General features: G+C 36.1%; 2 protein-coding genes across 2 annotated transcripts in view; both read left to right on the forward strand.

Annotated features, from left to right (window-relative positions):
• The first annotated feature begins 57,406 nt into the window (after nt 1–57,406).
• On the forward strand, nt 57,407–158,825 carry LOC107650305 (uncharacterized). The gene is made up of 3 exons (XM_056809835.1): nt 57,407–57,503; nt 154,008–154,166; nt 155,011–158,825. The coding sequence occupies exon 3, from the start codon at nt 155,596–155,598 to the stop codon at nt 157,021–157,023; it is 1,428 nt and encodes a 475-aa protein (XP_056665813.1). The 5' UTR covers nt 57,407–57,503; nt 154,008–154,166; nt 155,011–155,595; the 3' UTR covers nt 157,024–158,825.
• Nucleotides 158,826–263,362: 104,537 nt separating this feature from the next.
• Nucleotides 263,363–288,358, forward strand: part of LOC107650348 (WD repeat-containing protein 82-like) — a 229,783-nt gene continuing 204,787 nt past the window's right edge. Inside the window, exons 1-2 of the mRNA XM_056809482.1 lie at nt 263,363–263,488; nt 263,911–263,999. The gene's annotated coding sequence lies outside the window, so the exon portion shown is untranslated. The remainder of the gene's footprint in view (nt 263,489–263,910; nt 264,000–288,358) is intronic.

The following is a 288,358-nucleotide window of genomic DNA, read 5'->3' on the forward strand; positions in this document are numbered from 1 at the left end:
AATTGGGTTTAAAAAAATCAGTTTCCCAACCATAAGCTATAGAGACTTTGCTAAACAGTTTGTTTGTAAATAAGGTTTCAGTGGACTGTAAGCTTCTTATTGGTGAAAATTGATTATAGGGTAAATGAGGAAAAGGAATGTAATTGTAGGCTATTAAGAGATCTGTGACATAGAAGAATAACAAGGAGATGGTCCCATAGTGCTCTGAAGTGGTCAGAATATAGCTGGATGGTTGTGCTTGGTTCTAGACGCCATATTTTAGGACCAACGTTGATTAACTGGAGTATGTACAGAGCAAGACAGTTGTAATGGTGTAGAGTTTTGAAGGGATGACATGGGAAGACTAGTCAAAAGACTGAGTCATAATTTAGCCTTAGGGAGTGGGCCTGCTATCCTAGGCATCTGTAATACTACCTTGTTTTTCTTGGCCTTTTAGGACAAAACTTGTAGGACTAGGAGAAAGCTGGGTTAAGGGCAAATTGAGGTTTTGTGTAAGGAAAAAAATGTCCTGAAATTGAGGACTAGAGCAAAGTAGAATGTGTTGCATGGAGAGGTAGTGAGCTCCCTCCTTTCAGCAGAGGTTGGGTGAGGTCTGACTGGCTGTGTTGGAGTGGGGACTTCTAATTCAGGTATAGGTTCGAATAGCTGGCCTACAAGAGCCCTTTCTGCTCTGAAAGTCTAGAATTTCATCTTGCTAAACATACTGCCTTTCTCTACTGATACATTCAGGTCAACAGAGCACACACTCTCCTAAGCAATAAGAAAATACCAGCAGTAGGGCAACAAGGGAGATGTTCCTCTGGGGAGCCTCAAGGACCGCGATCTGTGGTGCATTCATTTCAGGTCTCCTGTAGTCATCACTTGTTCCCACTCTGTTAAGCATCTGGTAACAGAAGCATTTAACAAGAAAGCTAATGAACGGGAACCACCAAGTCTGGATAGTCTGCTATGTAATTTATGAAGAAAAAATGGGTGAGAGCAATAAACACAGAGGGCCTTTTGGAGCCTCAATCTTCACATGCATGGCATGACAGGACAACACATTTGAAAGGAAGAAAGCCCGCAGTGGAATAATATTCTGTGTGTTTGAAAAACATGTGTCTGGGAATGTTCCTGTTCTTGGCTAGTCCACCATGGAGACTTAGTGCCAGAACTTCCTCAACATGACCCAAACCTTATGCATTATAGTCTATGAAACCTGTGGGAACCATACTAAGGCTACAGTGGAATCTAAGAGAAATCTTGAGCCTTTTTTTAGAGCTGGGATTATGCTGAAATCCTAGGTCAGCCATGCATAAAGGAAGGCAGCTGCTTTTCGGAGGCAAGAAGTGGTGAACAATGAATACTTTCTCTCTCTATATTCCTATGAAATCTGGGTGAGACCCTGCCCTGTCCCTAGCACAAATAATGGAAGTCCTAAACCTGACTTTTCTCATTATTCCCTTCTGTTTCTTTGGAACCCAAAACTTCAGAGAGAGAGATGTTAGGAGAAGTTCCTCCCACCACCACCTTTTCCTACAATTCCCAAGAGCATTGCCTTTCTTTAAGAATTTACTGAACTTGGCCAAAAGGTCTGCCATGTTCCTATATAAAGTGGTTTATATAAGTGAGTAAATGCAGTCACCATCAAAGATAGCCTGCCTCTTTTCTAGAGAAGTGGACTTCACCACAAGATTGTAGTGTTTGTGTTAAAACTTAACTGCCAAAGTGTGGATTTGACAAGTTTGTCAGCCAAGGAGTCTTCAGTAAGGTTCCTACATGAAAGAAGAAAAGGATTTGAGTTTCACAAAAGAAAATCTGTCACCTAATCTGGACCTCTTTTTACCAGTCCTGGTGGCAGTTTATAAAAAGAGTTGAACATTTTGCAAGCAGCATTTCCTAATGAATCTCATTATAGACATCTGCCAAAAAATTGAGCCAATCCATCCAAGTTTTTTTTTTTAAATAACAAATAATCAATTTGATTTTTTTCACCAAATGGAGATAAATGGGCTGGTTACTATGTCCTAATCTGATGACTAGGGATAGGACTATGATTTCATTAGAGAAGACATGGAAACTCCTTCTATGACTACAGGCTAGAGCCTTCTCTACAATTCCACACATATTTGACTGTTTCTGTTGAAATGAAAGCTGTCACATGACATGTGTGACCTAAGAAAGATCCTTTATCTTCCATAAGACTATTTGCTTATGTGTAAAATGAGTGGGGTTGAACTAAATCAAAAGTTCTTAACCTAGAGTTCATAAGTTTTTTAGAAAAATATTTCAATATAATTGGTTCCTTTTATAATCCTGCATACTTTATTTTATGCATTTAAAATAATTACTTTAAAATGAGGGAATGCCTTTCGATTGGGGAATGGCTGAACAAATTGTGGTATATGTTGGTGATGGAATACTATTGTGCTGAAAGGAATAATGAACTGGAGGAATTCCACGGGAACCTGAACGCCCTCCAGGAATTGATGCAGAGTGAGATAGAGGAGCAGAACCAGGAGAACATTATACACAGAGACTGATACACTGTGGTGCAATGGAATGGGATGGACTTCTCTACTAGCAATAATGCAATGATCCAGGGCAATTCTGAGGGACTCATGAGAAAGAACACTATCCACATTCAGAGGAAGAACTTTGGGAGTAGAAACACAGAAGAAAAACAACTGCTTGATCACATGGTACAATGGGGATAGCATTGGGGATGTAGACTCTAAATGATCACCCTAGTGCAAATATTAATAATATGGAAATAGGTCTTGATCATTGACACATGTAAAACCCAGTGGAATTGCTCATTTGCTAAGGGAGAAGATTGGGGGGAGGAGAGGGAAAGAACATGAACCAGGTAACCATGGGAAAATATTCTAAATTAAGTAATTAAATAAAATTTTTAAAAATTACTTTGAGGAGTACATAGGCTTCACCGAAATATTAAAGGGCACAAAACATGATTTAATAAAAAGGTAGTCTAAATGGTTTAGAAGGCCCCTCACAACTTAATCAGTGTCTGCTTCTGTGGTATGCCTAATCTTTCTGGTAGGGCTCCAAGATATACTTCCCAAACTATTCTCCTGTTGGCACTTCTTTTTCTTCTATTACTAAGGCTTCATGATGCCAGTTCTGTGGTAGGAAAGGTAGACAAAATTTTTGTTTCTAGAACTCTGAAAAAGTAAAACATGCAGAAAGGAGAGAGACAGAGAGAGAAACAGAGCGACAAAGACAGAGAATGTGTGTGACATCTTGGTTATGGGGGATGGACAATTAATTGTAGGCTTTTTCCTCACATAAGAAGAAAACACTTAATTTGTCTCCCTTTTAATTATCTCATTGCCCTATGAGAAAAGTACTGTCATTATGAATGTGATGTTTTGACATGTTTCATAACCCACTGGAATGATTTGTTGTCTGGCTGTGTCTAATAAGATAGAGTTGGCTGTCAAATGTGGACTCCCAACACACATGTGGACAAATATCAGCTGTTCAGAACTATTGATTACTCTACTATTCAACTCTTCATCGAGCTTACAAAATTGACTCATCATTCCCTGTCTCACTCCTCACTTCTCTGCTCAGCATTTGTCAATAAACTATTTGGACTGAATTGTGAAAATAAACTCAACATAGAAGAACTAGAGGTGGCAATTTTGACTTTAATTTACAGGATACTTGATAGCCATTCAGTCATGAAAATAACCACCGACTCACAATCAAAGGATTAAGGGAAATCTGAACAAACAAAAGGAAGCTGAGTAGTAGTCTTAGAAGAAATAATAATGACTCACATTTCTATAATGCTTTAAGGCTTCCAAAGTACTTTCCTTCATAACAGTCTTGCAAGGGGGGAAAGGCAAGTATTAAGGTTCCCATTTTACAGAAGAGAAGACCAAGTATCTGAAAAATCAAATATCTTTCATAAGTTAGAATGTATCTAAGGTTTAATTCAGACCTAGATATCTGGCTCTTAAATTCAAATTGTAAAACATGAGAATCCTAAAATTGGAAGAGGCCTCAGTTGCTTTCTAGTCCAACATACACTTGAACATCACCTAAAGTTGTTATATACATTTAGACCATTTACATCTTTCATTAAAATCTAAACTATTTCAAAAAATAATTCTGCTTCATGAATGTTACATAGTAGAAATATGCAGTTGGTATGATATATTGCCTCTTGCCCAGTACACTTTGTATTTTAGCTCTACTTTGTTCTCTTTTGTCTAGGAAATGGAGTGTGGAAGGGGAACCAGGAGACGAATGGCAGAAGCAAGTGAGATTATGGTAAGTTATCCGAGGGGTCATGTCTAATATGAAGAGAACCCAATGACTGTCGAAATTATTTACTAGTTGCTGTTCAATTATTCAATTCAATTCAACAATTTATTAAGCACATACTATTTCTTAGGCTTTGTCCTAGCTATTGAGGATACAAAGGCAGAAATAAAGCAGTTCTTGCTTTTAAGCCACTCACCTTCTGCAGATGGACAAGGTATATTACAAATAAATAAATGCGAAGTAATTTCCGAGTGGAGGTAGCAAAAAATTGTATGTGTCACTTAAGCTGAGTGTTGAATGGAGCTAGGGATTTCAGTAAGTGGAGGTTAGGGGGAGAGAGTGTACAAGGTGCAGGAGGTGTGCAAAGGCAGAGAGGCAGGAGATGGTCGGTCCTGTTAGAGGAGCAGGGCACACTTCCTGTTCAAGCCGAAAGGCTTGTCAAAGGCTAGATGAATTCCTGTAGTGGCAAACAACTAGCCGAGCTTTCTCTTGGTGTGACTTGTAGAAGGTGAACACATGGGATGAAGGGTTAAAAGGGAGAAGAGATAGCAAGGAAGGCATTGAATTCTGGTCAGACATTTACTCTGAGCGCATGCAATAGTCAATGTACTATCAAGAATGCTCCTCAATTTCCACTGGACTGTTCAGAAGCGTCTGGAAGCACCATAATTTCACAATTTCAGAAATGGCAATAGAGTGTCTAAATTCATTGTCAGTTGTTGATTGATTGACTGGAATTGCTAGCAGAGAGAGTCTGGCTTGGTTCCAAACCCCCCAAAGGAGGCCTCTTTGTTTCTCCCTAAACACACCTTGCATTTTTCTTTCACCAGCAATATAAAATGGCATGTGTCCACTCCCCCCTTTCTTCTCATCCTTGCTCCCTTCGCTTACTAGGGATTATCGTGTTGTGACCGTGTACTGCCTGATGGGATGGATAAGTAAATCCACATGTGAGGCTTTTTCTTGTCTGTCATAATAGCCATGATTCTCTCTGGTGTTCCCTGAATCCTCTTGTCAGTATGATTGTGACCAAGGAGGCATTTTCCCCCCTCAGTCAATGAGTAATTCAAGAACATCTTTTTGGCGTGTTAATTTGTGTGCAGGTAATTACATAAGCCTGTCTTATCAGATCTCATTTTGAAGGACTAGTACAGAGATTATTGGCTTTTTTAAGGCTGGGCCTGAGAGTAATTACTGTAGCACCCTATTTGCCTGAGGATATTTTTCCCTAAAAGTTTTTCAACCAATTGCCCACTCCCATTTACTCAGACATGTCTATTGTAAGGAGAACAAAACTTAGCAGTTGAAACTAATTGAACTAAGTAAGGGGAGAAGGGCACGCACGGTGAAAGTTTTCTGTGAATTTGGGGAGCACACTTTTCAGTTACCTAATGGCTAAGCTGGAGAGAAACAAGTTCCTAAGCCTTGTTATCCCAGACTTAAGTCTGGTCCCTTTTGTCTGTCTGGACATCGCTGCTAGGGCATGTCAGGCCAGTGGCCAGTCAGGGAAAGTCAAGGAGGTATAGTTCAGATGCAGACAAGGGCCCACAGCCCCAGGAACTAAATGGAGACCAACAACTAAGTTTGCTCACTTCTCTGAGTAGCTATCAGTTTTTAATGACTTGCTAGCTCTTGGACTTTGGGCATCATTCAACACAAACATTTTCAACAGCTGATGGGCCATATGGCTTTGCCTTCATGCACCATGAATAGTTTCCACGTGATTCATCACAAGCCATAGCAGGAGACCATATTTACTCAGTGATTTCAAAATGAGGAACGAGTACCCTTTTGACAATCACTGAGTCTCAACTTGGCATCTTCATAAAATAACGGCATCCATCTGACCCACCATCTTATATTGATTTTTATTATCTTTAATATCCATGCTGTGCAGTTATATTTAAGAATGTTTCAATTTTTAATGAATATCTATAAATGGTACTTAAGCCTTTATTCGGCAGAGGCCTATCATGGTTCTGCCTAATAAAGGCTGAAGTGCTATTTACAAATATTAATTAAAAGCTGAAATGAACTCTGCTTCTCAAGGAAAGGCCAAAGAGAGAAAAGCCAAACAATGAGACAAACCACCTGACTACCTGCATTGTTTGTAAATTTAAGGGCAAATCTATGTATACAAGTCAGTTAAAAGTCATTTGACAATAATGTCAATCAAAATCAATTTTTCATGGGAAGAATAGTCTTTCACAATCATTCATCACCTTCACAAAATGCCGCATTAACCTTACAGGTACCTCTGCAATCCAGTTCCAAATTGTTTGGTACTGAGAAAACTGTACTGTGTATAGATTCAAAGGAGCCAGATCCCAAATCCACTTCTTCTACTTAATAGCTTAATAACTTGGAAAAATTACTTTATCATTCTCAAACTCAATACCCTTATCTGTATAATAGAGAAGTTGAATTATAGGAGGTCCTTTGTGTATCTTCTTGTTCCAAATCTCTAATTCTATGGTCTTGTCAATCTTCTCCTAGTACTCTCCTTCATCTGCTCTGCATTCTCGCCACACGAAACTTAATATTATATCTCCTGTTTCTGGGTGTCTGCATAAACCATTCCTTCTACACCTTACCTTATCTGGGTAACATTTCCAATTTTCCTGCTGATCCCTTCTGACTTGGGAGCCAGTGTGGTATACATCATAGACAAGGCATTCAGTAAACACTCACTGCATGCCAGGCATTGTGCTAAGTGAGACCGCTACAAGTACAGGAAAGCAAGGCCATTCTTGTCCCCAAGGAGCTTATATTCTAATGGAGGAAAATGAAACATAAAGATCACATGGAAAGAAGAGGAAGGAAGATAATATCTTTAAAAAAAAAAGAACAAAACCAGGAGCAGCTGGGTAGCTCAGTGGATTGAGAGCCTGGCCTAGAGATGGGAGGTCCTGAGTTCAAATATGGCCTCAGACACGTCCTAGCTGTGTGACCCTGGGCAAGTCACTTGACCCCCGTTGCCTAGCCCTTACCACTCTTCTGCCTTGGAGCCAATACACAGTATTAACTCCAAGATGGAAAGTTAGGGTTTTAAAAAAAAGAACAAAACCCCCTTACTTTCTGTCAGTATCAATACTGTGTTTTGATTCCAACACAAAAGAACAGTAAGGGCTAGGCAATGATGATTAGGTGACTTGTCTGGGGTCACACAGCTAGGAACTATTTGATACAAGATTTGAACCCAGGACCTCCTATTATAGGCTTGGTTCTCAATCCACTGATCTACCTAGCTGCCTTCATGATCATATTTTCTCAATATAGCTTAAAATTACAAGGGCTTTTTGAATGCCATATTATTCTCTCAGTTCATATTGAACTCAGAGTCAACCACAGCTCCTCAGGCTTTTTAATAATAATGTCTTTCCATGCTTCCCTTATCTGAGAATTTTTTAACCTAAGTGTGTATTTTTATACTTTTTTCTATTGAATTTCATTTTGTCCAATTTGGACAAATTTCTAAGCTATTATGATGTTGTTGGGTCCTGACTGAATCATCAAATGACTGAACTCTTCCTCCTAGTTTTGTGTTAAAAGCAAATTTCATAAATATGCCATCTATACCTTTTTCCTAATCACTAGTGAAAAAATGAGATAGCAGAGAGCCAAGGAGAGATTCTTGTGGCACTCCAATAACCACCACCTGAGAAACTGACATCAAACCATTAATTACTAAACTTTGGAACTTTTCAATTTATCTTTTAGTAGATTTATTATTTAGAGGCGTATTGGTGAACCTATGTAATGTGTGCTGGAGTGGACTGTGCCCTTCCCCGTCTCCATGCATACCTGATGACATCACCCAGTCCTCTGCCCAGCAGTGCAGTGGGAGCACTTCCTTCCTCCCCTGTCTGGGATAAAGTGGGGGGCTCACATGAGGTGTGAGAGTTACAGTTTGGACATGTGATCTCTAAAAGGTTCACCATCACTGATTTAGGGTATCATCACTTAGACTTCTTTTCTTCTACTATATTAATTACTCTTTGTATTATGCTTTAGTCTGTAAAAGATATATTTAATACTTCTGACTTTTGGTTGGTGATTTATGATATAGCACATGGTCAATTATTGCAAAAGCACTATGTGATACCAAGAAGTATATATATTTTTAAAAATATTTTTGTTCAGTTTTTACTATGTTTTTCAAATAGAATTTTAAATGGTATTTTAGCTGTTTTTATCTTTCACTTTTTTTTGTTTTTAAACATTATTTTATTTGGTCATTTTCATATATTATTCATTGGAAACAGAGATCATTTTCTTTTCCTCCCGACCCCTTCCTGCCACCCCTCCCCTAGCCAACGGGCGATTCCACATGTGTCTTCAATCCAAACTCATTTCCATGTTGTTGGTATTTGCATTACGGTGTTCATTTAGTCTTTCCTCAATCATATCCCCTCACCCCCTGTAGTCAAGCAGTTGCCTTTCCTTGGTGTTTTTACTCCCACATTATGTCCTCTGCTTGTGGATAGTGTTTTTTCTCTTAGATCCCTGCAGATTGTTCAGGGACATTGCATTACCATTAATGGAGAAGTCCATTACGTTCAATTGTACCACAATGTATCCGTCTCTGTGTATAATGTTCTCCTGGTTCTGCTCCTTTCGCTCTGCATCACTTCCTGGAGGTTGTTCCAGTCTCCATGGAATTCCTCCACTTTATTATTCCTTTTAGCACAATAGTATTCCATCACCAACATATACCACACTTTGTTCAGCCATTCCCCGATTGACGGGCATCCCCTCGTTTTCCATTTTTTTTTGCCACCACGAAGAGCACAGCTATGAATATTCTTGTACAAGTCTTTTTCCTCATTATCTCTTTGGGGTACAAGCCCAGCAGTGCTATGGATGGATCAAAGGGCAGACAGTCTTTTATCACCCTTTGGGCATAGTTCCAAATTGCCCTCCAGAATGGTTGGATTAATCCACAACTCCACCAGCAATGAATTAATGTCCCTACTTTGCCACATCCCCTCCAGCATTCATTACTTTCCATAACTGTCATGTTAGCCAATCTGCTAGGTGTGAGGTGATACCTCAGAGTTGTTTTGATTTGCATCTCTCTGATTATAAGAGATGTAGAGCACTTTTTCATGTGCTTACTAACAGTTTTGATTTCTTTGGCTGAGAACTGCCTGTTCATGTCCCTTGCCCATTTATCAGTTGGAGAATGGCTTGATTTTTTGTACAATTGATTTAGTTCTTTGTAAATTTGAGTAATTAAACCTTTGTCATAGGTTTTTGTTATGAAGATTGTTTCCCAATTTGTTATTTCCATTATGATTTTGGTTACATTGGTTTTGTTTGTACAAAAACTTTTTAATTTGATGTAGTCAAAATTATTGATTTTACATTTTGTGGCTTAATCCCTGCTTTTTTGACAAAGGTATAGATGACACTTGAAGCATATGGTATTTTACTTTAGTCCATAACTTGTACTCTATATGTATTTATTTTTAAATATGTTTCTTGTATGAAGCATATCATTGGGTTTTGCAACAGTAATAGAAAAAATATCTTTTCTGTTTTTTACCCAATACTTCAAAATCTTTAACCCTACTTTCTAAATTCCTTTGGCAGATTTTTTGACAAGTCTGGGGATGTCCCATCTCATGTCCTAATTAATATGCCTTTGGAATGTTATCAACTTTTATTGCATTAGCAACTTGGCAAACCACTAAATTAGTACCCCTCCTTTATCTTAAAATTGACCCTTATTAGGTTTTATCTTACCTGACAACAACTGGTTATGCATCATCACTCCTCTGTACATGCAACTGCTTCATCTTTAGAGGGACATGCTCCCTCCTTAGAGGCAATTGTAGTTTCTTTTGATTCGCTTGAAGGGAAGCATATTGTCACCTCTACCATTTTAATCTCTGGGGTAATAGGCTCAAATTTTACCTCAGTTCCTGTGTAGCATCAGTTCAACTAAGTTCATGTTCATATACTGCCATCTTGACTCCCCGTGATTCACTGCTTGCTCTTCAGGGCATTGATACTACACTGACTTTAGAACTTAGACTCTAGAATGGTCAGATTATGATGGTCTTTTGGATTCACTAGCTTATGAGGTTCCATTCACCTAGAACAAAAAAGAACAAACAAAAAAAGTTCATGGACTGAGATCTGCTTTTTGAGTCCACATGGACTTAGAAGGGAGAAGGTTTCAAAGTCATTTCTTTCACCAGATGATGTGAGGAGAGTCATTAAGCGAGAAAGAAAGTGCAGAAGGTAACAGGCCTTTTGGAATGCTTCTGCAACCAAAGACCCTCCTCTTCATCACATGGTTGACTTACCACAATCACCGTAGCATTCCATTACAATCAGATATTACAACTTGTTCAGCCATCCCCCAATTGAGGGGAAATCCCTTCAGCTTGCAGATTTTTGCTACCACAAAAAGAGCGACTATAAATATTTTTGCACAAGTAGGTCTTTTACTGCTATTTTTAATATCTTTGAGATACAGACTTAGTAGTAGCAGGTATATGATGTAATGGAGTCTGAACATGCACCAGGCCCTCATTATATAAGCATTTATGATATTTGGTTTGGGGGGGGACCAAGAGAAAAAAGAAATTTATCCATAGCTAGAATTGGTAAAGGTAGACATAATAATCTCCATTCAGCCTACAATAACACCAATGAAAACTAACCTTCAGGAAGATTCTGCATGAAGCTTTTCTTAACTCTCTACCCCTCACCCCAGCTGGCAATGCCTTTTCCCGGTATACAGCAATATATTGCCTCCCTGGATAAGATGCAGACTTGACTCCTTGAGGGCAAATATTGCTTCACTTATGTATTGGTGTAACCACTACCTAGCACAATGTCCAGCATGTAGTAGGCACTTAAAAAGGCTTGTTATTCGGTTGATTGAAGCAAGGCAACAAAAACAACTTGAGGGAGGCAAAGTCCGTGCCAGACATTTTACAAATTCGTAATGGCTATGCTTTGAATTATTTTGGAAAACTTTGTACCGAGATATTAACCCCATTTAAAAGTTTTGTGGTTAAATGTTAAACAGGTTAGACTGGGTCATTATTTCCTTTTGTTTGTTCTATAGAAAGGAGAGTGCCCTGAGGCCCCATTCCTAAAATTATCCAATGTGCATGTTGAATGACTTGATTAGAGAACCATCACATATAATAAAGATGTAGTCTTTATTTTCAAACACTAGCTTGAAAATTTATGCCAGAAGTAATCATTTAAAACCACAAAACTGTGTGAATAGCATGCTTGTTGTTTTATTAAATACAACACATGTTCAGTAGTAAGTGTAAGTACAAGAATTCCCTTTAGTCTAGGAAAAATATCATTAGCATAACAGAGAAAGATGGCTTATATTTAGAAGTACTTTATACTCTAGAAAGCGCTATATATATACATGATCTCATTTACCATAAATGCATTCATCCTGGCTTGAAATCTTACTTATTAATTCAACATATAGCATCATGGTTCAGTAGAGAGGGTACTGGAACTGGAATTCAGAGGCCTTGGCTTACATCCTACCTTAGATATTTAGTAAATTTTGGACCACAGGCAAATCACTCAACCTCACCAAGTATCGGTTTCTTAGTCTGTAAAGTAGAGGTAATACTTGGCCCTCTTATCTCCTAGAATTGTGAGGAAAATGCTTTGAAAATCTTTTAGTTCTCTTTCATATATATGTATTATTGTATTATACATAATATTATATATTTCATAGACTACATTATATTTATAGAGCAAGAGATAGGTAGCTATATTTACCTATACATACATACAGATAGATAGATGGATAGATAGATGGATGGATGGAGAGATAGAGATAGAGATAGAGATAGAGATAGAGATAGAGAAAGAGATAGAGATAGAGATAGAGATAGAGATAGAGATAGAGATAGAGATAGAGATAGAGATAGAGATAGAGATAGAGATAGAGATAGCTCCTGAGGTATACTGCACCAGATACTGGGGGAGAAATTGAAGTGACATGAAGATTAAAAAAGACATAGGCCCTTGCTCTACTCTGAAGAGTATCACCAAACTCTGCCCCCTCCTACCTATTCCTTCACTGACATCCCACCCTAGATCAAGTCCTTTTCTTATTTCTAGAATGCTAAAATAACCTCCTAGTTGTTTTCTCCAATTTTCTTCCTCTTCCACACCATGGCTAAATTCATCTTCCTGAAACATGACATTTATCAGGTCACTCCCCTGCTCAAAAACGTTTCATGGCTTTTTCCACTGCCTAATTCCAAACTCTTAAACCTGACAGTCTACCATCTGTGTCTAGTCTTCATTGCAACCTTTATCTTCTTGGCATAAAATCCCCTAAAGGTGATGAATTTTGCATAATCTCTCTCTCTCTCTCTCTCTCTCTCTCTCTCTCTCTCTCTCTCTCTCTCTCTCTCTCTCTCTCTCTCTAATTTAGTCCATCATTCAAAGCTCAGTTGAAGTTCCTTAAATTTCCCTGAGCACTTCAGCAGTGATCAGTGTATTCACTCTTGGTAATATGGCACATAGCAACAGATCATATCCATGCTTAAGTGGAAACTGAAGAAATATGAGCATGTTAAAATCTTCAACTGACCTTCACATATCACATTAATTGAACTTTTGCTCTCACTAAATGTGACCTGATATAATTTACACTGAACTGAATTTCATATTCTTTGGACTCGCATTAGTTGCGACCTAGATGTATGACAAGTAAGGTCTAAGCAGGGTAGAGCTCAAAGGAACTTTCACCCCCCTTTTTTTAGATATTTTGTGGATGATTTTGTCTCCTATTCAAATTGTATCATGTGAATTGTGGTCTAGCCTTGCCTCCCCAGTTTCCGTGCTAATGTAGTTGATTTTGTTTGTTTGTTTGGACTCTGTTTCTGTGATTACACCAGCTTGGATGGAAACAATGAACATTAGCAACTAAGTTGTAACTTAGAATCTTAGACTCTAAGCTGTCAGGGACTAGTAAGAGGTTACTTGGCTTGCTGAGTATTGCCCAGCTACTGTTATTCAAACTGAATATGATCCCAGACCTTCTTAGGTAAGAGAGAATACGGAGTCAAGGATGTTACCTCGACTGCAAGCCTTGGAGACTGCTGGGGGTTTGAGCTTCCCCTAACATCAGTAGATATTTAATAAGATTCAGCTCATTGTTTGAAGGTCTTTCAGACTCAGCATCTGTCATCCAACACTTCACCTATACATTCCAACCTTTTCTTATTTGCAAACTTGATCAGAATGCCATATACGTGTTCATCTGTGTCAATGCTGTGCATAAGAGGGCTAAGGTAGATCCCTGGATCTCTCCACTAGGAACACCCTGTCATGTAACATTGATCCATTAGCCCCTACTCTTTGGAGGAGGTATACCTCCCTCCAAATGTCTGGAGAGACTGTCAAATGCCTTCCTAAAATCTGGGTATGCTATATCCACAGCATCCTCTCACTGTCACTTTTATTGAAATGACAACAACCTGTCATACCATTAGTGTGGAAACTACCTTCCTTGATGCAGAACACAGGAACTAAATCAAAAACGGTAAATGACTTGCGTATGGCCAGACAGCTCAGAATCTATACATTCCTGGCAGCATAGCAGAGCAGATTGTGTGCTGGACTTGGTAACAGGAAGATTTGGGTTTGATACCTTGTTTGGTTTTTATGAGAGTCAAGTGAGAGAAAACAGATAAAGCATTTTGTAAACTTTAAATGTTATTTATTTCTTTGTGTTTCTAGACTCTGGGTCCAGTATCCTCTATACATAATGACCAATCTGGTACCTTGCTTTTAAAAAAATCCTTACCTTCTTTCTTAGAATCAATACTGTGTATTAGTTTCATGGCAGAAGAGTTTTAAGGGCTAAGCAATGGGAGGTAAGTGACTTATCTAAGGTCACACAGCTAGGATATGCCTGGTTCCAGATTTGAATTCAGGACTTCCCATCTCTAGCTAGCTCTCTGTCATTCAGTATCACCCATTTTTGATGAGGGATTCATCAGTCCCATTTGCAAGTGCCCATAGAATCCTTTTATGCAGTTCATTTATCTATCAGGAGCTGAATTTATTGAGGTCATCTTGGTGTTGCCATACCAGATCCACCCTTTTCTGGGGCTTTCACTTCCTTTTGAAACTTTTAGGGTTCTCTCCTTCTCTGTTTGAAGAATCTTGGTAGAGAAAAACAGAAGAAGCATAATTAGATGTGATTAATTTTGCCCTTCCTTTATCTCCCCAACCAGCCTCATGAGCAGTAACTCTGCATCTTCCTTGGACTTCATCTTGCTCCCAACAAAGCTTTAACTTCTTTGGTTGCTATCATTGTTGTTGTCCTTCACATCCACTGTCAGTATAATTTCATTCTAAACCTTAGTGCTCAATTTAACAAAATTTGGTTTAAGAAGCATTTATTATGGGCATACAGTTTACTGTTTTTTATGGTAAAGCCATTTTAGGGCATTCCTATTCAATTATTTGTTCTTGCAGGCTCTTTTTCTTAAATAATTTTTTAAAAATCCATGTTGTTCCATGAGTGAATTTCCTGTGCCTCCTATACTGGTTTCTTCAGATTTGTGTTAGCACAAATGATTCAGAATTTCATCTCTGCTAAAGGGTCAGTTCTCTGCTTGAATTCTACTATACTTTGCTCAAGGAGAAGATAGAGGAGGGATACTAAAGAACTCAGAGTTTTATTCCCCATGGTGTCAGAGGGCAAAGGGAAGCAATGGCTCTTAATGACTTTATGTGAATGGTCCAAGTCCACAGAGACAAAACAAAGCCAAATTACCTTCTCATTCTCTGAACTGGAAACAGGTTACACATGCATTCTAAATAATTCATGATAGAATATTTTAAAAATAAAAGCTAAAAGTGAAAAAGACCTAGGAGAGAGAATGATTGAAAGCTGTTGTCTCAGACTAATTTTAACACGAGGAATTATATCATTTTATCTTTTTTACTTTCAATTGTGGAGAGGTGGGATTCTCCAATTTCTGATCATTGCTAATTCTAAGTGGGGACTGAATAAAGGCATTTTGGATTCCTAGGTTTGAATGTGGGGAAACATATTTTCATAAAGAAATTTTTGTCATATTTTTATAGAACAATAATAATTCCATTTTCCTATTCTTTACGCCCATCTGCCTTTGAGAGCAATTTGTTATATACATATTTATTTTAACATTGGCAGTTGTGACCTGAGAAAAGTTTTAAGCCCTGAAATACAGTATTTAAGTATTAGTATTAAATTAACAATTGGCTCATTGAATGTTGATCAACAATTGAATAAGTGACTTAAGGTAACATTTGTTCATCTTTTATCTCTCTTCTTTTTTACTTATAAGGAAGTTGAATTTCTCAGTTTAGCTTGGCCAATAATTTTCTTATATGTTATGACAATTTATTGTTTTACTATGAGACTGAGAATATTTAAAACTAGTCTTTCAATTAGAAGTTGTTTGTGGGAGTTGAGGGAGAGGAAAGAATGGAGGAAGACTCCCGGTTTATGTACCTTTGTGAATGAAAGGATGGTACTACTGTTAACAGAAAGAAGGAAATTGAGAGGATTTGTTTTTTCATAAGGATTCAATGTATTGTGTTTTGTATATATTGAATCTGAGAGGCCTATGGGACATCCAAGCAGAAATTTAGAGCCACATGGTCTAGTGGAGAGAGTATTAGACTGAGCCAGAAAGGTTGAAATTCTATCTCTTCCTTACTCATTGATTCAGAATCAGTTATTTAACCTCTTTAATCCTCAGTTTTCCTATCTGTAAAAAGGAGATGAAAATAGTTAACTACTTCATAAATAAAATATATTTTAATTTTATTTTTACCAATTACATGTAATAAATTTCTACAAAAATTTTCCTATGTTGTATGATTGAACTTATCTCCCTCCCTCCTTCCAGTCCCTTTACTCTCCCAGTGGTGGCAGGCAATTTGATCTGGGTCATACATATATTATTATGCAAAACATATTTCCATATTGTTCATTTTTGTAAGTAGATAATCTTACAAAATTCAAATCTCAATACATAAACCCAAATAAACAACTGAAAATCATATTCTTTTATCTGCATTTTGACTCCTATAGTTTTTTTTCCCCTCTGGAGGTGGATAGCATTTTTGTCATAAGTCCCTCAGAATTGTCCTGGATCATTGTATTGCCAGTAATATCTAAGTCTATCACAGTTGATAATTCCACAATATTGCTGTTACTGTGAGCAATATTTTCCTGGTTCTGCTTATTTCACTCTGCATTGGTCCATGAAGGTTTTTTTTAACTTTTTATGAAATCATCCTGTTCTTAGTCCTTACAGCAGAATAGTTTTTTTTTATCACCTCCATATACCATAATTTGTCCAGTCATTCCCCATTTGATGGATATCTCTTTATTTTCTAATTCTTTGCCACCACAAAAAGAGTAGCTATGGATATTTTTGTATGAGTACTTCTTTCCCCCTTTTTACCTCTCTGAGATACTAACCTAGCAGTGGTATTATTGAATCAAAGAGTACATATTCTTTTATAGCCCTTTATTCTTAATTCCAGATTAATCTCCAGAATGGTTGGATCAGTTCACAACTCCACCATCAATGCATTAGTGTCCCCATTTTGTCACATCTCCTTCAACATTTTTCAGTTTCCTTTATTGTCATATTGACCAATCTGATAGGTGTAAGGTTGTACCTCGGTGTAGTTTTAATTTGCATTTCTCTAATCAAGAGAGATTTAAAACATTTTTGGTTATGATTGTTGATAGCTTTGATTTCTTCATCTGAAAAGTGCTTATTCATATCCTTTTACCATTTGGCAATTGATGAATGGTTTGTATTCTTATAAATTTGATTTTCTTCTTTATATATTTGAGACATGAGACCTTTATCAGAGAAATTTGTTATAAAAACTTTTCCCATCTTGTTGTGTCCCTTCTAATCTTGATTGCATTGGTTTTGTTTGTACAAACCCTTTTTATTTTAATATAATCAAAATTATTCATTTTATATCTTATAATTTTTTCTTTTTCTTGTTTGATCATAAATTCTTTTCTTCTCCATACATCTGATGGTATATTATTCTGTGTTCCTCTAATTTACTTATAATACCATCCTTTATGTCTAAATCATATACCCATTTTGATTTTATCTTGGTGTAGAGTGTGAGATATTGATGTATACCTAATTTTTGCTATTTTGTTTTCCAATTTTCCCAGCAAATCTTATCTTTGGGTTTATCAAACATTAGATTGCTGAGGTCATTTACCCCTAATCTATTCCATTCATCTACCATTGTAGGTATTAGCCAGTACCAGATTGTTTTGATGATTACTACTTTATTAGTACTGTTTAAGATCAGTAGTTCCCTTGATATTCTTGATCCTTTGTTCTTCCAGATGAATTTTGTTTTTATTTTTTCTAGTTCTATAATATAGATTTTTGGTAGTTTGATTGGTGTGGCACTGAGTAAATAAATTAATTTAGGAAGGATTGTAATTTTTTATTATATATTAACTTGGCCTACCCATGAGCAATTAATGTTTTTTCAGTTGTTTAGATTTAACTTTATTTGTATGAAAAGTGTTTCGTAACTACATTCATATAATTCCTATATTTATCTGGGCAAATAGATTCCCAAGTATGTGTGTGTATGTGAATTATATGTATTATATATATGTATACATATACATATATATTTCTAGGCAATTAAAAAAAAACCTTACTTCTCTTAGTTAACAACTCTAAAGCAGAAGAAGGATTATGGCCAGGTAAATAGGTTAAAATGACTTGTCCAAGATCACCCACGTCCTCCTGACACCAGGTTTGGCACTCTGTCTATTGTCCCACCTAACCATCCCAAGGTGTTTGGTTTTGACAGGTAGAAGAGAGGGTGAAAGCTTGAGGAAATAATAGGGGCAATTGAGGATTTTGTTTTGTTTGTTTTAGTTTATTTTAGTTTTTGTCTAGAATCCAGGAATATTTTGAATTGTGGGGAAAGAGACAGAGAATAAGGAGAGACTGAATGTAAAAAAGAGAGGGAATCATTGGGAGGAAGAAGTTCCCAGTCAAAAGGAAGGGGCTAAGTTCTAGAGTACAAGTAATAGAGATGGCTTTGGCAAAGAAAAGATCCATGTCTTCCTGAGAGACTAGAACAAAGGACAAGAGATGAGAGATGATAAAGTGGAGTTCTGAGATTGTGAGTTTGGGAGAAGGAGCTTATAGAGTATGGCCTCTCCTTTCTAAGTAAAGTGGGAGATGAGGTCCTCTATTGAAATGAGTTTGGTGAGGAAGTGGAGTAGAAAGTCACTTGGGAAGAAGCAGATTAATTGAGGATGAATTAATAGGATTTCCACTTTGCAGTGAGGTTCTAATTCAGACTTGAAAACATCAGTTTTTGTGATATTAGTGGATATGACAGTTTAATTTAATTTAGTAGTATTCAGTAATACCTGAGTAGAGACAAAGGAGGTAGAGGGTAGAGGGTAGAATAGAACCAAGGCTAGATTTTGGATGGATGGGTAATAGGGCCACAGGGTAAAGGAGTTAATGACATGTGATTGAAATGATCAAGACAGCATAAAGAATGAAGATGTGAGGTGTTTGTTAGGAAAGGTGTGGGGGAACCTTCTGGGCAGGCAGCAATCTTGACAGGAAACTTCTTAAGAGAGATTTCAAATATTAAATTCAGTTCCCTAGGACCAGCATGATGATGAGCCTCTGTATTTGCTTGACTGGTATAAAGATCATACATATGCAGTCTATTTTTTAACCCTTACTTTCAGTCTTAGAATCAGTACTGTATATCAGTTCCAAGGCAGAAGAGTGGTTACGGCTAGGCAATGGGGGTGAAGTGACTTGCCCAGGGTCACCCAGCTAGGATGTGTCTGAGGCCAGATTTGAACATAGGACCTCCCATCTCAAGCCCCGGCCCTCAATCCACTGAGCCATATAACTGCCCTCATCCATACAGTCTATTGCTGGTCCCATCCTCAGGCCCTTTCTAACTTGCTATGAAATGTCCAAGCTAGTACCACCCTGCAGAGTCTGTAAGAACCTAGAGTACCCAGACACTATAAAGATCTTGGATCTAGCTGTGTGTAGGTTCTACACAACGTGCACAGACTTTTCAGGGATGAAATGCATGCGTAGCTGCCCTTCCTATGCACTCTTGTTCATTGCTTCCTAGATATCTTTTAACATTATGTAGGTGACAATCAGGTATACTCACAGCCTCTCTGTTGGTTATCCTTCTTTCTCAGTCAGTAATAATAACAGCTTATATTTATATAACGCTTTAAGATTTGCAAGACACTTTGCATATATTATCTCATTTGATCCATTAACAACCAGGTGAGGTAGGAGATTATCATCCATAGTTTTACAGATAAGGAAACTGAGGTTGAAATATGTTAAGAAGCTTATTGAGGTTAACATAGATAGTATCTGAGGCCAGACTCAAGGTCTTCCTGACCAACATCACATGAGTGATAACTCTTTTATTTTTTCAGGGTATACATCTGCCTGATGGCATTCTTTTTTTTCTCCTTATATGCAAATTATAGAATGTCTGACCTGGAATTAGGAGGACCTGGATTCAAATTTGGACTCAGGGACTAGCTAGCTGGGTGACCCTGTGCAAATTACTTTACCCCATTTGGCTATCCCTTCCCCTTCCCCACTAAATTGGACATGTATTAGCAAGCAGTTGTTAAGTAAGAAAATGATACAATACATGGACAAATTGTAGCCTAACATCTAGAAATGTTGAGAGTTAGAGTATAGAAAGGAAATGGAACTTGGAGACTTAGGTACAAATCTTGCCATTGTTATTTAATATGCGCTTGACCTTGGGCTAGTCAGTGCTCTTTTGTGAGACTCAGTTTCCTCATCTGTAAAATGTAAGAGTTGGAGGAGGTGACTTACTTAATTTCCCTTATTATTTCCCTCCAACTCCTATTTTATTTAGACCCCAATAGAGAAATGGATTCTTTTTGTACTCTTAAGAGGATGGTGGCTGTTAATCAAGGAGGCAGGCAGGTGGCTCAGTAGATAGACTACTGGGTGTGGAGTCAGGCAGACCTAAGTTTAAATGTGGCTTCAAAGACTTACTAGCTGTGTGATCCTTCGCAAGTCATTTTACCTCTGCTTGTCTTAGTCTATTGGAGAAGAAAATGCCAAACCACTCCAGTATCTTTGCCTAGGAAACTCCTTAGACAATATTGGTGTGCTATGTTCCACCGAGTCATGAAGAGTCAGAAACAACGGAACAAGTTCTTACTCAAAGACAGAACAAGAAGAATATGGATTTAACAGAAATTTAAAAGATTTAGACCAAAGTCTCTCTCAACTAGGTTACCGAAAAATAAAAGATTCTCATCCATCTGGAAGAGTAGAAATGGCATACTAACTAAGACAGGATTGTGAACAGGATAGTTTCTTGAGGTCTCTTCTAGTGCTATGCTTCCTGATAACTGAACAAAGTTGGACAAGTTTAGAAAAATATGTTGTCATCATTTCTATTAATACACACACACGCACTTTTTAATTGAATTTGATTATTTCCCAAATAGCGTCTTGAAAAAACAAAATTGAAAGCACATTAAAAAAATGAATTAGTTAATTAAGGAAGTTAATGATGTGAGAAAAGTTGTTGAAAATTAAAGGTAAGGGGAAAACCTTACTTGTATACAGAAACTTTCTACCACAAAATTTCTTATTGGAGGCAGCAGGGCATAGTAGATAGTCATGAAGGAACCAGGTTCAAGTTCTGCCTGTAGAACCCAGTAATTTAGTGACCCTGAGCAAGTCATTTAACATTTCAAAACCCTCATTGTGTAAAATGGGAAGTTATAATAGCAATAGTAATCCTTGTCTCATAGGATTATTGAGAGGTTCAAATGAGACAAATTTGTAAGTCTTCTTGTAAATTTTAAAGTACTACATAATTATTGGCCACTATTTTTATTGCTCAGTTACTGAGTTGAGATGTAAGGAATTACCCTTGTGTATTGATAAGGGGTCCTGGCTTCCAATTTCAAGTTCTTTTTATTGTTTTTTTCCGTTGTTCCCCTTGTGGCTTTGTCTTGCTTTTGTGCCTAAGCATGTCATCCACATTCCCTATTTATAATAATAATAACAATAATAATAATAAGCATTTGTGGCACATGCTCTGGGACTACTCCCCAAACTTTCACTCTTAGTGGTAGCCTATGTCTCTAAAGGATGGTTACTACGTTCCCTGTGGATTCTAGGCTTAAATTCAGGGGACTGGAGTGTCTCTCTGGAGTCCATGAACCCTTATAGTTGTACTTCTCATGATTATCAGCTGATATAAATTAGTCAACAAGAGTTATTTAATTTTAGAATGTAATTTATTAAAGTGTTAAGTAAGAAGAGTTAGTCCAAAACATTTGCTGAAAGGCTGTGACACCACAAGTGGCAAAGGGGTAACTCAGCTCTTGGTTACAAGAACTTCTCTTCCCTCTTTCATAGGGTTCTTCTGAAGTTCTTCTGAACACATGGCAGTTCTTCTCCTGGGTCTCTCTTGGAGTATTTTCATTTTGTCTACTTTATATTTAACTCCCAATATAGACACAGCATCAGCATTTCCAGGGATGCTTCTAGGACAGGGGGCTGACAGGAAGGCCCAAATCCTCCAACTTTTTGAAGTTTATAAGGTCCTCTTCTAACTGAGAGGTGGGCAGATGAGTAGGTGATTAAGACCAAGATGAAGGCCAAGATTATTCTCCTCCCTGCCCCCTCCCTACACCAACTGAATCTTTCTCAAAGTTCTGACTAGAACCACTCTTTCCTGGCTCTTCCTTCACTTGAATCCTGAATTTCTAACCAGCTTGATGGTTTTATTCAAGCCCACAAGGCATAAACTGTTTCTCCACTCTAAATAGACTTTCAGTTGCCTTTAGTTGAATTGCCTTTGATTGATTCAATCATTAGAAGATGTCCAGGCTTTGTTCATACCTAATTTACACATCTTATTGATCAATACAAGTGAGTTGTGATGTCCTATCAGGTATAAAAGGGAAGGTGATAGACTAATGCAATTGACTCCAGCTCTTACAAATTTAAACAACTTACAAAATATCTTCACTTTTATAAAGTGATTTATAAATTACATTATTTCACTTGAAACTCAAAATATCCCCAGAAGAAGGTACTACAGATGTTATTTTCCCCCTTTTTTAGATGAGCCCACCAAGGCTCAGAAAGATTCCATAACCAACTTGCCTAGGGATGAACAATAAGTCAGTATAAGTAAAGGATTTCAACCCATCTTCTTGACTCCAAAGGTAGTATACTATTCACTGAACCACGCTGATGCTATGTCTCATGATCAAAGCATCCCAGGCTGTTCCTTACATCATGCTGCCTCTCTTACATTTTGCCTGATTTGAGGGAAAAGACCTTGGTAAAGTCGTATAAGAGAATTTTGTGATTTGACTGAAGCTGTTCCTTGGATTAACATTATTGCCTTTTTCATTGTACTCTGGGAGATTTTTAGTGAACCAATGCAGAAAATCCAGTAATCTCTAAACAAAGTAAGGGGTAAGATGTAATTATGTCAAAGCCACTTTCATTAACTATTTCTCTGCCTCCAAGGATTTCTCCTTGTTTTTTTTCAAGTTCTGTAGGAGAAGGATAGTTATTACCAAGGAGAAGATGGAAAGAATTTGAGGTACAACGCTAAGAAGGCCCAAGAAAAGAGGAGACTTGATCTTCTAAACACAATCTGGAATGAACTGTTGTGATTTGCTATCCTTTTGCCCTTTAGACTGAGAGAGGAAAGGAATTTAAATGAGGGAAAAGAGGAACAGCTGTGTTTTTGTTTTTTATTTTCTGAATAAGATAAATAAAAATCCAGTAACTGCCTTGTACTATTTAGTTGGGGTCCTGCAAGCATGACTTGCTGTTGTGACCTGATCATTTCTAAATAATTGAGTCTGTTAAAATCAGGGCTTGTCCTAAAGCTCAGTGCGTATAACAATGAGACTTCCCTCCAACAATAAGATCATTTTAAACCAAGTCAGAAATTAAGTAAGGAAAATCATAGAATAATAACAAAAATTCTCCTGGGTGATATATCAAAATATTAAATAATGCCAAATATGCTAATTGTGTTAAATTCAGAAGCAGAGAACTTTTATTACTTCTTTTAACAAATAAACAAAAGAAGCCTTTGTTAATTCACATACTCTTCATCCTAAGCATTATACTGATCATTGTCCATAAATCTGGCCTTGCGAAATTGCAATTATAGTCACAGCCATAGCAAAGAATGTCACACATGGAGCATTAGAACCCAACTTCCTGAGCAAGCAGGACAGGAAGATGAATTAGGAGTCACATAGATAAAGAACTAGCACTTTTCCAGAATGAAAGTACAATAATAAAAGCTAGTTGATTGAAAGTCTAATGGCAAGTTTAAAGTTAAATATTCTGGCCTTAGGCATAGTTCTCATAACACTAACAGTAACAATCCACAAATGCTCATTTACAAGTTTACAAGCTTAGCCCATAGTTTATGGTCAGAAGAGTATCCCTTTTCAACTAAATAGAGCCAAACATTGTTGGAACAGAACAGGAATTTCCTCTTATGTACTGTGATGATCATCTTTAATTCAGTACTTTGGGAAACTGTATTCTTCCCCTTAGCTTCTGATTGGTAGGACTGAGGGAGATGAAGAACTTGAAGGCAGGAACCAGTGTTTTGCTTGAGTCTTATGTCACTTAGCCACCAAACCAAAAGTAGACTTTATGATTTATGGGTATTTTAGTGTGCTAAATATGTTTCAGATTTACAGAGGAAGTAAATGCGACCCATGTGTTAAGAATGCATACTCTGAATCCTCACCAACGTCTTTACATCTTGGAATTCTAAATAATCTGTATCCTTTGGCTCATATTTTTCTCCAGCAGTGATTCAGACACAGAGAACACCTAAATTTAGTTCATTTCTATTGCTTTCCTAGAGGTCTTCAGTTCACTTGCAAGGAACTGATCCTTACCAAGGCATGGAACATAGTATACAGGTTTATTATATACAACAAAGAGAACAAAAAGAATTTATACTCAAGCCCACAGAGAATTCAGAAAACTTTCCATCCTGGTGGAATGCCTTGACACTAACTGGTAGTTTATGCTTGACACTTTAGGAAGCCGAGTCTCTTCTTCATGGTTACACAACCACTGTAAGTTAAGAGAAAGAAATTAAATTCATGTTTTCCTGACTTGAATTGTTCTCCGATATAAACTGCCTCTAAAAGAAATACTTGTGGTCAAAGAAATAACTGATGGAAAAGCAATAGCTGTACCAATTCAAGGGCTACCCAGTCTTAGCCTAAGAAAAATTACATCAAATTAGAGAATGCATTTCAGCAAGTTTCAGTCTGAAATGTTATTACTCATGAGGAAGAAACCTTATTACTTCTATGAACAGGCCTGCTGTGCTATATTTGCATATTTCTCAACAATGATAAGAAAGAAATCCCTATGATATATATTTTTGACAGGTTGACAGTTTGACTGTTGAAACTTGACATTCAACATTTAAAAGGTAAGTAATTGAAACTGCTTTTACTTTGCCAAACAGGGCTCATAAGTCAGTGTTATGGATTTTCATAGATGTTTGAGAGATGACATTTTCATAAACTTCACTATAGAAATGGTTGGAAGAAAAATTCCCTCCCAACTTTCTTAAGGTAAGTGTGTTAACAATGCTTCCCTGAAGACGACATTCCAAGTATCCATAGCACTTTTCTCTCTATACCATCTATATATGTTGTTTCTAGTTTAATAGCAGATCATCCTTCCACTACCCTTTGATATGAAAGTCTTTAGCAATATTGACCCATGTACTTCAAATCCTCTGGACAAAATATATAGCAAGCTTTTCATCCTAATATATCATGGGATCCTAGACTGTTAGAGCAGGAAGGGACCTTAGACTTTATCTGGTCCAACCTCCTCATTTTACTGAGGCCCAGAGAAGTTAAGAAACTTGCCAAATTCCACATAGCTAGGGAATAGAATAGCTATTTTGACATGCATGTGAACATGAAATGCTTCAATAGTCTTTACCACTTCAATTTGTTGAATCTGTCTCCAAAAGATGACATGGAGATGTTCTTTTTTTCAGTTCTTTTTTTTTTTTTGAAAAGCATTTTAGAATCCCTAAAGGAACTCAGAGAAAAAATCAAGAGAAAGCCCAATGGACTTGATCTCCCCCTTCTGAGGACACTAGCTATTTGATTCACAATCAGTTAACATATGAATCAGTCTGGTCCTTGAAGTGTTGTTAAATCTCCTTATATGGTGGTTGGCTTTTAGAGACCCAGAAATCTAGAGCAGAAAGGGACCTCAGGGTCCATTTTGGCTAACCTACTCCCCCCCTTTTCTCCAATCACCAATAATATGAGCAATAATAGAATTTTGACAAACCAAGAGGCAAACAAACTCTTGCTTGGAATTATTTTGCCGGTGTCAGATATTTTAAAAATGGCTCAGGCCTTCATAGTCAAGGCATCTTTTTTGACATTTCAGCCAATGTGGAGGCAGCATGATTCTGCAGGAAAGGCATTGGATTAAGAGTCAGAGAACTTACATTTAAACTTTGGCTCTGACACTCACCATTTTGCAGCTTTGGGGAAATTCCTTTTCTAGAGGCATTCAGTATATGTCCTATGATAAAAATTTCTGCTTAAGGCATTGTGCGGAAGAGTAAAGTAACAGTGGACACAGTCTCTTCCTTCAAATAACATATATTCTACTGAAAGGACCTAACATGTGCACAGTTAAGTAAATGTAAGCCAGTTTAAGGGAGGAGAGAAGACTAGCAAACAGGTAGAATCAAAGAAGGCTTGCCAAAGGAAGTGGCACCTGAGTTGAGCTTTGAAGATACCAATTAAAAGAGGCAGCAGTATGACAGATGACCTGTGAGAAGGCACCAAGGCAGAAGTAGGACTGTCAAGTATGAGGAATCATTGGTAGGCCACACTAGCTGAAGCAGAGTATGAGAAAGAAAGAAAGATTAAACAAACGAGCCTAGAAACATAGTCTGAAAGCAAGTTCCTTTCCTTTTTCAATCATTTACTTTGGAAAAGACTAGATCTGAGGTCCTATGAGATCCCTTGGCTAGATCAGTTAAACACTCTCATATGGAAAACCTTTGGTGGTAGGACTGTGGTTTTCTTCTGATAATTACTACTGAATCTACTCTTTTTGTTTCCATTACTGCCAATACCATTTATAACCACTCAGAACAATCAAATGCATTACTCAAGTAATGCTTCTGCCTATTTGCGTTAATTTACTATAAAATTAGTGTTAGAGGCGATTCCTGAGAAAAGGATATTCATTATCTTTGCAGATTTTTACTAAGAAGCCCACTTACTTATAGAAAACAATGTTTTATTGATGGGCAGTTATTTTGTCTGAGACAGAATTAAATTTAAGAATTTAATAGTATTTCATAAGTGTCCATTGTGGCCAGATACTGTGTTAGGTGCTGAGGATGCAGCAACAACAAAAAAAAATAGTCCCTGCTCTCAAGAAGCTTACATTTTTGGGCTAGAAAACACTAGTGTCTTCAAATCACCAAGGAGATTGAAACTCTGGAGAGAAGTGCAACTAGCTGGGCAAACTCCACCCCTTCCCAACTCTTCCCTCCCTCCTCCCCACTGTGAAGACTGGATTTGCCTCCCCCCCTTCCCTTCACCACTTGCTATCTTTACCCTCTAGAGAATTTCCCCAGGAACTTCACCTGAACAAATATCCCTTCTCATCTTGAGGTATTACTGGAAGAGAATCCATGGACCAGAGTGGGAGGAAGGAGAAGAGAAGCTATGCAGACCTATGCAGACCTTTCTCTCTATGCAGAGAAAAGAAGACTTTAATTCTATAGCGTAGAGCCAGAAGACTTTGGTTTGAATTCTAGATTGTAACCTGGGATAAGTCACTGCCTTGTTCTGGGTGCCAACACTGGAGCTAGGTGGTCCATGAGCCCCTTCCTGTCTCTAACTCCTTATTTCCTTCAACACTCTCCTGGGAATGGGGAACAATCAAAGCATAAAATAAAATAGATTCTTCCAGAAAGAAATCACATTTGATTGGGGACAAGCAGAGTACACACAGATACGTATTATTGTAAAAATTATTATATACAGCATTATTTAGGACAGTATCTGTTGTTTCGAAGAGTGATAAGGGGTAGGCAATGGGGGTTAAGTGACTTGCCTAGGGTCACACAGCTGGGAAGTGTCTGAGGCCAGATTTGAACACAGGACCTCCCATCTCTGAACCTGACTCTCAATCCACTGAGCTACCCAGCTTCCCCCTAAGAGCAGAACCTGAGTCTCTACATTGTCTTCATAGACCTGACAAAGGCGTTCGACACAGTGAACAGGGACGCATTGTGGGTGATCTTCAGCAAGCTCGGTTGCCCAGCAAAATTTGTCATACTGATCCAGCTCTTTCATGTCGACATGACAGGGGAAGTCCTATCTGGTGGAGAGACTTCCAATCGCTTCAACATCTCCAATGGTGTGAAACAAGGCTGTGTCCTCACTCAGGTACTATTCAATCTATACTTCAACCAAGTATTATGACATGCTGTGATGGATCTAGACCTGGGCGTCTACATCAAATACCGACTGGATGGCTCACTATTCAACCTTCGCCACCTGACTGCAAAAATAAAGACAACAGAGAGACTCCTCCTGGAAGCTCTCTTTGCAGATGACTGTGCTCTCATGGCCCACCAAGAAAATCATCTCCAAACCATTGTGGACAGGTTCTCCACTGCAACAAAACTGTTTGGCTTGACAATCAGCCTCATCAAAACAGAGATACTGTTCCAACCTGCACCAGGGAGGCCAACGAACCAGCCGTGCATTACAATCTGCGGCACGCAGCTTTCTCACGTCAACACTTTCAGGTACCTGGGCAGCACCATCGCCAACGACGGGTCCCTAGACCACGGATCAATGCCAGGATCCAAAAGGCCAGCCAGGCACTTGGGCGGCTGTGCTGCAAAGTCCTCCAACACAGAGGTGTAAGCACTGCGACAAAGCTCAAAGTGTACAGCGCAGTGGTCCTCAGCTCGCTCCTGTACGGTTGCGAGACATGGACACTGTACCGGAAGCACATGAAACAGCTGGAGCAATTCCACCAACGCTCCCTCCGGTCAGTCATGAGGATCCAATGGCAGGACCGAATCACCAACCAGGAAGTCCTCGACAGAGCCAACTCCACCAGCATCGAAGTCATGGTCCTCCAAACCCAGCTACGATGGTCTGGACACGTCATCTGCATGGACCCACAGCGAATACCAAGACAGGTATTCTATGGGGAACTGTCAGCTGGACTCAGGAAACAAGGCCGACCAAAGAAAAGATTCAAGGATCAGCTAAAGTCCAACTTGAAGTGGGCTGGCATTACACCAAAGCAACTAGAACTCGCTACCTCTGACAGAAGCAGCTGGTGAACCCACATTCACCATGCCACCACCACCTTTGAAGATGAGCGACGTCGACTTCTTGCTGCTGCGCGTGAACGCCGACACCAGGCCACAACCGCACCTCCCATAACGACTGGCGTCCCATGCCCCATGTGCCACAAACTCTGCGCCTCAGCCTTTGGACTCCAAAGCCATATGAGGGTACATCAATAGATGATAATGCACAAAGACAATAGTCATTCTTGATCACTGAGAGACTACTATATATATCTATATCTATATATCTATATCTATATCTATCTATCTATCTATCTATCTATCTATATATATATATATATATATGTATATATGTTGTTTCTTTGGAATTCACCATTCCCAGGGAGGAAACTATTTCACAATACAGTTTAGCATATTCTCTGCAATTTATTTTATTAGTGAGTTGCTTAGAGTGCTACATGACTTGCTAGAGAGTATTGGAGTCGGGATTTGAACTTGGATCTGAGTTGTGAGGCCATCTTCCATGTACTTTTCAAATATCAAATCTACCCAGAACATAGGAAGGAGATAACTTATTGGATAAGCATGACTCTTGTACAAGCAGTAGTACTTGAACAGAACCCTGAAAGGAGCTAGGAGTATAACATCCTAGGCCAGTGATGGTGAACCTTTTTCCCACCCCCCCCAGACCTAATGCCATGTGCTACTTCCCCCTTACCCCACACAGGGGAGAGAGAAAGCACACCCATTGCACTGCTGTGCAAGGAGTGGGAAAGTGATGAAAGTTGTCAGGCATCATGGAAAAAGAAAGGGGAGCAGCTCTGCCAGAGTCCCTCTGACTTTCTAGAAATTAACCCTGGGGGAGGGGGGGGAGAAGAATTGCCATGTGCCCATAGAGAGTGCTCTCTGTGCCATCTTTGGCACACATGCCATAGATTTGGCATCATTGGCCTAGGCCTTACTTACACTGGCTTCACTATAAGATGAAAGAAGATGTGTTGTTTGGAAAAATAAGCTGGAGAGGGGATCCAGAGGGCTGGAATTTGATCCTAGTTCTGCCATAACCTAACTTTGTGATGGGGAACAATTTCCTCCTTTGACCTTGCTTTCCGTAACTGCAGAAGCAAGTGATTGAATTAGATAGGATCTGAGGTCCTAGGCTACTCTACCTTTCTAGGAATCTTCCTGAAATCTGTAAACAGCCCTCGCCCTTTGGGTTGAGAGCCCTAAAGCAGCTTGAAGACTGAAGAAGGAAAAAATGCTACATGGCTGTGCTCATTTCTCAGGAAGGAAAGACTTTGGTTGTTGTTCCATTAAACTTCTTTGCCTATTTTTTTATACTTCGAATCTAAAGTGGCTTTGACTCTAAGTATATGGAGTATTCCTAGAGACAGTGAAAGTGAGCGTGAAGGCAAAAGTGAGCAAGAGACTGTCTGGGTTGGAGTCTGTATTTCAACCTATTTGTTCCAGGGACAAAAAAGAGTATTTCCAAGCCAAGTTAAAAACCTACCATCCTGGGTATTCCTAAGAATCTGAGAGGATGGCAACCTAGGAAGTCCAGCTGTGCTGCTTTGGGAAGAGTGCTGGCCTTGGAGTTAAAAGGCTGAAGTTCAAGTTCTGGCTCTGATATCTCTTAGCTAGGGCACTCTTGGAAAGTACTTCCCCCTCTTGGCATCCCAGTGGCACAATACATAGAGTGCTGGGCCTGGAGTCTCAAAGACTAGAGATCAAATCTAGTTTTAGACATTTGCTAGCTGTGTGATTGTGGACAAGCCACTTTAACCTCTGTCTGTCTCAGGTAAATTTGTAAAACAGGAATAACAACACCATCTACCTTGCAGGTTTGTTTTGAGGATCAAACAAGGTAATATTTGTAAAGCACTTAGCACAGTGCCTAGCATATAGTAGGTGCTATATAAATTTTGTTCTAATTATTACCTCTTTTTAAGCCTCAGTTTCCCTGTCTATTAAATGAATGGGATGGGCTTTGCATACCTTCCCTCATAGAATAGAGCAATATGAGTTTTTGTTGCTGGTTTGAGAGGTGCCAAAAAATCTACCAACTAAAGTTTTCCCCACTGACCCACTGTACTGCCTGAAATTCCACTAATATGTTTTCTTTCCTTTGGATTAAGTTGCTGACAATCTTTGTTTGCTTCAGTTGATCTACTTTTTCATTGATGAGGAAGTCCTTTCTCTTATACAGATATTGAGTCCTCATTCTGTGTGAGTCTTGTCTGTACCTTCTGATAAATCCTCTATAAATAATCTGCCTCATATATTAGAGGCCTTCCTCTGATTTGGGGAACATTTTGTGCATACAAGTGAGATGCTGTGGCTTTTTGGCTTTTATCTTTCTTGTTACCTGATCACTTAATCATTTTTTCCAAATATATGTGCCCTGGATGAAATATTTTATCACCTTTTGAATTGAAGTCATCTTTAGTAATATACTGCAATCTACTTCTGCTTTTTACTGCCTTTTGGCTCATTTGCAACTTGTAGTTTTCTGAGATTATTGTATTCTATTAATTTCAGCCATATAATATAGCTGGTAGAGAATTGGCTTGATGACAAACTGTCGTCTGTTGACCCAGGACTAGATGAACCAAATTCTGAGTTCTTCACCAATTTTGTTGCATGGTGATCTCTCACCTCAGCCACAGAAACTCTCAAAGACCATCTGAGTCACAAGAGTCACAAGAGGGGAGGACCCACAATGGGAACAACTCAAGAAACCCTGGAATTCAGATCCTTGAAGAAGTCTCTAAGAAATAGTGCTTGCTTTTGTTCAGATCCTATATTTTGAAGTCAATAACCTGGTTAAGTAGTGAGTTTGGAGTCCCTCCCTACAATTGAAGAGAATGTCTTTTCATCTTTATCATCTCTTCTAATTGAGTGATTTTGACCTTTGCTCTAGCCAGCTGATGATCTGACTACACAGAGGTAACCATATTCATTCTGTTATGATATAATCAGTTTCAGTTTTTGCAATGTTCTTTGGTGTTCCCTTCATATTGCACCCTCTGTCTCTTACTGAAGGAAGAATTCATGTTGAACAAATGTGCATCCTTTGGCCTTTAAACCTATTTTCCAACATTGTTTTTGCTGTTCTCACTGGTGCTAACCTTTGAATTGAAATAACCAAATATTAAGGCAGTTTATAAGATTGTGAAATTTTTCAAAATTTCTCTGTTTCATCTTGTTTAGTCAATGTAGGTATATAGCTACATCTCTCTTCATTGTGTTCTCTTTGCTTAGGGTCAGAGGAGCTTTTCCATCTCTTCTCAAAACAGACATGGACAACTTAGGGTCACCTTTATACCAGGATCAGTTATCAGTGTGAAACTTTTGTAGAGGAATTCTCAGTTACTAATCACAGTGTTAACTATTGCCTCCTCATAAGGGGTATTTGGCTTTGAAATGAAGAAACAGAATCTTAGTGGGAATTTATCAAATTTTCTTTTGGAAATTTTCTTTACTGTGAGAATGAAAATATTGATGTATTATACAGACAGGAAGAAATGTTTTTAGAGTATGGGCTACTTTCTGGGGAAGGGGGTATAAGGTTCAGAGTGTTGCACTTGAACGAAATGAAGAAATTCTGGAGACTTTAGGGGCAGGATGAGGGCAGGTACTAGGCATCCAAGGAGGAGAAAATGAGGAGGAAATGCTCTGGCTCCAAACATAGAGGAAGTAGAGTATGGGAAGTTCTATCTTACTCCTTCTTTGTTCTGGGGGAAATTGCCCAGTCACTACTGTTGTCTACACAGAGATGGTTCTGAGATATAGTCAGGAGAAAGGAGGAAAAATCAGGAAGGATCCATCACTTATATATGTTGCCAGAAATCTAGAATTCTTTTCTAGTTGTTACTCTGTGATCCTTATACATCCAACAACAAAATGTCTTAGGAATTCTCTGATGTATTTGGACATGAATTTCTGAAAGTAGGAACTGATTCTCTCATACAAAATATTTTATTCTTTATTTTGGTAATGAAGCCATCCATCATTCTCTTTATTGCCCTCTTCTCCTTTCTATCCTATCTCCACATCTTACATTTAATCTTATTGTACATAAAAATAGGGAAAAGCAACAAAATTTTGACCCAAAGAATTGGGCATCTAAGAAAAACATTTTCCCATACCTGGCAAACCTCTGAGGATCAGCTCAAGAATGGCATGTAGGCGCCTTTGACCTATTATACAACACCCAGGTCACTGAGGGTGTCCCGATGAAGACCTGCCCAGGTCATCTACTTCAGCAGCAACTCTTGTCGGACTACTTTTCTAACAAACCTAAATAACACAGTCTAAAGACACTGAGGTACTCAACTTGATGAAAATGTGGTCACGTGTCTCTTAGACAATGCAGTTCATCACGAAGGTAATTTCAGCTTCAACCCCTCCTTTCAAACCTAAATCCCTCAACCTGAGAAATAATGATCCCACTTAAACCCACACGTAAATTAGAGTATAAAACTTCATGCATGGTTGTGTACTGAGCAAGTCCATTCTATTAACTTAACTCCTCCTTTTCTATTCAGTAGAAAATTGTTTAAGGCTGCCTTTCCCCAACTAATTTGATTCTGGAAAATGTATTGATAGTCTGTACGATGCTGGTCTATAGGGCCATAGATTGAAGGAGAAATTGGTTTTGAAGCTAAGTCAAAGGACTCAAGTGTACTTTTATACAGGAAAAACATCACATATGAACAACATATGGATAATATTTTAGTTAATATTTTAAAAGATATTCAGCAAATTCTGGGAAGACTTGAATGAACTGATATGTAGCAAGGTAAGCAGAACCAGGAGAAATATAATAATCTAGATAAAACAAAATTAGAAAGCAGTTGAATCTAACTGAATTATGTTATCCACTCAGACCCAGGGAACAGCCAATGAATTATACTTTTCTCTTGGTAGAAAAGCTAGGAACTGTGGTGTCAGAAGTGGTTATTTTTTAGATTGACTTTGTTTAATGAGGTTGAATGTGGGCCAGGGATGATCTTGGGAAATGACAGTGGTATTAAAAAATCAAACTTCAAAATGGAAATCATTTCAAATTAATATTTTATATGGAAAATATTCCCAGCATTGAAAATTTTTCACGGAGCCCCCATTTAAATTGGAAAATTCTGGAATGAAGGGTTGAGCAAAGAGTTGCCTAAATAGGCAGAGAAGATAAAATAACTTTATTTCATTTGAGACTGATACCCAGTACCCTTGTTTGGATGTTTACAGAGTTCTAAGCAAGGACTATTTTATTGTTTCTATTTGAATATCTAGCATTTAGCACAGTGGCAGATCATAGTAAATGCTTAATAAATCTTTGTTAATTGCTTGATTGATTTGGCAAAGTTTGCAGGGAAGATATCAAATTATAGCCTCTAACTCTAACCTTATTAAGCAAAAATTTCATTGTAGTTTGAGGCCTACTGTGGGTGACTTGTTCTAGGGAATATTTTCTTCGAATGAACCATTTCAATCAAGCATCCTCTTTGCTTGACCACTGAGTTCACCTTTCACTCTTATTCCCCATTTCTTCACTGCCAACCCACAGACATTGACAGTAGCATTATAAATATTATTGCAGTCATTCAGGAGTAGAGCTGAGATGAATTACCTAAACTAACGTGATGTCAGAAAGGCAATCATTTACCTTCTCACTAAGGGTGCTTGAGATCTCCACATTGTGCCCTCTCAGTTTTGGCAGGAAATCTCAAGGACAGTGCTGAGGTTACTCTGAAAGATATCTCCTTTAATTATGCGGGCAGATACAAAGATCAATTCAGAAAACTCTCAGGACAAATAACACACTAATGCAAAGAGAAAAACATCACTGATAATCCATTGAATCTGATTTTTTCTCTCTATGCCAAATAGAAAGAGGTTCTAATAAGTTCATTATCAGTCCTGTGTTTATATTGCCACTTGCTTCTATCAACAGCAATCAAAGGACATATGACATTGACTTTCTATGCTTGAATATGAATGTAATTGACTGGTTTCTGTTTTTTTTCCTTTCCTGAGTTTTTAGTAACTATTACCAGGCCAACTTGGATAAGCTTTTTCTACCTTTTGTTCAAAGCCAGTAATTCCCTTGTTCTTATATTTTATCTTCAATCAGAATACTTTATTGCTTAAAGCTAATAGGGTCAGGCTTTTGTAAGTATTGGTGTCAAATATCCTTTGCTTTTGTGTTCTTTTTCTGTTGCTAAATTACCTTCTAACTGCCTAATGGAACAATTCTTGTATACTTACTTTTTTTTTGGTGGGAAAATTCATGATGAAAGGGGAAATGCATTGAGAGAATTCTTCTTACAATATTGCTAAGTACCAGAATTAGTTACCTCCTCTCTTTAATCTTTTTGAACATAATGGTGGTTTGAGGCTCAACAATCATGGCAAATTTTTTGTTAGAGTCAAGTCTCTTTGGGTCAAATTGAAACTTGAATCCTTTACAAAACAGTTACTATGATAAGTTTTTTCACTAAAACCTATGCTTTATTAGCAAATGGATTTTGCTTTCTATATAGCTCAATCATTTAGATGTATGAGAATTTATCAAATGGCTTACTGATTATATGCATGAAAAATTCACATACATTTATGCACAGAATATGTCTTTGATGTTATATTTAGATGGTTCTATAATGTTATTAAATTAAGTTCTTCCTTAAACAATGCAGATTGAATTCCATCCAAAATATCTTGTGCTATGTGACTTTTTCCATGTTTTTTCATACATTACTCAAAGCATGTTTTAGCCAGTGTGCTAGAGACCTTCCTCTAGATCTCTTCACATTATATAATGGCATTGGAATACAGGAGTGAACTAGTATCTTTCACTTAGTCGTTCCACCTTTTTGTATATCTCTCCAATCATATTCTTTAAATCACTTCTGTGTACTTCTTCTTTGGTCATATGTTACAAAGAATTTGCCCCCATCAGGAATCTATACATTGACTTTTGGTTGACTTACTACTTTAATTCTTTGGTAACTGTGGTATTCCATGACTTAAGGCACATTTATGCATACATATATCTATATACATATTTATGTCTTGGCATTTCATCCTATACAGTTTGTCACTGTTCCCTCTAAGTATAATTCTTTTAGCTACCTAGGTGATAACAGCAGTTTTTAAGAGTTACCAATGACCTCTTTTCTTATAGGGATGCATAACATTTTAACTTATTGAGTCTCTTGAAAAAAAACATTTTGTTGTTGTTGTTGTTTTTCCCCTCTTTTTTAATTACCTTTTGATGATTCTCTTGAGTTCTGTGTTTGGGCATCAAATTTTCTGTTCAGGTCTGCCTCTGTGCTTCTCTCTCAGGCTGCCTCCCAGGCCGCTGTTGGAACCTTGAGCCTGGCACAGCTTTGTCCACAAGGTAGAGCCTCCAGGCTAGCACCCTTGCCTGCCCAGAGATTCCTGCCACTGCTGGAGACTCAGTACTGTGGGTAGGGGAGGGGTCCTGGAACCTTTCTTTTTCCTTCCCCTTAAACCCCACTGTTCTAGAATTCAGACTTTTTTGTGGCGTGCCTTTTAAGTTGAGTCCATCAGGAGGGTTCCTTGGCTCTGTTCTGTTGTTAGATTTGGTTTTCAGTCTCCTATGAGTATTTGTTTTTTAATCAGTGAGGAAGGGTTTTCAGAGGTCTGTACTTTTGCTTTCTCTACGCTGCCATCTTGACTCTGCCTCCCACCAGTAATTTTAAGAAAGATATTTTATTTTACCAATTACATGTAATAATGATTTTTTACATAAGTTTTCTAAATTTATATGATAGAAATTGTCTCCCCCTTTCCTCTTTCCTTCCCCTTTTTTAATATTCTATTTGGGATACATGCCTAGTAGTGGTATTACATGATCAAAGGGTTAGTACAATTTTATTACCCATTGATAGTTCCAAATTGCCCTCCAGAATGATTGGATCAGTTCACAACTCCACCAACTTTATATTAATGTCCTAGTTTTGCCATTTCACTTCCAACATTTATCTCTTTCCTTTACTGTCATATTGGCCATTCTGATAGGTGTGGGGTGGTACCTCAGAGATGTTTCAATTTTCATTTCTCTAATCAAGTAATTTAGGACATTTTTTCATATGATTATTGATTACTTTGATGTCTTCATCTGAAAACTGTTCATATCTTTGAACATTTGTCATTTTGGGAATGGTTTGTATTAATATCAATTTGACTTAGTTTTTTATATGCCTGAGAAATGAGATTTTTACCAGATAAAGTTGTTATAAATTTCCCCCCAGTTTCTAGTTTCCTTTCCAATCTTGCTTTCATTGGTTTTGCTTGTATAAGAACATTTAAATTTAATATAGTGTGTAAGATATTGGTGTATACCTAGTTTCTTCCATACTGTTTTCTAGTTTTCCTAGCAGTTTTTGTCAAATAGTGAGTTTTTATCCCAAAAGCTAGGATCTTTGGGTTTATGAAATTCTGTATTGCCATGGTCATTTATACCTAATCTATTCCATTGATCCACCATTCTGTTTCTTAGCCAGTACCTGATTGTTTTGATGGTTACTACTTTATAGTATAGCTTGATTGATATCTGGTATTGTTAGGTTACTTTCCACTTTTTTTTCATTGATTCTCTTGATAGTCTTGATCTTTTTTTCCTTCCAGATGAATTTTCTTATTATTTTCCATAGTTCTATAAAATATTTTTTGGTATTTTTATTTATATGGTACTGATTAAGTAATCAATTTAGGTAGAATTGTCATTTTTATTTCATTAACTTAGCTTACTCATGAACAATTGATATTTTTCTAGTTGTTTAGATCTGGCTTTATTGATGTGAAAAGTGTTTTGTAATTATGTTCATATAATTCCTATGTTTGGCTTGGCAACCAGATTCCTAAGTATTTTATATTGTCTAGATTCATTTTAATGGAATACCTTTTCTTGCTCTTCCTGCTGTTATTTTTTTTTGTTATATATAGAAATGCTGATGATTTATGTGGGTTTATTTTATATCCTAAAACTTTGCTAAATTTATTAATTATTTCAACTAGTTTTTTAGTTGATTCTCTAAGTATATGATCATATCAGCTGCAAAGATAAGTAGTTTAGTTTCCTTATTTCCCACATTAACTTCTTTAATTTCTTTTTTCTTCTTTTATTGTGAAAGCTAGCATCTTATTGATCTTTTTGGCAAGGCTTCTAACTTATTCCCACTGCAAATGACACATGCTGATGATTTTAGATCGATACTACTTATCATTTTAAGGAAAGGAATATTTATTACTATGCTTTTGAGTGTTTTTAATAGAAATGGGTGTTGCATTTTGTTGAAAGCATTTTCTGCATTTACTGAGATTTTTCTTATTGATATGGTCAATTACTCTGACACTTTTACTAATATGAGAGCAGATTTGAATTCCTAGTATAAATCCTACCTGGTCATAGTGAAAGATCCTTGTGATATGCTGCTGTAGTCCCCTTCCTAATATTTTATTTAAAATATTCACATCCACATTTATTAATGAAATTGGTATGTAATTTTCTCTCTCTGTTTTTATTCTTCCCACCTTAAATATTAGCACCATGTTTGGGTCATAAAAGTAATTTGGTGGAACTCCTTCTTTGCCTATTTTGCCAAATTGTTTATATAGTATTGTGATTAATTATTCTTTAAATATTTGATAGAATTCACTTGTTAATCCATCTGGCCCTGGGAACTTTTTCTTGGGGAATGCTTTGATGACTTGTTCCATTTCTTTTTTCTGAGATGGGATAATTTGAGTATTCTATTCCTTCTTATGTTAATATAGGCAATTTATATATTTTCAAATATTCATCCATTTCACTCAGACTATAAGAATTATCGGCATACAATTGGTCCAAATAGCTCCTAATGATTTCTTTAATTTTCTCTTCATTGGTGGTGAATTTGCTATTTTCATTTATGATACTGATAATTTGATTTTCTTCTTTCCTTTTTTAAATCAAATTAACCCATGATCTATTTTATTTGTTTTTTTTTTATAAAACCAACTCTTACTCTTATTTATTAGTTCAGTAGTTCTCTTATTTTCAATTTTATTAATTTCTCCTTTGATTTTTAAGATTTCCAATTTAGTCTTTAATTGGGGATGTCTAATTTGTTCTTTATCTAATTGCATGCCCAGTTCTTTGATCTTTTCCCCCTCTATTTTATTGATGTAGGCATTCAGAGAAAAAAAAATTCCCCTAAGTACTGCTCTGGTTGTATCCTATGAATTTTAACATGTTATCTCCTCATTTTCATTCTCTTTAATAAAGTTATTGATTCTATAATTTGTTCTTTCACACACCCTTTTTAAGAATTAAATTATTTAGTTTCCAATTGATTTTTAATTTTTCTTTCCATGAACACTTGTTCATTATTATTTTTATTGCAGTATGATTTGAAAAGGATACATTTATTATTTCTGCTTTTCTATATTTTGTTGTAATGTTTTTATGCCCTAATACATGTTCAGTTTTTGTGTACTTATCATGCACTGCTGAAAAGAAGGTATATTTCTTTTTATCCCCATTTAATTTTCCCCAAAGATTTATTAAATTAACTTTTCTAAACTTTTATTCACCCCTTTACTTCTTTTTTGTTTGTTTTTTCATTAGATTTATCTAGCTCTGAGAGGGGAAGGCCAAAGTCCTCCCCTATTATAGTTTTACCATATTCTCCTGAAGCTCATTTAACTTCCTTTTTAAAAATTTTAAGGCTATACCATTTGGTGTGTATATGTTAAATATTGATATCATGTTATTGACTAAATACTTTCTATCAGGATATAATCTCCTTGTTTATCTCTTTTAGTTAGGTCTATTTTTTCTTTAGCTTTGTCTGAGATCATGAATGCTACTCCTACTTTTTTTTATTTCATATGATGCACAATAACTTCTGCTACATCTAGTTACTTTTACTCTGCATGTCTACATGCCTCAAATGTGTTTCTTGTAAATAACATATCTCAGGATTCTAGTTTTAAATCCACTCTTCTATTCACTTCTTTTTTGTGGGTGAGTTCATCCCATTTATATTTACTGTTATGATTACCATCTGTACATTCCTTTCGATCTCATTCCCCGCCCCCTTTAATTCTGCTTTTTCTCCCTCCTGTCACTCTATTGCTCCTTATAAGTGTTTTGCTTTTAATCACACACCCCCAATTTCCCTTAACTCATTTTATTCCCCTTCCCACACCTCCCATCTTATTCCCCTCTTACTTCTATATGTGGAAAGATAGGATTCTACACCTCCACGAGTATAGTTGTTTTTGTCTCTCTGAGCCAGTTCTGATGAGAATAAGGTTTAAGCATTGCCTGTCACCACCCTCATCCTCCCCTCCAATGTAATACGATTTTTTGCACCTGGTTAGGTGATATAATTTATTCCACTTTCACCTCTCTTCCCCTTTCTCTCAGTGTAATCCTCTTCTTTCCCCTCATTTTTTGCACATCATGCTATCCTAAACATCTTACTCTTGTACCCTTTTTCTTTTTTATTTTATAATTTGGAAATTTATATTTAATTAATTTAGAATATTTTTCATGGTTACAAGATTCATGTTGTTTCCCTCCCTTCCCCCCATTCCCCTCCTATAGCCAACACACAATTCCAATGAGTTTTACATGTGTGATTGATCAAGACCTATTTCCATATTATTAATATTTGCACTAGGATGATCATTTAGTCTATATCACCAATCATATCCCCATCGACCTGGGTAATAAAACAGTTGTTTTTCTTCTGTGTTTCTCTTCCCACAGTTCTTCCTCTGAATGTGGATAGTGTTCCTTCTCATAAATCCCTCGCAGTTCTTCAGGATCACTGCATTGCCACTAATGGAGAAGTCCATGACATTCAATTGTACCAAAGTGTATCAGTCCCTGTGAACAATGTTCTCCTGGTTCTGCTCCTCTCACTCTGCATCAATTCCTGGATGTCATTCCAGTTCACATGGAATTCCTCCACTTTATTATTCCTTTGAGCCCAATAGTATTCCAACACCAATAGATACCACAATTTATTCAGCCATTCCCCAATTGGAGGGCATCCCCTCATTTTCCATTTTTGCCACTACAAAGAGCTGCACCCTCTTTTTATGTATATTTCTAACTGTTCTGACAATGACAAAATTTTTGAGTCATGAATCTCATCTTTCCATGTAAGAATATAAACAGTTTGACCTTATTGATTCACTCAAATCTTCTCTTTCATAATTATCTTTTTATGCTTCTCTTGAAGAGTCTTGTATTTGGATATCAGATTTAATGTATAGATCTGGTCTTTTCATCAGGAATGCTTGGACATCTTCTATGTTACTACCAATTTTTTGCTGTGTAGATGATTCTTTGTTTTAAATCAAGTTCCTTTTCCTTCTAGAATATTATATTCCAAGCCTCCTAATCCTTTAATGTAAAATATAATAAATGCTGTGCTATCCTGGTTGTGGTTCCAATATATTTATATTGTTTCTTTCTGGCTGCTTGAATTATTTTCTCCCTGTCCTTAGAGCTCTTAAATTTGCCTGTAATATTCCTGGGAGTCCTTATTTGGAGATTTATTTAAGGAAATGATCAGTGGATTCTGTCAATTTATACTTTACCCTTTCGTTCAAGAATATCAGGGCAATTTTCTTTGATATTTTCTTGTAATATGATGCCTAGACTTTCTTTTTACTTTAACATGACTCTCAGCTAGGCAAGTATTCCTTAGATTGTTTCTCCTGGATTTATTTTCCAGGACATTTGATTCTTCAATAAAATGTTTCATGTTTTCTTTTTTTTCATTCTTTTGATTCTGTTTTATGGTTTCATGATGTCTCATGATATCATTAGCTTCTATTTGCCCAATTCTAATTTTTAGGATATTTTCTTCTGTGAGCTTTTGAGCCTCCCTCTCCATGTGGCTAATTCTACATTTTTTTAAGGAATTCTTATCTTTATGGGATTTTTCCTTACTGTTACCATCAGCTCTAGTTCTGGGTTTTTGTAAGTTTCAGTTCTTCCAAGGTAGTATGGTGGTCTATGGGATGTGAGCACTGAAATCCACCTCTCATTACAGATTCAGTCTCCTCTAGGTATTACTGATGTCTCAAAGGGCTCAGAGCACTGTAACCTACCTTGTTCTGATGCTCAGGACTTGAACTCAAGTCTGTGCAGTGGCTCTAAGACTTACTCTGGACTTACACAGGCCAGGTGCACTACAGACTGTCTTTCCTAGGGCTTGGGGCCTCATTGGTACCTTGGACAGAGCTCTGAGCCTCCTCATAGTCTAGCACCACACAGGGGAAGATTGTGTTGTGCTGGGGTTACACTGGTGTTTGTGTCCTAAATGCCAGCTGAGGCAGAGGCATAGAACCTCACTCTTGGCTTATATAAGCCCAGTGCACTCTGAACTACCCTGTGATGGTGCTTGGGCTCTCACCACAGGTTTGGGTAGGGTTTCTTGGCCTCCATTAGGCTTGAACAGGCTAGGTGTATCAGGCTACCTTGCTCTAAGGACTTGAGTCCTCACTATAAATTTGAGCTAGGTCTTGGAACTTTGAGAGTTGAGTGTGGGCTGCTCTGCTCTTGACTTAGGCAGGATCTCAAAATCTTAAAGTTGACTTGTTCCCAGTTTCAGAACCTGGATAAGTAGGTAGGCATTAGGAGGCTTGTACTCTTTAGTGTGCAGTTTTGCATGATTTTGCTTCTTATTTCTCTCTCATCTTACCCTAGTGAAATAGAACTTTTCTTATTATCTTCCAAGTTGTGTTCTACAGGAGAGTTGTTTTTTTGTATCCCCTTGTTGGTTGTCACATTCATTTTGTGGCATTATTTTAAGGTCAATTTGAGAGGAATCTCAGACCAATTATAGCTTTATATTCTGCTACTCCACCATTTTGACTCTTCCTCCAAAATCCCAGTAGCTTAAAACCTCTAATAACTGCAATAATCCACCATGATTCTAGATGACTAAAGATTACGATGTTTTCCTGCTCTGAACAGAATATGTAGTAACATATAGAACAGTAAAATGCAGAATTATGCTGATTTTTGAACATGGTTAATGTGGAACTTAGTTTTACTTTGCATATTTATTATAGAGCTTTTCTTTTTCTTTTTTATTTTAAGAAAGGAAGATTGTAGGTGGGAGAAATAAAGGCAGGCTCCTGTTAACTTAAAATCAATTTACTGAACAAAAGTAAAAAAATGGTTCCAAGTCAGCTTCAGAAGAGGTTCCTAGTGTATGCCAGGGGCATGTGTTTGGCTCTGTACTATTTAACAATCATTCTTTTTGCTCAAGTAAGGTTAAGAGAAGATAAACTTCTTGGTCCATCTCACTTTGACATTCCCTGATTCTCATCATTATAATGTGATGGGCTTTATATTCTGAAGTTCAGTGATTAGATACTAACTTATTTACTATTAATATTATTATATAACAAAACCTCCTAAATGAATTAATGCATTGAGTTTTTAGAAAATAATAGGCACGATCTTATACAGGAATATAACTGGAATAATGATTGAGTTAGTGGACACAAGGAAGGAATTGAGAGATTTAGAAGTATTTTAAAAATAAAATAAACACAGAATTCCCAGGATATCAAAATAAATTGAATCCAAAAGCTTAAGTGTTGTCAAAATACTTGTAAAGTTTTTTTTTCATTTCTAATTTTATTTTTCCTGTACTGCTTCCTCCACACTTGGTGTATAGCTATTAAATAAAAGTTATTTGTCTTAATATAGTACAGTGGAAAGAACTCTGGATTTAAAGATAGAGATCCTAGATTCAAATCTTTATTTTGCAATTTCCAACTTTATGACCTTAAGCAAGTCATTTTGTCTCTTTGGATCTCACTTTCCTCATCTGTAAAATTAGTGAACTATACTGGTATATCTATGAGACTGAGCAGCTTTAAATCAATGCCCCTATTCTATGATCCTATCAAAGAAATTCTTTCAGAGTAGGACTCCACAGCATCCTACCCCACTGAATTGTCATCACTTGGAAGTAAACAGGGTATTTTTTAGACCACAGCAGCTGAGGGCAAGCTCTGGCAGGTAATAGTATATCAGAAGGGCTTTGAGTATAGTCACAACAACAGCTTGTGATTGACTTATGAGAAGAAGCTCCACCAAGAAAGGAGCAGCTCTTCACCAGTAAGCTGGCCACTTTAAATAGAATTATTTGGTCCTAGTAGCCCATGTAGAAAGAAAAATTCCAAATAATCTTCAGTCCTGTTCAGTCCTTTCTATTTATGCACTGACTGACTGAGGCATGATTCCAAAAATGTTTTAAGGGGGATTAAGATTCACAAATTTCTCATAATTTATAAATGTGTTTTTCAATGGTGGTACTCCAGTAAACAAGAAATTGACATATAAATGGAGAAACTAAATTATACCACTTTAGATATTATTGTTATGAACAGAAGGATTCTATAGCAAAATGGAAGATTGCTTCATAAGCAAATAAAGGAATTGGCAGAATGGATTTTATCATGCATATAAAAGCAATTAAAATGTCATTTCATGATCACTTTATATTGTAGAACTAATGATAGGCATTTAAAAATACTGTGAAAATATTTGAAATTTGTTTGCCATTATCTGTTTCAGAGTAAGCGGTGAAGGAGAATTTATATGATAAGAATTTGACAAGGCTATCTGAATTAAATTAAGACATGGTTTATTAGTGGGTGAATTCAGTGCAAAGATATGAATGGTGAAAATAATAAAATATGTGTTGGAGTTAGAACGTGAGAGTCAAAGGCTTTATAGATTTCTCAGAATTCTCTTATAAATTGTGGCTAATTTCTTCAAGAAGTTAATCTGAAGGAACTGACAGTGAGTACTAAATAGCATTTGCAAAAAATAAATTTGATATTTAAAAATCTTAAAGAAATGACTAGCCTTGAGAGTCATTTCTTGATAAAACATATGTAGTCATACCACAAATTTTTAGAAAAAAGTAAAAATCAAGCAAATTCAAAGAAATAATAAAAGCATGGTGACTTGGTATACAACTGAAGGAACTCCAGCCTGGCCTATTAAAATAAGATGTTAATGAAAAAAATGTGAACTGGATAAAAGATTGAACATTAGTATAAACAATCACTGTTTAATACAGAAGATTATTCAATATAAATCAGTTTTCAGAGTAAAGAGACTAAAAGAGCCTAGAATAAACTTCAGCCATCAAATGCTTGATTTTCTTGTCAAACATAAAGATAAAATTTCCAAGGTAAATAACAATTTAGAATATAAACTTGTTTGCAAGATTTTATGGGGTATCATTTAATAAAAGAGGAAGAAATAGAGCGGAAAATAACTTTCCAGAAAACTTTTGAAGAGACCTGACTTAAAGGGATGTCCAGACTTCTCGGGGTAAAGCCAAGATGATGGAATAATTCAGAGCTGCTCAATGCTACCATGAGAATCTTCTCTGACCAAGATCAAACTATTACCACAAAACAAATACAGGAGTGAAAAAACAGCAAGGAGAGAGTGGAACAACTTTCAAGAAAAGAAAAACCCAAAAGGCAGGCAAAGATCATCTGGGGCATAGGGGTAAGAAGAGAGCAGAGCCAACAAGAAGCTGTAGCAAGGAGGGAAGATCAAGCCATATACCCCCACCCCACATTTGCTGAACAAGCTTTGGGAACCTATGCCCAAGCCAACATCCAGATACTGAGATCCTGCCTGGGCAAATAGTGATACAAGCCAATCCATACCCCTTCCCTTGAAATTTCTAATCTATGGAAAAGTAAGGAGTCACAGCCCAGGGAATTCAAGTCTGGCTGGAGAAAAGGATTTAGTTCACACTTTGGGGTGATTGATAGTACTGAGTACTAAATCATGATCATTTTGCCTAAAGCTCAGGGGTGAGCTCCAAGATAGGACAATCAAGGATGAGCCTGATTGGATAAAGTACACAGCCTCTGACCTGATCAATATCAGAATGATATCAAATAGTTATACCTAAGCCGGAGGTTAATCTTTAAGCTGTCACGATATCATGGGTCAATTGAATCATCAGGGGGAGAGGACTCTCAGAGCTCTCAGCTCTCAAACCATCACATCATTCCCCCCAAACTACCTATAATTTGATAGGAAAATGAGCAAAAACAATGAAAAAGTTCCTAACTCTAAAGAAATTTATGGTGACAAAGAACAAGGTACAGACAGAAGGGGACAGTGAAACCAAAGGAAACACACTCAAAATCCAAAAGAAAAATATGGATTGAACACAGATTCTAGAAGAACTCAATAAAGGGCTTCAAAAACAATTAAGAGAGGCAGAAGAAAAGTGGGAAAGAGAAATTAAGGGGATACAAGAAGAAATGGGCCAAATGATAAAAGATAACCAAAAACTGACAGAGGAAAATCAGACCTCAAAAATCAGAATTGACCATTTAGAAACATGATTTCATGAAAAGTAAAAAAAAAAGCAGAATCAAAGAAATAAACAAAACAGAGGAAAACATGAAATATCTTATTGACAAAACAACTGACCTAGAAAAAAGATCTAAGAGAAACAATTAGAGAATTATTGTACTAACTGAAAGCCATGATCAAGAAAAAAAAACCTTGGATATCATATTACAAGAAATTATCAAAGATAACTACCTAGAGATCCTTGAACAAGAAAATAAAATTGAAATTGAAAGAATTCATGGATCACCTCCAGAAAGAAATCCTCAAATGACAACCTCCAGGAATATAATACCTCAATTCAACAGCCACCAAGCCAAGAAAAAAAATAGATCAAGCAGCCAGAAAGAAACCATTCAAATACCATGGAGCTACAATCAGAATTACACAGGACCTAGCAGCTTCTCCATTAAAGGATCAAAAAGAATGGAATATGGTAGTCAGGAAGGCAAAGGATCTAGGTTTACAACCCAGAGTCACCTATCCAATAAAACATTATATTCTTTCAGGGGGGAAATGGTCATTCAATAAAATAGATTTCCAAGCATTCCTAAGGAATAAGTCAGACCTAAACAAACAATTTGAAGTCCAAACATGAGACACAAGGAAGCCAAAAAGGTAAATAAGAAAGAGAAAACTTAAGGGACTCATTAAGGTCAAAATGTTTATATGTCTACATGGAAAGAGGATTTCTGTAATTCTCAAAAATTGCTCTCAGTAGTAGAGAAAAAAGAAGAAATTTACTCAGAAAGAAGGTGGAGAAGTAAGCTGATTAAGATGATATGATATTATATATATATATAATGTGATGATATAGAATATGTATATGTGATATGTATGCATATGAATTATATATTTAAAAATCAATCGAGGACTGAAAGACAGGGCTGCACTGAGAGAAAAGGGAAGGTAACAATAGAATGGAGTAAATTATATAACATAAAGAGGCATGAAAAATCATTTTAGGAAGGGGAGGATAAGGGTGCTGACAGGTAATACTTAAACTTTACTTTCATTGTAACTGGCTCAGAAAGGGTAAAACAAGTATACTCAGTGGTTTATAGAATTCTATCTTACCTCACAGAGAAATAGAAGGGAGAAAAGACAAGGGAAGAGGGAGGTAATTGGAGGGAGGGGGAAGTGAGTGAGTAACAAAAAGCAAAATACTGATGAAGAGGAACAGAGATAAATGGAATAAAGCAGGATTTAAAAGGGATAATATGATGGAGGGCAATGCAGAGTTAGTAATCATAATGGTAAATGTGAATGTGATGAACTCACCCATAAAATGGAAGCAAATAACAGAGTGGATTAGAAACCAGTCTCTTACTATATGTTGTTTACAAGAAACACATTTGAGGCAGGGTGACACACAGAGATTCAAGGTAAAAGGCTAGAGCAGAATTTATTATGTATCATCTAAAGTAAAAAAAGCAGAAGTACCAATCATGATACCAGACAAAACTAAACTAGAAACTGATCTGATCAAAAGAGATACAGAAGGAAGTTACATTTTGTTAAAGGGTACTATAAAGAATGAAGTTATATCATTACTAAACATGTATGCATCAAATGGCATAGCAGCTAGATTTCTAAAGGAAAAAATTAAAGGAGCTCAAGGAGGAGATAGATAGTAAGACAATACTAGTGGGGGATCTCAACCTTCTAGATACTGCTCGATAAATCAAATAAAAAAATAAATAAGAAAGTAGTAAGGCAAGTGAATGAAATATTTTTTAAAAATAGACTTAATAGATATTTGGAGAAAAATGAACAGGGACAAAAAGGAATATACCGTCTTCTCAGCAGTACATGGCACATATACAAAGATGGACCATGTACTAAGATATAGAAACATTGCAAACAAATGCAAAATAGCAGAAATAATAAAAACAACTTTTTTCATATCATAATAAGATAAAAATTATATTTAACAGGGGTCCATGGAAAGGCGAATTTAAAATTAATTGGGAACTAAATAATCTAATTCTTCAAAACTGGTGGGTCAAAAAATAATTCATAGAAACAATTGAGGACTTCATTAAAGAGAATGACAATGAGACAACATACCAAAACCTATGTGATATAACCAAAGCACTACTCAGGGTAAAATTTCTATCTCTGAGTGCCAATAGCAACAAAATTGAGAGGGAAGAGATCAGTGAATTTGGCTTGCAACTTAAAAAAATTAGAAAAAATAACAAATAAAATATCCTCAGATAAAAACTAAATTGGAAATCCTAAAAATTAAAGGAAAAATTAATAAAATTGAAATAGAAAGAACTATTGAACTACTAAATAAGACTAGAACTGATAATTTGAAAAAAAACAAATAAAATAGATAAAGTACTGGTTAATCTAATAAAAAAGAGAGAGTCAAATTAATGGTATCAAAGATGAAAAAGGTCATCTTACCTCTAATGAAGGGCAAGTTAAGGTAATTTTTAAGAACTACTTTGCCCAATTATATAACAATAAATATGACAATCTGGGTGAAAGGGGTGAATATTTACAAACATGTAAATTGCCTAGATTAGCAAAAGAGGAAATAGAATACTTAAAAAATAATATCTCAGAAAAAAAATTGAACAAGCCATCAAGGAACTTCTTTAGAAAGCATCCCCAGGGCCAGATGGAGTCACAAGTGAGTTCTAGCAAACATTAAAAGAACAACTAATCTCTTTTCTATACAAATTATTTGACAAAATAAGCCAAGAAGATGTCTTGCCAAATTCTTTTTATGACACAAACATGATATTGATTCCAAAACCAGGCAACCAAAAGCAGAGAAAGAAAACTACAGACCAGTCTCCTTAATGAATATAGATGCAAAAATCTTTAAAAAAATACTAGCAAAATGACTATAGCAAGTTATCATGAGCATTATCCACTATGACCAGGAGGGATTTATACCAGGAATACAAAGATGGTTTAATATTGGGGAAACCAACCATATAATTGGTCATGTCAATATTCAAACCAACAGAAATCACATCATTATCTCAGTAGATACGGAAAAAGCCTTTGACAAAATACAACACCCATTCCTATTGAAAACACTAGGAAGAATATAAATAGAAGGGTTATTCCTTAAAATAATAAACAGTATATATTTAAAACTATCAGCAATACCTTCTGCAATGGGGACAAGTTAGAAGCTTTCCCAATAAGATCAGTAGTGAGACAAGGATTCCCATTTTCACCTCTATTATTTAATATTGTACTAGAAACACTAGCAGTAGCAATTAGAGAAGAAAAAGAAATTGAAGGGATTAAAGTAAGCAATGAGGAAATTAAAATATCATTTCTTGCAGATGATATAGTTAAAGAATCCTAGAAAATCAACTAATAAACTAGTTGAAATAATAAACAACTTTAGCAGAGTTGCAGGATACAAGATAAATCCACATAAATCATCAGCATTTCTATATGTTTCCAACAAAATTCAGCAGCAGGAATTATAAAGAGAAAGTCCATTTAAAATCACTCTAGACAAAATAAAATATTTGGGATTTATCTACCAAGATAATCAGGAATTATATGAACAAAACTACAAAACACTTTTCACACAATTAAAACTAGATTAACATTCAAATTAAAACTGGAAAAAATATTAATTGCTCATGGGTAGGACAAGTTAACGTGATAAAAATGAAAATCCTACCCAATTTAATTTATTTACTCAGTGCCATACCTCTCAAACTACCAAAAAACTTTTTTATATAATAAGAAAAATTATAATAAAGTTCATCTGGAAGAAGAAAAGATCAAGAGTATCCAGGGAAATAATTAAAAAATTGTGATGGATGGGAGCCTAGCAGTACTAGATCTAAAACTATATAATAAAGCAGTGGTTTTCAAAATAATATAGTACTGGCTAAGAGACAGAAGGGTGGATGAATGAAATAGATTTAGGGTAAATGACTTCAGCAAACTAGTGTTCAATAAACCCAAAGATCCCAGCTTTTGGGACAAGAAATCACTATTTGATAAAAACTGCTGGGAAAATAAGGAAAACAGTATGGGAAAATTTAGGTTTAGGTCAACATCTTATAACCTATACCAAGATGCATTCAAAATGGGTAAATGACTTAAATATAAAAATTTAAATCATAAATAATTTAGGTGAACATAAAATAGTATACCTTTCAGTTCTGAGGGACAGGAAGGAATTTAAGACCAAGCAAGAGATAGAGAACATTAGAAAATGTGAAACAAATGACTTTGATTATATCAAATTAAAAAGGTTTTGTATAAACAAAAGCAATACAATGAGAATTAGAAAGAAAGCAACAAACTTGGAGAACATTTTTGTAACTAAACTCTCCTACAAATGTTTAATTTTCCAAATGAGGAATTAAGTAAAATTTGCAAAAAATCAAGCCATTCCCCCAAATTACAAATTGTCTGGGAACATGAATAAGAAGTTTTCACAGGATGAAATTAAAACTATCAATAAGCATATGAAAAAGTGTTCTAACTCCTGATTAGAGAAATGCAAATTAAAACATCTAGCTGACTGGCCAATATGGCAGCAAAGGAAAGTGATGGGGATATGGCAAAATTGGGACACTGATATGTTGCTCATGGAGTTGTGAATTGATCCAACCATTCTGGAAATCCATTTGCAACTATGCTCAAAGGACTTTAAAAGACTACCTGCCCTTTGATCCAGTTATACTACTGCTGGGTTTGTTCTACCGTGAACAAAAAAAAAACTGGAAAATGAGGGGTATCCATCAATAGGGGAATGGTTGAACAAATTGTGGTATATGAATGTGATGGAATACTATTGTGCTGAAAGGAATAATGAACTGGAGGAATTCCATGTGAATTGGAAAGACCTTTAGGATTTGATGCAGAGAGAAAGCAGCAGAACCAGGAGAGCATTGTACACAGTGACTGATAAAACTGTGGCACAATTGATGGTAATGGAATTTTCTACCCGCAGCAATGCAATGATCCAGGATTATCCAGAGGAACTTGTGAGGAATAATAATATCCACATCGAGGGGAAAAACTGTGGGAGTAGAAATGCAGAAGAAAAACATATGATCGATTGTGTAGATCGATAGGGATATGATAAGGGTTTAATTGTTAAAAAATTATTCTACTGCAAATATTAATAACATGGAAATAAATTTTGAACAATGTATGATATGTATAACCCAGTAGAATTACTTGTCAGCTCCGGGAAGGAGTAAGGAAGGCGGGGGATCATGAATGATGTAACCATGGAAAAATATTGTAAACAAATAAAAATGAGTGGGTGAAACTACATTCTACTAAAAGGTAGCATAGACAATGAAGTAATATCAAAAAATTTTACAAATTTCCCTGGAAAAGCCTCATTTCTCAAAATATACTAAGTATAGAACTAATCAAATTTCAAAAAATAAGGACCATTTCCCTGTTGATAAGTGGTTAAAGCATATAAGCAGGTAGTTTTCAAAAGAAGAAATCAAAGCTATTTATAGTTATATGAAAATGCTCTAAATCATCATTTATTAAAGAAATGCACATAAAAGTCTGAAATACCACCTTATGTCTATCAGAAATGACAAACACTGGAAGGAATGGGTGAAAAGTATGTATACTAATGAATTGTTGGTGGAGTAGTAAACTGACCCAATCGTTCTAGAATTATGTATGCCCAAAGGGCTATAAATTATTCATACCCTTTTATCCAACAATACCACTAATAGAGCTATATCCCAAAGAGAGCAAAGAAAAAGGTAAAATACCCATATATACAAAAATATTCATAACACCTCTTTTTGTGGTAGCATAGAATTAGAAATTGAGTAGATGCTCCTCAGCTGAGGAATGGGTAAACAAGTTGTGGCATATGGTTGTGATAGAGAAATATCATGCTATGAGAAGTCACAGAGACTGTGGTTTCAGAAAAACATGGGAGGAACTAAGTGAACTGATTTTAAATGAAATGAGTAGAACCCCAGGAGATCATTGTGCACAGTAATAGCAATATTGTAATGATTACCAGCTGTGGAAGACTTGGCTACTCTGATTGATACAGTGATCCAACACAATGACATAAGACTTTTGATGAAAAAAAATGCTTTCCACTCCCAAAGAGGGAACTAATGAATTCTGAATGAAAACTGAAGAATTTTATCACTTCATTTTTCTTGTTTTTTAAAAATATGGCTAATATGGAAATGTGTTTTATATGTGTCAGACTGACTGATGGGGGTCCAACCCAAGACAAATGAGACACAGTGTTGAGTAATACAGCAAGGCTTTATTATGGGAAAGGAGGGGGGGAGGAAGGGAGTGCAAGGGAGGAGCCTAAAACCAGTAGATGGCTAGGATTCTCCACCTGGGTGTAGAAGGGAATAATCTTTTATAGGGTGGTAACCTGGATAGGGTAACTTGGGATTTGTCCCATTGGCTTTTTCAGGGTGGGTATGTAGCTGGTTTGCCATGATTGTATAGTTCCTAACATGGTATAGACCATCAAATTAAGACCTCTTAATTTGTAGCAATGAGAATACATAATGCATATCAGGTATTTATATTCCAAATCATAACTGTAGCAACATTACAGTTTTGAAGTAGGCACCAAAATAATTTTTTGGTTTGGGGTCACTGCAACATGAGGAACTGTATTGTGGGGTCACTGCATTAGAGAGGTTGAGAACCACTGCTATAGACAGTATAGGTCCAGAACATTAATCCATCATGAATTTGTCAGGCCACAGCATGGGAAGTAACAATGCCCTATGGAGTGGAAAAATTTCTTTGTTCTGAAATTCCAGTAGGTGCAAAGGAAAGAGGGGCTAACAGGAAAGGGGGGCTGTATTTCCAACAAGAAAGGGGGAAGAGGAAAAGGAATTTTGGTCCCAAGATCTATCATTCCTGTATTTTTATTTATTTAAAACAAAAAAAAAATGGGAGTGTGAGATGGTGGGGGGAGGAAGAGAAAGGGACCATTAGTCCAAGGAGGCAAAATGGGCAATGGTCCTGCTCATCAAAATGTTTCCTACTAATGAAGAGGGGAGGTGTCATTTTGTCTCTCATGCTCTCATCTGCATCCCTTGGTCTGGATTGGCATTGATCTTTTCAGGAGAGATCTCAATAGGAGAATATACTTGTTCTGATGTTACATAGGTATCAGTCCTAAGATGCCTGTCTTAAAAGATTTCCTGCTGTCACTTATCTAAGCAACAGTGGAAAACTTACCATGTGTGTGAGGCCCTCATATTACCATTAAGAATTGTATAGAAATGTGTGAAATGTCATAGAGTAATGTAAAATTAGAAAAGGAGGTGCAGATGATATAATGAGAATGAGGGCTAATGGCCTATTTCTATTAGTATCTTTGTAACATCAGTGTTCTCTGTTATATCTTGAGGAAGGATCCCAGAATGTTGGCTGAGTTTTCTGTGAAAGAGGTACAAAAGGATATGGACCAGAGAGACCTGTGATGAGAATGAGAAGTTGCATTGTGATTTCTCTCATTATAGGAATTAGCCACATTGGTGAGATCACAGATTCATTGAAATGTGTTGCATTTAAAGTAATATATAGAAATTATAGAACCTGTCTTTTAATTCCACAAAAAGTGAAAGTACCCTAAATTAATTTGTCAATAAATAATTTTTCTCTTTCTACTGAAAAACTGTGCCTCCCTTTTATCATTTCCCAATCCCTCTGATATAGGCTTGTAGGATTGAAGAGGCCTGTTTTACCACATGACTCCAGGGAAAAGAGTAAGTCAGCCCATGGCCACAGTGTCGATCAAGAATGATGTGGAGCTTCAACCCCAGCACTATTGGACAAGGCTAGTCATACTGGATAATTACCTCACAAGGCTATTGTGAATATTAATGAAAAGAGACTGCAAAGCATTTCAGGTACCTTGGAGATATGCAGGATAGAAATACAAGGAATTATTAAAATGTAGCTTAATTTATTTTTCCAAGTGTAGTTAAATTTTAATTATTTATGATAATACTTCTGGGGCACCATAGGCAAGATTCAGATCCTTATAAATGTCGTGATTGAAATTGAGATAATTTTTACTGAAGGAAAAATGAAAAAGTGGAATTTCTAAGCAGTAGAGTAGATGACATTTATTTTCAGGCTTCTAGACTTTCTTCTGTATACCCCTTGTCTTCTATTTACTCCACTGGTCCTGCCTTCCAGAAAGAACCTTCAGGTGCCTCTTGACTACTCAGGATCATGGCACATGCTGTGAGGCCCAATAGTGTAGTTTCCTGGCCTTCTTGCTATTCTTCATATATGACATGTTATCAATTGTCTTCATGGCATTGCTTAGAAATACTCTAATCCTCTGCCTCTTAAAAATCCTAGCTTCTTTTCTATGTGAGGCTTCTTCTGAAATCCCCATCTATTAGTGCCCCTCTTCCTAAAGTGATCATTTTACCTACATGTGTGTATATAGTATATATAATATATGTTTGTATGCACACACGCTAGGAGATTCAAATATGGCCTCAGACACTTCTAAGTTTTGTGACTTTGGGCAAGTCACTTAACTCCAATTCCCTAGTCCTTGCCACTCTTCTCTCTTCTCATTGATATTAAGACAGAAGGTAAGGGCTAAAAAAGAGAGCATTAAGGAAAAGAGGATGATCAATAATGTCAAAGACTGTAGACAGGAAAAGGATGAGGACTGAGGAAAGGCCACTGGATTTAACAAATAAGACATCACTGAAGCCAGAGTTGAGAGAATTAAGAAAAGTGTTTTTGTTTTTTTTTTTATGCGTCCTCTTCCATAACATGAACATGTTAGAAGACAAACTCGGGCAGCAGGGAAATGGTCAGTATGTAGAGATAGATTGAAGATTAGTGAGAAAGTAAAGGAAAGAGAGGGAGTGAGATGGATGTGATTATTTGTGTGTATAGAGGGGTTTTGCATCAGCAAGGAGAGGCGCCATATGAGATACTGGTGAAAGAGGAGACAAGTAGACGAGTCTTGCTGGGCTTTTTCCTTTCCAGAGCTTAACTTCCAGATAGTCAGGCATCACTTCCTCTTGATTTTCAAAGATCTTGGTTCATAATTTGACTGACTGAGTATATTTTCTGCTGGATACAATTTCTTCTACTAGATGAAAAGAGGAGGGAGGAGAAAGAAATAATATCTAATCCAAAGAGTCAGACTTTTTCCCTTTCATGGATTGTAAAAATTCCTAGCTATCTCTCTTCAACACTGCAAGAGCTCACAACTTTCTCCTACCTTAAATATTCCCTAGAGAATGTATCTTGCTTTTTAAAGGGCCTTCACTTGGTCAGTCCTTCAGCGAGCCCCAAATTAGTAGGCCTCTAATTCCATCAAGCTTTACTGAGAACTTTTTAAGGGTAACTAAACACTAAAACAGATCTTTGTCTCCATTATCTGTTCCTCACTTTCTGGGGACTGGGGGAAAATCAGTTGATCATTAGTGACCTACTTAACTCTCTCATGCTACTCTAAGTAAACTGGTATGCATTTTATGACACCATATAGTTTTATTGTTAATGTGATATGATATTAATCTCTTTTCCTAAAACTGAACCATCTTTACTTTTCTAATTAATTCATTTGATTCCATTTAATCATAAACAAATTTTAATCTGTTGTATGCTACTTGCAGTTTTCATTTAATTTTAGCAATTATATTTCTGCTTAGGTATTTATCAATATATTTATTGTTCTTTCTCTGGCATGTTCTGTGGTTTGAGGATAAAAACATTATTTATCTCATAGCATTGGCTAGAGAGCTGTCTTTCTCTGTTTTTGAAAATAGATGTTATAACATTGTAATTCCTTTGAATATTCTATAGAATTCATTCATGAATTAATCAAGACCTTATTTCTTTTTTAACATGGTAATTTGTGAATGGTCTATTAAATCTTTTTCATGATATTGGATTATTTTGATTTTCCATTTCTTGCTTTGTAAGTTGGAGTGTTTTATATTAATCTGTGACTTGTGCATGCTTAGATTTGTTGTCATATGATCAGCCATAATATTCTTTAAGAATTACTTTACTTTTTGAATATTAATAATTTGTTTTTTATCCCTTTTATTTTAGGTTAATTTAGCTAGTGATTTGTTGGTTTTTTTAAAGATTTGTTAAGATTCATTGGTCTTTTTAAAAGGCCAACTCTTTGATTAGTCATTTTTTAAATTTGATATTCAGGGCTGATAATTCTCCTTTGATCTTATTTAGCCAGCTTATCACTGCTTATTTTGGACTTCTTGATATTCTGAACTTCAGTTCCAACTCATTAAACTTCTTTTTTACTCTTTCTAATTGTGTTAGCTATATTATTTCAGGATAATGATTTACCTCTAAGAATATTTTTAGTTGTATTCCATAAACTTTGGCATTTAGTTTTTGTTATTATCATCATTAGCCTTTATAGAATTCTTTTTGTTTCTACAAAATGATCAACAATATTGGAAATGAGATAACTCATATACCTTCTCATTTTATACTTCAGGATTTTATGATTCTAGGATTACCAGCTTCTTTATTGTCCTGTGTTTTCTATACACAATTTAATTCTCCCTAACTTCTTCCTTAGTCTCCATTTATTTGCAAAGCTACATCTTTTTTTGGCAGGGGTAATAAAATAAACTCTAAGTGCCAGTTGAAGCATACTTTTTCACTTTCTTTATGTTTCTTGCTTTTTCTTGTTTTTCTGGCAACATGGCCTATAAGGCAAAAATATGTTTTGTGTGACTTTAAATGAATAAGTAATATCATATTTCTTGCCTTTTCAATAGTTGGTGAGAGGCTGAGGCAAGTTGAGAATTTTAAACTCAAAAATTTTAAGTGAATGCTAAAAATAAATGAACAAACAAATGAACGAATTAACAAATAGCTAAATAAATAAATAAATGAATTTGGAGGGGAACTAATAGGAACCTTAGAATCTGGTTCAAACATCTCAGTTTTCAGATGAGAAGCTAAGGCTGAGGGCACTGATGGCAAACTTATGGTATGAGTGCCAAAGATGGTATGCAGAGCACTCTCTGTGGGTATGAGGCCGCTCTTCAGTCCCAAGTTTGTTACTAAAGAGGCAGAGGGAGTCAGTATGAGCTTCTCCCCTCCCCCTCTCCACCATGCCTGATGACATTTTTCACATCCCCCGCCTCTACCCAGCAACCAGTGTGAGCTCACAAAGGGGTAAGGTGGGCAGGTCACAGGCAACAGAGCTGGAGGGAAGCGGAATGCTCAGGCCACTCCCTTCTCTTTCTCTCCACTCACCAAAGGAAGTTCTTCACTTCACCCACCCTTCTGCCCAGAAGCCCAATGAGAGCGCTTTCTCTCTCCCCGTTTTGGGGTAAGGAGTGTAGGGGGGTGGGACATGGTCTCTGGGGGGGGGGGGGAAGGCATGGCATTGGGATGTGGAGTGGGTGTGGGACCTGGTACTCTGTCTCTAAAAGGTTCACTATCACTAGCCTAGTGAATCCTATAGTAGCAGAGGTGGTATTATATTACTGGTTTTGGGACTCCAGATATAGCATATTTTCTATTGTACCACACTGCTTATCTGACATTTAGTCGCTCCCTCTTCCCCAGTACCTGAGTACCCTGTATATCTGAGCACAGGGCCTAGAATGATAAAGACCTAAGTTCAAATACTGGATGTGTGACCCTTAATAAGACGTTTAACTTCTACCTCAATTCCTCATTTGTTAAGAGATAATAGCTCCTTCCTCCCAAAGTTGCTATGTGGATAAAATAAGACAATGTTTGTTATGTAATATGAAAACCTTAAAGGGCTGTGTGTACAATTATCATTATTATTATTATTATCATTATTATTATAAATGGTATTAGTAATATTACTGCCATTATTATAATTTTTATACAACATATTTAACTAATGGTTATTCAGGTCCTACTTTACCAGTTCCAATGATAGGAACAGTACTTTGCATGAGGACCTTTAAATTTTTAGGCAGTTGTAACAGTTAGAAAAAAATTATATTGGATCAAAATTAGCTTATTATAGTATTACTATAGCATAAACACTGCATAACTTCTATCCATTTATCCTAGTTCTGCCTTCTGAAGTCACCCAGATCTCTAGTTTTTCTTTCCCCTGGAATACTTTGATAGCCTAGTAGAGCTGTGTTTTCATCAATGTGGATATTCTTTCCTTGAGTACAAATAACAAACTATCCATACCTTACCCTGTGAAAATTCTGTCTATGCTCCTTCTGTAAATTCTTTGCAGAATATGTATCCAGTACACTGTATTTATTCCTCTAGATATTTTAATATCCCATGAATAGCAGCCCCAAATTCTTACTGTACATTTCTTTTGACTCTTTTTACATTTGTATGTGTCTTCAGCAATTTCTTTTGTTATTTTTTGAATGCCACTGTTTGAAGGGTATTTAACACTTCTAACTTCAATTAATGTAAACTACTAAGGTGTTCCATTTCCCTGATACCCATATCAGTTGAGAAAAAAATTTTAATTGAGCTACAGAATCAAAGGACTAAACTTGGTATAAATAAGTCTTAAACATTTCTGTTGAATCAGTCAATCCATCAAAGCTTTCAACTAAATGGGGAAACTACTGGTACCCATTTGTAAATAGTAAACATTTCCAACCACTCGATGACTTGAGAAGAGGCTATAAAAATGTGTTTGCGTTAGTTAAGGATGATCAGTTACCCCCTGTGTGGCTTGAATAAAAAAGCAAATCATTTCAAAATCTGATGTTCCGTAATAACTGGCCAGTCTGGTGGTGGTACAGTTCCCAGAAAGAACTTGAGAGGGCATTGGAGGAAAGTGGTGAGTAGTGAGCATCTATTGCCTCTTTTTTCACATGTAAAGTTCTTTATTGACAGTAAGGCTGAACATACAAAATATTATGGATTTGAAAGAGGAAGGGAAATTTAGATACAACAGTTAGGGAAAGGGATATTGTATTCAGAAGAAATCAGCATCTTTGGGGCATCTAGGCCATGATATTCCACAATTGCTGTTAGGTTGCCCTGAACCATTTGGTTTCAATGTTTCTCAGGATAACCACTCTGGCCTCTGAATGAGTCCTAGTTCCCACAACCAGTACCATATGGATCATGGGGCCCACCATGTTGGGGTCCTCCCATAGGGACTGTGGGACAGACCACAGCAGCTCTGTAGCTAAAAATAGCTGGCCTGGACTGACCATAAGGCAAATTTTGTAAGGTCAGAAGATTTGGATTTGCAATCACTGCTAATTAGAGTGTTTCTATAACAGTAATGCCTGATGACATCCCTTACACTCTCTATGCACTTATAGGAGACTATATCCCAGGATTGTGTGTGTGTGTGTGTGTGTGTGTGTGTGTGAGTGAGTGAGTGAGTGAGTGTGTGGTGGGGGTACTGTACTTTGATACCTACTCTGTCTTCTCTGTAAACATATCATATATTATAATAATGTATTAACCTAATAGCTAGTTGATGTTTTATTGGTTAACTGGGGAGATATTGTTCAGTTATTTTTCAATTGTGTCTGACTGTGACCTAATTTGAGATTTTCTTGGCAAAGATATTGGAGGGGTTTGCCATTGTTTTCTGTAGCTCATTTTACAAATGAGAAACAGACAAACAGGGTAAAGTGACTTGCTCAGGTCCAAGCAGCTAGTAAGTGTCTGAGAGCAGATTTGAACATGAGAAGATGAGTCTTCTTTTCTCCAACTTTAGGATCCTATCCAGTGTGCCACATCACTGCCCTGTAAGTTACCAACTGCTAAATGATGTTGAGAACATCATTGGGGATTTGTGAATAGCAGTATTAAGAACCACAAATCCTCAGGTTTTAACCCTAACACTTTCATGAGAGAGGTAGATAGATTCCCTCTGGAAAACTATTTCGCCTTTGGGAATTGGCACTCCCAAAGGCAGTGCTATAAAGTCATTGTTGATAATGTCAAATAGCCTAATTTCTCCATGTTCTTTGGCTTACCTCATCTTAGTGCTCATCCTTCAGAGAGTAGTATTCCTTAGTTTGTAGCCAACTAGAATTGCCAGAAGAATATAACCAGGAGAATAACCACATGTTATGATGTCAGGGAAAAAGATGTGAACCTCATCTCTATCCTTTCTTTAACTTAATCCTTCTAATTTGGTGTTAATTTTTTCCTTCCTCTTAATAGTTCCTATATTAGTAACCACTGATTTCTTATCCGTAGTAAACACCTTCAGTTTCAATTCTTTTCATCGGTGTTTGGTGATCATGTCATTAACAGTAGAGAGTTATGAGGCCTCTGAATAACCTATAAACTTTGACCTATCCTTAGTTAGAAATCTTATTTTCCAAAATATTTTAGTTGTTTTCCCCTTTGCCAACCTTCTATTTAGGTTGCTGTGTTGCTACATATATGCTGACTTTGTTTGAAGTGTCTTATCAAGTCATGTGGGGGGCCTTTTTTCCTGCTCATTCATCCCATACTGGAGATGTTATTCCATCTGCTAGTGGTGACCTCTCTACCTCAGACAACAAAGGTAGTGTATTGCCAAGGCATCACTGAAACTTTTTCACTTTGGTACAGTCTAACAGAGTTCAGGCTTTTGAGACTCAGGGTCTCCTCTATCCCCCACTGAAGCACCTGAACTAGACCTCTTTATAGGTCTTTACTTACTAATCCTTTAACCATGTGATGACCTCCATCCAAATGTTCTTTTCTGTAGGCTTAACAGTCTATGCTTCTTCGTTACATCCTTATGTGCTAAATTTTCTTGTCTACCCATCATCCCTTTTTTGGATGTGTCCAGACTGTTAATACTCCTTGACATCAAAACTGCTTGCTTAAGGGAAGACAGCTAGATAGAATAGTGGGCAGAGTACTAGACATATAGTCATAAATACCCGAGTTCAAATCCTGCCTCAGGCTGGATTGGTGACCTTGAACAATCAATTAGCCCCTCTTGGCTTAATTTTTTTCATTTGCAAAAAAACCCCAACATAAATAGCTCTTACCTTAGAGTATTATTATGAGGATCAAATAAAAAATCTCCAAAGCAGTTTGTAAACCTTAATGTATTATATGAATGCCAGACATTATATATTATTGTTATTGAAATAAATTGGATAGCAAATAGTGAATTCTCTTGAAGGTATTTAAAGAGGAAAGGACCAACAAATATGAATCAAATATTAATTGATTCAATTTGAGCCTCAACTAATGGTTAAAAACTAGTTAATATGTTTTACTTTTATAACTACTCATCACTTTTTATTTTGGCCCTTTATTACACTCAATTTAGTATTTAATTCTCTTATCGTATTTTTCTGTTTCTTGTCTTCTGCCTAGAAAAAGATATGATTCTTGAGGATAAGTAATATGGAACATGTTTATTTTTCCATAATCCATAAAGAAGACTATCAGACTTATTAAATTAAATGGACTTGAGATTCTATGTCCATTTCACCTTACCTCATTCATGGATTAAAACTTTTGAGTTAAAGATTTAAAATCTGATTCTCCCCTGTATATGAATCCCATTGCCACTGTCTAAACAAAAGTTTCAACATTAGAAATGTATTTTTCCAAGCAGAAGTAAGACATTTTTTCCTTTGAGAACATTAGCTTGTCTACTGAATAAAAAGAACTTATTTCTGCCTCAAATTAGGACGCAGGAGTCTCAAAGATCTCCTAGTGCTGTACTGAGTGTTCTAACACGGCTGACATCTGGACAACAAGCTCTTTGCTGGTATTGCCAGCACCCCTGGGGCAGAGAGTGTGTCTTCTCTGCTATATACAGCAATAACTGTCCTTCCTGCTGAATGTTGTGCCAGGCACCTTGTGCATGCTCAATAAATGTTTGGTGATTTGAAGAGCATCAAGTTGGAAGGAAATGAAGGAAGCAGTCTATTCTCATGGGTCTGCTGAAATTGGTTACCTAGGTATTTGAAGGAGTTTGTTTACATAAAAGTTGGATGCTTCCTGAACTCTGCCAACTACTCTGTCAAGTTCTTTTACCAATACTTCATTGTGCCTTCAAAGTTACATTTCTCATATAGTAGGAGGCACTTTTTAAGACTTGTAGACCTGCTGTTTGGTTTGCTCAGAGAATATGACTTCTCTTGATGCCGAGTATTTGCTTCCTTTCCCCCTTTGGTTTCTTTTACCAGAGTCACAGACCCTCACAGAAGGATTCTCTTTGGTCGTCTGTTATAATCCATGGTCATTTAAGGAGCCCTACTACAACATAACTGAGTAGTGGTCATCTAATCTCTGCTTAAAGACATCCAGGGAGGAGGATTTCACTACTTCTCAAGGCCCCCCATTTTACGTTGGAATATTTCTAATTTTGAGGGCATTTGTTCATTAAATGAAGCCCAAATTTGCCTTTTCCTAACTTCCGTGCATTGGTCTTAGTTTTGCCCTGTGGGACCAAACAGAATAAGTCCAATCCCTCTTTTACATGACAGCCCTCCAAATTCATTCTTTGCTGTTCATTTGTGTTCAACTCTTCGTGGCCCTGTTATATAGATTGGACCATAGCAAGCCACTACTATCCATGGGATTTTTTGGCAAAGATACCAAAGTGGTTTATTTCCTTCTCCAGTGAATTAAGGCATACAGAGGTAACATGAATTGCCCAAGGTTACAGAACTAGTAAGTGTCCGAGGCTGGACTTATCTCCAAATCCTTGGAGAAAGCAATCGTCACTACTGCCTCCTGCCTCATCTTCTTTCCTCAGATCAAAGGCATCCAGTTCCTTTGGAATGATTTCCCATCCATTCATCAGCCTGATCACTTTCTTCTTGAAATCCTCCACTGTGTTAATAGCCATATGAGACACAAAGTAGGTCCTAAACTGAAGTTTATCCCCATACATAAATCATCAGTATTTCTATATGTTACCATCAAAACCCACCAGGAAGAGATAGAAAGAGAAATTCCATTTAAAATAATGGCAGATAGTATAAAACACTTGCAAGTCTGCCTGCCAAGGTACTCACAAGACCTATATTAATACAACTACAAAACACTTTTTACGCATATAAAGAAATCTAAATAATTGGAGAAATATTAATTGCTCATGAGTATGTCAAGTGAACATAATGAAAATAGTAATATTTTCTAAATTAACTTATTCAGTTCCATAACAATCAGACTACTAAAACTCATTTTCTAGAGCTATGAATTAAGAACAAAATTCATCTGAAAAACAAAAAGTCAAGATTATCAAGGAAATTTAAAAAGTGAAGAGAGGTAGGCTGCCTATACCGGATTGCAAACTATACTTTCAAGTGGTAATTATCAAAGTGGTCTGGTACTGGATAAAAAGTAGTGATTGATCAGTTGGAAAAGATTATGTACATCATATACAAACAGTAACCTGGTGTTTGATAAACCCAAATATTCAAGGGCTATTGGAAAAAAAACTTACTATTTGACGAATACTACTAGGAAAACTTGAAGACATTCTGACAAAAAGGAGCCTTAAACCAACATCTCACACAGTATATAAAAAATTAGTTCAAAATGGGTATATGATTTAGACATAAAGGGTGATATAAACAAAGTAGGAGAGGAGGTAAAAAAAAAAATACCTGTCAAATTTATAAATAATAGAAAAGTTTATGACCATATAGGAGATAGAAAAGATCACAAGAAATAAAATGGATAAGTTGTTAAGAGAGCCAGGCCAGGCTTCAAATCTGACCTCAGACATGTCCTAGCTGTGTGACCCTGGGCAAATCACTTAGTTCCAATTGTCCACCCTACTACTCTTCTGCCTTGGAACTGATACTTAGTATCAGTTCTAAAACAGAAGGTAAAAGATTAAAAATAAAGATTTTGCACAAATATACATAAAGCCAAAATTACAAGTAAAGCTGGAAAACACTGAGGATGAGAGATATTTACATGAAATTTCTCACATAAAATTATCATTTCAACAAGGAAAAGAAGCAAATTTATAAAAATAAGAGATATTCCCCAATTTATAAATAGCCCAAGGATATGAACAGGCAGTTTTCAGGAGAAGAAATGAAAGCTTTCAGTATTCATATGAAAAAAATATCCTAAATCACTATCAACTAAAGAAATACAAATTAAAATAATTCTAAATTGCCATATCACACCCATCAAATTGATTAACCTGAGAAAAACAGAAAATGACATGCTAGAGGCTATGTGGGAAAATGAAGACACTAATGCACTTTTAGTGGAGTACAGTTTTCCACTATTGTCAAAGGATAATAAAACGTTGTATACCCTTTGACCCGCCAATATTGTTATTTGGTCTGTATCCCAAAGAGATCAAAGAAAAGAGAAAAGAACTCAAGATAAAAAAAATAAAGGATAAAAGTAAATAAATAATTTTAATTGACAAAATACAGAAGAAGAAACCTTATAAGATAATGGGCAAGAGTGTAAAGGGAAGGATTAAAAAAGTGAAGGAGAAAAGGAGAAACTTCATTTCAATAGTGGAAAAAGGTGTCACTGAAGAAATAAGAGATATATTCTATAAAGCGAGATGGAAAAATTATGATGGATCTGTAAGGATTTTTTACTTAGAGATACCATGTATTCTGCTTCAGGAGAAGGTGAATCAGATCATGGAAGCAATAGACACCCAGAAAGGTGGGAAGGCGTGAATTTAGAATAGAGATTTCAAGAGAGAAGGATGGAAGACAGGAAGGAAAGAAGAGAGAAAGGAAGTAAGGAATCTATAATTCAAGCAGTTCTAAAATAGAACAGACTCCTTTGAGAGATGTTGAGATACCCCTTGTTAGAGTGTTTGAAGCAGAGGCAAAATGGCCACATGTCCTGTATGTCATAGTAATGTTTCCTTTCTTATATGCCTGGGTTTAGATGGCCCCTGAGGTCCCTTCTACTTCTTAAGTTCTGTGATGCCATGATGCTTGTTTCCTCATCTGTAAAATGGGATAAAAAAAACCACTTGTCACTATTTGCCAGCTAGCATTGTTGGAGTTAAATGAGTGAAAGCAATTTGTGAATTGTAAAGGAATAAGCAAATCTAAGTCTGTTATTAGGGAAAGACACATACACAGCGTTACATTCTTGGAATGAATATAGCAGGAAATGAAAAGTAATTTTATTTATAAGTGTATAGGTTTAGATTTGCTGGGCTATGTAGACTACTTTCAACTTGGATGAATTCTGTGTTGGAGGAGGAAAAAAATACAGATGTTGGTTCTAGGTAGCTAGGAAAGAAGAGTATAAAATTGTGTGAAAGAGTTTATATCCTTATATAGCCATATACAATTTATATTGCTTTTAATTGATTCCCACATGCATAATTTTGCAAACCTAATATTATTCATTAACGTAGTACTTTTGCTATAACAGAAACATTATTCTGTATCTACTTAGCAACCTTCAAGAACTTCAAATCACTTTGAAAAAGCTGGTGATATTGCTGTTCAAAAACATGATACATATAACCTAAATATTGACTATAAGTTGTACTGAGTGTGCTTAGGCACATGTTAAGGTTTCAGCAGCTATCTTCATGTTTTGGGTCTACCCAGGATCCAGAGCTCACTGGAGTAGGACGGTTTTCCCATGGTTTGGCCTTCCCATTTTTTAGGACTCCAAGTCAACTACAGCCCTACCATGTAAAAAATCAGTTAGACATTTTTTCCCTGTTCGCTCCTTTCAATGCTTAATTTTCTGTCAAACCACTGCCCTTCATAATAAATAACCCTGGAGCTCTGTTTGACATAGGTAAGGAAGATAATATAGTTAAAATTTTATACTTTAAAAGAGCGTATCTCTGTTCACCCATCCTTATACTCCACCATTATCATTCATTGCAAATTGTGAAGTCAGGGAAGCAGGAAACAATTGGAAATAGGCTTTTTTAGCCCAGAAGATAAGGATGAAATATTATTCTATTTTAGGGTTGATTTAAAAGGAATCCTTTGCAAAGTCTCTATTTTTAGTGTTTTGTTGTTAATTAAAAATAGATTAAATTAAACTTTAGAGATTTTAACTTTTTTATTTAATAACATTCTTTATGACTCAGTGTTCAACACATTAGCCTTTGAAAAATAAATTTGTACTGGGTGACTAATAAGAGTTTCAGGTGTTTATCCACATGAGACTGGCATGTGAAAAATACCAACAACTTGTACATTTACTGAATAATATCACCAGCATTTCAAATTAAGAGCCCAATGCCCCCATCTTTTTTTCTGAATATTTTATTTCAATTATTTGTTTTCCTTCATTTTATTCTCAGAAGGAAGGAAATAAATATTTATTGAGTACTTATTCTGTGCCAGGCACCATGCTAATTACTTTACAAATAATATCTCATTTGATCTCTATTGAAATTCTCTGGCTATTCCATCTCTCTTCTCCATGCTTTTGCACATCCTGACCCTCACGTTACTCCTTCCTTACTCCTGTCTACCCCTAGCTCTCTTCAGGGCTCTGTTAAAATGCCACTTCCTATGGCCCCCATAGTTATTTGTTCTCTCACCTTAAAATATTTCCATTTATTATATGTGTGTGTATGATTAGAATGAATTGTTAAATTGCCACGTTGTCCATAAATTTCATGTGTTTGTAGGTATTAGGAAGGCATAGGTTATCAGATAAAGCAGTTGTGAACTTTTCATGTGATTCTAACAATATTTGAAGAAATAAAAATGAATATCATTCACAGGTGCTACTGGGAAGGTGCATGGTAGGTATGAGTAGGTTGTAATGTGTCATAAATAAGTTGCTATGAAGGAGAAATGGAGTAAAGGATATCATTGAAGAAATGAAGGAGTGACAAAGAAGATGGGTGGATCAAGTGGTAAGAGGGAGTGAAAAGTATTTATTAATCACCCACTCTGGGCTCTAAGACTATACATACAAACATTCAATAACCCCTTTCTCAAGTTGAAGGAACTTGTTCATTCTCAGTAATGTCTAAATCTACATGACTCTCCTCTCCTTTTTGAGGTTTTCTTGGCAGAGATACTGGAAAGGTTTGTCATTTCCTTTTCCAGTTTATTTTACAGAGGAAGAACTGAGGCAAATGGTGAAGTGACACAGCTAGTAAGTGTCTGATGCCAAATTTGAAGTCAGGAAGTGGAATCTTCCTGATTCCAAGCCTGGCACTCTATCTACTATACCACATAACTGCCCTTCTAGTTAATAGGAAAGACAACTTCAGGAAGTTGTGGCCATGGAAGGGAATCAAGTTCTGGAGAGCAACAGGGAAATCGATTGTCACAGTATTTCCATTAGGAGCTAGTATTTATTTCATGACTGATCCTGGGGCATGAGGTGGAAATTGACAAGATCACAGGTCTGTCTGTCAGTATACTGTAAAGCACCTTTTTTCTGCTTTTTCAATATTACATCAGCATTTCCTTCCAATAATTCAGGCTATCATTTCATGCATGCAGATGAAACAAACATGTAAGGAGACAATATATGCCTAAAATGGATAGTTTGGCAATAAAAGTAATCATCCCAAACCACCCTTTAAATAATTTTTACAAGATCTGTCTGAAGGAGCACAGCTTATTTCCACAATGTTTAAACTTGAATTGTTACCTAATCTTTTTTGCCAAATTGATTGCCTCTTGTCATTCTATTCAATCTCTTAATCTTTTGATGTGTTGAGAGGTAACAGACATTTACCTTTCCAAAGAAAGAAGAGACAATAGTCTCTTCCTCTCTTATCTTTCTTCTTCCCTCTCCTTGGTGCTCTGCCCTTCTTCCTTTTCCCACTTCTTCCAGATAACATATTGTATCTTGTCCCCTTCCACAAAGTTCTCAACTGCCTAAACCTGATGGTTTTGCTTTAAGTACCTGAAACTTACAGCCTTACAGAAGAGTGGAGGACTGCATCTGGAGCATGCCTGGGATTAATGTGAGTTCATGCACAGCTACCTATGGAGTTAAAAAATCTGATTCCATTTCTTACACTTTATTTTCTTCTTTTAGCACAGGAAACCATTTCCCATAAACCCTCAATTCTTTGACAGTCCAATACATTTCAGCCATGATTCCAGATTGAATTCTTTTATTATTTTCTCAAGTGAATTAGGTGCCTGGTTGATGGCAGTGGAAACTGAAGTGCCCTGTACCTTTCACATATCACAAATTCTACTGTGGAATCTTTCCAACAGGATCCTATAACAAAACTGAAGAAATCTATTCCAGCTGTGCTGTGCCTTTGTCCTTCAATATTCCTTTCTTATCACTATTTCCCTTTTGAAAATGTTGAATATAGTTATAGTTACCAACAATTTAATATATAGCTATATACAAAAATATATAGGCATGGTTATAAAGAGTGGAATGCCTGGAAATTTAATTGATATTATCAAATAATATAGAACTAACCACTTGAAATCTCCTTGACTTTGAATATGATCATAGAGAGGACATACATATTCTATTATTAGTGGTAGAGGAATGAATAGTATCACTATTTTGTGTTCTTATTTTTTACTCTTTTACAGTTTGTTGATTCAAAGCAAAGGGCTCTGTTTTTAGAGATCACTTCAAGTGGTCAATATCTCTGGGTTCACAGATTCCAGTATGTTTTTTCTCATGGCAACTCTACTCATTTTCCATACTACAATTACTCTGAGATTAATTTTATGTTTCTAGTTAAAATGTTGCCATTTATATGCAGTTATAAAATAAAATAGTGCATTGAGGAGCTACCTGTCTTACTCTTTTGAAAGAATTAAATTCTAGAAATTCCATGTTTGAAATTTCACAATAATTTGAGAAAATTAACTAGAATATTATACATAAGGCATCTCCATCAGTTTCTGGAACTCCATTGCAAATATTTCTCAAAGTACTAGAAGAGCAGCTCTAACATTCAAAGTTCATTGGTTGTGTTTAATTGGAGCTGGCTTTTTCAGATTCTGTTAAAGAATAACCAATTACTAATAAAAATAAGCTATGCTCTGATAATAAAAAATAATATGGGCTTAGTTCTTCTTCTTTTATATATTCCCTGACCCTGATCTTCCTAGTATTCTAAATCTGTCTAAGTCATCGGGCCAGTAATATGGAACATGTTCCTTGACACTTGATGAAATAAGAGGAAATATGGTTTAAAAGTAGAAGAGATATAAACAAAGTATTTTAACCTACAAGATAGTATGTATGTACATTATTTATATTTAATTATATATTTATATGTTTGTAGATATGCATGTTTATATATATATTCTTCTACTAAGATCCAATTCTAATGCCTTATCTTGGTTTTCTATCTATTTCATCCTTAAGCTCCACTGGTTTCTCCTTTAGAAATCTGGATGCTATGCCATTTGGTGCATACATGTTGAGTACTGATATTTCCTCATTGTCTCTACTGTCTTTTATCAGGATGTAATTACCTTCCCTATCTCTTTTGACTAGATCTATTTTTACTTTGGCTTTGTCAGATATCATGATTGTGACTCCTGCCTTCTTTTTATCAGTTGATGCTCAATGGATTTGGCTCCATCCTCTTACTTTTACCATATGCGTGTTTACCTTCCTCATCTGTGTTTCTTGTAGACGGCATATGGTAGGGTTTTGGTTTCTAATGCACTCTGCTTTTTGCTTGCATTTTATGTGTGAGTTCATTCCATTCACATTCAGAGTTATGATTATCAGCTGTGTATTTCCCAGCATTTTGATTTCCACTCCTAGTCCTGCCTTTTCTTCTTTCACTATTTCCTTCTACACAAATGTTTTGTTTTTAATCAGTCCCCTTAATTCCCACCCTTATTTTACTTCCCTTTCTACCCCACCTCCCTTCTTATTCCCCTATTATTTTCTTTACAGCCTTTTTAAACTACCCCCTACCCTCTCCTTCCCTTATATTGCTTCCCTCCCCACCAGTCCTTTTGTTACCCTTCTACTTCCCTATAGGGCACAAATCAATTCTCTGCCCCAATGTATTTGATTTTTCTTTCCTTTTTGGGTCACTTTCAGTGCACGTAAGAACTGAGTATTTCCTATCTCCAACCTCTTTACCCTTCTAGTATATTGATATTCTCCCCCTCTCCCGCCATGTGCTTCTTTGTGACATATAAATTTACCCCATTTTGTTTTATTTCCCATTTCTCTTAGTATTAATCTCTTTTTTTAGCTCTGTAGTATATATATCCATATATACTTGTGCATACATGTGTCTATATACATATTTATATCATGGCATTTCATCCTATACAATTTGTCACTGTTCCCTCTAAGTATAATTCTTCTAGCTACCCAGGTGATAATAAAATTTTTTGAGAGTTACCAATGTCCTCTTATAGGGATACATATCATTTTAACATATTTGGTCTCTTAAAAAAAGTTGTGTTTTTTTGTTTTGTTTTTCTCCCTCCCCCACCCTTTATTAACTTTTGATGTTTCTCTTGAGTGTTGTGTTTGGGCATCAAATTTTCTGTTCAGGTCTGATCTTTTCTTTACAAATGCTTGGAATTCTTCTATTTTTAAATGACCATACTTTCCCCTGCAAGAATATAGTCAGTTTTGCTAGGTAGTTGATTCTTGGTTGTAGACCTAGTTCCCTTGATTTCCAGAATATCATATTCCATGCCTTTCGATCCTTCAGTGTACATGCAGCTAGATCCTGTGTTATCCTAACTGTTGTTCTTTGGTATCTGAATGACTAATTCTTAGCAGCTTGTAATATTTTTTTTTCCTTGATCTGATAGTTCTTGAATTTAGCTATAACATTCCTGGGTGTTTTCAGTTGGGGATTAAGCACAGGAGGTGATCTGTGGACTCTTTCAATCTCCATGTTTCCCTCTTGTTCTAGAATATCGGGACAGTTTTCTTGGATAATTTCCTGTAGGATGATGTCCAGGGTTTTTCTTTTGTCATGGTCTTCTGGTAGACCAATGATTCTTAAGTTGTCTCACCTGGAATGATTTTCTAAATCTTCTGTTTTGTGAATGAGGTGCTTCATATTTTCTTCAATTTTTTCATTCTTTTGATTTTGTTTTATAATATCCTGCTGCCTTGTGAAGTTGCTTGCTTCCAATTGTTAATTTCTGGTTTTTAAAGACTGGATTTCATCCCTGACTTTTTGGTCATCCTCCTCCTTCTGGTCTGATTTTCTTTGGAGGTCAGCTTTCATCTCCTTTGTCTCATTTTCAAGCAGATTAATTTTGGCTTTCAAGACACTGTTTTCTTGTTTTATTTCAAGTGCCTCTGTTTTCAGATGACTTATCTTGCTTTTTAAGTTCTTTTTCCAATTGCCTTTAACATTTCTTAATTGGGTTTTGAATTGTATTTTGAGTTCTTCCAAAGCCTGTGTCCAATTTTCTGGAGTTTCTGTGTTTTTGCTTGGTGTTCTTTCATTCTTCTCTGTTGCATTTGCTCTTTGTTCATTGCCTGAATAGAAGCTGTCAATTGTAATTTCTTTTTATCTTTTTCTGTTGTTTGCTCATATTTGCCCCTTATTTTCCCCCTGTAGTTGGCTGCACTCTTGCTCCTCTCATTGTGTGTTGGATCTGTGGTTTGGGGTTTTTCTATCAGCCTTCCCCCTTGGAGCTTAGTCAGCAAATCTTTCAGCACAGTCTGTGGGGGAAGGGTGTTGGAACTTGAACTTCCCTACCCTCTGAAGTTTTGATGAGATTAAGCCCAGCTGAGTTGCAGAGCTGGATGTGCCCTGAGGCCAAAACTTCAGGAAGGGGGGGGCAATATGGAGTGTCTCAGCTGCTGCTACTAGGCTGCCTGCTCTGCACTTCTCCAACGGCTTCCCCACCACCTATGTACGATGCTCTGAGCCTGGTACAGCTTTGCCCACAAAGTACTCCCTCCAGACCTGCACTCTTGCCAGTTCCAGCTACTGCTGGAGGCTCAGCGCTCTAGTTGGGGGTGGGGTCCTGGGACCTTCCTTCTTCCTTCCCCTTAAACCCAAGTGTTCATGAATTCAGGCTTTTGGGGAGTGTTCCTTTTAGGTTGAGTCCATCAGGAGAGTTCTTTGGCTCTGTCCTGTTGTTAGGTCTGATTTTCAGTCTCCTGGGAGCATTTAGTTTGTAATTGGTAAGGAAGGGTTTTCAGAGGTCTGAACTTTCGCTGTCTCTATGCCGCCATCTTGACTAGCATTCCCTGCCTTAGCTTGGGATGAAAATCCTGAGCTTTGAAAAGCTTGGTCAAAGGAGTATAAGTACTAGGAGGCTCTATCAGGTTGGAAAGGCTGTAAGTACTGACTTAAAAGTAGATTGTGTGTCTATTTTTGTTCAACTAGTCTACCTGAGTCTAGAAAGTCTCATCATCAGCATCACTACCAGATAATAATTATTTGATCCATAGAAAGTCAAGAAGCATTACTTATTCCCATAAGTAAGCTAGAAGAGTTCTGCCCATTAGCTAGAGGCATTCTGGATTTCCCCTAATTATTTCAAGGATGTCAGTAGAATACTCCACTTTGTGACTGGACCATTTTTCTTCCTGTTGTATATTTGACTGTTGGTATCTTTAATTCCTGTTGTTCAAGGATCCTCATTGTTTAAATGTTCCAGACTGCTCACACTCATCATGTACCTCTGCACTCTCCTCTGTATCATTCTCATTTTTCATTTTTAGAGACCCTGGTGTTCCTTGGTTTAGAGTCTTTGGGTTAGAATCAGCAGATTATTGGTATTAGTTAGTGGAATGTCGTGATTAAAAAGATGGGCCTTCATTTTTAGGAGAAGCCTAATAAAAGAACTTCACAATTTCCTGAAAAGGATCCATCCTTCTCCCTTCTTTCATTTTAACTGAGTCCAAAGTATTATCCATTGTTTTATCTATCTTAGATTTATGTAATTATGGACAAGATCTGTAGACTGTCATTTCAACTTAATGTCTTCATCTGGGGAATAGTTGTTGTTTTTTAACCAATTGGTCTTCCAAACTTACAAGGTCACATTAACTTAGGTGGTACTATAAAAGTAATATTGAAAAGTAAAAGTGAGGGCCTGCTTTTTACCTCTGTAATCTTTATGGGCTCAGTTTGTCTTTTAAAGGGGAAGGGGCATCTATAGAAATTTTGAAAATGAATTTTTTGCCAAAAAGTGCAGTCTGCATTGGGAAGCCATAGGCTAAACAAATATCACTTCATTGCAGGCCATACTGGATTTTACCATGAATAAACATCAAGCCTCTGCTTGCTTGTTAAGACAGTAGGGTGGCCAACTGGTCAGAATAAGGAGGCTCTATTGGCAAAATTCTCTCTCCAATTCAAGAAGACTCATTTACAAAACCTAATATCCCCAAGTGACAATTAATTAAAGAGGGAATCATATCAATAACTGCAAAACTGAGCAGTTTTATTTTTAATTCAGAAAAACCCATCATTCTACTCATCTTTGAATTTAAAAACAGAAATTTCAAATATAATCAATGTTGTTTTTGCCACCAACTAGGAGAGCATATGGAATCCTAGCCTATAGGACAATCATTCTCTTTTATATGCTCATTGTACTTGATATCAAAACAGTGTATAATTGGGCTCTGTTTTTGTTAAGTGTGTTGAGTTTTAACCTGGGATAAGTCAGCCACAATGATTCTGACTCCTCAAATCACTTCATATTAAGAAAAATCTTCTTTGTTTAAAGATGAAGAAAAAATTAGGTAATTGGCAAAGGATAAAAATTAATGCCTTCTCATAAAACTTTTTTGAAGAGTCTACCCAATAGGCCTCCTCTTTCATGAATATCGTGGGAATATGTCTCTTGCCCATGCTACCTGCCTGGCCTATCTATAACCAGAAATATAAGCAGCTGATGAAATTCATTTTTATAAATGTAATATTTCATTTTTAATAGGGTCAACGTGAGCAGCCAGATTTTCTTATGAAAGTCCCTGTTCATATGTCAGGGCTCCACAGAATGCAATTTGGAAGATTCTGCTCTTAGATGTTTGCTGTCTGGCAGAGGATTGCAAAGAATGGCACATTTCAATCTGTATGAAATTATATCAGAAGCAACTGAGAGACTCACAGACAATAGAAACTGATATGAAACAAACAAACAAAGAATGACATTTCTTGACCTCACTTTTTATTCCCTTCCAAATCCATCTTTATATGAGATTCTTGGGCTCATGCCTGGCACTGGACTGGTCGTCATTCCTTATATTAGAGATCCTTTGTTACAGACCTCTGTAAAGTTTTACTCATCTAAAGGCATTATGTGCCAAAGCAACATTGTTTGAAATACCCCAAAATGCTTATAAAAGTCTTTCTTAGTGTTGTTTTTAATTACAAAATAAGATTTTTCAATTTAGTCCAATGGAGTCCAACAAGAACTTGTTTAGGGCCTATTAGGTGCATGTCACTGTATTATACAATGGGCATATCAACATAAAATGAAAAAACAAATAGCCATTATCCCTTAGATACTTAAGGTTCTGCATTTAAATCCTATTAGTTTCATTTGTAGTGCTGAAATTCCTATGACTTTTGTTGATTGATTCTCTAAAACAAATGACCCTATGTCTCTTTTAGATTCAATACTAAGTATGGGTGCCAAGGTAGAAGAGTGATAAGGACTAGACAATTAGGGATTAATAACATGGCCAGGGTCACACAGCTAAAAAAGTATCTGAAGTCAGATTTAAACCTAGAACTTCCTATCTCCTAGCCTGGTACTCTATCCCCTGAGCCACATAGCTATCCCTGTTGATTGACTCTTAAATTTGGTCTGATCTTGTAAATATAATATTCTCAAGTCATCAAATAAACTATAAAAATTCAGAGAAACCCCACTTTAGAGATTTCCTGTCTTAATAGTGTTAGCTAGAACTCTAGTTACCAGTCCCAGAAACATTAGTTTGGATATACTTTAAGAAGTAACAGTCAAGATCTTTAGATGGCATATCCACAAATCTGATCCCCTACTCTGTTGATCCCAGGCCCCATGTACAAATTCTAACAGCTCTACCTAGAACTAAATATCCATGTATTTACAGTGAATGGTATTTTGGGACTTAATTTTCAACTCTAGTCTTTAAAAAAATTTTAATGTAATTTTTTTACACATTTGACTGAGATCATTAATATATCATATTATATATCAGACCAAGTATAAAAAAGAACTTTAGTGTTGAGGTAAATTATTTTCCAACACGTTTTCTTCTTACCTCTCTCCTCTTTTCCAAATGCCAAATAATACTGGAAACGCACAGAGGTCTGAGAAAAATACCTAACATAAAGTAGACATATTTGAGAATTTTAGAATAGGAATCTCCTCCATATTCCTTATCCTCTGCATGGTATAGTGGACAGAGTGGTGAATTTGGAAAATTCCACCATCAATACTTACTAGTTTTGTAATCCCAGGCAAATCACTTATTTCCTCTCAGCTTCTTCATCTATAAAATGAGATTAATATCAAATACCAACCAGTATTTTTGTGAGACTCAAATGATATCATGTATTCATATGATTTTACACATCAATAGTTATTAAAAGCTTTATTAGGATCAAATATTGTTGACATTCAGGAGAAATGCAGCTCACTTCTTTCTTTGAGTGAAAAGAAACACGCTAGAGAGATCATAGAGAATATCTTTGAAATAGGTCACACATGGCCAAAGTTGTCACATCAGGCAAGTTCTTCAAGTATAACCTGTAGTTCTGCTTAGAAAACATGAGCCAACAATAATCTACTAGAATCATGAATTATGTATTTCTTTTTGTTCTTACTGGTCCCTTCAGGGAAAAATATTCTTACCTAACAAATTAGTTTACATAGGCTATATAGACAGTCCTCATTATATTAGCCTGTCCTGAGTATCCAATTTCTCCATTCTATGCCTGTCACACATTCTTCATTTTTGCCGTAAAGCCAAAATTCCAAGCATTATCTGAAGCCTTGGAGCTTAATAAGATTTGGTCTGGAATTTACATCAACAAGTAGAATAATGGTAGCTAAATGCAGTCACATATAGACAGTGAATAAACAATGATCCTTCATGTTGAGTTTAGTGCAAGCATGCAAATCTAGAAGTTCTATCTAAGCATGTGGGTAAAATGCCAAGTACATGCAAACTACTACAAAAGAGCTTTTGTGAAGCAGAAGTTGAATAAGGCTCAGGAAGTGGAAGATTTCGACCTGGCACATTGATGGTGTACCATTTGGATGATGAGTAGAACATGATTTAAGGGCTCTCCACCCATGTACACCATGTCCCAGTGGTCCAGTAACAGCTGGTTACTGTTTCATTCAGATGTATAGCAAAAAGAAGCTTGAAACTTAGCATGAGCTGTACATAATTCATTAAAACTTACTGTAAGAAGCACAGTTAACCAGAGAGTGTCCAACATTAAAGATTCATTCAATCAGCTCCTGCTCTATGTGGAGACATTCAAAGACTTATATTCTTGAACATTGTTCAGTTATTTCTTTTTTTTGCCATTTAGAGGTAATTAGATCTCGTATACTCCCACCCACCATTCCCCACTTGCCCAGCTAACCTCTCTGCTTAGTCTAGCTAATGTATGTATTTCCAGTTCCAGAAATGATCCCCAGGGAAATACACTTTTCCCTTTTAGTTGTGTTGTTTTTGTAGTTCTCACTGTTGTATAATAAAACCACTCTTTGTTGTAAAAGAAATATAGGGAACCATTTTTTGCTTTATACCAAGCCATCAATCTAAAATATCTTTGCTGTAGAATCAGACAGTTAAGTGATATCTAGTTTGGCCTTCTTGAAGTAATGCCCATAAAAGCCTTTAATTTTTGTTCAAGAAATGAGCCTGTCCCTCTGATTGGAATAAAACAATGTATTTGCCATTCTGCATCAATTACCTTAAAATTAGTGTTAAATTATCCCTCAAATGTTGGTTAAGAAAAAAAGTCCTTGATTTTTCAAAGACATCATTTACCCTTTTGCAAGTCTTAAACAAGTCCCAAAAGGATGCAAAATTATTTATTCTACATTACAGGAGGCTTATTTTTTTCATATAAAAGATGCCAACATCTGGTGTTTCATTTACGATTAGTTCTAAAACAAAGAAACTAATTTACTCTGATGACTGAGACAGTCATGCCATACTGTATCAGCACTCATCCCTTTCCTTGTAGTCTCCCTAAAGCACTCTATAAAGAACTGTTAAGGCAACAAACCTTTAATGGAGAATAGACTGTGTGACATGAGTGAACACTTTTTTTGTGCCAAATGGGAGATCTTTAAAAATGGCTTTGACTTTTGAGGGTGAAAGTACTTGGAGTTAATTTCCAAGAGTTTCATGGGAAGTTTTCCTTAGTGTTTGTACTCTTCATCATTTGAACCTCTTTCTCAAATTTCTAATGCTAGATGGTAAAGAATATTGGCTGTGATTCACTGAAGTCAAGTGAACTGTCTAAAGGTTCCAGAGAATCATTGCAGAGATTATATACTTTATGAGCAATAAGGGATATTCTGACCTATGTGAAAATGTATTAATCTCACATGGACAAACATTGCCCCTCCCCAAGGGTTTCTGTGATAATCTGATTCAATATAGACTCAAGACATGGCAACAAAGTTTGGTTACAGAAGTAATAACTCATTATCTTAATCTTTTTTAAACGTTATTTTTCCAGATTATATGTAGATATATGGTTTTTATTCACTTATTTTATGGTTGAGGGGTATGGTTCAGTGGCTGGTCCACCAACAGGGCAAGAATCTGTTTCTTCTGACTCTGCTCTTAACAGTCTCTTGATTATTAGTTGTTTTTGTTTTTAACTCTTACCTTCTGTCTTAGAATTGATAGTGAGCATCATTTCCAAGATGGAAGAATTATAAGAGGTAGCCATTTGGAATTCAATAATTTCCTCAGGATCACATAGCTAAGAAGTATCTGAATATTTGAAACTAGTAACTCTTGTCTACAGGCCTGGCTCTGTCAACTGAACGAGTTAGCTGCCCCTAACTATTAGGGGATTTTTTTTAGCTTCAATTTCACTTTATTTCCCCCCAATTGCACATAAAACAATTTCCAATAAATTATTTTTAAATTAATTTATTTACTCAATTTAGAACATTATTCCTTGGTTACAAGAATCATCTTATTTCCCTTCATCCCCTTACCCCACCCTTCCCGTAGCCAATACACAATTCCACTGGGTATTACGTGTCCTTGATCAGAACTAATTTCCATGTTGTTGGTGTTTGCATTAGGATGTTCATATAGAGTCTACATCCCCAGCCATATCCCCTCAACCCATGTAATCATGCAGTTGTTTTTCTTCTCTGTTTCTACTCCCATAGTTTTTCCTCTGGATGTGGATAGTGTTCTTTCTCATAGATCCCTTCAGGTTGTTCAGGATCACTGTATTGCCACTAATGGAGAAGTCCATTACATTCGATTGTACCACAGTGTATCAGTCTCTGTGTACAATGTTCTGGTTCTTCTCCTTTCATCCTGCATCAATTCCTGGAGGTCATTCCAGTTCACATGGAATTCCTCCAGTTTATTATTCCTTTGACACAATACTATTCCATCACCAAGAGATACCACAATTTATTCAGCCATTCCCCAATTGAAGGGCATCCCCTCATTTTCCAATTTTTTTGCTACTACAAAGGGCACAGCTGTGAATATTCTTGTACAAGTCTTTTTCCTTATTATCTCTTTGAGATACAAACCCAGCAGTGCTATGAGTGGATCAAAGGTAAGACAGTCTTTTAGTGCCCTTAGGGCATAGTTCCAAATCAATATCCAGAATGGTTGGATTAATTCACAACTCCACCAGCAATGAATTAATGTCCCAACTTTGCCACATCCCCTCCAAATTCATTACTTTCCATTGCTGTCATGTCTGCTAGGTGTGAGGTGATACCTCAAAGTTGTTTTGATTTGCATCTCTCTGATTATAAGAGATTTAGAACATTTTTTCATGTGCTTATTATAGTTTTGATTTCTTTAACTGAAAATTGCCTATTCATGTCCCTTGCCCATTTATCAATTGGAGAATGGCTTGATTTTTTGTACAATTAGCTTAGCTCTTTGTAAATTTGTGTAATTAGACCTTTGTCAGAGGTTTTTGTTATGAAGATTGTTTCCCAATTTGATGCTTCCCTTCTAATTTTTGTTGCATTGGTTTTGTTTGTATAAAACCTTTTTAATTTGATGTAATCAAAATTATTGATTTTACATTTTGAAATTTTTTCCTAGCTCTTTCTTGGTTTTAAGGTCTTTCCTTTCCCAAAGATCTGACATGTATATTATTCTGTGTTCACCTAATTTGCTTATAGTTTCCTTTTAAATATTCAAGTCATTCACTCATTCTGAGTTTATCTTGGTGTAGGGTGTGAGATGTTGATCCAAACCTAATTTCTCCCATACTGTCTTCCAATTTTCCCAGCAGTTTTTTTTTTTTTATCAAATAGTGGATTTTGTTCCCAAAAGCTGTGATCTTTGGGCTTATCATATACCGTCTTGCTGAGATCACTTACCCCAAGTCTATTCCACTGATCATTCTTTCTGTCTCTTAGCCAATACCAAATTGTTTTGATGGCCACTGCTTTATAGTATAGTTTGAGATCTGGGACTGCAAGGCCTCCTTCCTTCACATTTTTTTCATGACTTCCCTGGATATCCTTGACCTTTTGTTCTGCCAAATGAGCTTTCTTATGTTTTTTTTTTCTAATTCAGTAAAAAAAGCTTTTTCATAGTTCAATGGGTATGACACTAAATAATAAATTAATTTGGGTAGAATTGTCAGTTTTATTATGTTAGTTCATCCTACCCATGAGCAGTTGATGTTTTCCCAATTGTTTAGATCTAGTTTTAATTGTGTGGAGTGTTTTCTAGTTGTGTTCATATAGTTCCTATGTTTGTCTCAGCAGATAGAATCCTAAGTATTTTATATTGCCTAGGGTGATTTTAAATGTAATTTCTCTTTCTAATTCTTGCTGCTGAGATGTGTTAGAGATATATAGAAATGCTGATGACTTATGTGGGTTTATTTTGTATCCTGCAACTTTGCTAAAGTTGTTGATTATTTCAACTAGTTTATTAGTTGATTCTCTGTGATTCTTTAAGTAGACCATCATGTCATCTGCAAAGAGTGATAACTTGGTCTCCTCATTCCTTATTTTAATACCTTCAATTTCTTTTTCTTCTCTAATTGCTACTGCTAATGTTTCTAGTACAATGTTAAATAATAGAGGTTGATAATGGGCATCATTGTTTCACTCCTGATCTTATTGGGAAGGCTTCTAGTGTGTCTCCATTGCAGATGATGTTTGCTGATGGTTTTAGATATATACTGTTTATTATTGTTAGGAAAGGCCTTTCTATTCCTATGCTTTCTAGTGTTTTTTAATAGGAATGAGTATTGTATTTTGTCAAAGGCTTTTTATGCATCTATTGAGATAATCATGTGATTTTTGTCAGTTTGCTTGTTAATATGGTCAATTATGTGGATGGTTTTCCTAATATTGAACCACCCTTGCATTCCTGGTATGAATCCTACCTGGTCATAGTGAATACCCCTTGTGATCACTTGCTGAAGTATTTTTGTTAGTATCCTATTTAAGATTTTTGTATTGGTTTTCATTAAGGAGATTGGTCTATAATTTTCTTTCTATGTTTTTGACCTGCCTGGTTTTGGAATCAGTACCATATTTGTGCTCTAAAAGGAATTTTGTAGGACTCCTTCTTTGCTTATTCTGTCAAATAGTTTGTATAATATTGGGATTAATTGTTTTTTGAATGTTTGATAGAATTCATTTTTGAATCCATCTGGACCTGGGGATTTTTTCTTAGGGAGTTCTTTGATGGCTTATTCAATTTCTTTTTGTGATATGGGATTGTTTAGGTATTCTATTTCTTGCTCTGTTAGTTTAGGCAATTTATATTTTTGTAAATATTCATTCATATCACTTAGATTGCCATACTAATTGCCATATAATTGCCCATAATAATTTTTAATGATTGCCTTAATTTCTTATCATTTGAGGTGATTTCATCTTGGATAATGTCAATTTGGTTTTCTTCTTTCCTTTTAAAAATTAGATTGACCAGTACTTCGTCTATTTAATTTTTTTTCAAAGTACCAGCTTCTAATCTTATTTATTAAATCAATAGTTCTTTTCCTTTCAATTTTTTTAAATTTCTCCTTTGATTTTTAGGATCTCTAATTTAGTCTTCATCTGAGGATTGTTAATTTGTTCGCTTTCTATTTTTTTTAATTTGCATGCCCAATTAATTGGCCTCTGCCCTCTCTAGTTTGTTTATATATGAACTCAAGGATATAGTTTCCCCCCTGAATACTGCTTTGGCTGCATCCCATCAATTTTGAAAGGATGTCCCATCATTGTCATTTTCTTCAATGAAGTTATTAATTGTTTCTGTGATTTGTGGTTTTACCGATTTTAAGAATCATGTTGTTTAATTTCCAATTATTTTTTGCTTTGCCTCTCCATGTACCCTTACTAATTATAATTTTCATTGCATTGTGATCTGAGAAGTTTGCATTTATTATTTCTGCTCTTTTGAGCTTGTTTGCAATGGTTTTATGCCCTAATACATGGTCAGTCTTTGTGAATGTACCATAGTCTGCTGAAAAGAAGGTGTATACTTTTTGTCCCTATTCATTTCTCTTCTCATATCTAATAACCCTAATTTTTCTGAGATTTTATTTACTTCTCTTACCTCTTTCTTATTTATTTACTTCTGATAGAGGACGTTGCAGGTATCCCACTAGTATAGTTTTTATATCTATTTCATCCTTGAGCTCCACTAGTTTTCCTTTAGAAATTTGGATACTATGCCACTTGATGCATACATGTCAAGTACTGATATTTTCTCATTGTCTATACTGCCTTTTATCAGGATGTAATTACCTTCACTATCTCTTTTAACTTGATCTATTTTTACTCTGGTTTTGTCAGATATCATGATTGTGACTCCTGCCTTCTTTTTATCAGTTGATGCCCAATAGATTTGGCTCCATCCTCTTACTTTTACACTATGAGTGTCTACCTTCCTCATGTGTATTTCTTGTAGACAACATATGGTAGTGTTTTGATTTCTAATCTACTCTGCTATTCACTTATGTTTTATGGATGAGTTTATTCCATTCAAATTCAGAGTCATGATTACCAACTGTGCATTTTTCAGCATTTTGATTTCCACTCCTAGTCTTGCCTTTTCTTCTTTCACTATTTCCTTCTACACCAATGTTTTTTTTAATCAGTCCCCCTAATCTCCACCCTTATTTTACTTCCCTTTCTACCCCTTCCCTTCTTATTCCCCTCTTATTTTCTTTACAATCTTTTCATACTACCCCCATCCTCTCCTTGCCTTGTACTGCTTCCCTCCCCAGCAGTCCATTTGATACCCTTCTACTTCCTTTCGGGGCACAAATCAATTCTTTGCCTCAATGGATCTGATTGTTCTTCCCTCTTAGTCAATTTCAATGCACGTAAGAGTTGAGTATTTCCTATCTCCAACATCTTTACCCTTCCAGTGGTATTGATGTTCTCCCCCCCTCCTGCTATGAGCTTCTTTGTGACATATAACTTTGAATGCAGCAGTATTGACTTTGTTTCTTTCTGAGTTTGTGTTTTGGTCTTCCCTGTCACCAAAATAACTTTCTAAGTTGAATTTCTTTTTTTGATTGCTCATTTTCCAGTCTTTTTCTTTTCTTATAAATTAAAGAATGGTTAAAGTTAGGCTCTGTAACTGTGGTGAAGGAAGCACTGTTGCAAACATCAAGTTGTTTATGCAGCTGCTTTCAGAGCTGGCTCTGGGGACCTTTAAGTTTTCATTTCTTCTAAGGTGGTTTGATATAAGGAGTGGTTTGTTTTAATACTCTCCAGGCATGTGCTCTGGCCTGTGAATAATCACAAGCACTCCTTTCTGCCTTGTAACTGTGGCCAGAGTCCTCTGCTCCCCTATGGCCTCAAGCACTAGTGTCTTCTAGTGCTTCTCCTCATTCTGAGACCACAATGCATTCCTGAAACCTGGATCTGGTTTATGAACAATGTGACAAGAGTTTTGCAGCTAGAACCAACAAAAGGATACCTGTAATCTCATTCTGAGCAGTCACCTACCTCCTCTCCCTATCATTGACTAAGAGCTCCAGAAGCTTTTTCTCATGATTCAGTAGTACCCAAGGCCTACTGCCATCGTGGGACCTGTCTTAGTGTGCTGCTTTGTGTTCTACTTACATCCTGGTGCAATAGACTATTTGTGCTAGCCTTCTAAGTTGTGTTGGCCTGAAAAATTATTTTATCCCATATTTTTGTGGATTATGCTGCTCCAGAATTCATTTTGAGGCATTATATCACAGTTTTTTAAGAGGTTAATTTGATAGAGATCAGGTGGATCTGTGTAGCTTATCCTCCATCTTGGTTCTACCCCTCTAGATATAATTTTAAATAACATTTTCTTGAATTTTCTTATTAATGTTCTCTCTTCTTCCATTCCTTTCCCCTCCCCCAAGAAAGAAGGCAACAGGATGTAGATTATATATGTGCTGTTATGTAAGAACAATTTCTAAGGTCATCATGTTCTAGAAGAAGGAACATTGCTTCTACTAGAAAAAATCTCATGAAGGAAATGAAGCAAAAAATGGTATGCTTCACTCTACACTCAGACTTCATCAATTCCTTTCATGATAGTGGATAGCTTTTTTCATCATGAGGCTTTTGGAGTTCTCTTGAATTCTTGTCTTGCTCATTATACTTAAATCATTCACAGCTGATGAGCATACATTTGCTGTCACTGTATAACTTTCTCTCAGTTCTTTTCCTTTCACCTCGTATCATTTCATATCATTCTTTCCAGGTTTTTGTTCTAAACTGTACTGTTTGCCATTTCTTATGACACAGAAGTATTCTACCTTAGAATCAGATACCACACCTTGTTCTGCCATTCCCACCTGATTGAATATCCCTTCAGTTTTTAAATTTTTGCCGTCACAAAAAGAGCTGCTATAATCATTTTTGTACAGTAAGTCCTTTTCCTCCATCTTTGATCTCTTTGGCATTCAGACCTAGTAGTGTAATTGCTAGTTTGAAGAGGATCACAGTTGCTGAATCACAGTTTTATGTCCCTTTGGGCCTAGTTCTGAATTGATCTCCAGAATGGTTAGTCAGTTCACAATTACACTAATAGTGTATAAGTGTTCCAATTTTTCCAAATCCCCTCCAACATTTATTGTTTTTATTGTTTTCCTTTTTTGTCTTCTTAGGCTGATAGGTGTAAGGTTGTTTAATTTTAATTTCTCTAATTTATAGTGATATGGAACATTTTTTCATAAGACTAAAGATAATTTTAATTTCTTCATTTGAGAACTGCCTCTTCATAACTTTTCACCATTTAGCATTTGGGGAATGACTTATATTCCTATAAATGTGATTTAGTTCCCTATATATTTGAGAAATGAAGTCTTTGTCAGAGATTCTTACTATAAATGCCCCCCCCCCATTTTGTTGTTTCCCTTATAATCTTGCTTTCGTTGGTTTTATTTTTGTAAAACTATTTTTAATGAAAGTAGTTGAAGTTATCTATTTTATATTTTGTAATTGTATCTGTTTCTTATTTGTTCATAAATTCTACCCTGATTCATAGGTCTAACAGTTAAACTATTTTATGCCCCCCTAATTTATTTATGGTATCATTTTTATTTCTAAATCTTTTATTTCTAAATCATATATTCATTTTGATTTTATCTTGGAATGTGTAGGGAAATGTTAGTCTGCCTAGTTTTTGCCCTATCATTTTTCAGTTTTCACAGTAATTTTTGTCAAATAGAGAGTTCTTTCAAAAGCTTGAGTTTGTCAAACACTAAATTATGGACATTTCCCTCTGTGTGTTGAGTAACTAATCTATTCCATTGATTGACTACTCTTTTTCTTAGCCAGAACAAGATTGTTTTGATGCCTACCACTTTGTAATACAGTTTGATATCCAGGATGGGTAAATCATATTTTTTCATATTATTTGCATTATTTCATATTTTTGTGCATTATTTTGATATTCTTTTCCTTTTGTTTTCCAGTTGAATTATATTGCTATTTTGCTAGCCCTATGAAATAATTTTTGGGTAGTTTGTTGTTATGATGTTGAATAAATGAATTAATTTAGGTAGAATTGTCATTCGTTTCACATTGGCTTGGTCTACCCATGAGTAATTAATGTTTTTCTATTTGTTTAGATCATATTTTGTGTGGGAAATGTTTTATAATTGTGTTCATATAATTCCTGCATTTTTCGTGAAAGACTTCTAGGTATTTTATGTTTTCTACAGTTATTTTAAATGGGATTTCTTTTTTATCTCTTGCTGCTGAATCTTATTGATAATATAAAGAAATGCTAATGATATATGTGGGTTTATTTTGCAACTTTGCTAAACTTGTTAATTGTTTTTTTTAACCCTTGCCTTCCATCTTGGAATCAATAGTATGTACTGGTTCCAAGGAAGAAGAGTGGTAAGGGCTAGGCAATGGGGGTCAAGTGACTTGCCCAAGGGTCACACAGCTATGAAGTGTCTGAGGCCTGATTTGAACCTAGAACCTCCCGTTTCTAGGCCTGGCTCTCAATCCACTGAGCTACCCAGCTGCCCCCTGTTAATTGTTTTAATTAGTTTTTTATTTATTCTTTAGAATTATCTAAGTATATCATCATATGATCTGCAAAGAGTGATAGCTTTATTTCTACATTGCCTATTCTTACTCCTTCAATCTCTTCTCTTATTTATTTAGCCAGCATTTCTAGTAGAATATTGAATAGTCTTCATCATAATGGACATACTTGCTTCACTCCTGATCTTATTGGGAAAGCCTCTAGCTTATTCCCTTTACAGATAATGTCTGCTGATGGCTTTACATAGATGTTATTTGTCATTTTAAGGAATATTAAATTTATTCTGGTTTTTCATAGGATTGGGTGTTGTATTTTGTCAAAAGCTTTATCTGCATCTATTCAGATAATGATATGGATTCTTTTGACTTTGTTATTCATCTGGTCTTCATTAGATTATTTTAAATTACTATCTTACAAAGGTATCACTTTGGTTCCTTTTGGTTCAGTTGTCTGAATCTGTTTCTTTCTAGCTGGGCAGGTCAGTCAGTACACTTAGGAAATTTCAGAGTTCATTAAATAATCCCAAGTCTCTCCCTGAAAAAAAAAAAACAACTTTGTAAAACCTACATTCTGCCAATGTCATTATATGCCTGTTTATCATGAAAACCTAGAATCTCTGAAGAATGGAAAGTAGGAATCATACCAAGGGTAATGGAGTGGCACACGGTAAGAATGAGTAAATTGTAATATATTATAAAGAAGGACTTTCAAGGGAAAAATGAAGCAAAGGATGCCATGCAAAAATGTGTTAGTGACAAAGAAAATGAACTAATAATCTGAAGAAAATAAGGATAAGCAATGGACAGCCATTATAATACATTCACTAATATCTTTTTAAGGTCCAGAAAAATGATGAAGATCCTTGAACATTGGATGGCCCCTATGATAAGGTGATAAAAGATTTGGACAGGTCACACAGAGTAGGCAGATATTGCTTTTTATAGGCAGAGTTGCTATTTGCATTACTAGAGGGAGAATCCACATGATGAGATCATAGATTGATTAGAGTGTTTTAAAATTAATAAATTATTTCCCCTTCTAATGCAAGATATTTATTTCTGTGATTTTAAAAAAATGAGCAAGTACTAATATTCTTTTTCTTCCACCTCATCAGAGTTCCCTGCTATTTAAGGGAAAGAAAAAGAAAAATCCTTTTAAAAATCTGTATAGCTAAGCAAAAAAATCCTAATATTGGTCATATAAAATTTTATGCCTCATTTAATCTAGAATCTAACACCTCTTTGACAGGATCTAGGGAGCCTAATTTACCTAGTCCAGTGGAATTGTGTTGGTCATTGAAGTGATTAGAATTCTGAAGTGTTTCCAAGTTGTTTTTCTTTACCATGTTATTGTTACTTTATGTTCTCTTGGCTCTGTTTACTTAACTTTGCATCAGTTCATGCAAGTCTTCCCAGGTTTCTCTAAAACCATTCCTTTCATCATTTCATTTGGCATAATAGTATTTCATTGTATTACTATACTATATTTTGTTTAACTATTCCCAACTTATCTGTAACCTCTTTATTTCTAATACTTTTCCACCAAAAATCTGCTATAAATATTTTTATATATATTTCTCATTTCCCCCTTTGTTTAATTGTTTCTTTGTTGGTATACTGATATTGCTAGGTTGCAAAGTATTTCTTTTTAGTAACTTGGGGGACAGTGATCCAAACTACTTTCCAGAATGGCTATGCCAATTCAAATTTCAACTAATTGTGCATTGGTGTCTCTTTTTCCATAGTTCCTTTAATGTTTGTCATTTTTCATTTTCTCAACTTTGCCAACTGGATTATGAGGTAGAAACTCAGAGTTGCTTTATTTTTTCTCTCTCTAATTATTAGGGATTAGGAGGATTTTAATGTGACTATTGATAATTTGTATTTCTTTCTTTGTGAACTACCTGTTCATAACCCTTGACCATGTGTTAATTAGAGAATGGCTTCATGAATTAGAATCATTTCCTTATATATCTTTGAAAGAAAACCTCCATCAGAGAGACTTGGCAGCAAAGCTGTTTTTCCAAGTTGAATGTTTTCTCTTCTAATCTTAGCATCATTGGTTTTGTTTTGTACACAAACCCAAGTTTTGTGAAATAATGTGTACGTTTGATTTTCTCTGTTCTTTATTTGGTCATGAACTCTTCCCCTATCCATAGACAGAACATTTATTTATAAGAAAGATTTTTAATCTCCCCTTTTTCATGTGTTTCCCTTAAATGGAAATATTTATTTACTCCTTTTCCATTATCGAACTAAAATTTTATCTTAGCACACAATATTTTGTTGCTCTTCATTACCCACAAAAAGTAACTCAGAGAAATGGCAATAAAACTGCAGCTACGTCCATAGGAAAACCTCCCCAGACTGACCATTAGTAATCAAGAAAGTCAATACTGAATGATAGTCTTAATTTTCCCTTTTTTGGGTACATGTTTTGGTTATAATTTGGTTATTATATATTTATTTATTTAGAAAGTTTTTCCATGGTTACATGATTCATGATTTTTCCCACCCCTCTTCCCTCCCTGATCCATGAGCTGACAGGCAATTCCATTGGGTTATACATGTATCATTTGGGCACATATTTTGAATGACGATCTGGTGTTTGGGCCTACCTGCCAATGAAACTTGAAGTACATTTGACTATTCCTAAGCTGACCAGTGAAGGACAATAATGAAGTTTTTATTTGCTATTTTTCCTGTGCCAAGAAATAATTAATGTGCTCTTTTGTATACTTTGTTGTTGGTTTAAGCTGTTGAAGTAATTTTGTTCACACTTAGGCTTCTTGTGGTATAATCGTTTCTAAAAGATGGCCAAAAATATGAGAAATTAAACATTTCAATGAAAATTGAAAATCCCCACAGGGGTTGTGTTCCATTAGAAATGACTGCCTTTTCTTCATCTTTCCCTCCTACCTCAGGAGGTATTTGGCAGTTTTGCAAGTCCCTCCAATATATATTTTAACAGTAGTTAGACCTATTTGAATTCCCTCTCTTCCTCGTGCTACTTGACCTCTTCAGAATAACCATATACAGACTGAAATTGGTCCAAGATGAAATGTAAATGTGTTCACATTTGATTATACACCATGATGACTCCTGTTGCCCCAGAAGCCTTAGGAAAGGGTTAGCTCAAATATCTGTACAGGATTGAGGTAAAATCGGGAAACACCCTTTATAAACAGTTACATGCCTCACTTCGAAAGGAAAACAGGGAAAAGGGATGAGTGCCTTAGAGATGTTAAAGAAGTTGCCAGGTGCTGTATTTTTAGTTTGAATTGAAGATTCAAAATATCATTTTCACCTTGAAAGACAAGTGGGCTCTTCAAGTGAGAAAATGGTACCCTTGTATTCATACCTTTTCTCATATGTCAATAGAAACTCAGATGAACAGCTCCATGAAGAGGTAGCCAAATCGCCAATCAGACAAAACACTGCATTGTGTATGGGTCTCAATACCATGTACTATGATGATGTGCATTTCTGGCATCCATGCAGAACTAACTTCGCCTCGGCTGGGGAATATATTTTCCTCGCTTTCAAGTTTGCTTACCTCCCATATGTTTTTAAAATTTCCTTCCCTAGTTTGCTTTGGCCTGGGAAAGAGGCTATCACTTGTCTGCTTTCTATGTATATTGGAGAGTACAAGTTGACAGCTGTGTTTGTCTCCCTTTGCAGTGGTAGCTGCTCAGAGGTCCAACATAACACAGGGCCACGTTGTGCTCGGCCTCTTTGCCTATTCCATTAGGCTTCAGCATAATGGTAGTATTTATCCTCATGGAGTAGGAAAAGAGTTGTGTTCTCAGACTCAGTGATATTCCCTGTTCTGATGATTGGAGGACCATAAAATGGCTTTTAATAGGCTCTCAGTGCCACACAACTTTGACATTGTGCCGCCCCCATAATCACCATCATAAAGGTCTTGGTTGCAAAGATAAAAGCAGACAAATCAATGATGAATGTATAATTAATACTTCATGAATACAAAGTAAATACTTAACGGTTCATGTCCTTTACAGATTTTTTTTGTAAATTTCAGCATGGGCTGGCAGGTTGTGAAGTGGCGGGTGAGATTGGAATTTAATTTTCACATTGCTTAGGATGATTGTAGATATGTCTCGGGGGCTTTGGGAAAGTTTGGATGCTTCAGAGACAGATTCTATTCTCATTATTGGAAAATGCCTGGATCCTATAAAAATCAGAAATACAACTCTTTCGAGTTTGGAGAAAACCATCCAAAAGAGCAAAAATGATCAAAATGATTGGTAATTCATTCAACAAACATTTTAAAGTATTTTCTACATGCAAGGCACTGTGCAAGGTTCAGAGGATACAAAAACACAAAAGGGAATATTCTCCACCATCACAAAGCTACCATTCTGATGAAATTATTTTCTCACGCTTTTCTATGCTTTCTTAGACTTTCTTTTCTATGCTTATATTTAATTCGCATGGTAATAACATTCACCAACAGATAAGTGGCCAAAAGATATTATCAAGGAACCAGAAGAAGAAATATAAGCTTTTAGTAACTACATGAAAAATACTCCAAATCACTATTAGAGAAATGCAAATGAAAACAACCCTGAAATTACTTCTAAGATTCCACATAGTTTAATGACTTTTAGGATATAGTTTCAAATTACTTTTCAAAATGGCTGTACAAATTCCTACCTCCATCAATAGGGCATTAAGGTGCCTGTCTTCCCACAGCCCCCCCTCCATTTGCCATTTTCTCCTTTTGTCATCTCTGCCAGTCAAATTGATACTGAGGCAGCCAAAAAGATCAAAGAATAAGAAAAGTACCGATATACACAAAATATTTTACAATAGGTCTGTTTTGTCATAAGAAAAAGCTAGACACTAAGGTGGTACCTATCTTTTGTGGAATGGCTAAACTAATTGTTATGTATTAATAAAATAGAATATTATTGGACTTTGGAGTCACAGCATGAGAGATGATGAAAGGGAGGGTTTTGGAGAAGCTTGGGAAAACTTTGGAAGACTTAAGAGCTGTGATGATTGCATTCTAGAGGACCTTTGATGAAAAGTGTTACTCATCTCAGTTACCGAGCGGTTAGCAATTCAAGATGCAGAATGAAACATACTTTTTTGGACATGGTTAATATCAGAATTTGTTTTGCTTCACTTTTCATAATTTAAAAAAGTTTTCCATTTTTCCAATGGGAGAATGAACTTGAGAGAAAATAAGTATTTGAGAACTTTAAAAATCTATTAAAATATTGTTTAGAGGCCTATTAATGTACTAAATCTGTCTGACAACCAGCCTATTTAAGACTAGAGATATATCATTACAAGTTTGTTCTTTTTTATCCACAACTCTGACAGCTGTTAACTTGGGTAGGACAGCTGAGGCTTTGCCCACATTTTTGAAATATAGAAGGCACTCTGACAATATGTGGAGCCCTTAAACAGCATAGAAACAATTGAGAGATTAGTACCTAGTCAGCAAGAAAAAATAGTTTAATGGACGCTACAAATACACGCCTTTACTTTTCTCACTCTGATCCAGTACCCTAGTTTGGCCCTGCCTCATCAGTAGACAGTAGTCTCCTAGGATCTTCCTTGCTATATCTCTGATCATGAAGATCAACCCATTTTTCTTAAGAATTGGTCCTAAAATTGAATCTGCTGGAATGTTTTGTGCTACTTGCCCAGGTATATTCTGTGCTACTGGCCTCAAGTGCAAAAATAACACATTATGGTTCTGACAGTTCTCAGTGACCATCTGCTGAGTTCTAGAAGGATTAAGATCTGCTTTGGTGAAGGAAAAACTCACTAACAAAAGGATCAATTTCTGAAATATTAGAATCATAGTAGAAACAGGGTTAGCTTTGGAGTCAGAAGACCAGGGGCCAAATTTTGGCACCATCACTCATTATCCCTATCACAAATCCTATCCCTATCCCTATCATAGGCAAAAATCACTTAAACACTCTCACTCTGAATCTTCATTTGTAAAAGAAGAGACTTAAATTAGATGATCTACAGTCTCTTCAAGCTCTAAATTTGTGACTCCAAAGTTAATATAGATGACGTGCTCCTGCTTATTTGACTTTGTTTAACTTTTAGATAGAGATAACATAATAAAGATGGAAAGAATGCAAACTACATATTCTAATTTAAATAAGAGCCTACATGTTCAGTGTGAAAATCAAGTTGTAGTAAAACTTGAGAACAGAATTTTGGCCACATTTTTCAATAGAATTTCTACTCAGTTCTGTAAGCCTTATTTCCTCTCAGCTCTGTATTCTCACAGACCACCTACATTTAAATTGTGGCAGTTATTAAAGGATTTTGTTCCCTGACCAGTTTGCCAACCTTCATGCTTCACAATCTAGAAACCAAGTCTTAGAGGACTTACCCCTTTCATGCCCATAACTCCCACTCTGGGGACTCACTGTGATGACTGAAGGTAACTTGAATTCCTCACTCCATCTAGGAATGACTGTATCCGTACTTCATTTGTTCCTCCCATCCATCTAGCTAGTCTCCATAATGTCATGTGTATAATGTCTGTTTGCCTCAGGCTGCCTCCTCCTTTTCCACTTCTGGAACCATAATCAAATCAGTTGTCATTGTTCTTGAAAAGCATATCTCAGTCCTTATTGCTCCCCTCGCCAACCCTCTAACTTTCTAAACCAAAATGTCTTTCCCCATCTACCACTCCATTATATGAATTATTTCTCCCTATTAAAATGTAAGTTCCTGAAGACAGGGACTTGTTTTTGTATCCTCAGTGCTTAGAACATTGCTTGGCACATGGTAAATAATTAATATAAATGCCTATTCATTCATTCATACACCTATTTTGTCTTGCTCTCATCCATCAAGTTGATAAAACAGGCACTTCTGAAGTTATTTCAGGCCTAGATATTTTCTCCATAGGTCTTGATAGTGAATTAAGGCAAGGAAGAATAATATTGAGATGGGAAAACCATCAGGAAAGAAATGAATAGTAAAACAATAAACAGGATAGCAGCCACATTTCTAAATGAGTTCACTTTTAATCCTCTTTCTTATAGCTCCAATTCTAAAGGCATAGTGGGCTCTTTCTCTCTGTAAACAATGTACTCTTGATTGGATCTCATGTCTGAAGATTATGCTGAAGAGAGGCTTGTGGCCTTGCGACTTTTGCCTGACCATCTAGAGTCTCTCCTTCTAGTTTTAGTTTTGGAATACCTCAGTCCCCATTTGTCATTTCATTCTCACCCTCTTCTTCTGGAGGAGAAATAATCCTTCTTGGACTTTTTGCCAAGCAGAGGAGTGAGAACAGTAAACACAGAAGTAGGATTTTCTGGACTGAGGCAAATTCCATAAATTATGCTAAGACAAAGGGTTTGAAGTAGACCTTTTGTTGAGGATGGGAAAGGATATAGAGACAGCAGTTGCTGCTGAGGCCATTATATGCTTGTGTGTGTGAGTGGGTGGTGCTTCTTATTTTAATTAGTGGTTCTTGCCAACTAAGACTAAAAACTTAGTGTCAGTGTCTTCTAACTTTGATGCTCTGGAGAAAACATCAGTTGCTCTGTCCTCTATGCCATCTCCCTTTCAATAGGAGCATGAAAATTTTATTTTTCTCCTGAAATGTTTTCCCAGCAATCCTGTCTCTTTCTTTTGCAAAAGAAGAGAAAACGATATTTCATATAAGCTGAGCTACAAGCTATAATCCTTTCTATGAAGTTTTACCTAAGAAGGACCAGCTTTTTAAGGCAGATTTTCCACAGTAACATTTTCCTCTAGAAAATGTGTTTATGACCATTATAGGTAGGTTGATGCTTGGTTATGTTGGTTTATGGATGAGGACAGTGATAACCATAAAAATTGCTTATAATAATAACTGATATTCCTATAGCACTTAAAGGTTTACAGAATGTATTAGATTAGTTTTCTTCTTTGGTCCCTCCTATAACCCTGGGAGGTTGCTTCTATTTTCCTCATTTTACATCTGAGGAAACTGAGGTTCAGTAACTTTTAAGTATCTTTCCAAAGGTCATAGCTAGTATCTATGATATGAATGGAGCTCAGATCTATTTGACCCCAAGTCCATTATTCTCTTCACAATGTCATGTTGCCTCTAATGTGAATAAAAATTGAATAGATTCTCATGGGCTAGCTAACAATTTGCTGAAATCTACAAGCAAACAAAAATGTTTGCATGTAAATCTTGCTTTCACATTTTAATGATTAATGCTGAGAAAGTTGTCTAAAGTAAAGAACAGAGATTTCTGTGTATTTTTAAAATATATTTTGAAGATAAATCAAATACATCACGCAATGCTAATTTGACTCATGTTTTGAAATCCTTCAAAAAACAACTACCACAAATTCCAAAGTCACTTGGCTCCAGCAGGCCTTCCTTAAACATCTATGTTTGAGATTAGCTTAAGATGAGAAAAGGATAGAGACTAGGCCTATTATTTAATTACTATAGGTAACTCTTGGGTGGAAGAACTCCCTCTATGATTATGGGTTGGCAGTCTCCAATTTATAGTCTTAGAGAGTAGCCAGGATATGTCAGAAATGGGACTTGAACATAAGCCAAGTCTTCCTGGTTTGGAGGCCAACTTTCTATGCATAGGTTTATGGACATACTCTTTGTGATGGCAAAAAATTAGAAAATAAGGGGATGCCCTCCAATTAGGGAATGGCTGAACAAATTGTGGTATCTGTTGGTGATGGAATACTATTGTGCTCGAAGGAATAATGAACTGGAGGAATTCCATGTGAACTGGAACAACCTCCAGGAATTGATGCAGAGTGAGAGGAGCAGAACCAGGAGAACATTGTTTGTACACAGATGCTTACACTGTGGCACAATGGCATGTAATGGACTTCTCTAGTAGCAGCAATGCAATGACCCAGGACATCTGAAGGACTTATGAGAAAGATGCTCTCCACATCCAGAGAAAGAACTGTGGGAGCAGAAACACAGAAGAAAAACAACTGCTTGATCACATGGGTTGAGGGGGATATGATTGGGGATGTAGACTCTAAATGATCACCCTACTGCAAATAGAAAATATAAGGAAATAGGTCTTGATCAATGATACATGTAAAATCCAGTGGAATTGCATGTTGACTGTGGGAAGGGGATGGGAGTTGGGGAGGGAAAGAACATGAATCATGTAACCATGGGAAAATTTTCTGAATTAATCAAATAAATATTTTTAATTAAATAAAATAACTAGCACACTAACAAAAAAATATTGAAGGCATGTAGAGATCGAAATAAGCTCCTATCCCATTCCACCTCCAGCTCTCAATTTTCTGCTTTAACATACAAACACATATTCAATTTTATTTTTGTCCTATGTTTATGTTGGTTTAGTCAGATATCTTTCTAGTACTTCCTTTGTGTTTTCATAGTAGCCTACTGTTTTCAGATAAATAAATGAATGTCACCTGTGAACTCAAGTTCCCTGATACTACTGCCATGTATTCCTGGTCAAGTCTATATAGCACATTTTGCTATAGAAACAAGATATTTTCTAAGATAATATATTGAAATTGGGTGGGAGGAGTATCACCACTTGGCAGGGAGCTTCAGGCAAGCCTTCTGCCTTTTAGATCCTGTGTGTTAAACTTATCTACTATGTAAGGGGAAAAAAATCTCTAGTTCTACTCTGCTGAATTATCATCATCTCACTGAACCATGACAAGGACCATAAAAAGATGATTTTGTGAAAAAAATAAATTTAAAAAGTGAACTATATGTATTTAAAGAATATTTTTGTAACTTTATTGGTTGTAAATTCTCAAAAAAGATTAAAGAAGTGCAGGAACAATAAGATTAGAGATAATGAAGTCCTGTGCATAAACCAGCCCCTTTACCATTTAGTATTTCAGCCTGCAGGCTAGCAAGAACAGATATTTTGGTGACTCTCATGCTGTGGTAGAGGTTTACCAAGCAACACAGAGGGCAGTTGTTCTAAATAAAAGATTTCATTTCCATGACTTGTTCATTTAGTTCATGTAAATTGAAAACAGAGTCAATCCGTGCTCTAAAAATTATTTACTTGTGCCTGCATGTACATTTCATTTGCCACCCAGCATTACTTCTCTTACCATCATGCCCCAGGTAGCTCATTATCCTTCAAGATTATTTCAATCCTGGAACTCTCACCTTTTCAGTACCCTCATCGCAGGGGCCCCTTTGTCTCATTACAGAGGGTTGAGTTGCAAAGCTTCTTCCTAAACCACCATTTAATTTAAGAAAAGTGCTCAGGACAATCATTTTTTTTCTTTTCATACCAGGTTGCACTCCTTTGACCCTTGCTATCCTGCCCTCACTGGCAATCAGTTTACTCAGTTATCTGCATTGATCCTTCTATGTCCCTGTATAGAAATGACTCATTGAGCTTGTATTTCATTCTGCTTTCCTATAGTCAAGATAAAGATTCTAGATTATCCTTTGTCTGTAATTCCTGGTCTTTAACATACATCAAGAATGCTTTGGGGGAATTTTATAATAGTTTTGTGTATAATAATTGGATTTATATCTCTCATGTGTAACCTAGGTTGAGTGTGCCTAGTTCTAACATAGAACCATCTGTCATATGGGTGTAGGTAGCCTCGTTTCACTGACTGCTTTAAAAGTGTCCAACTTACTTTTCTTTTACCCCAGTTTCCAGAAATAGGCCTGGATGTGTTTGCTTCTGTTTTTTGTTGTTTATCCTCAGTTTCAAGTGCTGGAGGTGATCCTCATGGGACTGCAAGTTCAGGTATCTTGGTTTCTCAGAGTTTCTTCACCCAGCTGGCTATTTCACTAACTTGTCTGCAATCCTAGCTCTAAAGCTGCCATGCAAGAGTGAGGGAATGACTTTCTTATGAGTTTGAAAGACACAGATGGCCAAAGAAAGAAAGGAGGCTACTCCTACCCACATGGTAGGGGATGCAGTAGGGCTATGTTATAACTGAGCATACTCAGAGAGCCCATACTACATTAGAGTTTCTAAGAACATAACAAAAACAGAAGCTCCTTTATGCTTTATGACCATTTTATATTGAAGCTTCATAAATAATGGAGATTTTATTCACTAGATTGTAACTCTAAGGTGGGATACTTGGGGAGTTACTCTAGACTCATACCAGGTAGAGGGGTTGACTATATTCTGCCCCTTCAGTTGACAGAAACAAGTGAACTTAAGTACCTAGTTAGCTAAAATAAGAATTAAAAGATGAAACTACCAAAGACACAATTATCTTCCCAACAATAGCAATCCAGGAAAGCTTGTTCCTTATTTGGTCTTCTCTGTTTCCTCTTCTGAAATTTGCCTTCCTCTGGAAGAGTAGTTTCCCATTATCCAGGGGTCTCTGCCTGTGGGGGACCAATATCCCTTTTTTGTTTTCTTTCTCTTCTCTACAAGATGGGATCTGTCCTCTCATCAAGCTTTATGTGCTGAAATACAGTGCTTCTTTCCTATCAGCATTTCTCCCCAGTGGTTGGCCCCCAAAATACTTTATGGTGCTTGTCCAAGTAGCAAGAATTTGTAGTTATGGTTCTGTAGAGCAGTGATGTTATTTGGCAAAAGAAACTGCTATAAATATGCAAATAGACAATAGTGATCCTGAGTTTCATGTTTTCCCTTGTCTTCTTTTCTGATATTTGACCTTAGAATTCTGAGTAGGCACAAAGGATTTTTAGAATGCTTTACGTCAACTCCACCCAATCTGCCAAAGGAAAGAAACTTTTATACTGAATGAATATATACATATATATATATATATATATATATATATATATATATATTCTTATGGGGTAGAGGGAAGGGATCAGAGATGAGGACTCCATGCTACCATGACAATGAAGTGATTTCACTTTTGTTAAATGAGTTTAATCCTTTGTATTGCCTTGTTAACTTATTTGCAAATCTTATTGCAGCATATACAACCTAAATAGTGAGAATATAGGCTGACATATAGGCATGCAGAAATTCCCAAGTCTACTAAAGTAAATTCCTCTCTCTAATTAGGGAAAGAAATGTACATTCTAATTACTGTATTTTCCTTCAGTAAAAAGCCATCTGTGATGCTGATTCTTTGATCTAAAGCAGATCACTAAGAGAAGACTTAGTCAGTGAATTGCAGCAACACCTAAACCCCAGAAGCAAAGGTCCTATAAAAATGAGATCCTCTTTATCAGATTTCCCACACCTAGAAGAAATAAAGTAACTCAAAACAACAGAAAAAAAGTAATGAGCTTTGAAAGTTTCTTAGTATAGATACCATTGACTTAAATATTCTCATGGCCTCTTTAGAAATTTGGATTTTCCCCCATTTAACCTATCTAATTCTTTCAGTTGCACTTGAAGATTAGCATAAAAGAAAGATGGTTGAGTGAAAAAAGAATTAACATTAAATGTTGAATTTTGTCACAAGATGAGTAAGTTTCATTGCACTCTGGCTTGAGTTAAAACTATTTGGGTAATGACATGTCTTTTAAACTAGGACAATATAGTGTAATGAATGGAATACCGGAGTACCGCAAAGAATTGGCTTCACATACCCTAAGTCATGCTTGTTAATTGTGTGACCCTGGGTAAGTCACTTAACAGTTACGCATCTCAGGCAATCAACTAACTAGAACTAATCTCCTAAGTCATAAAAATGTTGCTGTTTGAGTTCCCAAAGCAGAAGTTTCTTCTCACTAACAAAATCCCAGATCTTTGGCAAAATTCCTTAAACTAATGAAGGTCAATAATTCTCCTCTGAGAAAGTAAAGCATAAGCTCCTTGAGAGATTATTCTTAATGTCTCATTCCTTGTCTCTCTATCTCCAATAAGGAGCCCAATGTCTGTCCTATTGTATATATGTGCATGCCCAGTTTTTTTTAATCACTTGAATGAATGAATGATAATTGGCCATGGTAATATCCAGAGCAGCTTCCCTGGCTTGTTGGGGCCCCTTCCTTGGGCTTTAGTATTAGAAGGTTATAGAGATGACTGCCTGCATTGCTAATCTAAGTAAGGGATGGCTCCATGTGACTTAAGCAGCTTGGAGTTTTCTGCTTCTTTCACAGTCATTTTAGTGAAAATATAATTTGTACACTACTTATAGACAGCAAGTACAAATTTTTTTTTTATATTTTTTCATAAAACCAGGTCCAAATCTTAGTTATTTGTGATTTAGGAATTCACTAATATAGGACATTCCTGAGGGGCTTCAATGTCTTTCTTTTTTTTAATTTTTTTAAATTTAAACATTATTTTATTTGGTCATTTTCAAACATTATTCATTGTAAACAAAGATCATTTTCTTTTCCTCCCCCCTCCGCCACCATAGCCAACACACAATTCCAGTGGGTGTCACATGTGTCCTTGATCCGAACCCATTTCCATGTTATTGGCATCTGCATTAAGGTGTTCATTTAGAGTCTCTCTTCAATCTTATTCCCTCAACCCTTGTAGTCAAGCAGTTGCCTTTCCTTGGTGTTTTTATTCCCACAGTTTGTCCTCTGCTTGTGGATAGTGTTTTTTTTCTCATAGATCCCTGCAGATTGTTCAGAGACATTGTATTGACACTAGTGGAGAAGTCCATTACCTTCGATTGTACCACAGTGTATCAGTCTCTGTGTACAATGTTCTCCTGGTTCTGCTCCTCTCGCTCTGCATCACTTCTTGGAGGCTGTTCCAGTCTCCATGGAATTCCTCCACTTTATTATTCCTTTGAGCACAATAGTATTCCATCACCAACAGATACCACAATTTGTTCAGTCATTCTCCAATTGAAGGGCATCCCCTCATTTTTCAGTTTTTTGCCACCACAAAGAGTGCAGCTATGAATATTCTTGTACATGTCTTTTTCCTTATCTCTTTGGGGTACGAACCCAGCAGTGCTATGGCTGGATCAAAGGGTAGACATTCTTTTATTGCCCTTTGGGCATAGTTCCAAATTGCCCTCCAGAATGGTTGGATCAGTTCACAACTCCACCAGCAATGCGTTAATGTCCCAACTTTGCCACACCCCCTCCAGCATTCATTACTTTCCATAGCTGTCATGTTAGCTAATCTGCTAGGTGTGAGGTGATACCTCAGAGTTGTTTTGATTTGCATCTCTCTGATTATAAGAGATTTAGAGCACTTTTTCATGTGATTATTAATAGTTTTGATTTCTTTAAAAGAAAACTGCCTTGCCCATTTTTCAATTGGAGAATGTCTTGATTTTTTGTACAATTAGTTTAGCTCTTTATAAATTTGAGTAATTAGATCTTTGTCAGAGGTTTTTGTTATGAAGATTGTTTCCCAATTCGTTCCTTCCCTTCTGATTTTAGTTACATTGGTTTTGTTTGTACCAAACCTTTTTAATTTGATCAAAATTTTTTATTTTACATTTTGTGACTCTTTCTAAGTTTTGCTTGGTTTTAAAATCTTCCGTTCCCAAAGGTCTGACATGCATACTAGTCTGTGTTTGCCTAATTTACTTGTAGTTTCCTTCTTTATGTTCAAGTCATTCACCTATTCTGAGTTTATCTTGGAGTAGGGTATGAGTTGTTGATCCAATCCTAATCTCTCCCACACTGTCTTCCAGTTTTCCCAGCAGTTTTTATAAAATAGTGGATTTTTGTCCCAAAAACTAGGGTCTTTTGGTTTGTCATAGACTGTCTTGTTAAGGTCACTTCCCCCAAGTCTATTCCACTGATCCTTCTTTCTGTCTCTTAGGGAGTACCAAATTGTTTTGATGGCCACTGCTTTATAATATAGTTTGAGATCTGGGACTGCAAGACCACCTTCCTTTGCATTTTTTTTTCATTATTTCCCTGGATTTTCATGATCTTTTGTTCTTCCAAATGAACTTTGTTATGGTTTTTTCTAGTATAGTAAAAAATTTTTTTGGAAGTTCAATGGGTATGGCACTAAATAGGTAGATAAGTTTGGGTAGGATGCTCATTTTTATTATATTGGCTTGTCCTCCCCATGAGCAGTTAATGTTTTTCCAATTACTCAAATCTAGTTTTAGTTGTGTGGAAAGTTTTTTGTAGTTGTGTTCATATAATTCCTGTGTTTATCTTGGCAAATAGATTTCTAAGTATTTTATACTGTCTGAGGTGATTTTGAATGGAATTTCTCTTTCTAATTCTTGCTGCTGAGCTGTATTGGAGATATATTTATAAATGCTGATGACTTGTGTGGGTTTATTTTCTATCCTGCAAATTTGCTAAAATTGTTTATTATTTCCACTAGCTTTTTGGTTGATTCTCTAGGATTTGTTAAGTAAACCATCATGTCATCCGCAAAGACTGATAGCTTAGTCTCCTCATTGCCAATTTTAATATGCTCAATTTCTTTTTCTTCTCTAATTGCTACTGCTAGTGTTTCTAGTACATTGTTAAATAGTAGAGGTGATAATGGACATCCTTGTTTCACTCCTAATCTTATTGGGAATGCATCTAGTTTATCCCCCTTGCAGATGATGTTTGCTGATAGTTTTAGATAGATACTGTTTATTACTTTTAGGAAGGATCCTTCTGTTCCTATACTTTCTAGTGTTTTCAATAGGAATGGGTGTTGTATTTTGTCAAAGGCTTTTTCTGCATCTATTGAGATAATCATGTGATTTTTGTTGGTTTGCTTATTGATATGGTCAATTATGTGGATGGTTTTCCTGATATTGAACCATCCTTGCATTCCTGGTATACATCCTACCTGATCAAAGTGAATAACCCTTGTGATGACTTGCTGAAGTCTTTTTGCTAGTATCCTGTTTAAGATTGTTGCATCTATGTTCATTAAGGAGATGGCCTGCCTGGCTTTGGGATCAGTACCATATTTGTGTTGTAGAATGAATTTGATAGAACTCCCTCTTAGCTTATTATGTCAAATAGTTTGTATAGTATTGGGATTAGCTGTTCTTTGAATGTTTGATAGAATTCACTTGTGAATCCATCAGGCCCCAGGGATTTTTTCTTTGGGAGTTCCCTGATGGCCTGTTCAATTTCTTTTTCTGATATGGGATTGTTTAAGAATTCTATTTCTTCTTCTGTTAATCTAGTCAGTTTATATTTTTGTAAATATTCATCCATATCACCAAGATTGGCATATATATAGCCATATAATTGGGCAAAATAGTTTTTAATGATTGCCTTAATTTTCTCTTAATTGGAGGTGAGTTCTCCCTTTCCATCCCTAATACTGTTAATTTGATTTTCTTCTTTCCTCTTTTTTATTAAATTGACCAGTATCTTGTCTATTTTGTTTGTTTTTTCAAAATATCAGCTTCTAGTCTCATTTATTAGTTCAATAGTTCTATCACTTTTGATTTTATTAATTTCTCCCTTGATTTTTAGGATCTCTAATTTGGTTTTCTTCTGGGGATTTTTAATTTGTTTGCTTTCAAGTTTTTTGATTTGCATTTCCAATTCATTGATCTCTGCCCTCCCTAATTTGCTAATATATGAACTCAAGGATATAAATTTTCCCCTGAGTACTGCTTTGGCTGCATCCCATAGTGTTTGAAAGGATGTCTCATCATTGTCATTTTCTTCAATGAAATTATTAATTGTTTCTGTGATTTGTTCTCTGGCTAGTCGATTTTGGAGTATCATATTATTTAATTTCCAATTAGTTATGGATTTAACTCTCCTTGTACCCTTAATGATCATTATTTTTATTGCCTTATGATCTGAAAAGGTTGCATTTATTATTTCTGCTTTTCTGAATTTGTATGCCATGTTTCTGTGACCTATTGTATGGTCAATCTTTGTGAATGTACCATGTGGTGCTGAGAAGAAGGTGTATTCCTTTTTGTCCCTATTTATTTTTCACCATATATCTACTAATTCTAATTTTTCTAAGATTTCATTCACCTCTTTTACCTCTTTCTTATTTATTTTTTGATTCGATTTATCTAAATTTGATAGTGGTAGGTTCAGGTCTCCCACAAGTATGGTTTTACTATCTATTTCCTCCTCAATTTTCCTAGTTTCTCCATTAGAAATTTGGGTGCTATACCATTTGGTGCATACATGTTGATTAGTGATATTTCCTCATTATATATACTCCCTTTTATCAGTATGTATTTATCTTCCCTATCCCTTTTAATCAGATCTATTTTTACTTTGGCTTTGTCAGATATCATGATTGCAACTTCTGTGTTTTTTCTGTCAGTGAGGCCCAATAGGCCTTGCTCCACCCTTTAATTCTGACCTTGTGAGTATCTACTTGCCTCATGTGTGTCTCTTGTAGACAACATATGGTAAGATTCTGGATTCTAATCCACTCTCCTATTCATCTACATTTTATGGGTGAGTTCATCCCATTCACATTTAAAGTTATGATTGTCACTTTTGAATTCCCTAGCATTTTGATATCCTCTCCTAGTTCTGACCTCTCTTCTTGTGCTATGTCCTTTTAGGACAGTGGTTTACTTTTGGTCAGTTCCCCTATTCCCTTCCCTTTATATGCTTCCCTTTCTGGCCCCTCCCTTTTTGTTCCCTTCTTGTTGTTTAGGGTCTGTTAAGTACCCTCCTCCCTCCCATCCCCTTTTTTATTTTTTGAGCTCCCTCCCCCCCTTCCCCCTTTAGTTTCCCCTACTTCCTTACGCTTTAGGATAAGATAGACTTTAAGATCCCAGTGGGTCTAGATGTTCTTCCCTCTCAGAATTTATTTCACTGAGAGTAATATTCGGGGATTACCTATTAGCACTCTCTTCCTCTCCCTCTTATAAGAGTATTCTTCCTCTCCCCTTCCCATATGTTTCTTTGTGTGATAAAATTTATTCTGTTTATTTTATTTCTTAGAGTATATCCTAGTACCATCGATCCCCCCTCACCCTTTCCCCCCTCATCATTTTATAGACTTTAATGCCCCAATATATTCTTATGAATAATTTTCTATTTACTATAATAACAAAAACATTTTTGAGAGTTACACATAACATTTTCCCCATATATATGTATATGTTTATGTATGTGTGTGTATATATATATATATATATATATAATTTGGTCTAATTGTAGCCCTTAAGGAAGAGAGTTTGAATAAAAAAAAATTTAAAGAGAAGCATTTTTCTCCTTTTCCCTTTCTTTCATAATTACCTTTTCTTGTTTCTCTTGATCTTTGTGTTTGGATGTCAAACTTTCCACTTAGTTCTGGTCTTTTCCTTACAAATACTTGGAAATCTTCTATTTTGTTGAATGTCCATACTTTCCTCTGGAATTATATAGTCAGTTTTGATGGATAGGTGATTCTTGGTTGAAGACCCAGTTCTCTTGCCTTTCTGAATATCTTGTTCCAGGCCTTGTGGTTTTTCAGTGTGGAAGCAGCCAGGTCTTGTGTGATCCTGATTGATGCTCCTTTGTATATGAATTGTTTCTTTTTGGCTTCTTAGAGGATTCTCTCCTTAGCTTGAAAGCTCTGGAGTTTGACTATTACATTTCTGGGAGTTGTTTTTAGGGGTTTAGTGTAGAGGGTATTCTATGAACTCTTTCAATGTTGATTTTGCCCCCTTGTTCAAGAATTTCAGGGCAATTTTCTTGGATGATCTCTTGTAGTATGGTGTGAAGGTTTCTGTTTATTTCTGGCTTTTCAAGTAGACCAATGATTCTTAAATTGCCTCTCCTTCCTCTGTTTTCTTGATCTGTCACCTTGTCAGTGAGATAGTTCATGCTTTCTTCTATTGTATCAGTCTTTTGACTTTGCTTTATTAATTCTTGCTGTTTTGCAAGATCATTGGTTTCCAGTTGCTCCATTCTGGTCCTTAAGGCCTGGTTTTCTGCTTTAATCCTTTGGCATTCAGCTGTAATATTTTGGTTCTGTAAAATAATTTGTTGATTTTCTTTTTGAACCATTTCCCACTTCTCTTTCCAGAGGGCTTCTGTCTTTCTGATGATGAGCTCCATTTGAGACTCTTCCAGTGCTTGTGGATAATTTTCGCTTTTTTTCAGTTTTGCCTTTGTTTGAGTTTCGTCCAGTATTTCCTCTGTAAAAATTTTCAAGGGTGACAGCTTTCTTTTTTGATTTCTTAGAGGGATTTGGAGCCTCCTGTGCACAGTTAGCCATTTTTTCTGGATGTTCTCAGTTCCCTCTTTAGTCAGAAATCTGAGTCAGCTGGGCAAGTTATTTGTGTATGGAGTTGAGGAGCAGAGGCAGGTTCTCTATTCTCCGTAGTCCTTTGTGGCTCTTCTCGGTGCCTCCCTCCAGGGGGTGCTCAGTGTCTGCGCTCTTTTGTCCTCCTGGTTTTTTGGTTTAGCTGCTTTCAGGGGTGGGTCCCCTGTGGTACTAGTCAGTTCCCAAGGACCCCAAAAAGCTCCCTGTTCATTCCAGAGGCACTCCTGGTTCACTCCCTGACTGCGACGGGCACGCTGGCTCTGAGCACCTGACCTCTGTGCTTTCTCATGTGTTGGCATTTTCTGCCTAGCTGCCTTCAGTGTGTGGGGGGGGTCCTCTGCTGTCCTAGTCAGCTCCCAAGGGTGCAGATGTGTCTTCTCCTCGTTTCAGAGGCACCCCTTGGTGGTTCGTCTAGGCGTGCACTGGCCCTGGCTCTGGCCCTTCAATGCTGTGCCCCACTTTACAGCTCCTCCAATCCTCTGAAAATGATTCTTAAGGTCTTTTGGGGGTAGTCCTTGTCAGTGTATGTTGGGAAGAGTGAGTAAACCACGTTTAGCTGGCTACCATGTTTACCCGGAAGTCTTCCAGCAAGTACCAAATTTTAACAAACTGACAGTGTAAATTGCCAAGTGAACACAGGTTCTGTCAGTTTTAATGGATTTCAGTAACACTGGCTATGTAGACAGACATCTGAGGTGGGAATGGAGCATGGGCTAGGTATGCCAACTCTTGCCTATATAGGAGGCTCAGTCTGTGCTTACCTATGGTAGATGTAATAAAGAGAAGTGATCATGCCCAGCTTTCTGCAGAGGATAGGGAGAAAATATGGATTGAGAGCTGAGAATCCTTGCTAAGCATTGCATACAGTTACAAATGATAAGGCGATTTCACCTCCTCAGGAATAGGATTCTTCAATGTTTTGTTGCAAAAGGAAATGTGTTAGGATGAAGAAGCTTGGGAGGTAGACCTTGAAATGTTAGCTAAAAAAATTCTGATCCTCTGCTTTGGTTAGACGCAAACTCTCTTCCCTGAGTTTTACTTTCTTCAGGTACTACCACCTCCCCATATTAGAATGTCAGCTCCTTTTCTTAATTCACTATTTATATCCACACTGCTTAGCACATAGGAAGTACATAATAACTACTTTTGAATTCATTCATAAGCTATTCAAGTTACTCTTGGCCCAGCAAAGTGCTTTCCAGGGTCATCAAAGAACTTTCGTTTTTGGTTGTTTTGTGATTCTCTGATATTTGAGAGACTATGAAGAGGTGGTAGAGGACTAGAGGAAGGCAAATATTCTAGTTCTCAAAAATTCAAGAAAATAATCAGCAGGCCATGGACCTTTGAGTTTGACTTCATCTTCTTGCAGCATTCTAGAGTATATTATTAAAATAGTGACTTTGTGAGATTCTGGTGGTTTCTGAATAGGAGAAGGTGAACACAGGATATACCAAACTTAGTTCATTTCCTTTCTAGATGATTTACTTACTGTATGAAGTATGGGAATGCTGTAGACATAGTCTTTTCATATTCTCAAAACTCAAGTTGTCTGATAGCAGTACCTCTGTTCCTTATTGCCAAATCACCCTAGCAATTGGGCCTTGCTCTACCATATCTATATAGCCTTATTGCTTATCACTCTTCTCCATGTACTCCAGGTTATATTCAAGCTAAATGAGTTACTGTTTCCTGAAATTTTAAATCCCAGAGAGAGCCAGATACCAAGAGAAAACATATTACCTCTGTTCTGCCTCCTTTCCAGGAGAGCTGTAGATATGGAACCCTGGGAAAGTCATGTATATCTTTAGGTTGTATGGCTATCAATTGGAAGGAATATAGTAGAGCTGCCTAAAGGTTTTAGGGCCTACTTTTCATAAGATCATAGATTTAGAGCTATGAGGAACCTTAGAAGCCACTCGGTCCAACCCCTTTGTTTGGCAGACAAGAAAATTGAGACAAAGAAATTGTGTGACTTGCTTGGGGCTCTATATCTAGTAAGTGGGATTTGAACCCAGGAGATTTTGATGCCTCATCCAGTACTCTATTCACTAAACTTCATTGCCTCCTTTCAGAAGTGTTTCTTCTGAACATGAATCCTATCTGACTATGGTATTAAAAGCTAGATTCCAATTCATGTCCTAGCCTGTGAGCATTAATAACACTGGTGAATACTCAGCAAGGAGGACCAAAGGAAGCCCTCTGATACCAGGGGGAAATGTGGGGTTCAGTCTTTCATGAACATACTTGATTTTTTGTATTGTGCATGCCTAAAATACTCATTTTCTGAACAAACATTATTTCCAGCTTTGAGTAGGGTCTCCTCACCTAAACATGCTTTTAAATTCATCCCTTGGTTTACTAGAAGCTATTGACATGAAACTCTGGATGTGAAAATTTACAATATGTGCTAAAAACATTTTGCTCTCCATAATACACTATAGTTTGAGTCAAAAGTCTTTAGGTCTAGACAAGACAATTTGCAAAACAAATTGCAACTTCAGATTTCAAACTAAATAAAGTCATGAGGTCAATTTTGGAGGCCAGAGAAAGACAGAAGAGAATAGAATTAATTCAGTGATATTGGCCTAAGATCTTCGAGTCCATGGGATACCAATCGTTGAAATGAAAACTATCAGTTCCATGGCTTAGCAGTTTGCTTTCTTAACAGCAAATATATGCCTCTTTCCTCTTGTGGTGACATGTCAAGAGGATGATAATATTCAGTTAACTTCTTGGAAAAGCATTAGAGTAAAGTGGACAGAAGCTCTGCCTTTGAATCAGGAAAACCTAGGTTCATTTACTATCTCTAAATCGTACTAGCTGTGTGGCCCAGAGTAAGTCACTTACTCTTTAATTGCCCTAGGCAACTCTTAAAGACTTTAAATTATATCAGAGTTACTTAGATGTGTGGACTGAGGAAGTTTCCACACTGGGAGTTTTTGACTTTGATGAAATTGTAGTTCAAACACTTCTCCATATTGAAAACCTCCAAGAGAATCTGGAACAGTCCACATGATATCCTTTTGAATAGTGGATCCAAGCATTATGTTTTTAAGTCTAAAGCAAGATGCTAACTTTTGTTAGAATTTTTTTTGTTGTTGGATAAGGAATTACTATATAGCTATGTTATTAAGGAAATTGTAAAATTGTGGGGTTTTGAAAGGAACATTAAGGACTGCAAAATCTTTAGATACTGTGGGAATGATATCCAGTGTGGCTTTTCCTTTCAAATTTGGATCTGGACTATCAAACCAGTCAGGCAACACCATATAGAAACCTGCGTATTTTTTTCCAAAAGATAATTTTGATGAGGTAAACACGTGCCAGAATGGAAGATTACTATGAGACTTCTCTTCCTTATTTCCCAGGCAAAAATGGGCATTCTTTATAGGCAAGTTTCTATTTTTAAAAACTTCAAGTCTGAGCATAACACTTCAGATCAGCCTGAGCCAAACTGGACTCCTCTTCCCCTATACATAGATCAGGTATTCACCCCAGGTGATTTGTACTATATGCCTCCCTTCTGAAATTCTTTGCCATCTACTGGCCATTAGCTATAATCTCCCTGAAAGTGATTTGCCCCATAGCTCCTTCTGTCATGGCTCACAGAGACAATTTCCTAATCAGTATTTGGCCATCTTCCAACAGGAGAGTTATCACGCTACTTGCATTTTAACTTTTTACTAACTTATCCATGTATTGGTTTATGTTTGGTCTTGTGATTTCATCAGCGTAGAGATCTCATAGGGTTGAAACAGCCACCTGAATGGCAATTCAACTCTAATTTATTTTATTAGAAAATTTCCTAGGGGTTTAGAGTGGTTTGTTCTTGGTTACCCAACTAAATGTTTGGCATTTGATTTAATTTCATTTTATTTTTCCTCAGTTACATGTAAAAAACTTCTAATATTTTAAAAATAATTTTGAGTCTTGAATTCTCTCCCTCCCTTCCAGTCCCTTCCCCAACCAATGAGATGGTAATCGATCTGAAAAAGATTCTAACTGTGCAATCATGTTAAACATTTATCTATATTAATCCTTTTGTGGAAGGAAATTCAAACAAAAACAAATTTTAAAAGGAAGTGAAAAAAGTTTGCTTTGGTCTGAATTCAGACTTCATCAGCTCTTTTTCTGGAAACAGATCGCATATTTGGGATTTGGGATTGTTTTGGATCATTGTATTGCTTAGAATAGCTGTTATTTGCAGTTGTTTTATCATACAATATTACTGTCACTGTGTACAATGTTCTCCTGATTCTGCTTACTTCACTTTATTTCAGTACATAGTTCAGTCTTTCCAGGTTTTTATGAGCTCTTCCTGATTGTAATTTCTTCACAACAGAATTTTAATCATGTACTATCATTTACTCAGTCATTCCCTAAATGATGAGCATCCCCTCACTTTCCAAGTCTTTATTCTCCCCAAAAGAGATGCTTTAAATATTTTTGTACATATGGGTCTTTTCCTCCTTTTATTTATTTTTTATCTCTTTGGGATACAAACCTAGTAATGATGTTTCTAGGTCAAAGAAAATGCACTGTTTTATAGGCCTCGGGCATAGGTCCTAATTGATCTCCAGAATGGCTGAATCAGTTCCCAACTCCCCTAATAGTGTATTAATATCTACATTTTACCATATCCCCTCCAAATTTTGTCATTATCCTTTTCTACCATATTAGCTAATCTGATAGATGTGGTGTGGTACCTCAGGGTTTTAATTTGTATTTCTCTAATAGTGATTTAGGTCATTTTTGCATAACCATAGAAAGCTTTAATTACTTTGTATGAGAACTGCCTGTTCATATTTTTGACCATTTATCAACTGGGAAATGCTTTGTATTCTTGTACATTCAACTCATTTGTATTTGAGAATTGAGACCTTTATTAGTGAGACTTGTAAAATTTTTTGCACCACTATGATTATTGTGTATTACTCTCCTTCCTTTTCCCCTCTGTTTAGCTTCTGACCACCACCTCCCCCAATTTGCTCTCTTTTCTATCAATCCTACCCTGCTTTTCTTATCACTTCCCTCTCCTAGTTTCCTATAGTGTAAGATAGTTTTTAATACCCTGTTGATTGTGTATGTTCTTTCCACATTGAACCAATGCCAATCAGAGTAAGGTTCATATGCTCCCCTCCTGTCTCTCCCATTTCCCCTTCCACAGTAAAAGCCCTTTCATGCCTCTTTTATGTGAGATAATTTACCCAATTCTGTTTCTCCCTCCCATTATCTCCCAAAGCATTCTTCTTTTTCACCCCTTAATTTTATTTTTTTAGTTATCATCTCATCATATTCAAATCATGCCTTTGCCCTCTGTCTATATATACTTCTTCTCACTGCCCTAATTATGATAAAGTTCTTTGGTGTTACAAGAATCATCTTTCCATGTAGGTATGCAAACAGTTTCACCTTCCTGAATATCTTTTGATTCCTCTTTCCTGTTTACTAATGCTTCTCTTGAGTCTTATATTAAAGAATCAAATTTCCCATTCAGCTCTGGTCTTTTCATCAAGAATGTTCACAAGTCCCGTATGTCATTGAATACCCATTCCCTCTCTCCATCCCCCCAAAGGATTATGCTCAATTTTTGTGGCAAAGTGATTCTTGGTTGAAGTTCTACTCCTTTGTTTTCTGGAATATTATAATCCAGACTCTCAAATCTTTTAATGTAGACGCTACTAAATCTTGTTCTATTCTGACTGTGGCTCCATGATTCTTGAATTGTTTCTTTTTTCTGCTCTCAATATTTTCTCCTTGACCTAGGTGTTTTGGAATTTGACTATAATATTCCTTGGAGTTTTGGAATTTGGCTAAAATATTCCTGGGAGCTATGTTTTGGGGATTCCTTTCAGGAGGTGATCAGTAGATTCTTTTCATTTCTCTTTTAACCTCTGGTTCTAGAATATCAGGGCAATTTTCCTTGATCATTTCTTTTTTTTAATTTATAATATTTTATTTGATCATTTCCAAGCATTATTCATTAAAGACAAAGATCATTTTCTTTTCCTCCCCCCCACCCCCCATAGCCGACACGTAAATCCACTGGGCATTACATGTTTTCTTGATTTGAACCCATTGCTATGTTGATAATATTTGCTATTGTGTGACTCTGATTGGCATTCCTTTATATCTAAATTGTCTTTTTCTGGCTTCTTGTAGGATTTTTTCTTTTGTTTGAGAGTTTTGGAATTTGGCAATTACATTCCTGGGAGTTGTCTTTTGGGGGTTTAGTGTAGAAGGTGTTCTGTGAGCTCTGTCAGTGGCTGTATTGCTCCCTTGTTCTAGAATCTCTGGGCAATTTTCTTTGATTATATCTTGTATTATGATGTCGAGTTTGGTGTTTATTTCTGGCTTTTCTGGAAGTCCAATTATTCTTAAATTATCTCTTCTTCCTCCATTTTCAAAGTCTGTCACCTTGTTGGTGAGATATTTTATGTTCTCTTCTAATTTCTTGGTCTTTTGGCTTTGCTTTATTAATTCTTGCTTGTTGTCTTCAAGTTGCCTGATTCTGACCTTTAAAGCCTGGTTTACCTTTTCACTTTGGTCAAACTGGTTTTGTAGATGCGTGAATTTCTTTTGCATTATTTCCCACTTTTCCTCCCAGACGGCTTCCATCTTTTTGATGCTTTCCGATTCAAATTCTTCATGGGTTTGTGGAGAGTTTCCATTTCCTTTAGAAGGTTTTGGAGCATTTGCTTGTGTTTCCTCTTCTATCTCCTCTGTATTTGTGTATTTTTGCTCCATAAAATGTGTCCAAAGTTGCCCCCTTCTTCTTGTTTTTCTTGGAATTTTGGGGCTTTTGTGCTTCTGTGGAGTTTGCCATCTCTATCTGAGTGGGGAGGACTAGTTTTTCTTATCTCTGTCTGGTGTTCAGAGGTTTTAGCCCTAGGCAAATTGTCCGTTCTATGCAGTTGTTGTTCTGTCTTCCCGGGGAAGCCAGGAATTGCTGGTGTTTCCGTGTTACTGCCCTCCTTGGTTCCCTCCTGATGCTTCTCCATTGCCTTACTTCCATGCTCTGAGCCTGGCTTGACCCTTTCCGCGGGGTGTTTTTTTCTGTGCCTTAGCCAGCCAGGAGAGCCAGCACTCTGAGGGGGGAGGGGCCTCGGCTTCCCCAAGGGCTCCTGATAGGATTATCTTTCCCTAGGTTGAACTGAGTATGCCCTGAGGCAGGGCCCTTCTGTGAGACTCAGATGGAAGGATCCAGCCAGGGGGTTACAAGCTCCCCCTGTCTCTCTCTGTTTCCCTGCTGTCTGGGTGTCCCTTCTTCTGAGTCAGGTTGTTTTCAGGAAGTGGCCTTCAGTATAGCCAGCCCTGAGGCTCTGAGGTTCCCTCTGCTGCCTTGGACTCGGTGCTCTGGTTTGGGGGGATGGGTCCTGGGACCTTCCTTCTGCCTACCCCTTAGGTCCGAGTGATTTCGGGTTCTGGCTTTTGGGGGGGGGCGTACCTTTTGATCCAGGTCCAGGAGGAGGATTCCTAGAGGTCTATGCTGTTGATTGTTTTGAATTTTGGTGCCCTAGGAGCATATAGTTTGAGTTCGGTAGGGAAGGGTTTCCAGAGATCTGAACTTTAGCTTTCTCTAAGCCGCCATCTTGACCAGAAGTCCTCCCCTTGATCATTTCTTGAAAGATGATATCTAAATTTTTTTCAAACCATGGCTTTTGGGTATTAGTCCTATTAGATTATCTCTCATGAATTTATTTTCCAAATCAGTTATTTTTTCCAATGAGATATTTCACATTTTCTTCTATTTTTTCATTTTTAACTTTGTTTGATTGTTTCTTAATGTCTCACATAATCATTAGTTTTCACTTGCCCAATTTTAATTTTTAAGAAATAATTTTCTTCAATGGACTTGTGTACCTCTTTTCCCATTTACTAACATTATTTTGTAAAGAGTTCTTTTCCTCATTGAATTATAGTGCCTCTTTGTCTATATGGCCAATTCTGCCTTTTAAGAAGTTCTTCTTATCAGTGGATGTTTGTGCCTCTTTTACCAATTAACCTATTTTGTTTTTTTAAGATATTAATTTCTTAAGCATTTTTGCACTTCCATTACTAAACTGTTACTTTTTAAAAATGATTTTCCTATATCACTCTCATTTTTTTTCCTAATTTTTCTTCTACCACTCTTATTTGATTTTTATAATCCTTTTGGAGCTCTTCCATTCAATCTTTTTGTGCATAGAGAAAGTAATATTTTCTTGGAAGCTTTCAGTGCAGCAGTATTGATTTTATTTTCTTCTGAGTTTGTATTTTGGTCTTCCAAATCATCAAAATAACTTTCTTTGTTGTGTTTCTTTCTTTCTTTCTTCTCATTTTTCAGAGTTTTTCCTTTTATATAACTTAAAAAAAAAGAACTGTTTAAGTTGGGCTCTATAACTGTGGTGAAGGGAGAAGTGTTCCAAGTTTCAGGTTCTTTGTGCAACTGCCTTCACAACTAAAAAAAAAATCCAAAAAAGATCTATAAACTTTCATTTCTTTCTTGGTGGTATGATATAAGGAGAGGTGTATTTTATAGTCTCAAAGCCTGTGCTCCAGGCTGTAAATAAACACAAGTATTCTTTTCTGCCTTGGAACTCTGACCAGAGTCTTCTGCTCCACTGTGGTCATGAGTGTTGGTTACTGCTAGTGCTCTTCTTCAACCTGAGACTGCTCTCTAAGACGGCAACTTGGATTGATGCATGGGCAGAATGATAAGTGTTTTGTACCAGGAGCCAGAAAAGGGATCGTTGTAATCTTTTGAGAAATTGTCTAGCCACCTTTACAGTCTGTGTCTGAGAGTTCAGGAAGACTTTGCTGCTTATTCAACCCCACTAAGGCCTTTTGCAGTGGTGGAGCTACCTTGGCATGTTGCTTTGTGCTCCACTTCCACCTTGGTGAAATAGATCTTTTGTGCCAGCCTTCTAAGTTGTTTTCTGCTAAAAATAATTTTACCTTATCCTTTTCTTGGTTATGCTGCCCCATAATCAGTTCTGAGGCATTATATTATTGTTGTTTAGAAGGTAATTTGGTACAGATCAGGTAGGCCTATGTACCTTTTCTGTCATTTGGCTCTGCCTCCAGAATTATGTTTTGAATTGCTGACCCTCTACCTCATATTACATACTGACCCCAAAAGGAGTCTTTTTATAGCAACTTAGAGGCAATAATGATGGCACTTCAGCCTACTAGGAAACCTATAGTTTCATTGTCTGTATACTCTCAATCAAGTAGTCAATTGGGTAAAGAAAATAAAATCTACAAAAGTGTTTATTTTTCCAATTTTACTTTACAACCCATTGTTCTATGGTCAGGAGTCCAGTTTCCTAAGAATTAAAAGTGAATATCTCCCAGAGGACAGCTGAATAGTAGGTGGGTGCAAGATGCAAAAATTATAGTATTGAGATTATGATGGAGAAATAAAATAAAAATTTTAACAAAAAAATGTGTATATGCAAAAGAAGATGGTCTAGTCACATGGAAAGAACCTGGAAAAATTAGTGGATGGCTTTATGTGTATATATATTTATAAATATGTATGTGTGTATGTATAAGTATATATACTTTTTTCTATGGATATCCTCTCAGTATTAAAAGGACATGAGGAAGGCCTCAGCACATTGAATGATATCATTATGTGAAGTTATGGACAAAAGCTACACAGGATGACAAAGCAGATGACTTACAACTTGTATCACAAGGAAAGGATGCCTATATCATTGAGAGTGAAGGATCAATGGAATATGTTGCTATCATGTAAACATGCATAGCCACCATTTTTTTTGAGAAGATAGCCAGTGGATTTTTGACAAGCATAGATTTTTGTGGTTTTAGATGAGTCACTTCCTAGATATCAATACCTGTCTCTGTTTACCTTAGAATGTGAAAGTTACTGTCAAAGGATTACAAATAGCCCTGAGTGCTTGATGAGAGGAGAGGTATTGTTGGTTTTATAAAAATTAAGTGACATATTGAGAGGGAAAGAATTCACCTCACATTTGGAAGTCTGACCATTTTTATTTAAAAAAATTTTTAAATGTCACCTTTATTTCCGCTTTGCATTTTAGCTTAACAAATTTCTACACTTGATCTGTGAATTTCCTTTGTTCCCCCCCAATTTTTAAAGTGCTGCCAGTATAAGTATAACTTATTTAATTTGGGGCTGTCACCACTAACTTGTAGGATTTCTGTGATGTGTGAAGAAGAGAACTGTCTAAACCATGAGATTTTCCTTGAATTAATGTCTTAGTTTAAGCTGTCATCACTTGGGAAATTTATAACTATAGTACAGCAGTCTGAGAAAGATAGATTCAAACACAAATATAACATTCTGCTGCTATTCTATCTAGTCATAACACGTTTTATAGCACTGAGGAGTGTAGACTCAAGTTTCATGGCATAACCTACTTTATAGAAGATGTTATTTGGAACAATGAACTTAGCTTTTAAACACATTTGGAGGTCAAAGGGCATAATCAGTCTTTTTAATTTGCACTGCTTAATTGATTTTATCATTAGGTGAAATAGATATTTCAAATAGGCCCTTGTGTTTAGAAGTAGAGAATTTAAATGAGATCATTCCTATCCAATTTGTGGTATGAATGATCAGAGACATGCTCCATTTTCTGAAATATTTTGAAACTTCTCTCAGCCCTGGCAAGGTAATTAAATTTTTGTTTGTTTGCTTATTCAGTTTGAAACATGGGACAAAGGCCCAGAACCAAGTAGGAGGGAAGAATTGGATTTCCCTCATGGCATTGACTTTAGGAAGACGAAATTTTAAGGATATGAATGGTACCCAAAAGAGCCTAGGTAGAAAAAATAATTAATTAAATACAAAACTACTAGATGTCATACTGAGGTGATTCCCACTATTCCTGGGACAACCTTTTCTCAGCAGTAGTCTCATGCCAGTGTCCCAGGGGAGGGATTGATGTTATTTATACCCTTAACCTCCTCTGGCTCAGCTGAGGGTGACTTTATGGAACTTGCTTTTCTTTTAAACCAGACTAAATATTAAGATGAATTGGAATCAACCTCTCCACATTTCTATAATCTTTATAGAAACAATAGCTAAAATGGTCAATTCTCAAAAAAGTGTTATACATACTTACACACACACATATATATATCTGTATATATATATTATATATATATAATATATAAAACATATTATATATAATATATATATATATATATATATATATATATATATATATATATATAGAGAGAGAGAGAGAGAGAGAGAGAGAGAGAGAGAGAGAGAGAGAAAAGAGTATAGTCGTGACATGGATAATCCACTAATGCAAAAATAATTTCTACTCAGCACTGAAAATACATTGGGATGTCTTGTTTCTACAAAATTTATGGTTTTCATGAGGTAGTATGAGGATCAAGCCATAGAATTTAGAGTGGAAAGGAACCATCTTGTCCAGCATGGATGATAGAGTAGTAGACTAGGAGAAGACTGGCTTAGTGCTTTTCTGCCATTTAGCCCCTACTTCACAAAGTTGTTAGAAGGATCAAATGTTATAACATGGTGAGCACAATCTAGATGCTAGTTCTTATTCTTTTTAGCAGCATGATCTTGGAAAAGTCATTTCCCCACTCTGAGAAATCAGTTTCTTCATTTGTAAAATTAATGAGTTTAAACTTTATTATCTTTGAATTACATGGTCTAAGTTTATCTCTTCTCTCTGCTACTTACTACTTATGTAACCTTGAGTTAGTCATTTAATGCTGTACGCCTTAGTTTCCTCATCTGTAAAATAAAGGAGTTAGACTAGATGACTTTTAAGATTCTTTCTTTTTCTAAATCTCTGGTTCCATGTTCATACTAGTTCTAATATTCTGTGGTTCTAGATTTATTTAGTTCCTTTTTCTGAAGACTTTGCAAATATAACATTTTAATGATCCTTCAAGAACAACTTAGCAAGGATCAAATATTTTCTCAGTTTAGTGATGAGCAAACTCACCAGCAGGCCATTATACTTTCTTTCTATCAGACTCTCTACTTTATAACCTGTAACCTAAAACTTCTTGTGAATTACACAGATTCTGAATTTTATAGAAGTCTTCTTTAATGCTTATTGGTATTAGTAATGCTGATTTGGTTCAGTGAATATTATGTTTTTTTGTCATCACTGAATAGACAGAGAGTTTTATATTCTTCTTAATGTGTAATGCTTTAAATAGATGATCTGGATAAGTGAGTAGAATTATCCTAATAGGATGTCTTTAGCACTCTTTAATTCAAATATTGCTTGGGAAATCTCTAGGATAAGATCTATAAAACTGATAAGCCTAGGTTATTAGCCTGGATTATCTTATGGATTTGCTGTAGGAAGATGAATGTTATTCTTTTGTGTATAATGTTTATTTGCTCTCCTCATGTCTATGCTTTCAAATAGTTTTGTTTCAGAAAAGTTCATAAACAATAAGATATTGTAAAGACAAATTTATTTGGTGAGAAGGAAGTAACTCTGACATACTCCTCCATGCTGGAGAAACTGAAAATACAAGGCCGACATGGGTAGATGGTTAAGGTTACAGACTGGACAGTTGGCAATTCCAACAGAGGTAAGAAGATTATTGTAGCAGAATGGATGGAGTTCTGAATCTGATTTCAGAAATACCCGAATTTAAATTTCTCTGGAACTTACTTGATGCTTGGCAAGCCACTTAACCATTCTCATTCTTACTTTTCTCATCTGTAAAATGGATATACGATGCCTATAGTTCCTACCTGATATTCATTGCAAAGATTGAATAAGATAATTTTCCAAACTTTAATGTGCTAGTTATATACTAAGTATTTTTTTTATCAGTAAGAATAATATTGAGAGTCAATGTAGCACAGTGAATAGAGAGTTGGTCCAGGGTTCAGGAGATCCTGGACTTAAGATCCACCTCCATACTCTTTCTGTAAACCTCATTAAGTAATGCTCTATGAAACTTTTTAAAGAATGCAGTCTGTAGATATGTTGCTAACTTGCATTGGGAGAGGGAGTTTTTTCATCCAAGATCTCTCTATGCTGAAGAAGTTATAGATACATTCTTTAAAAAAATACAAAAAAATTGCCTTTACTTTCCATTTTAGAAACAGTATTGTTTCCAAGACAGAAGAATGGTAAGGGCTAAGAAATGGAGATTAAGTGGTTTGCCCAGGGTCACACAGCTAGCAAGTATTTGAGGCCACATTTGAACCTAGAACCTCCCATCTCTATGCTTAGGTACAGTCTTTAATTCTATCCTTATTAATAGATATTCTCTATGATTGCATGGTGAATGATAATGGTTGGCAAAGTGATTATCCCAAGTCTTCTAAGATGGCAAAACACCCTAACCAAAGCTTTCCTAGTATTAAGGCATTTTATCTCCCTAATAATGCACTAAAATTTTACAAAATGACAATACCCTACCTTTCTATAGGGTATGTATAATCTCCATTATATTGATGGGGAAGCTGCAGTTCACCAACTTTGTAAAGTAATTTGAAAATAATTTCTTTACTGAAGCTCCCTCTCTTAAGACCAGGCAGCCTACATCTCTATTGTGGGTTCCAGAGTTCTCTGGGCCAGCTTTTTCTCTATGCCTTGACCAGGGGCCCCTCAGGCTGCATTTCCTGCATTGTTAGGGAGTCAGTTACTAATATGCTAGTTCCTTTTAAACACGTAACATTTGTTTGCTTCTTTAAAAGGACATTTACTTCAAAACCTAGCCAGAAACATTTTCAACAAATTCTCCCCTAAAATCCCTTATTCCTTGAGAGAATAGACCCAATTTCTTCAAATTCTTATATACCACTGATCCCATTAAATTCCAAATGTCCACAATGTCCAAAAACAGCATCTCCATCAGAGGTGTCCTCTCTGCAGTTTACTCTAGATAGGGAACCTGGGCTATAGTCTTCCTTAAGATCATCCTTACTCCTCAAGGCATCTATTCTGTGCTGTGTTGGCTTCAATATTTGACCTGGGATCATACTCCTAGATTCCTCTGCCAATCTTTGGAAATGTGCAAAGTCAGAGATTCCACTCCTTTCACAGGGAACTTAAGCAAAGGAGTCCTGAGAGCCCAAAGAAATGCATGAAGCAAGAGATAATAGCAGAAGTTGTAAGGCCTTTTCTTTACTTTTTTTTAAACTAATTTTATTTTTTTCAATTACCTATAGACATAATTTTTGTCCATTATTTTAGACATTTTAAAATTCTCCCCCTCCCTGAGATAATGAATAATCTGATATAGATTATATCTGTACTTTCATGTGATACATATTTCTGTATTACCCTTGTCATGATGGAAGTCACATGTCATACATATAATAGGAATCTCATGAAGGAAATCTTGTGGAAGATGGCACGTTTTGATCTGTGCTCAGATTCCAAAAGTTCCTTCTTTGGCTGTGGATAGCATTTTTATCATCAGTCTCTTGAGATTATCTTGGTGACTTGCTTTGCTGACAATGGATTAGTCTTTCACATTTGATCACTGTACAATATTTCTGTTATTGTATACATTATTCTCCCATTTCTACTTATTTCACTTTACACCAGTTCATAGAAATCTTTTCTAGTTTTTGTGAACTCATCTTGTTCATTGTTCCTTATGACACAATAGTATTCCATTACAACCATGTTCTACAACTTGTTCATCTGTTCCTAAGAATGGACTACCCCTCAGTTTCCAATTCTTTGCCACTACTAAAAGAGCTACTAAAATATTTTAACACAGTTGGGTCTTTTTCCCTTATCTCTGAACTCTTTTGGTTATATGCCAAACAGTGGTATTGCTGGGTCAAAAGGTATGCATAGTTTTGTGGCCCCTTGAGCCTGGTTCCATATTGCTCTCCAGAATTGTTGTATCAGTTCACAGTTCCACCAACAGTGTATTAGTATCCCAATTTTCCCCCATCCCCTCCAGTATTTATCATTTCTTTTTTAGTCATGTCAGTCAATCTGGTAGGTGGAGGTGGTATCTCTGAGCTGTTTTAATTTACATTTCCCTAATCAGTAGTGATTTGGAGCATTTTTTCCTTGTGAATATGGATAGCTTTAACTTTTTCCTCTGAGAACTGCCTGTTCATATCCTTTGACCATATTGACTGAAGAATGCTTCGTATTCTTATAAGTTTGACTCAGTTCTATATATATTTAAGAAATAAGCCTTTTGACAGAGATACTCGCCATAAGATTTCCCGACCCCCAAATTTTTTGTTTCCTTTCTAATCTTGGTGACATTGGTTTTATCTGTACAAAACCTTTTAACGTAATGCATTCAAAATTATTTCCTTTTTATTATGTTCTCTGTGTTTTGTTTGTTCATAAATTCTTTCCTTATTCATAAATGTGAGAAGTAAAATTCTCCATGTTCCCTTAATTTGTGGCATAATTCTTTATTTCTAGATCATGTATCCATTATGACTTTATCCTGGTATATGTTGTAAGGTGTTGATCCATGCCAAGTCTCTGCCATACTGCTTTCCAGTTTTCCCAGAAGTTTTTGTCAAATAGTCATTTCTTTCTCCAAATACTTAGATCTTTAGGTTTATAGAACACTAAGTTGCCATGGGTATTGACTGCCATGACATCAATGGAATATTCTATTCCATTGATCCACCCCTCTCCTTCTTAACCAGTACCAGATTGTTTGGATGATTATTACTCTATAGTATAATTTGAGATCTGGTACAACCTGACATTCTTCTTCCATGATATTTTTATTAGATGAACTGTGTTATTATTTATTCTAGTTCTATGAAATCATTTTAGGTAGTTTAATTGGTATGGCACTGAAAAGATTTTTGGTAGCATTGTCATTTTCACTATGTTGGCTCAGCCAATCCTCGAGGAATTAATGTTTTTCCAGTAGTTCTGGTCTGATTTTATTTGTGTGAAGAGTGTTTTGTAAACTGTGTTCATGTAGTTGCTGGGTTTGTTTTGGTAGGCATACTCCCAAGTATTTTATATTGACTAGAGTTATTGTGAATGGAATTTCCTTGTCTATCTCTGGTTGCATTTTATTGGTGATAAATAGAAATGTTGCTGGTCTGTGTGTTTATTTTGTATCCAGTGACTTTGCTGAAGGTGTTCATTATTTCAGTTAGTTTTTTGGTTGGTTCTCAAGGGTTCTCTAGTTTTACCATCAGATCATGTGCAAAAAGTGACAACTTTGTTTCTTCCTTTCCTATTCTAATTGCTTCAGTTTCTTTTTCTGCTCTCATTGCTATAGTGAGTATTTCCAGTATAATACTAAATAATAGTGGTAATAATGGACATATTTGCCTTACCCCAATCTTATGGCAGGCTTTTTCAAATGCTGCTGTAGCCAATCAAAATGCCTCTTCTTCAACATGTGGTCTTCTGACAAGAACTAGTTAAAGAATGTCTACCCATGCCCCATAGTATGTCTCCAAGGCATTTCTTTTACACATCTTTATGATTCTCCCAGAAGCAGTCTTCCCAAGTTCTCCTTATGGACAGAAATTATCCCAAGATTTCTCAATACATGCAACAGACACACTTTATAACATTTTACTATTAGGACTTCCAGAGAGCTCTACTGGTACCCTCTTAAAGTAGAGAGAAAGTAAGGAAGGTTTCAAATATGTGGGGTGAACACCTAACAGTGAAGTTATTAGAGGGCAGAGGTAATAGTCACATGGAATGGGCAAGTGCTAATGGGTTGCTGTCTGCATCATTGGAAGAAATTTCTGAACTGATGATAACACAGAACTATTTGAGTAACCGTGTTCAGTGTTATTTGACAAAGTAAAATATGAGAGAGAAACTTAAAACATATTATCAAATAGTAGTTCAGTTGTTTCCAGTTGTGTTCAATTCTTCATGACCCCATTTGGGATTTTCTTTGCAAAAATATTAGAGTGGTTTGACCTTTCCTTCTCCAGGTCATTTTAAATATGAAGAAACCAAGGCAAAAAGGTTTAAGTGACTTTCAAGGTCACATAGCTAAGTGAGTATCTTCCAGATTTAAACTCAGAGAGATGTCTTCCTGACTCCAGGTTCCACACTCTCTCCACTGCACCATCTATCAGTCGATATACATTAACAAAGATTAAATATAGTTCTGTTTGAAGACAGAGAGATAATTTTCTTAAAAACTCCAGTGAATGCAGAAAGAAAATCAGAAAATAATCCTTAATAAAATAGCAAGATACAAAGGAAATCCTCCAAAATGATCAACATATCCATATAGCAATAAAAAAGCTGGGAGGAATGGACAAAAATTCATTTAAAATTACTTCAAAATGGAAGATTTGGGTGTCAGTCTTCTAAGAATGGCAATGACAAAACTACTGAAATAAGTAAGACCAAATTAATTGGAGGAGTATTCATTACTCATTGTTAGACCATAACAACATAAAAAAATAATACTACTTAAATTAACTTGCTTGTTTATTGAAATACTACTCAAACTATCAAGGAGTATATCATAACATTTAACAAAATAATACCAAAATTCATTTGGATAAAAAAAATTCTCAGTGGAAATCTTTTCTAAAAAAGTTAGAATGAAAGGGGAATTAATCAAGATATGTAATTAATCAGTAAAAATAAGAAAAATTTCCATGCTTGTTAGCAAAATTAGAAAAGTTAATCTGTGGAACAGTCTAGATAAACACAAGTGAGAGGACAGATTAATTAGGGAAGGACTCCCTTTTTGACACCCGAATGGAAAACTAGAAATCAGTTTTGGTAAAGTAATAGTTTTTGACCAACATCTTACACCATTTCTCATAATAAGTTAACAGAGGTAAGGAGGTACCTTTAATAACTATGGATTTTTTATTTAAAATTTTTTTACTTTATTTGATTACATATACAAACAGTTTTTAACAATTTTTACCTGTCATTTTAAAGTTCACATTCTCTCCTTCCCTCCTTCCTTTTTCCATGATGGTAAATAATTTGATATAGGTTGTACCAGTTCTGCTTTGCAATTCATATTTCCATATTTCTCATTATATGAAAGAAGAACACTTCCAAGAAAAAAAAACTCCTGAAGAAAATAAAGTGAAAGATGGCATAATTTGCTCTGTATTCCAACAGTTGCTTCTTTAGCTGTGGATAGTATTTTTCATCGTGACTCCCTTGGGGTTATGGAAACTTGCATCATGGATCTTAGTTTAGTCCTTTACAACTGATCATCATATAATATTTTCCTTACTCTGTACAGTATTCTCATGTTTCTGCTCACTTCACTTTGCATTAGTTCTTATGTCTTTCCATATTTTTTTCAATTTGTCCTGTCCATCATTTCTTATGAAGTAATAGTATTTCATTACAACCACATACCACAACTTGTTCAGCACTTCCCCAATTGGTAGGCATTGCCTAAGTTTTCTTTTATTTGTCACTATAAAAAAAGCTACTATAATACTTTTGTACAAGTAGGTCAAACTCAAATAAAAACAGATCCCTGACAGCTACATATTGACTTAGAAAAAGACAAATTAACATGATCTGTGTTGCATTCTGTTTTATTTATTTTATTAAACCTTTTCCAGTCATATTTTATTCTGGTTCCTATGGCACTCCAGAGTTTTTCAGTTTTTCAGAATTTTTTGATCCTCTGGTCCAGGGTTTGATATTTCTGATTTAGTAGTTAGACAGATGGACATGAAGTCAGGAAGACCTGAGTTCACATTCTGCTTCAGACATTTAGTAGCTGCACGACCCTGGGTAAGACACTTAACATTTCACCCTTAATTTCCTCATCTATAAAATGGGAATAATAATCTAAACTACCCCACAGGGTTGTTCTAAGAATCAAATGAGATAAAACATGTAAAGAGCTTAGCAAGGTTTGATGTGCCATATAAATTCAATTACTATCAATACTATTCTAATTGTGAACAAAATCAATGAAGTCAGGAAAGGAAGAGAAACTATTGAATAGGAAAAATATTTACATTAAATAACTTTTATAACCATTGGATATATATGGGGGACTTACATTATTTGTACACACACATAGTGTGAAGGTTAAAATTAATGGTTGGGTAATAATTATATGAAATTATGTGGTTACCAGTATTTATTATATCTTGAGTCAAAAACTTATTTACAAATATTTACAAATAGAGAGGAAACAATAATGAAGAGAAATGTGAGGAGGATAGAGAATTTATCTGTCCTATCAGCCCAAATGTTTTGCTCAGGGTCTGCTTAATCCAGGAAGAGGTTAATTAGCTCTAAACCATGAAAGCTGGTAGTCAGTAATCACTTAGACTCCTCCAAGATGGAAGTTAATCTCTCCAGAAGCTAGGAAAGGGGTCAGCCTTTTACTCACCCAACAAAGTAATCCAAGAGTCAGAGTCCAAGTAGAAGCTGAGCCCAGAGCCCATGATCCAAGCCTTAGTCTCTAGTGAAGCTCCCTCAAAGACTATCTAAGCCTATCTCCAGAAGACAATCTCTTCTGAAGGAGTTTAGGGCTTGCTTTTTGTGGTGACTTCTTGTCCCTTCCCCTCTTCACCCGGGCCAATCACAGTTTTCAAATTGTCTAGCACTAGCAGTGTCTGTAAGATAGACTTCTTGCCTTCTGAAGATTAAGTTCTCATCAAAAAGATTCACAGATTCCTTGCTGATTGAATTTCTAAGGGTGTGAATTCTCTAAGTACCTTGCTGGTGTCTCACCTAGTACTCAGTAGGGTATTTAATCTTTTGTTGATTCAATTCAAAAGTAGACAAAGGAGATTTAATCCTGTCTTCAGTATAGTGAGGTCCTAAATAGGGGTACTTAAGTTAGTGTTAACTCAGTATAGACAATGGAGTAAAGAATTCTATTTCACCATAGCCAATAACCATTCCCTAATAGATAAGTGGTAAAAGAAAATGACCATTTATCACCAGTTCTTTAAAAAAAATTCTCTAAATAAGAATTGCCACTTGTAGGCTTATATTCCAAAGCAGCAAAACTCCCATGTATGGCATGAATTAGATTAAAATATAATTGGAAAATATTTAACAAATAAAAATGCAACAAAATATAGATAATGTTAATTTGTGTTTTTCTAAGTCAATATGGATTGTATTATATTTGAGTTTGAGGCTACTGCTCCAGAGAGGTAAAAGAAGGAATAGGACAGCATAAAAATATGGATAGCTTCTCTTTTTTTAGCTGTCAAGAAGTAGAAAGTAAAGTGGTATCCACTAAATGGAAAATGACTGATACATGACTTATGATATATAAAGAATATTCTTGTAATATGCAGTAATAAATGATGAGAGAGATAGGTTTAGATAAATGTAGAAAGGTCTATATGAATACATACAGTGTGAAGTGAGCAAAATTAAGAGAAGCACTGGTTGTAATAATAACAATTCTGTAAAGACAAACAACTTAGAAAGATTTAAGAAAGCTAATTAATGTTGTATCCAACCATAGTTCCAGGGGATTTATGATGAATAAATGCTACTCTTCTCCTGACAGAACCTCCCCAAATATTCATATTGTTCTTATTGGCATATGATTGAGCAAGTCAGCATGCAAAATGTTGCTTTCACATAATCACTCTATAAAATTACTTTAATCAAATCCAAATTTGAACTGATGTTTTTAAAATTAATTCAAAATGAGATAAATGCATTTTTATGATGAGTGATAAAGACCTTTTTGTGCCCTTACTTGTTGATAAATTGCTTCCTACAGGCTTTTTTATGGGGACTTCATTGAATTCTTGGCATATGACACAATTCTCAACAAATTACTAAATTTTAAATTATTCACATTTAGCTATTAAAAACGGAAGACATTTGCCTTTTTTTTTACTTCAACTCTTATCTGTGTGGGCCATACTCAACAATGTGGGTAATAGCATTATCTACAATTCAACTTTCTCCCAGAAAGGATGCTGATGCTATTTATCTCTTTGGAACTCTAATAATGAGAGATATAGTAAGTACATCTTTACAAAAGGAAATTCTAATTTTATAATTTGATATAAAGAGTAAGGCACTATCTATTCTATTATTAAATTATATTTTTCAAGACTGGAACATTTGCATAAGACTCCATGTTTAATGATGACTTAATATTGAGATCCATTGTGAGGAACTAAGTTTGATGTAAGAGCTTGGAAGAAGAAAGACATTCTTTTTCCCTTCTACCTTAAGGAAGAATACACATAATTCCTAAATCATTTCAAGAGAGTGTTTGGAAGGCAGATATGTATTAATGAGCTAGTTTCTCAACATGTCTCTGATTTCTTGCTCAGTTTCCTACAGACTTTAGAGTATTTTCCAGTTGAACTCTCTCTCTCTCTCTGTCTCTCTCTGTCTCTCTCTGTCTCTCTGTCTCTCTGTCTCTCTGTCTCTCTCTCATTTCCAGTGGAAAACTTATTTACTCTGTGTATTTTCTGCTATGATCTAAACTTTTTAACTTCCCCAATTTCTGTTTGCTTTCTTCTTGGATAAATGGATTTACTTAGGACCATCTATTGTGGTCTTTTGTGTATATAGCATTTGTTAGGTAGGAGTCAAGTCTGTGGAGACACGTTAAGGGTATCACTTCCCATTTAAAGGATAGTGGCCAGAAGAACAGGAGGAACTTAAAAAAAAAGAACAAGACAGAGAAAATGCAAAAAGATTCTTATGGACCAGCAGTACTTAGGGAGCAGACAAATTCTAGTGTGGTACTCTTCTCTGTCTCTCTGAGGAGAATAACATGGCTATATGTGTGGCCTTATCCCTTGGAGAAACTTGAGCAAGATTCCAGAGACACATATTAGTGACTCTTCAGGAACTACAGTTACACAACCCATGTGGATATATATATATATATATTAATTACATCAGCAATAAACACATCCTACAAAAACAATTTTCATAGTAGAACAATGTTGTGTTATCGTTTAGGATCCGTCCTTGAGTTTGGGGAAAATCCTGTGCTGGTGTATTGCTTAAATGATTTTGATTAGGAAACCTAGAGAATTAAAATAGTAAGCTTACAGGCCTGGAAGAAACCAAAATGTTTGACATTTTAGAGGGGTTTTTTTGTTATTGTTGTTAGTAAATTAAGACAAATGTTAAAATTTAAATTTTGGATTTTTTTTATCAAAAGAAAACCTAGGTTTCTCAAGCTATAATCCACAGACTACAGTCTTAAAGCAATAAATAGTCAATAGGGAAAATGAAAAAAGTTCATTTGGAGCTTTGTTTAGAAGCAATAGTCTTCATCAAATTGAATGGTTTCCCATTTATTTTGTAACAAGGGACACTCCTATTGAAATATGAGAGCAAAATGAAGGAAACTCGGAGATGAGAGAGAGAGAGAGAGAGAGAGAGAGAGAGAGAGAGAGAGAGAGAGAGAGAGCATTCAGACATCTATATACTGGTAATAGATTTGACAGCAGAGAAAAGATAGAGTTGATTTTATATGTTGTCCCCCTAAAAGAATCTTTGCATTGAGTACTAAACTTCCTAATTGGGAGATGAAATGATGACTATGAGTAGGAAAAAAAGTGTATTCCAACATTTTGCCAGCAATTTTAATTAGAGGGGCAAGAAAAACTATTCAAAGCTTCTCAGTCTATAGTCTTGATGATGAACCTATGCTACATGTGCCAAAGATGGCATGCAGAGACTTCTCTGTGGGCACATGTGCTACTCCTGGCAGAGTTAGGTACTAGAAAGACAGAGAGACCCAAGATAAAAAATGCTATTCACTTTCAGAGAGAGAATTGGTGTAGTCTGAACACAGACTGATGCATATTTTTTTCCTTCTTAAAATGTTCTTTTTTTTACAACATTGCTAGTGTTATAATATTTTGTATGACTTCACATTTGAAATGGGTGTCATTGTTTGCCTTCCCTTTATGCGGAGAAGAGGCTGTAGGGAGAAAATCTGGAACAAAAAACTTTAACAATGAATGTTAAAAAAGAGAAAATTCCCAGATGTGATAATTCAATCATTAATGCAAGTCAGCAACTTTTCTATAACTTATAGTTGTGTATATTACTGAGAGATTAAATGTTTAGAGCCACTCAATATGTGTATCAGGCAGAATTTGAATCTAAATCTTTCTGGTTCCAAGGCCAGATCTCTACCTCATAGGTCATGCTACTTCCTCTTTGAGGTTGATTTATATTTTTCATAGCCAGCCTAGGAATTCAGGTATCAACTCTGAATCTGTAGATTATTGAATCTATTTGTAATTTGGACTAAGACATTAATAAAAATAGCTTACATTTATATAGCATTTACTATGTGCTAGACACTATCCTAAATGATTTATAGTTATTATTTCATTTGGTCTTCACATCAACCCTGAAAGGTAGATGCTATTATTATTAACTTTACAAATGATCAAACTGAGGCAAATAGAGTTCAAATAACTTGCCCAGGGCCACACAGCCAGTAAGTATCTTCAATCAGATTTAACCTCAGGTCTTCCTGACTCCAGACCCTATGCTCTGTCCATTGTACTACCTAACTGCCTTAAAATTTTAGTACTGTTGTTGTTGTCATTATTCTAATAATTATAGCAATAATATTGCTAATATTTATTTAGCCTTTTTATGTTTGCACAGATCTTTTCATAGATTACCTTATTTGATCCTCATAATACCCCTGGAAAGCAGATGCTATTTTCATCGCCATTTTAAGGATAAAGAAACTAAGTCTGAAAGACTTGGTGTCTTGTCCAAAGTCATACAACCCTTTAGTGTCTGAGGCTTCATTTGAACTCAGGTTGCCCTGACATCAAGTCCAGTGATCTGTGGTTGTCTTATTCCATACTGTCACCTATCCTGTGAAAAATCATTTTATTTATAAATTGTCTCATAGGAGATAAGGGTACCATTAAATATAAAATTTGCTTGCATGTCACCCTGCCTATATTCTTAAACCTGGGATGAGACAGACTTGGACTTTTGTGACATTTATTTTTCTAATCAAATCTATTGCAGTTCTTTTAGTGTTGAAGACAAGAATATGTTCTATGGAAATAAATTGCAGTTAGAATTTTCATTCAGCAATTAGCTTTTTCCAATGTTATTTTCTGATGGCAGGAGCTGTATAGTCAGCCAGTGTGACTTGCAGCAGCAATTTTCAAGTATTATGAAGTCAATTATAGAGTTGGTACAAAGTATTTTAGAAGTCAAGGTCTGTAGATCCTCTATGGAAGTTGGAAAATGTTTATTCCATTTTGCTATTTCTTTGTGTTCAATTGCTTTTTCCCCTCATCACTTCTGGCCTTCCAGGTCTAGTTCAGTCATTCTCATAGTCTAGGCCAAAAAGGGCCACTAGTGTTTACTGAGTGCCATTTATCATGAGTTGAAATAATCTATGTGACTAAGAAAGGATTTGAAAAGAGTCAGTTACAAGGACAAATCCTCTACTTTTCATGGTTTGGAGAGAGCAATCCCCCCTCCAGTTACAATGCATCCAACAGAATAAGCTCTGTTATATAAAAATATATACCTTTCAGTTCACAGAGACAGGCAATGTGACACAATGGATCACAGGCTGGCTTTTGATTCAGTAAAGCTTAGGTTCAAATCTTGCTTCTAATACATACTAACTGTGTGCCCGTGGGCAAGTCATCTAACCTCTAAATGTCTTGAGTACCTCCCCAAGACTATAAGTTACATTTAAATTGTCCATAAAGATCAATGGAGATGTTTTTTAGTAGTAGAACTTCCCCCACACTAATGAGATCACAGATCTGAACCAAAAGAAAAAAAATTAACATAGAGATCATAAACATACACCAGATAATACCAACAGAAAAACTAGTCCAAATGAATGTTTTCCAGTCTCAACAATGAAGTTAGGACACAGAAGAATATCAATATAACCATCGCTGCTGATAGTGTTTCCTTGCTTACAGAAATGTAAGACATGTATTATAATTTTTCCATATAGCAAGTGATGTCTGTGTACTATTGATAGTGACTGGGAGAACCATCAATATACTGTTATCTTATTATAGCGATTTAAGATGTTAGCTTAGAACGTCATAGAAATATGGTCTTTGAGTTAGTATTACTTTGGTGAAAACACTAGTAAGGGGCGTGGAGAGGAGTGCTCCCAAATTTTTTAAAGCTCTTTGAGTCAAAAGAAAATCTAGGCATCACTGAGTGTGACCTATAAATAAGTATTCTATCTTTCTAAAGAAAATGTGCTTATTGACATCAGTAGTTTAACCATGTTTATAGTGACCAATTTTCCCTAATAACAAGGTGCTCAAAATCATTTGAGGGATCCAAGGTCTATATAAAGGTTTGAAAATCTACTACATTGTATTGGACACATAGAGGCACTAAGGAAATAATTGCTGATTTTCTACAAAAGGAAGTTAAGTTAGTGGGAATGTTTAATCTGGAGAATAATTTGGGGTGGGTGTACCTTAAAGCATCTGAAGAGATATCATGAGGTAGAGCCAAATTAACAAGTGAACAAGCCCTTTCAGCATCTTTTGTGTGCCAGAGAGGTAAGACTTGTTCTTGACCTCAGGGACAGAAAGCACAGGGAGCAAGAGGAGGAGATAGAAATAGTTGCCAAGAGGCAATTTCAGATTTTCAGAAAAGGAAATCTCCAAAGAATTACAGCTGCCCAAAATTGGATTGGGAGAGAAATGATGCTAAGAAATATAGTGGTGGAATGAAAGGTAACTTAAGGGTAACTTTTCCTTCATTATCTCAAATAAATAAATACATTTTAAGTGAAGCAAAATCAATAATGAGAAGAGGAAAATGAAATTAGTTTTGCATCAAAATGATAAAATTTGTCATTTATATAGTACTTTAAGACTCAAAGTACCTTGCAATTATTCTTTTTTTAGGCTCATGACAATTCTGGGAAGTAGATGCTATTGTTATTCATTTTTATAGATAAAGAAATTGAGGTAGACAGAGGTGTCTAACTTCCCAGGGTCACCTAGCTACTAAGTTTATAAGTCTGTATTTGAACTCAAGTCTTCCTGTCTCCACAATCCAGTATTCTATCCTTTATGCCTCCAAGTTCTTCTAGGTAATCGTTATATTGAGAAAATAACTGAAGATCAACTCAGTAGCCTAGCACCCCTGGTGTTCCTGCCATCAGCTTACCACACCATCTTATAACCTGTCCCAGGGTGGCCCTAAATTCCTCATATATTTTCTTTTTGAGTTAATCATTCACAATATTCTATCCTCACATGACAAATTGTGAAAGGATATGAACAGACAATTCTCCGATGAAGAAATTAAAATTATCTTTAGTCATATGAAAAAAAAAATGTTCCTAATCACTATTAATTAGAGAAATGCAAATTAAAACAACTCTGAGGTACCACCTGCCACTTATCAGTCTGACTAATATGACAAAAAAAGAAAATGATAAATGTTGGAGGGCATGTGGAAAAATTGGGACACTGACACTGTCAGTGAAACTGTGAACAGATGCAACCATTCTGGAGAATACTTTGGAACCATACCCAAAGGGCCATAAAACTGTGCTCATCCTTTGACTCAGTAATACCACTACTGAGTCTGTAGCCCAAAGAGATTCCAGATAGTAGTAAAGGGTCCTACTTGTATAAGTATTTTATAGCTATTCTTTTTGTGGTGACAAAGAACTAGAAACTGAGAGGATGCTCAACGGTTGGATAATGACTGAACAAGTGGTAGTATATGATTGTAATGGAACACTATTGTGCATAAGAAATGATAAACAAGATGATCTCCAACACAACCTTGGAAACACGTATATGAAGTGATTCAAAGTGAAATGAGGAGAACCAGGAGAACATTGTACTTAGTTGGATTCTGAGAGACCTGTGCAGAAAACCACTTCTAGCATAATAGTTGTATGTCATCAATAGCTACAAGTCACTTCACTTCTCTAAAACCTTAGTTCCTCTATTTAAATGGGTATATTAAAATGGGTATAATTATATTTTATAGCACCTAACTGCTAGGGTTTTTGTCTGGCTTAAACATAATCATTTATGTAAAGTGTTCTACAAATGTTAAAGTTTTATAAAAAACGTCACTTATTGCTAGACATCTCTAAAGTATGTCCCAGCTTGCAAGGTACTTTCACTTTGACATCATAGACTACTGTCAAAGCTGGAAGGCACCTTAGAAGTCATCTAGTCCAACTGCCTCATTTTATAGAGGAGGGATTTGAGCATAAAAGCTGCAAAGGGAAGAGTCCCAGGTCACAGATTTACTATTAGAGTTAGTGGCACATGGGAGCTTGGACCCACCTCTGCTGACTCCCATTTAAGCTGCTCCCACACCTTCTATTCAAGATTGCTACTAAAAGTTCAGCTCTTATCCTACTCATTCTTTCGAGAAATAACTAACTGTATAAGCTTGCTAAAAAGTGAGTATTGAATGGAATCGCTAAAATGACTGCATATTTTATTTCACCTGCTCCTTACAGCAACCCCATGAGCTTTGTAAGGCAGGTCCTGTTTTTCTACATGAGCCCTTTCCTTATCCCCCCAACTTCTAGTGCCTCCCCATCAAATTAATTTTTATTTACTTTGCATATATATTTTAATTAATCAATTTTGTGTAGATTTGTGTGCATGTAAGTTTAATATGTTGTCTCTTCTTATCGATTAGTGATGGCAAATCTTTTAGAGGGGCAGGTGATGTCCTCAGCTGTGCGTGGAGAGGGGGAGGGTAGCAGCCTGGTCCTGCCTCCCTCTGGCTTTCTAGAACTCTGGCAAACTCTGTGCTTGGGCGACAATGAGCATGCCCACAGAGAGGGCTCTGAGTGTCCCATGCCATAGGTTTGCCACCATGGTTATAGGCTATAATTCCTTGAGGACAAGGACTGATGCATTTTGGGCTTTTAACATACTCAGGGCTCAGTACATTCCCTGGAACATAGAAGGTACAATATGAATGTTTGTTGATTTTTTGCTGAATGAGTGAATATAGTAGCAATAGTAAAGTAGAGTTATCCAATATTTGTAGGAATTTTCTTTCTCTCTACTTAATGCAGAGCAATTAACTACATTTTTCTCTGCATTAATCATAAGTCAATCCTTCAAAAGGTGAAGGAACCAATAAGAGGGTATTCTATGGTGCATCTAAATTATACCAACTAAAAGGAACTAGTTACTTGGCTGGAAATGATGGAAAGTTTGGGGAAAATGGCCAGTCCCTCAGAGAATTTGTGATAGAGGCTAGGAATGCCTTTGATGACTTTAGGAGAGCAGATTTCAAATAAGAAATGATAAGTTTATAAGAATGAACAATAAGTATTCTATAAGTAGAATCATCTGTGAAGGGAACAATTAGGATGAAGAAAAAATGAATTATTCCAGGAGATCAATATGAATGCACAGAAAAATCATGAAGAAGCTTACATTTTTAAAAGACAGGCATGAAATACAGAAGCGATATATATATATATGTATATATATATATATATATATATATATATATATATATATGGTGAAGAGCCTCAAGTACATACCACATTCACAGAAGGAACCAGGAGTGTTTAACTTAAAGAAGAGAAGGCTCAAAAAGACAGGATAACTGTGTTCAAGTACTTGAAAGACTGTCATACAGAAGGCCAACTGAATTTACTCAGTTTTTTCCAGAAGACATTTGAAGCAATGGAAATTCAAAAGAGGCAAATTTAGGCTTGATATTATGAAAAAAAAAACTTCACAGAAATTAAAGGTGTCCAAAATTGCAATTTGCTGATTTGGGATTTAGTGAGGCCCTCTTTATTAGAATTCTTCATGCAAAGACTACTAGACTGCTTGTTGGACATGTTGAAATAGGGATCCTTTTCCAGGTGTGGACTGGACTAAGTGGTCTCTGAAGCCCCTTCCAGCTCTTAAATGATAGTGATGATGATGATGATGATGATGATAACTAGCATTTATATAGCACTTACTATGTACCACACACCATGGTAAACACTTTACAAATGAGATGTTGTTTATATGAGTCAAAGATAGGTTATAATATGTATTGATAGAAGAGGGTTCTCCCACACTGTCAAAATCATAGATCCTTTGTATATGTGTATGATTAACACATATACTAATTATGAATGATAATAGTTATTTCCTAGATTATCAATTTCTAAAATAATATTTATGGAATAGTGAGTTTTTAGGAAAGGAAATCAGCTATGTAAAATGAAAAGTAATTGTGAAATCTTAAAATAACACTATCAAGGAGGAGGTATAATTTGCAATTATGTTCAGTTTTGGCATAACTATCTGGATATTATCCATTCTTTGGAAAAAGTTTTCTCCATGTTATTGCACCATACATCCAATTGTCAATGAGATGTAGTAATATTTTATGATGGTATTTTTTTAAAACATCATCAAAGAGGAAAATTAACTAAATAGATATTTCTATGTGGGTGCTTTGCATGTGCATATATATGTGACATGGGCAGTCATATATAGACTAAATGTATATATGATTTAAAAAATAATTTTGCCTATGTACCTAAGCTTCTCCAACTGTGTGTCCTGTAAGTATCTCAAAATCAGTGTTCAAAATGGAAGTCATCGTCATCCCCTTTAAATCCAGACTCAGGTCCTATTTTTGTCAAAAGTACCACCATGCTTCTAGTCTCCCAGTTTGCAATCTCAATTATTATCAACTCTTTTCTCTTTTTTCACCCACCTGCTGGCCCATATATCCAATCAGTTTTCAAGTCTTTTTGACTATACCTCTACTACGCCTCTTGCATATGTCAACTTCTTCATTCACATGGGTACCATCATATTTCAGGCCATTGCAACTTCTTTCCTAAACTATTTCAGTCTTCAAATGAGACTCTCAGCTTCTAGACTCTTTCTTCTCCCCAATCCTTTCTCTACAGAAATGCCAAAATAATCATCTTCAAAAAGCATTAGCTTGCCCATGTCACTTCTCTGCTCAAGAAGCTTCATTGGCTCTCTCATGCTTTTAGGATAAGATATAAATCCCTTTATTTAGCTTTTGACATCCCTTCACAGCCTGACTTCAGTCTACCCTTCCAGGCAGGTCTCATATTATTTTCCTTTTTTCTCTACAGAGATGTCAAACTCATAGCCCAGGGGTCCCCAAACTACAACCCGTGGGCCACATGCAGCCCCCTGAGGCCATGTATTTGGCCCCCAACGCACTTCCGGAAGGGGCATCTCTTTCTTTGGTGGTCAGTGAGAGGAGCACTGTATGTGGCAGTGCCATCACTCATGTACAGTACTACTTCCGGTGACATAATCCTTTTTATAATCCGGTGCCATAGACTGAGGCACCACGCAAAGGATTATGTGGCTGCACACTGGAAGACGTCAGCATGGTGAGCAGAGATGTGGGGGAGGGGATTCCGCCCTTCGTAGACTGCTGCCTGGTATAGTGGTGGCGGTGATGGGCCTGTGCAAGGTGTGACAGGCCCATCCCAGCCAGCGCTGCAGCCTCCGCTATCCCAGACAGCGCTATGCAGATTTGTTCATAGTTTTTTATACTCCAGCCCTCCAATGGGAGGACTGTGAACTGGCCCCCTGTGTAAAAAGTTTGGGGATCCCTGTCATAGCCTATAGCTTATGCTTTTATAAGTCCCAATTGTGGCTCAAACCTGATTAAAATGAAATTGGAAAATGATTAATGAAATAAATAAAATGTAACAGCAGAGATAATGTAAAATTTTGGTTTTCTTAGTTAACGTGTAGGCCAAAATTAAGTTTCACACCACTGTGTATATCATAATTGTAAGGTAGTAAGGGGGCATGGTGGATAGAGTACTAGGTCTGTATTAAGGAAGACTCAAGTTCAAATCCAACCTTAAATACTAATGACCTATATGTTGTCCTTTACAAGTCATGTAACCCTTATCTGCCTTAGTTTCCTTAACTGTAAAATGGAGATAATAACAGCACCTACCTCTCAGGTTTGTTATGAGGATCAAATGAGATAATATCTATAAAGCATTTAGCATAGTGCTTGGTACATAGTTGGTACTTAATAAATGCTATTTTTCCTTCCTACTAGCTTTTATCCAAACTTATCTTATAGTATCATAGATATAGAGCTGGAGGGAAAAGTATAGAGATCATCTAATCCAACCCTCTTATTTTGTGGATGACTCAATTGAAGTCTGGAGAATTAATTGACTTCTTCAAGGAGATGCAGATAGAGAAGAGAAATGGGATTTGAAACCTGTGTCCTCTGCTCCAGATTAAGAGCTCTTTTTCCATTTGACCACATTATACTTTTGAAAAATTAGATTAACTCCATAACAATTAAAATATACTCAGAGAACAAAAAGGTTAAAAAGTCTATGTGAATACCTGAAAGAAATTAAATAAGAAACTAACAGCAAGAATTAGAAATGAAATGAGAGCCATGGAAGACAAAAGACAGTTAATCTTTTATTAAGCAAGCTTGGTAAATCTTTTGCAAACCTCACTCTGAAAATTAAACTTAACTGAAATCAGTGACTCTATGAGAGATCAAGAAATATTAAAACAAGGTGAAAAGATTAAAAAAAAGAAAAGAAAGTGTAAGATATCTACTCCTAGAAACAACTGACCTGCAGAAGAGGTTAAGGAGAGGCAATCTAGGAATGAGCAGAGTATCTGAAAAAACATGACTAAACAAAAGGTTGGATATTTTGTTTCCAGAAATCACCAATGGAAAGAGCAAAGATTTGTTAGAACCAGACCACAAAAAAGCCAGACTCTACTGAATTGACTTATAACATTAGAAGATAGTAAACAAACTAATAAAATGGTGAAACTATTAGCTAATCTGTCTTTTTTTTTTAAGAGAGGCAATCAAAATACCAGGATTAAAAACAAAAAAAAAAGGAAAATGCACAACAAATAATGAAAAATAAGTAAAATTTCCTTTACAGAGTATTTTGTAAATTAAGGCCACAAACTGATAGTTGTAGTAAAATAGATGAATATTTATAAAAATCTAAACTATACTGACTAACATAGTAAGAAATAGAAGATCAAAATAACCAAGTTTCAGAAAAGGAAATTGAAAAAGTGATAAGTGAGTGCCTAAAGAAAAGAAGGACAAGATAGATTAATAAGCAAATTACACCAAACATTCAAAGAATAGTCCAGTCTAAAATTACGTAAACCTTGCTAAAATAAGAAAAGATCCTACCGAATCTTTTTGTGATACAAATACAATTTTGATACCTAAATCATGGAGTGTCACAACAGAAAAAGAAAATAATAAATATTCCCAGTGAATATCAGTCTAAAGATATTAATAGGAATTAGCATTTATATAGCATTTTAAAGTTTTGCAATGCTCTTTAAGTTTTTTTTTCCTTTCAGTAATCTTATCAGGTAGGTACTATTCTCCCCCTCCCCACAACACTCACACTTCCATTTCACAGATGAAATGGAGACTAAAAAGTTAAATAACATGCCCAACTCACATAGCTACTCAGTGGTTGAGATAGCATTAAAACTCAGGCCTTCTTGACTCCAAGTTGTTACAAGGGAATCACTTTAAAAGACTGATATATATTAATTTAAGGTCGCCAAGGAATCAGCTATGTAATTCCTAAATGAAAAACTCAAGTCAGCCGTCAGCCTTTTGGAGTTTAATTACAATAGGAGCAAGAAAGGAATTAGAGATATATAGAGAGAGAGAAAGGGGAGAGAAGGGAATAGGGCTTAAATACCCCCTCTGTTTAGGCTGGGCCAAAAGGCCCAAGCCCTTAGATAGCTGGGGCAAAGAAAAGAGAGCAGTCCCTTTCACTCACGTGTCCAAAATGGAGAAACAGTCTCAGAGGCCCCCACTTTCAGCTTCCTTTAGAGCAAGCTTCCTCAGAGCCCAGGAACCACCGACCAAAAACTCAACCCCCTTTCAGTCTCCAGACCCTCCTATCTTTAAGGACACCATCCAAGTTGCCTCCCCTCAGTCCTCACATCTACCAATCACTCTTCATCAATTTCCCTGTCAATGGAGGCTCTCGCTTAACCCAGGACCGCCCAGAGGTTTCTGGCTTTTTGCACATGTCTGTTGAAGGTCATATTTTCCAATGATTAAATCTATACTCCTTTGCTACAGCCCTTTCTAAATCCTGTTAACTTGAGTATGGTAGAGATTGGAATAATTAAATTTTGATCTAGGCTGCAGCCCTTACTCAATCCTATTAGGACTGAATAGGGTGGAGATTTATTCCAAGTATCTCCATTGTATCAATTCTAAATCAATCAAGACTCAAAGAAATTCCTGTTCTATGCTTAAGCATAGGTCAAAGTCCTTTCCATTGTTCAGCAAAGGGTTTCTGTCCTAAAGTAATCTTAAGAAGGGAAGAGAAGGAACCTCCCATGCCAATGGAGTTCCCATTCCAATAGACTATCAGTAAGAAATTTTCCAAGTATGAAATATCCCAATGGTGAAATTTCCAACATTTATAAGTCTAAGGAATTTTGAGGTTTACAATCCCCCCTGATGATCATTGGGAGACTAGTCTCCCCATTGATCATTTAACATAATCATTTTGTAGTTCTAAATTCACTTCTAACTAAAGATATACACAATATTCAATTTTCTAGGAGAAATTAGAATAGTGAGAGAGGAAATAGAAAAGAAAAGAAAGCAAAACCAATGTTTGCTAGGCGCATTGACAGAAAGCCAAATTAGGGGCAGTCCCTTTTGGCATAAATGTTACAATAAATGTTCAATCAAAAGTTCAGTCCAATCAATCACATCCAAAGTTCATTCTTGATCTTCTTGATGAAGTGTAGGTTTTTGGCATCTTTCTGTAACAGTTCATTCTCTGGATATAAAAGTTTCAAGCTTCTTTCTTGAAGATCTTTTCTTGAACAAAATCAAAATCTTTGAATTTTTTATAAAAGTAAAATCTTAAACAAAAGTCTTGGATTTTTATAAAAATAAAATCTCAAACAAAAAAAATTCAAAAATTCTTAGATTTTAAATTAAAATACAATCCCCCCTGAAGTAAGTATTAAAAAAAAAATATCAAGTTAAGCTCAGAATGCAATGTTCAGGTATGGGGTTGTATGTGTCAATTATCAAAAAAATAGAAAAATAATCAAAAACATAAGAAAATTTCAAAATAGACCTTGTATAGGTCCAGTTTAAAGTAATTTCTATCCCACAAGTATGTAGGACAGAATGCAGTAATATTTCACTTAGCCATTTGTAGCCAAGACTACAGGAAGTTGCCATAATATAAGAAGAAAAGAATTAGAATTCTATTTTGATGGGGAAATGTCATTCCCTTGTCTGATTTTTTTTCCTTCAGAGATATAGGGAGCCAGCATGATAGTCAAGCTTTGTACTTGTTTGAGTACTTCAAAAGGAGTGTAGATACAAGGAAGTCCTACGACTTAAACATAAGTTAAGCGTCGCAACCTTGAGTCTCACTTTAATATTTCATGTGTGCTCTATTGGCACTATTCAGGTTTAGTCTGTGCTCCTTGTTTTTATCCCTTTTCCTGGAATCAGACACAAACATTAATCATAGTCCTATAATATTTTATCAATAAATGGCAGGTTCCCATAGTTTAAAGCTTTTAGGCATATATTGATATTATAGCAAGAGTATATATATTAACTTGTATTACTGCAGGGAAAAAATATTAATATTAATTATGTGTACCTTCAGTACAAAAATGAAAAAAAAATCAAATATTCTGATAAAAAATAAAAGAAAAGAAATAAGAAAAAATAAGAAAAAAAATCAGTAATTCAATATATTTTTGAAAGAAAAAAAACCAGCATCCATTTGTCTATGGATTATTATCTCCAATTCTTATGATAAGATAGAGTCACAATTCATATGATAGGATAGAGTCAATCAGTCTCAGCAGAAGATGCTTTCTTCACATGTGAGCAGTGAATCCAAGAGTCTCTTTCTCCAATCTTTATAGATGTTGGAGTAGTTAATAATATTTGGAATGGTCCTTCCCATGAAGGTTGAGTTGCTCCAGTTCGCTTGAAATTCTTGATATAAACTTTATCTCCTGGGTTCAGGTCATGCAGAGAAAAGTCTAATGGTCCAGCTTGTACTGCAGCTCCGGATTCATGAAGTTCACGTAGTTTGTGCTGTAACTCCTGTATATAGGAAGCAATAGTAATATCTCCCCCTAATAGCGATGTATAAGCCGGGGAGAAAGGCTTAGCCTGTATAGGCGGATGTCCAAAAAGCATCTCAAATGGTGAAATATGTAAGTCTCCTCTAGGCCTGCTTCTAAGATAAAATAGGGCCAGAGGGAGAATTTCAGGCCATTTTAAATGGGTCTCAGTGCATAATTTGCCAATCATAGTCTTAAGTTCTTTATTCATCTTTCCTACTATTTGGAGAGGAGAGAAAAAAACTGAAAAAGGTTAATTAATATCAACAAAATCAATACAATCTAAGAAGAATCATCTTTATTATACTGGGAAGTTCCCTGGGCACCCTCCTGAAGGGCACCTCTCTGAGGATCATTAGTACCTCGAGTAATTTTTGGACGAGCGCCATTTCTCATATATTGCTGAGTATTATCATTAAAATTTTCTTCAATTTGAGCATTGTCATTAAATTCCCAATTCCTATTTCTATAATTCTGGTTTCTAAAGTTCTTATTTCTATATTCATTATAGTTATTTCCATAGTCATTATTATAATTTCTAGAATTTTGGTTTCTATAACCATTATCATAATTTCTATAGTTATTATTTCTAAAACCATTATTAAACTGTGTATTCCTTCCAAACATCTTAAGAAAGGTTCTACATTCCATCATTTTGTGGCCCTTCTTCTCACAGAAGTGGCAAGTAATGGATTGATAATTGGATTTCTGGAGAGGGGCAATTGTCGTTGGTTCATTATCATGCCCACTTTCTAATTTAGTTATCCTATCTATTACACATCTCATTTTTTTCTTCATTTCCTCCATGTCATCATTATTCTCTTTCTCCTTTTCTTCGTTTCCCTTAAAAACATATATAGCTGTTTTTCGCAATTCTTCAAGGTCCATATCTGACCATCTTGGGCATTGTGTTTTAAAATAATTTTTAATTACTTTGCATGAATTATTTACAAAGATTCTTCTAACTTGTCTTAAACTATTCTCTTTATTTAAGTCCCAATCTAAGTATCTGTCCCCAAACTCGATAATTCTGTCCATAAATCTGGAGGGTGTTTCGTTTTCCTTTTGCTTAATTTTTTCCAGTTCCATCCACTTATCTGTACTGTCCGCACATTCCTTCATGGCTGTGAGGATGGCCTCTCTACAACGGTATAGTTGTAGATAGTCCTCAGGATTATTATAGTCCCATTCGGGATCCTGAGATGGCCAATGTGCTGCATTACGCCCCCGGGTTTTGTTGACATGAGCAATTATTTTATTTTTTTCACGTTCACTTAAAAAAGCCTGTAGTAAGCTCTCAACGTCCTTGTAAGACGGATTATATTGAAAAAATATGTCTCCCATCTTTTTTGTTACTAGAAAAGGATCTTGTTCATATGTGGGGATATTTCGTGTAAATTCATTTATTTCTTGGGGAGTAAACGGTATCCTATGTCTTAAAGTCACCACATCCCCATTTCGTCCTATTTCAGGTACTTCTCTTAGAGGAAACAGGCCTCTAGTTGAATTTTGCACCTGTGGGTCAGTTTGACAAGGACAGGTTTCTCTAGGAGGACAAGATCTCCCTTGCATTGGAATTTGGTTTTCTGTAGGAGAAGGAACATGAGAAGCTGGGATTGCAGGGGAAGGGTTTTGGGGATTAAATTCAGACAAGATTTGCACTGCACGAGAGAAGCAGTCTGTTAACTGGGCTATAGGGAAGGTGTTTTCCATCTCTATTTCAGGGAAGGAAATTTCCTCATTCAAAGGTTCAGAAACAGGTCTGTTTCTGGTAGAGTGGGTGTTTGCCCATTGATCCTGTAAGAAACATTTTAGGTCTTCTAATTGGGCTTGCATTTTATCCTCAATTTTTCCTATTTTATCTTCCATATCTCCCATTTTATCCTCAATATTTCCTATTTTATTCTCAATATTTCCTATTTTATCCTCAAGTTTTTCTATTTTATTCTCAATATTTCCTATTTTATCCTCAATTTTTTCTATTGTATCCTCAATTTTTTCTATTGTATCCTCAATTTTTTCTATTTTATCCTCAATATTTTCTATTTTATCCTCAATATTTTCTATTTTATCCTCATTTTTTTCTATTTTATCCTCAACATTTTCTATTTTATCCTCAATATTTTCTATTTTATCCTCATTTTGTTTTATTTTATCCTCATTTTGTTTTATTTTATCCTCATTTTGTTTTATTTTATCCTCATTTTGTTTTATTTTATCCTCAATATTTTTTATTTTTTCATCTCTAAATATAGTATTGAGGAGTACAAAAATGACAGTACCTATTAATATAAAAATTTGGAGGTATCCTTCATTCCTCAATGCCCCTACTTCTTCAGCTGCCATATAATTGTCAAAGAATGTAGTACTCATTTTTATATGTATATTTTGTAATTTCACAAAACACGTGGGGAGCAGGGCAAAGCAACAAACTTTCCACAGGGTTTTTTTTTTTTTTTTTAATCCAGGAAGTTGTTCCTTAAGGGAAAGGATATTTAGAAACAGTTCTTCCAGCCAGGACTTTAGAGTCCTGTTGCTGAGATTTAAAAACAGCTGTTTTCTGTCTATCAGAGTCACACAGCTGGGAAGTATCTGAGGTCCGATTTGAACCCAGGACCTTCTGCCTCTAGGGCTGGCTCTCAATCCGCTGAGCTACCCAGCTGTCCCTTAAGATTAAAGGGAAGAAAAAAGAAAAAACTGCTGATTCCAATTTAACTTAAGGAGAAAAGAGAAAAAGTTTTTTATACTCACGTGTTCTAGCAGCTGTGTCTTTAAGCCAAGTTTTTTTTTTTTTAAAAAAAAAGGACTAAGTGGTGAAACAGTATAGTAAAAAGGCAAGGAAAAAGTTTTATTGAGAGGATTCTTTAGACTCCCGTGTGGTCAGCCACAATGTTACAAGGGAATCACTTTAAAAGACTGATATATATTAATTTAAGGTCGCCAAGGAATCAGCTATGTAATTCCTAAATGAAAAACTCAAGTCAGCCGTCAGCCTTTTGGAGTTTAATTACAATAGGAGCAAGAAAGGAATTAGAGATATATAGAGAGAGAGAAAGGGGAGAGAAGGGAATAGGGCTTAAATACCCCCTCTGTTTAGGCTGGGCCAAAAGGCCCAAGCCCTTAGATAGCTGGGGCAAAGAAAAGAGAGCAGTCCCTTTCACTCACGTGTCCAAAATGGAGAAACAGTCTCAGAGGCCCCCACTTTCAGCTTCCTTTAGAGCAAGCTTCCTCAGAGCCCAGGAACCACCGACCAAAAACTCAACCCCCTTTCAGTCTCCAGACCCTCCTATCTTTAAGGACACCATCCAAGTTGCCTCCCCTCAGTCCTCACATCTACCAATCACTCTTCATCAATTTCCCTGTCAATGGAGGCTCTCGCTTAACCCAGGACCGCCCAGAGGTTTCTGGCTTTTTGCACATGTCTGTTGAAGGTCATATTTTCCAATGATTAAATCTATACTCCTTTGCTACAGCCCTTTCTAAATCCTGTTAACTTGAGTATGGTAGAGATTGGAATAATTAAATTTTGATCTAGGCTGCAGCCCTTACTCAATCCTATTAGGACTGAATAGGGTGGAGATTTATTCCAAGTATCTCCATTGTATCAATTCTAAATCAATCAAGACTCAAAGAAATTCCTGTTCTATGCTTAAGCATAGGTCAAAGTCCTTTCCATTGTTCAGCAAAGGGTTTCTGTCCTAAAGTAATCTTAAGAAGGGAAGAGAAGGAACCTCCCATGCCAATGGAGTTCCCATTCCAATAGACTATCAGTAAGAAATTTTCCAAGTATGAAATATCCCAATGGTGAAATTTCCAACATTTATAAGTCTAAGGAATTTTGAGGTTTACAAAGTCCAGTGCTCTGTTTCCTATACACATAGATGCCCATTATTTAATAAAATATTAGCAAAGAGGCTGCAACAAAATATTAAAACAATTATACACTATGGCCAGGTTGAATTTGTTACCTCAGTGCAAGGTTAGTTCAATATTAGGAAACCTATAAACATTACTAACTCTTAATAAGAGAAAAAATAAATTATATGAATGATTCAATAGACATATAAAATACACATTTCTATGAAAAGAAAACATGGACCTTTCCTTAATATGCTAAATGCCATCTATGAACCAATAGCTAACAAATGTAAAAGAAGTTCTTCTATAAGATCAAGGGTAAAGATGTCCATTACAACCCCTATTATTTTTATATAATTTTAGGAAACAAAATGATCATTTTTTGTAAATAATATGATCATCTACTTATGGGATCCTAAAGATTCAATTAAAATTTAACAGCTATAGAAAAGTAGAAGGAAATAAAATGAACCCACAAAAAATCAGCAGATTTTTCCATTACCAACAAAACAAGGGGGGATAGATAGAGAAATTCCATTCCAAATAAATACAGAATGTGTAAGATATTTGGGAGTACAACTACCAAAGACACACAGGAACTTTTTGAATGTAACTACAATACACTTTACAGAAATAAAGGCAGAACGAAATAATAAGAGAAATCTTAATTCTCCATTGTTGGCCCATCCTATCCTCAATGTAAGGTAAATGAGAATTCTACCTAAATTAATTTACTTATTCAGTGTTATGCCAGTCAAACTACCTAAAGATTATTTCGTAAGCCTAGAAAAAATTATAATAAAATTCACCTGGTAGAACAAAAATGTTAAGAACTTCAAGGGAAATAATGAACAAAAGTAGAAAAGAGGGAGCCTAGGAATGCCTGATATCAGTTCCAACTATAAATCAGTAATCATATAAATCATTTGCTAGTGGTTAATAAAGAGGTCAGTCAACAAACTGAACACAATAAACAGACAGTATATAGGTAAACAATATACAAAAACAAACATAGGAGCACAGGGTTCAAGAAAACCAAAAACATCAATTACTGGCTTATGGACACCCTATCTGACAACAATATCTGCTGTATCTGGAAAGCGTTTAGATAGAAATTAGGTCTAAACCAAAGTCTAGTGTAATATATCCTAAAAAGCTCCAATTTAATATGTGGTCGATATAAGAAAGACCATAAATGACAAAAAGGAACAGGGAAGGAGAAAATTTCATACTTTTGGAGAGGGGAAAAGTTCATCACCAGTCAAAAAGCCTGGAGAAGATCCCAGAAAACAAGATGAATAATTTTTACTACTGAAATTTGTAAAGCTTCTGCACAAACAAATTCAAGCAACTTAAAATCACATAGGATGTAATTAAATGGGGGGCATTCTAATAACTACTTTCTCTAATAGAGTTCTGACATCCGAGCCACAGCTGTTGGGAAAAGGGTGCCAATAAACTTGGTCAACACAGCGTTGTCATAAACTTGCAATTGATAAAAAAATGCAATATCTGTGAAATATAATAGAGCAAAGCACAATAACATGAGCTATGCAAAGGAAAGAAATGAATGCTGGAGGGGATGTGGCAAAGTAGGGACATTAATTCATTGCTGGTGGAGTTGTGAACTGATCCAACCATTCTGGAGGGCAATTTGGAACTATGTCCAAAGGGCGATAAAAGACTGTCTGCCCTTTGATCCAGCCATAGCACTGCTGGGTTTGTACCCCAAAGAGATAATAAGGAAAAAGACTTGTACAAGAATCTTCATAGCTGCGCTCTTTGTGGTGGCCAAAAACTGGAAAATGAGGGGATGCCCTTCAATTGGGGAATGGCTGAACAAATTGTGGTATCTGTTGGTGATGGAATACTACTGTGCTAAAAGGAATAACAAAGTGGAGGAATTCCATGGAGACTGGAACAACCTCCAGGAAGTGATGCAGAGCGAGAGGAGCAGAACCAGGAGAACATTGTACTCAGTGACTAATACACTGTGGTACAATCAAACCTAATGGAATTCTCCATTAATGGCAATGCAATGTCCCTGCACAATCTGCAGGGATCAAGGAGAAAAAACACTATTCATAAGCAGAGGACAAACTGTGGGAGTAGAAACACCGAGGAAAAGCCACTGCCTGACTACAATGGTTGAGGGGATATGTCAGAGGAGAGACTCTGAACGAACACTCTAATGCAAATACTAACAACATGGTAATGGATTCGAATCAAGAACACATGTGATACCCAGTGGAATCACGCGTCGTCTACGGGGGGTGGGAGGGAGGAAAAGAAAATGATCTTTGTCTTTAATGAATAATGCATGGAAATGATCAAATAAAATATTATAAAATTTAAAAAAAGTAACATGAGCTATGTGTGTGCTAGGAATGATAATAATAAGACTATAGCAAAGTTTCTGCCTTCGTGGAGATTTAGTGGAACAGGAGAGATAAAATATATGGATGGGGCAGATTGCATGACTACTATGTGGATTTATTTTGCTTGAATATGATTTTTTATTGCAAGGAAGGGTTTCTTTTAAGTTTTTTTTTGGAGGGAGGGCCTAAGGATTGGGGAGGGAGATATATAAGTGATACAGATGTCTAGAAAAGAGAAAAATAGGTCATTGTAGCATTCTTTTAAAGAATGGAAAAAACAGAAGGAGCTTCAGAAGGAAACACAGATGAATGAGTCAGCTTGAAATTCACTTGGTGAACATGGCATATATTATTTTAAAAATAAAAGTTGTGTTTAACAGAGATTCATGTTTTCATGTATAATCTTATTTTTATTTTCCATATATATGGAAATATTTATTTGTTTATTAAGTTGGTTAAATTGAGAATTAAAAAAATACAGTTAAAATTTTTAAAGATTAATTTATGAGCTTATCACCTGAGATTATTTTATAACACCAGTTGTTACAGAGAAATCACAGACTATTTTACATTTACCAGATACAGTTTTGAAAATGTGAAGGAAAAATGAAATTCTTGGTGTTTTTTAGAGGAATTCAGAATTTTAGTGATCTCTTAATGTTGTTTAGGGGCTAAAAACTTGAGCATTATATATATATATTATAGGTCTATTACATATATACATATATTATAAATGAACCATTATTTTCACATTTTTTGTTACCAGCTGGTACTATGTGGAAGATTGGCCATTGGCTTTGGCTTTGGGAATATTAATGGTAATGATAGAGTTTAGAGATTCAGAGCAGAATATGAGAGTCAAGTCCACTGGTTTTTCTCAATATTGTTTTTTTTCTTTTGCTTCCTTTTCCCCCTGGACTTTGAAGCTGTCAGGTATTTCAGTGGAAAGGGGGAGGAAGAAAGAAATAAAGATGGCTCACAAATAACTTCTGTGCAAAGCAGAATTTGCAAATAATTTTCAAAAATGCACCACAACTAGATTGCTGCTATCAATTAGAACAAAACAAACAAAAAGTTCTAGAAGTAGGCGTCCTATTATCACCATCAAAATCAGGAACCTATTCCTCATGCTACCTACCTGTATCTTGGCACTCTTCTATTCTTAACCTAAAAAAGACATTGTACACCTCTGGGATTTTTACCTTCAGGAATGTGAATTATTCATTAGATATTGTAACTAAGAATAGATATGAAAACTTTGTAAGAATTAGTGTATACGAGCCACTAAATATAAATACAGACTTTGCGAGTTATTTCCCATTAAGCATGACTAAATTTAAAAAAATGATAAGTAGGAGCAAATGAGTTCAAGGCTCAATAACAGCCTTCCTGTGAAAGGTTTTCAGTTTACCCTTCAGAAAACTCAGCCTCTAAAATAAGTATAGTGTTAGGATATATATACTCTCCAGAGCATCTTCAAATCAGGGCATACACCATCGTTTTAGAAAACAATGAGCTAGGCTTGTGTGTTTTTAACTAAACAGTTAATATGTTGTCCTTTTCCATTTTAAGCATCTCTAGAGATGAATAAAATCTGTGATTTCATTTTCTATTGAGGCATGCGATTAGTTATTGCTTTCTTTTTTCAGCAGTAGGTACTGAAATTTACAGACAGTGAAACTGCTGCCTTTTTAAAAATCTAGGCCTGTGCTTTAGAAAGTTCTTTTCATACTGGCTAAGGAATAGAATGGTAGATCAAAAGAGTAGATTAGATACCCAATATATAGGGGTAAATGACCTTAGCAACCTAATGTTTGATAAACCCAAAGATCTCAGGTTTTGGAATAAGAACTCACTATTTAACAAAAACTGCTGGGAAAATTGGAAAACAGTGTGGCCGAAGCTAGGTGTAGACCAATATCTCACACCCTATATATATACCAAGATAAGATCAAAATGGATATGTGATTTAAATATAAAGAGTGATACTGTAACTAAATTAGGGGAACATAGAATAGTTTACCTAACAAATCTTCTGAGATGGAAAATATTAATGACCAAACAATAGATAGAGAGTATTATAAGATATGAAATGAATAATTTTGATTATATTAAATTTACAATTTTTTTGTACAAACTGAGATTAGAAGGAAACAACTGACTGGAAAAAATTCTATAACAAATGTCTCTGACAAAGGTTTAATTTCTCAAATTTATAAAAAAACTAATTCAAATTTATAAGCATACAAGCCATTCCCCAATTGACAAAAGGTCAGAGGATATGAAGAAGTAATTTTCAGATGAAGAAATCAAACCATTAATAATCATATGAAAAATGTTCTAAATCACTCTTGATTAGAGAAATGTAAATTAAAACAAGTCTGAGGTACCACCTTACACCTATCAGATTGGCCAATATGGTAGTAAAAGAAAGTGTTAAATAGTAATTTTTAAAAGGGGAAAGGACCTACTTGTACAAAAATATTTGTAGCTACACTTTTTGTGGTGGCAATAAATTGGAAATTGAGGAGATGTCCATCAAATGAGGAATGGCTGAACAAATTTATGTAATGGAATATTATTGTGCTATAAGAAATAATAACCAAGCTGATTTCATAAAAAGCTGGAAAGACCTACAGGAACAGTTGCAGAGCAAAATAAGCAGAACCAGGAGAACATTGTACCCAATAACAACAATACTAGACAGTGATTATCTCTGAAAACTTTGTACTCTCAGCAATGCAATGATCTGGGATAATCGTGAAAAACTTATGACAGGGAATGCTATCCACCTCCAGAAAAAGAACAGTTAGAGGCATCTTTCACATCAGTGTATTTAGGATTTTGTTTTGGAGTCTTCATTATGTTTGAGTGTGCCCTTACAATAATGGCCAATATGGAAGTGTGTTTTGCATAATAATAAAAGTGGGGGGAAAGTCACAAAAAAGAAAGTTTTTTTTCAAAATCTTACAAAAAGAGAACTAAAATAACATGTACTGATAAAATGAATGGGAAAATAATTATATGCCAATTATTATGAGATTAAGGAGAGTTTTAAATCTGTATTTACTTTGCATAATTTACCTTAAATTCTAGGATTACCATTCTAAAGGACTACCATTACTGATCAGACAGCTAATGAATTTTGATGCCAGGATTGTTGTATTTCAGGGGTAGAAAAATCATAGGATCATTACTTTATTGCCAGAAAAGGCTAACAGAACATTTATTCCAAATTCTTCATCTTATAGTCAAAGACACTGAAGTTAAGAGAAGTTATAGATTTGCCCAAGGTCATACAGAAGAGAATAAACAACATTTTAGAAAATTTGCAAATAAACCCTGTTCTCAAAAGGACATGTGGTCATCTATTTTCACTTGTAAATTACTTTTAAAAAACAAATTAATTCAAATTAGATAAATATATGTTTGGAAGGATTTGTGATTTTACTTTTGCATTTGGATCTAGCACTTAGTAGGCAATTAATACATACTTTTTTCCTTCATTCCTTTCTTGATTAGTTCCCAACTTGTCTGTGACTTAGTAGCTAAGTCCTAGGACAGTGATGGTGAACTCTTTAGAGACTGAGTGCCCAAACTGCAACTCTCATGTCACATGTGAGCCCCACAATTATCCCTGTCAGGAGAGGGAGGAAGCACTTCCATTGAACTCCTAGGCAGAGGGGTGGGTCATGTGAGAAATATCCTCATGCCCACATGGAGAGGGTGAAGGGAACAGCTCCCACCAACATGCTCTAGGATATATTCCATAGGTTTGCCAAAACAGCCCTAGGATATTGCTTGAGGCATTCAAACTTTAAATGACTTGCCCAGGGTTATACTTCTGATAAATGTCAGAAGTGGGATTCCAACCTACTTCTCCTGACTCAAAGGTCAGCACTCTCCATTGCTCAGTCCTGCCTTTTCCAAAACACTTTATTATCTGATTTGAGTTAATGAATTATCTTTCACAATAAAATTATAATGTACTCCTAGTTAATGAATTCATTATTAACATTTACCTGTTTGCAAATAGCCAAAGTTGAATCAATAGGATATATGTGTTTGTTGGGAGAGTCTACTAAGTCCATATTCTACTCATAGTGAACCCTCATAATGGTCCTCATACTTTGTTTCTATGAAGCTATCAAATGGATGATATTTGGTTGGGTTTTTTTGGTAGTTGTTTTTATTAAGCTGGCTCAAAAGTCATAATAAATCAGATAAACCAAATCAGCTACTAAAATATCAGATTGTTGCAAAATGACAGAGAAGGTGCATAGACCCACCTGTTCTCTATAAAATTTCTCTCCAAAAAACCATGATATAATGCATCAAACTCAATTCTGGAGCCGCATAACCCACAGAGTGAAATGATTTTTCTACCCCCTAAAAACTTAGAAGACTAACATGAAAACTGTTGCACCAAGGTAGAAGTGGAGCCCAAAACAGCATGCCAAGGAAGGCCCCACCATAGCAACAAGAGTTGGGGAGGGAGTTAGCAGGCAAAGGCTTCAGGAGCTCTCATCCAGAGATTGTGAAGGGAGTTGACACCTACTCATAAGGAGATTACAAAGGTCCCTTTGCTGGCTCTCTGGTTGCAAGACTCTTATTACATTATGAACACACCCAAGTTGCAGTCCTGACATGGGATGTCAGGTTGAGGAGTGCTAGCACATATCAGTCCTTGTGGTCAAGGGGGAGCATGGGACCCAAGGGGACCCAGGTCACAGTTCCAAGGCAGAGAAGGGTGCTTATGGTTGCTTGCAGACCAGGACACACAGATTGGGAGTGTATTAAACACATTTCTCCTTACATCAAACCCTTGGAAGAACTGAAAGCTTATAGATTACCAGAGTCATCACTGAAGAAAGTTGCACAAAGAACCTGAAGCTTGGAACTGTGCTTGCTTTACTATAATTGTACAGCCCAATGTTAACAGGTTTTTTTTTTAAGTTAAAAAAGCGAAAGGCTGGAAAATGAGCAAACACCAAAAAAATAATAAACTCAACAAGGAAAGTTATTTTGGTGATGAGGAAGACCAAAACATAAACTCAGAAGGCAACAAAGTCAATAGTGCTGCATCCAAAGCTTCCAAGAAAAGATATGAATTTCTCTCAAGCAAAAAAGAATGAATGGAAGACCTCAAAAAGGATTTGAAAAAATCATATAAGAAAGAACAAAAATTATGAAAAAAGTGAGACTAATACAGGAAAATTATGAAAAAAGAGTCAACAGCTTGGTAAAATAGGCACAAAAATGCTGAAGAAAATATCTTAAAAACAGAATAGTCATTGGTTTAAAAAAAACAGAACAGACTAATTGGTATAAGAAGTACAACTATCCACTGAAGAAAAAATAGGAGAATTGCTCAAATAGAAAGTAATATGAACGTGAAGAAAAAAATCAAAGTCAAAGGAATTAAAAAATAGAACAAAATGTGAAATACCTCACTGGAAGAACTACTGACCTGGAAAATAAATTGAGGAGAGAGAACCTAAGAATGATTGGACTACCTAAATCCATGATCAAAAAAAGAACTTAGACATCATCTTTGACAAAATTATCCAGGAGAATTGCTCTGATATTCTAGAACTACCAGTTAAAATAGAAATGGAAAGAATTCACAGATGACCTCCTGACAGAAATTCCAAATGGATAACCCCAGGAATATTATAGCCGAATTCCAGAAACTCCACAATTAAGGACAAAATATTGGAAGCGGTCAAAAAGAAATAATTCAGATACTGGGGAGCCACATAAAAGATAACAAGATTTAGTAGCCTCTACATTAAAGGATTGGAGAACCTAAAAGATGATATTTCAGAGGGCAGAGGAACTAGGACTACAACCAAGAATCACTTCTTCAGCAAAAATGAGCATAATGCTTCAGGGGGAAAAGTGTGTATTTAATGACATAGGGGATTTCAGGCCTTCCTGATAAAAAACAAGAACTGAATAGAAAATTTGACTCTCCAATATAAAGCTCAAGAGAAGTCTAAAAAGATAACTTGGAAGAAGTCAAAAGACATTCAATAAGGTTAAACTGTTTATTGACTTAAATGGGAAAATGATTCTTATAAGTACTAAGAAGTTTATTATTATTAAGGCAGGTAGAACTAGCATACTTAAACAGAGGGCAAAAGTATCAGCTGAATAGAATGGGATGATAAATTAAGGAATTAGAAAGAAGAATGTATATTGGGAGAAGAGGAAGGGGTAAATAGAATGAAGTAAATTATCATACATAAAAGAGGTATGAAAAAAACTTTTATAGTGGAGGGGAGTTGGGGGAGCCCGAAAAGGAGCACGTGAACCTTACTCTCTTCATAATTGGTTCAAAGAGGGAAGAACATATACATTCAGTTATAGAAATCTATCATACTCAGTGGGAAAGTAGGAAGGGAAGGGGATGAGAGAAGGATGGTGGGGCTGATAGAAAAGAGGGCAAATTGGGGGATATGGTGATCAAAAGCTAAACGGGGAAATAGGATGACAATAATTATAATGGTGCAATTTTTTATGTCTCTCTAATAAAGGCTTATTTCTCAAATACAGAGAAATGAGTTGACTGTATAAGAATATGAGCCATTCTCCAATTGTAAAATGCTCAGAGAACAGTTTTCAGACAAAGTATTTAAAGCTCTCTGTAATCTTATAAAAATGCTCTAAATCACTATTAATTAAACATGCAAATTAAAACAACTCTGAGGTACTATCCCTTATCTGTCATATTAGCTATTATAACAGAAATTGAAAATGATAAAATTTAGAGGGGATGGGGGAAAATAGAGACATTAATGCATTGTTGAGGGAATTGTGAACTGATCCCACTATTCTCAGGAGCAATTTGGACCTATGACTGTAAAATGGAAGATACTATTTGATCCAGCAATATCATTTCTAAATTTGTGTCCCAAAGAGATAAAAAAATGGGAAGGACCTGTATATGGCAAAATATTGAAAACTTCTCTTTTTATGGTGATAAAGAATTTTAAAATCAGGGATACCTGTCTAATGGGGAATGTCTGAGTAAGTTATAGTATATGATTGTAATAAAATACCTCTATGCTGTAAGAAACAATGAGCAAGAGCAACTCAGAAAAACCTGGAATGACTTACATGAACTAAAGCAGAGTCAAATAAGCAGAACCAGGAGAACATTGTACTCATTGACCACAATATTGTTAAGATAAACAACTTAACTATTCTCAGCAATACAATGATCCAAAAAAAATTCCAAATCTCCTATAATACCATGTTTCCAGAGAAAGAATTGATGGAATCTGAATCCAAAACAAAGCAGTTTTTTTTAATTCTTTTTCTTAAATATATTTTTGTTTGAGTTTCCTTCCCCAAAAGGATTAATATGGGAAAATGTTTTAAATTATTGCACATGAAAAATGTTTATGAGATTGCTTACCAGCTCAGCAGATGGGGGAGAATAAGAGAAGGAGAGAATTTGAGACTCAAAATTCTTTTTACAATTTTGGAAACTTTTTTATATATAATTGGGGGAAATTAAATTAAGTTAAAAATAAATCAAAATAGATTTTTAAAATACCAGATTGTAGTTAATGTACTCTATGGAACCCTGATACCCCCAAAGTTAATACACTAAATACTCAGCTAAAATAATTTATTTTTTGATAATATCTTGATCATTTTCCTTTTCTTCTAATATCAAAATACTTTATTTTTTTTCAAATTGCAAAAGAGGAAGCTTTTTATATATAAATTTGTTTGGGCATTTTCTGTCCATGCTGGTTCAAATGACATTTTGCTCCTCATCTAGCTTTCTGTTTTAATTTTGTTTTGTTTTTTTAAGTTTTTATTAAAAAGTTTTAATTGTGGTGTTTGCTGCCATTGAATACAACCCTGCTAAGTGAAGTAGCCCCCAAGGCTCTCTCTCTCTATAAGGTATATGGGCTCAAGACTCTTGGGGCATTACCGATCTGTGTTACTGATGCTCACATTTGACAGGAACACTGTGGAGGCCTGGAGATGGCGTGGGGATTGGGGCACATAAAGTCTTTCGAGAGACAGAACCTTTGATCAGATGGGAAGGAGAAGAGAACTAGAAGACATCAGAAAGTTAAAGCAGTTCAGAAAGGATGAGATCCTGGGACCTAGTATTAGAAGGTACATTAGATCTCTTTTATCTTCTATCATATCTTAGGATGGGATTAATCATAGAAATTTGATATAATTTGAGAAGACAAATCTGTTTTGTGTAAATGATACTGCTTGATTACAGGACCCCAGTTGGAAGATTCGCCCATTAATCCAGGGGATCCCTGAACACTGTAAATTCGGTTTATGTGATTAAATAACCATTTCTTGCCTACCTTCGCTTCCATGTTTTCATGGTGCGGTGGATGGCGCTTGATTTGAGGTTAAGAACCTTGAATTTTTAGGTCCTATTTCTGATATCCCAGAGCTGTATGTTCATAGGCCAGTGTCTTTGGCCCTTATAACTTCTATTCATTTATAAAATGAGATCAATAATGGATATCAGTGTAGAAGAGACTAGGTTCTCAGATTGCATCTAAATCCAACCTTCCCATCTTAATGATGTAGATTTGAGTGCCAGAAATGAAGTGACTTGCCCAAGGTTCTGGAAATAATAAATGGAAAAGTTGAGATTTGAACCCAAGTCCTCCAATAGCAAACCTGGCATACTTTCACTGCATTGGGTGGCTCACCTCCCATGAAGCAATACATGCAAACTTAAATTGTTTTATTTGTGATTCTACCTTTCGAAGTAAATATTTCTATGCAAAAGTTAAGAACTATATAAACCGATGATTTGTCCTTGCACAAGAGGAGAGTATCCTTCCGCCCTAAGCTAGCTCTCCAAACAGAAAATCCCGTTTCCCTGCTAAGTGGGCAACTCTACCAATGATCCTGTCCTACTGATCTTTGCATCGTCTATCATAAGGCATTTGCAAAGAATGGCTGTCCTAAGCTCCTCTGTGCTTTTTAGGTGAGAGAATGAAGAAATCGTCCCTTGCATTTGAAGGCTCCCTGACAAGTGGCACTGTGCTATGATACGGATGGGCATGAGCGTATGAGCAACAGTGCTAGCATTTACCAAAGTAAACGCACAGACAGCCTCGTACAGCTTCAAGATTGCAAGACCTTCGAGTCTCTTGCAGAGCTCCTTAGTGGTGAGGCGCTCCACAGCAGGAGGCTTGGGGGCGGGGTAAAAGCAGCGGAGAATCCGCAGGACACCGGAGGAGGCTGTGAGAGAGCGTCACTGGGAAGGCGGGTAGCTTGGCGCGTGGAACTCCTGTCCGGACACCAGTGAGTTGGGGGTGAAGGAAAGCGAACCCGGAGTTCTGGGAGCCGGGAGAACCTCTGATCTGGGGCTGTGGACAAGGTGACCATCCAGAGAAGGACATTCCGAGAGGGCGGCTGAGGCGATCCTGAGGAGGAGGTAACCCGCGGAAGCAGCGATCGGATCGGGGCTCAGCTGCTGTCCCCTTTACTATCCTTCTCACCCCCCCCCCCCAAAGCCCAGTTGTCCTTCTCTTTCCCGCTGAGGGAAAATCCTACGTGCCCTACAAATATGGAGGGTCCCCCGGCAGCCCGTGTTCCCAAGCCCGGGGGCATGGCCGCCCTAAGTAGACCAGGATGTAAGGACCTGCTCTCAGGACCATGTGATATGGCGGGCTGCAGCCTGGTCCCCTGCAACCTAGCTAACTGTAACCTGCCCGCCTATAATCTGAACAGCTGCGGCCTGCCCAGCCTCAGAGTGGTGGGTGCTTGTGATCCGAGCCCCCAGGTTATAAACAACTGCAACACAGATAGGTGCGACCTGCTTAGCTGCAACCTGCCCGGCTATGACCAGGCCAACACCGATCCTCCCAACTGTGATTTGGCAGGCCCTGCAGTAGAGGACTTCTCGCCCTCCCATGTGAATTTGGCACAGAGCGGAGAGGCCCCTGCTGGGAGCAGCAGTTTGAGTGGCAGCACAAGCATGGAAGGGTCTGAGCCCCAGAAAGTAATTCTGCAGCTAGGGGAGCCTATGCTGCAGGATGGATTTATTCGGCTGGAGGGGCCTGTACTGCAGGAGGGCCTAGTGCAGCTGAGGGGGCCTGAGCAGCAGGAAGGGCTTGTGCAGGTAGAAGAAACTGTGCTATTGGAAGGACTTCAGCAAGTAGTGGGGCCTGAGCAAAAGGAAAGACTTGTGCGCTTAGATGGGCCTGTGCTACAGGAAATACTTGAGCAGCTACAAGGAACTGTGCTGCAGCCTGAGCCAGTGAATGGACTTGTGCTGCATTCTGTACCAGTGGAGAGAGTTGTGCTGCAGCCTGTGCCAGTGAAAGGCCTAGTGCTGCAGCCTAAGCCTATGAAGAGTGCTGAGCCGCAGCCTGCAGCAGTGGAGGAGCCTGGGACATCAAAGGCAACTATGCCTCAGCCTCCTGTTCCCAAGCAGCAAGGGACCAAGAGGAAACGCTCCATCAAGAGAACTGAGAGGAGTGGATCCCTGATGTCCCTGACCCAGAGGTTCATGGAACTGGTCAAAGTAAGCCCTGAAGGGCTCCTAGACCTTAATGATATGGCAGTAAAGCTGAATGTCCACAAGCGGCGTTTGTATGACATTACCAGTGTGCTGGAAGGCATTGGTCTCCTGGAGAAGCGGGCCAAGAATACCGTGCAGTGGGTAGGCCCAGATCCGAGGACCCTGGGAATCCCCAAACTGCTGAGCCAGCTGGCAGAGCTGGAGTCCAGTGAGAACCACCTGGATGAACTGATTTCTGACACAAAAGAGAAGCTTGATAGCATGACTAAAAACCCTGAGAACCAGAAGCTAGCCTATGTGACCTCCCAAGACATTCAGACTATCCAGTCTTTTAAGGAAAATCTTGTCATCTTGTTCAAAACCCCAGAAGGAACCCAGATCCAAGTGCTGGCCCCCAATGCTGACTCTGCATCCATCTATCTAAAGAATGTGAAGGAGCCTATTGAGGCCTACTACTGCGAGGTGGATTAGGAGGGCCCAGGGTGGGAGGTGTTTGGAAGGCCTTGAGATCTTATTTGGAAAAAAAAAGCCTCCCTCCCCTCCCTAAGATCCACCCCATGAATCAAAACCTTCCAGCCTGTTTAACCTAACTGAAAATTGTCCTGAATTTTTGAACCGTTTACATGTTCCAGACTTGTTTGCAGTTACATTTCATACACTGACTTGAACTTTGTCTACACTGAGACTCTTTGAAGTAGTTTTGAGAGAGGACATTCTTTTGCCCAGCAGCAGTTCACCTTCATCACCCCTCCCAGAAGAGGTACAAGGACTCTCATACCCGGGAGGACTCCCGAGTGCTAAACTTTCAACAGAACAAACTGCTTTTGCCCTAGGTTGTTGACCCAAGGGAAGGTTTCTTTTTGAAACAACTCCATTAACATCTTGCCATTCTATAGAATATGTTTACTCTTAATGCTATACAGTATTAGCTAGTTCTGAAAGTCAAGACCTCCATTGTTTATTAATTCCTCCTTTTGAAATGCATTGTGCTGTCTGCCAATGTGGCACAGTTTACATTTTGAAGCTTCTTCTAAAATTATGCACAATTCATGCCAATGGGAGGGTTTTTAGCTTTCTGTCTGCCCTTTAGAAAGCTAATCAGACATATGAAAGGTCTTGAGATTCTCATCTTCTATGCAGAACATGTGTGCATGTGCTTGTGTGTGTGTGCACATGCATGTGTGAAAAAGTCAAAAATAAAAGGGTTCTATTAAAGATATGTTAGCAGATATGTGTTGTAATATAGATCTTGGGTAAAAGTATTCCATTCCTTCCCAGATGCTCACGTAAAAGCTATTCAGAAAGGTTCAAACAGGAGGACATTTGCCTGGATTCTAAATTTTTGTTCAATTCAATATTCTTAGTTAGTCAGGGTTGGTGGAGGTGGGGGGGACAAGACACCTCACATTTCTACAGTGTATCCTAAAAGTCTTGATATATTTTATGGCTTAAGGCTTGGAACATACTGTATATTGCTTTACAATCTCAATGATTCTTTCTTGCAACAACCCTTAGTTAGAGTACAAGTAGTATAATCTCTATCTTCCAGATGTAGAGATTGAGGTTCAAACTAGTTAAATACCCATGCTTTCAGAGCAAGGAAATGGTGGAGCTGAGATCAAAGCTTTGAGTTCTGGTGCCAACTCCTGATATGTTGAGTGTTCTCTGTATCGCAGACCCTTGTAATGTTGAGGTCCACTTTGTTTATGACCTTAGGGACCCTTGGAGAACCAGTAAGAAAAAAGAATGTAAAATATATCATTAGCAGTGACTCATTAATGCATTGCTCTAAAGGTTCTACGTCTGCTTATTGTTTCTCATTTTTATTGTGTAAGTGGTTAAGAAGATGCTTTTTTCTTTGTGTAATTTAAAGTGTAAAAATTAATCTAATTTTTAAAAATTATATAAAAATGGGATTCCAGATTTTGATGTAAATTTACTTTAAGGTCTACCTCTGCTTCTCCTGCAATCATATGTTTCTATGTAACTTAATGGTTAAATAGTTTTCTTACTCAAAGGTTTTTTACTCAGAGTTTTCTTACTCAGAGGTTAAGCTAGTTTTCTTACTCAGAGGAGGCCCAGTGGCCCAAAATGAACCAAAAAGTAATCTTAGAAAGTTTATGTAGCCTGAAAAACTTAATGTTTACACAATGCAAAAATATATACTTGATTTATTGGGGGGCAGGGGGAGTGCCTACTGCTTAGCCCAGTGACCTAAATGTTTAATGATTAATTGGATGAACATTATACAGATCAATAAAATTTTATTGCAATTGAACCAAAATCTTCAACCTTCAAGTAACTGTGTACATGTTGTAAAGTCACGAGCTGGATGGAAATTGCAGGATTGTGGAACCATGGGAAACAAAAACAGGTAGGTGGAATTTTTTTGTCTTCCCTTGGTACCGCTGATGGGGGGTCTCAATGTTTCCATGCATATGGTTCAGTTAACCATACAGATTCTTTTTTTGCATTCAAATAAATTTTTAAAGAGCATATTTCAGATAAGGCTAGATTTTCCAGTAGATCACACTGCAGCCAAGTTATCCTGTTAGATTTGTGACTCACAATCATTTCCATGTCAATAGGAGGGATGGAATGAAGACAGCATTATGACTTCACTAGGGAATGAAAAAGAAATGGGATGGAGAAAGGAAAGGTACCCTGTTGTTGTTATTCAGTTAAGCTGACTCTTCCTGAGGACTACATTTTGGGTTCTCTTGGCAAAGATATTGGAACTCATTTTACAGATAAGGAAACTGAGGCAAACAACCAGGCTAAGAGATTTGTCCAGGGCCACACAGCTAGTAAGTATCTGAGGACATATTTGAACTCAGGGAGATGAGTCTTCCTGACTCCAGGCCTTGTAATCCATCCACTGCAACCCTTGGCTACCCCAGATTCAATAAGGCAAATGCTAAACATTGATGGGCTAAATCTCTTAGATACTTTTTGCATTCTTTTGCATTATACTGTATTGTATTGTAGAGGATGTTGTAGAAAACAAACTTTTATAAAGTGGATTTTCAATGGAAATATTGCACCCAGGTACATTTTGATATTGGGCACATTTCTAAGTTTAAGTTGGCAAAGTAATTGATGCTGAGTGGAGTAACCTAGCAATACGTTTCACTATTTGACCTATAACAGAGTTCTTAGTACAATCCTCATTGGTGCTCATGGATCAAGAGAAACAAAATAATAAAAAAGCATATATTTGTGCATATATATATTCTTAGCTGTGATAAAGCAGAGGTACCAATGGAGTGCGATTCTCCTCCCTCCCACTAGAACAGTGAACTGTCCCATATCAGAAAATGGAGCTGATTAAATCTTCCGTGCTGATCAGTATTAGAATCAGCCTATGAGCTACTTCTAGCCTGAGCAAGAGAGGAAAACTGAATGAAAAAAACCCAAACCAAAACTATCATCATTATCACTACCAACCAAAAAGATTGGGTTGGACTAGATAATTACAATTTTTTCCAGATTTAAATTATTATGTTTACCTAGCACTCAAGTTATATAGCACTGTATACTTATTTGTATAATTGCTGATCAGTGGGATCCAACTCTTCCTGGTCCCATTTGGGGTTTTCTTTGCAAAAATATTGGGGTTGTTTGCCTTTTCCTTCTCTGGCTCATTTTACAGGTAAGGAAACTGAGGGAAAAAAGGTTAAAAGACTTGCCCAGGATCACACGACTTTAAATGTCTGAGGTTAGATTTGAATTCAGATCTTTCCAAATCCAGACCTGGTGCTCTACCCATTGAGCAACCAATCTGCCCATATATTTGTATACATACACACATAAATGCCTCATTTGAACTTCACAATAGCTCTTTGATATAGGTGCAAATATTATTCCCATTTTAAAGATGAAGTAACTGAAACTCAGATTATTTAACAAACATGTTCAAAGTAAACCAGAAAGTAAGGGACAAAGCCAAGATGCTCCTGACCAGTGTTCTATTCACTATGCTATTCCCAAAATAGAAGTATTTGAGTGGAGCAGCTCACTATTTATTCTATAAGAGTTTAATATACAGACGGATTATTAGAGTTGTTGGGCACTTTAGAGGTCATTTATTCCGTTCCCTTTATTTTATACTAAAGAAAACTGAGACCCAGAGAGGCCAAATAATTTGTTTAAGGTCAACTACTTATGACTAGGTTATTATATTACTGCAGATGAACATGTACTAAGATCTTCCTGACTTCACCAACACTAGACAGCTTTGGGTATCTGATTTAACTTCTTAATTCTTCATCTGGATGGGTGGATTTTTACTGGACAGTGATCATAACATTCTCCAGGTGAGAAAAAATTAAAAACTCAGCTAATTTACAGTCCTTTGCCCTCAAGACTTTTCCTCTGCTTAAAGCTTTCTCCTTCCAAAGTTAAAGAACACCTGTCTTTTCCCCCACTACTTCAGTGTTTTCAAAATCATGACTTAGAGCAAATTTGATTTTATTTTAATACATAATCAAACTCTTTCTTTCTTTGGATTCATTTTTTCCTAATTCTGAGAAACTGCTAGCAACCAAATCTATAGAACCTTTTATTGGTAGTTTTTTATCTTTTCTTTGTCTCCAAAAATTCTCCCTTTTGCTAACTGGGAAAATTCTTATCAGGACAATATTTCTTTACTATAAGACAATTTAATTTTTTTTTCTCTTGCCTCTTTCTAGTTGCTAATTCCTCTTAGAGATTTGTCACTAGGATAAGCTTTCTCTACTTTTTGGTATTTTTCCCTTTTTAAGTAGGTGTTCTATTCTTCTACTGTATATTCTTCTGTATTTTGTTTGGTAAACAAACAGGATGTGTTCATAGATCACTCATTGTATATATCCCTCTTCAGTGATGTAAGAATAAATGTTAAACCCTGATACTGTCTCTTCCACACCCATGTTACAGAGAGGAGAAACAGTAATTTTTCTGAGTCTAGAATTCATGGCAATGTTATCTGAAATTCAAGGCTAAAGATGGCTAAATTCTTTAATACATAATTGGATCTGTAATCCTTCTCTGTAGATACTCCCTCCAGTGAAGCCAATTGTAAGCATCCACACAAGCTTGGGGTGAAGGGATCCATTTAGGGGTCGTCCCCTAGTTCTGTTAATGCTGTGTGGACACCAGTAATATACACAGCTTTTCTGTTCCTTGTTCTTGTTACTTGATCAGGCCACATTTCTACCACACCACCTCCAAGTCATATATCTCACTGATGGCATTCTTTATGCCACAATTCTTTTTGTGTTTATAATCTGCTTTCTTCCACCATGCATCTCTCCTTTCACCTTTGAGTTGTCCAAATTTTGATGCAATTCTTGAGAAACACGTATGCTAAAATCCAAAAGCTATTTCCCATTTTTTAACATAGTAAAATATATTGATCTATTGAAGTGAATTTCTTTAATTGCCTTAATTTACTGAAAATGCTATTTCTAACAATACTATGGTAGAAATTGGGACCATTATAAATGAAGCTTCTCTTTCATTCATCCCTTATTTCTTACATTTTGTTTTTCAACCACTTTTAACTATTTTCTTTCTTATTATCCTAATGAATATGAGTCCAATAACAACCCATGCATGGATTTCTCACCCTTGAGGAGCCATACTACTTTTTAACTTTTTAGTTATTGTTCCCCTTGGAAATTTTGCTTTCTGTGATCATAGTCAATCGTCACTACATCAACCAGTAGTTTTAAAGTATTTCTATGTGACAGGCATGTGCAAAGAGCTGAGGATATAAATGAAAAAATGCAAACAGTTCCATGCCCTCAAGGAACTTATAATTTAGTGAGACAACATGTACACATGCAGAGATATACAGGATGTGTACAAAATGAATAGAATGTATTTTGGAAATGGTAAGGGAACAAACATTTGTTAAGCACATACTATGTAGTGGATGAGAAAAATCCTTATGTAGAAGATAGCAATTAGTAATAATGTGTGATCAATGGTGGTATGGTAAGGTAAGAGAAACCCTGGCTCTGGAGTTAGTGGACTAGGTCCAGATCTTACCTCTGTTTAAAACCTGTTCAACCTTAGGCAAATCACTTAACCTCCCTGTGCTTTAGGCATTGATTAAGATAGCCTCTGAGGTCCCTTTGAGTTGTAAATCTTTATGTCAGGACATCACCCCAATTAAAGATTTGTGAAGGATTTTATATACGTTGCTGTCGTTCATCCTTCCTTTAGAAGAGGAACGATGATATCATGGGCTGATGTCTTGATTTGTACATTAATTGTATGTAATTGAGGCAGAGTTGCAAAAAGTTGTTTCCAAGAGTCATTCTTCCAGTCATCTAAGACCCATGGCGAAATAAAAGTCAAGACAACTGCTCAGGATCTAGGAGGCAGTGCATGACCTTGGAGCCTTCAAAGTCTGGTCAAGCTTTTAACATTCCACCTTCTTTAACCATCTTCATGCCAACTGGAAAACATATTATACAATCTATCTATACTATACTATACTATACATTATCCAATGCCATATGCTATACTATCCTATATATTATCCTATGCTATATTATACTATATACTATGCCATATTATCGTTTATACTATATTACATTATACTGTATATTATGCTATGCTATACTATACATACTACATTATGCTATATTATACTAAAGAGTATGCACTCTGCTATATACTATACAATACTACATTATACTATATACTATGCTATATTATACTATATACTATATTATATTATACCAAATTACATTCTACAACATACTATGCTATATTATACTACATACTATACTATGTTATATTATATACTATGCTATATCATAGTATATATTATACTATATTATAACAAACTACATTATACTGTATACTATGCTATATTATACCATATACTATACAATATTATTCTATATACTATACTATATTATGCTATGTACTATACTATCCTATATTATACTATATACTATGCTATATTATACCAAACTACATTATACCATATACTATGCTATACTATGCTATATACTATACTATATTATACTATATACTATGCTACATTATACTGTATACTTTTTTATATTATACTATGCTATATTATACCAAACCACCTTATACTGTATAGTATGCTATATTATACTATTGCTATACTACATTATACTATATACTATGCTGTATTATACTATATGCTATACTATATTATACCAAACTACATTATACAACGTACCATTCTTTATTATACTATATACTATATTATATTATGCTATATACTATACTACATTATATTATATACTATGCTATATTATACTATATACTATACTACATTATACCAAACTATATTATACAACATGCTCTGCTATATTCTACTATATGCTATACTATATTTTACCAAACTACATTATACAACATACTATGTTGTATTATACTATATGCTATACTATGCTATATTGTACTATACTACATTATACTATATACTATGCTATATTATACTATATACTATTTTATAGTATATACTATTCTATGCTATATTATACTATATGCTATATTATTCCAAACTACATTATACAACATGCTATGCTATATTATACAGTATACTATACTATATTATGCTATATACTTTACTATTTTATACCAAACTATATTATACAACATACTATGCTATATTATCCTATATACTATACTATATATTATGCTATACTATTCTATTCTCTCTATACACCCACACATATACTTTCATACATACATACACACACACACACACACACACACACACACACACACACACACATATATATATAAAGAGGACTGGCCAATTATCAGGAAGGGCCGTTCTTAGCAAATATTCTCTTTCTGGTTTCATTCCTTAGAGCTTGTGCATCAATTCTCAGCCTACTCCCAATGCAACTCTTTACCTCATAAGGTGATGAATAATAGAAAGGTTGTAACTGCATAGGAGAATCTTCCAGTTGACTGAGGAGCTGGAGTTGCAGAGACATACCATAAAGAAGATACTCCTCACTATTTTTCTGTCTCTCTTTCTCTTCCTGGTAGCATGTGAAACAGGAGTGATGTGAGCTGCTGAGTCAGGGGACGGGCAGCTGTTTTATCTTCTATGTGCCTGCTATATATATTTCTCTGAGCAAGGGGCATCTCTATTTCTTTTAGGTTCAATCCTTCTTGATTTTATGTAAATAAGCATCCTAAGGTAAGCGCCCAAATGATCAGGAGGTACATCAGAGATCCCACAAACAGCTAGAGGCAATAGCAGAGTCTTTTAAGTGTAATAGTGGGTGTGAACAGAGGAAGCACTTATCTGAATTCTTTCATTTTATATTCTTCCATATTGAAAGACTTAATATTCCTGGAACAAGTCATCTAGTTATTTCCCTCCTGACCTTTTTGCAAGCTGTTCCTCATGCCTGGAATACTCTTTTTCTTTTTTAATTTCTTTTTTTTAAACCCTTACCTTCCATCTTGGAATCAATACTGTGTACTGGTTCCAAGGCAAAAGAATGGTGAGGGCTAGGCAATGGGGCCAAGTGACTTGCCCAGGGTCACACAGCTGGGAAGTGTCTGAGGCCAGTAACCATATAGATTCTTAATGGAAGCCAGATTGAAGTGTCTCAAACAAGATCCCTTAACAAATGCAAAAAGAACCCTAATCAAACAAGCATAGCTTTTTTAATTTTAAAAATATTTTATTTTTCTAGTTACATGTAATAACAATTTTCAACATATGTTTTCTGAATCTGTAAGCTCCAAACCTTCTCCCTCATTCCCTTCCCTCCCTCTTCCCAGAGATGGTAAGCAATGTACCATATGCAGTGAATCCTTACCCATTGTGGGAGTTACATTCCAGAGACCCCTGCGATAGGTGAAAATTCATGAAGTAGCAGGAGAGGAAACAAATAGATGCTTCAATCACTGACCCAATCAGCACCCAGGATACAGATCATAGCACTATGCTTGGTCACCTTTCATTCCATCAGCCAATAATATATGATCTCACATTGGCAAACTTGTGCAAGCTGTAGTGGTACTCTGTATTTCCATTGTGTACAGTATGGTGTTCCTCTACAAAATCCTACCATAGAGCAAAAACTCCATGATGCAGAATTAGATACTTATTTTTTAAATCTGTCAATACAGTGAAGTCACGATAAGTGAACTGCAATATAGTGAGGGACAAATATACCTGCAGTAGCAGGTACCATATAAAAATATTAGCAAATATATGTATTATCATGCAAAATAGACTTTCATATTGGTCATTGCAAATAATCACAACTTTTAACTGAGAAGTGAAGAGAACAATCCCTTGTATGCCTAAAAATTCTTCCTTCTTTTTAGCTCAGAGATATGCCACAATAAATATGGTAATAAAGCCCAGCCAATCCCAACTTCCAAGTCTTATTTTCAAATTCTGTGTTGCTTATGGATAAAAGTTTTCTCTGGACTTTATTTTCTATTAATCAGCATTTCTATGTCTACTTGCTAGGAACTGTAGTATCTTAATTAGCATGAATTCAAAATTGCTGCCATTAAGGGGCCACCTCATTTAAAAACCTAAAACCCCCTAAATCTTACTTAATATGATAACTACATTTCTCTGTAACTCAATTTATTATCCTATAACCTGGTTATGTTTTATGTACTTTTCATTATTCCTTGAAAGTTATTAGTGCAAAATTTATCACCAATTTAAAAATTCCATTTTGTTATTAAATTTTATCAAATGCAAAATGCAGAACACAGGAAAAATAGCTGAGATTAAGAGGGCTATTTCCTAATGGTATATCTTGGCTTCTTACAAGAATAAGGAAGCGATATAGTCTTTGGATCTATGGAAACTCAGCAGTGCCATTCAGATAGGAAGGAAACTCCATTATACAAGAACTAATCTACCTATAATTTCAGGACCATTTGGACCAATGTTGTCAAACTCAGGGAGAACTGGGGCCACCAATCTCTACAGTCCTTAGATCCCTGCACCTATCTGACTTAGTTTTAAATTCTAATGCTATTATTTGTGTTTTATTGCATTTTTTGGTTAAATACTTCCTGATTGCCATTTATTCTGGTTCTGGCCCATTAGGGAATGTTGGGACTGCAGGCTGCCTTTGGGCAGATTATTTGACACCTCTGATACAAGGTTCTCACCCTAGTTCCAACCCCCACTAGAGTTTACAATCCATGTTAAAGGGACAAGGTTTGTTCATTTTGGAGACAGGGAGAAATGTTTTTGTTTGTTTGTTTGAAATTCTTACCTTCTGTCTTAGAATCAATATTGTATATTGGTTCTAAGGCAGAAGAGTGGTAAGGGCTAGGCAATGGGGGTGAAGTGACTTGCCCAGGGTCACACAGCTGGGAAGTGTCTGAGGCCAGATTTGAACCCAGGACCTCCTGTCTCTAGGCCTAGCTCTCAATCCATTTAGCCACCCAGCTGCCCTTGATAGAAATGTTTTTGCAAGAAATGGAGAAATGCAAGCAATAAATCCTAAAGGTCCTTAGTGAAGTCACCTCTCTCTTCTAATCTGGGGACCCAAAGCTGTGGTCCCATTCTTGTTGTGAGTCTCCTTCCCCTCCCCCAAAGAGCAAAGAAAAATGAAACAACCCACTCTTAGAAGCATGAGGGGATTCCTTATCAAATTCTTCCCATTCTACCCCTTAGCCCCTTAGCACTCCCAACACTGTACATATCTTTGAAAAATTTCAGGTGCTGGACATAGAAAAATGAGAGTATTCCTATCCTCTAGCAGAACATGTTCACTAAGTGAGCAAGTATATAATCAATAATAGCTGTTATAATAATTATAAATAACATTTCTTTTGTACTTTAAGGTTTACTAAGTACTTTACACATAGTATCTCTCTTAATCCTTACAGTCGGCTGTGAAATAGATGTTTCTAACCCTAATTTACAAGCAAGGAAACTCAAGCTGAATAGTTAAGGGACTTGGTCCGAGTGATATGGCTAGTAAGTAGGTGGATGGGGGTAGGGAGAGCAAGCTTCTAAATCTAGTTGTTTCTTTACTGAATCATCTTACCTTTTATAATGCAGAGTGATTTTGGAGAGTCATTAACAATTGAGGAAATCAGGAAAGACTTTTTCAAGGCAGTAGGTGGGAAACATAAGTGATCATTTTGTACCTGGAATTTTTTCAGAGAGGAGAAAGTTGGGGGAGAAGATGGGGAGGAAGGAGGACTTGAGTAAGAAAAAAAGATAAGTTTTGTGCTTACCTTAGGGATGAAAAAGAGAAATAAATGGATTAAGAAAGAAACATAGCTGGGGGGCGGGGGTGAGCAGGAGGGGCAGCTGGGTAGCTCAATGGATTGAGAGCCAGGCCTAGAGACAGGGGGCTCCTGGGTTCAAATTTGATCTCAGACACTTCCCAGCTGTGTGACCCTGGGCAAGTCACTTGACCCCCATTGCCTAGCCCTTACCACTCTTCTGCCTTAGAACCAATACACAGTATTGATTCCAAGATGAAAGGTGAGGGTTTAAAAAAAAGAAAAGAAAGAAAAATAGTAAGAAAGAGAAACTTGCCTTTGTCACCTATATGTACATGAAAATCAGAATTTGAGCATAGCATTTGCTAGCATCAGGTTCAGCCAGCTATCCTCTAGCTCTATTACCTATCTTTTTGCATATTAGTATTACTGCTCTTCTAACTTGGTGTTAGCATTATTTGCACTCTTATTATTGGGATGGCATCACCCTAGTTGTATGATCCCCTAAAACACTGCAGAACCTCTTCAAAGATCAGTGATCATCAGGGAAAAATATAGTCTAAAAACTTATGCAGGAAAAGGGAAATGGATGAAAATGATATATTGTCCAAATTATGTCATGCAATTAAATGTAAAGCCTATGTATCTTACTATGTACATATATGTAAGTTGGCATGTTTATGCATACAATTATTTTTGTGTGTGTAATATATAACATAGTATATACATACACACATAGACTGTATATGTATGTGCATATGTGTGTCTTGATATCCAACTCATGGCATACAATTAAATAGGTAGCTTGTATAAATTGCACACACACATATAATATTAATCAAATAAATCACTTCATTAAAGATAATAACAGCAATAAGACACTATACCAAAATCTGAATTATGTAGCCAAAGTAGTTCTTGGCAGAGAATTTATATCTCTTTACTCTTTCATTATTAAAAGAAAAAAAGAAAAGGTCAATGAATTGGGCTTGAAATTAAAAAACAAAACAAAGCAAAGGTCTCTAGCAAATCAACAGATTTAAAAAAAGAAGTAAAACATCAAAATAGAACATTTTAAAATAAAAGGAAGTAATAAAATGTATGTATATGAATATGTATATACATATAAATGGTGGGCAAGCTATTAGCAAGCTCACTCTCAACTATGTGTGTAAATTTAAAAATCAGGACAAGAAATTCTAGCTATATGTAGCTAGAAGGGAAAAATCCTTTAAAAAGAACCCCTTTATAACTTCAAACTACTTTAAATACTTTTAATCACAATATTGTACTAATGGTGTTGTGTGACTCAGAGTAAGAGAATAATATAGTTTCAAAAAATTAAGAAGGATGACTACACAAAGTACAGTGGAGAAGAACATGTGTGAATGTACACAGGTTGTAGCATAGAATAAACAAGGAAGTTTGTAGAAGAATTAGAGGTAATGGGATTGACAATAGGAAAATAGATGATTGAAGAAAATGATGGGCTATACTTATGGTTAGAGTAAGGAATAACAGTAGATGGTTTGAGTGTCCCACTAGTATCCTTAGGATGAAACTGAAGTAATCCTTCAGCTTTCTGGGTAGATCCCTGGGCTGAACTTCTGGTATAACATGTGTAAATGCTCTCCTTTCTCATTTTCTATAATTCTCACTTAAATTGGTGGGCCATGTTCCCAGAGGGCACATAATTGTGTAATGTAGCTTCTCATTATTTCCTTTATTTCATCTTCATTTGTTCTGAAAATCATTTTAAATTTAATTGGAGACTTAGTTCTACAGAACTGGCAAGTCAAAGTTAAATAATAAAATCAATAGATAACTTCAGTAAGGATCATGACAACAATGAGACAATGTACTTAGATTTGGGGTATGCAGCCAAAACATACCTTGGGGGAGAATTTATGTATCCAGACTCTTTCATCAACAAAAGAAGTAGCAGATCAAAGAATTGAGCATTCAACTAAAAAAAATTAAACACTAAAATAGAAATTCTGAAAGAACAGGAATTAACAAATGTAGAACAAAAAAATAATAAACCTAAGCACTTTTAAAAAGAAACAAAATAGATGATAAAGCATTAGCTTATCAGATTTAAAAATTAGTGAACAAAGTTTTTGGTTTTAAAAATTAAAAAGAACTTAATGTTTTATTTCTTGACCATTTATTAATTAGGCAATCTCTTCTCATAAATTTGAATGGGTTTCTTCTGAATTTTATAAATGAGTTTTTTCTCTGAGAAAATTATTGTGAAGATTTTTTTCACATTTAACTTTTTTCCCTTGTAATCTTAGCTGTGTTGCATTTGTTTGTGCAGAAATCTTTAAAAAAAATTTATTCAGTCATAATTGTTCATTTTATCTTCTATTATTCTCTCTAACCCTTGTTTAATCATGAAATCTTCTCCTGTCCAAAGATCTGCAGTGTAATTTCTTCCTTATTTCTCTAATTTGTTTTTGATGTGACATTTTACCAATAATTCATGTATTCTGCTTTAAACCTAATTCCAGCCATTTTGTTGCCTACTTTTCCCAGCAGTTTTTGTCAAATAGTGGATATTTTTAGCCCAATAGTTGAGGTGACACTAGGTGACTATATATATTTGCTTCAATATGTTGTCTACCTAATCTGTTCTACCAATTGATCTCTCAGTTTCTTAACCAGTGCAATATTGTTTTTAATGATTACTGCTTTTTACTATAGCTTGAGCTCTGGTACTGCTGGATCTTTTCCCACTTTTTTCATTATTTCCTTGGAAATTCTTAACCTTTTCCCCTCTTGATGAATTTTGTTTAAACAAAAAGTCAGGTTCTATAAAGTAATTCTTCAGGATTTTGCATAGCACTCTAGAACCGTGTAAGAAAATGAAATTGGATAGTGTTTTCATTTTAATTATGTTGACTCAATTTTGTTCTCCAGTCATGTCTGATTCTTCATGATCTCATAGACCATACTATCAATAGGTATTCTCTTGGCAAATTGACTGGAGTAAACTTCTTTGCCTTTCTTTGTCTAATGGAGTAAGGCAAAAAGGGGGTAAGTGACTTGCCCAGGGTCACAGAGATAGTAAGTGTCTATGGTCATATTTGAACTCAGGTCTTCTTTTTAAAAAAAAATAGAATTTCAGGTAGAACCAAGATGGTGGCATAGTAGCAGGTGCCTTCTGAATTTCCTTTCAACCAATCATTACAAAGCATCTCAAAAGGACAGAAATCAAATTTCAGGTTAATATGGCTGTGGTGTAGAAGCAGGACTATTCCTCTCCTCACCACCAACTGATATAAAGTACCTCAAAAGGCAAAAAAACTAACAAGTTCAGGTGAATGAAGGGACTCCACAGTAGGACAAAGCATTGAAGGTACATGGGATTTGTGCATTTTGATGTTATAATGGGGTGAAATAGCTCCCACCAAAATGTGAGTTGATCAACCCTTCTCCACCCCACCTACGGAGCTGGAGTCAGAGCCAGCACACTAGAATCAGCAAGCAAGCAAAGGGCACCTCTAGGTCCTTGGCAGCTGACTAAGACCACCAGGGGCCTACCCCCTGGGAACAACTAGACTTAAGACTCCAGCAGGCTGAAGAGTGTGGACCTTGGGCACAGAGATAGCACAGAGAGGGGCAGCATGCAGTAGAAGCCAGGGAAACTTGAGAGGTCACCTCAAGCAAAAACCACACTCCTTAGATCCATATATAGAGAGCCTACCCTCCCCACTGATACTTCTGACTGGAAAGTGAAGAAAAAATCAATATGGTGATGACAAACAATGCCTAGAAAATTCAACTTCCAACCACCAAGAAGAACAAGAAAAAGGCATTGACCCTGGATAATTTTTATGGAGAAAAAAAAAATCCAGACTACAGAAAAACAGCAGAGGACAAGAAACAAGTAAATACATCCAAACCATCCAAAAATGGAAATTGTCCACAAGCTCTTGAAGAAATTCAATCTGAGATTTTGAGAAAGGTGGAAGAGATTTGGTGAGAAAAGTAGGAAATAGTTCAAAAAGAAAATAACACTCTAAAAGACAGGAACTCCCAATTAGAGAAAGAAGTCCAGAAATCAAATGAAATGATAAATAAATTAGAGATCCAAATTAAACAGCTGGAAGCCATTAAAAGCAGGATAGACCAAACTGAACAGGAAAATCAAAAGATTATTGAGGAAAATCAAAAGATTATAGCAGAAAACCAGTCTTAAAAGACCAGAATTGGGCAACTGGAAGACAAAGATCTCACAAAACAGCAAGAATTAATAAAGCAAAGTCAAAAGACTGACAAAATAGAAGGAAATATGAAACATCTTACTGACAAGATAGATGGCCATGAAAAGTGGTCTAGAAGAGACAATTTGAGGATCATTGGTCTATTTGAAAACCCAGATTTAAACGGAAATCTTGACATCATACTACAAGAAATTATCCAAGAAAACTGACCTGATATTCTTGTATAAGAGGGCAAAATAGACATTGAAAGAACCCATAGAACACCCTCTACACTAAATACTCAAAAGACAACCCCCAGGAATATAATTGCCAAATTTAAGAGCTTCCAAGCTAAGGAGAAAATTTTACAAGAAGCCAGAAAGAGACAATTCAGATATCAAGGAGCACCAATCAGGATTACACAAGATCTGATAGCTTCCACGCTAAAAGGACCACAAAGCTTGGAATATGATATTCAGAAAGGCAAGAAAAAATTTAACCAAGGATCACCTACCCATCAAAAATGACTATATACTTCTAGAGGAAAGTATGCACATTCATAAAAATGGAAAATTTCCAAGTATTTGTAAAGAAAAGACCAGAATTAATTTGAAAGTTTGACATCCAAACTCTAAAAGACAGAAATGAAAACTGGACAAGTAAAAGTATTCTTCAACAGAAGGCAGGCAATATTTGGGGATTCCCTCACTATGAGGGAGTGAAACTACACTAATCAAAGAGCAAGCTGAACCCCTCTCCAACACCACCTACTGTGCCAGAGTCAGAGGGAGGGCTGGGCAATCTCTCAATTCTTGGGGGATGGCTGAGAGTACCACAGACATACCTCTGAGAGCAGTGCAAAGCCTTGGCAGCAAGACTTGAGGCTGAAGAGCATGGAGCCTGGGCAGCAGAGCACAGAGGTTGAGCAGAAAAAAGGCTGGCCATAGCCAAGGCAACGGGGGCTAGAAAGAAAGCCTCAGGGCAAAACACTTTAAAGTATGCTACACAAAGAACATCACAGATATATCTTCAGTCACTCAGTCTTCTGACAAGGAAGGGAAGATACTACCAAGGCAAGTCCCTGTGATACAGAAGCTAAGAAAGCAATGACAGCCAACATACAGGAAACCCAATATACTAGTGGCAAAAGGAATAAGCAACAGCAAAAAAAGGTCGTAACCCTGGAAAATTTCTATGGTGAAAAAGAGCAAACTACAGAAACAAAAGCAGAGAGTGACAATCAATGAAACAGATCCAAACTTAAAAAAGAAAAAAAGAAAATTGGTCACAAGCTCTTGAGGAACTCAAAAAGGATTTCAAGAAGAAAAATGAGAAGAAAAGTGGAAAAAAGAAATGAAAGTAATACCAAAAGAAAATAACAACTTAAAAGACAAAATTGCCCATATGGAAAAAGAGTCACAGAAATAAAATGAAGTGATAAGCAAATTGGAGACCAGAATTTATCTATTGGAAGCCATGAAAAGCAGGATAGCCCAAACCAAGAAGGAAAATCAAAGGATCATAGCTGAAAACCAGTCTTTAAAGACTAGAATTAGGCAAATCGAAGCTAAGGATCTTATGAGACAGCAAGAATTAATAAAGCAAAAGCAAAATAATGAAAAAATAGAAGAGAACATGAAATATCTCATTGAAAAGACAACTACCCTGGAAATAAGATGATCCAGGAGAGACAATCTGAGAATTATTGGTATACCTGAAACCCTGGACCAAAAATAAATTACATATTACAAAAAATTATTCAAGAAAACTGCCCTAATATTTTTTTAATTTGGGGAAATGTTTTGGGGTTTTGTTTTTATTTATTTTTTAAAAATTAATGTATTAATTTAGAACATTATTCCTTGGTTACAATAATCACATTATTTCCCTCCCTCCCTTCCACCCACCTTTCCCATAGCCAACACACAATGTCATTGGATATTCCTTGATCAGAATCTATTTTCATGTTGTTGGTGTTTGCATTAGGATGTTCATTTAGAGTCTACCTCCCCAGCCATATCCCCTTGACCCATGTATTCAAGCAGTTGTTTTTCTTCTGTGTTTCTACTCCCACAGTTTTTCCTCTGAATGTGGATAGTGGTTTTTCACATAGATTCCTCTAAGTTGTTCAGGATCACTGTACTGCCACTAATGGAGAAGTCCATTACATTCAACAGTATATCAGTCTCTGTGTACACTGTTCTCCTGGTTTTGCTCCTCTCACTCTGCATCAGTTCCTGGAGTTTGTTCCAGTTCCCACGGAATTCCTCCACTTTATTATTCCTTTGAGCACAATAGTTTTCTATCACCAAAACATACTACAATTTGTTCAGTCATTCCCCAATTGAAAGGGCATCCCCTCATTTTCCATTTTTTTGCCAAAACAACACAGCACAGCTATGAATGTTTGTACATGTCTTTTTCCTTATTATCTCTTTGGGGTACAACCCAGCAGTGCTATGGCTAGTGCCCTTTTGGCATAGTTCCAAATTGCCCTCCAGAATGGTTGGATCAATTCACAACTCCACCAGCAATGCATTAATGTCCAGACTTTGCCACATTCCCTCTAGCATTCATTACTTCCCTTTGTTGTCATGTTAGCCAATCTTCTAGGTGTAAGGTGATACTTCAGAGTTGTTTTGATTTGCATCTATCTGATTATTTTTTTTTTTAGCTTTAGAACACTTTTTCATGTGCTTATTAATAGTTTTGATTTCTTTGACTGAAAATTGTGTATTCATGTCCCTTGCCCATTTGTCAATAGGAGAATGGCTTGATTTTTTGTACAATTGTACAATTGATTTAGCTCTTTGTAAATTTGAGTAATTAGACCTTTGTCAGAGGTTTTTGTTATGAAGATTGTTTCCCAATTTGTTGTTTCCCTTCTAATTTTGGTTGAATTGGTTTTGTTTGTACAAAACCTTTTAAATTTAATGTTATTAAAATTACTTATTTTACATTTTATGGTTTTTTTCTAAATCTTGCTTGTTTTTAAAATCTTTCCTTTCCCAAAGGTCTGACATGTATACTATTCTGTGTTCACCTAATTTACTTATTGTTTCCTTCTTTATGTTCAGGTCATTCACCCATTCTGAGTTTATCTTGGTATAGGGTATGAGATGTTTATCCAAACCTAATCTCTACCACACTGTCTTCCAATTTTCCCAGCAGTTTTTTTTCTAATAGTGGATTTTTGTCCTAAAAATTGGATCTTTGGGCTCATCATAGACTGTCTTGCTGAGGTCACTTACCCCAAGTCTATTCCACTGATCTTTCTTTCTGCCTCTTAGTTTTGATGACCAGTGCTTTATAGTATAGTCTGAGATCTGGTACTGCAAAGCCACCTTTTTTCACATTTTTTTTATTATTTCCTGGATATCCTTGATCTTTTGTTCTTCCAAATGAACTTTGTTATCATTTTTTCTAATTCAGTAAAAAAGTTTTTGTGTAGCTCGATGGGTATGGCACTAAATAGGTAAATAAATTTGGGTAGGATGGTCATTTTTATTAACTTAGTTCGCCCTACCCATGAGCAGTTAAAGTTTTTCCAATTGTTTAAATCTAATTTTAATTGTGTGGAGAGTGTTTTGTAGTTGTGTTCATTTCGTTCCTGTGTTTGTCTTGGCAGATAGATTCCTAAGTATTTTATATTGTCTAGGGTGATTTTAAATGGAATTTCTCTTTCTAATTCTTGCTGCTGAAATGGGTTGGAGATATACAGAAATGCTGATGACTTATGTGGGTTTATTTTGTATCCCGCAACTTTGCTAAAGTTGTTGATTATTTCCACTAGCTTTTTAGTTGATTCTCTAGGATTCCTTCAGTAGACCATCATATCCTCCTCAAAGAGTGATAGCTTGGTCTCCTCATTGCCAATTTTAATACCTTCAATTTCTTTTTCTTCTCTAATTGCTACTGCTAGTGTTTCTAGTACAGTATTAAATAATAGAGGTGATAATGGGCATCCTTGTTTCCTTTCTTTCTTGCCCTAATGGATAAGATAGAATTCAAGACCCCAATGGATCTAGATGCTCTTCCCTCTCAGAATTGATTTCACTGAGAGTAAGGTTTAAGTGTTTCCTGCTAGCACTCTCTTCCTCTCCTTATAAGAGTATTCCTCCCCTTCCCTTCCTATGTGTACCTTTTTGTGATAAAGGTTATCCTATTTATCTTCGATTCCCCCCTCCCTTTTTTTGCATATCATCTTATAGCATTTATTACCCCATTCTCTTTCTATGAATGATTCTTCTAATTACTATAATAGTGAATATAATTTTTGAGAGTTACAAATATCATTTCCCCATATATTAATATAAATAATTTGATCTTATTGTAGCTCTTAAAGAAGAAAATTTGAATAAAAAACATTTCCCCCCTTTTCCCTCTTTTTCTTATTTACCTTTTCATGTTTCTCTTAATCTTTGTGTTTGAATGTCAAACTTTCCTCTTAGTTCTGGTCTTTTCTTTACAAATAGTTGGAAATCTTCTATTTTGTTGAATGCCCATACTTTCTCCTGGAAATCTATAGTTAGTTTTGATGGATAGGTGATCCTTGGTTGAAGACCCAATTCTCTTGCCTTTCTGAATATCATATTCCATTGGGTGCTGATTTTAAAAGATTGCTCTATAGCAAAAATGAATAATATAGAAATAGGTATCAAGTGATAACATTTGTATAACCCAGTGGAAATGCTTATTGGTTCTGGGAGTGGGAGGCTAGAGGGGAGGGAAATAAAATGAATCATGCAAACATGGAAAAATATTTTTTTTAATTAAAAAGTCAAAAAATTAGAATTTCACTTCAGTAAATACAGAAAATGACAACATCCAATATGGGTAAATATATAAAATTATACATTTTGTCTACAAACATAAAACTAGACCGTAATTAAAAAAAAGAAAGCCCAGATTTCTCATTTCCCTGGGCACTAAGCATCTTTTCTGTGTATTAAGTATCTAACTGAGTTGACAGTAGCTTTGTAAAATGAAGAGATACAAAGGAGTCAATAGGAAGTTTAATCTGGCCATCATTTCCCGGTCTTTTAATTCAACCTCAGAGTTTTTGTTCTGCATTCTTTGTACTCCTTTTCTGCCTCATCCTTCTTCATTTTGGCTTGAATCAACTGATAGTTCATTTCTCCACACACCCCTGTGTTGTTCACATGATGACATGTCAGTTGTTTGGGGCTTCTTCTAATTGATTAGCTATTGAGAGATTCTCCTTTGTAACTTTCTTCACCTAAGTTTCTAGTTGGGCCATATTGTGAGATAATATGAGCATAGTAGTTTCCAAGTCTTCCCATTCTTTTTTGTCTCTTGTCTCAACATCTCCTTTTCATTGAATCATTTCTCTTGCTGAACTAAAAGTTCTCTTTTGAATTGATTCTTCTGTCTCTCCAACTCAGCCTTTAACTGTTCACTCTGAATTAAATTCCTTTTTTTTCCAATGGTGGCTTCTGTCATCAGCACAACCAGTTTCAAATGTTCATAGTCCTGGATTCCATTTGTTGCATCTCTGACAAAGTCAGAGCACTCTATACACTGAGCCATTTAGCTGCTTCATTGACTCAGCATACCAATGAATAATTAATATTTTTCCAATGATTTATGTCTATAGTTTTTTAAATGGTGATTGTTATTCATATTTAAATAATTACTATGTTAGTATCAATAGGTAGACTTCCAAATATTCTATATATCAGGTAGTGATTTTAAATGCAGTTTCTCAATCAATCTCTGACAGCCGAGTTTTATTGGAAACAGAAAAAGTTGATGATTTATGTTGATTTATTTTACATTTATTTTACTTTTCTTTCTAATTTTATTCATTTTTTTGGTTACTTTTATAGTCAACCATTGTGGGTTCACTCTAAGTACACCATAAAACATGTGATACTTGTGATTCTTCTTTGTCTATAGTTATTCCTTCCATTTATTTTTTCTTATTGTTGTAATTAGAATTCCTAGGATTATGTTTAAAAGTGGTGGTGATAATAGACACCTTTGCTTAACCTCTGATATTGTTGCAAAGAACTTTAGTTTATCCTAATTACATATATTGCTGGGTCTTGCTGTTCTTGTTATTAACACAATTAATTATGTTTATAGTTTTCCTAACATTAAACTAACATTGTATTCCTAGTATAGATGTTGCTGTAGCTTTGTTGTTAGTATTATTTGCTCTTGAGATGTTGATCTATAGTTTTTTCCCTCTGTTTTGAATCTCTGGTTTAGGTATCAAAACCATATTTGGATCTTAAGAGGTATTAGTACCACTTCATTTTGCTATTTTTGCAAACATATTGTATAATATTGAAATTAACTGTTCAATGAATATTTCATATCATTTCCTTGTGAATCCAGTTGGCTCCAGGTATTTTTTCCTTTGGGAATTTATTCCTGGCTTTTTAAATTTCTTTTTCTGAGTCTTAGTTGTTTAAGAGTTCTTTTTCTTTTTATATCAGTCTGATGATTTTATATTTTATTAGTATTCTTCCACTCCTTTTAAGTTGGTTTTATAGCTACTTTATGATATAAGATTTTAAAGTCCTATTCATCTTTCATTCCTACCTTTACCCCTATTTCCCTTTATGTTCTAGATATTTTCCTTGCCATTTCAATTTGTTTATTTTATCTAGCTCTATAAAGTATCCTTTTGGTAGAGGTGTTGATATAGCATTAACTCTATAAATGAACTTCAGCAGTATAGTCACATGTTGGCATGATTTAGCATTGAGAACTGAATCACGGTTTATCTAAATTATTCTTTATTTCTTTAAGGAAGTTTAAAAAATTGATTCTATACAAACTCTAGTTATTCTTTGGTATATTCACTCCTATATCTTTTATACATTTTGTTGTTATTTTAAAGAGGACTTTTGTTTCTATTATTGCCCCCTTGATTTTTTAAAATTATAGAGAAATGCCTTTGATTTTTGTAAGTTTATTTTGTAGTTGCCCTACTTCTTTCTGAGCAGTTAATATTCCCATCTCCATCTCTATAGTACAGTGATGCATTCTGATATTTATCTTTCTTCACCTACTTTTGCTTCATTCTTCTCTTCATGTTTTTTTTTTTCATATCTAAATTGTTCAGAAGTAGCTGGGTGGCTCAGTAAATTTAGAGCCAGGCCTCAAGCTGGGAAGATCTAGGTTCATATCTGGCCTCAGGTATTTCCTGGGCACATGACCAGATGTAACCCTGGACAAGTCACTTAACCTCCATTGCCTAGCATTTCCCTCACTTCTGCCTTTGAACAAATATACAGTATTGATTCAAAGACAAAATGGAAGGATTTAAAAATATCTAAGTTGATCAGTGAGCTTTTGTGTACTCCCATCAGTCTCATTATTTCCTATAGGAGACACTACAGGAAACAATGAGACCAATGACAGTACACAAAAGCTCACTATGCATTGGGATATTCATTTTAAACATAATTAATTTTTCTCTAGTTTTTCCTTTACTTTAACTCTTTTGGTCATCATAGATAGAGTGCCGAGCCTGGAATTAGAATTGAGTTCAAATCTGGTCTCAGACAATTACTAGCTTTCTGACTGTGGGTAAGCCACTTAATCTTTGTTTGCTTCATTTTTCTCAATTGTGAAATGAGGACAATAATAACAACTAGTTCATGAGGTTATTGTGAAGATCAAATGATTAATATTCATAAAGTGCTTAGCACAGTTCCTGGTACATAGTAGGGGCTATATAAACACCAATTGTTCTATTATTTTATTTCTCTTATTTAGAAAATTATTGTATCGTATTTAATAATCCATTCTGAAACTCTTTTCAATTTTTAGGGTAAATTTAGACTCCTGGTCAGGCTACATCTAGAGTACTATGCTTTGTCCTAGGTGTTCCACTATAGGGTGGACATTGATGTGGTGAATACTGTCCAGAGGAGGACAATGAGGACGATGAAAAATCTTGAGTTCATAAGGTAGGAATATTAGCAGATGCATATTATCTTCAGATATTTAAAAGGATATCTCTTGGTATAGGTATTAAATTTGTTCTTGAGGCCAGATGACTAAGCTAGTAGTAGTGAAAGTTGAAAAGAAACTAATTTAGGGTTTTTTTGTGAATTTATTTACTATTCTTAAAACCCCTACCATCTGCCTTAGTATGAATTCACAGACAAAAGAGCTATAAGGCCTAGGCCCATGTTGGTGAACCTTTGGCATGCATGCTCCCCTCCCCTTCTCCATTGTGTCTGAGGACATTTCTCACATGACCCACCCTCTGCCCAGCAGCCCAGTGGAAGTGTTTCCTTCCTCCCCTGTCTGGGGTAAAAGTATAGCTAACATGCAACATGAGGTAGACATATCGACATATAAAGAGAAAGAACTGTGAGTGGGAGTAGAAAGACAGAAGAAAAACAAATGACTTGTCATTTGTTTATATGGGTATATGTTTTGGTGTTTTGATTTTAAAAGATTGCTTTGTTGCAAAAATGAAGAATATGGAAAGAGATATGTGATAACATTTGTATAATCTTGTAGAAATGTTTATTGGATCTGGGAAGGCAGAGGGTAGAGGGAAGGAAAAGAAAATGAAATATGTAAACATGAAAAAATATTTTAAAATTATAAAAGGAAATAATTGAAGAAAATGCTTCATTTCAGTTAAAGGTAAGTGAAAATAAAAAATGTAATTGTTTTTCCCTACTGATGCTCACAGATTCCCTAAAATTTATCATGTATCTCGAATTAAGAACTCTATCCCATTCCATTTCTCACTTAACGCAAATGGTACCCCAAATTTTGAATCTATCTCAAGTCTTAGTTATTACTCCATGCATCCTCTAACAACCAGTCTAGCCTGCACCAATCTCTCAATTTTCTCATTTCTTATATTGCTTCCTTTCTGTCCTTTTCATGTTATTCCTTGTATCATATAATTTTTAAAATATCTATGATTTACTTTACTGACATGAGACAAATTTCTAAAAAATAGGGATTAAATTGAGATACATCCCTGTGTCTTCCATGATGTCTAGAATAATATTAAAGACACAGCAAGTCTTTTATAAGTGTTTCAGTGGCTGAGGTTAGTAGAGAGAAATAACATAGCTAAAGATTAAGTGGTGTGTGAAATAGCGTTCCCAAACCTTTTCAGTTGTTTCCTGACTAAGAAGATTATATAAGATTTGGAGCAATGACAGTAATGACATTAGGACCAGCATGATTTCTTTATTATCTTTTAGTTTGAAGTTTGAAAAAAGCCTAGCCCAAGTGAGCTCTTCCCAGGGTTCTCTAGAAGATGGTCTAGGAGGTTTGACTTTTGAGGTGGAGTTGGATTGAATGAAGAGAGGCAAAGCAGTATTTGAATTTCCTTCTCTGGTATTCTCTCTGAGACTGCTCTGATATAATCTTTAAGTGTATAAATATAAAACTTTTCATTTGCTTTAGACAGACCTTTGACCAAGCAATCCTATAAGGATTTAATTAGTACTATATAATTTTCCAAAAGCACCCAGTAGTTTCCATTTCTATGAATATACTTTTTAAAAATTGGAAATGATGATTAAGTGATGGAATTGAATACTTTAACTTCCTCCCTGTGGCCTTCCTTTCACGACTAGGTACAATAGCCAGGTGGTGAAAATTGAGGACATATTCTATTAAAACTCTTTTTTCAGATGTTCTAGGGCTATCTGGCTACTAACATATTGAGGTTGCCTTTCTGACCTGGGGCAAGCCACTTATCCATTATTAGCCTGAGTTTTCTCATCAATAAAATAATGGGATTCAACTAAATAATCTCTAAGATTTCTTTTAGCTCTTTAACTTTAATTCTATTATCTTACATTGTAAATTTAGAACTCTTAAAAACCAATATTGGGTAAGTACAGGGTAATCTTCATTAATTGAGTTGATTAATCGGTCAATAATTCTTTTGTCAGCATCTTCTATTGGCAGTAGAAGGCAGAAAGATGAGAAAAAGGTCTTCAGAATGTTATCAAGAAGGTACATATTTGTGTAGATAAATCTTTAAACTAAAGATGTCCTTTTTAAAAAAAATATTTAATTGATTAAATTAGAGCGTTTTTCCAGGATTTCAAAAATCACGTTCTTTCCCTCTCCTCCCCCCAACTCCCTCCCATAGCAGATGCACAATTCCACTGAGTTTTACATGTGTCATTGGTCAAGACCTATTTCCATATTATTGATATATACACTAGGGTGATCATTTAGGGTATATAACCCTAATCATATCCCCATTAAACGATGTGATGAAGCAGTTGTTTTTCTTCTCTGTTTCTACTCACACAGTTCTTCCTCTGAATATGGATAGTGTTCTTTCTCGTAAATCCCTCAGAATTGTCTTGGATCATTGCATTGCTGCTAGTAGAGAAGTCCATTACATTGGATTGTATCACAGTGTATCAGTCTCTATGTACAATGTTCTCCTGGTACTTCTCTTATCACTCTGCATCAATTTCTGGAGGTCATTCCAGTTCACATGGAATTCTGCCAGTTCATTATTCCTTTGAGCACAATAGTATTCTATCACTAACAGATACCACAATTTGTCAGTCATTCAGTCAGTCAATATTTTCCAATTTTTTGCCACCACAAAGAGCACATCTATGCATATTCTTGTACAAGTCTTTTTCCTTATTATCTCTTTGGGTACAAACTCAGCAGTGCTAAGGCTATATCAAAGGATAGACACTCTTTTAGTGTCCTTTCAAGATAGTACCAAATTGCCCTCCAGAATGTTTGAATCAGTTCACAACTCCACCAGCAGTTCATTAATGTCCCAATTTTGCCACATCCTCTCCAACATTCATTACTTTCCTTTGCTCTCATGTTAGCCAATCTGCTAGGTGTGAGGTGATACCTCAGAGTTGTTTTGATTTGCATCTCTCTGATTATAAGAGATTTAGAACACTTTTTCATGTGCTGATTAATAGTTTTGATTTCTTTGACTAAAAATTGCCTATTCATATCCCTTGCCCATTTATCAATTGGGGAATGGCTTGATTTTTTGTATAATTGATTTAGTTCTTTGTAAATTTGAGTAATTAGACCTTTGTCAGCGGTTTTTGTTATGAAGATTTTTTCCCAATTTGTTATTTCCCTTCTGATTTTAGTTACATTGGTTTTGTTTATACAAAACATTTTAAATTTAATGTTATTAAAATTAATTATTTTACATTTTGTGATTTTTTCTAAGTCTTGCTTGATTTTAAAATCTTTCCTTTCCCAAAGATCTGACAAGTATGCTATTCTGTGTTCACCTAATTTACTTATTGTTTCCTTCTTTATATTCTTTATATTCAAGTCATTCATCCATTCTGAGTTTATCTTGGTATAGGGTGTGAGATGTTAAACCAAACTCAATCTCTCCCATACTGTCTTCTAATTTTCCTAGCAGTTTTTATCAAATAGTGAATTTTGGTTCCCAAAGCTGGGATCTTTGAGTTTATCATAGACTATCTTGCTGAGGTCACTTACCCCAAGTCTATTCTACTGATCCTCCTTTCTTTCTCTCAGCCACTACCATATGGTTTCGATAATCACTGTTTTATAGTATAATTTGAGATCTTGTACTGCTAGTTCACCTTCCTTCACCTTTTTTTCATGATTTCCCTGGATATCCTTGATCGTTTGTTCTTCCATATGAACTTTGTTATGTTTTTTTTCCCCCTAATTTAGTAAAAAAGTTTTTGGTAGTTCGATGGCTATGGCACTAAATAAGTAAATTAGTTTGGGTATGATTGTCATTTTTAATATGTTAGCTTGTCCTACCTATGAGCAATTAATGTTTTTCCAATTATTTAGCTCTAGTTTCAATTTTGTGGAGAGTATTTTATAGTTGTGTTCATATAGTTCCTGTGTTTGTCTTGGTATATGGATTCCTAAGTATTTTATATTGTCTAGGGTGATTTTAAATGGAATTTCTCTTTCTAACTATTACTGCTGAGATGTGTTGGAAATATATAGAAATGCTGATGATTTTTGTGGGTTTATTTTGTTTAAAGTTTTCCTTATTATTAGTAATACTAGTAGTAATACGTATATACATATACGTGCTATAGGCTATGTAGAAATATAAATATGTACATATATCATATATATGAACTTTAAACTTTATAAAATGTTTTATAAATATTATCTCATTTGATACTCACAACTCTTTGATGTAGGTGCAATTATCTCCATTTTATAGATCAAAGAAGTGAAGCTGAGAGAGGAGATTAAATGACTTGACCAGGGTCACATAGGTATTTAATGTCTGTGATCAGATTTGAACACCAGTGTTCTTTACTTAATGTCCAGGACTTTGTACATTATGCCAGAATCTAATTCACATAAGTCTTGTGATGAATCTTGGAAGTATCCAAATAAAGCAATCCTAATGATATTGTAGCACTTTGAAGTCCATAGTAAATTTCCTTTCCTTTTCCTTTTCCTTTCCCTTTCCCCTTCCCCTTCCATTTTCCTTTCCCTTTCTCCTTCCCCTTTCCTTTCCCTTTCCCTTTCCCCTTCCCCTTCCATTTCCCTTTCCCCTTCCCTTTCCTTTTTTGTCATATTGCTATAGACTCATTCTTTCACTTCCTATTTTAAATATCAAGTTTAGTCCTCAGAGAGTGGCAAACTATGCCTCCTGTCAGGATTTTAGGGAACAACCCAGGGGATTAAGCCTGCTCACAGGCTTCTCTGGGGTACTCTACTATACTCATCCATCAGTTGAAATCTCCCATTATCAGTAGACTAGTTGATATCATTTAGCTTTTATAAGGGGGTATTTATTGAGAATATATATCATGGATAAAAATAAAAAAATCTGTAGAGAATGGACTCTAACTCTAAGTGGTAGATACAAAATATTTCCCCACCACATGTGACTAAGGGTTGCCTCCTGGCACTAGAAGTTCTTTCCCTTCTTGGAATCTGTTAAATTTTATTATTGGACTGAATATGAAATTTGTGGTCACCAGGGATTTAATTTCTAAGTCCCAAAATGAATTAATTACTCAAGTAAATAGAATTTATGGTAGTTTATTTAAGGATAGAAGGAAGATATTAAGGAACAGAGAAAAGGGGAGAGAGAGAGGCAGAGCTTCACGCTTCCTCTTAGCCAAGTAGAAATTCTAAGCCCCAGCCAGGGGAAAGGAGTCTTAAGATGATGAGCCTTTCTTGGAGGTTCACACCTCCAGAAAGGGCAAGGAAACTAAGTCAGCCTTTACACTCAACACAGTGACCATCTAAAAAGAAGCAGTCTGAGGTCTCTTGCATGAGCTACTCCAAGGGTCCAGTTCCACAGCCAAGTGTCTTCACTCCAAGTCTGAGAGTCTGTCTTCCAGTCTCTCCTCCGAATGACTCTTCTTCCAGAAGATTCTTGATTGAGCTTATGTGTCCCTGTTTCCTCTATTTAAAGACCTTTTTCTATTGTGTCACCTCCCCTGAATTTTTACATCTACCAATCACAGCAGATGCTCATCTCCAGGACTGCCCATTCTTTCACAAGTAGGTCCCAGACCTCCCATGTATGAAATGGGTGTGGTTAAAATGGGTAGATCTACTTTAAATACTGAGTTAACACTTTGGGAATTAAAATCTAAAAATAGACCAGGGATTACAATTTAATCTTCACAATAAAGGAAGAGCTAAGTACCTTCATTGTTACAATCAGGGGAGAGCCAAATCCAATCTTTACAAATCCCTCCCCCCAACTTTAAGGAATAAGTTCCTCCTTTGCTCATAGGCCATGTGTTGACTTGAACCTAGGCAGGGTATATTGCACCTACTTCAAGAACCAGGTCCTCATTTTTCCAGTCCCTTATTGAAAAATTCTTGTTGCAAGTCAGGATTTTTCTCTCTTTGGATAACTGGAAAAACCTCAACCTTCACTTTATAGCTGTTTCCCTCTTTTGCCAGTACTGTTGGGTCAGGGTGCGTGCTAGACTCTTTTCCTCTTGGTTTTCTCACTTAGTTTTTTCCTTTTAGAGCATTCTTACTAAAAACATGTTCTTTTCTCCTCATAGTATTTCTCTTATCTCTCTTTCCCTCTTGGACTGATCTCAGTTTCATTCCCGAGAGTATCCAAGCTCCACACCAATGGGAGGTTCATGTAGTGTTAATTTTCAGCTATATGAGCTCTTGAATCCTATTCCCTAGGTAAGTGTAGTTGATATTGTTTCTTTGGCTTTGTTAATGCATGTATACAGTCCCTTATAAACTGCAGAGTTCTCTATAAATGTGAATTATTATTATTCTGACTCAGAATTTGACAGTCCTTTTTTAGTGAATTCTCTCTTCCCTGGAGTTCCTACAAAAATCTTGGAGAAAGAGAAAAAAGTCACAACTGTAGGATCTGAAATATGCAAAATGAGCCATAATTATTAGACTGACCAAATCCCACCTGAACCCAAACCAATTCATTTTGCATTAGACGTTTTCTTGTGCTGATGATATGCAGAAAGGAATCTTTTGCTCATCTTATTACCAGTCTTCAATTCACAACCAGTGCCCCCAAAGCAGCACTCTCTAAGCACTCATTAAAATGATAGCTTATTACCGCTTCAAAGAGAGGCCAGCCTATGCTTTCCAAATACTAACTGGACCTCTTTCTATATGCCAGATGACCTGAGATTAAGAACCATAGATATGGGGTGGTATTTTGCAAGGTGAAAATCTGTCCTGCTCTATGCCATTTCACAATGAAACTCTTATGCTCATGTATTTATATCATTGTAAGTTATTTACCTTTCAATACAGTGTATCTTCACAAATGGCAGCCTGATTCCAGGATAATGAGGTGTATTCTGTTAACATACAGCATAGAAGCTATCATGTGATGGTGGCGATTTGCTAGCAAGAACACAGAAGTCATCTTACCTTTGAAAAGGCACAGTGGAAAATGTGAGCCTGCTAAAATGCCAACTGTATTAAATGTAATCAACATTCAGTTAATGAAGGCCTAATTAACTCTTCTGAGATAGATCTCAAAGCTGTGGACATGGGGCATTTGAGACAGCAAGTATCTTTAATTTTCGTGCTGACTTTTTGGGAATCGTGCTTAGAATATCTTTGACATTTTGCCCATCCACTGTGGGATCCTTTATCTTCAAAATATGACTTTGTTTTATTTTAACTGTTGACTTTGCCTATGTGAACCACATGACCTGGAGGCAAATAAAACAATGTATGTGTTGATGATCCTAGAAGTTGCATGGTTTTTCAGGATCTTATGGATACATGACAGGTTATCAATAACCTTGTGTCTGACATAATTTCCGTGATTTTGACAGCACCATTGAAAATGGAAATTGATAGCTTTTCAATCCCCTGAAGAACAGAAGTCAGTGATCAGACACTATTTCATATGGGGCTGGGCATTTATATGGAAATATTTATTGGCATAGACAAAATTGATCCTAAATTTGACTTATGATTAGAGGTTCTATTTTGTTAGATACTATATTTACGTATTAGACATATAGGAATTCATAGTGCATAGCTTCCTTTTGTCCAGCAAAAGTGAGACCAGGAATAGCAATAAAATTTTGGTTCAATAAAGTGTTTGCTTGTGCCACAGCTTCAATTTACCTCTGATACTTCTCCTTTAGAAACATTCCTTAAAAGTGACCTTGCTTCTGGGGGCGATTAGATAAGATGATGCACAATAAAATGTCATATTTATATGGCAGTTTTCAATTTGCAAGTTTCAAGGCAATGCTTCACCAAACATTATTTCAAATCTGTACCAAGGAACTCAATATTATGATCTCTGATTTTAGGAAGAGGTGATGAGTGATGAAGAAATGGAAGAAAAATCCTATTCATTTCAATTTCTGGCTGGCCAAGTTTTTTTTTTTTCCAGTCATATTTCTTTGTCAGGACATCTCCTAGGAAACCTTTTCCCCTCCACAAATGGTTTAGCCTCCATGCCATTTTTTACTGCATCCGGAAGCATGAAAATTAAATTGCCTCGTTGCTCTGACATAGTTAAACAGGAAACTCAGAAAGATATTGTTAAGAACAAATGATATTGGGAGTAATATTACTCAAGAGCTGTGACCATTCCTTCTACTGAGGCAGATGCCAGTTTAGCCACATCTATTTGTCTTGTGCAACTCTTACCCATCATTTCTTCTAAATCGTTTATCATGAGTCTGTTCACCAATTCTGGAGGCCTTCTTCAAGTGCTGTTAATGTGTTACTTGTTCCATGATTCATAGCCATAATCTTAGTGTTGAAAAGTAGTTGTTTTCTGGCTAGAAAACAGTTTGGAATATTTAAAAGTGCAACACAATTTCCTCAAAGCAGTTCAGTCTTCTTTCTCCTATTTCATTTTGCATACAACTCATTGTCTGTCTCTTTCTCCATCCAAGACCCAACCATATGTTAACATCAAACCAATGTATATTATCCATCCTCTTGGTTTTTCTGTGTGAACTGTTAAATTGATCATTATGGTGTAGCACTGGATTTCAATGATAGGGTCTTGAAATATCCTGAGGCTTGATGCAATGAGCATAATATTGTCTATGAACAGGAGCATCTCAAGGACTTTACCCTCTAAAGAGTATATGCTTAGTACATCCTGCATATGCAGAGACATATAGCATTGGTGAGTATACGTCTCCTTCCCATGTGCTTTGAGATATATGTATATATTTCTATTAATATTAACAAATATATAGATGACTAATAATAAAAGTAATCGTGGCTGGCACTTTGAATTTTGTAAAGCACTTATACATATTACTTCATTTGACCATCACAGCAACCCTGGGAGGTAGGTACAATTATTATCCCCATTTTCTAGCTGAAGGAATTGAAGCAGAAATGTTAAATAATTATCCTAGAGTCATACAGCCAGTAAGTGTCTGAGACTAGTTTCGAATTCAGGTCTTCCTGACTCCAAGTCCAGCACTCTATCCACTTTACCACCTAGCTAGACAGTGATTTTTGTGATTGCACGCATTAAGGATATATTTATGGAAACATTAGAAAATTTCCCACTTTACTTGATATTCACTATTATTCTACTCGACTCCTACCTATCTTTTATGGCCAAGCTCAAACACAATCTCTTCCAGGAAGCTTTCCATGATTGTATCTAGAATGAAGTGAATATACTCTCATTTGATCTCAGTACACTCTGTTCTTTTTTTTTTTGGATTTATAAGACAAAAGTGATATAGCAAATACAAATAGCCCTGACTTTCATATCAGATCACTAGGGTCCAAATTTGGGACCTGATATTTAATTATTGTTCATTTGTTTTGGTCATATCTAATTATTCTTTACCCCATTTGGGGGTTTTCTTGGCAGAGATACTAGAATATTTTGACATTTCCTTCTCCAATTTATTTTACAGATGAAGAACTGAGAATAGATTGAATTGCCAAGGGTTAAACAGCATGTAAATCTCTGAGATCAGATTTAAATTCATAAGGTGAATCTTCCTGATTTCAGGATCAGTACTCCATCCACTTTACCACCTTGTGCAAATCACTTACCTTCTCTAAGCCTTAGGTTACTCATCTGTAAAATGACAATAATGCTCTCTGAACTACCTACCTTACAGCTTTATTGTGGGGAAAAACATTACTGTGAGGTATATTGGAAATTGGAAATCACCAACTATATTGTTAGTAGGATTGTAGAAATTAGTGCTTAAAGAGACCTTTAGTGATCTTCTAGGGCCGTGTTGGTGAACCTATGGAATTTGTGCCAGAGGGGGTTGCTCCCCACCTCCTCTTCATGTGAACCTGGGGACATTTCTCACATATCCTGTCCCTCTGTCCAGCAGCCCAATAGGAGTGCCTCCTCCCTCCCGTTTTGCGTAAGACAGGGGGTCATGTGTGGTGTAGAGTTGCAGTTTGGGCTCTCAGTCTCTAAAAGGTTCACCATCACTGTTCTAAGCTATGAAGAAACAGGGAAAGAGAGATGATGTATATAGTGTATTCGTTTCTTAATAAATTCTTTTAAAAATAGTTTAGCATTTTATTTTTCTCAATTGCATGTAAAATCTATTTTTAAAATAGTTTTCTAAAATTTTGAGTTCTAACTTTTTTCCTTCCTTCTATTAGATGATAAACAATTTCATATAGGTTATACATGTGATAACATGTGAAACATATTTCAATATTGGCCATGCTTAAGAAGATAACATATAAAGACTTAAGAAGAAAATGAAGTGAAAAACAATATACCTTGATCCATATTCAGACTCTATCAGTTCTTTGTTTTGAGTTGGAAAGCAGTTTTCATCATAAATCCTTTGGAATTGTCTTGGATCATTGTATTGCTGAGAATAGCTAAATACTTTCAGTTGTTCATTGTACAATATCACTTTTACTGTGTACAATGTTCTCCTGATTCTGCTCACTTAACTTTGCATCAAGTCATTTAAGTCTTTGCAGGATTTTCTGAGAGTACCCTACTCATCATTTCTTGTACCCATGAACAGTTACCATTTTCCAAATTGTTTAGATCTGACTTTGTGGGGAAAGAGTTCTTTACTTGTATTCATATAATTGTTGTTGTAATAATTAAAATGGGTTTGACAAATATAAGAATTTTTAAAAATTATTGTGGTTGCCATTTATAAAAATTAAAGTTACACTATGAGTCAGTGGACTGTTTAGTAACTTTATTTACAGCAAGATAGAGATATTAAAGTGAGAAATATAGGAAGGAGGTAGAAAATATCACCTAGCTAAAAATACCCTAAGTCCTAATCTTAGTGCCTCCAGACTGCAAATGCGAATCCAAATCTCACCAGTCCACAAGAATGTCTCCACTCAAGTGTTCCAGAAACTAATGCCTAAGAGACTAAGCCTCAAAGGACAGTCTCTCACACCAAGGAAACAAGAGGATCACCTTAGTAAACATTCCTTTTTAGCCGGAGTTTTATTGCAGGCAGCTGAATCTTCACTAGAATCCAAAGTCCAGATCAAGAAGCCGAAATCTGAAGAGCCAAAAGACACTGAAAATCTCTGAGTACCTTCAGCTCACACAAGGCCAAGACTGCCAAGAATCCCACCAGAACTCATGCTTCTGAGGATAAGAGCCGCCAAGAATGAATCCCAGAATGAAGAGTCAAGATCTCATATTTCTCTCAGGCTCATGCTTATATACAGTTTTCTCTACCCATCAGCTCTCTTCCTCACATCTCAGGAATCATTCACAGCCTTTCAATTTGCCTACAGCCGGTGGGGGGGGGGGAGGTGCAGTGCTTGTGGCCTTTTAGGGCATGAACTTTCTTTGTTAGTGACTTACTAAGTGTTAAGTAGGGGTACTTTAAGTTCTTGATTGATTAACTTAAATTAGACAAAGGGAATAAAAATTCCCTTTCACATTGTGTTTTTCTGGGCAAGTTGACTACCAGGTATTTTATTTTATCTATAGTTATTATGAATGCAATTGTTTTCCCTTGCTCCTGGACGTTTTTGGTAATGTATAGAAATGGTGATAATTTATGTGAGTTTATATTATATCCTTCACATTTGCTTATGTTATTATTTCAATTAGTTTTTGAGTGGATACTCAAGAATTTTCTAAGTATTCCATGATTTTATCTGCAAAGAATTGTAGTTTGGTTTCCTCATTTCCTAATTTAATTTTTTCTATTTCTTTTTCTTCTTTTATTGCTATATCTAGCATTTCTAGTATACAATATTGAATAACAGTGGTGAAAATGTGCATCTTTACTTCACCCTTGATCTTATTGAGAAGACTTAGTTTATCCCCACTACAGAAAGAACTTGCTGTTGTTTTTACATAGATAATAATTATCATTTTAAGAAAGTCTCCATTTATTCTTATTCTTTCTAGAGTTTTTAATAGGAAAGAGTGTGGTAGTTTGTCAAAAGCTTTTCTGCGTCTTTTGAAATAATCATGGGATTTCTATTAGTTTGGTAATTGACATGGTCAATTTTGCTTTAAGTTTTCCTAATATTGATCCATCCTTGGATTATTGTTATAAATCTCATCTGTTCACAATGAATGCTCCTTTTGATATATTTCTGTAATCTCTTTGCTATTAGTTGATGTAAAATTTTTGCGTTTTTATTTATTAAGTAAATTGGAGTACAATTTTCTTTAGCTATTTTTGTTCTTCCTGGCCTAGGTATCAGCACCATATTTGTGTCATAAAAGGAATTTGGTGGGTCTCTTCTTTGCCTATTTGATCAAATAATTTATATAGAATTTTAATTAATTGTTCTTTATATGTTTGGAAAAATTCACTGTTGAATACATCTGGCCAAGGGGATTTTTCTTATGGAGCTCATTGTTGGCTTGTTAAATTTCTTTTTCTGAGATGAGATTAATTAATCATTGTATTTCCTCATGTTAATCTGGATAGTTTATATTTTTGTCACTGTTCATCTATTTCTCTCAGATTGTCAGATTTTTTGGCATATAACTGGGTAAAATGGGTCCTAATAATTGCCCTAATTTTCTCTTCATTGATGGTGAATTTACCCTTTTCATTTTTGAGATAATTTGAATTTCATATTTTCTTTTTAAAATCATATTAAACCATGTTTTATTTTATTTGTTCTCATAAAACCAACTCCTGGTCTTTCTCATTAGTTCAATTTTTTTTTATTTTCAGTTTTATTAATTTATCCTTTAATTTTAGTCTTTAATTGAGGATTTTTAATTTGTTGTTTTTCTATGTTTTTTTGCATGCCCACTTTTTAAGAAATCCTCTTCATTCGATTTCTGTGCCTCTTTTACTATTTGATCAATTCTCCTTTTTAAGGTATCATTTTCTCCTTGTATAGCTTTCATTTCTCTTCTCCATTTTTCCTCTGCCTCTCTTATTTGATTTTTGAATTCCTTCTTGAGTTCTTCCGGAAGCTGAGACTAATTTCCATTTTTATTTGAAGTTTTGCACATAGCTGTTTTGATCTCATTGTCCCCTTCTGAGTTTGTTCCTTGCTTTTACTTGTTTCCATAATAATTTACTACAATTGAATAGGATTATTTTTAAACATTTGTTCATTTTCCTAGCTTTTTTAACATATTTTTATCTTGGGCCCTGTTCTCACTTTAGAGGGTGTACTCTCTTAAACCAGTATTTTCTTGCAATTGCCCTCAGATCTACTTCTGAGTATCTGCAAGTTTCAGTTTTTCCCAAGATGGTATAATGGCCTATGGCAGCATTGGTGAACCTTTTCCGAGTTCGAGTGCATAGAGGGCAAATACAAGATGTCTGTGAGCCCCAGCATTACCAGAGAGAGCTGAGAGAAGATGTGCTTGCTTTGGATAGCTGGATGGGAGAGGGGGACAGGCATGTAAAAATGCACCCAAACCCTGAGAAGAGAGGGAATAGAGCAGCTTCCTGAGTGCTGGTTGGCCACACATGCCATGCCTTTGCCAAAGCTAGTCTATGGGCTTAGAGCTCTGGAAGCCTCCTTCCTCTGCTGATTCAGTTTCCCTCAGAAGCCACTGACACCTACCTCTCCAAATTTTTGCATATTATTTCTTCTATTAGAATGTAAACTCCTTGAGGACAGGAACTGCTGTTACCTTTAGTTATATCTCCATTGCTTAGAAAAGTACCTAGCACAGAGTCAGCACTCTGGAAATTTTTATTCATGGTTCTGTCTCTTCTCTCCTTCATTTCTCTGTATGCTTCCTTGCCCCAAATCAGGTCACCACTATATAATCAAAAGGAGTCAGAGGAGAGAGTAGTCCAAGGGAAAAAGGAAGTCAACTTATTAGTAATCATAACCCCAAATTCAGAAACATATGCGTCCAGTGCACCACCTCTTTCCCCTTGGTCATTTGGTCATTCTCAACACCTCCATGAAAATAATCACAGCCACTTTTATTCCTCAAACAGCAAAGAAAGTTTAAGAGTATCCAGCCTTAAATGTCCAGGAAATAGAATAGTTCAGGTAGTTAGTTAATGAAAGCTCTAGTAAAGAACTACATATAGAGTAGAAAATGAATCAGGGGGAACTACAGGATACTAGTGCCATTTTAGAGAGTACTTAGGGAAAGCCAGTTGACCTGTCCACCTCCGTGTTTCTTGACAGAGAAAAATTGAAACAATTTGCAAAATACTCCAATATTAACAATGTGTCAGAAAAGCTTTATGACTCTCTGGTGATATAGGCTTATCAGCCCTGCTGGAGAAATATGATCTAGTAATTCTGGTTCCTGTTCAAAAAAAGACCAATTATAAGAATTATTTCCTCCCATTTTCTGGCCAACCATTGAACCAAACTTTGAGATCAAAGAACCCCACTTTGATGGCAAATTGAAAGAATTTTATGTCAAGTGCATTTATGAGTCTGCAGACATCTTCCTTAAGAAGGCAAACTAGAATAAGATAGCTCCATGTAGACAAGACAACCAGGAAAATCCATAGTGCATTAAATTCAGCCCTTCTTACAGGGGAATTGTGAGGGGTCAAAGGTTCTTAAAGATTCTTACAAAAAAAGATTCTTCTGTTGTGCTTCAGACCTTTTTCTGCCTTCACCCAGACTATCTTCTTTTAATCTGTCATGATGTAGCCCCTGGAAGCCCTACTGCCTGAAGCATCTTCAGTAATCTAGTATTAAGGCTTACCCTAAACATTTGGGAATGAATTTTAGCTTCTTAACTGAATGGTCTGTGCTAGCATCCAGGTCTAGTTTCTATAGAGGCTATGGTAGCATCCAGGCCTTCCTCAGAGACCATCTACATTACATCAGCTTCTTTGATTCTAATAGCCCCAACACATGTTTGTTTTTCCCTTTGAGATCTCTGTACTGGCACTAGCCCATACACAATGGAGATTTCTTTTTCCTCTTTGAGAGCTCTGTCCAGCTCTTGATTAAATGGTTTCTGTTTGTGATGAATCTGTGCTGGAATGGGTTTTAAGGATCATATCACTACAGTTATACAGCAACAAATTTATTCTCCGGATGAATTAGGCAATTTCCATCAAAAGTAAAAAAAGTGAATTCTCTCTGAAAGAGATGAATTTAGACCAGACTAAATGGGATGTAGGGAGATGTTGCCTCATGGGCTGACTCCCATTTCCTTGGCTTTGCAACCTCCATCAGATGCTGTATTGGAAAGTCTTTGATGACAAAGTATGGAGAATTGAAGCCATGGCTTGGAGAGTCAAATCAGAAATGATTGCCTGCACTTTATTCCCTGTATTAAGAAGGATGTGAACTAATAGCTAGAGTTGCCATTTGTTACCAGTCTGAGCTGCAGAAATATTTGTAAAACTATTCTTTACTTAAATGTAGCATCCACTCTGCCCCTTTGGTGAAGCAAAATTCTCACAGCTAATAGAGGTGTGAAGGGTCTCTTAAGACACATCAAGTATTTAATATGTATCCTATGGAATTTGGGATATTATTTTTTAAATCATATTTTCTCTCATTCATTTTTGCCTAAACAAGAGTTGGGCTGTGAATAAGCTATTATATCGCCTCTAGGGTATCTCTCATTGTATGGCCCTCCTAGTCACATAGTCATCTTCATATCTCTGAGAAGTGAACATTAGAATTGGGATTGGATGAAATCTGAGAAATCGTCCAACTCAGCCCTTTCATTTTACAGACTAAGAAACTAAGCCTGGAAAGGGGAAAAGGCATCCCTAAGGTCCAGATCCATTGCTCTTTCTGCCATTCATACTACTCCTATCCCAAGATTCTTGACTCTGCTCTGAGTAAATACATGTGCTTGCTTCTACCTGAACAAGAATTTCTTGTCTCTAGTTCTGTGTATTTGAACATATTACTTTTTCCAGCAACAATGTCCTTCTTTGTTCCTTCCCTAGTCATGATCATTATCCTTATCAGGATTTTAGCTTCTTTGGGGGAAACTTAAAAAGTCATGCTTATTCCACTGTACTGTGAACCAGTCATTTGTAATCCATGCCTATGATTCTTTGAATAGAAGATGATAGAGGATTCTTTGAGAATAGAGAATAGAATATCTTGAGAATATATATACACCAATATATCTGGACACCTGCTCTGTACACTCCTATTCTTAGCGAAGATGCTTGGAGGATTTGCCCAGGGTCAGTCAGCGTGTGTTAGAGGTAGAACTTGTACTCAGAACTTCTTGAATCCAAGGCAAATTCCTTCTCATTCACCACTCCCCACTGACTTTCAGACTTAAGCTATGTTGAATGGCACTTATACATAAGAATGTCTATTTTTTTAAATCTGTAAACTATTACCTAAAATGCCATTACAGAGAAACACAAGCTGGGAACAGCAGGAAATTTCCTAATAGTCATTCTCTTAAAATTCATTGTAGTCAGACTGAGGCAGCTGATGGCTTAGTAGATAAAACTCTGGGCCTTGAGATAAGAAGTGCTGAATTCAAATATGGTCTCAGGCATATAATAGCTGGATCATCTTGGGCAAGTTGTCAAAACTCTGTTTGCCTCAGGTTTTAAACAATAAAATGAGAACAATAACACTTTCCTCCCTGAGTTGTTGTGAGAAAAAACAATAAAATTGTAGTGTACTTAGCACAGTGCCTGCTACCTGGTAGACACTCTATCCTAGCTTTTGTTATTTTTATTTTATGTGTATCAAGTAAATATTTTCAGCTACATCAGGGCATGGATGCTCTCCTTTTATTTGTTCTTAGCACACTCTTTAGTCTTTATCACACTTTAACCTGAGATAATCATTCAACACATAGTTGGATGCCTAGTTGACCAACTGAAAACACATTATGATCAAGATTTTGTCTTCTATTTGGGGGAAAACCAAAACAAGAATATATTTGATACTCTAATTGGCAGGATATTTAAAAACTTTTTTTCCCTTCATCATTTTATTTCTCATTTTTTGTAAAGATATTTTATTTTACCAAATACATGTAATAACAATTTCCCCCATGTTTTCTCAGCTTTTATTATTCAATTTGTCTCCTCCCTTGCCTTCTTTCCCCAACTTCCCAGGGATGGTAACCAATGTGATCTGGGTTATACTTATATTATCATGCAAAAATATTTCCATATTCACATATTTTAATACTCATATAAAACCAAAACCTCCAATTAAAAACCTAAATAAATAAAACTGAAAATTTGTGTGTTTTGATCTGTACTACAAATCCAAAAGTTATTTCTCTGGAGGCGGATAGTATTCTTTGTCATATGTTCTTCAGAATTTTTCTGGATCATTGTATTGCTGAGAGTAGCTAAATCTTTCATAGCTGGTCATTCCACAGTATTGCTGTTACTATGTACAATAGTTTCCTGGATCTGCTTATTTCATTTTTGTATCAGATCAGGTAGGTCTTGCCAGCTCTTTCTGAAATCATCCTGTTAATCATTTCCTTTATCAGAAAAATTTATAATATAATTTTTCTCCCAGTTTGTTGTTTCCTTTCTAATCTTGGTTACATTGGTTTGGTTTGTATAAAATCTTTTTCATTTAATATAATAATTTGTATTTCTTGTTTGGTCACAAATTCTTCCTTTTTCCAAAGACCTGCTGGTAAACTAGTCTATGTTCTCCCAATTTAGCTAGGGGCATAACCTTTTATGTCTAATCATATACCCATTCTGACTTATTTATGGTATGAGATATTGGTCTATACCTAGTGTCTGACATACTATTTTCTGTAAGGCAGTCAAAGGCCTTCCATTGGAGCAAAAGTTATGAATTATTTCAATTAGTTTTTTTATTTGATTCACTAGGATTCTTTAAGTATACTCTCATACCATCTGCAAAGAATCATAGTTTAATTTCTTCATTGCCCATTTTAAGTCCTCCAGTTTCTTTTTCCTTTTTTTATTGTTAGAGCTAGCATTTCTAATGCAATATCAAATAATAGTGTGATAATAGGCATTCTTATTTCACCACTGATCATATTGAGAAGGCTTATAATTTATCTCTATTACAGATGATATTTGCTTATGGTTTTAGATAGATACTAATATTTTAAGAAAAGGCCCAATTATTCTTGTGCTTTCTAGCGTTTTTATTAGGAATGAGTGTTGTATTTTGCCAAAGAATTTTTCTGCATTTATTGATATTTCTGTTATTGATATGGTCAATTATACTGAAATTTTTCCTAATATTAAACAAGCCTTGGGATCCTGGTATAAATGCCAATTTGTCATAGTGAAAGATTCTTGTCATATATTGCTGTAGTCTCTTTGCTAGTATTTTATTTAAGATTTTTGCATTGATATTCTTTAAGGAAATTGGCCTGTAATTTTCTTTCTCTTTTTTTGCTCTTCCTGGCTTAAGTATGATTACTATATTTATGTAATAAAAATAATTTGGTAGGATGCTTTCTTTGCCATTAAGCTAAATAGTTTACATAGTATTGGGATTAATTATGCTTTAAATTTCTGATAAAATTTACTTGTGAATCCATCTGGCCCTGGGGATTTTTTCTTAGGGACTTCATTGATAGTTTGTTTAATTTTTTTTTCTGAGATAGGATTATTTAAGTACAGTGATCCCTCATCTATCTTGGGAGTTACCTTCTAGGAACCCCTGATAGGTGAAAATCCGTGAAGTAGCAGAAGAAACAGACCATTGCAATGGCTACTGAGCTATTCAGCGCCCAGGATGCTGGTGTGGGGCACCCATTGGTTCTCATCTGTATGTTAGGAGTTAGTTCACCCCCTGACCCCCCACCCCACAGGAACATTATCTCTGTTTCAGGTCAGCTCTGCTTTCCTGAGGGGGACAGAAGAGGTGGCCTGAGGCCAAAGGGATGGAACCATTAGGCTGCCCAGCATGAAGGGGGCAGTCAGAGTGGAGCCTCTCTGTCTCTTAGCTAACTGGGCATGATAGGGATGGGTCCTTCTGTCTCTGGGTCCCACTTCTAGGAGCCCTGCCTAGCATCTCCAATGTCCTCAGAAATGTCCTGTTAATGTTGTGCTTGTGTCTCCAAGAATACATTGCCTTCTGCTCCTACTGCCCTACTCTGGCCTGTTCTCCTCTTTGGTCAGTGTGACTCCCCTGTCCGCCAGGCCCTGCCCCCTCTGGCTTCTCTGCTCCCAACATGTCTGACCATCCACATTCAAACGTAGTTCTGCCTCCCCTGGGCTCCCATCACAGAACCTGTTCCTTTCCCTTCTCCCTCTGTGGGCAGCCTCCCAGATTGGCACACCCCTGCTAGGATCCCCCCACCCTTTGTTCTTGCCACAGCATGGCTGTCTGTCCACTGGCCTCATTCCTCCTCAGAGAAAATGCCCGCCTAAGACCAAGTTTTCCCCTCTCTCACCCCAAAGATGGTGGGCATTGAACTTCAGGAGCTTGAGCTATAGGCCTCTGTTCTCCAGTGAGTGTTCTGTCCACTGAGACCCCTTCCTGCTCCTGAGCTCATCCCCATCCTAGAGGTTTGTACAGAAAGGCTTTTTCCCTTCTGAGTCCCTGTGCTATCCAGGCCCTGTTATTCAGTCCTGGTGTCTAAAGCACCTTGCCTGGTGTCAGTTGGGCTATGTGTAAGGGAGGAGTTGTTGGATTTTGCATTCAATAAACTGGTAATTTCTTTGAAAAAAATTACACAATATAGCGAAAACTCTATTATATAGAATTATATATATATATGCATATGTAATATTTTAAAACCCTCAATACAGTGAAGCTGCAATAAGTAAACCTCAATATAGCAAGGGATGACTGTATTCTATTTGTTCTTATGTTAATCTGGACAATTATTGTTTTTTTAAAATATTCATCAATTTCACTTAGATTGTCAGATTTGTTGGCATATAACTGGGCAACATAGCTTATAATGATTGGTTTAATTTCTTCTTCATTGCTGGTGAATTCATCCTTTCCAATGATCATACTGATAATTTGATTTTCTTCTTTCCTTTTCTAAATGAAATTAATGAATGCTTTGTTTATTTTTTATAAAACAAACTCCAAATTTTATCGATTAGTTCAGTAATTCTATTACTTTCAATTTTATTAATTTCTTCTTTGATTTTTAGGGTTTCTAATTTAGTCTTTAATTGGAAAATTTTAATTTGTTCTTTTTCTGTTTGTTTATATATATATATATATATATATATATTTCATTGATCTTTTTCTCTATTTTACTGATATAAGCATTCAGAGATAGAAATTTTTCCCTAAGTACTCCTTTGGCTATGTCCAATAGTTTTTTCATTCCTCTTTAAGTGATATCATTTACACCATTCCACCTCTCTCTTCTATTTTCTCTCAGTACAATCCTCTATTTCACAGTTTGATTTTTTTGTATATCATGTCATCCTTAACAGATTGCCCCCATACTCTCTTTCTATTTATACTCCTTTTTAGTAGTATAGGAAAATAAATAGAGCTTGTTGTATCCCTTAAACTTTATCTTTATTATTTACCTTTTTATGTTTCTCCTGTGTCTTATATTTAGACATTATATTTTCTAGTTAGATCTGGTCTTTCCATCAGGAATGCTTAGAGATTTTCTATTTTTTGAAATTTTTATTTAATTAGTCCATTTAGAACATTATTCCTTGGTTACAAGAATCATATTCTTTCCCACTCCCTCCCCACCCCTTCCTAGGTGAAGCGCAATTCCTCTAGGTTTTACATGTGTCCTGGATCAAAACCAATTTTCATGTTGTTGATGTTTGCACTAGGATGATCATTTAGAGTCGACATCCCCAATCATATCCCCCTCGACCCATGTAATAAAGCTGTTGTTTTCCTTCCATGTTTCTGCTCCCACAGTTCTTCCTCTGAATGTGGATAGTGTTCTTTCTCATAAATCCCTCCAAGTTGTTCAGGATCACTACATCGCCACTAATGGAGGAGCCCATTACATTTGATTGTACCACAGTGTATCAGTCTCTGTGTATAATATTCTCCTGGTTCTGCTACTCTCACTCTGCATCAGTTCCTGGAGGTTATTCCAGTTCACATGGAATTCCTCCAGTTCATTAGTCCTTTGAGCACCTATTGTGATAATCATGTGATTTTTGATGGTTTGCTTGTTAATGTGGTCAATTATGTGGATAGTTTTCCTAATATTGAACCATCCTTGCATTCCTGGCATAAATCCCACCTGGTCATAATGACCCTTGTGATGACTTGCTGGAGTCTTTTGCTAATATTCTATTTAAGATTTTTGCACCTATGTTCATTAAGGAGATTGGTCTATAGTTTTCTTTCTCTGTTTTCGACCTGCCTAGCTTTGGAATCAGTACCATATTTGTGTCATAAAAGGAATTTGGTCAAACTTCTTTGCTTATTCTGTCAAACAGTTTGTATAATATTGGGATTAGTTGTTCTTGGAATGTTTGATAGAATTCATTTGTGAATCCTTTTGGTCCTGTGGACTTTTTCTTAGAGAGTTCTTTGATGACTTGTTCAATTTCTTTTTCTGATATGGGGTTATTTATGTATTCTATTTCTTCTTATGTTAATCTAGTCAATTTATATTTTTTAAATATTTATCCATATCACCTAGATTGCCGTATTTATTGCCACATAATTAAGTATAATAGTTTTTAATGATTGCCTAAATTTCCTCTTCATTATAGGTGAGGTCTCCCTTTTCATCTTGGATACTGACAATTTGGTTATCTTCTTTTCTTTTTTAATTAGATTGACCAGTACTTTGTCTATTTTATTTGTTTTTTTCAAAGTACCAGGTCCTAGTCATATTTATTAAATCAATAGTTCTTTGACTTTCAATTTTATTGATTTCTCCTTTGATTTTTAGGATCTGTAATTTAGCCTTCATCTGAGGATTTTTAATTTGTTTGCTTTCTAGTTTTTTAATTTGCATACCCAATTCATTGACCTCTGCCCTCCCTAATTTGTTAAAATATGAACTCAAGGATATATATTTCCCCCTGAGTACTACTTTGGCTGTACCCCATAGATTTTGAAAGGATGTCTCATCATTGTCATTTTCTTCAGTGAAATTATTAATTGTTTATGATTTGTTATTTAAGCAATTTTGGAGTATTGTATTATTTGATTTCCAATTAATTTTTGATTTGCCTCTCCATGTAATCTTAGTAATTATTATTTTCATTGCATTGTGATCTCAGAAGGTTGCATTTATTATTTCTCCTCATTTGTACTTGTTTGCAATGTTTTTATGCCCTAGTACATGGTCAATCTTTGTGAATGTACCATGTGCTGCTGAAAAGGTGTGTTGCTTTTTTGTCCCTATTTATTTTTCTCCACATATCTACTAACTAATTTTTCTAAGATTTCCTTCACTTCCCTTACCTTTTTCCTATTTTTTTTGTTTAATTTATCTAGTTAGGATAGAGGAAGGTTCAGGCCTCCCACTAGTATAGTTTTTCTATCTATTTTATCCTTGACCTCCACTAGTTTCTCCTTTAGAAATTTGGATGCTATGCCACATGGTGCATATATGTTGAGTACTAATATTTCCTCATTGTCTATATTGCCTTTTATTAGGATACATTTACCTCCCCTATTTCTTTTGACTAGTTGTATTTTTACTTTGGCTTTGTCAGATATCATGATTGAGACTCCTGACTTCTTTTTTTAGTTGATGCCCAGTAGATTTTGCCCCATCTGCTTACATTTACCCTATGTATGTCTACCTTCCCCATGTGAGTTTCTTGTAGACAACATGATGTAGGATTTTGGCTTCTGATTCACTCTGCTATTTGCTTGCGTTTGATGGGTAAATTCATTCCATTCACATTCAGAGTTATGATTACCAACTGTATATTTCCCAACATTTTGATTCCGTCTCCTAGCCCTACCCTATCTTCGTTCACTATTTCCTTCTATACCAGTGTTTTGTCTTTAATCAGTCCCCCTAATTCCCACCCTTATTTTACTTCCCTTTATACCCCCCCTTCTTATTCCCCACTTATTTTCTTTAAGTTCTTTTTAAACTACCCCGCCACTCTCTCCCTTCCTTGTATTGCTTTCCTCCCCACCAGTCTGTTTTTTACTCTTCTACTTCTCTATAGAGTGCAAATAAATTCTCTGCCCCAATGGATTTGATTGTTCTTCCCTCTTTGAGTCAATTTCAATGCACATAAGAATTAAGTATTTCCAATCTTTACCCTTCCAGTGTATTGGTGTTCTCCACTCCTGCCATGTGCTTCTTTATGATGTATAAATTTACCTTTTTGTTTCTTTTCCCATTTCACTTAGTATTAACCTCTTTTTTGCCTTTAGTTTTATATATATATATATGTGTATGTGTGTATATATATCTTTATACATACATTTATCTATATACATATTTATTTATGTTTTGGCATTTCATCCTATAGAGTTTGTCCTTGTTCCCTCTAAGTATAATTCTTCTAGATACCCAGGTGATAATAGCATTCTTTAAGAGTTACCAATATCCTCTTTTCTTGTAGGGATATATATCATTTTAACTTATTGGGTCCCTTAAGATATTTTTTTTGGTTTGTTTTTTCTCCTTTTTTAATTACCTTTTGGTGATTCTCTTGATTTCTGTGTTTGGGCATCAAATTTTCTCTTCTGGTTTGGTCTTTTATTTATGAATTCTTGGAAGTATTCTATTTTATTAAATGATCATACTTTTCCCTGCAAGAATATAATCAGTTTTCCTGAGTAGCTGATTCTTGGTTGTAGACCTAGTTCCCTTGCTTCCCAGAATGTCATATTCCATGCCTTTTGGTCCTTCAGTGTAGATGTAGCCAGATCCTATACTATCCTAACTGTAGTTCCATAGTATCTGATTGGCTTCTTCTTAGCAGCTTATAATATTTTTTCCTTTGTCTGGTAGTTCTTGAATTTGGCTATAACATTCCTGGGTGTTGTCAGTTGGGGATTAAGTACAGGAGGTGATCTATGGATTCTTTCAATCCCCACTTTTCCCTCTTACTCTTGAATGTCAGGGCAGTTTTCTTGGATAATTTCCTGTAGAATGATGTCTAGGCTTTTTCTTTTGTCATGAACTTATAGTAGCCCAATGATTCTTAAGTTGTCTCTCCTGGAACTATTTTCTAAATCTTCCTTTTGTCAGTGAGGTGTTTCATATTTTCCTCAATTTTTTCATTCTTTTGATTTTATTTTATAGCTCCTTTCTGCCTTGTGAAGTCATTTGCTTCTAGTTGTTGTATTTTAGTTTTTAAAGACTGAATTTCATTCCTGGATTTTTGGTCATCCTTCTCCTTCTGGTCTGATTTTCTTTGGAGGTCATCTTTCATTTTCTTTGCCTCATTTTCAAGCTGATTAATTTTGGCTTTTAAGACACTATTTTCTGTTTCCACATGATTTATTTTGATTTTTAAGTTCTTTTCCCAGTTGTCTTCAGCCTCTCTTAATTGTTTTTTGAATTGTATTTTGTGTTCTTCCAAAGCATGTGTCCAACTCACTGGAGTTTCTGTGTTTTTGCTTGGTGTTTCTTGATCCTTCTCTCTTTCATTTGCTCTTTGTTCATTGCCTAAATAGAAACTGTTGATTATAATATCTTTTTTCTTTTTCTGTTGTTTGCTCATATTTGCCTCTTCGGTTCCCCCTGTAGTTACGTAGTCTTGCTCCTCTCCTTATGTGCTAGATCTTTGAGTTTGGGCTATTTTGTCCTGAAGGGGCTTCTTTTATGTTCTGCTGTTTGATCAGGTAGTCTGATATTCCATAGCTGGCAGCAAAACCTGAGAAGAAGCTGGGTTTCCTGCCCTGTGGTCAAGGTTGTTGCCTGTAGTTTGTTTCAGTCTTTGCCCCTTGGAGTTCAGTCAGCGAGGCCCTCAGATCAGTTTGTGGGGGAGGGCTGTTTGAGCTTGAGCTTCTCTGCCCTCTGAAGACTTCTTATCTGCCATTATTGATGAGATTGAGCCAGGGCAGAGTTGATCTGTAAAGCTGGTTGTGCCCTGAGGCCAAACCTCTGGAAGGGGGGGTGACAATCGAGAGTTTAGTCTATGACTGGGTTGCCTGCTCTGGGCTTCTCCTTCAGCTGCCTCTATGCCTCCTGTGTTCTAAGCCCTGTGCCTAGCATTGCTTTGCCGGCAAGGTTCTCTCCCTGGACTAGAGCCCTTGCCTGCACAGAGATTGCAGCAACTGCTGGAGGCTCTGAGCTATAGTTAGGGGTAAGGTCCTGTGACCTTCCTTCTTTCTTCCCCTTAACCCTACGTGTTCTAGAGTTCAGGCTTGGGGGAGGGGGATACCTTTTAAGTTGGGTCCTGGAGGAGGGTTCCTTAGCTCTGTTCTGTTGTTAGATTTGGTTTTCAGTCCCCTGGAAGCATTGTATTTTTGATCAGTGAAGAAGGGTTTATGGAGGTCTGAATTTTTGCTGCTTATAAGCTCCCCTCTTGGATTCTGAAGATTTTCTATTTTATTCAGTGAACATTTTTTCATCAGAAAATACATGCTCAGTTTTACTTGGTATATGATCGTTGGCTATAAACCTAGTTTTTTTTTTTAATTTTCCAAAATATCATTTTCCAAGCCTTCCAATCCTTTAATATAAAGCTTCTAAGCCTTGTATAATCCTGACTGTGGCTCCATGATATTTGAATTTTTTTTCAGGTTGCTTTCAGTATTTCCTTCTTGACCTGGGAGCTCTTAAATTTGACTATAATGTTCCTGAGAGTTGTCTTTTGGGAATTTATTTTAGGAAGTGATCAGTGGGTTCCTTTATATTCTATTTTACCTTCTTGTTTGAATATCAGGGCAGTTTTCTCTGATATTTTCTTGTAATATGATTTCTAGGATTTTTAATTTTATCACCAGCCTACCACACTGTGGACTGCCCTGTAATGGAGCTTGGTACTTCACCACAGGCTTGGGCAGGAGCTCTGTGCCTTCACTGAAGCTCAATTGGGCTAAGTGCTGTAGGCTCAGAGCTTCATTACAGGATTTCTTTAGGGCATGGAACTTAAAGGGGTAGGTGTGGCTTACTCTGCTTCTGGCTTAGGCAAAGTCTCAGGTTCTCAAAGTTGGGTTGGACCGAGGTTCAGAACCTTGAGTTGTAGGTGCAGTGTCAGTAGTTTATATTCCTCCTGGATGTGAGGCTTTCCTGGCTTCACTCCCTTTTTATCCCCATGAAACAGAGACTTTCCCTTTCTACCTTTCAGAGAAAGTCCCCTTTCTACCAAGTTATTTTCTGCATGAGAGTTGCTCCCCTCCATCCTATTGTTGATTCCATTATTCTAGTATTCCTTTTGAGGTACTGTTTAAAGGTTGGCTTGAAAGGATTCTCAGAGCACTTCCAGTTTTCAGTACTTCCATTTCACCATCTTGTCTCTGCCTCCAAGGTTTTTTAAAATTAATTAATTAATTAATTAATTTAGAGTATTTTTTCATGTTTACATGATTCATGATTTTTCCCACCCTTCTTCCTCCCCCTCCCAGAGGTGACAAGCAGTTCCACTGGGTTGTACATGTATCATTCTTCAAAATCTATTTCCATAATATTAATATTTCTGATAGAGTGATCATTTAGAGTCTACATCCCCAATCACATCCCTATTGAACCATGTGATCAAGCAGTTGTTTTTCTTCTGTATTTCTTCTCACACATTTCTTTCTCTGCCTGTGGATAGTGTTCTTTCTCATAGGTCCCTCTGAACTGTCCTGGGTCATTGCACTGCTGCTAGTAGAGAAGTCCATTACATTCAATAATACCACAGTGTATCCATCCTCTTGGTGTTTAGGAGGGCCTACTTGTTTAGTTTCCCACAAAGCAGAACAAGAGCAAGAACGGAAAGAAACCTTAGTTACCCTGAAATTCAGTTTCTATAGATACAGTTAGTATTTGAGGCATGGGTGACTGGGGGAAGGAGAAGGAAGAGGAACAATATTTTAAAGCAAGCAGGGCTGATGCACAGTAGATGATAGGACAAAGTCTATTTCTCCTATTCTAGCAGCTTAAAAAAACAAACAACCTAGCATCCATTTTGTTCCTTTACCCTTGCCTTTGATTATCTGAGAGTTTATTCAGTTATTGGCTACATGACTATTCAGTTGAGAAGAGAATTAATCTACACAGCTACAGGAACAAGCCCCAGAAGTAGAATTTGATATCAGTTGTCTTCCAAAATACCATCAGAGTACCAAAATACCGGCCAGAGTATTATTTTGACTCAGTGGCAGGACTACCTGCAGCCAACACAATTCCCACGTCTTATGATAGCATTTTAAATAACTTGTTGCCACCACGGCTGGTTGTGATATAGTGAAATGCGGTGTGTGCCAAGTGCCCAGACAGAATCTTCAACAAAAAACATTTTTCCTTATTTCCTTAGATCATTTCTTTTTGTTAAGATATTACATTTGAATTTCTACTCAGAAAAATGAAAATCTCTTTGCAGAATACAGAACTTTCAGAATGGGAAAAATTGTGTTTTTCCTTTACTTTTGTTAGGCATAAAGGGTTTTGCAAACTTATCCCATGGGGAGTGAGAGAGTCCCGAATATGTATAATTCAGAGGTGAGAGGGCTCAGTTTATAAATACATATTAAACCTAAAGTGGAAGGCTGGCATGTTCTTGGATATGGTTGCTGAAAGAACTATAAAGAATTTTCTAGATAAGTGAAGTATCTGATGTCATAGGCCTGAGAGAACTAGAAAATGTTGCAATTTAAAAAATAATGCTAAGGATAAATGAAAATATTGCATATTTCCTGAAAAAACTTTCAGCAAATTGTTTTGTGATTCACTTTTTGAAATCCAAAGCACCTTTGTTTCAGTACAGTGAAAAGAAAAAATAAATCTGAAGTGCAAAAACCTGGGTTCTATTAGTAACACTGGCTGTGTGACCTTGAGAAAGTTACTTTTCTTCTGGGCCTCAATTTCTTCATCTTTACAATGAAAGTGTTGGATAAGATTAGCTCTAAGGCTGGTACTGGTAATAATCCTGTGATTGATAAAATGATTGGTGCCTAGCCCTCCATCCATCATTATTACAAAATGTCCTTTCAATCAATAAACTCTTATTCATTGAATGCCTACATATGTGCCCAGGCTCATCCTCAGAGGAAATAATATTGGCACGTTTATCATCCCTAAGCAGATGAAAATAGTTACAAGTGTGCTCATAGCAGACAGGTTAATGCTGAATCACTGAGTGAGTAGTTGCCACTTTTCTAGTCAGGGGAAAATACACGAGTGATGAATTTTCATGGAGAACACATGGAAAGGAAGTGAGACACTGAAGGCAAGGAAATGTCATATGCAGATATCTGCCCATGAGAAAACAGAATTAAAAGCCCAGGAAATTTGGAACGTTTTCATATCTGACAGTTCTAAACATGGCAAATTAACTTCCTCTGAATATTTGCCTGGAATTTGAACCCAAAGAAAAAAACAATTGTATTCTGCTCCATTTCAAAAAGGTAAAACACCACTTAAAAACAGATGCTCAAAAAGCATTGTACTCCTTCTAGTATGGTTCTTTGGGGAGGTTGGGATAGTATTGATGGATAATGTCTTTGTGACATATGTTTACAAAATATGAGTGGTTGTGAGGATATTTTAAAGCTTACTCATTTTTCTTTTGCCCTTCAAGAATGCCTGGCACTGAGCTCCAGAAGCTCAGAGTGACTGGGAAGCCATTACTGGCATTCTTAATCCCAGGCTCCAGATAAATATAATGTAATTGTGAACCATTTTATTTTTTTAACATTATTTTATTTGGTCATTTCCAAACATTATTCATTGGAGAGAAAGATCATTTTCTTTTCCTCCCCCCTCCCCTCCCACCACCTCTCCCATTGCTGACGTGTGATTCCACTGGGTATCACATGTGTTCTTGATTCGAACCCATTTCCGTGTTCTTGGTATTTGCATTAGAGTGTTCATTTAGAGTCTCTCTTCAGTCATATTCCCTCAACCCCTGTAGTCAAGCAGTTGCTTTTCCTCGGTGTTTTTACTCCCACAGTTTGTCCTCTGCTTGTGGATAGTGTTTTTTCTCCTAGATCCCCTGCAGATTGTTCAGGGACATTGCATTGACACTAATGGAGAAGTCCATTACGTTTGATTGTACCACAGTGTATCAGTCCCTGGGTACAATGTTTTCCTGTTTCTGCTCCTCTCACTCTGCATCACTTCCTGGAGGTTGTTCCAGTCTCCATGGAATTCCTCCACTTTATTATTCCTTTGAGCACAATAGTATTCCATCACCAACATATACCACAATTTGTTCAGCCATTCCACAATTGACGGGCATCCCCTCGTCTTCCAATTTTTGGCCACCACAAAGAGCGCAGCTATGAATATTCTTGTATAAGTCTTTTTCCTTATTATCTCTTTGGGGTACAAACCCAGCAGTGCTATGGCTCGATCAAAGGGCAAGACAGTCTTTTATTGCCCTTGGGGCATAGTTCCAAATTGCCCTCCAGAATGGTTGGATCAATTCACAACTCTACCAGCAATGCATTAATGTCCTGACTTTGCCACATCCCTTCCGGCATTCATTACTTTCCCTTGCTGTCATGTTAGCCAATCTGCTAGGTGTGAGGTGATACCTCAGAGTTGTTTTGATTTGCATCTCTCTGATTATAAGAGATTTAGAACACTTTTTCATGTGCTTATTAATAGTTTTGATTCCTTTATCTGAAAACTGCCTATTCATGTCCCTTGCCCATTTATCAATTGGAGAATGGCTTGATTTTTTGTACAATTGATTTAGCTCTTTGTAAATTTGAGTAATTAATCCTTTGTCTGAGGTTTTTATGAAGATTGTTTCCCAATTTGTTGCTTCCCTTCTGATTTTAGTTACATTGGTTTTGTTTGTACAAAAACTTTTTAATTTGATGTAGTCAAAATTTTTTATTTTACATTTTGTGACTCTAAGTCTTGCTTGGTTTTAAAAGTTGTGAATCATTTTAGAAGCTAGTGTATACAACTGCTTTCGTAGAAAATCAATAAGCATTTATTAAGTACCTGCTATGTGTGTTTGGTACTGAGGTTATTAAAACAACAGTGAAGCAGTCCTTTCCCTCAAGAAACTTAAATTCTAATTGAGGGAAGTAACATGTTCAACAGATAAGCAAATATAGGACATATTCAAGATTATATACACAGTGATTTGAGATAGGAGACATTTATAACCACAGAATTCAAGAAAGTTCTTTTGAAGCAGATGGAATCCTTGAAAGAAAGTAGAGATTCCTAGAGACTGACTTGAAGTGGAGGAGCATTTCAGGTATGGAATACACCCTGTACAAAGTTATGGATGTGGAAAGTGGAATAGGTCAATTTGACCAGGGCATAGAGTGCATGAGAGGGAGAAATACATAATCTGCCTGGGAATATTTAAAGACCAAATCCAGGAATGAATTTGTATTTTATTCCAGAAGAAATGGAAAACCTTTGAAACTTCTCAAGCAGCAGAATCTCTTCATCCAACCTGTACTTTATCTTCAAACTAGGACCTATGTGGTAGATTAGAAAGAGTAACTACTCAATGTTGTTCTTATACATTTATTTCAATCATGTTCCACTCTTTATGACCCCATTTGTTTTTGTTTTTGTTTTTTTTTTTGCCAAAATTCTGCAGTGGTTTGCCATTTCCTTCTCCAGCTCATTTTCCAGATCATGAACCTGAGGCAAACCAGGTGAAGTGACTTTCCCAGGCTCACACAACCAGTAAGTGTCTGATACCAGATTTGAACTAGGAAGAGGAGTCTTCCTGATTTTAGGCTTGGCTCTCTGTCCTCTCTGCTACTTAACTGTCCTAAAAAGTCTGGATATAGGGAGACAAATTGGTAAGCTTTTCTAGAAGTTTACTTGAAAGATGATGAATACCTGCATTATAATAGTTACTACATATAGAGAAAAGGGTATAGATGTGAGAGCTTTAGTGATAGAACTAATAAGATTTAATAACTGATTAGATATGGGAAGTGCGTACATCTGAGAAATTGAGGATGATTGCGAAGTTGGATGACTATAAGAACTCCCTCAGTTGGGGAGAAGGGTTTTAAATCATTTTAAGACATATTGAGTTTTAGATGACTTATGGAACTTGCAAATATGTCTGCTAGGCAGTTAGGGATGTGGGACTGGAGCTCAGGAAAGATGAGAGAGATATGTGTTTATAGATTTGGGAATCATCTGCAAATGGAAGATGGTTAAATCCAAGGGAGCTTATGATATAACTGTAAAATAGTATAAAGGGAGGAGAGAACTCAGGAAAGAATCTTGGGGTATACTCACCCAAAAAGGGTATGGATATTGATCCCATAAAGGAAATTGAGAAGAAGTGATAGGAAAAGAAATGTTTCTGAGAAGGATCCAGAAAACATAAGGAGAAGAGAATTTTTAGAAGGAAAGATGGTCATTGATGATAAATGCTGAAGAAGTGACTTATAACCAAGAGAAAACTGTAATGACATAGTAATAAAGAGATCATTGATGACATAGAAGTGAATAGTTGCAGGCATGAAATACAGATGGAAGCCAGATCACAAGAGGATAAGGAATTGGTGGCCAGAAAGTAAAGGCAGTGACTCCAGATAGCTTTTCTCAGGAGGTTAGGAGTAAAGAGAAAAGAAATATAGGACATGTGGCAATGGTAAGACTAAGGGAACATTTTTTAGAATGGGGAAATCTGAACAATACTTGTAGATGGTAGGGAAGGCACTAGTGGATAAGTAGTTGGAAATGAAGGAGATGGGAAAATGAAGGAATAAGTTCCCAGAAGATATGAGAAAAGATGAGATTAAGGGAATAGAATGCTCTTTCTCCTCAGAGTCTGGAGGAAAGACTGGGGAATGCCAGTGAAGTAGAATGAGTTTTGGAAATAGGGAGGAAAGGCTGCTCTATACCAAGGGCTTCAATTTTGTTACTGAATTGTTAGGTGGGGGAATCTCTAATCGGAAAGTACAGAGGTGTTAGTATAAGAGGCTTCAGTAAAGAACAGAAACCTTGGACCAGTCATTGTGGGGAGTATGAGAGAGAGTTATTCAGGGAAGAGTAAAAGAATTGGCATGAAACTTTTATGGACACAAGAGAACTGGGAGTGGTGTGGTAGGGAAGGCAACTTCAGTGGAGACAATACACACATCTGTATCAAAAGGGTTCTTAGATGGAGCCAGTTTGGAGAAGATGTTCCATGTCCTTTCCAATAGCAATGGTAATGTCAATTTGAATTTTATCACCCAGGAAGTTGGGACAGTGTTCAGGGTTTCCTTGGCTTCCTGGTTTGGTGATGGAGAGAAGATGACTAGATGGAATAAAGCTCTCTTTGGAGCCTGGTTGGTTAGAATAGGTAGAAGAATGGTTTGATTTATTTACCCTCCAAATAGAACCCCAAAACAACTCTGCCTTGAGGCCAGTCTAGGACCTAAAATGACCAAACTCCATGAGACTGGGGGTAGGAGAAAGATGTACAAAGGGTCATTATTTCCAGTGGCCAAGAGTGAGCTGTGACAGGACAGGTGACTTAGGTTATTCTGGTCAGGAGTGAGAGGCAGGAGAGCTAGATAGGAAACAGAAAAGTCACCTCATAAAATATATCACTTTATTTGGTGTCAAACACAACTATATAAAACTTATCAATTTGAATGAGTGTATCAGATGATCACCTGAATTTATGGAAAGCCTCAATTGTGGAACATTTTTCTTATTTTTTTTTCTCTTTCAAGTAGGCCTGGAGTTAGGAAGACTCATCTTCCTGAGTTAAAATCTGGCCTCAGATCTTTCCAATTTGCCCCAGTTTCTTCCTGTGTAAAATGAGCTGGAGAAGAAAATGGCAAGCTACTCTGAGGAAATCTCAAATAGGGTCATGAAAAGTCAGATATGACTTAAATGACTGAAAAACAATAAAATATAAAACAAAAACTAGACTAACAATGTTACTACATTGCACTTCCTCCCAGACTGGCTTTACTGAACTGCTAATGTAACAGTAGTATGGTGGCAACAGTATTAAACTTAGAATAAGAAGAAACCTGGATTCCAATCCTAGACCCAACATTTGCTAATTGTATAACTCTGGGAAAATCACTTAACTTCTCTGATCGGAAATATATGGATAACTATATTCTACCTACTTTAAATGAAATAATATGTATCACGTGCTTAGCATAGGACTTAGCACATAGTAGGTACTTAATAAATACTTTCTTCTCTCATTATTTACTTCCTTCCTTTCTTCCTTCTGAGCTTAAAAAGAGTTTTAGATATTCCAAGTCATATAAATGCTAGCTCTTACTAAGATTATTAGTAATTAGCATCTTAAATTAAATGTTGGAATAGAAAGTACTCTTCCCTGAATGCCAAGAGATCTGAGTTCTTTATTCCCACTCCATGGTAAAAGAGGCTTGCAGTGTCCTTGGGTAAGTGACTTCACTTCTGTGAACTTCAGTTTCCCCCTACTATATGATGAGAAACAAAGATACCAGATGATCTGTATGGGCCTTCTAGCCCTCATTGTCTGACTCTAAAATACCCAATTCAATTTATAGCTGCATTCTTTGTGGTGGCAGAAATTTGAAAATGAGGGGATGCCCTTCAATTGGAGAATGGCTGAACAAATTGTGGTATATGTTGGCAATGGAATACTATTGTGCTCAAAGGAATAATGAACTGGAGGAATTCCATGGGATTTGGAATGACCTCCAGGAAGTGATGCAGAGTGAGAGTAGCAGAACCAGGAAAACATTGTACACACAGATTGATACATTATCGAATGTAATGGACTTCTCTACTAGTAGCAATGCAATGATCCAGGACAGTTCTGAGGGACTTATGAGAAAGAACACGATCCATATCAAATGAAAGAACTGTGGGAGTAGAAACGCAGAAGAAAAACATATGATTGATCACATGGTTTGATGGGGATATGATTGGGGATATAGACTTTAAATGATCACTCTATTAGAAATATTAATATTATAGAAATAGGTCTTGATCAATGATACATGTAAAACCCAATGGAATTGCTTGTTGAATATGGGAGGGAAAGAACATGATTCATGTAGCCATGGAAAAATATTCTAAATTAATTAATTAAACTTAAAAGTTAAATAAATCAGTAGTATAAAATGCCCAATTCACAAGCATTAGAACATAGTTCTGTGCTCTTGGAAGGCTAAACAGTCTCTTCCTATTTATGTTTCCACTCTAAGTTTGCTGAGGAAATCCTTTTCTTAGAATCCACTGATTGAGTTCAGCTCAGCCTTTCTTGGAACCATCACAAGTGCTGAATGAATGGGATCTGAATAAATGAGATTTTATTGCAGTAAGTTTCACATATGTATTTTTGAATGCTGCAGCATCCTCCTGGCTGTTCTAACATGGTCAGCCAGTGGAATTAGAAATCAGGCAGAGAAGAAGAAATCATGTCAGAAAAAGCCATTCAGGAAGTATTGTTCTTCCAGCGCCTGGTATTGATTTTTCAGACATATCATCCCCTTGACACCTCTAGCTGGGAGAAGGGAGGATGAAAATGCATGAGCGGGTAAAGCTATATAAACCTATCCCTAAGGTTGAATTAGTGCCTGAATCACCTTTATGACATATCTAGTACCAATTAACCAGCCCACTGCCCCGAGAAAATCAGGTGCGCTCTGATTTTCTGTTCTACATCCCCAATAGGATTGCTAAGGGAAAAAAGCTACCTTTAATCTTTCTCATCTGCTTATGTGCTCTCCTTTCCCAATGAAGTGGGAGGTGTGAACATAAAATGAGCAGAGAATTTTTTGTCTTTTAGAAGAACACTGCTTATAACTTACAGAAAATGTCAAGTAATGTGTGCTCTAAAAATATCCAATTATCAACATAATTACATCTACCAACTGGCTCCCCCAACTTGGGTGGTGTTGGTGTTGGACAAAGTGGAGAGGTTTAGCAGCTCTTCTGGACTGCTAACCTCACTGTCATCACCTTCCTGACTTGGGGTTGATCCAGCTCCTTATTACCTGAGTACTGTGACCAGGGATAGGCCAGCCTGATCCCTCCTCCTGACCTCTGAGGCTCCATTTTAACTTAGTGGATTTGTGGTTCAGACAAAGCAGAGGCTTTGTCCCTCAGGTAAGCAGAGGCTCACTGTGAAGAAGAAAACCAGTGGGAAGATGAATATTGGAAAAAGTTAGGGGAACACAGCACAAATATGCTTTGTTCCCTCATATCTGTCACTCCATTGGAACCAAGATATACAACTAAACACATGTACAAATACTTCTGGGCATATACTGTCTCTCGACCCCTGCTTGGAAAAAGGCCCAGTCCAGGTCCAAGGAATTATTTGAACCCATTGTCTATGTGCTGGGGTAATCTCATAAATTATCAGTTGCCACCCCCATCTCACCAAAATCAAGAGTTGGCAACCTGGTATTATTTCTGATTTACCTAAGAATCACCTATTCCAACCACAAAAATAATCACTTAACCACCATTTTGCCTTATCTTTTATTATCTCTACCATTCACCCTGAACTCTGTCTTGTCCCGACTCTTAGTCATTGCCATTTCTTTAAGATTGCTGAAGCGTCCTAACTTGGCTTTCATTTGTTTGACAGCACATGGTGGATGACTTAGGAAGAGACTAAGAAAGTACTATTTTTTTCTAAAGTCTTTGAGTGTGAAATCAAGAAACTTAATAATTAGTCTGATTTTCAGAGTGCTAATGAATGGAAAGAGCTTCATAGATATTAAAGTACTATAGAAATAACAACTGTTATTGTTAACCCATAAGCGGAAGAGCTGGTAGAGAGAAGAGAATTCTCTTCAAATGAGGCTCATTTTCCTCTTCCCTTGAATAAGAATCACAACATGCCTTTGATGGTCTGGGAGTGAGATGCCTCTGCTAGGCAGCTCTTGTGAGTATGGGAACAGTCCCCTTGACAGTTCAGACTATCACTCAAAGAGGCATTATAATATTTCCAAGCTGATGACTGTACTTAGGTCACTGGCTTTGAGATGGACTAGGATTGGCCCCCAAGAAGTTCTCCATTCTATGCTCAGGCAACCATATTCCTCCTCCTCCTTTAAAAAAACCCTACTGATTAAAAAACGTTTCCTTGTCTTCACAGTGTCTGCAATGCAGTGAAACCGCTTTATATTCAGAGAGAATTTTATATGCTCTATGTTCTAACTAATCTTTATTATTATATAGGGAACTTAATGTTATATCTCCTGTATCTGAATGTTTGATGAAGCTTTCCCCAGTTCCAGAAATGTACTCTCTTGACCTATAATTTTAAGAATACTTATCTTTCTTCAAAATTTATTTCAGGTGCTACTTTTTTATAACCTTTTCCGGGCCCTCCATCCCTTACTTCAATCCTTCCTAGGGAATAATAATATATTATTATATATTCTTCTTTAAATTTTCTTAGAGCACTGATTTTGCATCTTTTCTTTGCCCAGATTACTTCGCGTCTTGTATTCACATCCCTCTGAATGTCAAATTCTCATGTCACAACTGGTCTATGCCCCAAAAGAATATAAGTTCCCTGAGGGGAGGGACCTGGCACCTAACTCAGCTCCTTGCATTTAGTCAGCATTTCTAAATGCTTTGCTTCTTAAATTGAACTGAATGCATATGATAGAGCAGGGTATTAATTTAAACTGAAGAAACTAAGCACAAACTGTGAATAAAAGGACATAACACCTAGAAATAGGAGAAAAACAAATATAATGTGTAGGTCTCTTTTTACTAAATGGTGCTAAGAATTGTTCCAGGGATACAATAACAAGCAGTCATTCTGAAGGTTGAAAAAAGTTGCCTTTTTGTCTTCACATTGCCTGAAAATGCAATGAAACCTTCTTATTTTGATGTGGTGGGAAACCAGGACAAATTCTTTCCTTTGGTGCCAAGCATTTTTATGGTATCTATTGGGTGGGAGGTAGACAGATGTAATTATTTTAAGGTTATAGTTTCACATCTGTATCCCAGTGATCTATGATAGAACACAATCCTATTACATACACACAGTTGAGCAATCTAAGAAGGTCTAGAGATGATCAGTCATTTCATTTCCATATCAAAGAAACTCTACTAAACTTTTCCTTTGTTCTACTTAAAGAAAAGGTTAATGTTGACTCCAGTATGGTTTTGACTAAGTTCTCAATGTCTGGACCTTTTTGAGTTAGCCAGATCAGATCTGGTACAGTGGTTAGAATGCTGACCTTGGATTCAAGAATGTATAGATTCAAGTCCAATCTCTGATGATTATCTTTATGACTCCAGGCAAATCAATGCTCATTTCTTCCTCTGTAAAATGGTGCAATCAGACCAAATGACTTTAAAAGTCTCTTCCAGCTCCAGAACCATGAACTTCTGGGTATCTTTGAACAAGACACTCATTCCATGTCTCCCAGCATCTCTCTCTTCTATAAAGTGAAGGGATCTCACTAACTGGCATTTGAGTCTCCTGCCAGCTATACACCGAGATTCCTATTTTGTGCACAGTTTTTCCTTCTGGAAATAAGGAAAGAAGCAGAGTGAGGAAGACCTGAGTTCCCATCTAGCCTTAGATACTTACTAGTTGTATGACCCTAGGCCAGTCATTTAATTTCTGTTTGCTTCAGTTTCCTCAACTGTAAAGTGGTGATAATAATAGCACCTAATTCTTAGAGCTGTTTTGGGGATGAAATGAGATAATAATATTTGTAAAAAGCATTCAGCACAGTGTTTGGCACATAGTAGACTGCTTTCTCTTCTCTTTGCCTCTGGAAAGTAAATTTCAACCCATGTGCAGATATTATTGTTCAATTCAAGGAATGACAAAAATCCATTATTTGTACAGAAACAATAGAAAAGCCTTTGGCTCTTTTTGTTTGAATATAGCACTTTTTTCTTCTCCTCCTAACTTCTGTTTTGCTCTCATTGATTTGCTTTCATCAGAGCTAACTAATGGAATATTTCCTAACAGAAAGGAATATTGCAAAACTGGATGTATTTTGAAATGGAAGTGGAATACATTTGACACAAGGGCCCACAAATGTAGGTATTAATCACTTCCTTACCAATGATAATTTAAAACTGTCTGCATAACAAGAAACATTATGGCTTTTGGTGATCTATCAGGAGAAAAGTTAGTAAATGCCCCAGAAAGCTGTAGGTTTTTCCCCCTTCTTCATCTTATTGCTCAGTCATGAAGGATTGCTTAGGAGGAGGAGATGGGGAAACTTTTAAGTTGAAACTCCCATTAATTCCATATATCACAAATTCCGAAACATAAAACTTGGAACAGCATAGTCTAAATTACCCTCATAACCTACAAAAGCATAATTCTCCTGGTCATTGGTTGAATGTAGACTGGTAGAATTGTGGGGATTTTTAAATATTACATCAAAGTAAAATTACTATGATTTTTTCTAATAATCATGGTGAAGGAAATGGATCACAGTTGGTCTGCTTCTACCTTGCTTAGGAATAAGTGTGTCATGTAGCTAATGATATTTTATCTCAGCATGGAAGGCAGATGGTGTCAGGCCAGATTTCTGACCATTTTGTTTCCTGCAGTCACGTTTCTTTTTTAAGAGTTATGTCTTTTTTAAGGGTCACTGTCAAAGAAGCTTGCCTATTAGACCTGAATGTAATGCTTCTCCTTTTGGGAAGCATTGCACACCTGTTTCATTGTGCAGAATCATAACAAAACACAATGCATCATGGTCAGTCATCATCAAAGTATGGCCCCTCCTCTCTGGCCAGGAATTGCGGTCAACCTAAGTCTCGCTTCCAGGCTAGTTTTCAGTAAACCATTTGACATTAGAATTTACTTTGCTCTCTTCAAACTACTTCTCTAAGTCTTTTGTCCTAGACTCATACCTGCTTGTAGGTCCTCCTTCTCCTCCTCCTTCACCTCCTGTCTTGGCCCTGACAGGTCTTGAGAACTTGCAGAGATTAGGAAGTTGAGTAATTAAAGGAATTTATAAGATATCACCTCTTTCTGTGCCCATTAGACTTCCTATTATATCACCCACTATTCAATGCTTTGCAGGAAAAGAGAATGCAAGGTATTTAATGAATTGAATCCTAGGTAAGATCAAGTTTAAGGCCACCCATTAAAAGGCAGAAGTAGTTGGCTTCAAGCACCAACTTTCCCATTCACCTATCAGCCAGGTGACCTTATTAAATCACATAACAAAATCAAATCTTTTGTCTAAAATTTACAAAGCGTTTTTTTCATAACAAAGTTGTGAGGCCATGAGGAAGTAGTTGAATAATTTATATGAGTTCTTTTTCAGGTCAAAGTTGGAGTAGATGGCTACCTCTGAGACATCTTCTAGCTTGAAACTTCTGGGATTCTGAGACTCTAAGTTCACATTTACTCTCCTCTGTGTAAACCCCTAGAGTAATTGCCTCCAAACACTGAAATGAATCACCTGTTTCTAAAAATTGGCCTCATCATAACCTCATAAATAGAAGTCTGAGGTTTATTTTTATTTTAACATTAGATGTTTCTCCCAGTACCTAAGTGAATGGTAGGGCTAAGAAGCATAGACCTTCTGTTACGTCCATCTTTTCTACTCATATTGTTTATTTCCTTGTTCACTTTCATTGGTTTCCCACTGACTACTTTTTTAAAAATTATATATTGTCTTTTTATCCATTGTAGCTTTCATTATCCACTTAGTTCCAAATGTTCTAGTTTAAATTATGCAAATGTATACCTTTTGAAAAGAAAATAATCTTTCTAAGGGCTTGGTTGTCTTATGGTGTCATGGATTATGTTTTCCTTCCTTTTAAGTATATACAAAAAGCCACTTTAAGTATGTGCTGATATATCTACTGCTCTTCCTGAAAATCTCAAGGGGATTCTGCCATAAATTCAGTCCATTTCCCCCCTTTTGAAAACCTCTCTTCTAACAGTCACATGTAATGGGAATCCTGATTCTCTGTATGTTATCATTTGATTCAACCTAGTCCTTGTCTTTTTGTCCACATCTCCAGGAAGAGAAACAATCTAGGGCAGAGAAGCTCTTTCCTGCTCTTTCCCTGTCCATGTCTTTCTATTGAACCCTGTCACATATGCCATTGTTTAGCAGAGGTTTCAAGAAGATCTTTTTTGAGGAGAAGTGGGTTGATGAGCTACTGTCCTGAGGATGGAAATGCCATCATGGTATTCTTATTGAGAGAAAAAGCTGCCTGTGGTTCCAGGGAATGCCCATATTGGCCCACAGGACCTACCCAGTTATTCTAGGGACTCGAAATGGACCAGGAGGAAAGAATCTTTTCTGCTCTTCAGTCCTAGGTTAGCATGTCGTTGACATCCTCTGGGCTGACCTAGAGGCCACCAAATCAACAGTATCATTTGAGTGTTCTTCATCTAACCATAGCCACTCTCAGAGAACTCCAGCTAAAGAGTAGAACTGAACAGGAAAACAAAGCCATATACCTATATGAAATGTTTCACTACAGGCAATGTAGACAGAGAATGAGGAACAAGAAAAATGGAGTCTGGGACAAATAACTTTAGGCATGACTACACCTGCCTTCTAACCTTAGGAGAAATGAACAGGACTTTGGAAGCAACATGGAACTTTGATTTAGTGCAAGTCATCAAATGGAAAGAGGCCCTTTGAGCTGGACGTGCACAGTCCCCAAACCCCCAAAGCAAAGAAAAACAATATTCTTGATGCAAAGACAGACAAGGCAAGGGACTGCAAGATTGTTCGCTTCAAAAGACCCAGGTCCTTCAAAACCCTAGTCACTCTCAGGGCTGTTTGCCTTGTAACCCCCTCTAGCTGTCAATGCAAACGTTCAGTTCATGTACTAAGTATAAACTTTCAAAGCCCAAGTTTTTGGATTTCTAAAGGAGTAAAACATAGCTAAGCCATTGATTCGTGCCTAATTACATTGATGTCCCCCACCCAAATGCAAAGCTTTACAGAAATTAAGACTATTCAGTCTTTTCAAATTTGGCATGTTATTTCTGTCTGCATGGGTTTTTATCGACTGTTTTTATCTTCTGAAAGTTATCTAACCTATTGCCAAGTACTCATTTGCACTCATAAAGCTGATGGTAAAATTCTGGACATGATGCAATCAATATTTGATTCAGTTAACATTTCGTAAAGATGAAAAATCCCCTTCGGGAGGGAGATCTTATGGAGTAAGAAATTTAGCTTCACCAAATAGTTTTCTTTGTTGTTTTCATCATTCATAGCTTGCTTCATAGACACCTCATTAGCAGTTTGAACCCTCTCCTCCCCTAGCTGTATATTTTGAGATAGAGCTTACAGCTGGTGATCCAGTGTAGAACTGACTGATGTCACAAAGGCTGATAATCTTGGGAAAGTCACATTGCCTCTTTGGGCCTCAGTTTCCAATATCTGTAAAATGAGGGAGTTGGACTTTGTGACTTCTGAGATTCATTCCAGCCCAACTCTCATCTTTGGAAATGAAGGCTTTTTTTCAAATGGAAGAAATGAGGGTTAGTAATAGTTTTCATACACTCACAAAATAAAAAGTATGTTAGTTTTTCGTCGGCTGGTTTGGGTTTACTGTTGGCCCAGCTTTTGTTCTCTGAGTCTTCTTTCTTCCTGCTTTCAAGTGGAGCACTTCCAGTTTTTTAAGAAAGAGGGAGTCCCAGGTAATTTTGGAAGTAGCTCATCAGTTAGGCCATGGCTCATTAGTTAGTAAAGCCTGGACACAATGCATTTCAATATTTTAATTCTGGGATTTTCATTCAGTCTTTTCTGTCCTTCTCATAATAAATGAAGGAATAGAATCTCCAAAGAGAAACCAATCAATCCAGTAATCACAGCTTTCGGAGCCTAAAGCTTTTTATTCTAATAAATGAAACAATGATAAACCTATATATTCTGCTAGAGTCTGAGTTGCTCTATTCTAATGAAGGACTCAAATCGCAAAGCCCTAGAAATCTGTCCCTGGATTAGTTTGTAAAAACTAAGATGCAACTCATGATGGAAGTAATTCAGAAACAATGGATGAATCAGCTTTTTAGTACCCATAATTCACCTCTTTTCTATTCTTTCTCTCAAAATCCTTTCATTCTTTCATAAAGCACCTAATATCTCATTTTTCTCAGGCTCTTTTTTCTGCTTCCTCTTTTAAAAAAAGTATAAGTAAATTTCCATGGCGTTTACTATGTGCAGGTACTATGCTAAAGGCTTTACAATTATTATTGTATTTGATCCTCACAACAATCCTGGGAGGCAGGTGCTAGTATCCCCATTTAACATATAAGAAAACTAAGGCAAATGGAAGTTAAGTGACTTGTCCACGGTCACACAGCCATTAAATTTATGAGGTTAGATTTTAACTGAGGTCTTTGACCTGGCCCTCTAAACATTATGTCACATAACTGCCATAACTGTATTGAATCCAGTTTTATTTAAAACTTTATTCCAACCTGTTATGAATTCCCTTTTCTATTCTGCCTCACACTCAGTATTTCATCCAGATCCAGGCCACATCATTCAGCATCCAGAGTGTTAGCCACCCTTCGGACTTTTTCCAGTATGGCAAACCATGGTTTATAATATAAATCTTGGTCATATAGTATATATGTATATAGTATATGGTATATATGGAATATAGTATATATCTTGGTCAGACACAGCTGAGCTTCTGTCTACTGGCTGACCTGTGCTACTCTCAAATCACTTTCATTTCCTGAATACAATTTAATTGAGGGTTTTAAAGCTTGGAAGGGGCCTTGGAGATCATTCCTTTGACCCAGCTTACTGAGACCCAGAGAGCTGAAGTACTCTATTCAAGGTCCTATAGTGAGTTAGGTCATTAGCAAGGTTAGAACCCCAGGTGTTCTTTTTCCTAATCTCCAAATTGGCCTGCCTTCTTTTCTCTCTACTAAATAATCCCTTAACCTCTTTGCATTAAAAAGAAAGCACAACAAACACAAATAGAAATCCACTAGGCAGAAATACCAAGAAGTCTTCCAGTGAGCTTTTAAAAAAAATGAAACCCTTACCTTGTCTTATAATTGATACCAAGTATTGATTCCAAAGCAGAAGAGTACTAATGTCTAGGCAATGTGGATTAAGTGACTTACCCAGGGTCACACACCTAGGAAGTGTCTGAGGTCAAATTTGAACCCAGATCCTCATGACTCTAGATCTGGCACTCTAGCCCCTATGCTACCTAGCTGACTTGAGTTTCCATTTAATCAATAAGCATTTAGGATACCTTTGTATGCTGGTACTTTGCTGAGCACTGGGTGTAGATAAACTGAATGAATGAATGAATGAATGAATGAATGAATGAATGAATGAATGAATGAACAAATCCCAAAGCTTCCCACTGGGAATTTGGAAGTGATTCTGAAAGCATCTGAAGGCCCTATAATAGTACATTTTTTGTTTTTGTCAGACACATATTTAATTTCACACTCTCTTAACATTATCTTTTAAAACCATGAATGCCAACAGTTCACAGTTAACCTTTGTCGGAGGAATGCATGTTTGTGCGCCTGAAAAACTAGGCTTCTATTTGGTGCCATCCATCAATTTTGCCCTGAAAAGGAACTTTACCAGATGTTGAGTGGAACTCCTTTATTTTACAGATAGCTAAAAGGTTAAGTGTCTTGCCCAAGCTATATCATTAGTAAATGTGGAAGATTGGATTTGAACCCATACATTTGTGACTCTAAGTCTATTTTCTCTATACATTCATTTATGTTGCCTTATTTGGAAGAATTCTGGTGAGATGCTTGGCTGGAGTGTGCTCGTTTGTACATGTTTAAAATGAAAGTACAGCGTTTCAATCTGAACCTTAGCTAAAATGCTAGCTAGTCTGACCATAGGCCTTGTGAAAGATTTGATCTTTGCGTCTCCCTCCTTTTCTCAACCTGCTTGTTGCTTTCATCTTTAGATCTATTTCAGATTTTATTCCTACCTTGGCTTTTCATCATGCTTCCTTTTATCTGATTCCTTGTGTGTTATCGGCATATTGAAAGATCATAGACTTAGGAACAGAAGAAACCCCAGGGGTCATCAAGTCCAACCCCTCCATTTTACAGGGAAGAAAAATGAAGCAAAGAGGAGAAGTGACTTGTCTCTGACCACCCAGGGAGTAAATAAGAAACCCGAATTCAAATTCTGGGCCCCTAATTCTCTGTGTAGCCTACTTTTGACTTCATTGAATTCTGTGAGTCCATTACCTTTCTTCTATAGTTTATAGGGTATTTATTAAAGACTTTGATTCTTTCTCTCCAGTGCAACCTCGTCTGGCCCAGCTCCAGTATATCCAGTAAGTTCCCGGGTCCTGTGGGTGCCTCCTCCTCAAGGTTCTGTCCTGGTTCTCTTTTCTTTCTCTATACTCTCACTAGGTAGTTAATAAATTCCTGTGGGTTCAATAATATAAAGATGATTATGCAGGTGATTCTTTCTCTACAACATCTCTTGTGCACTTACTCTTTCCTCTAATATAACAGCCAATACCCTAATTGAAGCCCATATCATCATCTCTTACTTGAAGCATAGTTGGTCTCCCTGTGTTAAGCATCTCTCTTCTACAATGAATCTTCGGAATAGTTGTTAAAGTAGTCATACTAAAGCATAAGTATGATTGTATAATCCATTACTCAATAAATTCCAATTGTTCCCTGTTATCTTTAGAAGCAAATATAAAGTCCTCTTTTTGATAATGAAAGCCCTTTTCAAACTGACTTTTTCCTTCCTTTATAGGTACTTTACTCCCTTCCACATACTCTACCATACAACTGTAGTGACCTGCTTGATGTTAGTTGCCCATATGCCATCCTCATGCCTTGACTGCCTGCCTTCCCACTGTGTCCAGAATACCTTCCTCCATCAGCTCTGCCTCCTAGAAACCATAGCTTATTTTAAGGCTCAAATGCCCCCTTTTTATTATAGGAGCTCTTTCCTAGTCCCTTTACCTTACAGTTTCCCTCTCAACCTCTAAAATCATCTACCTTGTACATATGTTATATATTGTGTACCTATTTATGGCCATGTGTGGTCTTTTTAATTAGAATATAAGTTCTCAAAAATTAGACGGCATTTCCCAAGAGATATGATACAGTTTTAAGCTGTTATAACTGCAATAGCTTAAAGCTGCACTAAGACTCTGGAGACACTCTATATATTTGCCCTGCACATAGTAATTGCTAAATACTTATTGATTGAATGCTTGCTAGTGGCTATGAAGTCTCTTTAGGAAACTAGAAAGCACCTATTTGTGCAAACATTTTTAGAGCAGCTCTTTTTTGGAGGCAAAGAATTGGACATTTAGGGGGTTCCCATCAGTTGAGGAATTGCTGAATAAACTATGGTAGATGGTTATGCTGGAATACTATTATGCTATAATAAATGAAGAGCAGGTTGCTCTAAGAAAAACCTGGAAATACTTATATGAACTGATGCAAAGGGAAGTAAGCAGAACCAGGAGGAGAGTGTCCACAGGAATAAGATTATACTACGATCACCTGCAAATGACTTATTCTCAGCAATAAAATGATCCAAGACAATTCCAAAAAACTTGTGATGAAAACTATTATCAACCTCCAGAGGAAGAACTGATGGAGTCTGAATATAAATGGAAGTGTACTTTCTAAACTTTTAAATTTTTTCTTGTTTTTTTTTGGGGGGGGGGGAAGGGTGTCTGTGTTTTCTTTTACTAAATTACCTAAATGAAATTTGGATGACTACACATACATAGCATATCAAATTGCTTGTTATGTGAAGAAGGGGAAGAAATGGAGGGAGAGAGAGGTTTTGGAGCCCAAAATTTAAAAAACAATATTAAAAATTGTTTTAAATGTAATTGGAAAAAAATCTTTTTTAAAAAGTCTTAGGAAACCTTAAGTATCCTCTTTAACTTATATGCCTTGGTTTGACTCCTTTGTCAATGGTGTCTAATGAGTCGCAATGCTATGGTTAATAAGTGATCCTGTGAAATGAGTCTCTGCCCTTTGTTCAGCATTTGTTCCAATCTATTTTAAGGGAAGGGATTAGAAATTCCAACTTCATGTGTTTCATAAAGTTGGGAGAATGGATAATGAGCCCTGTATGTGCGAAGGCATCCTGACATCTAGATTTTTCAACCAGCCTAACATTGATGTCCTGAAGAGCAAGGAATGACCTTTAAAATGACCTTTGGGACCAGGTCAACATTAGTCAAGACAAAGACTTGATGTGAATATTTCTACAGAAACAGAGATTCTGGTGGTGTGTTACTCCTGCATAAGGGCAGAGAGCAAGTTGTCCAAAGAATTGAACTTACCACCATCTCCTGGGAGCTCTGGAGAACTGTGGGTGAATAGAAGAGCAGAACAGAATGCTGGAGAAAAGAAACGTTGCATTGTCTTCTGGAGTATGACAGATGATCAATTACCTGGCTGCTGCTGTGGACCTAGAAGAGCCTTACAATACAACATAGCAAATATTTATTACATATCCTTTGTTTGCAGCACATAATGCTGGGTATTGGGGCATATGAAAAATGTGCTAAAATGTAATTCCCGCCTCAAGTAGCTCTGGTCTAGTAGGGAGATCCAAGACAGTTTTGAAGGATTTATGATGAAAAATGAAAAATGCTATTCAATACCTCCAGAGAAAGAACTGATGAAGTCTGAATGAAGATTGAAGCCTATTTTCCTCATTTATCTATTTAGTATTTTTAATAATCTTTGTTTTCTTTCACAACATGACTAATATGGAATATGTTTTGCATGACTGTATGTATATAAACTATATCAAATTGTTTGCCATCTGGGAAGTGGGTTAAGGAGGGACAGAGATAACTTGGAACTCAAAAATTTTAGAAAACTAATATTTTAAATTGTTTTGCATGAATTGGGAAAAATAAAACATTAAGTAGAAAAGGAATTGGAAAAATAAGGTATTATTTTAAATACGATCCTCTTAAAACCCTATGAAAGAAACCACTTGTCAGTATCATGTATAGGCACTGTGGAGACATTTAACTGTTATTTATTTGATAGTTACAGTTGAGAGACTGTGGTAATTATGCTGAAATGAAGCTCTGTTCTATGGGCAGATCATTTAAATTACATAAATTATTTTGACCTGATCTGCTTTCCTTCCTTCTTGCCAATGAAACAATACCAACCAAGAGGTAAATGAAAGAAAATACATGAAAATAATTGCTTCCAATTGTTCTCCATATACAAAGTCCCCTATCTATAGTTTACTCCTATATTGATATCTTGGTAATTTGTGATATTTGGTGCCATCACTTGTCTGTGAGCAGCCCTGGGCTTTGAACTTGCTGAACACATTAACGGGTTCCTCAAACAAATTAAAACAAAGTAACTCATTGCCAGAATCCAGATTAAGTTTTCTAACCGAAATTTTGATCCACATTAGTATGATGAGTAGTGATAAAAATTCTCAAGGCCAAATAATAGCATCCACGCAAGTCTTGTTGCCTTCAAGCCCAGGCTTTTCACTCTATATCACACCCTCTCAAAGTAAAACTATCCATTACTTGCTTAACCTGAATTTGCATCTTTTTCAGTGAATGGATGATAAACACCTACCATGTGCCCAACATTGTGCTAAATACTGAGTATACATATACTCTGCAAGTAAGCAAGATACTCCTTGCCCTAAAGAATCTTAATAGGTGGCACAGAGCCTCTCTGGAAGTCAGGAAGACTTGAATTCTAATACTCACTCCGACTTGCTAGTTTTATGACCCTGCGTCATGAACTTCACTTCTTTAAGCATCGGTTTCTTCATATGTAAAATGGGCGTAATAATAATAGCATCTATTTCCAAAGATTTTTGTGAGGATGTAATGAGATATTTTAAGTAGTTAATTAATTTTAAATAGCTATATAAAATGCTTGCTATCTTTATGAATAAGAGACAGCTAGATGGTATAATGGGAGAGTTATTGGGGGTAGGATGATAGCAGAAAGATTTGATGGACTTGTTTTTTTAAATCCTTCTTCTGATGTTCATTAATATGGGCAAGTTTGTTACCCTCCTTAGACCTCAATTTCCTCAAAATAACAGGATGAGGTTATACTAAATGGTCTCTGAAGTCCCAGCTCTAGACTTGTGGTAATGTTATCTGATTTTATTCTGTACGACTCCAGGGAGCAGAGCCACAGGCAATGAGTGTAAGTTTCAAAAAGACAAAATTAGGATCCATGTCAGCAAAACTTTCTAACAGCTTCCTCAGAAGATTTCACTGGAGGTCTTCAGGCAAAGGCTTGGATAACTGCTTGTTTGGTATGGACTAAAGGGTATTCTTGGCCAATTCTGTCCTGTGAGGCCCCTTCAGACTCAAAGATTCTGTTTGTCTGGAAGTGAAAACACCAAATTGCTCCTCTTACTTAAAAAATTAATGAAGAGGGGCAGCATAGTGACTTGGTGGATAGAGAACCAGACCCAGAGATAGGTTCAATTCTGTCCTCAGATTCTTCATAGCTGTGTGTCCATGGGTAAGTCACTTAACCCCAATTGCCTAGTCCTTATTGTTCTTCTGCCTTGGAATCAATAGTATTGATTGTAAGACAGAAGGTAAGCATTTTTAAAAAGTTAATGCAGAGGAATTTTCCCCAGGAGGCTCCCCTCAGTCTCTCTGGGCCACAAAGGTACTTGGTAAACAAATAGTTCTGTATTTGGAATGCTCACTCATGCCCTGATTCTCTATGTACATTGTAATATGGTGATTTATTTCCCTTCTATCCAGTTTCTCATCTATTTCTTATGGTTAAAAATATTTATTTTCAAAGTCAGGAAGGAGGCAGGTGGTAGAATCAGGGATAGTGGCTCTCTTCTTCCTGATTGTCCCTTCCAATCCTATGACTTTTACAATTGGCTAGACTTCTGTTCTTATGAAGTAAGATGATTGACCTAATTTTCCATAGTGAATGATTTCCTGAGGAATTATCCCTTTCATTCTGCCCCTTTAAAAAACTATAAGGATTCTCCCCCACTCAGCTATTTCTTTCTTTCCTCCATTCAATCTAGTTTTCCATTGCAAAACCAAATAATTTAGGTAGATAATACAATATTGCATTGAATTTTCCCTGAAAAAATCATTTCTTATTGAGTCATTAAGGAGAGTCCAGTCATTTCTATTTTTGTGACTGCCAAAAGAACCCTGATTGGTGCAAATAATTTAACCAGGGCATCTTAGATCTGTTGGTAATTCAAAAATAACCAATTCTAAACTCATTCTTAAAATGAAAATTTTCACAGATCAGTAGAATATGTCACTAGAATGTTTCTTGTGCTCTATTTGTTTCTTTTTCTTTTAAAAAGTAAGAATGTATTTATTCCTTCCTAAAAGTTTGTTTTTTATCTTGCTGCAGAGATCCTGTTTGACGTCTCAGAACTATTGGTTGATTTTAATTGTGTTTATTCCATGTCAGGTACTATTTGACATTGATCCATTGTTGGAGGGGAAATATTGTATTTCAGATCAGTATTTCAAGGGGATTTTCCCTATACAAATGATTTGCACAACATACTCTCCTTGAGCAGATAGTTTTCCTGTCATTTGAATCATAAGTAGAAATCATGGATTCTGAGCTAGTTGGGACATTGGACATCATCCACTTTTTACAGAAGTGGAAATTGAGGCACAGAGAAGTTAAGGGATTTCCTCGAGGTCATACTGGATGTGGCTTAGCTAGAATTTGTTCTGTTTAAGTATACTAATTGGCTGTCTTGTGTCATTTTGGGGGCATCCTAGTGAATAAAGCTTCAGGGAAGAGCATACATTTTTTTCTCTCATCTTTCCTTCCTTTTCCATTCTTACTGTCTCCAGGATAGTATAACACAGTTCAAAATACCCATAACATGTTTTACTAACCTATGAAAAAAAATCATATCTAAATGAGTTTAGGACTGGATATTAATGAACTATCATCAGTGCTAAGGTGTCCTAGTCAAGCTATCTGCATTTTGAAATTTCTGTATTCATTTAAAGTGAAACTACTGTAATAACTTTTTAGCTAGCCTTCCTGCTATACTTTCTTCTAACACTAATCACTTTCATTGTCAGTTTGATCTTTGAAAACTACAACTTTGATTTCTTTCTTGATCTTGACCTGTCAATAGTTCGTTTTGTTTGGAGAGTATAGCCCAAGTACCTTACCTTTGTTCTACCATAGAGTCCTGTTCCATTGGTCTCCAATCTGATTTCCATGCTTTCTTTTATAGCCCTTCTATTGATATATTCTACTCTTTAAGTTGACTACATGTGTCATTCTTCTCTGAGCATGTCTTATCTTTTGCTCACATCATACCCTGCACCTGGAATGCCATGTACCACACTCTCCACCTCAGTTAGTCAATAAACATTTATGAAGTTCTTACTGTGGGCAGCTTGGTGGCACAGTGGATAGAATGCTAGGCCTGGAGTCAGGAAGACTTATCTTTATGATTTCAAATCCTGCTCACATACGTTCTAGCTGTGTGACCTTGGGCAAGTCACTTAACCCTATTTGCCTAAGTTTCCTCGTCTATACAATGAGCTAGAGAAAGAAATTACAAACCACTCCATTATCTTTGCCAAGAAAATCCCATATGTCGTCATGAAGAACTGAACCCCGCTAAGTTCATTTGGAAGAACAAAAGATCAAGGATATCCAGGGAAATCATGAAAAAATGCAAAGGAAGAAGGACTTGCAGTCCAAGATCTCAAACTATACTATAAAGCAGTGGTCATCAAAATAATTTGGTACTGGCTAAGAGACAGAAAGGAGGATCAGTGGAATAGACTTGGGGTAAATGACCTCAGCAAGACAGTCTATGACAAACGGAAAGACCCCAGCTTTGGGGACAAAAATCCACTATTCGATAAAAACTGCTGGGAAAATTGGAGGACAGTGTGGGAGAGATTAGGTTTGGAACAACACCTCACACCCTACACCAAGATAAATGCAGAATGGGTGAATGACTTGAACATAAAGAAGGAAACTGTAAGTAAATTAGGTGAACACAGAATAGTATACATGACAGACCTTTGGGAAAGGAAAGATTTTAAAACCAAGCAAGACTTAGAAAGAATCATAAAATGTAAAATAAATAATTTTGACTACATCAAATTAAAAAGATTTTGTGCAAACAAAACCAGTGCAACCAAAATTAGAAGGGAAGCAACAAATTGGGAAACAATCTTCATAACAAAAACCTCTGACAAAGGTCTAACTACTTACATTTATAAAGAGCTAAAATAATTATACAAAAATCAAGCCATTCTCCAATTGATAAATGGGCAAGGGGCATGAATAGGCAATTTTCAGTCAAAGAAATCAAAACTATTAATCAACGCATGAAAAAGTGTTCTAAATCTCTTATAATCAGATAGATGCAAATCAAAACAACTCTGAGGTATCACCTCCCACCTAGCAGATTGGCTAACATGACAGCAATGGAAAGTAATAAATGTTGGAGGAAATGTGGCAAAGTTGAGACATTAATGCATTGCTGGTGGAGTTGTGAATTGATTCAAACATTCTGGAGGGCAATTTGGTACTATCTTGAAAGGGCACTAAAAGAGTGTCTGTCCTTTGGTATAACCTTAGCACTGCTGGGTTTGTACCCCAAAGAGATAATAAGGAAAAAGACTTGTACAAGAATATTCATAGCTGCACTCTTTGTGGTGGCAAAAAATTGTAAAATGTGGGAATGCCCTCCAATTGGGGAATGACTGAACAAATTGTGGTATCTGCTGGTGATGGAATACTATTGTGCTCAAGAGAATAATGAACTGGAGGAATTCCACTTGAACTGGAAGGACCTCCAGGAATTGATGCAGAGTGAAAGGAGCAGAACCTGGAGAACATTATACACAGAGACGGATACACTGTGACACAATCGAAGTTAATGGACTTCTACATTAGTGGCAATGCAGTGATCCTGAACAACTTGGAGGGATCTATGAGGAAGAACATTATCCACATCCAGAGGAAAAACTGTGGGAGTAGAAACACTGAAGAAAAACAATTGCTCCATTACATGAATTGAAGGGGATATGACTGGGTATGTGGACTCCAAATGATCATCTTAGTGCAAACATCAACAACATGGAAATAGATTTTGTTCAAGGACACATGTAAAACCCAGTGGAATTACGCATTGGCTATGGGAAGGGGTGGGGCAAGGGAGGGAAAGAATATAATTCTTGTAACCAAGGGAAAATGTTCTAAATTGACTAAATAAAATTTTCAAAGAAAAATCACCATCTGCAAGTGATCTTACCCATAATCTTAGCATTGTAGCTTTCTTATTACTCTATTGAATTTATCATATTCTATTTTGCATGATATTTTTGTGTATACATTTTATTCCCCAAACTAATCAATCACCTCTTTTTATTTATCTTCATCCATTTCTAAGGACCTAGCAAAGTGTCTATCATTATAGAAGATGATCAAAGAATACTGAATAGATGAATGAGGCAATCGGTGGATAATTTCAACTTACCTCATTTAAAAATAAGTCAGAATTAAAATATAAAGCTCCATTTTCATCATTTTACTAAACAGCTTTAATAATAAAGAGAAATCACATTTATATAGTACTTTAAGGTTTAAAAAATCTTCTTGTCATTTCTGATAGCACAATACAAATTTATAAACCTTCATTTTTATTGGGAGGAATGAAATTTTAAAATTCCTTCTTTATAGACCTAAGAAGAGAGATCAAAGAAAGATATATATAGGAATGTGTGTTAAGGCAAGAAAAATGAACTCCTTTAAAATTATTTTTATCTATTCCTTTGGTCTATTCATCACGATCAGTTCTGAGAATCCCTGTTCCTCTTCCCCACAAAACTGAACCTTTCCTTATAAAAAGGGAAATAATTAAATGGAAACAGATAAAGTGACAGCATCTGACAGTAAACACAACACTATTTCTTCATTGTCCCTGTTTCTTTGCCCTAAGGATGTTTAGTTATATGCTCTCTGGGACCCTCACTAGTTTTTCATTTACACTTTATTTCCACTTTGCTTCTTCAAGGAATTCTGTTGTGAATATTTTGGCATATTTCAGACTTGTGTTTTTAACTTGGGTTATATGCTCAGTAGAAGGATCACTAGACCAAATGATATGGATGATTCAGTCACTTATCTCACATCACTCAAGATGGGTATCTGGAATAGTTGGTTTATTTCACAGATCCACCAACAATGTATTAGTGGGGTGCTGCTTATTTCTTAACTGTGGAAGCACATTCTACTTTGGAAAAAAGCTCTCCTATTTAGGAAGTTTTTCCTTAACTGGAGCATAAACTTACTTTTGTGTAATACTTACTTCTTGCTCCTGGTTCCAAATAGAATAAGTCTAATCCATTCTTTTACATAATAGGCCTTCCAATTTTTGAACATAGCCCTCTGATTCCTCTTTTCCCTAGGCTGAAAATGCCCAAGCCATTTAACTGATAGGACAATTATTATAGGCCATTTAACATTACCTCTCTTCTCTGGAGACTCACTAGTGATCACTATTGTTCTTAAACCAGGATACTGAGAATTGACCTAAATACTCCAGATGAACCTACAATATATCCTCTTCTGAGAAAGATGATTAAATTAGGAACTAAACATTGAAGTTATGATAGCCTTGTAAATTTGTATCCAGCCTTTGTTTCCTGCTCTCCAAGTGGGCAGAAACCTCTTTCCTCTTTTCCCTTTGTTTAGATTTCCTCTGGTCAAGATTTTCCATTAAATAGGTCAGTACTGTTAAATATCAGTGCTTGAGAAGGGAAGCTTAGAAGTAAAGATAAAAAAGACTCATTGGGTTCTCTAATCAATTCCACCATTAATGCATATTCTTCCCCATAAATCTTGTTTCAACAGTGCAAAGTTCCTGTTTGGGTATGCTGGTCTCTGTAGAAAGGAAACTAGAAGGGGATTTTTTTTTTCTAAAATATTTTCTCTCCTTATATCTGTTTCATTTTAGCCCATCAAACTGTAGCAGTGAAGAGATAAGTTAAAAAGAAGGATAAAATCCCAGGGAGCTTTTCTTTTTCCAGATAATTTCTCTAAATGTCTATCATCTTAAATAATTAATTATGAAAATTATAAAATATCTTCTCTTCTTCTTACATGAATGTATTATTAAGTAGAGACTTGAAAATTCCCTAACATACCATACTTTCTCAAACATATTGGTATAAAACCCACCCAGTCATAGAGGAAATAGACAAATGGGAAATGATAGGCTATGGATGCTAAGGAAAGAAATGACATAGAGACCGAGCCAAAACAGGCAAAACATTGTTATCTCAAGATCATCTCACCCCAAAATAATTTGTGCAACATGTAGCCTTTGCTGAAACCACTGCAGTTCTGCCTAGTGAAAAGAATTGGACTGAGATGAAAGGGCTTTTAAGTTTTGATCTTAGTCTGTTAAGGAACAAACTCCAAAAAGAAATGTAAAAAAGCTACTGTAATTTTAGGTAGTATTTGGAGGGACTTAATGTCTGTCATACCTTGTCCTTGTCAGATCTCTTCTCTAGTATTGTGTTCATGTATGGGTGCTATGGTTTGGGAGAGACTTTAACAAGGGTTGATGAAGTGCCTTGATTTCATGTCATATGGGATTAACTTCAATAAACTAAGAATGGTGAGCTTTGAGAAGAGAAGACTTAGAGTGGAGGTGGTGGTTATGAGAGGTAAAAGAGGAATAACACCGGTTTAGATTCACTCCAGAGAATACAACTAAGAAGAAAGGGAGAAAGATGCAAAGATGCTGATTTAGGCTAAATGCAGGGAATTTTTTTTAACAATTAAAGTGTAACAGAGTAATTTACAGTGTCAGAGGAAGATTTCAGTGGAAGACAAAATAGAGTACAGACATACAAATAAGGAATATCATATTCTTAAAAAATATAATGATAGGAAAATCATTATTTGCTTTAAATTTTGCTTTGATATGTAACACCATTTATTTTGTGTGAATTCTGGACTTATTTTAATTAGAAATATATTTCTGCATTAATCTGAAATCCTCTTTTCAATGTTTGCCATTCTTCCATTCCCTAAGCTAAGTGTGCATGTTTCCAGAACACTTCCTGTACCATTATGTAACTCTTGGTTCCAATTCTTATCTTCTCCTTGACTCTTTGCATATTAGGTTACTGTTGTTGAACTAACGATATACTTATTTTTAGTGTAATGTGATGGAAATAATTCTGAGTTTAGAGATGAAGGGAATTGAAGTTCAATCATACCTATTTTGCTTATTTCCTTATTAAAAGGTAGTTATTCAAAATGTAGGAATAGGAAACAATATTTGCTAAAACCCAACATGGCTGCATCAAGGAGAGGGTATACTATCCTAATCTTATTTTCTTTTTTTACAGGATTATCAAAATTCTATAGATACAATTTGTCTAGATTTTAGAAAAGCATTTGATAAAAACTATCTTACTATTCTTTTTAAATTTTTTTGTTTTATCTTTATTTTATTCCAATAACAAATTTACATATAAGTTTTCAAAAGTTACATTTCATGTTATTCTTAAGAAAATGATGGACAAATGTGGGCTACAGTATAATGTAATGAGCTAGATTAAGAACTGGTTGAGTTGCTAGATGTGAAGAATAGTTATTACTAATTGTTTGTGATTTTTTATGCCCAGTGCTAAGCACAGTGCCTAGTAGTCACTTAAAAACTCTTTTTTGAATAAATGATGTCTACTTGGAAGGAGATCTTGAGTAGAGTACCCTGAATATCTTTGTTTGGGTCTGCATTCCTTTTTATCAAGGACTGAGAGAAAAATTCAGATGGCATGCTTACTAAGCTTATAGATGTTATGAGGTTGGGAGGGAAAGCTAATATACTCTGGCAGAGTGAAGATTCAAAATTATCTCAACAGGTTACAGTACTGGTGAAATTTAATAGGGGGTAAATATAAAGTCCAACATTGATTTAAAGATTGACTTTGCAAATACAAGATGAGGGAGTCATGACTAGATAGTAATTTGTATGAGATGGTATCTATCAAAGCTCGTTCAGTCTTTGGTTACTCTAAGAAAGGCCCAGTTTTCAGGAATGAGGAGGAAAAAGCCAATTGCTCTTTACTCTTCCCTGATCTGACTACATCTAGGGAACTGTGCTTAATTGTGAATGCCACATTTTAGGGAAGACATCAATAAATTATAGCATAACTAGGATGGTGTAAAGACCTTACCATAGGTTGTCGGGCATATTTAACCTGGTGAAGAGAAGACTTGGGGAAACAGTATCATAATTGAAATATTTAAAAGGTGTAAAGAGGCACATTTCAGCTTGATGTGTGGATAAAATGCCTACTCCTTAGTCCCACCCCAAAGTGGAATGGTTCCAGTAAAGCTTTCTCTGATGATAAAGAGTTTTGGGGTCCTAAAATGGCTTCTAGATGTCTAAGCTAGACAGTGTCTTTACTGACATCCATTTGTCAATTTACATTAAACTTATCTGTGTCTTTAATACCCATATCCATGAATCCTGGAGATATTGAGTTGAGTCACTCCCAAAGATATACTGGCCACCTTTCCCTGCTTTCCCAAGGAATTGTACTGGGTGGAAGTGAAATCACCTCAAAACAGAACCAATGGTAGAGGCTTTTTGTAGATTTATAATCTTATTTGCACATTTTCTTTATTGACTTTGAGGAGGAGGGGAACAAGTACACCTGCTATGTGTCTGGCACTGTACTGAGCACTTTATAGATATTATCTCATGTGACAGTAGGTTACAAGAATTATTCATTCATGCATCCATCCAGTTAGTGCCCACTATGTAGAGGATACTGTGCTAGGTCCAATGTTTATTTGAGATAGAAGATATCCCAGGAAAGGAAGCATTTGAGTTGTTCTTTAAAAGTTGGAGAGAAAGTAAATTCTGGGGATAGAGGAGGGGAGAGGTTGGCAGCTAGGTGACTTGGTGGATTGAGAGCCAGACCTGGAGACAAAAAGGTCCTGGTTTCAAATCTGGCCTCAGACACTTCTCAGCTGTATGATCTTTGGCAAGTCACTTAACTTCTATTGTCTAACCCTTACCACTTTTCTTACTTGGAATCAATATACAGTATTGATTCAAAGATGGACAGAAAGACATTTTTAAAAGAAAGACAATAGGGAGAGAGAATATTTCTGCTCTAGAGAAGGAATAGTATGAACCAGGCACAGAGATGGTACAAACCATATATTGAGAATGGAGTAAATGGAGTGGAATGAGACAGAAGAAAAAAGGTGGGATGACACTAAAACATGAAGGACCTTCAATTCCAGGCTAAAGAGATCAAGCTGTATAATGGATTTGACGTTTGTTCTGTCTTCCTATACCAGATGAATTTAATGAAAGACTATTAGAACTGTCAGGAACCCCAAATCTAATCCCCAACACTGATTAATTATGTGATAATGGGCAAGTCACTATTTCTCTCAACCTCAGTTTCCTGAGAGATGGTGGTAATTCCCATAGTGCTCTCAAATGGGATAAGGTATGTGAGGGATTTGGGAATCCTTAAAGCATTATGCAAATGTAAGCTATTGTTAGAGAGCCTGCAAATTTCACTGGAAAAAGGAAGTCCTGCTGAATAAATTCTTTCACTACCATAGAAGCATCTACAAGTAGAACAGCTTAGAAAATGATGTCTTGAATTCATGAAATATTTTTTTAAAAAGCAAGCTGTATGTAATACAAATTCATGATTTTGCATATAATCTACTTTTTTGTCCTACTTTATATATGGAAATGCTATCTCTTATTTTTGTCATTCATTATTTTCCCGAATGGAACAAATTTAAAAGGAAAACAGACTCTGACACTTTCTACCAATGCAAATCATCTGTGCTCTTCAATTTGGTATCTAAAAGAGTTGTATGGGGTCAGTTAGAAGTTAAATGACTTTCTTAAGGTCATAGTTGGTATGAGTTAGTATGTGTCAGAGGTGCCACTTGAAAACAGGTCTTATTATGCTGAAACAACTCTCTGTGATGCATACTAATATCCTTCTCTATCTTTCTTGCTGTTTCTCCATCTTCTTTTCCCTCTCCTTTCCCCTTTCCTTCTCTTTTGCATCATCATCATCACTACCGTGATCATTTTCCTTATAATTATACTCCTCAGGTCATGCAGCAACTTGAACTTAAACTTGTGGTTTGTGGTAGCCATATCTAATACTCCCAGATTCTAGTGGTAACTTCAGAAGTAGCTGTAGCTGTAAGTATAGTATATTAGTATAGCTTCTGAACTCTCACGGTTGTGCCCTTGGTCAATAATCAGCTAATTATTGACCAGCTAGCTTTTAATCAATGCATTTATTTAGATGATATGGTATGAACAATTGACTGTAAACTGTATTCCTCCCAAAAGTCTTTGACATACTCTAGTACAAATACACATAGGTACATAGGAATAGTGAGCTCTTAGTCTGATAGCAGAGAGACCCACATAGAGGGAACATATCTGGCAAAGGAGTAACCTGCCGTTCCTGGTACTAGCTGGAGTTTATTCTTTCATGAAGTCCTCCCACAGTCCCCCCTTAGATGTAGTTCTCTTTTGGGTGATCCTTTTTAATCCATGGCATGCTTTTCTCCCTGTCACAACAAAATGAACTCCTTGGAGGTGCCACTTTCCTCAGATGATCATCCATTCTTCATCTATCTATCACCAATGTCTTTGCTTCTAATGTTTCCCTTGCTGTCATCTGCTGCCACTGTTCAATTCCAACCCTGAAGGTAATCTTTGGATTTTCTGTACTCACAAAGCCCTTAGGACTTATCCATCTTGGGATTCTGGCAAAGAATAAACACAAAAGAGAAGAGGTAACCATGTGCTCATTAATGTCACTATTAAACAGAAGAAAGGACAATCTGTTCTTACCCCACAGGGCTCTTGGAAGGCAGCTGCAATCAGTTCTTGTGCTTCAAAGCTAAAAGGAAGATAGCTAATGGAGGAAGAGGATTGCCCCATTGTATACACAGTAAGTTATAGCTCATCCTCCCACAGTGCAAACTCCTATACTTGTCCAGAAGTAAGTTACTCCAAATTTTCACTGAAACTAGATTAAAAGTATTTGTACCTGTTCCATGGAGTGACACTCATAAGCCTTATCATCAGCATTACAGTATTATATAGATGAAGTCCAGAGAGGGTAGATAACATGACTTAGATCATGTAACTTTGAACTGTTGGAACCAGGAGTTGAAATGAAGCTTTGTGATTTCTTCTATTGTCCATCCTTTCTGTGGATGTTGGCTTGTCGGTCCCTTCCTCAAATTTCTAGCTATTTAACTTGTAGTGCCTACAGATTTGATTTTAGTCACTACCTTCCTTCCTAAGATCTTATTCAATTACTTTCATTCAGGTAATCATAGATTTTTCAGCTTTTGTCTTAATTCTACCTTTGCCTTAGAAACAATATATTTCATGGGCTTATTATGGCCCCATGTATCCTTTATGACTGTGGTACGCATCCATTTATTTCCATTTGGGGGTGGAATGAAACAAGTGATTTAGATATTAAGGCCCTTTTTTGCCTTTCACCAACTCCTTGCAGAAGCTGGAGATCTTTCAAGGGAGTCAGTTTAGGAATATCAGGTTTTAAATTACTTGTTTTTAGTAGGTTTCCATATAAATCCACCCTCCCCTGCAAATTTAAGTAGCTGCTTCTTATTCTGTTTATTTAGAGAAATCTGATCTTGTTACTCTTCATTATTTTGTTGGTGAATTAGGAATCTGGATTTTTTCATTGACTTAGCTTTCATTTAAACCATAGCAACAGTTTTTTCTCATTTTACAAAGATTGTAAATATACAACTTAACATGAAAAAAGATACATAGCCTGATAAAATGACTTCATAGCATGTTCAAGGCCTGACTATTATTATTGTTGTTAATAGTGGTGTCAAGTTAAAATAGAAATGGGAGAGGGCAGTAATGTGTGCATGAGGATCCTTGTGGGCTACATATTGCTTACTTTGAAAATAGAATGTTGTCTATATGTTATAGTCTTTTTATTTACTTATTTAAATATTTCCCAGTGACATTTGAATCTGGTTCCAGTGTATATGTGTATACTCTGTGTTTGACATAGAGAACTCCCTGTGATGAACTGTTGCCAATCATGCAAATTCACACCTGCCCTCCAACATAAAGTTTTAGAAAGTTGCCTAGGGAACTGAAAACCGTATAATGTTTAATATTCCTACTCAAAGGAAAACCTAGGCATCTCTGAGATTTTTAAGAATTTCAGTCTTCAAATATGAAAAGTTATTTTAAAGGTAAGTGATAATCCCCTTATTCTTTTTATCATCTTCCAAAATCACCCTCTGAGGTTTCTTTGTTGTCTGTAATGGCTCCTGAGGCTTCTCTAAGTCACTGGCCCACAGAACATGCACTGGCAGTAATTACCCACTGGAAAGGCTAGGAGGATAGGTTTAGCAGTGGAATTTTATCCAGGGCCCTAGAGATGCTTCTTGTTGAAAGACTGGACACCATCCCACACCAAGGTAAAGAATGGTTGTGATTTGCATTGGTGGAGTCAGTGTCCTACTTGGAGAAAACAGGTCTTTTTATGCCCTGAAATATGGAAGGCTTTTCTGATCATCAGAAAATATTCATAATGTGCTCCTATCATCCGTTCTTGAATGTTTTATCTTGAAATAGGCCAAATAAGTAATGTCTACGGTGAAAATCTTGACTTTTGATCATTAACTAGTTTTTATATCCACAAATCCAGCCCATGCATTTTAGAAACTTTTACTACAGTAAATAACAAAACATGAGTGAACAAGGAAATGCAATTTGGCACCAGAGTCTTAATCACCAACAAATCAGAGCCTATCCAGGTAAAGCATTTGGAGAATTACTTTTGGAAAATCTTCTGTTCAAATCCTTTGGTTATACCTCAGTAAGATATGGAAGTGCTCCTTAGTCCTAGGGAGATGAGCTAGTCAAGCGGAAACTCTGTTTTACTCCCTCAGACTGGAAAGGCTTTCAAAACAGGGCTTTCCAAAGAAAACTCAGAAAGGCTTAGCATATGAAATTTGAACACCAAAGGATATTTTTTCAGGCTGTATTCTTTCCCCTTTCATATCAGTTTCTATCTACTTTTTATATATTTTGTAGGTACCTGGTTATTTACATGTTGTCTCCCTAATTAGAATATGACCTCCTTGAGGGCAGGAACTAGTCGTATGTGTGCATGCACATGTGGCCTTTATTTTGTCTTGTCTTTTGCTCTTCTTTGTTCCTTGAGCTCCTAGAGCAATGCTTGACACATAGTTCTCACTTAATAAATGTTTGCTAATAACGTTATATTAAAATCCACTTGAGTGATGTTGATCAAGAGAGTTCTACAGAAGTGAATTTTCCAGTTCATGCTTTTGAATTTCATCACTAGAAGGTGATGATTTTCTGGTAATAACTCTGAGTGTCCTTTGGCTGTGTAAGGTTTACTTCTCTGGTAACAGTAGGGAAAGGGCAAAAGTGGGGGTGGCGCAGAAGCTACTGACCCTCACACAGTTTTAAACCATCTTTAAAAGTTTATTTTACTCTTGCTGCTTGCTCTCAAAGTATAATCTTTGTCCAATAGCTATTGGAGGAACTGAGTCATATTCTGGTTGCCAGAAATTCTCTGAATGCCAATGTATGACATAAATTAAAATGGCTGCTAAACAGAAGAGTAGTTCTTATGTCCCTCTTGGAGAAGCAGTAAAGCATTTGGTGGCTTTAATGTCAAAATGTTCCCCAAAGTAACAAGAAATATCACTTTCTTAGCTCCTTATTGCAGTGTTCTTGTCAAATGAAAACAAAGGCACAAGGTAACTGGAATTTACTCCCCAATATCTGGTGCAAAGGATGAAAAGTCAAAGAAAGTTTTACAAAGAACTTGACAGGCTTTTTCCAAACTAACTCAATGAATAATCTGATGCTTGGTTACTTCAGTGTGAAAGCAGGCACAGGAGAGAATCATTAAAAGATGGCTATGGGGGACAGCTGGGTAGCTCAGTGGATTGAGAGCCAGGCCTAGAGACGGGAGATCCTAGGTTCAAATCTGGCCTCAGACACTTCCCAGCTGTGTGACCCTGGGCAAGTCACTTGACCCCCATTGCCTAGCCCTTACCACTCTTCTGCCTTGGAGCCAATACACAGTATTGACTCCAAGATGGAAGGTAAGGGTTTAAAAAAAAGATGGCTATGGACAAAGAAATTAAAGAGAACTCAGGCTACTTGTCTACTCAGAAGGTTCAAACTTTTACATCCTATAGGTTTTAGGAAGAGCGTAAGAAGGTGCTAGATGTAGAGGGCACTTTACAAAATTGTAAAATCATGAAATTTGCAATCTAAACAGAAAGGGAGCAGTTGGTTACAGAGCTAGGAGTTATTTAACAATTAATTATCCTATTATCAGCTGGTAAGAGCTAAGGTTAAAGGAAACACCAAATTAGAAGAAATGATAAAGGTAAAAGGAAGAAAATGAGCAATTGAATAAACTCCAAGCCAACCTGTTGAAACAAGTTATGGATAGGCGGTAGTTTAAAGAAAGAAATTCAAACGAGTTATTAATAATCATCTGAAAACTTAGTTTTTGACAAACCCAAAGACCCAAGATTTTGGAAGAAGAACTCACTATTCAACAAAAACTTCAAGGAAAACTGGAAAACAGTATGGTAGAAACTAGGCACACACTGACACCTCACATTACATACCTAGGTGAAGTCAAAAAGGATACTATATATTATTTAAAAACAAAGGGAGAAACTGTAAACAAGTTAGAGAAACTTAGAATAGTTTAACTCTCAGATATATAGATAAGAGAAGAATTCATCTCCAAATAAGACACAGGGAGCATTACAAGACATAAAATAGATGACTTTGGCTCCATTAAAATAACAGAGAAAACAAATGCAACCAAGATTTGAAGGGAAACAACAAACTAGTAAAAAAATAATTTTATATAGCAAGTTTCTCTGACAAAGGCCTCATTATTCAAATAGTATAAATAAATGAGTTCAATTTATAAGAATACAAAGAATTTTCCAATTGGCAAATGGTCAAAAGATATGAACAGGAAATTCTTAGATGAAGAAATTAAAACTAGCTTTAATCATATGAAAAATGTTTCAAATTACTATTAATTAGAATAGTGCAAATTAAAACACCTCTGAGGTACCACGTCACACTTTAATCAGACTAGCCAATGTGACAAAAAAAAAGCAAATGATAAGTATTGGAGGGAATGTAGGAAAATTGGGAGACAAATACACCGTGAGTGGAGCTGTGAACTGATAAAATGAATTTGGAGAGCAATTTGGAACCATGCCTAAAGGGTCATAAAACTGACCCAGAAAAACCACTGCTAAGTCCCATCCCCAAAATATCAAAGACAGAAGAAAATGGAACTACTTGTACAAAAATAGATTTATAGCAACTCTTTAAGAAAAACCCTTACTTTTTGTCTTAGAATGAACACTATGTATTTGTTCCAAGGCAGAAGAGTAGTAAAGGCTAGTAGGTAAGTGACTTGCCCAGGGTCACACAGCTCAGAAGTATCTGAGGCCAGATCGAACCCAGGATTTCCCATCTCTGGGCTTGGTTCTCAATCCATTGAGCCACCCAGCTGCCCCCTATAGCAACTCTTTTTTGTGGTGGCAAAGATCTGAAAACTGAAGGGATGTACATCAATTGGGGAATGACTGAACAAGTTGTAATATATGATATATTTTTAATATATAATTTCAATGAAGTACTAGTATAGTAATATAGGACAACTCCAAGTAATTTATGACAAAAATGGCTATCTGCCATCATAGAAGGAACTGATGGAGTCTGAATGCAAATTGAAACATATCATTCTTTAATTTTTTTATTTTTCTGCAATTACATGTAAAAACAATTTGTAATGTTTTTTAGAGAATGTTGTCTCGAATTCTCTCCCACTCTCCCTCTTTCTCACTGCCTGCCCATTGAGATAGTAAGAAATCTCATATAGATTTTACATATGTAATTAAGTAAAACAGTTCCCCATAATAATCCTTTTGTAGAAGGAAATGCCAACAAAAAATTTAAAAAGAATGGGGAAAAAAAGTTTGATTTGGTCTGGATTCAGACTCCATCAATTCTTTCTCTGGAAGTAGTTGGCATTTTTTATCATGAGTCTATTGGGATTGTTTTGGATCATTGTATTGCTGAGAATAGCTGTTATTCATTGTTGTTCACTGTACAGTATTCTTATCACTGTGTAGAATGTCCTTCTGGTTCTGCTTATTTCACTCTGCTATAGTGCATGTAAATCCTTTCAGTTTTTTCTGAGTTCTTCCTACTCCTTATTTCTTATACCTCAATAGTATTTCATAACAATCATTCTATAACTTAGCCATTTCCCAGTTGACAGGTATTTCCTCACTTTTCAATTCATTGCCCCAACAAACAGAGCTACTTTAAATATTTTTGTACATATAGGTCCTTTCCCTTTTTGTTTTTTGTGCCTTTGGGATATATACCTAACAATGATATTGCTAGATCTAAGGACAGATACTGCTTTATACCCTTTAGGCATATGTCCTAATTGCTCTCCAGAATGGTTAAATCAGTTCCCAACTCCCCCAACAGTGTATTAGTATCTTAATTTTCCCACATCCCCTCCAAATTTTGTCTTGTTCCTTTTCTGTCATAATAGCTAGTATGGTAGGTGTGGGTTGGTGCCTCAGGGATGTTTTAATTTGCATTTCTCTAGGGTCTGAGAGCATTTTTTGCATGACTATATAAAGCTTTAATCATTTTATCTGAGAACTGCCTGTTCATATCCTTTGACAATTAATCAGTTGGGGGATGACTTGTATTCTTATATACATTTGACTCATTTCTCTCTGTTTTTGAGAAATGAGGCCTTTACTAGAGAAACTTGTAAAAAAAATGTCACATCATTATGATTACTCTGTACCACTTTCCATCCTAATTTCCTGTTTAGTTTCTGACCACTGCATCGCTAGATTTCTATATCCATAGTCATTGAAAAGAATTTGATTATCTTTCAAATTTCATTTTCCTTACAATGTTCTTAATATAGTAAAAATTGTTTTCCTTGTTCTGCTCACTTCATTCTACATCAGTTCATAAAAGTCTTTCCAGGTTTCTTTAAATCCATTTCTTTCCTATCCTCTTCACAATTAGAAAGTTTGTTTTGCTTGGAACTATTTCTTCTCTGGTATTATCCTCCCTCTTGATATCCTCCCTATTCTGTTTTTTCATATATTTCTACAGTAAACTCATGCATACATGTTTGTATATGCATGTATGTATGTATATTTAACATCACTTCCTTTGTCCACTTAAGTGAGGCCCATCTGGTACCTCTTCTTCCATGTTTTTATATTATTATTATATACTCTGTTCATGTGAATTAGCAGGTTTCTCCTCCTTACTTATTTTTTTCCTAAATATTTTTATTTCCAATATTTATGCAACCAAACACTAGAAGCATTTCCATATACAAAGAAAAAGAAGATAACACACAAATGAAATTATAAATCTCCTGTATGTTTAACTGTTATTCATGACCAGAAAATAAATATCATCCATAAGCTTCTCAGTCTCTCCCCACCCTTCCTGCATCAAAGTATATCATCAGGGAGGCCGACATGTTCATATAAATTGTCTTTCATGTTTTATCTTTTTGTTCACTGTCTGGAGGTAACATTCACAGTTTAGTCATCCAGCATTAGTTCTGTGATTGAATATATAATGTTCTCCTCATTCTAAGAGTATTCGATCACAACCATGTACCACAGATTTTTCAGCCATTCCCCAAATTGACAGGCATCTCAGTTTCTAATTCTTTATCAACACAAAGAGAGCTTCTATAAATTTTTTTGAACATATGGGTTCATTTTCCTCTTTTCTTTAAAGAGACCCAGGAATGGTATTGCTGGATCTGAGAGTATACACAGTTTTTGACTATCTGGATATAATTCTAAATTGCTCTACAGAATGTTGGATCAGTTCACAACTCTACCAACAATGCATTTATTAGTGTCTCTGTTTTTCCACATCCTCTCAAAAATTTGTCAGTCTGTCCTCCTGTCATCTTAGCTGATTTGGTGGGTGTGACATATGAATTTAGCATTCTTTTGCTTTGCATTTTCTCAAATCAATAGTGATTTAGAGTATTTTTCATATACCTATATATGGCTTTTATTTTTTCACCTGAAAACTGTTCATGTCTTTTGCCCATTTATCAGTTGGAGGATGGCTCTTATTTTTATAAAATTGACAAAGTTCATTGTGTATTTTAGATATGAGACCTTGTGAGGGTGTCTATAAAAATTTTGCCTATTTTTTTCTTTCCTTCTAATCTTGCTAGTTTATTTTAATTATATAAAAAATGTCAATTTAATGTATTCAAAATTATCCATTTTTACATTTCACAATTCATCGCGTCACTTATTAACTTATAAATTTTTCTCCTGTTCACAAATCTGATAGGTAGTATAGTCTCTGTTGTAACTTATTTATGGTATTTCCTTTTATGTCTAGATCTTGTATCCATTTTGATGTTATGTTAGTGAATGGTGTAAGCTATTGGTTTATACCTAGTTTCTGCCAAACTACTTTCCAATTATCCCAGCAATTTTTACCAAATGCTAATTTCTTATCCTAAAACATGGATCTGTGGTTTTGTCAAATACCAAATTACTATAATCTCTTTCTGCTGCTTATTGTATGTCTGTTATGTTCCACCTATATAGCTTTCTATTTCTTAGCTGGTGCCAGAGAGTTTTGATAATTACTGCTTTATAATATAATTTAAAATCTGGTACTGCTAGACTTCCTTCCTTTACCTTTTTCAATATTCCCTTTGATAGTCTTGGTTTTTTATTCTCCCAAATGAATCTTGTTATTATTTTTTCTAACTTGATAGAATAATTTTTAAGTTAATTAGGATGGCATTTAATTAGTAGGTTAGTTCAGGTAGGATTTTTATTTTAGTAATATTGGCTTTGCTCATCCATTAATATTTAATATTTCCCCAATTATTTAGATCTAGCTTTATTTGTATAAAAAGTATTTTATAATTTTGTTCAGGTAGTTCCTGGGTTTGGTTCGGCAGGCGTACTCCCAGGTTTTTCATTCTACCTATGGTTATTTTAAATGGAATATCTTTCTCTCTCCTCTTGCAGGGCTTTGTCAGTAATATATAAAAATGCTGATGATTGATGAGGATTTATTTTACATCCTGCTACTTTTCTAAAGTTATTGATCATTTTGGGGGCAGTTGGGTGGCTCAGTGCACTGTTATCTGGGTCTAGAGATGGGAGGTCCTTGGTTCAAATCTGGCTTTAGACATATCCTAGCTGAGTGACCCTGGGCAAGTCACTTAATCTCCGTTGCCTAGCCCTTAACACTCTTCTGCCTTGGCATGGTAATCCCCAAGCACTGCCTACCTCCAAGGCGGTGTCCAGTGGGAGAGCCCCTTTACTTGTCTGATTTTGATTTCTGTCTTTTTGAGACACTCTGCAATGATTGGTTGGAAGGAGATTCGGAAAGCTCCTGTTGCTCCACTGCCAACTTAGCTCCACCTCCTGCTCTTCTGCCTTGGAACCAATGCTTAACAAAAATTATTGATACTTCCAGCTAACTTTCTAGTTGAATTTGGGGGATATTCTACATATACCATGATATCATCAGCAAACAGATGGTTTTATTTCTTTTTTACCCATTCTGATTCCTTCAATTTCTTTTTCTTTTCTTATTGCTATTGTCAGCTAATGTTAGATAATATTAGTGATAATCAGCATCCTTATTTCACTCCTGATTTTTTGGGAGTGTTTCTGGCTTCTCTCCATTACAAATAATAAATGCTGATAGTTTTAGGTAGATGCTTCATAGCATTTTAAGAAAAAAATCCATATAAACCCATGCTTTCCATTGATTTTAATAGGAATGAGTGTTATATTTTGGCAAAGACTTTTTCTGCATATTGAGATAATCATACAGTTCATATTACTTTTGTTATTGATGTTATCAATTATGTCGATAGTTTTCCTTATATTAAACCATCTCTGTATTCCTGGTATAAATCCTATTTTGTCACAATGTATTATCTTTGTGACTTATTGTTGCAATCTCCTACCTAGTATTTTGTTTAAGATTTTGCATCCATATTCATTAATTCATGGTCTATATTTTTCTTTCTCTGTTTTTGCTCTTCCTGTTTCAGGTATCAGCACCCTGTTTGTTTCATAAAAGGACTTTGTCAAAATGCCTTCTTTACTTGTTATTTCAAATAATTTGTTTAATATTGGAATTTGTTGGTCCTTAAATGTTTGGGAGAATTCATTTGTAAATCCATCTGTTCCTGATGCTCTTTTCTTAGGAAGTACATTTATGGCTTTTTCAATTTCTTTTTCTAAAATAGGTTTATTTATGTATTCTGTTTTTGCTTTGATGGTCTAGGTAGTTTATTTTTGTAAGTATTCTTCTATTTCTCTTTCATTGTTATATTTGTTTTCATATAATTGAACAAAATAACGCTCATTAATTGCTCCAATTTTGTCTTCACTGGTAGTAAGAATTTCATTTTGATAACCAGCTATATCTTTGTTATGAAAGATGCTGCATGTAAGGCCCATACTAAATGATGGTTCTCCAGATGATCCTGTTCTAAGATATTTTACTAATTGCATCAAGTACTATGCAATCTCCTCAATGGAATCCACAACAGTGTGAAAGAAAATGGCTTACCAGCTGATCTGTGAAAAATGAAGTAGGTAAAAAACACATACTGCCAAAACTATGACATGCAGGTAGGTGGAATGGAATTCTTCCATAAAGAGATCTTTCTTGAACACTGGATCCAAGACCTGGTGGAAGAAGACAGTAGGTTTCAATCCATTTGAGAAATTGCATTGTTTTCTGGGATCACAAACTGATGCAAAAGCCTACCTCTTCAATAGCAATACTTGATTATTTTAATCCAATTAATAAATATATTAAGTAACCATTATATACAAGGTACTATGTTAGGGCCCCAGAAGAGACAAGGCAGGCCCTCTTTCTTAATGGTCAGAGCAGCAACTTCTACTTGTTTCTAGGTGAAGGTTGGTCCTCCCTCTGGCTTCATTACCGTTATAATTTTAAATTATACATTTTCTAATTCTTCCCTTAGAATTAGTATCACCTCCTTTTTCAAATCTGCTATTTCTAATCTGCTATGGTCTGGAGCATTAAATAACCTAGCTTGTTTGAATTTTGATGAATAAAGTAAGAATAAATACATTCTGAAGAAGGCCCTAGGGAGCTCTCTATGAGTAAAGTGCATGAGTTTTGGGCTATGTTAACTACTCGGGTTTTTTTTTTTATCAGGCTCTTGTTTATGTTCTAAATGTCTGAGATTACTGACCGGTAGATAAATAAGCTGTTACTTTATTTTTGTTGATATAAAAGGGAAAATTTGATTGAAGAGAACTAGTTGCTCGGTGATGGTAATTTGGTTTAGGTGTACTACCATTTATAGTGGAGGGCTATTTGAGTTCTCTGAAAGCAGTTCATGATGGTATACTAGGACCAACCTTGTAATCAAAGCTGAAATGGCAGACTGCTGACCTTGAAGGAAAGTTGACGCCTCTCATTTGGATTCCTGAACCTATGAACAGTTCCTGTATGTCAGTGTAATAAGCAACCTTGGCAGGAACAAGAATATTGATCTGATGGATTCTTATTTGCCCAGAAATGGCTTTTTTCTTAGCCTTGACCTCTCTCTGCCTTTTAAATCCATTCATGTATAAATTCAGGTTGACACCAAATACTTTTATTTATTATCATATATACACAAATATATATATATGTATATATATATATATATATACACACACACAGCTTTGGAAACATAGCTATCTTTATTTCTGTGTATGTATCACTTCTATGTAGCTAAAAGCTTAATTCATATTCACTTGCTTTTATTTAGCAGACCTGTACTTGATCTTGTGCCCTTTAACATTTTTTCCACTGCCTTAGATCACACCCTTACCCAAATTTGTAAATGACATAGAATGTAGGAGCACTAGCTTGAAGTTTTGATCCTAGAGCAAGATTCCAAAGCGATTTTGACAGGTGAGAATATTGGAGAGAATCTAAGATGACAAAATTGAATGGATAGATAAATGCAAGTTTTTTACACAGGTTCAAAAATCAGCTTTACAAGTACAAGATAAGGAAGCATGGGTAGAGGATAGTCCATCCAAAGTGAAGAACTGAGCTGTTAATAAGACTGCAAGTGATGCAATGCCATTGTCTACAAAGAATTAAATTTTTACAATACCTATAATGTAATGGAAATGCATAGTGAGCCATGAGTAAGCTGTGTTTTATTACTATTAACAAAATATGTGAAACAAACAGCAAAAATAAATGTTTTCAGAGAGAAGCATCCCCAGGAACAGGGAATACCATGTAGCAAGAACAGAGGATATCTACTAAACAACCCATATGTTCCCTTGATTTCCATGAAGTGTCAAAAGATATAGAAAAAAGACCTCTGGCACATTGCTTGAACCCCTAGTAGGAGTGTTTTGGAAGGAGATTTATGAAAATACATTGTGTAAGGGAAACAGCACTGGGCTTAGAATCAGAAGTCTTGGATTCAAATCCTGTGTCTCCCACTTTATTACTTAACCTTCCTGGATTTTAGTTTCCTCTAGTCTTGCAGGGGAAAGTTGGACTAGATTTCCTCTAACATACTGTCCATCTTCAAATGTATAATCCATTGACAAAAGCTACAAAAGATGAGAAAGTATAAATCAGTTATTATCTATACTATTGGAAAATATTGATAAAATGACACAGCCATAGAATATTAATGGTCTATAGCACTTTATGGAAGCCAAAAATAGCTCATGTGATCTGAGACTGAATTAAGAGAAATATAGTATCCGTGACAAGGCAAGTGATAGGCCTCTATACAGATGACACCCATCTCTTTGTAACTAGCCTTAATCTCTTTCCTGGATTCTATTCCTTAATTGCCAACTGCCTGCTTGATATATCCACCTAGAAGTCTCATTAGCACCATAAACTCAACTCATGGAAAATGAAACTCAACATCTCACCTTCTAAACTCACATAGCTTCCAGATTTCTTCTAGGCAGCAAGGTTTGTAACCTTAGAATCATCTTCAAATTTTCCATTATCCTCATGTCTTATGTATATTTGGTTATTAAATATTATAGATTTTCCCTACATGAATTAAGAAATGTGGTCTGCCTCAGTATATATCACATCTGTCTCCAATTCCTCAGTCACTGCCTTGGTCAGTCCTCCCAACTTTGGCTATCACCAAATCCTCTTCATTGGACTTTATGATTTCTTATCTTGCTTCCAAATTATCTTTCATGGAGCTCATTTTTGTGCCTTTATACTGATTGCCCCTCTCACCAGTCCCCTGCTTAGATTGTACTTCTTCTTAATGTCTGACTCATACAGTCTCTCATTTCCTTCAAGACACAGCTCAAATACCACCTTTTATGGAAAACTTATCTTGATATTCCCTATGACTGTCAGTGTCCTTCCTCCCTAAAAACCTTGTATTTTGTTTTATTCTGTATGTGCTCATGTCCGCACACAAATATACCCATATATGTAAATACATACATATATATATATATATATATAATCTTCATTGAAAATCAATTCCTTGATTGGAGAAATATTTTTCTTTTTTGATTCTGTATATCTAGTACCTTACAAAATATGTGGTGCATAGTAGTTGCTTAATAAATACTTCTTTGATAGATTTTAATATCAATTTTCTTAAAACACAAGTCTCATCATGTGATTAAAAAATCTTCAGTGACCGCCTAGAACAACTGATTTAAAATACAAAAATTTCCTGACATTTAATGCCCACATCTACCTCTCAATTTCCAGACTTATCTCTTGTTATCCCCTTCATGAACTTTGCATCACAGTCATTTTGGTCTACTAGCATTCCCCCAATGCTCTATTCCTTCTCCCTTCCTGATGTTTTGTCATCAACTTTCCCTCCACCCTCTGCTTAAAATATACTCCCTCTTTATTCCTACTTCTTAGAATGCTTAGCACATTTCAGAAATATTTCTTCAATAGCAATTATCCATCTAGCAAATAGTTTTTGACATCTACTGACATCTTCCTTTAATTATCAGATTAGGTATCACCTCCAATATCAAATTTCTTGACTCATTCTTTATCATTAAATTATTTTATATTTACTTATCTGTGTATATGTTGCATTTCTTAATATACTGTAAATCTCTTGACAATAGCAATTTTTTGACTATGTATTACCATGGCTTAATACAGTGCCTTGAATGTAGTTGTCACCTAATAAATGGTGACCAAGTTGAACAATTCCACTGTACTCTACTCTAGTCAGACCCAAACCTAGAGTATTTTGTTCTCTTCAGATCACATTTTATAAGCAACATTGATGAGCTTAAAAAGCATCCAATAAAAAGCAAACAGAATGGTGAAGGGTCACAAGATCATGTCATATGAGGATTATTTGAAGGAAGCAATGATGGATAAAAGACTGGAAAATATAATGCTTATTAGTGACATGATAGTTATCCAAAGACCTGCCATGTGGAAAAGGGACTAGATCATTTCTGTTTGGTTCTAGGGAGTAGAACTGGAAGCAATCTGTAGGCATTTCATGAAGGCAGATTTAGGATAGACTGATATCAAGAAACATTTTGTAACAATTATAGTGCTCCACAAATTGAAGGGGCTGCCTCAGTAGCTTTTCAAGCAAAGGCTGGGTGACTACTCAGGGTTTTATGCAAGGTATTCTTGTTCTGTTGTAGGTGAGAAAAAGATGGCCTCTGAAGTCCATTTCAACTAACAACATCTGTGATGACCTTCAGACACTTGTCATTTCTAAATGAGCATCTCCAAACCTCTACTTCCTCACTGTGACCACTTAGCTCTTTATTTTAATAAGGCCATTTATCTGTTTTATGTCATTTGGTGTCTTTTATGATAATCTTTAAATGTTCTTCTCAATTATCTTTTTTTGGAAATTTTTATTTCATTAGTCAATTTAGAACATTATTCCTTGGTTACAAGAATCATAATCTTTCCCTCCCCTTCCTCCAACCCTTCCCATAACCGGTGTTCAATTTCACTGGGTTTTACATGTGTCCTTGGTCAAAACCTATTTTCACATTGTTAAAGTTTGCACTAGGATGACCATTTGGCATCTACATCCCCAATCATATCTACCTCAATCCATGTAATCAAGCAGTTGTTTTTCTTCTGTGTTTCTGCTCCCACAGTTTTCCCTCTGAATGTGGATAGTGTTCTTTCTTGTGAATCTGTCCCAGTTGTTCAGGGTCCCTGCATTGCCACTAATGGAGAAGTCCATTACATTTGATTATGCCACAGTGTATCAGTCTCTGTGTACAATGTTCTCCTGGTTCTGCTCCTTTCACTCTGCATCAATTCCTGGAAGTCATTCCAGTTCTTATGGAATTCCTCCAGTCCATCATTCCTTTGAGCACAATAGTATTACATCACCAATAGATATGACAATTTGTTCAACCATTCCCCAATCCAAGAGCATCCCCTCATTTTTCAATTTTTGGCCACCACAAAGAGCACAGCTATGACTATTCTTGTACATGTATTTTTCCTTATTCTCTCTTTGGGATACAAACCCAGCAGTGCTATGGCTGGAACAAAGGGCAGACAGTCTTTTATCGCCCTTTGGGCATAGTTCTAAATTGCCCTCCAGAATGGTTGGATTAATTCACAACTCCACTAGCAATGAATTAATGTCCCTACTTTGCCACATCCCCTCCAGCATTCACTACTTTCCTTTGCTGTCATGTTAGCCAATCTGCTAGATGTGAGGTGATACCTCAGAGTTGTTTTGATTTGCATCTCTTTTATTATGAGAGATTGATTGTATATTAAAGAAAAACTGTTAAGAAGAAATGAAGAAATGTATGGAGAAAAAATTATTTTTCTCTTTTGTATTTCTCATCTAGAATTTAATCTTAATTTATCTAATTTTTATAGATGTTAAGCACCATGGACAGCAACACCAGTACTTTTCTATAGTCCTTTGTGCACTGATACCATGCCATTAATAGTGCTTAGAAACAAGGCTACTGCTGTTAGCATCAGCTGAAGTGTTGTTTGACAAGAGAAAACTCCAAGATGTTTTATTCCTTAGTTTCGAGTAAAAGATGTTTCAGTCACCTAACATACTTGTTACCAGACTAACAACTTCCATGTATTAGTGTAGCCAAGTTCATGTTTGAAAGGAAACACCAAAAAAGATAAAAAGGAACAACATTGATACTCTTTCAATGTATCAGAGGAGATCAGTGAGTATCACCAAGCTGATTCTTAATTAAGATGAGTTCTTCTCTTACTTGAGATACAAATATTTACTCTTATCAACTTCTCAGGCTTTTTTCCTTCTTTTGTAGCTTTGTCTTTGCATTTCCAATGTTAAATTTAATTTTTTATTGCATTAAGGAATCTCTTTTTCAGGCATTAGTTTTATTTTATTCTAGTCTCCGAAGAGCTATGTTATAGGAAGATTTTTCTGTTTGAATATGGTTCTTTCACCTTTCCCAAAAAGAATATGGAAAGTAGGTCTTTAAAAACAAAAAGTCTAATGGTGTTTTGTGAGAAAATTTAGGAAATTGATTTAAATCATCTAATATAACAAGGCTGCTATTATTCATGGGTTAATGACATGAGATAATTTGAATTGTATACCTAGAACTGTGGAACTTTTGCACAGATTATAAAAATATTTCTTTCACAGTTTTTCTATATTTCTTTCTGAACACAAAGCTCTGTTTTGTATGTTGAATTGGAATGAATCTTGGTACTAAAAGAATTTGGGTTAAACATTACAACATTACAAATTAGTGTTTTAGACACTTAAAAACAACATAAACAATCAAAAATAAGTAATACTATCTTCTTTATGTAAAACACTATTCTAGGCACAACAGATAATAAAACAAAATTATGTGGCATGGTCCCTATTTTCATGAATGTTGCTCTAGTGCTCTAAAGCTATGTATCATCACCATCAAACTTTTCTTAAGTGCCTGCTACATACAGGGCAGTGTACCAGACATCAGATAACATCAAGTGAATAGTCTGGAAAATAAGTGCTTTTAATTTTTGAGAGTATTGGGTTCACCATGAGTTTGAGCAGACCTCATAGAGGATGTGAGATTGGCCTTGAAAGATGCCTTGGATAAATTGAGAGTAGGAAAAACTGCACCACTTCTATGGAGCTGTGTCAGAGGAGAGATCATATAAGTCATTTAGGCAACAGTGACTAGACAATCCTATTTAGAGTGGAAGGTTTACCGTAGGGAAAAAATAAGAGATAAGATCAGATTGAATGTTAGACTAAGGCATTTTGAATTTTTCTTGCTGAAGATAGGGTTATAGCCCTTGAAGATGTTTTGAAGAAGATATCCAAGTGATATTTTATGAAGCCAAATTTGGTTTTGTTCAGATTGCATTGAAATGTTCACTGTCAAATTCAAAGAGACCGTTTAGAAGGCTTTTGAAGTACTTGGGAGAGAAATAGTGAGGGCATGAACTTGAGTGGTGGTAATGAGAATGATGAAAAGGACCTGGGAGAATGATTATCAAGAAAGAACCAACACAAGTTGGTGATTGATTAGAAGAAGAAACCAAAGAAAGTGAGCCAAAGATGATTCCAAGATTTTGAGGCAGAGTGGTTGAGGTAGTCTTACTGATGGTAACTAGCCTGTAGAGGGGAAATTGACTTTGGGGTCACAGTGATGATTTTGACTTTGAAGTTTTACATTTGAGGTGCTGACAAAATTTGCAATTGATGATGTTATACCACCAGCTGGGAATTCATTGCTAGAGGTTAGGTAAGAGATCAAGGCTAAAGAAAGAGAAATTAAAGGTAATAACACAGAAGAGATAGTTGAAATTGTGACCAGTATGGGAAGATGAGAAAAGTAAGTGACGCATATGATCTGCTCTATCACTTCCTCTTGTAATCACTATATTTCCCAGGAATGTCAGGGTAAACCTCTAGGGATAGAGAGATCAGCAATTCACTAAGGAATTGTTTGAAGTAGATGGTAAAGCATATTGACAAAAGAATGAACATAAATATTTCAACTCATAAATGTTTGTCTTATCAGCATTATCTGATGTCTAATATATCATTCAATCTTGATAAAAGGGATAACTGAGACTCTTCTATATGTAGCCAATTGAGGAATTGAAATACCTGTAGGATACCCTTATTAATGACATAAATAATTAATTCCTCAAAGCAACCCTAAAGTGAAATTTAAAAACCTTACACCCACTCAGAATTTAAATTTTTATCTTGATTTTCTACTACATTTCCCCGAGGCACAAATAAGCATAAACATTTTATAGCCAACTCTCTCTAAAGAATATATACCGTAAAGGGGAGACTCAGTAGTGAAAGGAAACATGATGGAATGGCAAAAGTACTAAGCTTGAACCAAGGATACTTGGATTTGAGTGCTCACTTCAACACCTAATATTTGTGAGACCACAGTTACAGCACTAAGCTCTTTTAGCTTCAAGTTTGTTACCAGATAATAGAGTAGGACTAGATATATCATTAAGTTTTCAATCCTATGAGCTGATGTTGGGACATATTCTCAGGAAGTCAATCCCGATGTTGCTCAGAATACAGAATAGCCTAGTTTGCATGCAATGTTTAAGTGCTGGAGTTGGGGTCAACTTCCTTTCCCATTTGAAGCAACTGTGTTCACCTGAAGTAGTAGGAATTGAGCTCCAATTCCTTATAACTTCAAGAATTGGAAAGCATCATTAAATTATTCTAAAATGTGTTAAATTGTTTGAAGATATCCATTAATGATTTTTACAGTGAATACTACAAAATCTGAAATGGAATGGTAACCTGGGCATGAAATGTTAGCTTTTTTAATACTATGAATCTAAATTCAGCTTTAATTATTTCAAGAGATTTTTTTTGGCATGAATAGAATACAAAATAGACAATGGAAAGTGTACCTGGCACAAAGAGTGGAACAACCAAATGAGGACTAATACCTGAGGCAAAATATAGAGGAACATAAATTAGTCCCAGGTCTAAAGCCAAAGGTAACATAGTGGGAAATAACAATTGATTTTCATTTAATCCTTATATAATCTGATGAAAACAAAGCCAATTTTATTTCTTTGAAAAAATTATTAAACATGTCTAAAACCATTAAAATTTATGAAATAAATTAAAAAAATTACTTCCAATTCCCTGGATTTAAGGTTAAATAAAGCTGTCAAATAAGATTAAATAAGAGTTTTTGACATATTAAGGACAAAATGGGGTACACATCACTTAACTTGAAACAATGCTGATCTTTTTTTTGCTAAGTATTTTTTGACCTGTAGGCCAAATTATCTATACTAATTAGATTTATAGTATGTTGCATTGATAAAAAGGAATGACTGAAACTCATCTTTATCTAGCCAATCTTTTTAAAACACAGACTTTTTAATTCTCTTTTTTAAGTTCCAAATTCCCTTCTTCCCCTTTCCCCTTGTCTACTCATTAAGAAGAAAAGGAAGGAAGGAAGGAAGGAAGGAAGGAAGGAAGGAAGGAAGGAAGGAAGGAAGGGAGGAAGGAAGGAAGGAAGGAAGGAAGGAAGGAAAGAAGGAAGGAAGGAAGGAAGGAAGGGGAAAAATGCTTGCATTTTTACTGAGTCCATCAGTTTTCGATCTGGAGGTGGATGGTATATTTTATAATGAGTTCTTTGGAATTGTGATGCAATATTATTGTTATTGTGTAGATTGTTTTCCTGGTTCTGCTCACTTCACTTCAAAGACCTGTTCCAAAAGAATGTCAGTTAATCATGGCACATTAATCATACTAAAGACCAGAAACCCTCAGAGTAAGATCACTGAAAAGTTTGCTCATGGCTTCTCATCTTCTGAAAGCATAACCACAGTTACAGTTTTTCCTTCCGTTGCTCTAAGCTATCTTTTAGCAGATACAATATACCACAAATATTTCTTTTCTTTGAAAGTCACCTTTAATTTTCAAAGAAAAAGTATTGAAATGCCTCATTTTTTTTAACAGTTTGAGATTGCCGTTGAGGAAGAATAACATGGAAAAGAGTCTTAGAAAAAGCCAGTCTTGAGACCTACCACATGTGGAATTTTTACCTTTCCCATTCTTACATAAATTCAGCATATTTGGCAAGGAAGTCCTTGTCACTGAGATGAACAAGTCTTACCTTTGTTGCCTTTATGATCTGGTTGCTCATAGAGGCCCCTGCACTTGGCACGTTAGAGAATTTGCTCTAGTTCTTGGATAAGAGCCCATTTTCCTTGAAATTCTCCAGTTCCCCAGGCACCAGAAAAAGCTCCCATGTTTAAGGATGAACAGGGGGAAAACATGAAAAATTACATTCTTTCTTCCTCTTCTTTCTTTTCCTTAATCCTATTTTAATACTCAATTTAGCAATTATTTCCTTGAAACTTACCAGTCAAGGTTCTGAGCCAAGCGTTAAGGAAGACACTATAAGTCAGACCTAATCCCTGTCCTCAAACAGCTCAAAGTCTATCGTGGATATTAGGCAAATATAAAAGTAATGATAATACAAAATAGAACAAGGCAATTGCATGAAAGAAATATAAACTTGTCCTCCAAAAGTTTTGATAAGGAGGAGATCTTTTTAGACTGAGAGACTTAAGAAAGAACTTCTTGAAAGAGATGATTTGTAAGAAGACCTTGAAGAAGGAAGGGCCACATTCCTTCTATTCTCTGTTTTCTAGGCTGCTTTTTACACACATTTTTGTACATTTCTACATTCTGCTAATTAATGGTAGCTAAAAATTGTTGACTCTAAGCTAAAGCAAAAATAACAATATCTCTGGCTAATTATAAAATAAATAGATCCCTACCTCCTATCCCTCTCACTGCCATATTGAACTATGCTGTAGTCTTTAAGCCAATGGAAGGGAATAAAGAAGGCCTGTGGAAGACAGTTTCTTCCCTCTCTCCTCTATTCCATTTTAGTTTACTTTATGTTACTTTCTGTATTTACCCCATGGAGAACACAGACATGAGGAATTCACTTTCAATCAACTGAGTCTATAATTTGTCAGAGTGTACCTCCTGTGTGTTGAGAAAGCTTACATAATGGAGGTTCTAATTGCTATTAGCTCATACCTCTTAGCAATGAGGACATTTTTATAAGATCTAGTCTCAGCTGTACTAAAAACCAGTCATGAAATACTGGATAAATCACTTCACTTATCTAAGTCTTAAATTTCTTATCTATAAATGCACGTAATACTCAACTTATCCACCTAATGAGAATCAAAGAGAAAATATGTGATATGAAGCTATATTTTGCTATAAGTTTATGTGATTCCGCTTTTCTAAATGCAGTGATTTCTTGTGTCATATACTCTGTATCTAATACTGATCTATCAGAATCAGTGTCTGAAACTTATTATGATACAACCTGAGCTTTAGAGTACTGTGTTGGAGTTCAGCCCTATTTCACACATTAGTTCTGTCTTGGCATCTTTATTTATATAAGTATATTCACACATTTGAACCCTAGGGTTGATTCACTGCCCCCTCCCAAGATCTCTTCCCCTCATTAGATCTTCATAACATCCTTGTGAGATAGGCTTTCCATTGTACAAATGGGGCAACTGGCCATATTCTTCAGTGTACTGCATCAAAGTCACATCTCAAGTCCACATTCTCCTGAAGCCAAATCCAGGATTTCATTCCACACATGACCCTACTTCATCACCTTAAGAATCATAAATATGTCCCTAATCTAAGAAACAATTTAAGTCCATTGCCTTCCTTATTGTGAGTATTATTGGAGGGCATCCTTAGTAATCTTTTACCTTCTTAAGAAAGGTCCCAAGAGAGAAAAAAGGTATTATTAAATGTAAACTATCTTTCAAATTCATTAAACTATACAAAAGACAAGCATAATTTGCTATGAAATTGATTTTTCATCTCCACTTCCCCACCCTAGTCAGAATGGCCTTTAAAAAATCTTCTGGAATAATTGCCTGAAATGACAAAAAATCCAGGGTGGTGAGGAATACTCATTTTGACAAATTTAGAAGCAACTAAGAATCCATAGACTTTAAACTTCAGCTCAAACCAAACCATTTGGGACTTTAGTTCCTTTACTTTCAATTATGATAATTTTCTTTTTTATTCCATTGGTTAATAACCCAAGAATTGGAAGGATATAGCAAAAGCTGTAACAATTTAATAACTTTTATTGTATAGTTCTGTGTTGTTTTTCATAAAACGGGCCAATTAACTGTTTAACCAGTAGTGAATTAATGTGTTTATTTTAACACAAATATTCTAATATTGACTATTTCCATCTTTTCCTATCTTTGTCAAATTTATCAATTTGCTGGCTGTGAGGTGAAACTTCACGGGTGTTTTATTTGTATTTCCCTAATAATTGGTGATGGAATGTTTTTTCCAGTGATTATTTGATAGATTACATTGTTTCTTTTGAAAGCTTTTTATCTTTTGGTCATTTATCAATTGGGAATCACTAGGTATCTGTAGATTTGATTTTTTTAATGTTTATTTTCTTTAATTTAAAGAATTGAGTCCCAGCTATCTCAGCCTGTCCCTCTCCTCCCCAAGAAACTCATTTCTAGAACCACAGCTATTCTAATCCTCCCCACATCTCTCTCACTTCACCACAGTGCAATGGACAATGATGAAAGAGAACTTATGTTTTTGTTCCTTTGAGTCAAGGTAAAGTTCTAACTAAGTTGGAATTACTGGGTTTTTGTTCCAGGGCATAAATATTAGAGGATGTTGACAATAGTTATGGTCATTCGTTAGTACAAAACCAACAGTGCTTAATCACCTCTTAAAATAGCTTAGTGGTTAGTTGAGTTATTCTTTCCCACTTTACCCTCTCTATCTGAAGGTCCTTTCCCTTGGTTATGATATGCAGTACTCTCTCTGGCATAAAAAATTTCCAGGGAGGACTCTTCCCCAGGTGATCACCAATTCTACTCTCAATTTATTGTCCCCCTCCCAGCCTATCACTTAGCAAAAATGGGGTCCTTCTAAGACCCAGAAAGAATAGGAGAAGATGAGTGTTTCTGGGAATTTCACATACCCTTCTCATTCTGTAGTCATCTAAAGGGAAATGGATGAAATAATGGGCATTACCTTTTTAATAGCTCCTATTGATTGAAAGAACATCTTTCTGAGAGCCACCTGAAGTTCAAGATATGAGGGAGAATCACCTAGATACACAGAAAATAAAATTATAGTGGCAGTGAATTTTTTAAACTAATTTTTGTAACTTAACTGTTGTTCTCTTTCATTGCTCTTACTTTTCTGGTCAATTTAGATGATTACATCCTGTATGCTCTGAAAATGGAGCCTATTTACAATGTTCAGATTCTTGCAAAAGATGTTGAATTTTCATCTTAGCTTTAGCAATTTTGTTGAGCAGCAGTTGGAAAATCTGGCCACCCTTAACCTCCTGCCAGCTGTTGAGTTCTTGGCCTAATCATAAGTTCCAATAGTACCTTATTCCTTTTGTTCAGCCAACGAAAGAATAGTCTCTGGAATTATTTTAGGAATATCTGAGCTGTCAAGGGAAATGCCTGGTACCAGATTATTGCAGAGTTGCGCACAGAAACAGTCACTGACAAGTCTGGTGAGAGGTCCCTCTCCTCCAAAGCAAACACCTGCTGCTCTCTCCAACTGTCACCTCCTTCTCCAGAGCCACTGCCACCTGTCGAGTGTCCCAGATGACACCTCCCCCTCAGCGGCCACCCACGGCCCTTGCCAACCGCCTCCTTCTCTCCCTCCCCAGGAGAAGCTACCTGCTGCTTTCTCCCATCAGGCAGATACATATGAAGGGAGTGTGGCGTTTCCTTGGCAAGAGAACTTCCTGCTAGCTGAAGCAAGCCATTTCTCTTCAGAGAAATGATGTCAGAATGCTGTGTACCTTGAGGGTGGTAGTGTCCTTGTAGGGCTGCATCTATTGATCGATGTCATAATTAAACTTAGTAACTTGTAACTTTCCAAAATACACAATCCATTTTAATTTTTTTTCAGATTTGGGGCCCAAATGACACACTGACCAGATTTAATAAGAAGATTTAGGGACAGGTGAGTAAAAAGGAACAAAGAAACTTATGTCTTATATGCCATCATCAGAGTTGTATCTATATTGAAAAGTTGGTTCAGCCAAGTTTTTATTTTCATTTCGGGATATAAATATTCATTTAATTAGACTGAAGAAGAGAGGTCTGATTCACCAAATAGTTTTAGCTAATTAAATTCTGGGGGAAAACACATTTTGAAGTTTCCCTTGTTTTTTTTTCCTTTTTAAGATTCATAACTTACTTCCAGATATGCAGTAATTTCACTCATAGTTTTCATTAATTTATTAATTTAGTAAAGTTGATTAGTGGATACTAGATGAAATATGAAGAAAAATACACATCAGTTGAGGTATTTTAACTCCTTGCTACTTCCATAAAGATGGAAAACAAAGATGTTAAATCTTTGAATATTTAATAAGATAAACATATTTTTTAAAGAAAATACAAAGCAGCCTAATCCAAAGTAATGGAGCAGAGCCTCGTCTTTATAATTTGTTTCTCAAGGTATTTGATTATCCATGACAATTTTGAATCTTTTTTCTAATACCTAAAACTGTTAAGATAAGGAGACATTCAAACTATTTCCCAAAATGTGAATTCTAGAGATGTAACAACACTCAACTATGCCACCTGTGACCTGGTGTGCGGTCATTCTAGCTCAAGATCTGTAAGCTTTCCAGTCATCATGGTACATCCTCTAGGTATCCCTTCATGTTGGTTCCTTACTGCATAATTCCAGAGCAGGATAGCCTTCAGAATTTCTGTGAAGTCTAGAGAGCTTCCTGGAAGCTTATTGCCATGTGTTTCCTGTCAGTATTCTTGCATAACTCTTTGGTGGAATGTTGTCCTGGGGCTGGTTGTGATAAGCATATGGGTTTGTGAGCAAAGAATCCATTTCACACTCTAGAAATGGTACACAGAAATTTGAACAATAAGGTCGAACACCAGGTTGAACTCTTAGGAGAGATCCTTTGTTTGTTATTTAAATGGGAATGGATATTTGAAAAATCAGGACAAATATGCATCTGCAAGGAATGATTTCTGGGTAGTCTGGCCTAAAGGTAAGGGGGTGATCCAAGAGATGGTTGATGACCCTTACAAGGTGTCCCTATGTCATAGCATAATGGATAATAGAATAGTCTTAATGTAATTGGACATGATGGATAAACACTAACAAATAGATGTTATAAAGCATGATAAAAGTGTTTTGCGCTGACTGAAAAGCATTGACCCATTTGTTTTAAGTTAACAAATATTCAGGCTGTAACAGCTATGGCACATCCTGTTGAATGCTGCAAAAATTCGTAATCTGGAAGCTTATTTTTTAAGTAATATTTACTTTGTTGCTTTATTAGGTGTGGAGGATGGGGAAGTGGAATTTTATTTTTGTAACTATTATTTGCTTCAATTCCTGTCACATTTGAATGAGATTGTAAGTCTAGTGCATCTGATTGGTAGATCCCTGGACAATAAGGCTTTAAAAGACGGCCAGGTGTGGAAGCTAGGGAAAATCGTTGATCTCAAAGCATACAAGTCAGAACGCCAGTGCTCTGAAGGTCACCACCAGCCTCGACAGTGAGGAGTCCTTGAGTCTTTTCAAGCTACAGCAAATGGTACTTACTATTTCTGTTGCCCTTGGGGGACTTAGAAATTTTCTTTTTTCTTCTGTATATAGCACTCAACAGAAACAACAGAATTTGTTTAACATTTCTCTTCTCGTGGAAATAAGCTTCTACTTCTGTCTTGTCTGAGCTTGTTTCATAATATTGTTGTAATATAGTGTAGCTTGATTATGGTTGAGTGTATGAGCTGTGAGAATTCAGTTCAAATAGGAAAGTTTATTCATGGATAAGTAAAACAACACACTTTTTCTTGAGTTGGCGGGGGCGAGGTGGTGGTGATGGCATATCTACTTGCTTCTTAGTTTGTAAGATAAAAACACTCTGTTCTCAAATTCCCCAAATGGCACGTATTCTTGTGGGTATATTTAATTCAATTCAGTTCTGCCAGTAATTGATTGCTTACTCTATCCTAGGAGCGGTATGGAATAGGAGACATTTAGGAGACATGAACTGCCTGTTCCTGCAAATGCTCATTGGTTTCTGGAACATCAAAAAGTTACAGGTATGTAGTGTTTGGAGATAAGTGTCTGAATTAGTGTAAATGAAGAAGTTGATCAGGGCTGTGTTTATGACGGCAAACATCTGTTTAAAAGGTGAATAATGAATCAAATATCCAGAGGTTTTTGAATGTCAGGATGTTTAGAGCTGTAGAGAAAAAATCCAGAAATTTGACAGGCATCTTTTGAAAAAAAAGGTTTTTACATGTCAAGAACTGTTATAGTAGTATCTCATTGAAATGTCAAAGTGCTACCTCTACCACAAATGCTTCCTGAGCTCTTCCAAACCTCTATCATATGGACATATCTCATTTTTATCACCTTTTTCACTCCTTCTATCACTTAATTACACAGTGTGTTGGATTCTTAATAATCTATTTTGTGCAAAGATGAATCATAGAATCTCAGAGGTGAAATGACCTGCAGATGGCATCAATCCTAATGCATACCTGCACAGGATTCCTCTCTATCACCTACTTATCAATTGGTCACTCAGCCTTTGTTGGAAGTCCTCCCATAAGGGGAAAGTCATTATTTACTTAGATAATCAATTCTACTTTTGGATACTTCTATTGGGAAGTTCATATCAAGTCTTAATTGGCCTATCGAAATTATATCTCTTATTCCTAATGCTGCATTTCTAGGGCCAAGAATACTTGTAATTCCTTCCTTCCATGACTATCTTTCAGGGACTTGAGAATAACTAGAGTTTTCCCTTAGTGCATCCAGAAGAAAACATCTCTACCTCTTTAAACTGGTCAGCAGACAATCTGATCTCTAGATCCATCATTATCCGGGTCACTCTAGCTCATCGGTATCATTCCAAAAATGTGGTGCCCCAAACTTCATACAGTAGTCCATATATGGTCTTTAAGAATATAGCCGGACTATCACTTCTTCATTCCTGGGCACTTTACCACTTTTAATGTCTACTAAGATCACATTAGCTTACCTTTGCCACCTTATTGTTTTATTTTTAGCTTTAAAAATTTTCCCCACATGTAACAATAGTTTCAAACATTTTTAAAAATTATTTTTATTTTCATAACAAATTTCCACATAAGTTTTCCAAAGTCATTTGATCCATATTGTCTCCCTCACTTCTTCCCTCCCTCCTTCCTTAGCTGACAAGCAATTCAAACTGGGTTATGCATATATTATCAGATGAAACATATTTCTATATTATTCAATTTTTGTAAGCAAATGATCTTATAGAATCAAGATTCCAAAAGATATACCCAAATAAACAAGTGATAAATCATGTTTTCATCTGCATTTCTACTCCCACAGTTCTTTCTCTGGAGGTAGGTAGCATTATTTTTCATAAGACCTCAGAATTGTTCTGGATCATAGTATTGCTATTAGTAGCATCTATCACATCTGATTGTTCCACAATATAGGAGTTACCATGTATAATGATTTCCTGGCTCTGCTTATTTCACTCTGCATCAATTCATGCAGAGCTTTCTAGCTCTTTCTGTAATCATCTTATTCATCATTACTATTCACAATATTATTTCACCACTATCATATACCACAATTTGTCAAGCCATTCCCCAATTGAGAAATATTACCTTTATTTCCAGTTCTTTGCCACCACAAAAGAGCAGCTAAAAATATTTTTTTGTATGAACAGATTTTTCCCCATTTTTTTTATCACTTTAGAATACAGACCCAGTAGTGGTATTACTGGATCCAAAGGTAGCCCTTTGGGCATAATTCCAAATTGTGCCTCAGAAGGGTTGGATCATATCTCAACTCCCAATTTTGCCACAACCCCCCAACATTTATCATTTTCCTTTACTGTCATATTGACTAATCTGATAGGTGTGTGGTGGTACCTCAGAGTTGTTTTAATTTGCAATTTTCTAATCAAGAGGGATTTAGAACATTTTTTTATTTAGAATATTTTCCATAGTTACATGATTCATGATTCCCCTCCCTCCCACTATACCCACCCCCCTCCCAGAGCTGACAAGCAATTCCACTGGGTTATACATGTATTATTGTTCAAAACCTATTTCCACGTTATTTATATTTGCCGTAGAGTGATATCTTTACACCAGAACCCTAATTATATCCCTATCAAACCACATGATCAATCATATATTTTTCTTCTGCTTTTCTGCTCCCACAGTTCTTTCTCATAAGTTCCTCTGGATTGTCCTGGGTCATTGCATTGCTGCTAGTAGAAAAGTCCATTACATTCGATTGTGCCACAGTGTATCAGTCTCTGTGTACAATGTTCTCCTGGTTCTGCTCCTCTCTGCATCACTTCCTGGAGGTTGTTCCAGTTCACATGGAATTCTTCTAGTTCATCATTCCTTTCAGCACAAGAGTATTCCATCACCATCAGATACCACAATTTCTTCAGCCATTCCCTGATCTATGGACACTCCTTCATTTTCCTTTTTTTTTTTTGCCACCACAGAGACCACAGCTATGAATATTTTTGTAAAAGTATTTTTCCCTATTATCTCTTTGCCGTATAAACCAAGCAGTGGTATGGCTAGATTAAAGGGCAAACATTCTTTTAAAGCTCTTTGCACATAATACCAAATTGCCCTCCAAAATGGTTGGACCAATTCACAACCCTACCAGCAGTGTATTAGTGTCCCAAATTTGCCATATCCTCATTACTTTCCTTTGCTGCCATATTGGCCAGTCTGCTAGATGTAAGGTGGTATCTTAGAGTTGTTTTAATTTGCATTTCTCTTATCAGGAGAGAATTAGAATACTTTTTCATTGGCTTCTTGATAGTTTTTATTTCATCCTGTAAAAACTGCTTATTCATGTCCCCTGACCATTTGTCAATTGGGGAATGGCTTGATTTTTTTGTAAATTTGACTTAGTTCCTTATTTAGAAAATTAAACCTTTGTCAGAGAGTTTTGTTATAAAAATGTTTTCCCAGTTTTTTGCTTTCTTTCTAATTTTGGTTGCATAGGTTTTGTTTGTAAAAACAAGTTTTAATTTGATTTAATCAAAGTCATTTATTTCGCATTTTGTAATGTTCTCTAGCTCTTGCTTGGTCTTAAATTCCTTCCTTTCCCACAGAACAGAGTGGTATACTATTCTATGTTCACCTAACTTTTTTATGATTTCACTTTTTATATTTGTCATTTATCCATTTTGAATGCTTTTTGGTATAGGGTATAAAATGTTAATCTAAACCTAATTTTTTCCATACTGTTTTCCAATTTTCCCAGTAATTTTTGTCAAATAGCAATTTCTTGTCCTAAAAGCAGGGCTCTTTGGATTTATCTTGCTGAGGTGACTTACCCTAAGTCTATTTCATTGATCCACCCTTCTGTCTCTTAGCCAATACCATATTGTTTTGATGACCACTGCTTTATAGTATAGTTTAAGATTTGGTACTGCTAGGCTCCCATCCTTCACATTTTTTTCATTATTTCCCTAGATACTCTTGATCTTTTGTTCTTCCAGATGAACTTTGTTATAATTTTTTCTAATTCCATAAAAAAATTTCTTTGGTAGTTTGAGAGTTATGGCACTGAATAAGTAAATTAATCTGGTTAGCATTTTAATTTTTTATGTTAGCTCATCCTACCCATGCACAATTAATGTTTTTCCACTTATTTAGATTTAGTTTTAATTGTGTGAAAAGTGTTTTATAGTTGTGTTCATATAATTCATATTTGCCTTGGTAGATAAATTCCTAAATATTTTATATTGTCTAGGGTGATTTTAAATGGATTTTCTCTTTCTACCTCCTGCTAATTTTTTTGGAAATATACAGAAATGTTGATGATTTATGTAGGTTTATCTTCTACCCTGCAACTGTGCTAAGATTTTAAATAATTTCCACAAGCCTTTTAGTGGATTTTCTAGGATTCTTTAAGTATACCATCATATCTTCTACAAAGAGTGATAATTTAGTTTCCTAATTGCCTACTTTAATCCTTTCAATTTCTTTTTCTTCTCTAATTGCTATTGCTAGCTTTTCTTGAACAATATAAAATAATAGATATGAAAATGAAAATCCTTGCTTCACTTCTGATCTTATTGGCAAGGCTTCTAACTTGTCCCCATTACAGATGATACTTACTGATGGTTTTAAATATATACTGTTTATTATTTTTTGGAAAGGCCCTTCTATTCCTATACTTTCTAGTGTTTTCAAAAGAAGGGGTTTTATATTTTGTCAAAGGCTTTTTATGCATCTATTGAGATAATCATATAATTTCTGTTGGTTTGATTATTGATATGGTCAATTATGTGCATGGTTTTCCTGATATTAAACCATCCTTTCCTTCCTCATATAAATCTCACTTGGTCATAGTGGATAATCCTCATGATAACTTGCTGTAGTCATTTTGCTCGTATAAAAAATGTAGTTGTGGAAAATATATTACTCAAATCCAAATGACTTTTTATGGTAGTTTATTTACAAAAGGAGAAAGACTGAAGGTAATGTAATGAGAGAGAGAGTAGATAATTAATCCAGTCTGGTCCAAACCAGGCAGGGCTTCAGAGGCCCCAGCAAAGAGGAGCCCAGAGATAAATTAAACAAAGGTTCTAGCCACAAGACCTCCTCCAAGATGAGGGGCCTCTCTGGAGACTAGTACCTCCAGAAAAGCCAGGAAAAGGAATAAGCCTTTTCACTTACCCATGTGGTAGTCCTAGAGGAAAATCCAAGAGCAGTCCGAGGTCCCAAGCCGGAGTTCCTTCAAGGCCAAATTTGAAGGCCAATGACTTTTCACAGGAAGTTTTTCCTAATTTTAAAGGCCATTCCTTTTGTCACTTCCTATGCCTTCCTTTCACTTTATGTGAACCAATTGCAGTTTTAGTTTTGCTTAGGACTGCCAAAGGGCAGTCAGTGGGTTTTGATTTCTCACCCACTATATCACATGTGGGTCACACACCTCCTCATACTTAAGGATAAGTGGGGTTTATACACTTTTAGTGATTGAATCTAAAAGTGAGTGAGGGGAGACTTAATTCCCTCCTCACATACTGCTGAAAAGAAAGTCTATTCCTTTTTATCCCTTTTCAATTTTCTCCAGATATCTATTAACTCTAATTTTTCTAACATCCATTCACTTCCCTTATTTCTTTCTTCTTTATTTTTTGGTTTGATTTATCTACTTCTAAAAGAGGAAGATTGAGAGCCCCCACTACTATTGTCTTACTATCTATTCCTTAAGCTCCTTTAATTTCTCCTTTAGAAATCTAGATGATATCCCAATTGGTGCATAAATTTTAAGTAATTATATCACTTCATTGTTTATAGTACCCTTTAGCAAAATGTAATTTCTTTTCTTATCTTTTTTAGTCAGATCAATTTCTACTTTAGCTTTGTCTGGTATCATGACTCTACGCCTGCTTTTTTAAATTTTAGATGACACATAATAAATTCTGCTTCAGCCTTTTACCTTGAAACTGTGTGCCACCCTGCCTCAAATGTGTTTCTTATGAACAACATATAATAGGATTCGGATTTTTAATCCACTCTGCTATCTACTTCCATTTTATGAGTGAGTTCATCCCATTCAAATTCAGAGTTATGATTGCTAACTGTGTATTGCCCTCCATCATGTCATTCCCTTTAAATCTTCCTCTATTCCTTTTCTCTCTGTTGATCCTTACCTGTATTTTGCTTTTTGTCAACCCACCCACCTGCTTCCCCTCCCTCAAATTACCTGTCTTGGAGCTCACCCCTGAACTTTAAGTGAAAATATCAGGACTTACTAATCATCCCAAAGTGTGAAATAAGTCCTTATCTCAAATCCATACTAGAATTCCCTGGCCTGGGGCTCTGGACTTCTCCATAAGTTGGAATTCTCAAGGGGTATGGGTTGGCTAGTATCACTGTTATTGCAGGAAGAATATCAGGATCTACATGTTGGCTTGGACATAGGTTCCCAAAGCTTTAATAGCAGATAGGTTGGCAGGGGGTGGCATGCTTTTGGCTTACTCTTCCCACCTTTCTACAGCTTCTTGCTGGCTTTGTTTTCTTCTCACCCTAGTGCCCCAGTTTCCCTTTGTCTACTTTTTGGGTATTTTTCCTTTTCTTGATAGTTGTTTCACTGTCTCCTTGTTGGTTCTTTCACTTCTGTATCTGTTTTGTGGTAATATTTTAATTTTGGTCAGAGAGGAATCTCATGGTGGCACAGAGCTGCTCTGGATTACTCTGACATGTTGGCTCCACTACCAGAAGTTTCCTTTTCCCATTTTTTTAATCCTTTGTGGTACAAACCTACTAGTAATATTGCTGGATGAAGGGGCATGCACTCTTAAAGCCCTCTGGGAATAATTTCAAATTGCTTTCCAGAATAGGTTCCAGGATCAATTCACAACAGTACCAGAAATGCATTAGTGTCCAAATTTTGCCACAGGCCCTCCAAAATTTATTATTTTCCTTTATTGACATATTGGTCAATCTGCTGGGTATGAGGTGGTACTTCAGAGTTGTTTTCATTTGTATTTCTCTAACTGGGAGGGGTTTAGAACCTTTTTTCCATATGATTATTGATAGTTTTTATTTCTTCATCTGAAAACTGCCTATTCATATCCCTTGCCCATTTGTCAATTAGGGAATGACCTGATTTCTTATAAATTTCATGTAGGTCCTTACAGATTTGAGAAATTAAATATTTGTCAGAGAATTTTGTTACAAAAATTTTTTCCCTAACTTGTTGCTTTCCTTCTAATTTTGGTTGCATTAGTTTTGCTTGTACAAAACTTTTTCAGTTTAATATAATCAAAACTATTCATTTTACATCTTGTAATGTTCTCTATTTCTTGCTTGGTCTTAAATTCCTCCCTTCCCTATAGATCTGATAGGTATATTATTCTACACTCACTTAAGTTACTTATAATATCACTCTTCATGTTTAAGTCATATACCAATTTTGAATTGATTTGGGACAGGACTGTGATGGAAAACCTATGGAATGCATGCAAAAGATGGCATGCAGAGTACTCTTTTGGGGCACATGCCACCACCCCTCCAGATTTCATTACTAGAAAGGCAGAGGGACTCAGGAAGAGCTGCTCCCTTCCCCCTCTCTTCCATTACTGACAACATTTTTTTTCACATCACCTGCCTCTCTGCCTAGCAGTCCAAAGGAAGAGCACAGTAGGTCAGGCAGGCAGCATAACTGGAGAGGAGCAGAATGCTTGGACCACTTCCCTCCCCTTCTTCACCTGCACTGAGGACATTTTTTCAATTCACCCTCTTCTCCACCCAACAGCCTAATAAAATCACTTTCTCCCTCCCCTGTGTGGGGTAAGGGATTCAGCAGGGCATGCCTGGCTCTTGGTGAGCATGGGAAATGACATAGGGTCTCAGGAGTGGGGCACAGGACATAGTCTCTAAAAGGTTCACCATCACTGCTGTATACCACAATAATCTCAAAAGGATCTGGCAATCTTAACCAATAACTTCACATTATTTTACATATGAGAGGAGAATGGGAGGAAGTACCTTTCAGATCTATAGTTTTGAAGGAAATCCATAACCATAGGAAAGAGTACTGTATCATAACAAACAAAAGAGAAATTTTCTTTTAAGAAGCCTTGAGTGTTTTTACATGAGTAAATTAATATTATTGCATTAAGAAGAGGAACTGTCAAACAGAAAAGCTCTTATAAAATATCTCTGGATAAAGATATAGGATCAGAAATATATAAGGAATTTCTATTCAAATGTAAGAGTGAGAGCATCCTTGTGGAGAAGCAGTCAGAAGATATGAATAAGCATCTTAAAATAACACAAACAATTGACGACCATATGAAAAAATGCTCGAAATCACTAATAATCAGAGAGATGTGTATTAAAAGATCTTAGAGGTTTTACCTCATAAACATCATGTCTGAAGGAATGACTGACAAAAGACAGAAATAATCAGTAGTGGAGGAGCTATGGAAAGAAAAGCACACTAATCCACTGTTAGAAGGGCTATAAATTGGTTCAGTTGATCTGAAAAACAATTTGGAATGACATTAGAATAGTAACTCAACTATTCATTTCCTTTAACTTGGCAATATTGCCAGTGATCAGAAACAAAGGGAAAAGAAACATTTGCCACAATACCTTATGGTAGCTAAAAGTGGGTGCTCAAACAAATGAACATATTATGATATAGGAATATAATAAAATATTACTGAATACTCACAAATGACACATGAGGAATTTTTTTTAAATGAGGAGATTTAGATAAACTTAAAAAACCATTATGAAAAATACTTTATTCCCCTAAGAAAAGAGGTGCTGAGCAAAAGATGTAGAAAGAGGTATGTTCTGTCATGTTCAATGGTTAAATTTCTTCTGAATTACAAGGGAGGATTCAGTGAGAGAGTAGTAGTAGGAAGTGATAGTGCCTCTTTTTCTGAGCTCAATTTATTTATTGGCATGGCTAGAAATGACCACAAGTGCAGGTCATTGGTCCCTCAGTGGCCAGAGATTTACCCTCCAGTCCAAGCATCCTTTTATAAAGCTTGGTTATATAAATCCATTACATAAGATATATTGGTGCTAGCTAAACAAAGACTGTGATTGGTTGATAATTACGGTGATTTGCAGAAGGAAAGTTCTAGAATCAGTGATAACAGGAGGAACACAGAGTTAGTTATCCTCTGGAACATCCTTCAGAAAGTTCCTAACTCAACAACATCTTCTTTATCTCCCTCAAGTGGCATCTTCACTAGGAATTTCATTTCCTAGAAAATATTATAGTACCAAATACTATATAAAATAGTTCTGAATCTAAGCTTTTAGAAATTTGGTTATAATAGTTACTCTTGTGATCACTAAAACTTAACTTTTAATCAATCAGTAGTCAGTTTTACAGCTTTGACTCTTCTAACTATCAACAATCTAGCACAAATTCCGGGGATTCCCTTGTACCTCATTTCAGTGGGATCCCTTATACTTCAGTTTCACCACATGTTGAGATATTATTTCCCCTTGTCATTTCCTAAAGCAGACATCCAGATACTTTCATATTTGAGGACATGAATAAACAATGTTTCACCTCTTTTTTTCCTATTCTCAATTTTTATCCTTCTTGACTTCTCTGAAGTCTTTGAGAAATGACAATGATTTTTTGTAATTTAAAACCATTATCTTCTGTCTTAGAATCACTATTGTGTTTTGGTTCCAAGGCAGAAGAGTGTTAAGGTCTAGGCAGTGGGGGTGAAGTGACTTGTCCAGGGTCACACAACTACAAAGTATCCACTTAATTGCTCCAAACAGTGATTTTTTTAAAAAAATCATTTTCTAGATTTTAAGAACAAAGACCAAAGCAAGAGCAAATATAAAATAAATACAAAACAGGACTGCTAAAATTCCAATTGAGTTGAAGCTTGTGAGGCAAAGGATAACAAAAACTATTTTTAAAGTTATATTAATGAAAAAAGATAATAAAAAAGGAAAGAATAAGAAAATAGCTCAAAGTGAATGGTATGATACAAGAGGATAAATGACAATGGAAAGGGCAGAAATGCTTGATTCATTTTGTTTCCGTTTTCTCTAGCAAGGATCATGGATTTTGCACTGGAAATGAAAGAAAAAAATGTCTAATAACAGTACGTAGTTGATATAAAAGATAAGAAGCATTTAAATGCCCTCAATAAGCTTGTAATCAAACCCATGTAGGCTAAAGCACTAATGGCAAACCTTTTAGAGACCATGTGCCATGCCACACTCTCACCCCAACCCCAGACTGCATGCTGTGCCCTGTCCTTCCCAGAGACCAAGTGCCCCCCCACCCTCTCCCCACTACCTTACCCCAGACAGAGGAAGGAGAAAGAGAGGGAAGTGGCCTGGGCACTCAGCTCAGTGGAGGGAGTAAGCACTTCCATAGGGCTACTGGGCAGAGGCGCAAGGAGTAGGGTGGAGAGGAGTAAGGGAGTAGCTCTACCCAAGTCCGTCTGCCTTTCTAGTAAACTTCTCTGCTAGGGATGGTGCATGTGCTCACAGAGAGGTCTCTGCATGATATTTTTGGCACCCATGCCATAGGTTCACCATCACTGGTATATAGTATAAGATGATTGTAAGCATCCAATTGTTGCTTTTCAGTTTTCCCAAACTTCTTGTCAAATAGAGAGTAGTTTTTGTTCTTGAGCTTACCTGGTAGTAGGTTATTATTCCTGTTTGCTTCTGTCTCTTACTTAACTAGTATGTTCTGCTGATTTGTTTTCTGTGTTTTAGTCCATTTAAATTACCTTAATGACATTCTTTCAATGTATTTCTAACTCTAATTATGTTCTTCCTCACTTTGGTTTACCTTTTATTATCTTCTTCAAGATTTTCTGACCTTTTGTTCCTGCAAACAATTTTGTTCCATTTTGTCCGGTTCTTTAAAGTAATGTTCGTTCCCAGTAGTTTGGCATAGTGATAAATATGGAAATGCATTGATTTATAAAAATTTTGATGTGGAAAGTCTTGGCTTACCTCCCATGCAGACCATTTTAAAAGTATTTGCCCTACTCTCACTCTCCTCTTCTCATATATACGTTCTTTAGTGACAGTTTTGTTTCCTTATAGGAGCATCACTGATAATTATGTTAAAATTTAAATATAAAGTTTCCATTGTGGTTGATGGAAAAATCGTCCTTTATAAACTCTTTTTCATTTTTTCTCTTTGTTGTTCTCATACTTTTAAATGCTCTTGGAATGAATTAGCCACAAAAATAAATAGGAGAGAGTACTTTGGCTTACCTTTGAGGAACTTTATAGTACTTGTAGTGATCCTCAAGCTTCTCCTTTAATAAAGTCCCATGTTTTAATATAAGTACTTTTCCAGTTAATGCTTTATGGCTTTAAGTATTGAAATACTGACACTTTCTAAGAATAAAGTTTGGAATCCCTAGAAGGGCAAAGAAGAGGTACCTCACGAATGTGAATAGTCTCTAGCATATTATCAATTAAATATAATGTAGAAGAAATGGCTTAAATGATTTCATCAGAGACATGTCTGCCTGAAAAGAGTGTAGGATTGTCATATAGTAGACAGCCAGAGATAAGCAGATGGACGGCCTATATTGTCCATTGGTATCCATGTCGTGCCAAGAGATGTAGAAGAAAACTTTCAGAATTTTGGGTGCCCCCCTAAAGGGGATTTATATGAGGTCTCAAGAAAGCCTGCCCTCAGAAATGGAGGCCCTGATCAGCGAGATCATAGATCTATCTAAATAGCAAAGCTGCATGTTTTACACCTTCTCCAGCAAGAAACAATGGAGATGTGTGTTTGTTCTTGGGGATGTTGTTGTTGCTCCTTCTGGTAAAAATCTCTGGAATTCAATTGTCCCTTGAAGAATACAGATTTTTAACTGTGTACAGGCATAAAGGAAAAATTCTTTATACTGAAAATTTGTCATTTGAAAAATTGTGGGATCTTTTGTTAAATATTTTCAGATTGTCCTGTAAATAATTTCAAAAGGGAGCTGCTTTGTGTCAACCTCTCATCTAGTCACCAGGGTATTACTAATGACATTCTTATTATTGCCTTAAAGCAGGTCCAGAACATGTAATTGCCCAGAATGGTGCAAAGCATTAAGCAATGTTACCATTGAGGTGAGGAAAAAAGCAACATATCTTCATTTTATTTTATGAAAGGAAAAGGAAAAGAATAGCTAAGTAGATTCAGGATTTCAAATAAAATTAATTCTGAGTTAGTTTACTTAAGGAAAAATATAAGTGCATTTTTAAGGGGAAAAAAGACCTCAAATAGTCTCTAAAGATCTGTGTCATTATTATTGATGCCTCTTGTGTTTGATTCACAGCCATTTCTCATTCTCCCCTTTAAATTGAGCTCTCCTTTTTGACAAAAACCCCAAACTGATTCATTGCCCTTATCTGAGACTGTACAATATTCAGGCCTTGTAGTTCTCCACTCTTCGCCATGAGAAGGGAGTGGTACTTGATGATTGATTCTATGTTCTTTGTTGCTTCTATTTACTTAGAGTGCATCTTCCCTTTAATGAAATTTACATGTTAGTCACTGTATATGTTATTCTCTTGATTCTCTTTATCGTACTCTACCTCAGTTCCTCATCTTTGCCACTTTGCATGGTGTGGTATGAAACCTCAAAGTTTCCTTTGCTCTTACTATTCTTGTGGAGCTTTTCTTCCTGTAGTCATGCATAGTTCATAATTCATTTGAAAACTTTTTCATAACTTTTAACTACTTAGCTTTTGGGTGATGACTCACTCCTTTGTGGTTGATTATTTATTTCATGATATCTATAGAGGTCCTTAGAGATATGCAGAAAGGTAAATAACACAAATGGAAGCAAGAATTGAACATTTATATGATGGAGTTTGAGGTTTTTTGTGAGAACTAGCGTAAGGGATATTTGTTGTGGATCCCACTTCTTCCATGAAAATTAATGGGCTGAGCCCTGTGTATAATGAATTCCCTGCATCACTTGGATATATTTATGTTGTGTTCTAGTCATTTCAAAGGTACCAATATATTCACCATTCTGCCCAACTAGATTATAATCTAGTACAGGTCAGGTGCTCTCTGGTCCCAAGTGCAGGATTAGAGTCCAGCGAGCTTATGTCAACAAAGCTGATGGGAAACCCCTAAAAAGACAAATATAACACACACACACACACACACACACACACACACACACACACACCCCTTTTTCTTACTAGATAAAAATGGTAAGGCTGCATGTAGACACTTAATAAGGATTCATACTACACTAAGGATCATAGTTCTCTGGGTCCCCCAATTTCTTGGGAGGATTTAGTCAGTTGAGGAGCAGCAGCAGCCTTTGTGGAAGTAAGGAGTCTGTCAGGTCCTAATAGTTATACTTTCTCTCTGACCTAGCTTATATAATGTTTCTTTTGCTATTGACCTTAGCTCATTGCGCCAATCAGTGAATCATCATAGTCTAGTTGAGGCAGAAGGTGAATTTTTGCTACCTATGAAACAACTAGAAAACATTGCACACATGCCCAGGTAGCATAGGGAATTCACTCTACACAAACCTTAGTCCAATATTAATGAAGGAAATGAAACAAACATCCCTTCCATCAATTCTTGCCAAAACATTATTTCATATTAAAGTATGATTCTTCTTCCCTCCTCCCACCTTAGCAGTACTTATACCATAGGGTCCTAATATCTAATCTGGAACTTGAGCAGACTCTGTGTCTATGATGAATAGTATCCTGCTTTAGTGCTACTGGTATCATTGTTCTTGGTCTTTATGTTATAAAGCCATAACTAGGTTTGAATTTCTTAATGTGTCATGCAACTTAGCTCCTTAGGACCTAAAGCTAGGGGAAGAAATGTGGTTCACAAATGTCTTAGGTCATAGAATGCATCTTTTACTTCTATTCTACAGTTTCCAATATTCAACTGATTTATCTTTTTTTTAAAGCCAGAGTGTAGGAAATGGCAGAGTGGGATGGGAAGGAGAGATGAAGTCTCTTCAGTTATCTATTTAGGGAAGGAGTTCTTAATCTCAAATATGAGAACATTTATATTTTATTTTTTCCTATTTCCATATTATTCATTTTTGCAATAGAGCAATCTTTTAAAACCAAAACCCCAATCACATACCCATATAAACAAGTGATAAATCATATGTTTTTCTTCTGCATTCTACTCCCACAGTTCTTTCTCCCAATGTGGATAGCATGCTTTAACATAATTCCCTCAGGAATGTTCTAGATCACTGTATTACTTCTAGTAGTAAAGTCCATTACATTGAATAGTTTCACAATGTAATGTTTCACTTTCTGTGTACAATGTTCTCCTGGTTCTGCTCATTTCACTCTGCATCAGTTTATTCAGGTTCTTCCAGTTCATATAGAAATTCTCCAATTCATCATTCCTTATAACACAATAGTATTTCATCACCATCATATACCACAGTTTGTTCAACCATTCCCCAATCAAGGGACACCCCGCCCCATTTTCCAGTTTTTTGCTACCATAAAGATCATGGCTCTGAATATTTTTGTATAAACATGTTTCATTATCATCTCTTTTGGGTACAAAAAGCATGAAAATTTTAAAGCCCTTTGGGCAAAATTCCAAATTGCCTTCCAGAATGGTTGGATTAATGCCCAAGTCCACCAGTAATGCATTAGTGCACCAATTTTGCCACATCCCCTCCAACATTTATTATTTTCCTTTACTGTCATATTGGTCAATCTGCTAGGTATGAAGTGATAGCTCAGAGTTGTTTTGATTTGCATTCTGGGAACATTTTAAAAATGTTTTGATAACAATTTTAATATAACTGTTTTTCTGTATAATATCATATATTTTATTTTATGCTTTTAAAAACATGATTTTGGTAAAGAATCCATCCATAGGCTTAGTAAGTTGCCTGAGGGGTCCATAACACAAAAACCATAAAGAACTTTGGATTTAGAGGTTAAATGTAAAAGCTGAATCCTTTTATATAAGTGTGAGAGTCCCTGTGTCTTGTTTAGGGTTTTGGGGCCATATGTACCAAGCTTTGAACAAGGATATTTATCCTTTTCTTTCTTGGAGGAGCATGCTTCTTTCTGATCAAGGTGCTCTCTTACTTGTACAAATTTAATGCCTCCTTCCATTACTTCAGCATTCTAGGTTTTTCATGAGTAATGTACCATTTGCCTTTGCTATCTTATTCTCACTGTTACCCTACACTTATATTATCTTCCTGTTAAATTGAACTATGGGATTTTTCCATGAGTATATCCTGTAGTAGCGATGGCGAACCTTTTAGAGGAGTGAGTGATGTGGGAAATGTCCTAAGATGCCCATGGAAAGGGGAAGGGGAGTGACTTAGCTCTATGTCCCTCTGGCTTTCTTGTAAAAAAATTCTGTGCTGGGGCAACAGTCGCAGTGCCCACAGAGAGGGCTCTAAATACCCCCTCTGGCACGTGTGCCATAAGTTTGCTACCATGGCCCTAAACTTTCCCAACTCCATGCTTATGTTCATATTATTCCACCTGCTTTGAGTATTATTTTCTTCTCCCATCTCTGCCTATTAAAATTCTAATCACTTTTCAAAGTGCTAATGCTTTCTGTGATTACCTCCAACTACATGTACTTTTTTCTCTATCTCTGTCTCTCTTTTTCCTTCTCCCCCTAATTCCCTCCCTGCCAATAGGATTTCAAATGACATCAAAAACCATTTAAGCCACCCCACTCATTGTATAGATGAGGACAATGGAGCCATAGGGATAAAATAACACCCATTTTCTCACTTTGATACATTTTTGTTTTTTTTTATGTTGTTTTAAGTCTTATTTCTCTGCTTCTTTACTTCACTTATTAGGAGCATATTAGCAAATGAGTGCCAATAATTCCATCTAATTCAATTCAGTAAGCACATATTAAGTGGCTCCTGCATGCCATGCTCTATACTAGACCCTATGGGTCCAAACACTAAGATGGAATTGCCTTCAAGGGGCTAGTGTATTGTGGTAAAGGGTCATGATTTTTTGAACTTTGTGTCTTCCTCATTTCCCCAAATAACACCTGGTGCCTGGCAGACCCACCACAATATTAGGAGAAATATATTTTAGCCCTGACTCCAGCTCTATTTAAAATGAAGATTTAGAGAACAATAATAGCTGAAATCCAATTTTGTGATCTATACCCTGCTCCCAAATACAACAAGAGCAATGTTACTCTCAGAAAAATTATGGAAATCAATGAAGTGATGCATATGAAGTATGTGAAGCTTCCCACACGAATGGTTCTAGATACATTCTAGGAAAAATTTTTTAATCCCAAGCAATATTAAGTCCTACAGTGATTTGTTCATGTGTGACAAAAACTGATGGAAAATTAGTTAGTGCTATTTTGAGAAGGCTTTACTGAGGAAATTAGTTTTATGATTTGGTGATACATGATATAGGTTTTGAGCCAATATTTAAACAGTCTGTCCCATTTACTGGACACGGGGGTGCCATTGATCTAAGGACTCCATTTAGGAAGTACAATATCTCCAGAGGTCTAACCCATTATTTTCAAGCATTCATAAAATTTCATTTGGCCAATATTCACGTGAAAGTAGATGAGCTTAGATATGCTAGGTTAGAGATTCTTCACGAGTACTTTCTAATTTTGCCTTCCCATTCTTCCTTTTAATTAAATCTCTCTTTTAAGCTTAATCAATTGATTTAGCAAATTAAAACCAAGCATGAAGAGACAACTGCTGTTTTGGGCAAACAAAAATGTTCAGAGGAACATAGAGGGGGTCATATTTTGTTTGTCTTTCATGAACTGCCCATTTAAACCAATTATTGAAAACTTCTTGCCACAGAAAGGAAGTTAATCTTTCTGTTAAAGACCTAGAGATGAAGAATCATGACTGTGCAGTGAAAGGAGTCTTGAATCTGGAGTAATAGGTTTGGTTTTTCTTCCTGGTCCAGCTCCTTCCTGCCTGCATGGCCATAGGGAGATTATTTGACTTTTCTGGGCTCCTCATCTTCAAAATGAGTAGACAGACCTATTTGATTTCTAGGGTCCTTTTCCAACTCTTATGTCTATGATGCTGTGGCTTATTTTATGATTTTACCTTTCTGTGTCTCTCAAATCATCTCTTTTATAAATGAAAGAAAACACCTGGTTTTTCTTCTTTTTTATGTACCCAGAATTTTTCATAAAGGATGATGATCTTCACAATATCTAGGAATCTAGCATTAGCTTTTTTTGAAGTCACCGGGACATGTTTGGAGATGATTGAATCATAAGTAACATTCAGTCAATCAGCAACATTATTAAGCTTCTTCTGTGTGCCAGGCACTATGCTAGGTTGGTGCTGGTAATACAGAGACAAAAATGAAAATCCCTATCATCAAGAAGTTCCCATTGTTTTGGAGAAGACACCATATACACATGTAAGCATATTTAAGCATCTACATAGTACAAAATAATTACAAGATAATATTTTTGTGACAGAAGCAGTAGTCACACAAGCAGAAAAGGATTCATGTAGAGGATGAAGTTTGAGAGGATGAATTTTGAGTTGGGCTACAAGAAAACTCAGAATTTTGAGAAGCAGGAGAAAGAAGGAAATGCCTTTTAGTTATAGGACATGGCCTATGAACAGAGAAAAAGATGGCAGTATTGTATATGAGGGACTGAGAAAAAGCCACCTTGACTAGACCAATGTCCTCCTCAAAGAGAACTAATGGATAATAATGAGCAATTGATCAAGGTGCCTTAGATTTGATTCTATCGTTACGATTTTTCCCTCATTCATCTTATCTTAAGAACTTGAAGAGAATCTATCAAAACACAGGAAGTACTTAGCACCAAGATGGTACATATTATTGTTGTAGTCATTGCTCTTATACCCAGACTGCTTTATAAAAGATCTTGGGTAATAAGTGGGATATGATCAATTATCATTCAGGTATGGGCACTATTTTTTCTACAAATAGGGACATGTTAGAAATGCAAAAGGGGGAATGATACCAAATGTCAATGGCACATCAGAATCTGGGACTGGCCATGATTGACCAAATCTGTCCTTTGGCATTCTTCAGTACTGAGCAGTTCGAACAATTTCACACTGGGACCTTGAATTGTTATTAACCCCACTTTTTTTGCTTAAAGTTAATTTATTCCTTTATTTTAAAGTCTATTGTAAAGAACTTTATCCTCATAGGAAAATGTCCTTGATACACAGAAGGACTCTTAACTTGTACATTTGCCAATAGTGCTGCAGAAACTCATCTGACAAAATGAAAGCCTTACCCTTGGCCTTTTAAAAAATATAGCTTTTCACATAATCATAAGATTATATAGATCTAGAGCTGAAAGAAGCCTCAGAGCTTGGCCAGACCAACCCCTACATTTTAAAGATGAGGAATGGAAAGTTTCTGAAGGTTTGGTGACTTCAGGGTCACTAGCTAGAAGTTTCCTGTGTTTAAGTGAACTCATTCACATCCTGTGCACATCCATATTTGAATATGTAGAAGTTAAAAAGTGATCAACAATAGATCTCCCTTTCTTTTTCTAAGAAAGATGGTCTTATTTTTAACCCCTTTAAATGACATGAAAGACAACCTCCATATTCTTTTTTCTTCAACATTTTCATTTTAGGCATCCCTGGTGTCTTTTCAGTGGATAAGCTGGCTAATAGGTGGAATAGAAATCATATTGGGTAACCCTACGAACTTGGTTGTAGAGCTCACTCAGTCATTAAGTGGCCACATGGTCTTGAGAATTTTTTAACCTTCCCAAGCCTCTGCTTTCTCATCTAGAAAAGAAAGCAGCTCAACAGGGATGATCTGAACTCTGCCAGTGCTAACATTCTATGAATCCTCTGCCTGTGTAACATTTTGGTTTATTCAGACATATCTTTATGCAAGGAATGTTGGGTTTGGTGCACAGAGAAAGGAAATGATAGCCAAATCCCTGACTTTTTGAGAGACTTATGAGAACTAGTGCCCTGTTTCCTGTCAAACAGACATGAGCTAGACAATGTTGCTCTAATAGAGAGACTTTGCTTGAGGGTCTGTGTGGGCTGATTGCACTGATTGAACCCACCACCTTGGCCTTATTAGGACCATACTTGAATCAATGGAAGGAACCAGTGACATTGACTGGACTATGGTTGGCTTTATGTAATACAAAACAAACTATCAATCAAGGGACCAAAATCAGCCTAAATGTCTGTTGGCTCATTGGCAGCACAACAACTGGCTGATTACCTGAATTGTTTACTTTTTAAACATTTCTATGGTTGTCATATGTGGCTTTAACCATAGGCAAAGGAATAATAAACATTTAAAGATACTATAATTAGGGAATGGTTGTCATTTATCCTGTGAGGCAATCCAGGTTACCTTTGATGCAGGGAACTCTGGCTCTGGGGAGGAAGGTAAGAGGAAGCCATTTAGATGTGCTAATGACCTTGATCACTTTCATGTTTTTTGCTCCCAGCAATCTTGGGAAGTAAGATGCAGAAGTATAATTATGTCGATTGAAAAGATGGCGAAACTGAGACCCAGAGAGTTTGAGCGAGTTTTTCATGTATATCGTCAATAAAGGACAGATCTAAGACTTGAACTCGAGCCTTCTGACTCCCTTTGAGGTGCCCCTTCTTGTATACCCTGCTGTTACAGGATAGCAAAATCAAGAATGATTTTTAGCTTCTTGGTGAAGTGGGAGGGGAATGTCCAGGGGTAAAAGTCAATATGCTACTATTATGCTTGAACTCATTCGCTTTTCTTCCCCATGTTTGTTGGGAACAAAATAAGCATTTATTAAATGCCTACATTGTGCAAGGTATTGTGCTGAGGCACTTTATAAATCTCTATAAATATTATCTCATTTGATCTACCCTACCAATACAGAAGGTAGGTGCTTATTATTATTACCTGGTTATTTCCTTCATGTTACAGAGAAGGAAACTGAGCAAACAGAGATGAAGTCACTTGCCAATGATTACAAAACTAGTACCTAAAGCTGAGTTTGAACTCTGGTCTTCCTGAATTGAGGCCTGACACTTTATCTGCTGCTCCATCTGGCTGCTTACAGTTGAGAGCAAGAAAATAGAGACTATTTCACAGAGTTAGCCTCTGTGAGAAAAGGCTAACAATAATGATGCTAATAGTGCTTCTAGAGGCAAAGTGATATAGTATGTATAGTCAGGAAGACATATCCTGCCCCAGATTAAAAAAAATCAAAAACTGACTTTTGGCAAATTACTTCATTTCTTGTTGCTATCTTTTATCTGGGTAAGAAGTATTCTGCCTGGGAATTTTCCATGAGAGTGATGTCACAGGTGGGCCTCCTGTCTCCTGCTCCTTCCCCACATTTGTTTTTATATACTTGTGCTTATAACATTGGACATGGGACCTATATAGTGCTTTTGAGCTTCAAATGATATTCCAGTCTGGGTTCTGGGAAGGAGGACAAGGTATTATGGGCAAGACATTTGACATGCCCATAAAGAGGATTTCTGAAAGGAGGGACTTGCAGTCAACACTTGTGACCAAGGCATCTCTGTAGTGCTTTGAAGGTAAGTGTTAGCTGAGGTTTAGTAAGTTTGGAAACTAGCCCCCATGTCATTTGTCTGCTCCTCTGATATTCAGAACCAGAGGTTAAAGGGACTCCCAGGAATCCCATAGAGCCTAGGTCAGTGATGGCGAACCTTTTAGAAGAGCAAGTGATATGAAAAAATGTTCTCAGGTGACTGAGGAGAGGGAGACAGGAGCAGCCTAGTCCCGTGTCCCTCTGGCTTTCTAGTAACAAACACTGGCAAACTTTGTGTTGGAGTGATGGCATGCATGTCCACAGAGAGGCCTCTGAGTGCCCCCTCTGGTACATGTTCTTTAAGGTTCACCAACTATGTGATTTCTCAGATTCTTTCCAACTCATAATCCACCTTCCTCCTTCTCTCCATTTTGTAGATGAAGAAATTGAGGTGCAAAGGGGTCAAGAGATTTGTCTATAGTCACATACATTTAGTGAGAAATAAAAGCAGAATCTGAATCTGGGTCTTCTGTCTCTTTGTTTCCACTACTATGTGTACTACCCCCTGACTGCCCATGCCTTCATGTTCATTTTCTAAATTTCCTCTCTGCTTTTGTGCATACTTTAGTATCCCAGTGGCTGAGTTCTCTCCCCTGGGCCAGAACACAATTTTTCGTTTCTCTTCATCCTGGATTTGTCTTGACCCTAGAGTTTGGAGGTTGAGTGGGAAAAAAGGCAATGAGAGTCTGTCTGAGTTGTGCACCTTGTAGGGTAGCAGTTTTCTCAGAGCAGAAAAGTCTAGCAAGTATTTATAAACAGTATTTTACAAATATTGGGTAAGGATGTCAAATACCAAAAAGCAGGTGATGGATATAATTTGTCTTTGTCTCTCCCTCAGGGCCTAACACTGTGTATTTCTAGATAGTAAATGCTCAACCGATTCTGCAATGAATATGTGAAATATTTGAAATTAGTCATTACTTCTCCACTCTAAGAGATAGAGTGAGCTAAATGACCTTGAACAGCTTCTTTATAACTTCTCTCCTCTACTCCCCCTGCTTCCCATTTTATAATTCTGGATTTTTCCAATTGTCTAATTAGGGGGTGGAAGTTATGGCAGGTCAGTGGAGAGCTCAGGGAGCCAGCTGCAGGATTAAATGTAAGCATGTTCCCAGGCTTTGTTCCCTAGGACCCCACTGTTCCAAAAAGCATTTGGGGGCAGTCCAAAGAATGTGTGGCCATGAAAGACATATTTAATTGATGTCAGTTCCATTGTCCAAGGCTCCTACTGCATCACATACAAAAAAGAAAACCCAAAGAGTTCCATAAATTTGAAGAAATTGAAAGCCCAAAGCACATCAGGGCCTAATCCCTTGGCAAAATTGAACCATAGATGTTGAAAAACAGGTCGATTAGCTCTAGAATGGTTTACCTTCCTGAGGTCTGGGGAATGGCTTAGATGACTTTTCAAGGTATTTTCTAGTTGTGTGCTAACTTCTCTTGCTCTGAAATAATACAAAGTGGGATAATTAGGGGTCACAAATCAAGACTCAGTGATTTCCTAAGTGAACAGGGCAGTTTTGATTAGTTTAAAAATCTTAGCCGTAATGATGCAGATGAGTTTTACTCTGGTGAGAGAGTTTGAAGCTGGAAAAATGGTGAAACGCAGAAATTCACCTCATGCCTTTCTCTGTCTTCCTTTTGGGGTCTTCTTCTCCTTCATAAATGCTTTCATAAAATGCCAGATTGCTCGTCTTTCTGTTGCCCTTTTTCTACAGAGCCCTGGCAGCACAGTGCCCAGCTGGACTGATCTTGGTTTCTTTCTTCCCCTGTGCCAGTTGGGTCTCTTCTCTTTAGTAACTTATGAGGAAGCCAGCTAGTTTCAAATGTATGTGTCTGCCTATGTACATGCATGTATATGTATATGCGTGTATAGAATATATGCATATGTATACAAGACCGTCATATATATAGAGAGATATGTAGGCTTTAAAAACACAGCATGTGTGTAGGGGTGTCTGTGTGTGTGTGTGTGTGTGTGTGTGTGTGTATGAGAGAGAGAGACAGAGACAGAGACAAAGATGGAGACGGAGAGATCTAGCCCAAGCCTATCTCTTGTACTCCAGCCTTCTATTAACAGTTGCCTTTTGAAAATCTGGAACTAGATATCCTATAGGTATCCCAATCTCTACATGTTCAAAGAACTCATTATCTCTCTCCTGTAAGCCTCCCCTCATCTTAACTTCCCTGTTATTGTTGAGGCCATCACCATCCTTCTCCTCACAGAAACTTTAGTGTCATCCTTGACTCATCACTGTCTGTGGTCAGTCATCCTAGAATTCCCTCATATTCAGGCCGTTGCTAAATCTGGTAGTTTCAACCTCCATAGCATATCTTGCACATTTTCTCTTCTCTCTATTCATACCGTTAGGCTCTCTTTACTTTCTGACTAGACTACTCCAAGCCTTCTTCTATTTCTCCCACCCTCTAGTTTCTCTCCATTTCAATTCATCCTCTTCTCAGCTGCCAAAGTGATCTCCCTAAAATGCAGGCTGGCCCTTATCAGTACCTCCTACCCAGACACCCTCACCAGGCATTAAGTCCTAGTGGCTCCCTGTAACCTCTCATATCAATTGACTGAAGTCAACACATATTTATTAAAGGATCTACTATGTGCTAAGCATGGTTCTAAGTGCCAGGATACAAAGAGAGACAAAAGACAGTCTCTAAAGTTACTCGTAGCCTGACCCTTTGCTACCTTGACAATCTTCTCACACTTTAGTCCTCCCCACCTATCCTATGATCCATATACACTGACTTAGTTATAGTTCCTGGAATGCCATCTCCAAATGACATATCTTTGTGCTGAGTGTGCCCCATTGCTGAAATACTGGCTCTTTCCACCTCTCTCCTAGCTCCTTGGCTTCCACCACATCCCATCCTCTTCTGGAGGCCTTTCTCAGTTTCTTCCCCTTCCCAGTTGCCATCTATCTGGCATTACCTTTCATCTGCTTTATATTCATGTAGTTATTTGCACATTCTCTCCCCCATTAAAATGTGAGATCCTTGAAAGAGAGGACTATTTAATTTCTTTTTTCTGTTTTTCTACTCTTGCACAATTCATGGCCTATGGTAAATAGTGACTGGATGTTTCTTGACTTATAAGCTATCTCAAGCCTGTCTTTGCTGACTGATTTCACTTATGTCATATTTTCCAAATGGACTTGCTATTCCCCAGAGAGGGTTTTCTCTCTCATCTCTTTCCCTCTTCAACTTGAACTTTTGAAATTTCTAGCTCTTCTTAGTTTAAGTCCAGTACTATCTCATGCATCATATCTTAGAGGCTACTTAGTCTAATTCTCTCATTTTGTAGAAGAGGTAACTAATTCCCCTGGGCCTAGGGGTCAGCACAAATACCTCAACATTCAACATTTTTTCCAACGTACCATGCTACGTCCTACATGATTCCTTTCCTGATTCTCCCACTCACTGGGGCTCTTCTTTCTACCCCAGAATTATTTTATGTTCTGTACCCCCTCCTCCAAAAATTAGTTCCCCAAGGCCAGGATCTCTGATTTTTGGGGGTAATAAATTAAATATTTATTGAATTGACAATTTGGCATTACTCGTTGTATGGTTTTATTTTTTAATTCCCCTTTGAATTCATTTTTGCTCCATCCAATTAAAACTGGGAAGCTCTCTGTGGTGATCCGACAGGCTGTTTATATCAAATGTGTGTGTGTTTTTTTTTTCATTTCTTGGGACCAGACCTTTCTCATTCCTTTACTAAAACATATATCTTAAAAGGATTTCCAGTGTGATATCAAGAGGGAAAAACCTGATGTCCATGGTAGAAAAGATTATTTAATTAAAAAGTTTTCTTTTCTCTAGAAGAAAAAAAATAAAGCACAAGTTAAGTCCCTCTTTGGCATACCATGTATGGCCTAAAAATCCCATTTTGACCTAGATATCACTTTAATAAACTTCTTTGTAACTTATCACACTCTGTTTCCCACATCAAATACCCTGATGAATAAATAGTAAGGCTGAAATGCCTTTACCAGCTAGGCTGTAGAAAAGCTGAATATTTAAAAATTGTAAATCCTAATTTGAAGCTAGAGAGTGAATGAATCCTCAAGGAAACATTTTCTTTGTACATTATTGCTGTAAGAAACAAGATCTGAAAGTTGCTGAAGCTGTTCCATTGGCAATGGTTTGCAGCAGTTGACAGAGTTTTGGTTTGTTTTGTTTTTTAAAAACAGAATAAAATTAGAGATTCAGCCAAATTAATTTTACTTTATAGCTGGGTCATCCCTGACAGCAAGTGTTCAAAGAAAGACGATACTGGATAGAAAACATGTCAATTAGAGGACAGGAAAAGGAAATCTATAACAGCTTTTCCCCTAAAGGGAAGGAAGGGAGTTTTTAATATATGTACTCTCATTAA

This window comes from Monodelphis domestica, chromosome X (genome assembly GCF_027887165.1).
Source record: "Monodelphis domestica isolate mMonDom1 chromosome X, mMonDom1.pri, whole genome shotgun sequence".
Taxonomy (NCBI): domain Eukaryota; kingdom Metazoa; phylum Chordata; class Mammalia; order Didelphimorphia; family Didelphidae; genus Monodelphis; species Monodelphis domestica.

Bases quoted from the DNA above. Each gene is read 5' to 3' on its own strand.
- LOC107650305 (XM_056809835.1), top strand. From the start codon at position 155,596: ATGGAGGGTCCCCCGGCAGCCCGTGTTCCCAAGCCCGGGGGCATGGCC.